This window comes from Myiozetetes cayanensis, unplaced genomic scaffold (assembly GCF_022539395.1).
Source record: "Myiozetetes cayanensis isolate MyiCay16 unplaced genomic scaffold, myiCay2020 scf21, whole genome shotgun sequence".
NCBI classification, from domain to species: domain Eukaryota; kingdom Metazoa; phylum Chordata; class Aves; order Passeriformes; family Tyrannidae; genus Myiozetetes; species Myiozetetes cayanensis.
Window position 1 is genome coordinate 11,631,870 of NW_026087423.1, and position 280,098 is coordinate 11,911,967.

Consider the following 280,098-nt stretch of genomic DNA (forward strand, 5'->3'; position numbering starts at 1 on the left):
TGAAGTCAATAACTAATGGTCAGCAGTTGCCCCATTGTCTTAATGTGCCTTGTTCTCTCTGCTTAGCTACAGAAAAGAGGTTATTTTTGGTCATTCAGCCAACATCTTGTACAGAAATTCAGCATTTTTCCGATTTAACACCTTTCATGCAGTTGAAAAATATTCACTAACTTGGGTTTTACTGACACAGACCAATTACCAGTGTTCAGAAAGCTTGTGGCCTCAGTAAAATGGCATGTTTGTTTATGATGCACCCTTGTATGCTGAGGCTGGTTAATTTTTTAACTTTCACAAAAAGAGTACAAAAAGATGTGTGGATTTTTACCTAAGCCTGCTTTAACAACGAAGGGAGTTTGTAGCATTTGGTGTATTCAAAAGGTGCCCTTTTATTGGCAGTTGTCTGATTCTGTAAAGAGTGGGATCAGGGCTTTTACTGATCCCTGACAAAGTCTGAGATCTGTAATCAGAAAGACTGTGGGTTTAGTGACTCATGGTCCTAATTTTTTCAGATTTCATAAAGAGTAGGTGGAGGTTGGAGACAGATTAGAGAAATTAGTGTAGAAATTAGTGTAAAAGTTCACACTTACTCATACAGGAGCTCATCAGTTATCTACATAGAACAACACAGATTAATAACCCCAATGCAAAAATCTTGTTCAAAACAAGGAGAAGAGAAAGTGTTGATGTAATTTAAGCTGTAAGTAACATGATGGTTAGAATGGTTATTGGCATGCTACTTGCTCCCTTGGAATGCAAGCACAGTATTTAAGCCATTGGAGGCATTAATCAATCAGATTTCTTTGCAATTTTTGGTCAGTAATTAGAATTTCCAGTGCAAAGAATTTAAAATGCTGTGTCTGCTGCAGAGGAATTTCATCGTGCACAGAAGTTGTGACGAAGCAGAGCCACCTAAATGGCAATGCAGAATCATCCACCATTTACATAATTATTTCAAAGTTATTTGTAATGCTTTGACTAGGACAAAACCAACTTTCAACCAGTACTGGAGAGGCACCATTTCCTCTGCACATGTTGATGAAACAGTACTAAGTAGAGACAGAGAGAAAAAAAGGACATAAAGTAAATTTCTTAGGCAGCTGTTGTAGATTGTTGTGCAGCGTTGAATTTACAGCAGCTATATTTTTCCCTCTTAAATGGAGTTAAAAGTCTCACTGTGGTTAAATAATTGGCAGCTTGGATGCCAGTTGTTTGTCAAGCAATAGGAAAAAAGCCCAGCTCTTTGATAAAATAGACTGGGCAGCTCGTTTTGCTGCTGCTTTGCAGATTTATTCTCTCTGGGAAGGTTGTTGCTTTAATGACTTCTTAAAATATTTTCTCTCCCTTTGAGCAAGTCGTCTTCTCTCTTTTCTTCTTCCTTACTCCCTTTTGTGGTATGTAGTGAGATGGAGCATTTAGCTACAGGAAAATTTAGATTAAACTGCATTTTTATACAATCTTCATTGTTTACCAAGGTTTGTTTGCATTCAGCACTCTCTCATGGGGAGTTGTATTCTCGGAATTTAAAAAGTAGCAGTGTTTTTATTACGTTATTTTTTCTCTTTCCAGCCAGAATGGACGTTTTTACCATATTAAGGGGCATGAACTGCTTTACCAGAATAATTCCTTTATGTGATTTCACATTTAAAAAACAATGCTGCTTTTTTTGGTCAGTCTTCACAGGCACTGGCTGTGTTGTAACTGCTTGTGAATCCAGCACAGAGCTTGGGGTACTGTGAGTACAATTCCTGGGATACCGGGAGAATTCCTGGATCAGAAAAAGTGTCTTAAAAACTCCAGACTGGGAAATTTTCCAATTTCTGTTTTCCAGGTGTGGATTTGCAGCCCAACCCCTGGAAGAGACATCTCTGTGTCCCTGATCATAGGACCCTGCCAAGCACCTGGGACCACTGGTCTGGGATGTGCAGCCACCTCCATCCCATGGAATCCGTAGGTGCTCAATTCCATGCAATGTTTCCATGCACTAAAAAGGCCTTGTATCACCTGGCTGTGTTGCCAGAGTTTTGTCTTTCCTCCTTGTTTTGGGAGTTCCAGATTATAGTTTTGAAGATTAAAAAAAAAGACAAACAAATGGTCAGTTTATACAACAGACCATTATTCTCTCTGTATTAAGGCAGAGCAGCCTCTCAAACAGAAATGCCAACAACAGGAAGATAGGAATTACCCAAGAGGTATCATTTTTTTTTCTCTGGAGGTTCAGGTTCAACTGAGATTCAAAAAGTACTTCCAACTTCAAGTTTTGAATCACTAAATCATTTGCAGACCCGAGGATTTGCAGGTGGTACAGACATACATTCTCAGGGATGGATGGCTTTATGAAGCAAAACTAATAGCACAAAGGCATTGCTGCAGCAAGGGTTGTGTGTAGCCTCAGGTTCTTCATTTTTCTTTATCAAATGGAAGTGAAATAGGTGAGTGTTAGGTGCTCATATCCATCTGTCCTCCAATCCCTGTTACCAGTTTCCTTCAGAGCATGTTCCTCAGTGCAGAATTCCAGTTCCTCGGCTTTGCTCCGTGTGCCCATCCAGGTACAACCTTCACAGTTCAAGAGGTGAAGTCATAACAACTTTTATTAAAAAGATGCTCTAATTTGAATTAATTAGATGTGTTTGGAAGCTTCCTACTCGTCTCTTCAGTCAGCTGGCGGGTAACCTCTTAGGAATAAAAAAGTTAAAATCACTTGGCTGTCTCAGGATATACTTTTTGTTTTTCTACAGCTGAAGAGACTTGGATTCCTGTTAATGGTTTGACTTTCAATGGTTGACAGTTTGGCTCTGTTGAGATGGATCTGTGGTCTGTTGGCATTGCTCATGATTTCACAGCTACTGTCACTTTGTAGCTCTTTGCATCACAACATTTTGTTTGACCAGTGTTTTTTGGAACATACACGTTCTTGCTTGTGAACTTCATGCATTAGAGGCAATCAGAGTTATATTCTTCATTTTTCAATGGGACAAAAAAAAGATAGCATTTAGAATTAATGTGGTTTTTTTGGGATTTAAGGCAATGACTGTTATCTTTTGTGAAGACATTTGATTGGGAAATCCTATTTAATTAAATTTCTGCTTAATTCAGTTGCATTTATCATCTATTCCTCTTCTCTCATCCCTACCCAGCAAGCAATTATATGAAGCAAAGAAGTAAAAGACCTGTGGATTGAGGTTAGTAAACTGCTAAAGCATCTTCTTTACTAATTTTCCTTTTGCTTCATGATCTGAAAGCATGAAATACAGCATTGAACTGATCTAACATTGTTAATTTTAAGATGAAAATAACTTGGCTATAACATTATGAAAATTTGTTTGAAAGTCTGATAAATGCAGCTCTTAAAAGTTGAAAGCTCAATGTTTTATTTTTTTCCCCAGGTGTGATTAAATACAAACATGTTCTGAATATCTTGTTTTGCTTTTAGACAGATCCTTCCAGCACCAAAAATGCAGTTCTCTGAAGTATTACAAATAAAAGGAAAGGCTTTATTGGAGCATTTGGTTGGAAATAAAACCTGCCTGCACTCTTAATGAGGTTTCAGTCTTTCTGGTGGCAGCTGCTGTGGTATTGCTGTTGTTGCTCTGCTAGAACCATCGAAGGATTCTTGGTAAATCTTGATGCAAAGCATGTCTTTGCTTTTTGCCTTAATTTTCCCTGCCCTGGATTACACAGGAGGTGAATATACCCCTCCTGCATTTTGTGTAATGCTAAAGCAAGTCGTGGCTGTTTATGACAAATCCACTTTTACCTTCCAGTGAACTTGAGGCTTCCACGGTATTAATTTAATATCTTTAATTTGAATGAAGATGGTAATCTCTTGGCAACAATTAATCCTGAGCCTGTAGCATGACAAACACTATAAAAAAAGCTCTGCCAGACCATTTCCAGAGGGGTGGTGATAATCTGCCATCTCTGGATGGCTGCCACGCTCTCCTCGGGAGACGTGCTAGGACTTGTTCCTTCTGATAGGGACAAGATGGCTCCACGTGCAATGGGGACGTGCTGACAAACTCATTTTTCTCTTCAGGCTGAGTATTAAACTGATGGTCTCAACCCAGGGAGTGTGATGACTTCGTGTTGATATTTGACAGTGTTACAGCTGCCTGCCTGGGTAAGAGAAACCCCACTGGAGGGGAGAGCAGGTGCTGACTTCCCCAGACAGCACAGAGTGGCAGGTGGGACACCTTACTGCAGTAAAAGTGGCATTTTTGGGAGGGTCTCAGATTTTTCTTGTCCTGTTTGCTGTAAAATAAATTCTAAGGATGTGTTCCTCCAGGCAGAGTTCCCACACATGCTCAGGATTTGGGGTTTCTCATTAAAATGCAATCAAATATATGAATCTGCAGTGTTATTTGTTAGGATATGGCAGCTGTGGTGATTGTGGCACTCTGTTAAATCACTGCTCTGGCTTGTTAGAACAGCTTTTTTCCTCCAGAAATGCTAAAGCTTGAATTAAAAAAATACCCTTAACTGATCAAGAAACAGGTTAGAGGCTTTGGTATAACAAGGAAGGAAACAAAATCTGTAATCTTAGCTCTTCCTTTCTGGAGCTCTCATAGTCTAATTCATTCCAAAGAAAAATTCATTCCATAAGGACTGCTGAAAAGATGAGTGTTTTTCCACCTTGAGTAGGGTAAGTGAGAGATGACATTTCAGCCTTAAGCTGTTGAGACATTCAGAAGTACCCTACTATGGGACTTCGAGTGTCCTGGCTCATGCACAGTGAAGGTTATAAATCACCAAGTGCAATGATTAAAAGATTTTTATCAAAATCATAAATCACTTTTAGAAAGTGGTGGGATGGGTGAAGCCTGTGTTCCAGTGGCATCACTGCAGTCCTCTCTCAGTAAGCTCTCTATGCTGCAAAAGAAGTTGTGACCTTGACCTTACCTAGAAACCTTCTGCCAGTGGATACTTAACACAGTGAAAAGACAGCTCTTCCAGAGCTATATTTGTTGCTGAAAACCTCTTATTCCCTTGGATTCTTATGGTAAACTATGTGGGATTTAAGTGTAATGGTGCAATAATGACAGAGAGAGGAATAAAGGTTTTTTAGATGCCCCAGTCTATTGTTTTATATTCCCAGAACAAAACACTTGATGCATTTGCATAATAAGAAGCCACCAGCTTACTCAGTTGAATCATGAATTGTGAAAGCCTGTGAGTTTGTAAGTTAATAGTTTTCTCGGAATTGCCATTGCAGAGAATAGATGATCATTATCCTTTTGTGTCCCTTATCTGTTTAGGCTCACACTGTCCCTGTGAGTTGTGCTGCAGTTTAGCAGTGGGGAGATGTTTTCCAGCTCATCTGTGTTCTCTCTGTCAGGGCTCTGAATGCAGGAATAGACTTTAATAGTCCTGAGCAGCTCCTGTGAGACCTTCACCCACTGACCCCAGCTGCTGTTCCTGGGCCTGGAATCAGCTGCTCTGTGGTTCCTGTTTGCAAACACCCCAAGAACTTCCCATCCTAATCAGGGTGGAAATGACTGGGTTTGCCTCTGCTCACATACTGCAGGTGAAGCTGTCCCCTGTGTCTCTGGACTAACTTTGCAGAGGTATGTGAAGTCCAAAGGTGAATGCTCTCTGTCTTACCACAACAGGCAGTAGAAATCGTCTGGAAAAAACTTCAGTAAACTAAAGTAGCTTTTATTGAACTCCTTCCCCTTCATAAAATATACATTTAAAATATGATAATATCCTGTGTAATCTGGGAAGTCTCTTAGGTGAACACTGGCAGCTCCGTGATGCAATCGGAACACTCCCTGAACACATCCCATTGCCAAAACCCTCCAACGCTTTAAACCTTTGTGCATCACGTAACGATTTGTCTTCGGTTGCGTCTTCTGTTTGTACTTCTTGAATGGGTATGAGCTTGCCTGATGTTTTTTAATCAGGAAATGGTATAAATTGACAGCCTCAAGCTGTCATTGCACACAGAAACAGTGAGACTTGGATCTATTAATCCTGCAGAAGGAGCGCGTTAAATTCCCGCTGTTCGTAATCTCCCATTGGAACCAACACTGGCTAATGACTTTAATGGGATCGCACTTGGCAAAAATTAAACACATCTTTCATCCTTTCCTAAAGCTGTTTCTGTTTTAAGGCACTGTAGGTAAAGCAGGCAAAGTGGACAAAGAGTGATATTATGTGTTGAATTTCAGAGAATGCTGCAGAAAAGGAGTGAGCTGCGCTGGCAGAGCCGGTGGCGTTTGCCCCGTGTTTCTTCACTGGCAAAGAGACACTCACTCAGTTCTGACAGCCTCGTGATTTTGATGGCACCGTGGTAGCTTTTTGAGCTTGGGTGCAATAAGTGGTGCTGAAAAGCTGTTGTTCTCATACCGTGACAGGGAGAATTTTAAGGCCCAGTGCAACTTTGCCAACAAAATGAAGCCTCACATCTTCAGAGGCAGAAGCAATTCTGTGTTTCCTTCCCAGGATAATGACTGCTTTACATGGGGCTGTGGATAACAGGCAGTGTGCAGTCAGACTTGCTTTACAGGAGTGGTTGAACTCCTGGCCTTCAGAGTCATTGAACTTGCTTCCACTTTTGAAACCCTTCCCAGCCCGAGGCAGAGGTTATGATTTTAGGCAGGCTGGGGATGTGCTTTCTGTAACATCTGAGTAGGCAGGTCCTTTTCTGTGGAGGGCAGATCGGTTGGATGCCGTTTTGTAAGCAGGGGTTTGGTTTAATTGCCTGTGTCTCCATTTGAGGCAGGAAGCAGTTTACTCTTGCTACGGGTAAGTGGGTGACACCTCACAGAGAGACAGAAATAGAAGCAGCTATTGAGGACGTGCATGGGTGAGAGACCTCTGCTCTCTGGACTGGCTGCCTGCCAGGAGGCAGGGGAGCACTCAGATTCCCCAGGTGCCCAGTTCCAATTTGCTTTCTTGCTGCTTCAGTGTGCTGAAATGGCCCTGAAAGTTAGGGTTTATGTGTTGCTAATGTCTCAGTATTTTCTTGGGACAATGCAGAAGAGCACTAATGTGGTTTGCTTATTAAAGCCACAAGCAAACACAAGATACCAGCTATTCAATGAAGAAAGACTATTCTTTGCCCTTATGCTTTAAGAATATGCAAACAGTAAATATTATTATTTATCCTTAAAGAACAGTTATGTTGTGGAAAATCTGCTTCCCTAAGTGGCCTGTCTGCGTGAGAAGAGAGAATAGAATATATTCTAAATATCAAGTAGTGTACAGTTAAAAATGGCAAGAATAGATTCAAATGGGTGTTACATATTGCATGAGGAGACTTGTTGAGGTTCAGGCAAACACAGCTGCCATCATTCAGGAAGTCAGACCATTCAGCCAAGTAAGGTGATGTCCAGTTTCAACTCAGTTCAACATTATTCCACTAATGGGACATTTTTTTTTAAATATTCTAAAAGCAAGGTCGGTATCTAGCAATGGAAGACAAAATTCCTCATTTCCTGGTGTTTAGCTCAGACTTACTGATGTGCTTTCTCCTTTGTGAATGAAGAAGGGGGAACAGGATTATGATTCAGGGTGTTCACAGATTTGAGAACCAGGCTGTAAGGAGTTACCAACTTGGCACTTCACCTCCTTTGCCAGTGCTCTGTAGCTGTGCCTGAAGGTAATGAATGCACTTGGCTGCTGTTCTTCAAGCCTTGAAGTTCCCTGTGCCCATTTCACCTTGCTGGAGAGCTCGAGAACATCCTGTGAAGTCTGGAAAAAGCAACAAGTTTGGGCAGCCATCCACTGATTTGAAACTCTTGGGGAAATACATTCTTGGCCCTTTAAAAGGCTGGTGGCCAAGCATCTCCACACAGTCTCTAATCTGTTGTTCTGTTTGTGAGTGAATCTCTGCTGGATGAAAGCAGCTGGTTCCCAGAAGCTTCTAAGTACTTTTTTCCTTGTGGTGTGTGCCTTCTGCTGGAACAGTGACTCACTGATGACTGGTCCAGCTTGTTGCATTTGAAGTAGTACCCCGTGCTGAATTTTTGTGTTTCTAATGCTGAGTACCTCAAAGCTCAGTCCTAACTCTGAACTTGACAGCCCTTTCAAAATGCCTTTTTTTTTTTTTTCAAGGTCTCTCATCATCTGAACACTGGAACTTTCAAGACCAAAGTTTTACAGCTTTTAGCCCTTTGCTAGTAATGAGTTTTACACCTTAGTAGAAGCTTCAGCAAAGTAGGATCTGTCTGCAATTTCTGTTAAGTCAGTGAAGAGTCTCTGATTTCATTCAGGCATTGTCAGCAGTACAAAAGCAGCTTCTCAACAGCCTTCTATAAATTAACTGTTACCTTAGGAAACAGCTTCCCATTACTTGTTCTTATATAGTTACTTTTCTACCCCTCTCACATAGTTTGAGTTCAGCCTTGTTCACTCTTATAAAAAGCTTTTGATACGCTGTCTGTTCCCTCCACAGAAATTAGCAGTGGGGAGGTTTTGCAGGACCTCCCTGAAAATGCCTGATCTTTGCAGAAGGGGCTGTTTCTGAAAAGCCTTCCAAATCCTCCTGTTGTTCCTACCCCAGAGGCCGGGACTGAGAATGATCTGGCAATAAATAAAAATGACATGTCAATCACACTTCCTCTTCTCCACCTTCTTAGAGGGGTGTTTCAGTGTTCAGCACACAGCTGAACCCTCTGAAAAGCATTCCAGGTGATCACTGGCTGTGTCAAATGATGCTGCTTTCGTGGAGAGGTGGCTGTTTGTGGGACAGGGCTGTGATCTGAGTTGCATGGGTGGGGTTTGTTAGGCGCGGCTTCAGGAGACGTGGAGGGAAGTGTTCCATATTTACCAGCCAAAGCCATATGAAAATAAAGGTTAAGAAGTGCTCTTTGGGCACAGGGCCACTCACCACCCTCTCCCACAGGCTGTGGTGTGAAAAGATGCCCTGTGCAAGGTCTTACCTCTGTTTGCTGCAGTGCTGGAGCAGTTCTGCTGCTTCCAAGTGGCACTGAGCTCTTCCATGACTGATGGGACAAATAACTTCAGCACTGCTTTGAGAAAGCAAAAGATTCAGGGGCCTTTAATTCTTTAAAGAGAGGAGGGAGAGGTGTGGGTTAAATCATAAAGTACTTAGGCCTGGTTTGAACCTGTGACTGTAACCACAGACAGCTACCTGGAACCCTGGTTTTATGAAGAGAATGAAACACTGACATTGCAATGTAAAAATGTTCCTTTCAAAAAAAGTCAGCAGGCTGTAAATGCAGAGGATGAGAGCCCCACGAACAGCAAATCAAATTGAGTGGGTTTTATTCTGCCAACTGTTGATGTCCTGAAATAACAAGGAAAAATGCTGTAAACAGTGCTGTATTGAAACACTGAATCACCAAATCTAACTTTCCTTTTAATTGGACTGTCTGGAGGATGAGCCTGTGCAGTGTCTAGAAGTGCCCATGAAAACTCAAAAGGGAGAAAAGGAATATATTAAAGCAGCTAATTTGTAGCATGGTGCCAGTCTGCCCTTTCCATTCTCCCCATCAACAGAAATCATAACAGGCTAATTCCTCACTGTAAAAATGTGCTTTGTTATTTTGACATGTGAAGATATTGGCCCACATGCACAGAGTGGGAAACAGGGAGAGGGGCTGGTGCTATCAGAGAAGATAATCATCTCATTCCCTTGGAGCAGCACCAAAAGTTGTTCTGCAGAAATGCTCAGAGGGCAAAAGCTCTTTGCTGCCACAGAAAAAGCAAAGGGATTTGCCTTTTCTGTGTAATATTTTAAATCATATTGCATCGAGTTTCAGTAAGAAAACTTGGTGAGAAAGAGGAGCTCCAAATTTCAGGATCTCCTGTTATCTTTATCCACCTGTATTCATAGCAAAAATGCAGGAGCTGTGTTGAAGAGGGACACAGGCCCACAGCAGCCACTCGAGGACTGGAGAGCCCTGTGAGTGCTTCCCACTCCTCCTGCAGGCTGTCCTGCCTCGTTGCAGTAAATTACCAGTAAAGGCACCAAAAAGGATTGTTTGGAGGTGTTCTGTTCCTCCTGTGTTGGCTGCTACAAAATTTAGAAGTATTTCAGGTTTTGAGCTCAAGCAAAAAGAAAAATAATAAGGCAATCCTTCCACAACCAAAGTAGAACCCAAAGCCCTGGCAGCACCCAGCTCTGCTGTCCCCAAATGCTGCTGGTCAGAGGGATCTGCAAGTGCCTTTAAATGTCTGTGTTATAGCTTAAGTTCTAATGTGTATTCATTACAGTTTTTATCTGGGCACAATTTAGCCTAGCATTGTAAATCTTATTAGCTGCTGGCTTTAATTGTCAGGATTTGTACAAAGATGTTGCTGTTTCGCTAATTAAAGTCTGTCCAAGTGCACAGCATCAGGCCTTGGGCTCTTCTGCTAATTGCACTGAGCTTTCTACCTGTTAGTTTGTTTGGATAAATATTATCAAAAGGTTTTGATAATTAACAACTGTTCATGAAATGTGCTTGTCATCTGTCACCGCCCTCTCAGATTGCATGTTTCCAGACCAGGAGGCTGAAGTGTTGTTCCCTATAACAGCGTGTTAATGTGCCAAGCAGGGCAACTGAAAGAGAGGAAAAAGGAAGATTTTGGTGCTCTAGAAGTAAGGCAGAGCTCAGGTGTGGTCAGAGCACTGGGCTGGCACTGGGTGGGAGCACGTTCAGGTCTCAGCTCTCCAGAGTCTCCTTACGTGATGTTGTACAGATCGCTTCGGTTCTCCGTAAGAAAAATCGAGGTAATTTTAGTTCTTTGCTTTGTTCAGCGGTGTGGAACCATGGGCTTAAGGGCAGTGTGTTGTTTCAGAGACCTTTGAGCATAGCTCAGAGGTGACAAGAAAGAAAAGCTGAAAATGAGCCCAAGAGGGGGAGCAGAGTGCGATGCTCAGGTGTAATGGATGGTTGCAGATTGCTGCTCTTGACTCTGAGCCCATATATTTGTTTTACTGTGCAATGAGGCTAAAATCTTCTGGAGACCATGCTGCAATGCAGGTAAGCAATCCTACACTGAGGGGTCTGTACCCCTGCTCTGTGAGCACCATGCTGTGTGTGCACAGTGTTTGATAAATGCACTTCCCGTAGGGCACAGATGGACTGAGCTTTCCTCGTGCCAGAGATGCTGTGTGAGACTTTTCTAAGTTTTTAAACTGTTTTTTTCCCCCCCTTCTCTATAGCTTAGAGCTTACTCAATTTTCAACTGTATCCTACCATTAAAACTGGCTTTGGAGTTAATTTTAAATAGATTAAATTCTTGACTGTTGAAATCCGAACAGTAAATGCACGTAATCTGGTGTAGCAGTTTTCTTTGGCTCTGCATCTTAAATACCTTCAAATAGATAAGCAAACAGTTTGTACTTTTGTTTAAGAAAACAAGCTCGGTGATGATGTACGAAGAAACTTCTCCTGCCTGGTTCCTTCTGATGTGTGTGCCTTTTCTTCTTCCCAGCAGCAAGAGCGCTGAAGGCTTTCCTGACGGATGGGTTCATTCAGGACATCTTGGAGGTAGGTAAGGAAGATAACTATTGACTTAACAGATGATGGTGGTTGATGTGAACCGAAAAGATGAATGCATAGCTAAAAATGACATCTCAGATCTTGAAACATGATGCTTTCTGGGCTGTAAATAGTGTCTGTTTAATACCAAAAAAAAAAAGTGAAGCTGAAGCTTAGTGATCATTCTTTCTTCAGCAGCGATCGGTCTGTGCTGGGATATTTTTATAATCCTACCTATTGATCTTCTGAAGAGCTGTTGTGCTTGAAATAATTATTTCAAAGAAAGATGGAAGAAAAAGCAAGATCATCTTCGCACAAGAGCTTTTTTTCATCGCCTAAATATATTCACTGTAGAAACATCTCCCTCAAAAGAGGTGAAGATCGTTCCCAGCATCCCGGGCTGCTGTTTTTCTGCTCCCATCTGCCAGAAGTTTTGCAGCTGGCACAATTCATTAATTCTGTTCAATCTGTGTTCTCTCAGACCAGCAATGAATTTGATAATCAGCGTGCTGGGTTTTAAACAGAAGGTTTTCTTTTTTACTCTGAGCTGCTCACTGAGTATTGACGTGCAGCGCAGCAGCTTTTTCCAGGGCTTGCTCTGGAGGGACACAGCAGCATATGGATGCTGTGATGGAATCTCCATCTCCTTGGTAGGAAACTGCTTAGTGCTGGTTGGTAGTGGAGCATATTAACATCCAGAGAGCTGATACTGGGAGGGCCTGGCCCTCAGCAGTGATGGAAGGAGACGGTGCTGTGCTTGAGAGAGACACTTGTTGAGCAATGAATTTGAGTGGCCCAGCTCAGGTCTTGGCTACATGGCTGGAGTTTTGCTGATCAAACAGCACTAAGAAGGAGCCAGTTCTATCATCTTCTTAAAGGGAAAACCCCACACTTGCCAAGATGGCCCAGGGTATCAGAACAGACTGGGAAAGAGACTGAGGAGGGAAGAATTTGTAACAGGGAACACAGACCAGGGTGCAGGGATGAGGAAAAGTCACAGGGGCAGTGGGAATGATCAGTAATAGGGAAAACTGAGAAGTCCAAAGAGAGAAGAGCACATGCCAGGGAAAACCTGTATAAGCTTGCACAGATGCAAGTGTGGATAGGTATTAACAGGGAAATACAGGCATTTATGACCATCTCCATAGCACTTTATACCATTGTTGCATATACTTCAAAAGCATGCTGCCTACCTGTTCTTACTCTTCTGAAAATTACCATTCTCTGGCAAAAGCTCCTTATACATAATTCATGTAAGTACAGGATTCTGTGCTTATTTCACTCTTGCAAATCATCCCGGAGTACTCCGGGGAGATCCGTTTATCAGGTTCCAAAGCAAAGCTTTGTTTTTCCCCCCCTCTCCTCCTTGGCAAAAAGCTCTCAGTGGGTGCTGGTGTTCAGAACCTGACGTGCTCAGGACCCCACGGTGCCACCTTCCTGTCAGCTTCCCGTGAGTGACGAACGGCTGCCGCCTTCATCTCTGCACGTGTGCGATGTCAGCAGCTGATTTGGTGACCCCCCCGTCCCCTTTCAGTGTGTCCCTGTAGAACTGAGGCAACACACACGGTTTTTCCTGGAGAGAGAACAGATGGGTGACTGAGTGGAGAAATCCACCCACTCCCTTGGCTGTCCTGTGCTAGTGTTGCTGTAGCTGCTGCTGAACTGAGGTTCCAGCTCAAGAGATTTTGTAAATACCTCGGGCAAAGTGACCTCTCTGACCAGTCCCTGTTTGCAAAAAGGTGAGTTGGGACTCCTGTCCCGTGGCCTCAGCTCAAAGGACCGTGGTGGGTTGACCCTGGCCAGTAGCAGAGTGAATTCTTTCTGTTGCTGGCTGTTGAGCTGTGTGTCATGTTTCCACTTTAGAATCACAAATAATTAGTTAAATATACCCAAGGAAACCCTAATTCCTACAAGCTCACTGAATACATTCCCTCAAAATTGGCTAGATTGGAGCATTTTCTGTTCAGCCTTTGCCAATCCCCTCTGGCAGTGGTGGAGATCTGTTTTGCTGAACACAAGGACCTCTGAGACAGGTAAAACATGACCTTTATGCTGCTGGAGCATGTCCTGTCGCCTCAACACACTGGCAGTGTCTGCACAGGGGAGAAGGGAGCTGGGGATGAAATACAAGAAGTTTTTGATCATATAAATGACTTCTTTCTTCTACCCCCCCCCGCCCCATGCACTGAAACACCTGTAAAAGTGCCTTACCTTCTGCTAAAAATAAATACAGCAGCAGCCTCTAACACCCAGTTATCTCAGACTGGCAGGAACAGTTATGATTAAGGTTTAAGGCAGCCTTCAAACAGGCATCTGAAAATATGTCCAAGCTGCAAACATTGGCAGAAGTAGGGTAGAAGGGAATGTGGATGGCAGTCATTGACTGGAGAGGTGCACGGGATAATAAAAGAGGTGTTCGTAGATGGGAGGTAAAAAACAGGGATGTGGGAAGAGCACAGCCTGTCAAGTAGCTGTTGGTGGAAGAAGAAAAGTGGGAAGCTGTGTTTTGAGTGGAGCTGTTTGGAGGAGTGGTCCAAGGCCACCAGCACTTGGGCAGGAGAACTGGCACGGCTGGCTGTGAGAGTGGGTTTGCCTGCTCTTGTGAAGGGAGAGCAGAGAGCAGGGTGGTTTATGGAGAAAAATCATTTTCCAAATGTATTTTTGTTCTCTTCTGGAGCAAAACCAGAACCTTTCTTGCAGTCCTTGTGCTGTGCTGCCCTGGGCTCCATCCTGGGATGGAGCGCTGTGCTGTGCCTGCCAGGGCTGGGTCCCACAGTGAAGCTCGAACTGCTTGGTGTAATTAATACACATTTGATCAGGGAAGGGCTGGCAGGGTGCTAAAAGTTTTCATCTGACAGGCAATAAACCCACCCTGAGCAGAGCTGGGGCTCCTAAACCTCCTTTGCTGCCATCCCTGCCCACAGCAGCCCCCGTGGACAGTCTACCAAGGCACAAATGGTTTGGTGTTGTCAAAAGTGCCCCAGGCAGTCCTTGCAGTCCTTCCCACAAAGTGCCCTGAAACCCTGAGTTCTGTCTGTCTGCATCCAAGAGCCAAGAACTCTAGAAATTTAGTATTATTCCCCTCCCAGAAATCCCTCTGCTCTCTCAGTGCCAGTTTGCACTGGTTCAAACCTCCTCCAAACACCCCCCCAGGTTCTGGCTGAGCAGGTGGAAAGACAAAACCTGTGCCCCTCTGGGTGCCTGCAGTGACCTGGCACATTCCTGGCTGCTGGAGGCAACCCATTAACCCTGTTAATGACACTTCCTTTTCTTGTGAAGGAAATGACACCCTCCAGAACTCGAGGGATTCACTGCAATTGCCAACAGGCTTTCCTGAGCACCGAAACACTTCGAGAGCGGCAGCCGGGTAGCGGTGTGGATGCTGTCCCTGCCAGGCTCGGAGCTCTTGCTCCCCACTGACAGCCCTCCCAGAGCAGAGCTCCCAGCTCCTTCTCTGCAGGTGTTTTGCAGCAGGAACAGTTGGGTTTCTTTTCTGCATTCCGAGATTTTGGATGTATGGGAGAGACTTGGGCAAGGGGCGGTGATGCTCGAAGGGGACTCTGCTGCTTGTGCCAGCAGCCAGAGCTGAGTTAAGGGACTTGATGTGGCAAGAGGATGAGGACACAGTCACTGTGCAGTCTGGCCCAGTATGTGAGGGCAGGGAGGGGGACTTTGGTGGTGCCTCATGGACTGTCCTTCAGAAATGCAGCGTTTGCCTCTGGGAATGACGCACTCGCCCGGCTGAGCCGGGAGTGCTCGCAGTGAATTAGGCTGTATAATTTCAGGTTGCCTTTGAGCCAAAAGAAAGTTTTGGGAGATTCATTCTTTATTTATTGATGTGTTTTCTTTTGCTTCAGAGAAGGAAATTTCCCGCAAGAGGGGAAGAAAAAGAATAAACCACTTTCCATCTTGTCTGTAAAAAGTGCCTCAGGATTTTTATGAATTCTTTGGTACAGATTGCCAACAAAGTTAATTGGAAGACTGGACAAAAACCCAGATTATTTTTTTGCGTTACACGAATTCTTGCCTGTGCTTTGCCTAAGAGCACTCAGTGCCTGCAATACTGAATGTGTCCATGGGCAGAATGAAAATGGATTGCAAAAAAAAAAAGCAACAAAACCCAACCTGGAATTGCTCAAAGTAATTCTTGCATTATACCTCTTTGGCTTAAGGCTGACAGTACCTCAGATGCCCAAAAACGACGACACAGCCCTTGTTTGTCTGATAAAGCAAATTGGAGCAGTAAGTGAAGAGAAGCTTTTGTTGTGCCCTCAGCCCCAGCTGGCACTGAACGTGCCTGATGTTTTGTGCTTCCCTTTGGCTAATTGGGGTGGCCTTTCCTGGGGCTGGGGATCTGTTCTGCACCAGCAAAGGGAAGCCCTGGGGCCTTTCAGAGCCTCCCTTGCCTGTCTGTGTCCTCATCTCCTCAGAGCAGAGCGGTGAATTCACGAAACACCTCTACTGGGAGACCACTGGCTCTTCTCCTGGTCTGGCTCTCGCAGCAGTGGAAGAAGCAATGATCCATGCTGAGAACAAACAGGAGGGAACAGCTTTCCACATGCTTTACTGCATGGGAATGGCAGTGGCACAGCAGCTCTTATCACTCACCGGGGGCACAGGGGCTGCTCCGGGCGGGAGCGCCGCCGAGGTGAGACCTGCTCCATTATTCTCAATAAGAGGTGTGCAGAGCATAAACAGGACGGTATCTTCAGCATGAGCAGCAAAACAATGCTGGATTCACTGCTGTGCAGTGCCCTGCTTTGCTTGCAGCAGCTCTGGGTGTGTGTGCCCCTGTAACAGCTGTCCCCAACAATTAACAAGTGCCCCCGACCCGCTCCCACCGCGGCCTGAGAGCTGCGGGTACGGCCGTGAATCGGCCTCGCTCCTCGGGCTCCTTCCTGGGCTCAGCACAAGGCTTGTGCCATTGATGTCACCCTTTGTCAGACAGCTTCCACACCAATAAGCAAAAATAACTCCTGTCTCCTGCCTGCTGCCTGATTAGGCTCAGGATTCTCTCTTGGTAGCTGCGTTCTGCATTCCCTACGGGATGGTCTGGTCTGAGTTGAGCCCTTTCACAGCTGTTTTTGTACTGGTGAATACCATCATATCCAGGTTGTTTTGGGGCTGGATGTTACCCTTATATCCCAGTCACATTCCTGAATGGCAGCCAAGGTTCTCTGCCTGGTAAAGAAAATATATAGCAGCAAGTTTTATGGCTTACTGAGCCTACAGATAGAATGCAAGGTGGAAAGTCTTTCTTAAGGCACGTTCATTTTCATCAGAATGAACTGCATTTTAAAATAAAAAGGTTATCCGTTTTCCATATGTGCTGGAGAGCACAGAGAATCAGAGAATCATAGTACAGGGACAGGATTAATGCTCAGCTGCTTTTTGTCTCGCATGAAATACCCAGGAGATGGGGAGTGGAAGGAGCCGAGTGGTGACTGAGTGAGTGTGTGGTGCTGGTGCAGTGAAGTCAGTTGTGTCAGTGGTTTTTGAGCACGACTGGAGCCATCAGCCAGGGAAGGGGAAAGGGAAGGAATGTGGGTCTGGTTCTGCCCCTGGAGACGCTGCCCTGAGCCCTACAGTGATGTGTGGGGGGAGAGGGAGCCAGGGGGACTGGCAGAGCCTGCCAGCACAGCACCTTTAGAGCGTGGGGACACTCCTGCCCAGGGGCTGGAGGCCTCGTGGTGGGGAGTGAACCAACCTGGATCCCTGGTTTTGAGGAGAGCAGATATCAGTGTCCTCTGTTATGGATCTGCTCCATCACCACTGGGCTCATGGATCTGACAGCTTGGCCTGGACTGTACATGCCACGTGAGCTGAAGTGCCTCGTTTGACATTAGCACAGGTTGATTTTTGGAATAACTTCTGCCAGGCCTTTATCATCCGCTGCTGATTGCTGATATTCACCTCCCTTAGACCCAAGCGAGGTGCAAGAGCCTGGTAATCCTTTTCTCTCAGCACATTAGTGTAAAGCCTCATGAATCTCTATTAAATTTGAGGGAGAACATGAAGATAGTTTGCAGCTGCCTTGTTGATTTTATATTTCCTCTCATTGCAGCGCCTCGCCATGAAGCTGAGAATTAAATGGCTAATAAGGCATCTACTCCAAGTAGGAGCCTCAAGATTGTGACAAAAACAGCTTACATCAGGGTTTGGGTTATTGGTTTTTCTTGCCATCATATAATCATGTTATTAAAATCTTTAGGGACACCTGATTAGAGGTAGTGACTGTCAAAGGCAGCTGAGCTGGCAGAGCAGAGAAGTAGGAGGAATGTCCTGGTCTTAGCTGGGTGCTGCAGCTCTGCCTGGAGATGATGGGGTTGCTCTGAGCCCCAAGTGCCTGTGCAATGGGGTCTTGAGTGGGATGTGTCTGTCTCAGGAGGAGAGCTGAACAGGCACTTTGGAGAGCAGAAGATGCACTGTGTTGGGTTGGGTGCGTATAATTGATACAATTTTTTATTTTATTTTTTTAAAATATATTAAAAAATATATTGTCAGGCCTGTTATTTTCATGTTAACTTGAACTCCAAGTTCATACTAATTCAATTAATTAAAGCTGTATCTTGATGGAATGGGTCTTATCCATCGTGACTCTGGCCTTCAGTGCTGTGATTAGCAATCCCTGAAGATCAGTTATGTTTTCAGTTGTGCTGGGCATTGCTTCTGTTGTTTCCAGTTAGAAAGTGTTGCAGAGGTTAATGGGAATTTGTTGTAGGCCATTTGTGAAGATGAGGTGCAGGTTCTGATGCACTGAACTGCCATTACAGGCTGAGTGGAGCTCGACCCGTGGCTTCCAGAACTGCAGACGCTTTGGCTTCCCATGTTAAAAAATCAACACTGGCAGTGGAATAATGATCATCCCATGCATGAAGCAGGGCTGGTTGTGGTGGCCTTGTACAAAAACCTGTCTGCTGGGGACTTGTGAACTTGGATGTTCCTTGTGGTGTTCGGTTCTTTCTTCCCAGCGCCTCGGCTGTGGTACCCAGAGCAGAGATGTCCCTGGAGCTCCCGCTGCTGCACAGGGCACGCAGACCAAAGTACTTCACGGTCATTCCGGTGATTAAACCTTCATTAAAGTTCACCTTTGCCATCTTCAGCTCCTACGTGTTTCAGTACAGTTATAATTAACTTTTAAATGAAGACTTATCTCTAATAAGCAACTGTGTTTGCTGGGTCTTTGGCTGCGCTGGAATCAAATCGGAGCATATGGATGTTTTCAGTCTTTGCTTTCCCACCTCCTCCGGCTTAACGGGCAGGCTCATCTCGAGTGCAGTGTCACCAATTTCAGGGATTAATTAGCCCCACATTTTGTGGTATAGTTAAAATACCGTGAAGGAAAAAAAAGCTCTGCAAGAGATTTTCTGCTCTGCTCTAAACCTCTAGCGCTGCGTGAATGAGAGAGGCACGTTTGTACCAGCAGAGACAATTTTGACAGTTCCTGATGGATTGGTGTGATTTGGCACTTCTTTCCCTTCTTTCTGTTTTTTTTTTTTTTCTTCTTCCCTGCAGATGAAAATTCACTGTTAAAATTGGAATTTGCTGTGTTAGAAATCATTCCAATGCACGGCCTTAGCCCCTGCTTTTGAATTTCTCACATGAACATCGAGAGGAGGAGGCTGATGGTGACTGATTTTGGGGAGGACTTTCCTTCTTTCTGTGTCCTGCAGAAGGGGTCAATCAACTGCCAGTACTGTGCAAGCTGCTTTTGGTGGATTTTTTAACCCTGGATGTCCCAGGTTTAACCATGTGAACATTTATCCATGTTTCTCACACTGCTGTTAACTGCACCATACCAGTGGTTGCCTCTCTCTTAGTCAAGTCTTCGTGCTGTGGTTGTGTCCCTGGTGATGGAGACAAGTCCCACATCTTCCAAGACAGGTAGTCACTTCCCTTCCATTTTAAACATCTAATTCTCCCCTCAACAAGGTTGGTCTTCACCCTTTCCCCTTTGCTCCCATCAAGTTAGTGTTAAACACCTTCCATGTCTTGTCCCTTTTGGTTTTAACATGCTCAGATTAACAATGACCATGTTCAGTGAGTAGGAAAGAATATATATATTCCACTTGACTTTGCTAGTGCTGTTCAGGTCAGTGGGAAGAAATTTCTCTGGTGATAAAGGGAAAGGCCATTTAAAAATAAAGCTGTGACAGCCTGTGCTGATAGCACATGAACTGAAAGGATGAGTTCATTTGGGGAATGTTACCTCCCCTCCTAAAATACTTCACTGCCCGTTTCTAGTCCCAGCAGGTACATGTTTGGCCCCAGCCAGTCTCGAAGAACAGGGTGATGTTGGTGGCCAAGATGGAGAGTCATGGAGAGGTTGATGGCTGGTCAGGCTCTAAAGCTCAGGAGAACCCAGTTTGCAGCTCTGCCACCAAACCCTGGCTGATACCTCAGTTTGGGGGAGTCTTTCCTGTGGTTTGCAGGCAGGGAGCACGTGGATTAGGGGAACATGAGGCTCCCACAGCTGATCCTGCTGTGTGGGCAGCCAGGCCAGGTCTAGGGCTGCAAAGATCACCTCTGATGGGGCACAGAGTGGAGCTGCTTTGCCCTGGTAAAGGATGTAGCTTGTTCTTCCAGTGTCATAAAGACAGGTGACAGATGATCTCCTCCCAGACTTTGGGATCCCTTCCCCTCTGCTCACTGTAGACATTTCTCTCCTTCCTCTTCCCCTCCCACCCTTACATTTTTATGGGGTAGGATGTTAACTTATGGAGTAGGAAATCATGAGGTGGGCAGACCTGGGGCAGCAATTCCAGGACCCATGAAGGGCTGGAAGTATTGCAATGCTGTCTGCTGGTCTGATGGGAACAGCATTGATCCTGACAGCATCAGGTGAGGGGAAAGAACAGAGTGAGGCATGAAATCCATGTCAGGTACTGCCAAGGGCCAGAGATGGGGCTGGCTTGGGCTGGGACAAAATGCTCTGTGACTGTCTGGGGGGTTATAATCAGGATCCCTCTGCTGTGCAGCATCCCTGTCATCTGCCCTCAGGTGTGCTGGGGAAGGGAGGCACGACTCCACTCCCCTCCATACCACAGGAACAAGGGTAGAATGCAGCTCAGGAGCCCTTCCCAGCGGCTCCAGGCTCGGGAGAGCAGCGGGATGCTGCAGTCTGCTGTCCTGCCCAGTTCGCTCCAGCTCTGCAAAGTGGGCGGCTGCTGCAGCTCGGGGGCTTTGTGGCAGCTTGGAAAGGTCAAGAGGAAACCTCTCAGCTCTGTGTCTGCTTTGCTTGTCAATACCTGGGCTGGCAGGGCTGCTCTGCAGCACAGGGGCCACTGTGTCACTCCCAGGGTGATGCCCTGGCTGTGTGTGGGATCAGCGTTGCTTTTCGACACGGCAGAGGCTGAAATCCTCTGTTAAGAGCTACAAACCCCAGCTCTTAAAGCCCAGACTGGCACCCCAAATCCCTACAAGGCCCACAGAGCAAGGCACTAGAAGAACCTCCAACACAACTGACAGTTAAGCTCCCCTTTGACCTCCCTACCAGTGCTCCAGTTTATCTCAGTCATTTCCCACAGCTCCACATCTGTTGTTCTCACAGGGAGCAGAGATGTCCCAGTACCTGGAGAATGCTCAGGATAACTGAGGCTACAAGAAGATACTTCAGCCTGGAACCAGCTCAGGGGCCTGGAGTGGTCACACAATTAAATGGGACTTGCACCTTAAGCACCTGAAAGTCTTCTCAAACAGAACCTGCTCGTGAAGGATCTGCAATTTCTGTTGAAATCCCTGAGTTTAGCCCTTAAACTTTTGGGTATCGGCCTGACGTGCCCACTCTGAGAACGTCTCAACAACATGTCACACACCATCTTTACTTACTGCATTACAATGGCATTCAACGGGATTTAAATTAGCTCCAGCACTCTAATCGTGTTGCTTTTATAACAGCAGCGAGATAACTCCCAGGCGTTGGTTATGTAGCCTCTGAGGGAAGGAGATTTCAGATGTGTTCAGCAGAAATGCACCGTGTGAGCCATGGTTATAATTTCATTAACAGGATGCTACTCGGCTCCTACTGGGAGTCGGAGGAGATTAGCATTATAATGGGGGATCAGGCGCCTTTCCCTGCGTTCGCACCACTCTGCAGCCTGCAGGAGGATGAGCTGTCGGAAGATGTGATCCTCAGACCTCTAGCCCGGTATTTGAACCGAACCTGAGGCTTCTCTGAGCAGGCTGAGCTCTACACAGCCCCTGCCTGGGGGAGGCAGTGCTGCCGTCGGCTGGGGGTTGGGACATTTGCCGGTGTCCTTTGCAGCGGGACCCGCCGGGCTGTGGCATCCCGTGCTCGGGGAAGGGCTGCTCCATCCTTGGGAACCTCCTCCAGTGATGGTCCTGGCAGCCAGGGCTCGTTTGGGTAGGACAGTGGGATGCTGCATGGGAGGGGAGGAGCCCAGTACCAGTGTGATGTGCCTGCCACCCCTCACTTCCCTGGCACTGTCTCATGGCAGGATTTTGTTCCACAATGCCTGAGGCACGGTCCTTGCAGGACAAACCTTCCCAAGGCACTCAGACGTGCTCCAGCTGCATTGGGGCATCTTACAGAGCCAAGAAGCCTCCATTTACTGCCCAGGCACCTCCAGGACCCTGGAAACCTTCAGGTCACCTCCAGCCAGCCCTTCCCCAAGCGTGGGCACTGTCTGCAGTGTCCAGCTCTGGGAACAGGCAGGTGGGTATCCACCAGTGGAAGCCCTGGATGTTTGCCAAGGGAGACTCACAAGTCCTGACATTCAACTCCCTGCCCGCTCTGCAGACAGGGAAATGCAGCCCCAGCACGCCAGAGCTGTACAGGGCTGACATTTCCAAGAGCCCTGAATGCCCCTTGCTCAGATTATTGTGCTGTCCCTGGCTGTGAACCCTGTGCCAAGCACTCACAGTGGGCATCCTGTGGGAAACCCAAACCTTGCATCAGTGCCACTGACCCTGCAGGTGGGAAAGACGTGCAGAGCCCGTGCTCAGCAGCCACGTCCCAGCCCTGCCACCAGCCTGGGGATACTGGGAACAGCAGTGGGAAGAACAGGCATAGATGTGTCCTCAATCAGAACTGCACCAGAACTGGCACACACCCCATCAACAGCGATTTCCATGGGTGCATTTAACCTTGGTGTCACAGCAGTGACAGGCACCGACCACGCAGCCACAGGCAGGGAGCAGGCAGGAGCTTTCCAGGAGTTCTCAAGCAGTTCCTGAGCATTTTTAGAGGAGATTCCCAGTCCTGGTGCCAGCTGTGCCCGTGTCTGCACACATGTAACCCCTGTGGGAGCAGCAGGACCCCAGGAGGGGACAGGGACACTCGAGAGTGACAGCAGGCCCAGGGCACGAGGCTCTCTGTGCTACTTTTCCTTTTGCTTTTTTAAGTGCTCCAAGTTTAAACAAAGTTTCTCTGGGATTTCTTCTGGAACTCCACTGTTTCTCCATTGCTGTGGCACCGTCTCAAGCCCTTTCATGTGCAGAAGGCCCCGAGGCAGTTGGTTTTGCTGAGCAGATTTCTCACCTTATCACTTACTCCCATGGTTCATTTTCCTCAGCTCCTCTTCTGCATTTCAGCTCGAAACACGAGATTTAACTCAACCTGTCAGTGCCAGGATGAGACCCAGCAGGTTCACCCCAGCTGGGGACTCCCACTCAGGGCTATTCCCCCAGGAAGGAGCTGGCCCAGCCCTGCACCAACTGGAAAACCAGGGCTGAGATGTCCCCAGAGGCATTTTCTCTCTTCCAGCAGTGCTGGGCATGATGTGGTGGTTGAATTCTCCTATGCAGGGAGAATATGTCCCAGGGAGGTTCAGGTTTTGGCCCTGTGTGAGCTGCTCAGCCACACTCATGAGCAGGAGCCTCATATTTTTAAATAATGAAACTGTACATTTGTGGTAGAAAACTCCAAGTAGGTCAAACCCTTTTTTTTTTTTTTTTTTGAATTACCAGATCAAAGCATGTTAAAAATCAGAAGGGAAAAAAAATTGATGCCCTTTAACATCTACATAAAGATGTCAGCAGTTTTGTTGAAGTGCAGTGTGGGTCTCCTAACGCTCTGCAGGTGTAAGACTCTTCTTTAGCCACAGCTGCTGGTCTGCATAGCTGGGAGCCATAGATTTGTAAGGTCTGGCATGTCTGATTGCTTAATAGGTAGAAGCTGGGGCTGGGAGGCAGCTGGGGGAGGGCAATGAAGCCCAGCTGCTTGGGGGCAGAGGGAAAAGCCCCTGAGAATTCCCAGTTAATGGCTGAGAGTAAGCTGGGTGCCTGATGCTCTCCCTTGGAGATGTGAGATGAGCGTGTCTAAGGAAAATGGTACAGGTAAGAAAGACTAAACTTGTGTGTTTTGTAATTTTTTCAGTTGTAACAAGTGTTAAGGTGTGGTGGGAGAGGGGAAAAGTGATCTGGGAGTGCAGTTGGTAAGAGACCAGAAAGTGAAGTGGCTCTGCTTTCTCGGTGTGGAATTTTTCCTTACTGGTTATGTAGAGTCGTCCTTTATAGGCAACTCTTGAAGGCAATGACTGATGTTTAAAAAAAAAACCTAAACTTTTTTTGCAAAAGAAGTTCCTCAAGTATCTGACTCTCTCAGATAAGAGAAAGCCCTTAAACTGGTTTTGAACAGTTCAGGCAGCGTGCTGGGTTTCTGCGCTGTTGTGTTGTTGTCACTCGGTTCTTTCTGGGGCTGCTCACTGGCTGCTGTGGTGGTGACCCACCTGACTGCTGCTCCTTCCCTGGAACACTCCAGAGCAGTGGAACCTCTTCCCCTGCAGGGGTCTGTGGTGCTTGAAGGGAGAAGTGTCCTGTTTGGGAAGGGAGCAGAGTTGTGTGGGCTGAGGTCACGGTGCCGCAGCTCTGCTCGAGCGAAGGGGTGCCCGGGTGCTGAGAAAAGTTGCAAAACCCTCAATATTTTACCCCAACCGCCTCATTCTGTTCTGATAAACAAGAAAAAAGTCCTGTCAGGGCAGTTTTTCTGCAGCTGGGTGGCCGGGGAACTGCTGCTGTGTGTGTGGGACACGCTGCCACCCTGGCACTGCCCCGGAGCAGACAGTAGTGTGTCCCATCACCAGCCTGGTATTTGCTGGGGTATTTTTGGCTGCCTTAGGGCTGCAGGCTGCTGGGAGATGCTGAGGGGGGAAGCCTGGCTGGGCTCTGTGCTGCAGGCTCCGGGAGAGCCCTGCTGGGAGCTGCAGAACAGCGGGAAGCCTCTTCAGGCTATTCCCTGTGCAGAGCTGAACAAGGGCTGAGTGATGCTTTTGCTGTGTTTCTGTGCAATTTATGTACATAAATGTTCTATAAAGCAGTGGGGCTGCTTCCCTTCTCCTGGTTACTGGTGCCAATAAAAGGAGATTTCTCTCTGCTACCTTTGGAAAAAATCCCAGCGCTTCTATGACAGCAAAACTTTTCTGTCTCCTCAACTGTGGCTGGAAAGTTATCCTGAGGGCTGTGAGGATAAGGAAGATCTTGTGGTGGGAGGGAGAGGAAACAGGAGAACACCCACCAAGAGCAGCAGTGGAAAAGCACTGTAGTTATGGGTGGAGAGCAGCACCCTGGCAGGGACAAGCTGCCCTGGGATGGGGGATGTTCCTGTGCCCCCTGGCTGAGTGGCTGTGGCCATGGAGATGTGGAGGCTGGTGGGGTGCAGTGCCCTGACACATCCCAACCACCGACGTGGGTGAGCAGTGGGAGGCGCTGTAAATCTGTGGTGGTGTAAATCTGTGAGCAAGGAGCTGCTGTTTGGCTCCTGGCTCTCATAAAGTGCACACAGCTGCCTTGGGGCCTCACTTGTGGAGTTTAAACACTGCCAGGCTCTCAAGAGGCACTGCAATGAGCTGGTTTACAGATTTTCTCCTTTTTATGGCTTCTACAAGCATTGAAGCTGCATCTCCCTCTCCTTCTGGTCGCTGTCTGGGGAGAGGCTCTGCTTTTCCTTTGGCTCCATCTCCCCCACAAGAGCATCCCCCACCCTGGGCATGCAGTGTTGGGACTGACACCAAACAGCCAGGATGCAGCAGAGCAGATTGGAGGCGTGCAGGGCATCATTCCCAAGCCCCTGGGAGCTCCCTGGCTCAGGTGGGCACCAGGAGACCTGGAAATCAGCTGGTCTGGTGTATCCAGACAAGCCATCTTTGCTAGGGGGTGATTTAAGAGGGACGAGGGGACAATGATGGTCCATGGTTGGTATTTTGGGTAAACTGGAGGTTTTGGTGCTACAGAGCTCAATTTACCAACCCTGCACTGCCTGAGGAGGCCAGCACTGGTGCTGGTGTCAGCTCCCAGTGTGGGCTAATTGCTGTGACTGTGGGTGTGGTAACTGCTCTGCTGCTGTATAAAACAGCACTTCATGTCAGCTGCTCCTCTAAAGCCTCCCCAGGGCTCCAGTGATCCTCCTGCTTCTTATTTCGCTCCACAGTGGAAATATCCTTGCTCTTTTAGTTGGCTGCAGTCAGTCACTTGGGTTTATGGCCCATTTGGGAAGGTGAGTGCCTTCTCCCAGCTCTCCTCTTTAACCTCCCTTTAATCTCTCTGCTGATGGCACATTCAGCAGCTCTTCCCACTGCCCATCGGCAATTACTGATGGAATTATATATCTGTAACTACAACCTTTTGAAATAAATGGCTCTATTGTAACTGTTAAATCTTCGCGGCTGTCCTTTAGAAATCAGAGTGAAGGAAAAGTGTTTTGTTTTGGCAAGACAATTTAAAAGGAGGTGGAAACGTGATTTATTATCTTAATTTCTCTACTTATTGTGGATGGTGGGTTGTTTGGGGTTTTTTTGCTAGTTTCTACAAATAAAATACTATCTTATTCCCTGTAGATGTAATGCTGTGCTTTTCTCCCTCTAAGGGACCACTTGCCTCTCTTGACACCAAAGGGGTCTTTTCTGCCTTTAAAGTCTCTGCAGCAGCCCCTGTGATCCTCAGCTCTTGAAGCAAATATCAGAGCGAAACAGGCAGGACATGGCTAAGTTTGAGAATATTTTTCTGTGTTCTGAAGTATGTGTCCTTAGGCATATCTCTGGAGCAGGAGTTGTGATGGTGTGATGAATTTCAAATCAGCCCTCCACAGGTCTCCCATTTTCCAAATAGGTTTTATTTTTGAAGCCTAAGGAAATAGTCTATTTTTTTTTCCATAGGAGAAGCTTGTCAGAGAGATACAATAGCTTTTGCACATTTAGCATCTGTGCAGAGCAAAGGATGTGAGAGATAAATGTCAGGAGACTTTATTTAGTCAAGAACTGGTACCTGAGATGTTCCTGATCCTGTAAGAAATGTATTAAGATCAGTGAAACATCCTGGGCACCAGCAAATACTGATTTGCACTAACTATATTCTGATTTCTACTTCTTGGGTGTTTCCCCTTTCTCTCAGTTAGGAACAGCATCTGAGAGCACAGGGCTGATGATCCTGGTGAAGCACCAGCCCTGTGCTCCTCTTTGGAGTCACCCAAGTCTCATGGACCAGCAAACCTCATGGCAAGGGGGCCCTGGGCTGGTTGTATATGTCAGGCTTCTTTTGGCGAATCTTCTTGATTTTTTTTTTTTTAATTATTTATTCCTTCTACTTTTCTCCCATCTCTGTTCTCACCCTTCTTTACTTGTCCCTTAACTGTAGCTGCCCTTGGTGCAGGAGCAACCAGGGGGCTCCTGGCTGGTGACCTCTGATGCCATGCAGGGTCTTGGCAGAACGGGCTCATCCCAAATGTCCTGCCTTGCCCCACCATCCTGAGCAGATCCCCCCAGGGGATGTCCCTGCCCCCGTGCCCTCTGCCCTCTGAGCATCATTCCAGGAGGGGCGAGACAGAGCCCTGTCACTGCCTGGGTGACTGCAAAGTGCCACTAACACAGCTACAAACACGGGGGAGCTCCTGTGCTGAGCCAGCAGTCTTGCACTAAATTAAATTACGTGTAGGACTAAGCCTGATTGTAGCAGACAGCAGTTAGTGTGACTTCACCGTCAGGAGACAGCTTGTCCTGGGCAGGGAAAGTTGCTCCTGCCCCCTGGGAGAAGAGTTGTGTTCAACTGAGAGCTCCTGAGGGGTGGCTCTGGTGGGATGAGGGGCTGCATCTGGGGCAGTGTGCTTTGCTGTGGGGCAGGAGGTATTCCCTGGAAGGACCAGGACCAGGGTATTCCTTGGAAGCCACTGGATCTGGGATCCTGGACCTTTGCTGTATCATCCTCAGGGAGCCTCTGAGAGACACAGACAAGGGTGCTGCTGGCTGTGCCCAGTCTCACATGGCACCTGCTCACCCACCTCTGCCCCTTCTCAGGACAAAGCAGGGACAATAATGAGCAGAGCAGGGCAGTTTTGAGCCTTCTGCCCGCTGGATTCTCTTCTGACTGCTCAGATGTGATGAATTCAGGTCTGAATCACTCAGCAGAGAGGCTTTAGAACCCCCAAACTCAATTGACTGAGGATTTGCAGGCACTAGACCTTAGTCTCCTCGTTCAAGCTTTAATAACATAGGGAATTAGTGATAAAGTATTGGATGATTTAAAAATAATAAAACGTTTCTCTAGTGAAGCTTTAAAAAAAAAGGTTTTTGATTGTGCTTTGATTAATCACAGAGAGAGGCTGTGTATAAACCATCCCTCTGGACACCTCAGTGCTATCAGCACCATAATGAAAGTTTGGTTTATGTAACAGCTTGTAGTGTATATGATGCACTTTAGTCTGCATTGTGGACACAGAGATGAGCTGTGCTGTGATTGCCAGGAGCTGTGGTAATCTGTTATTCTGAGGGGGTAAATAAGAGCTTTTCTGTAAAACAGGGTGACTTTTCAGTAAGACCTTTAATAGAGCAGCGAGATTTTGTGCCATGTATACCTGGGCATCATTGCAAACAGGGAGATTTACTGGTAGCTTCGAGCCAGAAGGTTCATGAGCAATTTATTTCTAAAGCACTGTGCTAACGCATGTGTTTGTTCTTGGGGAAACCATTCAGGGTTTGGGGTTTTTTTTTTTTTACTCTTGTCCAGGCCTGATGCTGTTCTGCTGCTGCAGCTTCAGCTTCTAATGCAACATGACATCACTAGCTGCTCAGGATCCACGGGGTAGAGAGGAGTCATTAAAGTTGAATCCTGAGAAATAATTAAGTTCCCAGCATTACTCCACAAGTGATGCTGCTGTTTATCTCACATGGCTCTGACACACAGCAGCACAATCCTCCCAGACCAAGTGGGGCTTTGGTTCCTTGCATTCATCAGTCCAGAGGAGAGAAAAGCAAGAGCAGGATGTTCCTCCAGGGACCAGGCTTTGACTTCCCAGTAGTGAAGCCTTCCCCTTCCAGCAGAAGCTGCTTACTTTCAGCCTTGATGTAAACTGGCGTGGATGAGAACAGCTGCAAAAAAAGCAAAATGAGTTTTGCCACTGAGAACAGGTTTCATAGCAAGGATCTGCCCTATTTAACTGATGTTCTGCCTTCAGGATTCAAGCAGGGAGGATTGATCAAGGGAAGGAAACTTTTCCTTTGGTGAGAGGTGCAGGGTTTTCCTGTTGGGGCATTAGCAGGGAGGCTGAGCAGCACTGGCAGCTGTCCTCAGGTTGTGCTTAGCTCTGCTAAGGGCCACGTTTAGTTCTGTGGGTGGTGTATTTCAAAGAGATGAATTGTTTATAGCAAGGAAAAAAAAAAAAAAAAAAAGCCCTGAATTTGCAATGCTGGCTCCAAAATGTCCCTGGGTTTTGCTGATGTCTCAGAACAGGTTCTGTGGTTGCCAGCTGGGCTTTGTAACCAGCTGGGCTGGGGAAAACTCCTGGACATGTAATTTGGTAAGTGTTCAGCTCTGAATCCAAACCTGTGGCTCAAACACGTCTTAAGGGTTATTTGCTTACTGAAGAAAAAGTTGAATTTGGAAATTCAGGCTCCTAAATCCCATTATGTAGGGGAAGCAGCTTGGAGTGATCTGTGTGAGTGCAGCAGTGGCTTTAGGCTAATGGCTGATTTTCCTCACCTTTTGAACTTGTTTGTGAAGATCTTAAGGCAGGAAGATCAAGGTCAGATGGGGAGCACGAGAAATGAAATGTAAAACAAGATTAGGAAGACCATGAGGAGACTGTTCTTCATCCTCCTGCACCAGCCATGCCCCAGCTGGTCCTGAGAGCCTCTTGGTCTGGTGGTGGGGACCCCACAGGCAATGGGGTTAAATACTTCACTATTTTTACAGTTTTCCATAGGATTTTCTCACGTTTTCTATTTTAATCTCCTTTCTGCTTGTCCCATCTTCATGAATGGTTTCTTTCCTGCCCTTTTCTGGTCATGTTTTCCCTAGGAAAGCTGCTGGGTAGGCTCAGTCTGAAGTCCTTTCCCATAAAACATCTGAATGCTTTTTGTTGCTGGGTTGTTGGACACCAGGTAATCCTCACCTCTCTAGAAGAGAGATTCATAGAACTGGAAGGTGAAGGACACCAGGATTTATCCAGAGTTCAGACCCAGGGCTCTTGGCACCTTAAATAGCCATTGCCCTCCAAGAGTAGCAAGCCAGGGATGAGGGGAGAAAACTGAACTCAGTGGGGAGCAGGGTATAGTCAAAACCCACTGATCAGGGATTTCACTCAACTGGCAGGATGTCCACAAGAAGGGCTGGGCAGAGGAAGAATTTGGGGGTGAAGCAGGAAGAGCAGAGCAAGGACCCAAGGTCAGGGGTGAGCTGTTTGCAGGTGGAGGGTCCAAAAGCACAGCAGGCAGCTGAGGGCTGTTATCCCATCACCCCTGGCTCTGTGATGGAAAGCATTGCAGTAGGAGCTTTACTGACCTTGCCAGCAAAATCCCCCAGGTGTCTGGAAAGGCTGTCAATCAACATGTCAATGTTGAAGGAAGATGTATGGCTACCTTTAATTGAAGAGATGCTCTGCCATCACTACAGTGTGTATCTGTCTCTGTGGTGTACAGTGTATGTGTGCACATGACAGATTGCTGGCCTTTGATATAGGCCACAGAATTTGCTGCCTTCCTGACTGACAAAAAGCACAAACATGTATTAAAGCCTTATAAAAGCAGGTCAAAGGGCTTGTGGTTTTCCCTGGCCAAAGGACAGTCTGTTTGCATCTAAGTAGTGTTAAAATTACTACTGTTTTCCACTGGAAAATTCCATCAAGTGCTACTCTATAGCTTTTAAATTTTTTGTTTGTTTGTTCTTGCTAAACTTCTTTTATTTTTTTTCTTTTTTTAGTGAAGTGACTATGTTCTGCTTCTCATTAATTAACCTCTGAACTTCTTGTCGTTGCTTAAACGAGGCATCAACATCTTTTCATGTACTGTTATTAAAAAGCAATGGGAACAAGGGTGGGAATGCTGCTAGTGAAGAGAAAATCACACTCTGGTTTGCTTTAACATGGCAGTCTGGCCCTTCCTTCTGCCTGACTTGTTATTACAAGATCTTGGTGGAGGCTCTGCTATATTGGGGCTGCTGCAGAAGAGCTAAGCCCGGGGAACACGAGCTTCTTTTGTATTGTTTTATAATTCATGGGTGTTAATGCCTCAAACACTGCTCTGTGAGAAGTACAGGATGCAGCAGGGAGGCAGGAGTGGCCAGAGTTGTGCTAGATGGTGTGTGCTGGTGGCTGCTTGGTGGCAATGTGGCCTTGAGCGGGGTCTTTGGGTGTTGGAGCCATCCCTGGTGTCACTGCATGACTGAGATGACCTCATGTGAGGTGCCTTCCCCTTGGAACAAAGAGCTTACCCAGGAGAAGATGGAAAACGAGGAGTGTCTGCAAGCGAGGGAGAGGAAGGAAATTGCAAAATAATATCACCCAACTTCTTGGAGAGCAGTTGTACTGGAAAAAAATATACTGGGATGGACTGATGGTGTCCTGATCTTATAGGGTGTATTTAATGGGCAAAGGGAGGATGGCTTGGCTGCCTTGGGTTTTCTCAGAAGGAAAAATAGCCAGGCAGAAGGGGCAGCATAGAAGGAAGTGTGAGCATCGTTGTTTAAGAGCCCAGCAGAGGAAGGGAGAGGTGGATTTCAAGGCCAGGTGGAGGAAGGAGCCGATTTCTTGGTGCTAAATGAGCAATAAAAGACAAAGCAGGGCTGCCTGTGAAAATCTTTGAAATAAAGAGGAGCCATTTGTGTTTGATCTGATAGAAAGAATTCCACAGAGAGAGCTGCTCAAGAGGAGTGCTGAGAGATGGTCAGAGTGTTAAGCTTGGAAAAAGACCTCTGGAACAGGATTTGCTACAGGTACCTGCAGGAATGTGGTTGGCAGGGGGATAAAAGGTGTTTCCAGCAGAGAAGCAGGCTGGGGAGAGCTGCAGCTGTGGGGGAAGCCAGGAGGGCTGTGTTTTTCAGGTGTTATGTGAGAGAAATCTGCGAGATTTAGACCTGAGAGTAAGTTAGAGAGGACTGAGCTTTGTTGTTAGTGGACTCCAGTGGGATGATAGTTAGTGCTGGCTCAGCCTGTGGAGCTGGAGCTGGCAGATGGACATCCATGAGATGCTTGAGGTCCTCTGTGCCAGTGTGTGATTAAGCAGAGAAGAAGAGTCCTGTGGCCAAGAGCACTGTGAGCATCTCTGCAGCATCTCTCTGCTCCAGAGCCCTGGCCTGCAGGAAAATATTGATTTCCTCACCCCTTCCAACTTTGGTTTCCATCCTTTATTTTTAAGCTATGAAAAAATGTCAGTAGGTGGATTTTTTTTTTTTTTAAATTGGTATCCTCCCAAGTCATCTGCAAATGCCCTGATCCACTTTGGTTTTAACCGTGGAAAAGGGAAATTTCTAAACTTCCCATGAGTAATACTTAACATGTGTGTAACTAGGTGTCTATACCACTGGTCTTGGAAAAATAATTGCTTTTTTTTTTTTTTTCATCATTATTGGTCACCCATCAGTCCTAAGAGTAGGCAAGCAAACAAATAGTTTCTGGATGGCATTAATTACGAGTGAGCAAATTATATTCCGGTGACCAATTTTATGGAGTCTTTTTTTTTTTTTTCCCCCCCATGGCTACCAAAACTTCTAGAAAACAGCAGGACAATACCACAAATGTCCTCATTCTCAGACTTAGCAGCATGAATTGATTCACCCTTGGGCTCAGGGAGAAGTCGGTGTGTGCCAGATCCCCCGGGAATGCCGCGTGTGCCGTCGGAGCGGCTGCTCCTGGTGAGGGGCCACGGCAGCCCGAGCCCCCCTGCTCTGCAGCACTGCAATTCCTGTCTCCCTGCCTGATAGGGCAGAAAAAAATCTCCTTTCTGAACCAAAATACGAGCACTTGCAGTGATGTAACAGGGCAGGAGAAGTTGTGGAGTATCCAGTGATAAGAACTGCTGCGTATTTAATGCCAGGGATATTCTCAGTACAGCTGTGTAATTGGGAAATTAAATCTTCTGCATGTTGTCACACATGCTAATTGTGCTAAAGACAGCGAGGGGGAAAAATCTTCATCTTGCACTTAGCATATATAGTTAGAAGGTAATGACATTTTTTAATTCATGCTCACCATCCCGGTGCACAAAGGGGAAAATAATTTAAGTGCGTGCATTTGGAACAAAAATAAATTGTGTGTTTGTTTACGGTTTTTTTTCCAAACACTGACAATTACAGGCAGATCAGGGGGAAATGTGGACTTGCAAATCAGCTTCACCAGCATTTCTTGTTGAGCATAAAAAGTTTTGTGCTAAAACAGACTGTAGGTATCACCATAAATAGCTCTCTGCTCCTTCCGATTTGCTTGCTCTTACTTACAGCTGCTTACAGTTATCCCTGTTTTGTTGTTGTGCAAAGCAAATATTTTGGCTGAAACGTGTTGAAATGCTGTTTTAACTGAGTCATTCATTTGCAATAAATGAAGCATAAAGAATGCATTTTGAAAGCTACACTTAACAGAATTAAAATCATCACGCTGCTCCTTCCTTAAATAAATTCTATTCAGCAGCTCGCCTGGGTAATGGATGGCGTGAAAACTCCATCTACCCTGGCTTGGTTCTTATGACATGAGCGCAGAGTTAAACCTGTGCCATCGAGGTGGGTTTTTTTTTATTGACTGAAAAGGGAAGAGAGAAAAAATATTCACAGTTGGGTTTGTTCTAACCAGGTTCTTCTTATTGCCCAGCTCTGCTCTCTGTAGCTGTAAGGAGCTGATGGCATCCATACAATCTGCCTTGTTATTCTGGGCACCTTCCCAGGGAGAGCTGCTCTTTTATTACATTCATTTGGTTAGAGTGAAGTCAGTGTGACTACTCATATGCTTAAATTTGAGTATATATCCTATATATATATATACACACATAAACATAGGGTTTAAAGCTTCTCTGATATTTCTTTGGGTCTTAATGATCAAGCAGTGCTTTGTTGGAGGAGGAAGTCTCATGCTATGAAATTAAACTATGAGAGAATCTCTCCCTGCTGCTTGTGCATGGCACGGTTGTAGATTCTTTTGGTATTGTAATTGGTGACTTGCTTTGATTAATGTATAGAAATCTATCTTGTCTCTTGTAAGTGCTTTATAAATATGTTGGAAATTGCAGTGAACATGGTAAGGGTATGAACAAAGCATCTGTTCATCCAGTGTAAGTAACCACCCACAATGCAGGTCCTTGTGGGTCAAGACTGGCTCTGAGGTGCCAGCACAGCACAGGTGCTCATAACTAACACCTGGGCTGATGGTGAGACAGGGCAGGTACTGACAGCTGCAGAGGCCAGAGGCTGGGAAATCCAGTGGGATTTGGCCACTTAAAACTGAGGTTTCTGTGGGATAGGTTGCTTGATTTCTTTGAAAACCTCAACCTGATTTGCAAAACTGCTCAGTTCCTACCTGTGGCTCTGCTCCAGTCCCAGCCAGAGGAAGGATCACAGCCCTGGATCACAGCCCACACCAGAGCAGTTGGGATGTGAGCAGGGATCCTCAGCTGAGATGCTTCACTGAGCAGAACCAAGGAGGCTGCCCATCCAACCAGGGATGTTACCAGGATAGATGGTGCTGGACACGGCTTGGGGCCATCTCTCCATCTGTTCCACCAAAAGCCAATCTACCCCATCAGGAGGAAAGCCCTTCCTACTATGCTGGAGGCAGGAGGCTGTGTAAAGGGCAGCTCCTCAGTGGGAGGGTGGGGTTGGCAGCTTGGGTCGAGTCTGCTGCAGTGAAATGTCTTACAAATACCCCAGACTCTGCAATTACAACCTGTACCTGTGTGTAATACGTGCATGTGAGAAACAGCTGTGGGGAAAGGATTCTCTTGCAATTTGCAAATTTAGTCTATTCCACATTTGGTGAAAATGGGTATTTAATGCCACAGGAAGCAATCTGAAAGGATTAAAGCACTTTTGACATGGAGCAGCATCTTCCATTTGCCCTGCTGTCAATCTGCTTAAAACACCTGCTCTGACAGAAACTGTGAAGATCTTTGTCCCTAATGTGCTGCTGTGAGAGGATGACCTATGAGGGGAACATTAAATGGTAGCGTGTGCACTAAAATCTTGACCCCTTGAAGTTAAGAGCAAAACTCTTTCAGCTGGAGTGGGCTCAAATCTTTATCTTTGCTCCAACAGCTCACAGGCTGCCCATGATGAACCTTTATCCTTCATTGACCACTTCTGAAAAATGGGATTAAAGGTCAGTGTGGAGCGTGCAGCATCTTCCCGAAATGCAAGGAAGGCAGCTGAGGTAACCTTGCTGCTGCAGGATGATGTGACCAGCGTGGGAGAGGGGGCACTATGGATGTGGGGTAGGACCAAGCCCTGGAACTCCAGGTCTGCCCAGCACAGGGACAAGGCTGGCGTGCAAACTGTGCCACGCAGAGCGACAGAGGCTTTTTTGTGTGTCTATGTGTGTGCTGAGCAGTTCTCAGAGAGCCCAAAATCTCTAGAAAGCATTTCCAGGTGCTGCTGAAGCATTTGCCAGTGATAACCTCAAGCCCATGACATGTCAGTGAACTTGGGCTGGAAGTTTTCACCCTGTCGGTGCTGCCACCACAGAAGCTGCTCACCCTGAGGGCTGCAGGTTTGTCCCAAACTCTGTGTTTTTGAGACACTGCTGCCCACTCCTCCCAGCCCTGTGTGCCTGTGCTCCCTCTGCCTTCCTCAGAGGGTGGCTCTGATCTGCCCACAGTCATGTCAACCGTCAGGAGAAATGATCCCTAATAAGAAGAGATTCTGGAACTGCTTAGCAGGAAATTACTACGTGTGATGTTGCTAAGCAATGTCAGGCTGGCCTGACTGCCCAGAATAACGCTTCTCTGTTGGAAAACCCGGAAAAGGTTGAGGGGTGGTGGGTGGGTGGCTGCTGATTCCTGCTCAGAGCAGTGGAGTCTGGAATACAGCAAATAACAGTCCTTGTCTCGTGGGGCCTGGTGTGGCACTTACTGAAAGGGAGAAAGAGCTCTCCCCTGAGGGCAGTGGCAGCTGCAGGATGGACGGGACAAGGCGGGAGCAGCAGGAGATGCACAGAGGTGGAGTTGAGTCCTGCAGAGGGGAGGGGGTGTACAGAGAGGGGGAACCACCCCCAGAGACAGGGACTTACAGCTGGGCACAGGAAGAGAGTGCCCTTTGGAAACCCCCTCCCTGCACCTGTGGAACCAGAGCTTGGGTTGTGCTGGTCTGTTTAAGAAGCTGGACTTGACTTTAGTATGGAGCAAAGCCCTCAACATAACAGCTCTTGAGCTACAACGGGTAGCTCTAGTTGGTGAGGCTCTGAGCCCTGTAATCCTGTGGTTTTCCCCCCTCATTTCTCTGGTGTTGGAGCAGTAAATTCAGTCCAGCTCACAGGGACACAGGGTAGTGCAAACTTGTTCGTGGGAAGTGAGGTCTCTCTGTTAATTCCCTTTAAGCAATTTCTTTTGGACAAAGATTTCTTCTTTCTTCCTCCACTGCTTTGCTCTGGTCCTGTCTGATATTAAATATCTCCAGGAGCAGCTACGGTTCGTTGCCAAATTCATCTATTTGTGCAGACGATGTCATATCAATGTCCATTACAGTTTTGCCTCAGCGCCACCTCGAAGCAACTTTTTATCTCTGCCAATTCTTCGTTATTTCTACTCCTTATTTATATAAAAACAGAAACTGTAAATGCATTTAAAAAACAAACAAACAAACACCCCAACCAAAACCTACAAACCCCACTATTTTAAAAATCTTTTGCAAAGCTGTTGAGTGTATTAACGTGCCAATAGGAACTGGAGAAGGCAGATGCTGAGTAGGAAGTACATGTTCCTCCTGCACTGGCAGGAGCTGGAGCTGTCAGGGTGTCCCCTGCCATCTGGCCTGTCGGAGCATGTGGCAGATTCACAGCTCTCCGGGGAGGACGCGCTGCAGAGGCCACAGGATCCCATTATGCTGTTTATGGGGACAAGCCAGACATTTGTCTCGCTGAGACGGGATGTCAGTCGGGGATGCTCCAACCGCACGCTCATTTCCACAGCTCCTCAAAAAAAAACCTCGGAGGTGCGGCTGGTACTCAGAGGAATGTTGATGCTTAAAAAGAACCGTGTCGGAACCCTGATGCGTTTCAGCCAGACTCAGATACCAAAGCGGGAGGGCACCGAGCCCTCCCGGCGGGGAGCGGGGCCGGGGTCGGTGCTGGTTCTTGGTGCGGGCGCCACGACCAGACCGCGCTGTGCCGAACCCCCCCGCACCGGCGGAGCCCTGACACCGCCTCCCTCATTAGCATCCCTTCCTCCTCCTCCTCCTCCTCCTCCTCCGCTGCCCGGCCGCAGAGGGGTGCATGGCAGCAGCGACGGAGCCGCGGCGGCCCCCGGCACAGGCGGCGGCAGCAGCAGCAGCTGCCGAGCCGCGCTCCGCTCCGCGCCAGCGCCCGCAGCAACTTTGCCGCTCCGCGGGGTGCGGGAGCGGCGCGATGTGACCGCGCACCCGGCCAGCGGAGCATCCCCGGCAGCGCGGAGCAGCCAGGAGCGAACGGAGTTCCCCCCTGCTTCCCTCGCCGGCGGGGCGGAGCGGAGCCCCCCTGCCTCCCTCCTCGGTGGATCAGAGCGGAGCCCCCCGCCTCCCTCCCTCCTTCCCTCCCTCCCTCCCCGGCGGCGGCCGCAGCCCGGGGCGGGAGCGCGGATGCGGCGCGGAGCCCGGCGGAGCCCAGCGCGGGGCCGGGCGGCGCGGGGCGCGGGGGGATGCTGAGCCCCGCCGCCCGGCACCGCGCCCGCCGCCGGGAGATGCTCCTCGTGCTCGCCCTGTGGCTGGCGTGGCAAGAAGCGCCCGCGGCGCCGACCCCCGCGGCGGAGGACATCACCCGGGGAGTTGTGAGTTACCCGCGGTACCCCCTTCCTCGCTCCTCTCCGCTTCCCCTTCCCCCGGTACTCCCCCATCCCCGGGCATCGCCGGTCCCCGCGGCGCTGGGCCAGCTTCGGCGGCTGGAAGCGCTCCCCGGTGCCCGCCTTTGCCGCCAGTGCCCTCCACCCTGCTCCCGGTGATCGGGCGCCTTTACACCGCTGCCCCCTCCAGCCTTATCTACGCTGTGCCTCTCGTTGCACCTGGTGCCCTACCGTGCACACGGAAGGGTCCGTTTATACCCCCTGCATCCAGTGCCCCCCACCCCATACTCTGCACCGAGCCCTTTGGAAGCCGGAGTCCCCCTCCTTTAAACCCGGGGTGTCCCCTTGCACCCCCCACCCCAGCACAGTGACCCAACTTTCCCCCAGCCCAGCATCGCGGGGTGATGGATGACCCCACCAGCTTTCGCTCACGGATGGTGATTTCCCAGGCGCTGGGAAAGGGCTGGCCTGTCTGGAGGGCTCTCTGCCTGCCACGGAGCCGCACAAACTCCAGCGGCAAGGCAGGGTGAAATGGCACGTTTGGAGCCAGAGCGGTCCCTGGGGACTGGGACGCGTTAGGGGCTGCTCTGTGCCGGCAGCAGGTGGAGGGTTGGCTTCATTGCGGTGGTCTGCACATTGCGGGCATCCTTGTGGTCCTGCTGCTCCGCTCACAGGTGCCTGCTCAGTTTGCAGGGAGGTGACAGGTTTTAGCAGCCATTGAGAGCTTAGGTCGTGTCCCAGCCAGGTCACGGTGCCAGCAGGTCTGTACAGCCTCACACCGTCTCCTCTGAGAGGGCAGAGATGGAGGCTTTTCTCCTGGAAGAGGAAAAGTTTCTTGTCTCTCCTACCAGCCGTAGCTCAGAGAAGCCCCGCGACTACGTCAGACCTGGGTGTCAGAAAGCCATCTGTGGCCGGGTGTGGGCGGGCAGTCCTGGGGCTGGACCCGCCAGTTTGGAGAAATTCCCTGAAATTCAGCGGATTTCGAAACGCTGGCTGTGCACTGCTGTGAGGGAGGGAAGGAGGGTTTGCAGCACGGCAGGGTTATCTAATGAGCAGGGCTCGCACAGAGCAGTGCGCCAGGACGATGCTTCCCCCCGCCGAGGCTCGGGCACCTGCCGGGAAGGACAGAGCGTGTCGTTCCCCACCAGTTCCTAGCAGAACAAAAAAAAAAAAAAATGCGGTGAATGCAAGGTACATCTGCATCATTATGGTGCAATTACTTCCCCCTGTAACCAAATGTTCAAGCTGGAATTAATATTTCATGCAAACAGCACGCGAATTGATGTATTCTGCCCCAATCAATTTGACTCAAACTTTGTCTTTGACCTGCTTTTATCCTTGCTACCGTATCCACGCTGCACTCAGCTTTTACAGGGTGAATGTTAATACTCAAGGGGCTGATTAGCTGCTGCTGACAACTTTCAGGCACTAAGGAACCCTTTTGGTCCTGGACTGGGTTTGAGCAGTAGCTCCAAACCCTGCTGAAGAGCTGGGGCCATCTCGCAATGCAGAAGGTGCCAGGGATGGTGGTTACAGAGCAGGAGTGAAGACTGAACTGCAGGAGAAGGGGATTACATGAAAAGAAGTCTTATTTAGGCTGGGAAGCCTAAATTTAGGATGTCAGATGGTTGTCTCTGTGCTGTTTCCCCTCCAGTGATTGCTGGGGGCAAATAATCTCTCCAGTTTGAGACAGCACTGGTGGGATTCTGAAGGGGTTGAATGTAACTCTTGGTTGTGTTTATGCCCTCTAATGAGCAGCAGGGAGCACAAGATGCCAGGTATTTTCAGAGGTGTTTGTCAGGAAACTACCACTGTGTGTGGGAAGTGAGAGCCTCAAGAAGAATTATTTGACATCCGCTTTATGAAGCAACGAAGAAATTAAAGATCTGTGAGGCATTTAAATCAAATATTTGAAAACTAGGAAGCATGAAACCATGGCAATAGGAAGCTCTGCTAACCTTGGAAAATTATATCCAGCAATTCTCTGCAGTAAACAGAGCACCATATCAACAAGAGCTTTTACATCCCAAACACTCCCTCCTTGCAGCTGAGAGGCTTTTGGTGCCGAGCAGGACCGTGCCTCTGAGCTGTGTCCTCTGCTCCACTCCTGCTCTAAGTTTGTTTTAAATGAAACAGTGGTGCTGGGCCAAATTAAAGTTCAGCAAAATGAGAGAGGGCTATAACTCAAAGGCAGTGCTTGTTAGAGTGCTGCCCAAAGCAATATAACATGGAATGATTCTCCAGATTTCATTACTAGTGGAATATCCTGCCCAGTTTATAAATCTAACTTGATTATTAATGTTTTTATTGTTCTCCATTAGCTGCCCTAACAAAGAGGGCATAAAATAGCAGATGGAACAGAGCTTGACTTGAGTGATTCCACTGAATTTTAGTGCGCTGCTTCCGAGATTTACGACTTTGCTTTTCGCGCTGCTGCCTTTACAGTAAACCCCAACCCCTCCCCTCCCCGGCCTTCACAAATTGCATCTTTTTATGGCTGTTGAGCTCGGGCGTCTCAGGGGTGCAAGGCAGCGAAACCTCTCTGTACGTTGGTAGTAACTGAGTAACGAGAGCTCTCACCCCAGTGGGCTTTGAACCGGCTCTGGGGGGAGGTCTCCCTTCAAGTTGAATTCTGAGAAGCGCCGGCGTGCGGAGTTTGAACGGCGAAGGTGTTGACCTGGAGACTGGCTGGTTTGGAACGGAGCTGGCTGTTAAACGGGCAGCTCCTGCCCGTCCCTGCCTGCTGCAGGTGCACAGCTGTACAGCTGTGGCAGGACAAGAGCCCTGGCTTGGGGATGGGCTGATGCTCGAGGCTGATCAAGCGTGGCTTGAGGGAGGCACTTTGCCCTAGGGCGTTGCTTGGCGCTGGGGTTGCAGGACAGGAGTTGGCGGTGCGATGGTGGCCTCACTGAGATCATCCCGTGTGGACATCGGCTCTGGTGTCACCACCCAGGAAAAAGTTTGGTTGCAAGAGCATGGGTGGAAAAAAGAAAAAAAAAAAAAGACTGTGAGCGTCTTTTTCTTGACTTTGTGGCCAAGGGTGAGAGGGGAGGTCTGTTCATGCCCCCAAGGCGTTTCTCCAGCTGGGGATTGCTGGGCATTCCTGGGGGCTTGCGTATGACCCGATGCCTCTCCCAGCCTCCCGCTCACAAAGCGCTGTCTGTGTTGTTCCCAGAGAAGTTGCTCCCAGGGGATGGAGGCATTTGCATTCATCGGTGGAGACCAGGGACCCGCGTCCCCCTCTGCCGGCGTCCCAAGCGGCTCTTTGTTCAGGGCAGGGCCCTCGCCTTTGTGGCAGCTTCTCATTTGAATGACAAGGGTGCACTTGTGGGGTGGCACAGAGCCCTGCGAGGCTGAGCCCCCCCGGCCGGCTGCGGTGGGCTGGGGGACAGACAGAGGTTCCTCTGTGTCCCCACGGCAGGGAGAGGAGGGGCAGGAGTAGCAGCAGTTTCCTATGAGTCTGTACCCCCTGTCTCACAGGTGCCAAATTTCAGAGTAGAGGCCGGCCCAGGACTGGGGTATGGGTTCATCCTTGCTGTTTCTGGGGTGCTGGCCCAAGGAGGGTAGGAGCATCCTGCTGCTGCCACTGCCAGATGCCCAGTGCAGCTGCACATCCCGCTCCCACCTGCCAGGAGTCAGCCAGGAACTCCCCTAAATTGCTGCATTTAAGCACCCAGTGTCGGGCATGTCCCTGAGACACGGCTTAGCTCCTGTTTCAAGGCTTGGGATAATCAGCTTCTTAAAGTACAATCCTTGTAAGAATATAGGCTGTTCCCTCTATCAGGAGAAAGTACCAGGCTTCTTCTGGTTCTGCTAATGGGGAAATTAAAAATTGATCATTCCAGTTGGAGCTTCATTCAGCCTCCTAAAATGGCGAGTCTTTAAGGACAAAATGCTCAATAGATTCCCTAAACAGTAATGCATTCAGGCCAACAGCCTTGGGGAGAGGAGCTTTGCTTGGCCCCCCTGCCACTGAAGCACTTCATGCCTTCCCATATGGAGCAGCAACCATCCCAGGTCCATGAATTCCCTCCAAGAAAGCTAAGCTACCATATCCAAAAAAAATGAGAAAACAAAGTGCTGTTGGTTACATTTTAAGGTACCTCTTGAAGCCAAAGTACAATGCAAACTAAATTGACAAAAGGTTGGCTGGAAGCTTTCAAACAGCCGGGCTGCTGTGAAAGCATTTAATCTGGTATTAAAGCCCTGGCTGGTGTGAACAGCTCCTTCCCTTTCAGATTTGAGACCTCCACATACAGTAATGCAATTTCCTCCTGGGCTTGGCTGCTATTATGGGCCCAGCCGTGGGAATTACCCGGGCCAGTCAGTCCAAATTACCCTGTTTAATGAGGCTCTGCCTTCGAGAAGGGTTCAGAGCCAGCGGGTGAAACCCTGATGTCACCAAGGACTTCCCCACGGTTGGTGCTGGGGATGGAGGAGTGAGCTCCCACCTTGGTCTTGCTCTTCATCCTTGGGTATAGAAGGAGCTCCTGGCTGGCAGGACCCCCTGTCTGGACCCTGGGGGCAGCATGCAGTGGAGCTGTACCTCCATGCCCTCCTTTTGCCCCTAAAGACTCCTCAGAAGGGAGATCTTTCCGTGCATGACTCAGCCTGCAATGTTTTGTTGTTCTCCCTCATTAAATCAAATGTGTGAAGAGGCAACAAGAAATACAAAGCGGGCCCATCCCCACCTGGCACCGGACGGGGCTCTCCTGCTTCAGGGCCTGGGGGTGACTCACCAGTGGGACCATGCAGGTCAGGGGGTGACACGGGTGTGCCATGGGTGATGCCAGCATGGAACTGGGGGGCTTGGATGTGTGTGACACCCTGTTTGTCCTGGCAGGTTCGGTGGTGCCAGCAGCAGCTCACTCTGACTCATCGCCGGGGCCGCGCACTAATTTCTCATTATTTACTCGTTGGCAGAAGTGCTGCAGGAATGGGCTGTGTGGCTCCGGGAAAGGTCGTGCTGTGGCTCAGGGGACCTTTGTTTCTGGAGGCTGTGGGAGCAGGCATGTACCCTGTGTGGGTCTGGGGTCCTGGCTGGCCCCGTGGAGGTCACAACGTGGGAGGGAAAAGCCCTCACATCTCGGGTGATGGTGAACCTGGGCCACCACACCATCACTCTTTAAAGTGTCTTGCTCAGAGCAGAGCAGCACTTGAAAGCTAAGGATTTGATTTCTAAATAACCTGAGATCTGACAGCAACAGTTCTCAAAATGCTTCCTTTAATCAAAATCACTTTAAATGGGTAGATTTGGGAGTTTCGCAATCACTTGCTGCTGCGCACGTGCAAGCTGCATCTTCTTTGTCCCAGATTTTTATGAGGATTGTCTCTGTTTTCTGGGTCAGAGAATTAAGAGATTTGATGTTATATTAAAAAAACCCCACACCAAACCACATATGCAAAGTTAAATCCAGTGCAAAACAGCAGACGTGCGGGGGCGAGGGGAAGGAGCTGCTGAAGGACCGGAGAGTTTTACATCAGCGTAATGAGAAACTGCCTTTGACAACAGGTTTGTTCCAAGAGAAGTCCTGAGATGGAGTAAATACCAATGTTCACCGAGGAGTGTGGTCTTCAGATGGGACTCTGGCTGTTTGATTAGCCATGATGATTTAATAGAAAGGAACCCCATTAAATCTGAGGAATTTCCTGCATCAGAATACACCATGTGCGCAGAAAATTGTTCTTCCAAGAAATCTGGAGATGATCTACAGCTCCTGCCGAGAAGAGTCCAAATACGGTGACTCGGGAAGTGGCAGTATATTCAGGAGTTTTTTTCATATTGTTTTTACAAGAGGGAGTTTCTGCCCGTTGACTGTCAGTGGTCAGGCGGAGTTCTTCATGCTGGCTGACATATTATTTCATCCTGACAATATTGATCTTTTGAGTGAACAAAAGCAATTTTACCTGTGTCACAGAAGCCCTTGCTTGAAGGTGATGGACATGTTTGGATTACATCGTCTTGTCATTTAACAAACTCCAGCAGGCACCTGCTGTGGTTCAGCTCCCGGCTGCCGAGATCACCCGACGGCCCCGGCGCTGCCGCTGCGTCCTGGTTCTGCTCTGCCATTCAGGTGTGTCCTACAGAGCCCACTGCACACACCCCTTCCTTAAAGATGCAGGACTAAAGGTTCCCTCATCCAAAATACAAGTGGAAGATAAGAGATCTGGATTTCTTTGCCCACAGGTTTGTCTCCATTTGTGGTGGTTGCACCTTGTAGGGGCATCTAACCCTCCTACAGCTTCCTCAGGGCTCACAGCCCAAACCACCTCCTGGCTCTGGATTTTTGTGGTTCCCACCAAATGCCCCTTGCTGGAGATGAAGAGATCAAAAGGAAACTTCACAGGCTGTTGCCAGAACTTTGGGGATTTCACTGTCCAAGGCTTTTCCGAGGCTGAGGAAGCAGATCTGAGGGCGGTGTCAGGATCAAGGGAGCAGCTGAACCCTGGAGGGCACCCAAATGGGATAAAAAGATGGAAAAGACCAGGAAGGGGTTTCTACGGGATCCCTTTTGAGTAGAAAGCCTGGAAACACTCATCTGAGAAAGCATCCACTTGGCTGGCAGCTGTAGACTTGCCAAAATACCGCGAGTTCCAGGCTGTAGTGCTTGTTCTCAGGCTTTGACTGTCTGCGTATCAGTCAACCCTTCATTAAGATTTGGTTTTCTCAGTGAGATGTTGTCACATGCAGAAGTGCTACTGCTGATACTGTGGCTGGAGTACATCTCAGGAGATGATTTTCCTGCTTCCCTCTGTGGAAACCGCGACCTCTGATGCCCTGAGTTGCTGGGTGGCTCTGCTGGGCTCCTCCACAGCTGTAATCACCAAAAACTTGGACGGCTGCTGGGCTGAAGGTTGTAACACAAGAAAATGCTCCTTTTGTTTTACTACTGCTCCTGGGAAGTTTGGTTACAGGATCCCAAGGAAAGCACAAAGGAGCAAAATGATGCTGTGACTGCTAGAGACAGTCCCACCATGACTCCAGATCTAATTACCTGTAAGCTCTGGAGCTGACAAATTCAGCCTTTGGGAAAGGGTGTCAGGTCTCATTTATCACTGAGCAAGAGAAAAACAAAGCAGTCTCTCCTGTTTTCCTTGAGCCCACCACGTGCAATCTCCTCCGGAGATATCACATCCACTCCACATTAGTTATGTCCTGGCTGGTGCTTGGTCGAGGCTGCACCTTTGACAAGGCTTGTGGTGGGGAGCATGGGGAGCTCCCACCAGCCCATAGTCTTGTTCCCACCTTGTTGCTTGTGTTTACTTTGTGGTTGCTGCTCCTTTGTCATGCTCACAGTGTCCCTCTGGCACGTCCACCACAGAAGGGCAATCAGTGATGCTGCTCAAGAAGCGTTTTTCTCCTCTGATAAATCCTCTGCATTAAATTGGCTTTTATTTTTCTTGTTTGTTCTCCATTTTGGTGCTGCTTGGCAAATTCCCCATTGCTCTGTGCCGAGCCATGCTGTCCCTACCTTTGCATCCTTCACGTCAGAGATGCATTTTTGTTCAAAAGTGAGAGGAAATTGGATTCACAGAAGGGAAATTCCTCACAGACGTGCCTGTGAAATGGCAACGTGTTTTATATAAAGGCACAGCTAAAGGGAGGTAGGTGGCTTGGGACTTTTGCCACATTCTTTTATTTTTTTTTGTTGCAGAAATGTATCCTGCAGGTCTGATCAATGAGACTCTGAAAGGAGGAATAATCTTGCTTGGCCTCAGCCAGCACTGAAGTGAACAGCAACCCTGTCCTTCCCCCCAAGGAGGGATGCATGTCATACTTCATGACAGGATGACAGCCCTGACAGACAATCTGTTGCTGTTTTGGCATTTCTGATACACCTTGTGCTCTGGTACACGCTCACTCAGTGGCCAGCAGGATCAAGATAATCTAGAGGAAATGAGTTGACACGCTCCAGGGTCCCATACGGGCAGTGAGCAGGGCAACAGTGATAGGAGTAGTCTTCTACAGGCTCACCTGGGTTAAAAAAACTCACCCAAGATGATATGATTTTTTTTTTCTCTGCCTAAAGTCCACAGCATCAAGTGCATGATCTACCAGGCTCTGAGGCACCAGACGTAGTTGTTGACCAAGCAGCCTCACTGAAAGGTGAGCTCCAAGCACCAGGTCTGAGAGTCGAAGACTTCCCATCATGAAGGGCATCCAGTCCAGGCTGCTTCTCATTCACGTTTCTGTCACTAGGGAGTTACTTTCACTGGTTTATCTCTTCCCAGCAAGGTCTTTCCCTGCATCAGGGTTTGCCAGGAGTCCAACACGCCCTTCAGGCAAAGTCCTTTCCCCAGAGGAACAGCTCCTGAGGGTTCATGCTCCCTGCCTGGGCTGTGAGCAGGGATGTGGAGGCTGGAGGAAATGGGTGACAGTGGGAGCCCCTCCATCCCCCTTCCTGCTGCCCCTTGGTGCTGGCAAGAGCTATTCCACAAAATCGCCTTTTTTCAGCAGAAGGAGTTTATTTCTGCAATACCAAGCGTCGTGGTGAGACAGGGCTCCGGGGCCGAGATCTCCGGGGAGATGAGCATCGATCGCTTCTCTTCTGCGGCCAAAACCCCGGGCGAGCCCCCGGCCCCGCTCCCGCCGCTCCCGGCTCCTGTGCCGGAGGACGGGACCGCTCGGGGACCCCGGAGCGTCCCGTCGGTGTCGTGCCGGTGCCCTCTTGTGGAAACTGGGAAAATATCCGAGAAAATATGGTTGGGGCTGGGCTGGGAGCGAAGGTTGGCAACCCACCCCGGGCGAGTGGAGGGGAGCAGGGGGCTAGGCGGTGTCCCCTCCAGCCCGAGAGCATTTTCCATTGCTGGAAATGGTATTGTTGTCGTTGAGGGAGATGGTGTTAACTGAGCCTGGGGGCAGGGGCTCCCAGCTCTCAAATGCTGCCCCTTGGTGAACACACCTTTGGCCACTGAATCCCTGTGTGGTGAGCGATGTCCGTGCTTTAAGTGGATAAAGTTCCCCAAGCGCCTCTGCCCCTCCTTGCTCTTGTTCTGCAGTAATTCCCATTTCCCTTGTAGCAAACGCCTTTATCAAAACAGTGGCACACACAAACTCTGAATTTCTTCTTGAACCAGCCTGCCACAGCCCTGAGCCTGCTGGGTGTTCCCTGTGGCCACAGAGCAGGCACAGACCCCCTCTGCCACCCTCCTTGGGAAGACGTCACACTGCTTTGGTCATCTCCCAAAAATGTCAGCAGGTCAGCGTGCCCAGGGGACCGCAGGGCCATCGTGCTGGCTCTCCCCTTCGCAGCCCACCACCCCTCTGTCACACTCGGGCAGCTCTGGCTGCACAGGGTGATGAATTGCTGCCCTGGAGCAGTGCCTTCTGACCCCACCACCCACCTTGTTCTCTGTAATAGCTGGCAGAAATAGCACTGTGCTGTGTAGGAAATGCCAGCCCAGCACCATCAGTCTATTTTCCATCCTCTGTTCTGGTTTCCCAGCCCTGTGGAACCGTGGTGAGCCACAGGTCCATCTCCCACGTCCACCACGGGAGCAGCTCAGGCAGTGGGTCTCGCCCTGCTGCTCGGGAGCTCCATTCCTGCAGCTTCCCCGAGTTCAAGTTCTTTACCTTCTCCATGTTTCCCTCCTATCTAATTTATTAATATCCTGAAAAAGCAGCCTCTTTTAAATTTCTAAAGAATTTTAACTATTAAAACCAACTTGTCTCCTCCTGCATTTCCCAGACTTGGCAGCTCCTCTCCCTTTAATGCTTTCCTGGAAAGCAGTGTCTATAAAAGCCCAGCTGCGTCGGGGAGGTCACCAGGGCCAGCCCAGGCAGGGGCTGTGCAGCGTTGGAGGTGAAAGGAGCTGCAGTTGTGGGAGCTTTGTGTCGAATTCATCCAGAGTCCGTGTGGTGACTCTCTGTCCCTCCTGCATCCTGCCTGTCTGTATGATCAGAGATACTCATTTTTGCTTGTCTGTTTAGAGGAATCATTTCTTTGAGCAAGGACATCTGCTTTTTGGTTGGTTTTTTTTTTTGGTTTTGTTTTGTAGCTCTGGGACCATCTCTCAGCCTCTAGGTTATCTATACCCATACAGTGTCTGAACCCTGCCACTCCTGCAGTCATTTCCTTTTTTTTTGAGGAACAATATTGTGTTTCTGATGTTGTGTACAGGGAATTCAGTCTTGGGAGCCAGACTTGTTCAGAGCCAGGACAAGGAGCTGAGCTCACATGCTCAGAGAGGCTGGGATCTTATTCAGAGCCAAGAGATACAACTGCAGAAATTTAATTAATGCTGCAAACCCCTTCAAAGCAGAGTTTCTGGCAAAATTGCCATCTCCACTGTGCAGCAGGTAGGATGCCTGAGAGGCCTCCACAGGGATCTGTCACAGAATAACAAATGTTTCTTTACCTGGATGCTTGCGAGGACAACAGAGAAAATCGATCTGATGCGCTCCCCTTCTCCAGGGTAGCCTTGAACCCTAACGAGAAAACTAATTGGCAGCCAGGTCCCCAGCACATCAGCAGCTGGGAGTGGGGTGATGTGCCAGCTTGGACAACCTGGGGAAGGTCACAGGGTCTGACTGTCACCTGTGGGTGGTGAGCAGGGGCTGCTGCAGAGGAGGTGCATCTTAGTTTGCAAATTGGACAGAGATTGTTTATAGTAAAAAAAAAAAAAAAAAAAAAAAAAAGTGACCCCTGCAGCCATGACTGAGCCTGGAGAAATCATAGTAATAAAGGCAGTGGCAGCTGGAGTAAAATATCACCCAGCTGGTTCCCTAGGAGGATGAGTGGGCAGGGGGAATTGCTCTTTTAAGATAATCCAAATACCTGCATTTTTCAAGGGCTTCCAGGTCTCCATCCCCATTATCCTGGAGAAGGAACTCATCCCTAGGGGGGCTCTATTCTGGGAGCAACAGTGCTTTCTGCTGTGACTGTATTATCACACTCCAGAAAGCACATGCTCAAACCATCCAAGAAGGAGGTGACCAGAACTGGCCCATCTGTGGGGACTCTGCAGAAGCAGAGGTGTTCAGCTGAGGAATCACTGCTGGTTCTCACCTTACCCTATTTTTGTGGGGCACAAGGGCCTACTGGCCAGGGAAAAGGATGATTCTGTTCCTAATTAAGAAGCATAAAGGAAATTATTTGTTTTCACGGCATCAAAACAGCTGAGGGAAGCTCTGTCTCCCTGGCCTGACTTGCTGGCATGTGGCAGGGCGGGCGGTAACCTCAGCACCAGCAGCAACCCAAGCAGCTGCAAACAAATCCTTTAAGGACTCTCCTGACATAAATAAACACGGAAAATAAATGATGTCCCCAGCACTCTGCCCTCAACTGATGAGAAACAAGCTGCATTAACAAAATAGTTCAATAACCTGGAAGAGCTTCAGACGAGACCTTCTTGGCAGCCGCAGGAGAAGGGGGAGCGCTGCCTGTGAGTGTGCAAACAAGGTTATGAAATGTGGCAGAGCACGAAATGATACAGTGAGAAAGCGCTCACAAATTGAATTATGAGTGATGATGGCTTTCCTGCGAGCAAGAGCAGAAAGGAGAGGAGTTGTCTGTAGCTGGATATGCAGGGCGAGGGCAAAGGGTGCCAGGTTTGTATCCTGAACTTTGGAGCTGTGACCTGTGCTGTCAGTCACACAAGCAGTGATCATGTTTTCTGCAGGGGGAATACGCTGTCACTTAAGAGGAGGGCGCATAAAACCTCCTGGGGGACTTGGTGATGCAAATACCATCCCCAAAGGTGAGACAGCAGGTGCCTTGGCAGAGGGAGTGCTGGGGAGGGGCTGCTCCTGCCATCACGGGCTGTCCTGGCTCCTCGTGGCACAGAAAACCTTGAACTTTACTCCCCCTTTCCCGCTTCCCACCGCTCCAGCCCATCTCCTGCTTCATCCTTTAATGAGACAGGACGGGGCATTACCCGCTATTCAGCGCTCCCTGAAAGCTGCTCCCTGACGGCCGCCCCTGGGTGGATCGGAGCGGTTACCGCTTCTTTTATTCACTCTTGCATTTCTCCGGCTCCTCCAGAAAACTCCCTTTGTTCATTAAACGACCTGCCTGTTTAGGGCCCAGATGGCTGCTTTTTCTCTCGGCTTTAGAAATCGCCTGCTTAATTTCCCTGGTGCCCTGCCAGCCCCGCGATGGGGATGGGGGAAGGAGAGGGGGAAGGAGGCTGAGAGGCTCTTGCAGGGCTTCCCCGGCATCGTCCCTGCCCGCAGGGACAGCTCTGAGCAGACGGGCAGGACTGGAAACTGCCACAGTCTGATGGAGCGATGGCTGGAGGACACTTCCCACCCGCTCAGGATCTCCTGGTGATCCCGTTTCTCCCGCCTGCCCTGCTAAAACAGCACCCAGGGAGGGCCTGAGTCCCAGCACTCACATCTCTGACAGCCTTGTCCTATTTCCAGCCTCCTGCCAGTGCTGTTTCCTTGTGATTTGAATTTAACTCTTAACGTTAGCTCTTGATTTCGGTGTGCAGTGCCAGTGATGCCAGTGGCTGCCCAAGGCATCCCTGCTCACCACCCGTGTGTGTCAGCAAAGGGCTGGACATCCCAAAAACCCCCCCACACCATCGGAGTCCAGGACAAGAAAACCAGACTGGTTCAAAGGGGTGGCTTTTTCTGGAATCAACTGTTGCTGGTTTTCACTGCCTCGTTTCACAGACCCTCAGTACCATTGGTTTGGAAATTCCAGGAGCATTTAGAGATTCCATGGCATTTATGTGGGAAGAGGAGTTTGGGCCTGAGCTGGTTGAGGGATGTGCCTATGGGGTCCAATATGCCACTGAGGTGCTGGATGCCATTTCTCACTGGAGGATGAGGTTCAGCAGGGATCTGATGTTCCTGAACCCCTCCAGTTCACCTCTGCCATAGCTGCCCTTCCTGAGGGTACCACCTCCCCTTCACATTTCAGAAATAATGCAGAAAATGATCGTTTCTTGATGCAATCATGGTAAATTTAAAGCTCACCTTGGCAGGGTGGCCCAAGGCAGGAGTTCACTCGTCCATTTTGTGTCTCAGCATCCCCTGGTCACACCCAAGTTTGGATTAGCCTCCTTCATCTCTCACTCCATCCTTTTTGACTGATTCAGCTATCTGTGCCATTTTTCCTAAGAGAGGAGAGGAGGTCTCACTGACTGCCCCAAAAGGACCTTTGACTGTGACATTTCATTGCCAGGTGATGAGAGAGCTTAATTGAATTCCTTTCCCCTTATTCTAAGGCAATTGCAGAGTAAAAGCCTCTCGTGAGAGCGCTTGGCCACAGCATGGGCGGGCTCTGACACGCCACTGGGCCATCTCCCTGCTGCTGGAGCTGCTAATTCAGGAGCTTGGGGGGCTGATGGTCTCGTGGCAGCACTGGAAAGTAATTGCTGCCCTGTCTGAAATATGGTGGGATGTTATTTGCAATGTATTAAATTATGTTAAGTGCCTGAGTAAATGCTTATATATAAGTACCCGTGTAAATCCACGCACATGCCCTGGTGTTGGCTCTCATCATCCCCATCCCACCCCTGTGCTCACCAAGGGAAAAGTGTGGTTTTCACCTTCTCAGTGTCCATTTTTGCAGAGCACCTTCTCCTGCATAAAACCCACCCCCATGGGATGGCCCAGGAGTGCCACACTGCTGGGTCTCAGAAGCTGGGTGGATGTGCTGGCAGGCAAAATTCAACCAGTGCACAAACTAAACCTGCTTTCTTCCCTTCCTTCCTTCCTCCAAACATAAGGCTGGAGACTGGTGGCTTCCTCCTGCTCTGCTGTGTGTGGGAGGCAAGCGGCTTCCCCTGGGGGATGCTTGTGCTCAGTTCCATTTAGCACAGTGCTCCCTAAAGGATGCACAGTGATGGGGTTTGCATTGGCTTTTCATGGATTTTAAGGAAGTTCTTTACCCACTCAGGTCTTTGGCTTTGCACCTGTTGGGATGGCCCTGCAGTAGCCTTCCACCTTTAGCAAAAGGCTTTGAAATCTTCTGATTTTATAGAAAAAATGAGTACAGTGGGTTACTTAAACGGGATGTCAGAAGCCAGGTGGGTTTTGTCGGCGTGGCTCGGTTTGCTGTGCCCATCTGCAAGGCAGGGGCAGAGCCAGGGGTGCCTGGACCAGTGGCTAAGCCTGTGCTGGACAAACCTGGCTGCTGCCACCGGGATGAGGGAGCTGAGCTGAGCCCCAGCAGCAGGAGCCCTGTCAGGTGTGCAGTGAGCAGCTGTCCCCAGCCGTGTGACGTTCCTGGGAGGTGAGTGGCGGAGCAGCTCACGGCTTCTTCCACTTGACAAATGTTTCCTGACACCGCCGGGGAGGTCATCCTATTTCCCCCAGAGCCATTTGTCTTCTTGTCCCCAGCCTGTTTGCATTCCAGCCACATCCAAGCCTTCCCTGGCTCTTGTGCCTGGGAGGCGCTGCCTGTCCCAGGGTGCCGGGAGCGAGGGAGGGCTCAGTTCAGCTCTGGGCAGGCTGTGTTTGGCAGGAGAAAGTGTCCACAGGACTGATGCTGCTGCCTGCACCCTCTGAAACAACAGGCTGTGTTGGAGCAGAGCCCAGGGGATGGTGGGGTGCCAGAGGAAATCCCTGTTGGTGCATGCCCAGGTCCCCTTGCTGCCCTCCTGCCACCACTGGAAACCTCCACCTTATTTTCCAAGTTGCTCCATGGGTCCAGCATCCCAGGTGATAGAGCTGGTAGGTGATGCAGCCATTGTTCAGAGCTCTCCATGCTGTTGTAGAGCCGTGCTCGTGCTCCTGCCAGTGTTTCCTCTGCTCCTGGCAACTGCTGCCACTCTGAATAATTTACCAGATAACTGACTGGCTTAGAGGAGCTGCTGCTGCCCAGTGCCCCATGCAGGGCTGGCTGGCACAGGTCCTACAGGGCAGGGCATGTGCTGGAAAGCTTTTACCTGCTGCTTGATGGTAGGGCAGGAGGACAAGCAGTAAGCCAGCAGCCCGGGAAGGTCAGCACCAGGGAATCAAAGCCATCTTGTGCCTGGGGAAGAAGCCAGGTCTGGGATCTGCTGCTGTTCCTGGGAGCAGTGGAGGTGCCCAGGTGGGAGCCGGCATTGTTGGGGTTTTGCAGGCACGAGCCCAAGATTTGGCTGCCTGGTGTGGGTCCCCTGTCCTGAGAAAAATCTTGGCTTTGAGCAAAGCATCCAGAGCTGCTTCGTGGTGGCACGTAGAAGGAGAATTATCTTCGCAGCAGTCCTGGTGACCATTGTCTGCCCGTTCACAAGGCCTGGTGGAGGGTAGCAGCTGAAGAAATGTCCAGATCCAGTGAGCAGCTCCCTCACCAACACCAGCACAACACGGCCTTGCTTTGCTGGTGCCCCCAGGCCCGAGCCAGTGACCCACACTGGAAGCAGCATTCAGTGTGTGATGCCATATCTTTAGCCAAAGATGGAAGCCACAGCCAGCCCCAGCCAGCTTTGCCTGGGAATCAATATTTTTTTGCCTCATTCTCTGTTAAAACAGTAACTTCAACCATTTAAAACAAAAGGAGAACAAGGCAATAAACAACATCTCCAAAGGACTGAATAGCAAGACCTCACAAACAAGATCAAGTCAGAGGAGTCTGGAATTTTAATGTTGGAAGGAGGTGCCTTTTCCTGGATTTATTTCCCCTGGAAAGGGTGAATTTGCTTTCCTGGGCAGTGGAACCAGTGGTGCTGGTACCCATGCAGAGGGCAGCAGGGAAAGGCAGGAGGCAGCCAAAGCATCTGGGAAGAGGGAAGGAAGGGCTGGATCCAGCAGAGGCAGCACAGGGTGGGTGCAGAGCCCCAAGGCACCGCTCCCAGTTTCCCCTGGGCTTCACCACTGAAGGAGCAGAGCGTGGTGATGACAAAAAGGCCAGTGGAGGTGGAAGTCTCACAGGGCAGAGAAGCTCTGCGAGGGAGAGCATCACTGCTTGGGAAGCTGCTGTGTGTTGGAAACCATCCTCTTCATCATTATTTCTCTCCTCCTCGCTGTGCCCTGGGTTGGGCTTTTCCAAATCACTCCCATGCTGGTGGAGAGCTGGGGTGGGGTGGGGGGGCTTGTGCTTCACATTTCATAATCTGTGTGACTCGATTAATTCAGCCGTATGTTCAAACCTCGTGAAATTGGCCAATTTTGCCGAGGTTTAAAATAGATTATATCCATCTCCTCCTGTCAGTTTTGCAAATAACCACTTGGCAGATTCTTAAAATGTTAAAGATAGGGAATAGGCTGCACGCTGCCAAGGAGAAGTCATATTTAAAAGAGATAATATGTCTTCTGTGTGAGCTCAAATGAGGAAATGGATGTTTGTGAAGCTCTTTAAAGCATGGTTATGTCAAGAGCAAGAAGATCACATTTGTTTTTCATTTGTATGCAAGGTGAAGAAAGGACAAGCCATTTTTTCCTCCTCCTCCTCTGAACTCTAACAGTCTTCCACCCTAGAAATTGGTGATAATTGCTGCAAAATGACCCAACTGGGTCAAGGTGTAATTTTGAACCTTGAGTATCTTTCACTCGGCGAGCAATTCAAATGATTTGACTTTGGCACCTTGGCAACCCATCACTGGAACAAATAGAAACCTGGAGAGTGGATGGCAGCCACACAGCAGCATCGATCCAGGCTGTGAGCAGCCCTGGGAAAGGCCAGCCACTGCCTTTCCCCACACCCAAGAGCCTTTTCCATCAATTCACCTCTGTTTTGGGTAATTGGCTTTTGCACATCAGGCTGGAAAGTGCTCTAAAAGCTGCTCTTTTTTCCCCTCCCCTTCCTTCTTCCTGGAAGATTTTCTTAGCTTTGAACAAAGAAAGGGTAAGTTTTGAGCTGTGGGGTGAAGATGAGTTCGGAACAGCAGGATGAGGGTCCTCAGGCTGAACCAGTTCGTGGGAGTGGGGCACAGCTCAGCAGCTTTGTGACACTGCTGCCAGCACCAGCCACAGCCCTGGGGCTGGCACAGCTTGCTGTGGGAGTGGGATGAGATTCTGCCTTGTGTGTGTGAGATCCCTCGTGTCCCTGCTCACAACTGCTTCTCTGCCAACCTCCTCCCTGGGACAGAAGAAACGCCTGTTTAATTACAGCAGCTTTGATTTTGACAGCACTAATTTCCCTCGCTGCCTTCTGAACCTTCAAGGTTCCCTGCCAGCAAAGATAAAGCCCCTTTGCAAAGGCTGTTTGCTCCTGGGGGGGTGCTGGTGCTCCCACACCAGATGAAAGCGTGGGGAGGAGCAGAGGGTGATGGGCCCACAGCCTGATGATCTTGAGGATTCCAAAAATGGGAGTTAACCCAGTCTGCACCAACACCTCCTGGTCATGTGTAAATGGGGCTGGAGGGATGGGGGCTGTGGTCTGGGAAATGCTTGGCAAACAGCTGACAATTTGGCTTTTGGGGTTGGGAAGGAGCCAGCAGGTGGGGACAGAGCCTGCCCAGCCCTGCCCGCAGCAGCTCGGGCAGGATCCTGCCTGCAGAAGGGGTGGGCACAGGCAGTGCCAGGGCAAACCAGGACACCCCCCTTACCAACATTAGCAAGTGCTCTGGGTCTGTCTGTGGGAGGGATTTGGAGGAAACTCGTTGTCCAGGTGGTCATTCAGATGGTCGCCTGAACTTCTCTTGACACCATCAGCTGCAAATGTTTTGCCACTCCGTTGTAGCACCAGTTTGGACTGTTTTCAGCACCTAAAATCACCCTCAGTTTAACGCCAGGTGTGGTTTCATTCAGCAAAGCCTGCTGTCACCCTGGAATATGTCTCAGCCTCCCATCTTACTGTAGAGCTGAAGGGTTGCCCGTGCTCCTTCCACCTCGCACGTGGAAAAGCAGCCACTGCAGAGTGTGACCCCCTCAGTGCAGATTGTGACCCCCCAGTGCAGAGTGTGACCCCCCAGTGCAGAGTGTGACCCCCCAGGCAGGTGGATGCAATCACCCCACCTCTGGAATGCCACACAGCTCTCTCAGCAGCTACTCCCACACCTCCCCCTGACCTGAGCCAAAGACAGGGCACAGGTGGGAAGGGTTGGTGGGATGCAGGGGCTCAGGGAAGCTCCCCACATCTCTCTCCCCTTCCATCTGAGTCGTGCAAAAATAATCAGTTTAAGGAGGTCTTGCCTCAGTGGTGGGGAAACAAAAAAAAAAGGTTCTGTGTGATGGCAATCAGGCTGATCCAATTTGATGGCTTAAAAGCACTGATTCAGCAATCAGTAAAATATGCACATGTGTACCCTCTTCAATAACGACTAATTTATTCACATGCATAACACTTAAGCACCTGCTTATTCCCATTGACCTCACTGGGTCTCAGGCATAAATGCTGCAGGACCTGCTACACAAATGTAGCAGGACCAAGAGAGAGAGAGGGAGGAAAAAACAACCAACCAAGCTTCCATCTGCAGGTATCTGTTGTTTTAACCTATACATTTTTAATACAGTTTGACTGGAGGAATAAATGCAGTGAAAAAAATGTAAGGTAAAAAGCCTGGCTGAGTGGATAGCCGTGGTGAAAGTCTTACTTCCACTGGGAAGGAGGCTGCATGAGTGGATTTGTTTTTAATTTCATTTTATTGGAAGGAGAAAGGGAGGCAGATATATGAAAAATTAAGGTGTTATGCTGCATATCTTGTGTAATTAGAGAAGCTGACAAACATAATTAGAAAAATTTGTCTGCTAAGCAAACACTGATTGTGGATGAGGATAACTAGCAGCGTTTCCTGCGAGTACAGCTGGGAGGTGAGGGTCTCGCTTCAGCTCTCCCTGGGTTTATTTTGCAGGGATGCTGGTGCTCAGCAGCTGCTAGCAGACCTTCATTGCTCTGTGTGTTTTGATGTGCTGGAACAACTTCTCCATCCTAAGTGTGGTGGGGTTGGTGCCAAAGGACTTTGACAGGGGATTGTTCTCGCCCAGCCCAATCTGTGGAGCTGGTTATGTGTCTCCAGGGCAGACAGGACCGTGCAGCTGAAGGTTTCTTTTCTCTCTCTCTGTGCAGCTTGCAGGCTGGTGTTACCAGCTCCCTGGCAGTCTCTCCTGCCTCGGTGCAAAACCAAAGACCTCTCTTGTATATTGATGATCACCCAGAGATGCTTTTCTTGCACAAGCTCCTCAGCTACAGCTTCTAAATGAGCGTGTGTAGCGTGGAGGAGCCGTATATCGCTGCCTTCTGGGTGCAGTAGGGCCAGTAGGACATTAAAGTGTCAGATGCTGAGAGAGTTTCTAGTGGCCTCATTCCAGGATTGCTGCTTTTGGAGGAATTGGTGCCTTGTTGAGTATTAAATTATTTATAAGCAGTTCAGTTGGTGGCTGGATTCGAGAATTAAAACGCACACGTGAAAAAAGGTTTTCAATAATGAAATAAGGTAGCAAAAAGATAAAGCCATTATATGCATAATTAAAATGATACATAACTATATGTTCTTTATGTAGTTGCTTCAGCATCTCAACTAACTTATTAGGCTGAGTAATCAGCCCCTGAAGCCTCTCCCTGGCCAGGTTTGGCTCCTGCTCTTGCTAAAGATGCTGCAGAGCTGCCTGGAGCAGGGCCCTGGCTGCTCCCTTGGGGTCAGTGGTCCCATCTTCCCCCTTCTAGCCCAATTCCTGGGTTTGGAGAGTGGGACATCATATGACAAGGTAGAAAAACAAAGTCTTCAAACTGTTTAATAGTCTGTTTTTGTGGTATCCCTTCATTAACGTGTTCCTGTTTCCAGGTTCCAGGGTGCTCGCAGCCCTTTGAGGCCACATCCCTGCAGGCATGTGGCTGATGGGCAGTGGCTGTTGAGAGAAGCTGGACCAAAACTTCCTTAAACACTATTCTAGAAGCATCCTGCATCCAGAAAATGCCATGTCCTGCTCCTCTGGGGTGCTGGATGAGGAAGGGATCATGGCCCCAGGGAGTGTTGGCCACACTGGACCTGCCCAGTCCCTCTAATCAGCCAAAGGGATGGGGAAGGGCAGCGTCTGAGGATGCTGCTTTGGTTTACCCTGGGGTGCTCTGGAGACTCCCAGTCAAAAAAGCCACAAAATTAGTTTGAATGATAACATACTCAGCTCTTTAATTAAAAAAATGTCCTTTCACCACTTTTCTTGCTGGTCCCAGCTGGAGCCCACACTGTGGTGAGTGTGCAAATGAAAAGAAATATCATCTCCTGCAAACTTTCTGTTTTCCCTCGAAGCCCCAAGTCCTGCTGCAGCCAGACCCCACGTGGGGCTGCACTTCCAGTATCTTCAGCAACATGAAAGACTTCTGAGCCTCCCATTTCAGAGAGAATAATTTAAGCTTTAACCTCTCCTTACCAGATGCAGTTCCAAGGGAGCCTTGCTGTAAAGTCCACCCTTATGTAACATTAAAATGCACTTATTTGCTGGGTCTCTGGGGAAGGCTCCTGTCCCTGCCTGCTCCCCACTCATCTGCACAAGTAGTAGGGAACTTTGGCTTTATCTCTGCTGTCCCTGGTGTCTGGACAGCTGGCACCTGCCTGGTGTGTGCCCAGGCCCTGCCTGTGTTGGCCACCCTCACATGACTTTTCTTGCTGTTCAGATCAAATGTGTCTTGAAATTACTCTGCTTGTAGTTGTTTGATGGAAGTTTTCTTGTCCAACGAGCTTGCTTGCTTACTCCTGATGGTTTTGCCGTGGTGGTGGATTTATTGCTGGAAGTGCTCTCATCAGGCTGCTCAAGGTGTCAGGGATCATCTCCAATGCTTTGGGTGCTTTAGTAATCCCTGGAATGCAGGTCACTGCAGCAACTTTCTGCCACATCTTCACCTGGGCTCTGTCTTCTCTTGGCTGACAGTTGCCTCCTTCAGCAAGCAGCCTGTGATGTCTCTATCAGAGTGTGCAGTGCTTGCCTCTTGCCTTCTCCTTGCACTTCCCAGCCCTCCTCACGTGTTGCTTTCCCACCTGCCGGGCTCTGGGTGGGACCCGGTGGTGCCTGCCCACCCCAGCACCCTCTGTGTGTGCCCCCAGGCTGAGTTATCTGCCACTCGTGCCCCCAGAGCCAGGAAGCTGCTTTAATGCTCCTCATGGTACAAGATGATGGCATACAATGCGCTCACTTATAGACAGAGCAAACAAAAAGCCCATTAAAGCGGGCCCTGCTGGGGTTACTGTGTGGGCACCCTCCTGCTGCTGCCTTTGTGGTCACGGCTTTTAGTCAGATTAAATTGTCAGAGCAATCTGAATAGATTTCCTTCTGTTCCTCCCTCCCCATCCCTCCATGGAAGGATGCCTTTTGCTGACATGTTTGTACCCCCCCAGGGTGTGACTGTGGCTGTGGCTGAGGCTGGGTCTGACTGGGGTGTTGGGTGCTGGAGAAGGAAAGCGACTCCTCAGAGCGTGGGTGGGGTAGAAATCCTGGCTCCTTTTGAGCTGTGGCAGTTTTGCACTGGTCTTGGAGGAGATGAGATTTCACCCTTTATTTTGTGCCTTTCCCTCTTTATTTGGGCAGGTTGTGGGGAGAAACATTGGCTTTGCACCCCAGTATACAGCTGGACTCATGAGTCCGGTGTGGTGGTCGAGAGCAGGGTTGCCAGTGAAGGCCACTGGCTCCAGGAGCTCTGGTGGGAGCAGAGTTCTCACTGCTCCAACTCTGAGCCCTTCCCATGAAGGGCAGATGTGCTCTTGGCTCCTGCCAGCCCTGTCCATAACAGTGTATGAAATGCTGCTTCTGAAAGGAAAGATTCCTTCCTGGCTGTTGTCAGTCAGTAATTAAAACCTGATATATATGAACTGATTTGATTTCTTTCTTCCACACACCGTCCCCCCACCCTCCAATGCCATTATGTGGCTTTGTATAGCTTGAAATATTCCTGATGGTCATAAAATTATCTTGGCCTTTTTCAAAGTCAATACTTGCTTCTTAGTAAAGCCACGAGAGCCTGTGGGCTGGAAAAGATTCAAGTTTTACTAGCTGAGCTAAAAGGCATTAATTCACAGAATATATACATCACAATGCTGTCCTGCCTTGCAGCGAGTCCTGCCTGCAAGATTTCTTCCCTTGTCTACCAGATGGACTTTGGACATCTTCTTTTATTGCTTTGAAAGCTCAGCCTGATGGATGGATTGGCCAGAGTCAAGCGAGGACTTTGTATCAGGGCGAGGAAAGAGACAGGTCAAAATGAAGTGTTGGGATGACTGAGATCAGCACAGGTTGGGGGAGACCCCTCCCTCTGGGTTGTCAGGCCAAGAGCAGTGGCAGAGGAAGGGGCTCTGATAGCTGCTTTTGGCTGCTGTGGAGTGACCTTTGCAGCAGGTCAGTTATTTCTTCTCCTGTGCTTGTTCTGCTCCTGCTGTGCCTGGTTAGTGGAGAAGCCTCGTGCTGCTTGTGGTGCAGCTAATCCAGGGGAGCAAGGAAGGAGAAGGGAAAGATGCAGCAGATATCTGAGTGACTCCAGCCCACCCCTCCTCCTCCTCCCTGCTTCCCTTTTGCCATTTCTCTTCCTGACACAGAGACATCCCTCTGGGAGAAGGATGGGCTCTGTGTGTCCCTGTGGGACAGCAGCTTTGGAGCCAGAGATGCTATTGCTCACCGAGGATTGTCACTTGTACCACAGCTAGAAGAATATTCCTTTTGGTGCTGCCAGATTAAGCAATGGCATGAATGTGCTTAAATCTGCATTGACTTAGGGGTGTAGGTTTTGATTTCAGTGGTTATTTTACCGAGCTTTATCCCTCTGCCAGGCAGTCAGCAGAATCTGGTGCTTTGCCTTGGTGCCTCCAAGGAGATGCTCATTCTGTCTTCTTCAGCCTCTCTGGTTTGTTTTCTTGGCCTTTCTCCACAACAGTGTCTGTTGTAGCATCACTGCTCCAAGCCCTTGAGCCTCAGGGAGCTGCAGCCACAGCCACATGCAGATCCTAATCCCTGTGTGTTGCCCAGCTTTGTGAGCTTTGGAAATAGATGTGTCAGCAAATTGTGGGCGGTTTTAGTCCAACTGGCAGCACCTACAGGCTCTGCAGTTGCAGGATGATGCTGATCACTTTTCTGAACAAGGTTCAGCGGGAGATGAAATCGTTCTTGTGGTATTTAAGGCAGGAGACAGCAGGTCTGGATGGTTGGCTTCCACACAGTTAACAAATGGGACTTGATATATAGGGCCAGAGAGAGTGGTGGCCCGTTCAACATGCCAGGGCATGTCTCTGCTCCTGATGAAGAGCTGTCCTGGTGTCACAAGGAGAGCAAGTCTGCTCATGACATGATACTGATGGTCACTTTGACGTTTTCGATCAAATGTGTTGACAGACCTTGTGTCATGATGCTGAAGAAGTAAAAATATATGGGTCTTAAAAAAATAAAAAGGGGGGGGGGAGGCAAAACAAACCTGGCGTGATTAAATGTATCCAATTTACCAGATGGATTTCTGCTCTGCTGTGCAGGAATGCTCTGTTCCAGGAGTTTCTCTGCATTTCATATTCTGCTTATGTAGGAATGCGAGACCTCTCCATTTAATGAGTTTGATTTGTATCAAAAGATAGCCTGCATCGTTCCTGCTGGAATAGATCTCTGGAAGGGACCAGGGGATGAATTTCTGCATAAATCTTGTGAGCATGGAGCAGTGGCTGCCCCTGACTGGAGCCATCTGCCTTGTCCTGCCGTCACCACCAACACCCACAGCCCTCCGAGAGGGAAAATGATCTTTTAGCAAAGAGTCAGCAAGCTAGAAACATCCATCTTCCTTTATTGCTATGGGTTATGATGCAAAAGGCAAACCAAGCTGGGGAAGGGTTCAGGAGACCAGCAGTGTCGGGGAAGCTGGATGGGATCCTTTCACCTGGCTGTCAGCAGAGGCTGCGCTGCTGGGAAGCTGAAACCCCTTAATCTCAATATCTGTCTGCACTGCAAATAGCTCTAATAGGTATGTAAAGTCTGGCTGTTTGCACGTAGAAAGGTGAGGGATGCCTCCAGCTGTGTCAGGCTGCATCAGCACCATGGAGAGGCCACAGAAGACAGGGGATATTTTCCCATTAGAGCTTTTTCAAATATGTAAGTTTTATAATCTTTTTACTTCATCATTTTCTGCCCAGTGGGGAGAGATGGTCCTTGTGCATAACTGTAGATGATCCTTGTGCATAACTGTGCCTCTTGCAGCTGTGCTGGGAGGGACATGCAGAGTCACAGGCTGGGGTTTGGTGGGGACAGTCTGTGCCTGTAACACCACCCTGGAGTGGCTTTTGATGTGTAAAATCACAGGCACTGCCTTTAATTTCCACATGCCATGTTTGTGTGATCAGGACTGCAGTGACTGAAGAGGCACTGTTGTGACTGAGGTCAGGGTTGGATCCAGGGTGCTGCACGTGGCTGGGGTCACGCAGGTGCCCATCGTGTTGGGAAAGGCTCATCCCTGCACAGGGGCCCTGGGGCAGCACTGCCCCCACCCACCCATCCAAGCCCATGTGAAAAATAACACAGAGTTTGGAGGTCTGCAGGCTGGTGAGGAGAAGGCAGTGGCAGCAGGGTGACCCTGTGGCCGTGGGCATGTGGCACTGAGACACCAGGCAGGAGCTGCCGGGTTGGTGCGCCAGGGATGCCGGTGCCCGAGGGGGACCAGCCTCCCAAAGGGGTTGTTTGAAGCTCTGTGGGGGCACATCAGGACTGCCTGTCCTTCAGTGCCTTGGCTACCCAGCCCACTGTCCTTTCAGAGAGACGTGAGTCACAACAACATGCTGTACCAGCGCTCTTCAAGGGAACGTTCAAAGCCATGGAAATGTTATTTACCGTCTGCAGCCTGTGCACAACGCGTCACCCCTGACTGAGTGGCTGCTGTGGCCGCTGCCATCAGTCACAACAGGCATCTCTGAGGCTTCTTGCTGCTGGCAATCAGAGCTGGGGAGGAGGGCTCCTAATTGGGGATGTTGCTGATCACAGGTGACGCTCAGCTAAGCCTGCTCCCCCTGCCACCAAGCCTCAGTTTTGGGGGACACTGTGAGTGCTCCCCTGAAGCCCCAGGCTTCAACCCCCCTTACGTGAGCCTGGAGATGATCCTGAGCACCTAAAATGCCTGTGCTTAAAGAAGTGCCCTAAGTGCAGGCTGCTGGGTCACTCTGGAGCCTGTGGCTTCCCTCCTCCCCCAGTAAATGGTGCCAAGCTGCCCTAAGCACAGCTGGTTTTTGCTGTTTGCCCACCATGGGGGTCTGGTGCATACCTGGTGTTGTGTAATTCAGCATGGCTTGTAATACCTAAATAGCAGTGTGTAAAGACAGGCAGATTTATTATTCCTTAAGTTAGCATTAGGGGTGAGGGAAGTGCTGGTAAAAGCCAGCTCTGTGTTGCATGGTTCAGCTGGTTTGCCAAAGTCAGGCACTGTGTAATTTGAGTCCCTCTGGGGAAGAGTGTAATCTGTGGGTTTGTTTGCTCTCTGTTCTGTTCTGGTTGTTTTCTGCAAAGCTGCTTTGGTCCTGGGTCATGATTAACTCCGGTTCTCACTGAAAGCAGAGTCATCTGGTAGCCACAGGAAAATGCCCTGGACTAGTCATAGCAGGTTAAATTATTCATTTTGGTTAGTTTGTTTTAATAATTAAAGATATTTTCTGTGATGTTTTGCAAATTGTCCAGCACACTGTGGTGATGCAGGGCTCTTTTTTTCCATCTGCCACTGTCCTGTGGGTGATTTCTTCCAGCCCATCCAGCCTGTGGGGTGCTCCTGAAGTACTTCTGCAGTTCCTGGGGTTTGCACCTGAGGGCTGGTTGCCTGAGAATTGTGATATTATTGCTTCCTTTGGTTTAATAGCCTTGCTCATGAACAGAAGGCTCCTTTTTTTTTTTTTTTCTGTTCACCAGTTGCCCAGAGCATCAATAATTGTTCAAGACACTTGTAGAGCTAATAGAAAGAGCCTGTCAACAAGAAAAGCTCTTTGTAATACCACTGCTTTCAAGAGACTGGGGGAAGCAGCAAAGCCAACCAGGTATTAAATGTGTTGTTCCTGTAGTCACATAGATCTAGGGACAGGAGCCATAAGTAGGGCTTAATTCTCTCCCAAATGGATGTTCTATTTCACACCCCAGCACAGCTTCTGATTTATGGATTTCTTAACATCACAATATTTTCATTGCTAAGAACTAAGTGGGAAGATGCAGCTGAGTCCTGATCTAAGAGCTGCTGAGGCACATTTGCAGGGATGCAGCTGCTGTTAGCAGCCCTTGGACTGCTCCTAGCACAGAGCACGGTGATAACAGTGTTTGAATTCCCAGTTTGCAGAGGCCTGGAGAATTTCTGCAATCTCTGGAAAGGGATATTGAGCCACACTGCAAGCATATTGGAACAGGCAGCTTGTGTCCTGAGGTTATCTTGGAAAGCAAGCCTCGCTAGCTGGAGGGAGGCACGATGCTCTGAGGGGGAGGAAGGAAGCCACTGGTCTGAGAGCTCGTGAGTGGAAGAGAGATGTGCAGCTGAGCTGATCCATCAAGGTGAAATGTTGTGGGCTGCTGCAGATGAGGAATCAGTTAAGCCATGCTGGAGGTTCAACTCTGAAGCCTGGGATGGAGGCTGAGAGAACAAGGACAAGAACAGGCCAGTGGAGTCTGGAGTCCATCCTGGAGAAGACATGTCCTAAGAAAGGATCTGGCAAATGGAGTTAGGGGGGAGTTGTTTCGATGTGTAGCAGTCTGTTCAGTTCACTGCCAGATGTGGTTTGTTTGGTTGATGGAAACTGAAGGAGTAGGAGCTCATCTTGGTGAGACCAGGAGAGAACACAGATTACAGATTAACACCACTGTGCTCTCAGTGTGTCACTGACTTTCCCCATGTACCGTGAGCAACGTGCTGTTCGGGTCTGGTGAGGTGGACTGGCTCATCAAACAAAACCAGGACCTCTCATGTCCCCCCTTAGGAGAACCTCGCTGTGTATTCTCACTTTGGTAAGGAGCATCTTGTACTTTGTTAAAAAGAATTCATCATTTTCTTGCTCATCTTGGTCCCAGTCCAGCTGGAAGATAGAACATTTGGAAGTTCTCTGTGCAGTCTGCTTGGGTGATGTCAATGGCACTGTGTCAGATACTGGGGAGGCTTGGGGATTTTAATTAAAAGCCCAAACATCTGTGTGCTGACAGAGCCTCCCCACTGAGTGAGGGGTGTGTGTCCTTGTTCCCGTGTTTGAGAGGGCTCAGGGAGCCTCCCGGTGCTGGAATCCCCTTGGACAGGGGCCACAGCAGCTGCCCTCCCTGCTGCATGGATGGGACATGGTGGAGGAACGTGGGGAGAGGAGGGTCAAGGCACGTTCAGTTCCCTCTGTCCATCCAGCAGATGTTTCCTGAGGAGCACTGTCCAGCTGGCTCTGCTCACAGCACCCCCCCAAACAGCTCTGGACTCCAATGAGCCTTGTACAAAATCCTCCAGGAAAACACAGGTAGTCCCATGTCCTGTGCCCAGAAAACCCTGAATTCATGAAGTCTTGGCGTGGATTTTTCTTCATACAGAGAGGATGTGACTTCAGGGATGAGGCAACCTCTCACTGTGATTTACTGAGTTGTGTTGAGCAGGGAAACCTCGTTCCTGGCTCCATGTGGACAGTGGCCGAGTACGTGGGGAGAGGAGTTCTGGGCTTACAAACACTGTAAGAGTTGTATCTGGTGACATTTAACTTAACCTGTCCCCAGGACATGGAGTTACTGGTTTAGAACTATTTCTGTAGCAAAAGTATGCTAATTCGGTCATTTACCCAACTTCCCATCACAGTTCAACAGACACCAGGAATCTCTTCTTTTCCTTCCTGGATAACTCACTGATGACAAAGGATTCCTCACCATAACAGGCAGCACAGTGCAAAACTAGGACTGATTTAAAAACAAAAAGCTGTCGCTGTTGAGGCTGCTTTTTTTTTTTTTTATCGTTCATTGCCTTCAAGTGGAAGTTTTCAGAATGTGTTGGAAAACATCCAGTGACTGAAGGACTCCCTAAAGCCCTGGTGTATTAAATCTCCACCAAGAAAAATACACATTTATGTTGAAAATGCAGAATAAACCGTATCTTCTTTATATGTTTTGTCCCTTTTTCGTCCTCTGAAAAGAGAAACCTAAACCAGCTGTAGTAAACGTTGTGCTGCACTGCACTGCTCTGCTGCCTTCTATGGGTGGGAATTGGTTCTTTGATCTTCAGTTCAAAGGGGTTGAAAAGGCTGTTTCTGTGGTCTGCAGAGAATTTCCTTCTGCTTCTACAACATCACTTTGTTAACTCTGTGTTTCTGGGAAGGCTCTGGGTATCCATCCTACCAAAGAGGCGCTTATACCTTGCATAACATCCGCTGCAGAGTGGGTGAAGCTTGCCTTCAGATCACCACAGCCTCTTCTGTGCCCACCTTGCCCTTGAGGATACCCTTCCCCAGCACCCAGGAGAGTGGTAACGTGAGCAGAGCGGTGCAAACAAGCATTTCAGGCAACAGGTCTGACAGGACAGGCCAAGCTGGCATCCAGTTGCTGGCTGGGAAGAGCTGTGCCAGAGCAGAGGTGCTCTCTCCACTGGATCTTTAATGACCTGGATATCCCAGATCCAGTGCCATCCGCTGGCCTGATCTGTCCCTTGCCAGGTGGCCCAAGCTGTCTTCAGAACCTGCAGGTGGTGGCCTTTTTCAGCGCCACTGCTGTCAACCCAATCGAACACGTAGCAAGGCGTAGGGAGAGGAAATCATTAGCTGCATCAACTTCCACCCTGGGTTTTGCTCACATTAAAGAGCTGTTTGCATTCAAGCATCTCCTCTGGCGTGAGCCAACGAAACCGGTCCCGCCGTTCAGCGCAGGCATCACCCAAAATCCTGGTTGTAACCCAAACTGCAGTTTGGATTTTTTTTTTTTTCCCCTCTTAATGAATTAATCAGCTGATTGCGTGCGTGCGATGGCTCATTAGAGGGGTGCGTGGCAGCCCCGGGAAGGGAGGTGCTGGCTCGGTGGGGCCCGGAGGATTGCGGCACCATATGCGTCGCTCTAATTAACGGGCGCCGTTCCTGGGGGCCTTTTGATCTCGGGAAAACGACTGTAAAATTTGTAATACTGTAAACCTTGGATAACTTGGAAGGAAAAAAAAAAACCAGCCTCAAACAGCCCAAAGCAATTTCCTTTAATCTAGCTTGTGGTGTTGGTGATTATTTTTTTATATATATATTTTTTATTATTATTTTAAAAGCTTCCACCCTATTTAATGGTAGCTGTGGAGATAAAGCGAAGTATAATTTAGAAATTAGTTCCGGATGTTTGAGTTGTAGCTTTATTTTAGTAATCTGGGTCATTAATTTTGTTGAATAGCATGTTTGGATTTTCTTCCCCCTGCGTGTGCGAAGCTCGGCTGCGCCCGGGGTCTAACGGGACTTCCAGCAGCAAAGGGAGCTTTCAAAGTTGTCCTGCCCCTCGGTGACCCCACCAAAACAAAGCCTCTGTTTTTCTGGGGTCATCTGGCATGGAAGGCAGGGAGATGAGCCGTGGAGATGAGTGCTGGGGTGCTCCTGCTGCAGCCAGGGAGGTGGGGGGGGAGAGGAGGGACCAGCTTCAGGTCAGGGTAAGGGTTCAACCTCTCAGCCATGACAAGACCCCTTTTAAATGAATGAAACCAACTTGTCGCTTGATTAATGAGGGAAAGGTGCAGTTTGGTAAAGCTTTTCAGGGAGTATTAATGAAAGGGATCCTTTTAGTGGAGAAAAACCTGCTTTTGGTGACGCCTGGGACTGCCCTAAAAATTTGGAAATCAGGACGTACCAGCATCCCCTCAGTGCATGTTGCACATCCGAAGAGTCTCCGGAGGTGTGTCAGTCACTGGCTGCAGAGAGGCCTCTGGAGCAGCAGAAACACAACCTGATTTTTTGGGGCTAAGCTTTGGAAACCGTGGTCGTTTTAGTGCTACAGGAGCAGGCAGAAGTGTGGAGCTGGCTTGGGCTAGAATTTTTCTGCTTAACCTGATTTCTGTTTTATTGTTTATCCTGTTTATCCTCTCCTTGTTATCCTGAACTAGTTTGTCTTCTTGTAAACGCCAACCTACGACCCTTAAAAAGAAATCATCAGGAAGGAAAGTTGCTGACTGAGTCTTTTCTTTGCCTGTGGCAGTCGAATAAGCCCATCAGCTTATATAATATTAATATTTGTAAAAGCAAACCTACAGAGCTCATAAATCTTCCATAAAAGAGGGACAATATCTACGTCTGGTTTAAAATGAAGCAGGTAAGTAGGTTCTGGGACAAAAGGGTGTTGATACAAAGGAAGTGGAGAGATGAAAGAAATGAAATTGCTATTTTAATCGGAAAATTGTCTCTGAGTAAGTAATATCAGAGGCCTCACTGCTGCTGGAGACAGTGTTTTGCTCTGGGTCATCACTTGGCCATGGAAAGCCCCTGTCCTTGGGGGCTGCTCCCTGGTATTCCATTCAGGTGGGTTAAGGAGTAAAAAAAAAGTCCACAAATTGAAGTAGGCCTTGTTTGCTGACGAGAGGACTGCATTACCATTTTTCTTAACTTTGTGCTTCTCCAAAGGAAAAAAGCGAAAGTGCTAAAAAATCTGCAGGTTTGGATTCCGTTAAGCATTTTTTAAGGCACGAAGCAGGCATTTCCCCTTTACGTGTGGGAACCCAGATGAGGAAAGGAATAATGCAGTCTATTTTTAGCCAACCAAGTGAGCAGTCTGTCTCCAGCCACACACAGGGAGCAGCTCCGTGGAGGAACGACTTTCTTAGTCTTTTATTGAGTACTGCCCATGGTGGGATTGGAAGGGCAAAATCAAACCATTTGGAGATCGTAGAGGCGAGGCAAAATTCCTTTTTTTTTTTTTTTTTCCTGTTTTTTCTGTTCCAGTTTTCTTAATTCCTCGAGCTGCCGTGTCTGTGGGTGGCTGCAGGGGATGGGGCATGGGCAGCACCCAGGGTGCCCCCATTCCTGGCGCCACAGGAGTTGAGCATGTTGTGATGGCTTTTCCCCACTCCCAAGGACACAGCACAAGTCCCAGCACCCACAGTGGGGCGGGGGGACCTCCAGCCCCACGCAGGGACAGTGTTTTGTCCATAAACAGCCAGGCTGTGGTCTGTAGGGTGCTGCAGCTGAGCGCTGAGCAGGGTGAGGGCTCTGGCTGGCAGCTGTGTTTATCCAGAGTGATGGAGAGGAGGGGCAGAGGAGTGGGTGGTTTTGGATGTTTCTGCCAGGCATGCAGTTCTTCCTTTATGCTTTTTTTATTTCTTTTTTTCCTCTTTTTTTTTTTTTTTTCCCCTGGACCTGATCCAACAGGAAACCTTTCATTCTGTATTGTTCAGAACACAGAACGATGGAGCTGGATCAGAAGAGTCGTTGTGTGGGCTTAGCTTGGTTCTGTCCAGCTCCCAGCCCCATCTTTGCTAACTCCAGCACTGCAGAAGCCCACCCTGTGTGCCCACTTTTGGCAGTGCCTGTGAAGTGAATCCAGCCCAGCAGCCCCCCACGGTCAGGGTAAAGCAGAGCTGGGCATGAACTGCTGGAAGGAGTTCCCAGTGGAAGGAGACAGAACCAGCAGATGGGAGCCCAGGAAATACCATTACATCCATTTTAGAGATGAGGAGCTGGGGGCCTGAACCACAAAGAGGTGATTCCCACAAAAACTGAGCTGGGATCCTGGTGAGCCCCAGACCAATGGCATGAGTCATGTAGCGCAGCCTCCCTCCTTTCCAGCAACTCTTGGAGCTGGAAGATGGTCAGACATTGGCTTAATCTGAACTCTCTGATGAAGCAATTTTTTGAAATAGAGAGTTGTTGAAGCTGAATCTTCTCCTGGGATTATTAGGTCAATTCATTTAGTGCAGCACACTTTTGAGGAAAAGTTTTTATCGTGCCAGCTCAGGCAAGAAATATGCTCATAGAATTTTAGTATTCAGCTGAAATCACTATTTCATTTAAACATTTTAAGCTAATGAGAGTTGGCAAAAAAAGCTTTTTTTTTTTTTTATTAAGAAAAGGTGGAAATAGGAAGGGAGCTTGTTGAAGTTATCTCAGTGGAAAATGTTTTCATATTTTTCATTTATGGACGTTTATAAGTTTAGCTCTGGCATTATTAAGGGCAAGAAAATATCTGAGAAGCTTTCACAAGGCACACAGATAATTAGTCAGACAATTCCTGCTGGTGTTTCTCATCTCCAAGCCAGCTGCATTTTTCCCTGGTGAAATTTTCTGCCACGGCAAAGGGGGAACGTGAAAGTTCAACGTTACGGATCAGCCTTGCTTACAGGGAGAGAGGAAACCAGCCCAGAACCCCTACCCTGGACAGGAGATGAATGGGAGCAATTTCACAGAGGTCTATAAAATTATGGAGAACCTGAGCAAGGCAGGATAAACGTGACGGTCCGGATGAAAAATCACACGCAGGGAAACCGGTGCTTGCAGGGTGGATCAGGCAAAGGACCTGTGATATCTGTCTGTCAGCTCCATCTTTTCTACAGAGATTTGCTCTGGGGAGTCCACTTGTGTTTGTGCTTTCTCTGTCCCTGGGTCAAGAAGGAGAGAAGACCCACAGGGCCCTTGCTGGGTGTTCCCTGTGCTGTTGCTTTTCCCAGCCTTTTGCTGCTGCCTCCATCTCCAGGAGGGCCTGAGGGCAGCCCAGCTGTGCATATCTCTGGTGTGGCAGTGTCTCCACTGCCATTAGAGGATAAATGACACTGTCTCCACGGCCAGGGAAGAAACCAAATTAAACTCCACCATCCTCAACGATTGATGGGCCGGCTGCCGACCTCCGTGTCACAGCCAATTTCTCACCAAGAATCAAGGGTGAATTGCATCTCTAATTTCTGTCACAAATGTTTTTTGCTATGCAAAGGGACAAACAGTAGCAGGGAGAAGTGGAGAGAGTGCTGGGCTGGCCTTCAGCCCGACAGCAAGAGGAGGCTGTGACGATGCTGAGGCGTTCCCAGGCAGGTGGTGGCCAGTGGAGTTGCATCAAACGACAAGAAGTGGCCAGATAAGCTCTTTCCTGGGCACACCATCCCACTGGAATAAGGCAGCTGTGAAGGAGGGTGAGGAGGGAAAGGGAATTGCTGGTGAGAAAGCCAACACAGCAGTCTCTGCTCCCTGATGGGGACTCACACCAAGCGTGGGGAGATCTGTCCTAAAGCTCTGTAAGTGTTGAATCTGTTTGTTTGGGCTCGCCAGAGCGGGGCTGGGGATGCTGTGGCACTCGGGGTGGCCGCTGCAGGTGACACCAAGCTATGAGGCATTCAGAGTGTAGCAATAAGCAGGCACTGACTCCTGGCACTAATCTGACCACAATCCATTTGTGGCGTATCGACTGAGGTGGAAGCCTGGCTCGATATCAGTCTTCAAGAGCCTCAACAGATCAATGTTTGATACAGATAAAGAAAATAGAGGGCAGGTGTTTATGGCATTCCCTGCGTGCAGTATTATTATTCCTTGCTCATCCTTCTGCTGAGGGAGGGGAGGGAGAGAGAAGGAAGGTGAGAAAGGTTTTAGAAAGATAATTCGGGAGACATTTAAAAAGCAGTTGGATGAAGGAGATTTATGGCTTGTTTTTTTTTTTTACATCAGTTTTAGGCTGAAAAGAGGAAGAGAAAAATCTTCATAAAAATATATTGTCCTTTGAGAGACAAATTCCTATCAAATAGTGGGTTTGGGTTTAGTTTGGTGCCCAAGGCAGGAGGATCACTGGCACATGGCTTTGGGAAAGAAGGATGTGCAGGGGTTCCACTGGTCCCCACTGCTTTCTGGTGGTAGGGAGACCCACACCTGGCTCTAAATACTTTAGGACAACTGGCAGGGAGATGATTAAACCACAGAATGTGGAAATGCTGGAGAGGATGGCTCAGTTTTGTGTCCGTGCTCAGGTCTTAGACAACTGTGTGGCTCAGAAGGGCTTGGAGGCTTCATGGCTGGGTTTATTTCCAAACAAAATCCTGGTGTTGTGAAGGTTGAAGTAAAACAAACCTTCCCTATGGAACCATTAAGTTGGAAAAGGCCCTTAAGATCGAGTCCAACCATCATGTCCTTAGACCATCAGGATGCATCAGCTGCTCTGCAAAACCTCGGCCAGAGGTCAGGAGGTTCCTCCATCAGAGCCAGGGAGGCTCCCTTGAGAAGTGACTTCCAGAGGGAGGTAGAATTGCCTGTCCCTTGTGATGGGCAAGCTGGGAATAAACATGAAAATGTGAAAGTACGTCCAAGCAGAACAGACAGGACCTTCAGAGCATCTTGTCCTGTGTCTGTATTTCCTCCTTTTCCTTTTCTCATCCCCCTTTCTCCTCGTTTCCACAGGACTGGCTGACAAAGTTCGGGTACCTGCCTCCTCCAGACCCCGTCACGGGGAAGCTGCAGACGCAGGAGATGCTCACCAAGGCCATCACTGCCATGCAGAGGTTCGGGGGGCTCAAGGCAACGGGAGTCCTAGGTCAGTGGCTCATGATCCCTCCTCTCTTTGCTGCAAGGGGAGGCAGGGGTGGCTCCTTGCAGGTCCATGGAGGAGAAGGGACTTGGCACCGCGCTCTGGAGCAGCAGCATCCCCAGGAAAAGCTCACGGGGGTGTAACACACGGCCCAGTTTGCAGCTGTGAGAGTAATTACATGGCTCAGGTGCTCTGTTGCCTCGTGCTTTCAAGAACCTGAGGCAAGCAATTATTTCAACAGACCCACAGACCCTTGGGGTTCCCGGTGTGCTTAAAATAGCTTTTGGTGTGTTCCAAAAAAGAAAAAAAAAGACAAGGGGAAAAAAGGAAAGTTGTCCTGTTCAAAGCCTCACTTGCAGCATCAAATCGAATTGAACAAAAATCCTGGTTTAAGCTTTCCAATTTGTCATATGTAGGTATTTTGGGTTCTTTGCTGCTGGGGCACAGGCAGGGAAAGGAGGAAGATGGTGTTGCATCACCCCAGCACTGCTTGCTCCTGCCCACGAGTCAGGGGTGCCTGTGGAACTGGGAGGGCTCCCTGGGGCTCTGCTTGGATCTCACCCAGCCACAGAGGCTGTGGATGCTCTGCAGTCACCCCCAGCCAGCCGAGAGCCCATCTGCTGCCCCAGCAGGAGCAGGGTGATGAGTGTGGCAGGCACGTCTGGCTGGGAGGGAGCAGGGCAAGGCCAGGCTGCAGCAGCTGGAGATCCCCAGCGTGGCCGGGGTCACTCCTCTCAATGTCTTCATTGAGGGGAGGAGAAAGCCAGCATTATCCCAGCCCAGGGGAGGGAGCCTCTCTGCTCTCCTCCACATGGCTGTGACCTCCTGCCGTGGGGGCAGCTTGCTCCCTCTGCTCAGGACAGGATTAAGGAGAAGCTGCTAATTAGCAGGCAGGTCTCTATCCATCCCAACATCCCGGAGCAGCGGATGCATCCCATCACTGGGACTTGCCCTCTCCAACTCTTAATTGACCACGTGCAATTATTTCTGTTCCACCTCATCACAAGCTGCAGGAGGCCCAGGAACAAGGATGGCCTTTTGAATGGACTTACATTTGCATTTTTGGAGGGGAGTGTTGGAAACAGCCTGGGGGGCTGGGCAGGTCATAAGCGTGGGTTTGTTCATGAAAACAGAGTTTAAGAGGTAAAGTCAGCAGGAAAAGGGGTGAATGAAAAAACATGTCTGTGTTTTTTGAGAACAGACACTTCAAGCTTTCATTCATTTTTAAAAATAAATAAGAAGGAATAAGAACATTCTCCAAACGAGCTCCTAGCTGAACAGAGAAGGAGTTTATTTAGATGTGAATGTTTCTCCTTGTCAGAGGAATAATGGTAAATTCAGCAAGAGAGAACAAAACAGAATAATTAAAAAATACATGTTTTAAAATATCTTCAATTTCTCTTTTTTTTTCCTCCCATCCTTAGATGAAGCCACACTGGAGCTGATGAAGACTCCTCGCTGCTCTCTGCCCGACCTCGCCACTGCGGAGACCAGGAGGAAGCGATTCACGCAGGCTGTCACCAAGTGGGGCAAAAGGAACCTGTCCTGGAGGTAGGAATTCACCTACCCCTGCTGAAAGCTTGCAGCAAAGCACCAATTCCACACAGACCTCTGCTAAATGTGGCTTTAGGATGAGATTCAGGGTGATGGTTGAAATGTGTCCCTGTGTGCTCCCAGGACCCCACAGACTATTTATTTGAACTCTTCTCCTGTCAATCCCAGCCTTGACTTCTTGGACCCACTTGGCAATGGCTGGGAATTGTGCATTTTTGGCCAGTGGATTAGCTGGAAGCTTTTTGCTGGGTTACAGTGATTGTTAGAGCAACTTTTTTCTTGGGTTCATCGGGACTTTGTGCTTTCTCGAGCAGCTGCCATGGCTGGAGCTTCTTCTCTTGCCTCACCTGAGCACAAGGGTTGGGAGCATTTTTTTCTCCCAGTCTTTGCCACGGGGGAGTATTTCTCCCTCCCTGTCAGGTCACATGTGGGTCGCTCTGAGCCTGTGACAGATGGAAGCTCAGGTCCAGCTTTCAGAAATGCTGCAGGTCAGGGTTGGCAAGCAAACTGATCCCTGTCCCACCAGGGTTTGTCCTTCTTGGGACTCATTTTTCCTCCCTCAAAGACCATGTGCTGCAGTGATTTTTCCTCCAAGAAAGGTCAGCACCACAGGATGCTCAGACTGTCCTGAAAACACCTGTGGATGCTGTGGAGAGTTCTCCTTTTTAATTACAAGCTTCTCTTTGATCCTGACATAGCCCTAGAGCGAGTTCTCTTCCCGCTGCAGTAACAAATCTCATCTTGGCTGTCGCTGTTGACATGTGTTGAAACTGTGGCATTACCAGGGATTTGGTCCATGTTCCAGCAGATCCCTTTGAGACCTTATTTTGAGAGAAGATAAACATAATTCAGCTTCAGTAAGAAACAGTTTTGGCTCACGGATGGCTTCATGTAGTGAAGTGACCCGTTATAAAAACTCAGCCTGGCTCCCTGTTGCCCAGCCCTGTCTGGGTAAGAGGAATAAACTTCACATTTCAGAGAGGAGAAAATCCTTTGAGTGAAACAAGAAAACCTGCCCTGATGTTCTGTGAGCTGCCAGAGCCTGACTCCAGCAGCTCCTGGCAAACCTGAGTGCCATCCCATGGCGGGGCAGGTGGGGTGGGTGGGCAGCAGGGGCAGGGCACTGGTTCTGCAGATACCACCAGGGCACAGCATCCACAGTGTCAGGCTGGAGCAAAGCATGGAGCTGAAATGGGGCCAGGCTGTTCTGATGGATGCAGCCCTGGGATACCCCTCACCTCCCACCCCCTTGGAAATTGTGATGCTGCAGCAAAGATTGCCATAAAAAGGGGTTCGGGTCTGAGACAATATTATATATAAGACATAAAAAAAAAAAAATCCATCTCCTGACAAAGTAATTTCTGCTTTTTATTCTTTGGTCCTTTCCAAGATCTTGGCTTTTGTCCAAGAAAGGGCTGTATTTTATAACTGTGGGTTGTATAAGCCAGCAGAAGGCTATAGCATTCCAGAAACTCCAGTGTAGTGTTTACATCCAGCACTTTAGATTAAACTGGCTTTTTGGAAACCAGCCATGAAAATCGGCCAATGGAGACATAAAGTTTTAGCCTCTTACCTTTTACACATTGATTGAAGATTTTGAAAGAGGAAAACAAAACTAAATTCTACTGTGCTGTGGATTTAAAAGCTGAACAATTGCGAGGCTGGAATAAACGGGGGAGCAAAGCTATATGAAAGGGGGGTCACAGGACAGGCACCTGCACTGATGGAGAAGGCAACATTTGGGGGAAAAAAAGTTATAGGCATGCAGATTGCTCGGGTTTCTTCTTTTTACCCTTGAGTGCAGCCAGCCCGTGGGACTGGAGGGCTCGGGCAGTGCAGGCTGCTGGAGACACAGCCTCAGAGCATCCCAGAGCAAAGCGTCAGACGCTGCCTGTTTTCTGTGCCTCCTCTGCGTGGAAAGTTTCCAGGATATTACAGCCCGTAAATCTTCTTTTGGCAGGATTGTTTTTATTACCCCTTTCTATTTCCCGGCACCATCCCTCCCGGGGTGCCGAGGCGCTCGGCAGCCGGCGGGGGAGCGGCGTGCTGTGGATGCCCTCTGCCGGCATCTGGCACCTCCACCCGCAGCCTCTTCCTCCCCCCTCCAGGCTCTCGCAGCCTGGTTTTCCCTTTGCTGATTTTATTCTGTCGCTCCCGGCTGTGCCCTGCAGAAGGGGAGTTCACAGCCGGCACCTCCGTCTCTTCCCAGCGCCCGCTGTCTCCCCGCGGCGCTGGGAAGTGCAGCAGCAGGGCCGTGCCCCTTCTCTCTCCACGTGCTTTGAGCTCCCTGGGGCAGGGGAAGCTGTTGAAGCCAAGCTTTCTAAAATTCCTGTTGGTTTTTTTTTTTGTTGTTGGGTGTTTTTTTGTCTCGCTGAAATCTCAGCCCGGTGCCAGACTGAGCTGGCTCTTTCATCCGCCTTTAGTTAAGGATGAGTCCCTTGTGCCGCTTCATCAGAGCTGCAGCCTTTGAAACTGTGATGCCCGGGCCATGGGGTGCCAGAGCTGGAGCAGACACTGCTGGCAGAGGAGCGGTGATGCCTGTCAGTCACTGCCCACCAGTGCTGTGAGAGCCCTGAGCCTGCCCGAGGGGAGATGAGATGTGCCACTGCCTGAGCCCTGATGAGGATTTACTGAGGCACAGAGGGGTGGCAGCCAGGCAGGAATGTCTGGGTAAGGGTGTGCAAGCCCCAGTGCTGCAGGGAGGACCTGACCCTCCTGCTTTCATCCTTTAATCCGTGGTATCCCACCACGGGGACAGCCAAAGCCCAGCTGGTCACAGACTGCCTTGTCTCCCATGTCTGGGGGTGACAGATGCTCGGGGGGGACGGTGTCACCTCTCAGTGTGGAGCTCCTCTAGTGCCAGGGTAGCACCAGAGCAGGGCTGCTGTGCCATGGATGGCTCTGGGAAGCTGAAAAAGCACTTTTACCACAGCAGCAAGTGCCCACCCCTTCAACTGTCCCGTCTTCCCTCCCCCTCCAAGAAAAATCCGAGTGGGTTTATCAGGCAGTCCTTAGCCTGCTGTGTTTGGTAGTTCTCAGCATTTATTGTATTTGTCTGTGGTTTCAGGGCTGGGAAGGTGAAGGAGTGTTTTCATTAACCAGCTATTGATTTCTCATCCATCACCCTTCCACTTTTGGAGGACAAAAACCAAAAAGGACCCCAGAAATCGAATTAAGTGTTGGTGTGGGTGCCCCTCAATAGCAAACTGAGGCAGACCAGTCCTTTCTGGTCGCTACTTATTAACGATCCTGGACACAAAGTCCCTTTGGGGTGGGAGAAGCAAAGGAGGAGACTGGGGGGACATGTGAAGGACTGGGTGAAAGTCAACATTCATTTGTCTGCACGGCAGTGCTGCTGTCTGGGCGAGCTGGGAATGCTCTCTTGGCACCCACTTGTGCCACTCACCACCACTGGAAGCTGCTGCTTCCAGCACCGTGGGGACAGACACCCCTGGGGATGTCCCAGAGTGGGATTTGCAGAGGGATGTGCCCCACCCTGAGGCTCGAGGCAGTGTTGGTGGGGTGGCTGGAGGGGGCTGAGCAGCCCAGTGTTGGTCACCTTCCTGCTGCTTGCCATCTGGAGCAGAGAGATTTCTCTCCAATTGCATCAGGGCTTTGCCCAGAATTGGAGCTCTGTAAGGGGAGTCTCAGGAGGTATTAACAGCCAAGGAGTGGTGCTCTCCACTGGGGACCCAGACACCATTAACTACAAATAATAATAATAATCAGGGTAGGAGGAAGGTTATTTATCTGCACAACGTTAGAAATGTGCCTCCTTTTCAGTGGAACCAGGTAATGCAACGCCAACAAAAGTCCTATCAGCATAATAGTCTTTTCCTAATCTGGTTGAAAACAATTAGCAGAGCTCCAGCAATCAAATCAGATGCTGAATTGAAAAAGCCTGATGGGATTCTCTTGAAAAAAAAATGACGGTGATAATGAATAAAGGATGGGGGACTTTTCACTTACACTTGCAGCATGTTAATAAAATGTGGGTCAGCTCAGAGGTGCAGGACCTCTTATAAGAAGCAAAATAGGTATTGATACTGTTTCTGCCTTAATCTAATGTTTCTGGAGTCAGGGCTTGGGATGAATATTAATAATGTTTGTCTCTTTAGACAGGGCTTTTTATCCCCCGTCCTTTTACAAGAGAGGTCTGATTTATTATCCTCATTCTACAGCTGGAAAAAGGAGGAAAGAGAAGGAAAAGAGCTCACGTGGCTTGTGAAGGAAAGAGCAGAGAGTGTCCCTGAATGTGAGTCTGTGCCCTAGGTACTGTGATCTTGGAGAAAGGTCATAATTCCTGGGCTACACATGGTGTGTTTTACACATATAATGACTTGTTCAGTAGAAATTAAAGCAGCCAAGGGTTTACCTAAGTCCAAAGGAGTGTTGTGGAAGATGAAAACACCCAGTTAAAGAATATCTGGAAGCCAGGTGACCTTTCTGTACTGTAGAGGGTTACATCCAGCCACAGCCTTTTCTATAAATTATAAATTGCCTGACAATTGTATTTTCTAATCCCATGCTCCTGTTTGTATCTCTGTGCTGTCTTCTTTACAAAGGTATTTTCTTTAAAGTCCTATGGTTATCTGATGTTACATGTATATTAACTCATGTAGAATGGTTGATAAGGTCTGTCTTTGCCCAAAGAGTTTAGGGACAGCAAAGGCAAAGATATGAATGATTTTTGCTCATTTGCCTGTGATGTATTTGGCCTGTTTCACCCATCCCATTGCCACCATCTCTAGGCTGGGCTTCCCAAGCTCTTCAGAGCAACTGTTCGTGAGATTTCTGCTTGTCCCCATGAGTCCCTTTTTGTTCTGTCCTAGGTTTAACCCTGGCTATTTTGCCCAGGGCTGCCTGTCTCTGAGGGCATGGGATGTATGCAAATATTTGTGAAAGGAAGAGCTCCCAACCTCAGCCAGCAAAGTCATTCCTACTCCCTTTCTCTGATCCATGGTGTCTCCTGGTACTCAAATCACTACCTGTAGGATGAGCTTGAGCACTGTGACATCCCTGTAATTACCTCTTGAAGTGTAGTCGGGTCATTACTGGTGCTGGGGAGTGGTGGGGAGCTGAGTGATGCTCTCCCAGCTATATTATGCAGGAGGGCAAGCAAGGTGATCATAATTGTTGCTTCAGCCTTTAAAAATCTGTCAAGCCATGAATATTTCATGAACACTTTGGTTGGCGTGCTGGTGCACAAGAAATAAAGTATCTGTTATTACTGGGGTAGAGCTGGCCAGAAATTTTCCAGCAGAATTGGTTTCTGTCAATAATTACTCAGTCAACAGTACATTTGCTTGGGAAGTGTGTATATTTTTGTCAAAATTGTCAATGAAAGATTATCTAAACATACTCCTTTGGAAGCCAAGGTGCCTTGTTTCATCTCTGTCTTTTCATCTCCTCTATTAAATCAACAATATTAGGAATTCTTTTTCAAAGTTGGCTAATACAGGAAACACTGAGTTTTTTTCCATTCCAGCCCAGCCCAGAAGGGAGGGTGGAACTGTGCAGCTGAAGGACGGATTTCAGCACACAGGTTGTCCCACCTGGCTTCTCTCCCAGGGCAAGGCAGAGCTGGGGACCACAATAGGCAGGGTTGATAGAGAGAGGCAGGAATAGCCCTGAGATGAATGCACAAGTGGTGCAAGCCCCTGCCCATCAATAGTTTTTTCTACCAAGAAGCAAGTTGAGAGCTTCTCAACTCCAGTGCTCCATCAGTTCGCCAGTCTCCTTCAGGCAATAGGCTTGAGGCATCTTGAATTTACATAAAATGCATCCTTTCCTCTTCCTCCTTGTTATGGATTGCAGTCTGTGAGACTGCTGGCAGCGCTCTGGTTTCAGAGTATATTTTATAACTCCAGCAGACATGCTGGGAAATATATGGAGGCAGCAAACCTGTACTGGATTTCTCTGTGTGTGTGTGTGTAATAAGAATGAGCAATGACCTGCTGTTTGCTGCAAGAAAACTGATGGGCCCGTGTGTGATGCAAAGGCTTCAGACGTCAACAGCCTTTGTGTATTTGGGCTGCACTTGGAGCGAGTAAGTGGTGAGAAAATAATTATCAATAGGTCTGAAAGGGAGCTTGGAGGAAAAAAAAAAAGGGCATCTCTGGAAAGGGAGTCATGATGCTGGCATTTCCAAGGCTGGACAAGAGTTGTAGTCCTGGGATCCTGAGCATTAACAAGAGGTTGTGGCTCTGAGGGTGACTGCCCCCTGGCACAGCAGGGTCGGGAGGTGTCAGGATTCAGATCTTGGCTGTGTTTCACACACGTGGGTGGGCAAGACTGGCTTGGTATTTCCAGAAATCCCAAACTCAGTCTCTGAAATCCTCACAGCCCTGGAACCGATGAGATTCAGAGATTTAAGGACACGCCTGTGAAGGGCGTTTTAGGGCACTTTGGGGGAGCACCAACAGCTCTGACGGCCTCACCGAGGCTCTGTGATGCACCAGCCACCTGCAGAGCCAATTCTGGTGACCCACGGAGATCTTTGGTGCTCCTGACCTGTCCTCTTCTTCTCCCTCCTTGTTTCAGAGTTCGCACCTTCCCGAAGGAATCCCACCTGGGCCACGACACGGTCCGGGCCCTGATGTACTATGCCCTGAAGGTCTGGAGCGACATCACCCCGCTGAATTTCCACGAGGTGGCAGGAAACAATGCTGACATCCAGATAGACTTCTCCAAGGCGGATCACAACGACGGCTATCCCTTTGACGGGCCTGGCGGGACGGTGGCACACGCTTTCTTCCCCGGGGACCACCACACAGCGGGAGACACTCACTTTGACGACGACGAATATTGGACCTTCCGATCGTCAGGTGGGTCAGGGTGGGAGAGCTGCAGCCAGACACACGAGGGCTCCCACTTTCCTTCTTCTTCTCTGGTGGTTAAAGTGGTTTAGCCTCTGCTATAGCCAGGTTTCAGGATCCCACCACCTTCTTCTGATTCCCCTCTCAGCCTTGCTAACAAAATCACCCCAGGCAGAACTGAGGACATTCTATGTTCCTGCAAGCCTCAGTGGCACCTCTGTGTTTCTCCCCATCATGCCAGCAGTTGCAGAGCTCCCCACTGCCCACCCCCAGTTCCCATCTCTCCTGGGCCTGGAAGGCTGCAGGTTGGGTGTGTGGCTGCTGGAGCTCTTGAATGGGGACTGCATTCTCTGACTTTGATGTCTTTTGGGTGGCTTTGCTGCCACGTGTCCCAGTTTCCTGTTTTTAAAGTATATTATTATAAGGTGACCTGCCTGGAAAGGGCTCTGTGTTCTGCAGGTAAAAAGCCCCCTGTGAGCACTATGTTTTTCCTGCACATTACCTTACACCAGGCTGGTTACAAGTTACAGTTTTATTCCTTTTTATTTTTTATTTCATCTCCTCTGGTTAGAGCAGAGTTTTAATAAGCAGAGGGACTTTCAGAAGCGAGTGTTCCTAAGCCACAAAACCATCTGTGGGGATCAGATCCCCAAGCTTTGTGGCACGTTTTGACAGAGTGCCTTCTCTCCACTCACCAGCTGCTAATTTGCTTGTCACGCCACCTCCTTTGCCAACCTCCCAGGGGGCTCCTGCTGCCTCAGCTTAATGACTTTGTTTAGACCTAATCGTCTTCTCTGAAAGCAGCTAACACCTTCTTCCTCCCCCCTCTCTCCTCCTGCCCACCAGTTGACCTCCGTCCATCCCCCCGAGCGTTCGTGGGCAGGAGTGTTCACCAGACCTGCTGGAGGAGGTCTTGAGGTGAAGGCCAAAGGTCTGGACAGGCTGATCCTTCAGGATTACACCTGCTCCTTGGTTCACAGTGCTGGGCTTTTGGTTTATGGGCTCCTACAGGGAAGGGAAGGGAAGGAAGCAGCAGCTGCGCTCTGTGGACACACAGGGCAGGGGCAAGCGCTGCAGTCAGCAGCTTACCACAGCAGATGTGTCAGTGATGGGGTCAGGATGGTGCCCCTCGTGTAGCTGGTGGTTGGGACACTCATTGTGAAACAAACTGACGTGAAGGAGTGAGCTCAGAGCCAGCATTCCTGCAGGGAGTGTCCCTCCAAGCACTGCCAGGGGACGAGGGGATGAGCCTGACGGCGAGAAAGCTGCCCTCTATTTTGAAGGTCCTGGAGCTATCTGAGCTTGATCTTTTATTTATTTTGTTCTCCCTAGTGATTCAAAAGCCACAACTTGGTAGGTGATATAAAAATATCCCCAAGGTTGTCGGTTTGGCATTAAAATGTCAGAGAGCATATGTCTTGTTCTCCCCTAGTGCTGGGGAAAACAGCACAGGTTATAAAAATCCCAGCTCTTTGCAGACACTCTAAATAATAGTCATGAAGGAAAAGGCAAAATTCAGCAAAAAATATCCCCCCCTTCCAACACCCCAGGACTGGTGGGGAGCACTAAGGATTGTGCAGGGTTAGCCGTGGCTGCTTCTGTGCCACATCTCCTTTAGCTCCAACCACACTCAGGGAACGTGGCACTCCCCTGAGCTCCACAGGGACCTTTCCAACCTCACTGCCTGTTTATTACAATACTTGAAATCACGGTGGTTGTGACGTGGGTGCTGTCTCAGCCGTTTGTCCAGCCCTTTCTCAGGTGCCAACAGTGATCTGGGTATAAGAGGCTGCTGTGGGCTGATGTCTGGCCTGCTTTCTATTTTGGTATGATACACTTCAGTCTCCAGCTGGAGAAAAAAAGCTTGACCTGTTTCAAAGCTTTTCTTTCCCATTCATCCAACATTATACCTGCACTTTTTCCCACAGCCCACCCAAATCCCCCAAAATACAATCTTCATGCAGTGACTTTAATTCCAATTTGCTCTTTATCCCCAGACGCCCACGGGATGGACCTGTTTGCTGTAGCTGTCCATGAGTTTGGCCATGCCATTGGCTTGACCCACATCTCTGCCATAGAGTCTATCATGAGACCCTACTACCAAGGCCCAGTGGGGGACCCTCTGAAGTATGACCTGCCTTACGAGGACAAAGTCAGAATCTGGCAACTCTATGGTAAGTTTGTGCCCCTCACCTGGCTCCAGCCCGATTCTGCTGCGGGAGGACACACCAGAGTAGCTGTTTTCTGGAGCGAGTGGAGCTGGTGGAGAGGATGGTGTTCTCCACTACCGCTTCTTGCCTTTCCTCCCAGGGGTCAGGGAATCCGTGTCCCCCACAGCCAAGCCTGAAGTGAGCAAAGCAGACGACCATCCCGTCCTGCCAGAGCTGCCAGAGAACCGCTCCACTGTCCCGTAAGTCAGAGTTGTTCCTTTCCTGCAGAGGATGTATGGTAGTGAAGCTCTGCTTCATCAGTGTCTTGCTGATCACTCTGGCTTTGCTGTTTCTCTCTGGACCCCTGGATGATTCCCTAAGACTCAAAATTTTACTCATACTAATGGAAATGCGTCCCCATCACCCTTAGGTAAAATCATCCTTGCTGAAATTTTAATCAAACTTCCTCAGCAGGATCCTGAACTACACAAGCATAACTGACCTAAATCTTTCCACGGTGAGCAACTCCCCAGTGTACCTGTGGGGGTGAATGTTGGAACAAGTGGACTGATAGCCTGACTCCAACGCAGGCTTGCCTTGGCACAGGGCTGCTTACACTGATGCCATCAAGCAACCAGCGTGTCCTCATTAAGGGAAGTTCTGGATCTGGCTCATTAATAAACGTTGGAGTTACCAAATTGCTTTACTGCCAGGACAGCAGGACAGTTAAGAGGAGAAGGAACACGGAACCAAAAGGCAGGAGGTGATGGGCACACACATTTTTGCCAGATACCAGGAGCCCCCAAGTGAGAGTGGCAGAGATGGAGCAGGTCACCTTCACCTCCTGGTGCTTTTTTTGTTTGTTTGTTTGTTTGTTTTTGGAATGTGCTGAATGCCATTAATTATCTTTCTCCCTGCATAGCTTCTAACAGCACTTGTCCACAAGGCTCTCTGTGGCTGTGTTTTGACCTAGAAACACGAGAGCCTTTCTCTCTGCTGCTGTCTCCTGACCATTGTCTCACACCAGCAGCAGGAGGAGCAGAAAACTTGTTCGTGCCAACCCTCTTGTTCCTGCCCCATGTGCTGGGAGAGTGGGTGGGCTTCACCTCCACATCTGACATTTTGTGGCCAAAGAGGGCAGTGAAGCTGGTGCTGGCAGCCTGAACAACTCTCCTATCAGCAGATTAGATTTATGCTTCCCTCTCACCCGCAGCAGCTTTTCTGTGCATGTTCCCAGCATCCTCTCCTTGTTCCTCCATCAATCATCATTCCTTACGTGGGCTTTGTGGCTCTCTGTCCTTCATATTCCGTGCCTTCCTCACCCACCCATCTTGTTAAGGCAGCTCAGTATCTCAGCTGCCACTTGCTGGGTGCCTTTCCCCAGGTGTTTTTCACCAGGTGTCTTGCACTGGATATCCCGTGGCATCATCGCTCCTCCAGGTCCCTCTGTTTAGGCTCAGCTGCTTTCTGCTTTGCAGCACTGTCACCTCCCACTGGCGTTTTGGAGCTCAGCCTCGGAGCAGCCACGTCCTGAGCTGCTGGAGCGAGATGAGAAGCTGCTTGGCTGCTCTCCACGTGTCCTGCTGCCCTGGGGCCGAGCCACGCTGTGCCACGGGGGGCTGGGAGGCCAGCTCAGCCCTCACCAGCTACACTGCCTGGTCGATGCAGAGCGTGTCCTCGCTCGACTCCCAGCCCCTGGTGGCCCAGGGGTGTGTGCCACAAGCTGTCTTCAGGCTGAGGATTGCCTGAGCTCGCCTTGGAAATCGCCTGGCACGTGGCTGGGTTTGAGCATCAGGAGTGGCAGGCAGGCACAGCCTGTAGCTTTCTGCCGAGGGCTCCAGAGCCAGGGGAGATGCAGTCCCTGGGATGGGAGGCACTGGGAGGACACAGCCCCTCACCTGGGCTGTGCTCACCTGAATGCCTTTCCACAGGTTCCGGCGGGACGTGCCCAACAGGTGCAACACGCACTTCGACGCCGTGGCCCAGATCCGGGGGGAGGCTTTCTTCTTCAAAGGTGAGCACCTGCCCCCAGCACAGTGAGCTGCCAGGGCTCTGTGCCTGTGTCACCCTGTGGTGGCACTGGTGTGACAGCACCAAGGTGCAGTGAGTGCCAGGTGGGCTGGGGTGGGTGATGAGGATGGGGCTGCAAACCCAGGGAGGCACATCCCACACCTGGGGGACTGAGAGGGAGGAGGAGAAGGAGACAGGTTGGGGTAGAGGTATCCAAAGGATGGAACAGTAAATCAGGCATTTCTTTTATCCAAAAGGAAGGGAAAAGCCAGTGAAACTAAGCCACAACTTATTTTAAAATTGTTAAAATTGATGTGGTTTAACCCAGTGCATAATGAACCTGTGGGATCTGTGGCCAGGAGCAGTTCAGTGGCATGAGCAGGGAGGGCTTCTGGTGGGTGGTTAGGGAGGAGAGACCACTGGAGGCAAACCAAGTCCCCACAGTGTGCAGCTGGTGTGGTCCCCATGAGGGATGTGTGTCCTAACTCCAGACAGAGCAGGTGCGTGTCCATGTGCCAATCCTGGGATTTAACACTTCCCTCTGAAGCAGCCGGACTGGTGACAATCCAGCACAGCAATTCGTACTCTCATCCATTCCCCTGGGCTGCCCAGGTGAAGAACTAAAATCTGAGGTCTGCACTATCAAAGTCAAAATCGAGGTTGAACCAGGGATGAGCGGAACAGCAACAGCACTCCACTGTTTTTTTTCTGGGATACTTCCAGCAGTCGTTTCCTTCCAAGCTTCACCTTCCCTGGTGCTGCTTGCCGTGCATCACTCAAAGACAGCGTGTGTGCAATTGCAAACCATCTGGTTTCATGCCAGCAAACACTGGCAGGGTGTCCCCAGGGTGCCCGGCTGCTGACAAGGATCCCATCGGTGCCTCCTCAGCTGTACAGAGCCCACATGGGCTGGACTCTGCAGGATTTCTTTCTCATCTCTCCAAGATGTAAAAATGCCCACTGGGCACTTCTTTCCATCCCTGGACACCCCAAATCCATCCAGCAGGGAAGCAGAAGTTGCATGGGTGAGCAGCAGCGTCCAGGCTTGTATAACCCATCTGGGTATCGCAGTGGGAGCCTCGGGTCACACACGGTGACAGGGCTCCAGGGAACTCAGTGCTGCCTGGGCTCTGTGGGGAGCACAATACAGGGGCTGCTCCACAACATTCCTTGTTCAGATGCCAGCTCCAAAAGGCCACAGAGAAGGAGGGAAAATCAGAGACACGGACTGGTGTCGGGATAAACGGCTGTCTGTCTCACAGAGCGGAAAAAATGATGAAGTGGAGATAAATCCATCTCGGTTGTCCATTTTTGGATATATTTATTGTGGGCCAAAGTGCAAATGGAAAGAGCACAGGGTCGGTGGATGCCAGCTGCACATCTGCCTGCAGAGCCCAGCACCTCTTTCAGAGCTCCCATCGCTGCCCCTGGACCACCCTGGGCACCAAGGAGTGGGGATGTCACCTCTGGGGCAGGATTTCAATGACCTCTGGTGCTGAGCTCCCTCCATCGATGGACAGTTTGTTCTGAGCTGGTCCACCTGGTTCCCTGGCTGGAGAGCAGCAGGACTAGAGCTCCTCAGAGCTCCCAGGATTGTCACGTTGAAGGCAGTGGGGGGTTCTCCACACTTCAGAATCGCTGCTGGCTTTGATGTAGGGGCCTCGCTAGAGACTCCTGAAGCTTTAAACACCTTTGGCCTGCCTGTGTGTCTGCACGGTGTGTGCAACAGTCTTGCCAGAGGCATCCAAAATATGGACAGCCTGGTGCACAGCCGGGATCAGAATTACCTGGGATTAAAGAAAGCAATTGCCTCAACCCACCCGTCCACATACTGGGACAGCAGGACTTCACATTTGGCTTTTATCGTGCTTAGTTTGCCAGCTCAGAGAGGGGTTTAAATTGAGCTTTTTAAACAAACATGAGGCTGGGGGGTTGTTTTTTGACTTGTTTCTGCATGCTAATGGCAGCAATTCTCCTGTGGGTCTGGCTTTGGCTGATGATCATCCACGCAACAAACAGCAGCACTTCGGCGAGCAGAGCAGGCCAGGGCATCACACTCAGAATTCCTTGCTACTTAACTGCTTTATTTCCTTTCCTTTTCCTGATAGCTTATCAAAAACCCAACCAAAGCAACCAAGGACTCAGGCTGTGCCTGACTTTGGGGGTAAATTTAAGGCTTGCTTGCTGCAGCTGCTCACCCGCTGAGCCCATCGCTCGCAGAAGGTTGAATGTCAAAAGCTCCAGGGCTTCCCTTCGTGTCTCTGATGAGCCCAGGGCACTCCAAAGTTCAGATACTGGGTCTGCTAAGGAAGGAATTATGTTGAGCTCTCTATTTCTTGCTTAAAAAAAAAAGTGAAAATCTGGCTTTGCCTGGTGCCTTGCTAATTAGAGATGCAGAGATCATCTTTATTTAATTACATATGTTTCCATCAATGTAAAAATGGCCACCAAATTTGAATCCTCGGGTTTTTTTACGTTTTTAAAGAAGAATCTGTAATTATGGCAATTCCTACCATATTGGGATGTATTATTCATTTGTGTGTTTCAGTCAGATAGAGCAAATAGGCAAACTGGAGCAGAAGAACAAGAATATGATATAAATCCATATAATTAGAATAAAACTCCCTCTCTGCAGATGTTTAAGTGTTAGGGTTTTGCCTCCTGCATTATTAGGCTAAGATCCAATTTCCATAAAATTTTAAAAGCCGGTGTCACAATCTGCCGGCTCTGGAGAAAGGGCTGAGTGTCGTGAATACAAATCTGAAGATGCCTCTTTGGTTTCTGCTGCTTATCTCCCCTTGGGAATCCATGCTAGAGCAGATGTAAATAACAGGCAGTAATTTCTAACAGGCAATAACTAATACGAGGCAAAGTCGAGAGTTGCCTCTCAGACATCTTGCTTCAGCTCACACCACTTTGTAGAGCTCTCCAAGGAAAACACAGCACGGAGAGTGCTGCAAAAGCTCAGGCTGAGAATCCCAAAGCCAGTGCAGAGCTGGGTTTTGAGTTGCCCCTAAAACTCATTAATACTCCCTGGGAAATCCCACATAAGGCTCTGCTAGCAGGAAGAGGTTTGTCATCCTTCCCACAGAGGAACCCAGATTACCCAAAATATTCCAGAAATATCCCAAATATTCCAGAAATATTCTTTCTGATCTGGGGCAGTGCTGCTGCAGGTGCTGAAGTGTGTTTGCTGGCACCACCAGTACATTCATCCGTGGTCCCTGCTTATCCTGCACCTCTAGATGGTACCAAAGTCCTTAATTGTGCCTCCTTCCCAACCTCAACCCTTCCAGATTTATATGGTTTCCTCCTCCTCTATTTTCTTACTCTCTTTCTTCATTTAAAAAACCTCCTTTTCTATTTTTAATCGTAACATCCTAGACATTCCCAAAAACAAAGCAGCTGAGCATCTTTGGTGCAGGAAGAAGCTGCGGCTGCTCCGGGAGAGGAGGAACGGGGATGTTTTTTTGGAGACCTGATGTTTTTTTGGTACCTGGTGCAGCCTCAGCTGCTGGCTGGTCCCACCAGCTCCCAGGAGGTCCCGTGCAGAGAGGGAGGGAGGAGATGAAAGGCTCCTCTTTGCCTGCCCCGGCTCCCTGGCACAGCTTCACACCCTGGCCAGGAGTGTGACAACTCCAGTGCAGTGCCCAGAGGATTATTTTAATCCAAAAAAAAATAGGGGATTTCTTCTGATAGCTGCCAGAAATAGAAAGCAGTCCCAGCTGCTGCTGGAGAGCGGGATGGCTCTAATTCACGGCTCCCATCTCACACGCTTTGCTTCCCGCCGCTGCCGCCCGCCCGGCGCTCGTCCCCCGGCGACGGTGGGTCGAGTGTGGTTCAGTAATGTCCAGTCTGTCCCTCCAGGCAAGTACTTCTGGAGACTGACTCGCAATAAGCACTTGGTCTCCCTCCAGCCGGCTCAGATCCACCGTTTCTGGCGGGGTTTGCCGCTCAACCTGGACAGCCTGGACGCGGTCTACGAGAGAACCAGCGACCACAAGATCGTCTTCTTCAAAGGTGAGAGCAAACGCGGTGCTGGAGGGAGCACGTGTGTCCCCTCGGTGTACAGCCTGGTGCCAGGGTACCTTGGCAGCGTTTCGACCTCTCCTGCAGGCAGGAGATACCAGTGCCAGCCACTGAGCATCTCCCAGGGCAGGTCTGAGATCCGCTGTCTGTGAGCAAGGCAGGAGAAAGCAGCTGGCAAAGGAGGGCAGGCCAAAGGTAGCAGTCCCATTCCCCAGAAAATGAGGGAAATGTCATTGAAGATAAAGTTCAGCCAAATGTAACTGAAATCTGAGCTTTTCAAGAATGAAACACAAGCAGGAACCACCCCCCACACACACTCCACAGGTGCTGTGTTCCTCCTTTGGCCTTTTCTCTTTTTAATATTTGTTGCTGAGGAGGGAAGAAGTCATAGAGGGGACAAAAATGAAACTGAAGAGCTTGGTTTTGCTAATTATAATTCTGTTTCTACATTTTTTTCTTAGAATTAGTGATGTCATACTCTCTTTTTGCTTAAAAAATCTCACACCCTTCTTTCAGAAGAGCTGCAGGAACAGATCAGCTCTTGGTTCCTATACAAAAGTCTGAGTCCCCAACAGACCATCCATTCATGCTGGTTAGATGCCACCCATGCCCTCAGTGTCACCCAGGCTCCTGGCAGGCACTGACTGTTGTTTCAGAAAGGTTGTGCACTTGAAGTGCTAAATACATCCCAGCCCTCCGTGCTTCCCGGCTGGAAATTGCTTTTTGTCCCTGGACCGTTCTGCTCCAAATGTGGTGCAATTATCAGTTTCAGAAGTGCTGAACTAAGCGCTTCTGGAAGCAATAATTTGGTTTCAGTTCCTCCAGGCAGGCTGGAGGGGTGGCTTATGCCCTGTGCAAGGCCCTGTGCTTGCAGAAGTCTCTCCAAGCACAGCCAAAGCTCTCCTGGAGCGCTGGCACGCCGAGCTCTGCAGAGATGTGCCAAGCCCTGCATCTCCCAATGGAACAGCCCATGGAAGGCTCTGCCATGTGTGTCCAGCTGCCTCAGGCACCCTGCCCCGCTCTGCTTTCCCAGAGGGAATGGGGCCAGCTGGAGCATGGCAGCCCTTATGCCTGGCACCAGACCTTCCCTCCCAGTTCGGTCTGCAGCACTCGCTCGCTTCCTTCCCTTCCTCCCTGCTCTGCCTGCTGGGGACAGACAGACAGACAGACAGCAGCTCAGGTCCAGGGGCTCCTCCCAGCTGGAATTCCAGATGTGCCACAGTTGGTGTCTTGCCCCTGCAAGGCCTGTGGTCACCACACGCTCTCCATGTGTTAGTCCTGCCTAACTCCCAAAATGAACTCAGGATTTTCCATCCAGCTATAAACCACTGTCTCATTCTCCCCCTCTGGCGCTGTTTCATTGATCCCTGGACAGAAACCAAAGCACACAAATTACCTTGGCCTCTAAGGGTCCTGCTGCTGATACATGGGCATGCATTTAAGGGCCTCTTCAGATATGCTAGAAACCCAGGGAGGAAAAAGTCTGATCCTTAAAATAGGTTGTGTAATACCTAAAAGGACACTGCAGGTTCCCAAAGAGATGCTGTAAAAAAGACTTCCCGAGTGGCTGGAGGATTATGAAGGAATTGAGACATCTGGGTTCACTTTCTTGTTCTCACACAGACCCAGGCCCAGTCCTGTCATGCTTCATTTTTACTGGAGAAAAAAACCCAACATAATGATGGTTTACTGCCCAAGGTAGGGCTGAGGAGGTGCCTGTGTAGATGCTTGAAGAGCAGTGAGCTGCTCAGACGGGATTTGTCCAGCCCTTGTACATCCTCTTAAAATCCACAGGTCCTTCAGCCCGTCTGGCTCTGGGAAGTGTGGTGATTTCTCTTCCAGAGCAGGACTACACTTGGCTTCTCAGGAGCTGAATGCCAGGCAGAAGGTGCCCGTTTTGCCCACTGAAAGTGCATGTGACTTTGTTTCTTGCCCCCAGGGGGCAGAAAACCAAACGCCTCCACCAAATGCATAAAAGTGACAAGTGCAGTAACATGTTCACGTCCTGTTCATCCCATCACGCTTTCAGAAGCAAAGCAGGGCTATATCCATGGAAAGCCTGACACTAAAAAGCAACCATTCAAAGCCAGAGGTTCCCCAGTGGGCTGACCCCTTCCCATTCCCATCCTTAAATGCCAAGAGCTCAGTCCCGAGGCTTGTCAGCACAACAGATGACGAAACATCGGCTCAGCTCGCCCGCGAGGGAACGCTGGTTCTGGCTGCGAAACAAATGTGATTTTGCTCTGTGCTTCTTTCCTTCCCACAGGAGACAGATACTGGGTCTTCAAGGACAACAACGTGGAGGAGGGATACCCAAGGCCCATTTCAGACTTCGGCCTGCCGCCGGGAGGAATCGACGCCGCTTTCTCCTGGGCCCACAATGACAAGACTTATTTCTTTAAGGACAATCTCTACTGGCGCTACGACGACCACGAGCGGAGGATGGACCCCGGCTACCCCTCAGAGACCGTCCTGTGGAAGGGAATACCAAGCCCTTTGGATGATGCCATGAGGTGGTCAGATGGTGAGTCCACGTGCCAGTTCAAAAAACACGGGAAAGAAAATAGTTCTGTGTTGAGCTGTAGCCCCTTCTACCCCCCTGCTCGACATAACTGCTGAGCCCCTGATGGGATGGCAGTTCCCGGTGTGTGGAAGATGGAGAGGGAGGTGTGCTTTCCAGCCAGAGCTCCCCACACTGCTCACTGAAACACTTTGTAATTCAAACAGGCAACAAAAACACCCTGAGGGGCCAATAATTTTATTTTATTAAAAGAACACAGTTGATGCTGCTTTGCAGTGATTGTTATCCTAGTGAGGGCTGATTTGCTCCTCACTGGTTTTGTTGTCGTTGGATTTTTTTAGCTGGTTGTGTGAGGATGCAGACAGAAAATACCTTCAAAGGAGATGTTTTCCCCAGAGTTACGACTCATTTTCTGGGCATGAGATTCCTCAGTGGTTTCTTCCCGCTGAAAAGACCACAAAAATTTTGTCACAGGAGACATTTACAACCAGCCATCCAGTCACAACAAAGTGGCACTTCCAGGGTTTATTTACTGGCAACCTAACGGTGTAATAGCAGTCATTAAACCAGGCAGAGGGGAAAAGCTGAATTTTCAAAGCTATTGAGAGTGATAAGCCATTCCCATAGGTAGGAGTCCTCCCAAGCATGGGACCTGCTTAGAGAGTTCCCAACCTCCCAGTTCAGAGTGGAAAAAAATGCACCTGAGAGCTGAAGGTTCCCTGCCAGGCTCAGGTTATTCTTCTGAGCCCAGGGATGGCAGCACATACCCCAGGTCATTAACAGGTAGGTGAGGTCTCCAGCCTTACCATGCCCTGTTACAAGACAGTCCCCTGATGGCCACGGAGAGGTGTGTAAGGTGTGTCCAGCTGTGGATTCACAGGGCCTTGAGCCCACACAGCACAGCACCAGGAGGTGCATCTGCTCTAGGACCCACCACAGGAGAGGCAAAATCTCACCACCCACCTCCAGCTGTCTGTTGTGAGAGATCCCAGCCAGGCACAGCATCATCTTCTGGAGCATCCCTCCTGCAGCAAGAGGGAGCACTGGCAACAAGCAGTGGTGTCTCATGTGCCTCCACTCCCCAGGGCTGGGCTGGGGTGGGAATGCTCCAAGTGACTCAGTGACCCTTGTGGGTCCCCTCCAACTCAGAATATTCTGTGATTCTGGCTCAGGCGTTCTGGGAGAGCGCCCATCGCCGCTCACCTCGCCTTTGGCTTTTGGTCTCTTTGCAGGTGCAAGTTACTTCTTCAGGGGCAAGGAGTACTGGAAGGTGCTGGACAGCGAGCTGGAGGCCCAGCCTGGTTACCCCCAGTCCATCGCCAGGGACTGGCTGGTGTGCAGTGACATGCAGGCCGACTCCCCCGAGGCAGCCGGGAGCGGCAGGACCGGGGCTCGCTCCAGGCCAGGGCAGCACGACCAGAGCCGCTCCGAGAACGGCTACGAGGTCTGCTCCTGCACCTCGGGCACGCCACCCCTGAGGGCCCTGCCCCTGCTCAGACTGACAGCCAGCCTGGGGCTGGCAGCTGTGTGGACAGCAGCACTGCTGTGTGCAGCCCTATGACAGCTCACCCCACCGGCGGGACAACTCCATGGTGCTCCAGGATACAATTCCATGATGCTCACTGTTGCAAGCAGAAGACAAAAAAAAAAAAAAAAACCACATTCCTAGGAACATGCCAGTGAAGGGTTTGAATTCTCCATGAGAAATGAACAGTGGGTTTTGGTTGATTCTCTTTTTTTTTTTTTTTTTTAATCTTAGTTTTAAGGTCTAATAACAGATTTTTTTGAGTTCTGCACCTTCTTATTCCCCCCATCCAGTTAAAGATGAGAGCAGCCCAACGTTGAATTTAGAAATGTTCCATAGAGGTGTGCTGCTCTGGATGTTTGAACACGGCAAACGAGGGAGGGGAGAGCTGCTGGGATGGAGAGGGGACAGAAGAGATGCTGCTGAGGCAGCGGGAGGAGGTGGTTATGTGCTGACACGGTGTGCACATCCCATTGGATGTGCTGGGCAGAGAGAAACTGTGGCTCCCCGAAGGTCGGCTGCAAGGTGCTCATTTCAGTGGCACCCCTGCTGTGGTCATTGGTGTCTGGGTAACCTGTATCAGTTTCCACGGGTCAGAAACACCTTTGCCTTTCAGGAGGCAGTGCAGCTTATCTTTGTATCCGAGTCATTGGAATTTACAATTTGTCTAATAAACCTTGGCTGCCTACAACGCAGATCTCCCGGTCCTGTGCCAGACCAAGCCTGCCACCTGCAGTGAGGTGCTGGCTGCTCTGAGCAGCCTCACCTCTAGATGAGCAGCTGAGTGCAGCTAAATGAGATGCAATTAACACCCACTATCCCAGACTGACTCCTGCACACAAAGTCCTGCGCTTGGAATTCCTGTGTCAGGTTGGATTATGTCTTGGGAGGGCTCAAGATGTGTCTGCATTCATTTGTGACTTTGCCATACCTGGCTGTGCTGAAAAGGATGAGCTGGAGGGGGGAGGGATGCTGCACAATCAGCCTCAAACTCGTCTTGATGCCTCTGCTGGGAGCTTGGAGCAGGAGAAGCAAGGTCAAGCACTGCATTAGGATGTTCCTCTTTGGGTTTTTTTCCTCTTTGCTAATCAATTTTTCTACCGTATAATTTGGGCAGCTGAGAGTCCTTGAAAATGGTGAGTGAGAACTTGTGCTAGGAGCTGTGACAGAGATGTCAGAGAGGCCAGAGCCCTTCAGGCTGCTTTTGTCAGGGGGTGCTAAAGGAGTGAAATGGGCAGCAGCTGCTGGGACACACTGTTCTCTGCCCTGCTGCTGTAAAGCTCCTGCAGAAATGTCTCTGGCTGCCCTGCCAGGGACAGCTCCTAGGGGAGACCTGGCAGCAGGCAGTGTCACTGTGGGACCCAAGGCTGCCCAGAGCCCCTGGTGCCAGCCAGGGCTTTGCCCATGGGGCCAGGAGTAACACAAAGCCCCGTGGGGCACAATGGGAAAGGTAGAAGTGCACAGTTGCCTCCTGAGAGAAAAAAAAGGGGTCACCTTGAGTTTCCCTCTCTGCTATTTGCATTTTTAAATAGTCCCAAGCGTTCACAAGGTGCAGCTATTTTCAGGACGATGTGCTACAGTGTGATTTTATGGGTCATGAGTCAATGGAAACATCCCATTAAACCATTAAATATCCTTTAAGGAAAATACAAACCAAAAAAACTCAGGCATAGCAGCTCCCTCTGCTGAGTAAAGCTGCCTCTGGTGTTCCCACTGCACTGGTCCTGCTCCGCTCTGAGCAGCTCCCCACCCCACCTCTGCCTGCTGGGCCAAGCAGAGGCTGCCAGAGCTGTGGGAGATGGGCTGTTCCTTCAATTCACACCACTTTTCTTCCTCTCAAGTCATGAAGACACGATTTTCAGTCCTTAGGACTGAAGTGGAGTGACACTGCATAAATGTCAGCATGTTACAGGTTCCTCTTGGAGATGCAGCCAGGTAGGGGCACAGCATCCCAAGGAGGACACACTCTCTTTTTTATTCTCTCTTTTTTTTCCTTTGTATGTGTGTGGGTTTTGTTGTTGCTGATGTTGGGTTTGGTTTTTATTTTTTGGGGGGGATTTTGTTTGGTTTTGGTTGATTGGTTGGTTTTGTTTGTTTGTTTGGGTTTGTTCTTCTGCAAAAGAACTATCCAGAAGCTGCCCACGAGGGATCAGAGGAGGCAGGGATGTGGCTAACACAGCTTCCATGGCTTCTCCAGCCCAACCAAGGAGCCTGCTGAGGTGACAAGGACCGGTGGCTCTGCAGCTGACCTGATGTGGTCACCAATGGCTCCTCAAGCTAAATTAAGTTTATTTAGTGTGGGGGACTGTGATTTATAAATAAAGCCCGTGGAAAGGCTTTCAATGCACCCTTCTCTCCTTCACATTATGCATTTTGATGATCAGAAATGGAGCAGGAATCGAGGCACTGCTGCTGCTGGACAGCCCTCAGGGAGGATGGAGGAACGCTGCTGTCTCCTGGGGTGCAGCCTGGCTGCAGGTCCTGAATGTGGGGCTCTCTTTTTGCCTCTGGGATGCCTGCTTGGGAGAGGACAAACACCAGAGCTGGTTCCAGACTTGCCACCTTGATTTTTTTCCATGCCCTCTGCCAGGTGAGCCTGGTGTACGATGCTGATGCTGCCGTAAGCAGCTGAAGCAAAGCCCAGGGATGTTTTGTCCAGGAGAAAGGGTCTTGTCCTGGATCTCTGTGTCCCAGCAATTCCTGGGAAGGTGGTGCTGTGGATTGCTTTACTTGTTTGTCCCTGAAGTTCCTGGGCAAGGGGAGCTGACTGGCCTCTTGGGGCCAGAGCAGGCGAGGGGAGGGATGTAGGGCAGCCAAAAACAGGGTGTGTAGCTGAGTAATAGTCTATAAGAAGACCAGCTTGGGCTAAGAATAGGAGAGGGTAGGAAAGCTGGATGGTATGCAGAGGGTTTCTGTAGGCATGTGCTAGGGCTGTAAATGGGGGAGCACAGGGGCTGTCTCTGGAGTGTCTGCTGACCCTGTAGCACTAACAGAGCTCCTCTAAGACCTGCCAGGGCAGTTCCCTGTCCTCCACCCAAACTTCTGGTCCCTGGTTTAAAAAAACCCCTCTGGGATTTACGATTCTGTCAGCAGTGAAACCCTGACTCAGCACTGGGTTGCCCAGCTCCAGTGGACTTATTGCTCGGTGATCTGGGGGGTTTGTTTTGTTCTGTTTTGTTTGGGGTTTTTTTGTTGAGTGTTTTTTGTTTGTTTGGGATTTTTTGTTTATTAAGGGCTTTGACTTTGACTGCACGCCCAAACCAGTCAAGTAAATTGAGATACATGCCTGACTTTCACTGGGGCAGTGATCTGTCTGCTGTCTTTCAACAAGCCCAGTTTGGCAGGGGCAGAGCTGCACTGGCAACAGGACCACTCTGCTGCAGTGAGGACAGAACGTCACGAGCTTCCCAAGGAACTGTGTCAAGATTTACGGGCTGTGCTGCTCAAGATGTGGCAACTTGTCTTTGGGCTTCGTGTGAGGAAACGCAGATCCCGGGCAGAGGCATTTACCCTCCCAAATGTGCCAATCCAGGCTGAGCCAATGTGTTGTGCAGCTGGAAACTTCGGGAGCAAGAGGGTTTCTCACTCCAGGCCAGGCATGTGGTCTGTTCTTCTCTGTCAGAACAAGAGGAGAGTTTGGGGGGCAGCACAAGTGGCTTGTGGAATCCTGTTTATATGCAGAGTCCCTCCACTAAATTCCAAAGGGTAGAAATGTTCTGGTTTGCTTCCCACCCCATCTGTACTGCAGAAATAGCCAAGGCAGGAGGGCCCCTGACATGTTCTCCCTGTGAGCTAAGGCAGGGAGCTTGGTGGCCACAGGGCAACTCGGTGACAATGTCTTCTTCCTCTTTCCAGTCTGAGAAAATTGATGGTTGTTCTGGATTTGAAGCTGGGTTTGTCTGGGGAATAGAAAATTGTGATGTTGGGCCATCTTCATGTGGCAGTTGTCCATCATCAGCTCTCTTAAAGTACCATGGCCATCTCATGTCCTGCAACTCCTCTGCTCCTGGGGACTCGCCCTCCTACTCCAAATTTACTTGGGTGACAACTCCCCACTGCCTCAGCTCCTGTGTGCAGCCAGGCAGCAGTGCTGGGGGGTGGGTTTGCTTGTTTCCAAAGTTGCCAGGTAATGGAATAGCTGTGGCCAATGAGGGCTGGTTGTGACAGAGCCGTGCTCCTGCCTTGGAGCCTGTCTCTGAGCAGAGCTCACAGGGAGGGGTGCAACTCTTTGCTCCACTTATTTGCATCGCAGAGCTTGAGCTTATCTGAAATGTCATCGTTCCTTACTGCTCTGATTTCCTCAGTATGTAGAAGCAAAGGGCTCAGTGTTTTACAGCAATTATCTGCTTTCACCCTCCCTTTTACCACTGCTGTGTTCATCTTCCTTTTTCCTCATCTGCTGCCACGAAGTTCTCCCTTCCCACTGGGAAAATGCGCAGGTTGAGCTGGAGTTGGTCGTCTCTTATTAAAGAAGATCCTGAAGCTCTGCAGTGATTAGAGCTTCTGGTGTCTCTGTATGATGGGTGACCATCACCCATCAGAGGGCAGCATGACCTCAGCCAGGGTCATGTTTGGTCAATCTCCAATAGTCTGACCTGGGAATGTGCAGGTGAGAGAAAGCAGGTGTGGAATGACCTGGGAACATGTGTGGAAGGGAGATCTGTGTGATGGGATCTGACAGGTGTCTGTGGTGCTGCTTTAAAATATCTGTCCAGATGTGTCTGCTGGGCAGCAGCAGAGTTCCCAGGCGAGGAGACCATGAGGAAAAGTGGAGCAGTTTGGCTGGAACTCTGGATGTTCAAGTGTCTCTTTCTCCTGTGGTACCCCTGCAAACAAGTGAATTCCTGCTTTTCCAACCCCTGTGCCTCAGAGGGGTGCAGATGTTTGACTTCCCAGGGAGAAGAGAGTATTTCCAGTACTCAGCAAAAGGGGGCATGGCACTCCCACACCCAATCTCCTTCATATTCTCCCTTCTGTCACAGGGGGATATAAGAGGGGCACCATGAGTTCCTGTCACATGAGTGCAGATTGCAGTAGGTGTTCTCCAAAATCAGGACATGGATCCTGTTCTAGTCTCACTAAAAACAATGCCTTGTGTAGGCTGCTGAGTCCTCTACTGGAAGAGAGGGAGCAGCTCATTAGGAATGCACTTCCTTCATCTCAGTTGGCTCTGGAAGGCTTTCATGGTCATGTACAATCAGGATAAACAAGTGAGATCAGAAACCCTCCAAGCAAAAGCCATGCTTGGGCGAGCAGAGCTTGGCAGGGCCCATGCTATTCCTGCTTTACAAAGCACATGTCAGGCACTTGGCACCTCCTGCGCTTACAGGAATGAAGGAAGTCAGGTCCTTATTGGCCTCCATCCTCCTTCAGGGGCATGGATGGGCCCGAGCTCTCAAAGCTCGTGAGCCTGCCAGGGGAGCAAGCTCATGGCTGCCCCAGGGAGCCTGTCTGAACAGCTCTGGCAGCGTGCTGCCGAGGAGCCTGGCTGTTATCCTTCCCCCTTGGGTTACTCGAGGTAGCAGTGACGTAACGGGAGAACTTTGCTCCGCGTGCTCTGTCACGGCAGCTCATCTGTCAGGACATCTGCATCAGAGCTGCTGCTGTGTTTGTCATGCAGAGAGGGATGGCCCCAGTGCTGCTCCACTGTTTCTCGTTAGGAAAGTGAAACATGTTCCTGTGGGCGCTGCCAAAGGCAGTCTGTTGATTTGCTGTTGTCCACCCCACTGGGAGCCAGCGCAGGTGGCCTCGCCTCCCACGTTACCCTGAGCACAGGGGTTTGTGATTTGCCCATTTCTACCGGTCCCTTTGGCATGGGCAGGATGGAGTGGCTGTAGCTGTGTGAGCTGGCACCTCTGCAGGTCCTGAGCAAAGCCATTCAGGGGCAATGTCTCTCCTTGCATGAGTATCTGAAGACTGGTACGGGCTGAGTTGGTAAGTGCTTGCCAGGAGATGTTGATCCTTCAGCAATTCCTGTCCTCTTGAGGCCCAACAGGAGGCTGCCAAGAGAAATGGTCTTGACAAACACCTGAAGGGGCTGCTTTACCAGCTGGGAAGAAGCATCCCAAAGCACGGGAAGTGCTCTAATGCCATCCTGAGCCTTGCAAACACAGCCGAGGCGCTGAGTTTTAATCTGCCCCTGCTCCCTGCGTGCTCGCCCGTGCCTCTTTAAGGGTGAGCAAACAAACACCAGCCAGAGCTGTGTGCCTGCCCACGCTATCTCAGGTTTGTTTGGGCTGGGCTGGGCTGGGCAGGTGTGCCCAGGGGAGCTCCGGGGCTGTACCCCAGCGGCAGATAGCAGAGAGAAAGTGCCCTATTGTTCTCTGCCTGCACTCAGGGCTCTCACCTCGCTTGAACCCGGCTCTGGAGCGTGTTGGCAGAGATGGATGTGAAGAGCTCTGGTAAATGTTAAGAAATAATTCAAACAGGTACCTGTGAATATCCATCTTAGCACTGAACTTCTGAAGATGGGTATTTTGGGTGGCTGTTCCCAGCACTGCAGAAGAGCAGCCCTGTGCAGCTGCTGTGTCTGGCTGAGCCCATTGTTACGGGCAGAGCAGCAAAGACAGTGCTGCTATTGGATTTTCTCCTTCACTTCTTACCTCTTGAAGCCGTGATTGCAGGGCAGATTTAATTTGGGGTGTTTTTTTTTCATGCCAGAAAGTGAAATGCCTAGGTATTTGCAGTATTTAGTATTATTTAGTACTTGGCAAAACATGCTGGATTAAGGCAGGGAGAGCAGTGGGAGAAATATTAGAAGTTAATGCTAACCTTGCCTTTTGTAGTGATTGCAAGTTATGTCACTAGGGACTCATATTCCAAACAAGGAGACAAGCAGCCCCTTGTGATTGCTGGTGAAATCCAGGGCCAGAAGGGAGAGTGGAGCAGCAGCCAGCTGGGGAAACAGTGCCCTCACAGGTGCTCCTCAGCTTTAGTCCTTGTCCCAGTGCAAGTGCAGGTCCCTGCTCAAATAACCTCTTGTGGTGGGTGCTTGACTCAAGGCCTGTCTTCTGAATCCCTTCCTCTGTGCTCCCAAGCTTTGCTCCTTGGGCTGGCAGCCAGGCAATCAGGCCAATCAACCACCAAGACTGTTTGTTTTTCCACCGGGGGTGTGTAAATTGTGCTGTTGTTATCAGTGAAACCCAGGTCTGCTCACGGCCTTCTGGGCTCTGGGCTTTTTGAGGTTTGGGGGGGAGTTGCATGAGTTTCCACAGCACCAAACACAAGGTGACCACTGCTGTGGCCCTACCACAGCTCTGCTGTGGTAGGGCCACATCAGTGGTCACCTTGTGTTTGGATTTGTAGCAGGTGTGAAAGTGGTGGGACACAACTGCCTTTCCTCTGAAAATAAGGACAGGAAAATGCTGTTGTTTTGAAGGATGCTGTTTGTCTGGTTAAAGGTTTGCTCTGGTCAAGTGGGGATGTAACAAGGCTGGAGCAGTTCTGAAGAAGGTCCAGGTCTGGACCACCTGGATTTTTGCTCAGATCTGGAGCAAAAGATCTGTATCTTCTGGTGGTTGGTTCAGTTCTGCTCACAGTCCCATAAACAGAGGATTTACCCGTGGGAGACTCTGCCCTGTGCTGCTCTTCATGCTCAAAAAAAATCATCCTTGATCTACACCCTGATAAGATTCCAGGAACCAACTCATCCTGCCTTGATAATTCTGGTGCTCCAGCCCTGCACACCTGGGCACAGCCCTGGAGCAGCCTTTGCCTCTCCTGTGGGCTGGATTTGGCTCACACTCAGCCCTGTTGCTATTGCTTCTCCCATCCTAGCAAAAACCCACCTCAATCTGCTCGTGTGTGTGTGTGTGTGTGCATGCTGCAAGAGCCCTGCCAGGAACAAAGAGAAGTCCAAATATTTGTGTTGGGTTGTTACTCTTTCCGTTCAGGCGATAAATGACAAACTTCAGCAGAGCCTGCTGGTGCTGAGTGTGGGATTTCCACCGGGCTGGCTGCAGCTTCACAGACTCACCAAGATGAAACACCTACAATTAGCAGCTGGGGTTTTAACTGGAGGGAAAATGACTGAGAGTGATTGAAACGTAGCCTTAAAGAAACAAACAAACAAAAAACCTGAGAAAAATCACCAGCCCATCGCTGTGTCAAATGAGAAGTTATCTGGTCTTTCTGTGCAGTTTCATGCAGAGCAGCGTTTCCACTCTGAGCTCTGGAGCTCTGCTAGTGATTTCTGTCCCAGTGCCTGGGACACGAGCTGCCAGTCTGCACACAAATATTTTAGAGCTGCCTTCCTTTGGAAAGTTCCAAGCTTAAAGCCATGTGGAGGCCTGAGTTTCTTTGGGACTGAAGCTCTTTTTGGCTGAGCTGGTCGAGGGGATGAAGATGTTTGCTAACAAATTAATTCATGATCTTCAGATGTCTGTTTCTCAGCATTTGGGAAGCTGCTGTGCTTTGCTGTTTGGTAAACCCAGGAACAGGGTGGTGAGACAGCCCCCATCCCCCTTGGTCTCTTTGTCTATATTGCTTGAGATCTTCCATAATGCCCAGTGGTGCCAGCCTTCCCTGGGATCAGTCTGGACTGGGTAACTACCTGTGCCTGACAAATTCTGATTGCTTTCTCAAGTTGATTTGGTATTCCCTATTAGTCCCACCATGAGTTTTCTGGCTCAGAAGATTCTTATCAGGAATTCATTAGCCCTGGAACTTAAAGGATTGACTCTTCAGGCTTAAATACCACCTATAATTACCTTCCCTTTGTGCTGTACTTGGGTTGATACCTCTAGTGTTTCATTTTACACAGCAGACAGTACTAATATTATAACATCAAGTTAAATCACATCTACTTTGGGTAACTGAAAAGCTATTAAAAATGTCAAGAGCCTCAGAAAAAAAAACTAATGTCGGAGGTGGAACTCTTCCTGGCTTCCTTTTTTGTCCTGTTCATCACGCAGAGCAGAGACAAGAGGCACTGCCTGAGTCTGCTTCAGCTGCTCTCTGTATCTCCAGAAAGGATCCATTCTGGCAGTCTCTTTAAGCTCCCTCCTCCTTACTTAGGTCACTTCTGAGCACACATAAGAGCTGAGGAAGCTCCCAGTGGCCTGCTTCTCTAAGTGCTCTGTCGTGTTTTGCTTCTGGGCTCAGGCTGACACTTGAAAGTCGTGCCTAGTGGGGCTGTAATAATGCGTGTATTAAAATGGATGTATTCTAGGCAGAGAGCAGAAGGTGGGTAGGCACTATATTGTCCACATTAGAAATGTTTAAATTCAATTTATTAGCACGGCCTGACCCTAACCTTCACTGAGTGACACCTTTGAAGAGTGGGTGGCAAAGGGCTAAATTCTTTACTGCCCTTGGGTCTCCAGCCCTGGCAGTTGGTAGAGGTCAAGGGCACGAGGAGATAACTCTGCTAAACACATTTCTTTTTCAAGGTAAATGAAATACAGGTCTAAAACAAACCCTGTGCCAAGGCTATGTATGCATCACTGTCTATTTAAAAACAGTTGATTGATAACAGTTCTTGCAATCAGCACAGTGAGTTCTGCTGGAAATTTTCTGGAAGATACATGTACAGAGCAAACCTGTTACAGTGAAGTGTATGATAAGAGGATTTACTCTTCAATGAAGTTAGAGGGCAAAGAGGCCTTGATTTTTTTTGGATAACAAGGACAAGGAATAAAAACCCCAGATGTTATGTAAGGCAGCAATGTATAAGCTGGTCACTTTTTGTAGTTACAGAATAGGTCTAACACTGCCTTTAATCACTGCTCATTGTGAATCTGGAACCTTTTCATTACTTACGTTCTCCTGAAACTTTCCATCTCCCCTCCCCTGCTGGAGGCAATTAGGGCAGGAATTCTGGCAGCCTTTTCTGCCAGCCCAGTGGTTCTCCCTTCCCACTTGCAAGCTGTGAGGAGGGGCATTTGTATCGAAATAACCTGATGCTGGCAGGGCTGCCCAGGGCTTGGCTGGAGAATGAAGCCATGAATGGCAGGCTGAAGGCTGGAATGTGGGGTGCTGCTCAGCAGCTGCCAGCAGGGACGCTGGGATGCACAGTGATGCCTCCACCTGGCCCAGGACAGGCACAGGGACAGGCAGGACATTTCCTGTGTGAGGCAGAGCATGTGCCCCCTGGGTCACGAGGGAACTGGTTGAACGATTACACGGAGGACACTTGATTCGCTGGGTAACAGCAGATCCCCTGTGAGTCAGATAAGAGCACACTTATGCTGTTAAAATGGTGTAAATTTGCCCCAGGGCCTCGTTTGTGCGTGGTCTTTCTAACTGAATCCAACCACAAGCATTTCTCTGATCAAATTAGGCAGGTTGGTTGGCCGTGGGTGGGTCTGTGGGTGGCAGTTCTCATCCTCAGTGACAGTGCTGACTTGCAGTGCCTGATAATGTTTGTGTTTTCATTGTTCCTGGAATATTTTTCTTATATGTATTTCTTTAAGTGGGGCATCCTGTTCAGATATGGGGCACCTTCCCCTGAAGCTCGCTGCCAGAAAAGCTGAACCTCCCATCCTCAAGGACCTGTTCCTCCCAGCTCTCCATCCCCCAGGATGATCAGAGGGAATATGCAGGCATGGCAGGGAATGAGTGTGCACCTTTCTATGGCTGCTGCTACTCAGGTGCAGTGGCTTCTTCTTGTGTCAGAGTCACAGGGACAGCTCTTCTGTGCCTTACACAACACGCTGTGCTCACTCAGGTATCAGCAGGTTTCTTTTTTATCATGGCCTCCAGTTTCAGGTCCTGTGACACATTAAATGGGTGTCACAACGATTACACGTGTCTTTCAAGCTGATTGTGCTCCCGAGCATGTTGGCTGGCATCCCCCAGCTCCCCTCCTGCTGCGACTCAAGGTAATTAGAATTGTTTCATCTGGCTGAGTGAGGCTCCTGGCTCCTCTAGGGGTGGTGTTACAGTAAATTGAGAATGGTTGAGTAAGGCCTTAAAACACACAGCCTGGGGATGATGAAGGGCTTGGAGTTTTTCATGAAAGGTGCTACATTAGTTTAAAAGATTAAGACTGTTGACAGAAAAATCTGATTCTCGGTGCAAACCCTGAGATCTGAGGGAAGTTGTGCCAAGCACAAATCCCAGTCTTATAAACCACAGGATGCCATTAAAAATAAACAAATTTTCTTAAAACAAATAGGTCCAGTGTTCCTCTCTTTCCCCCTAGCTGCCATTTACACTCTATCCTTCTTCTGGCCTTTCTCCTCTTTATCCATCCTACATAGCTTCTGAAGGAGAAAATCTTGAGCATACAATCAGTACTGTTGGAATGATACAATATGTTATTTAAACCAAACTGACTGTGATGTTTTGGATGCAAAAATGTATTGCATTGCTCCCTAGACTTAGGTCTGTAGCATTATGTCTCTATAAGAGAGCTCAAACGGGCCATTAGGATCCCAGATATGGGAAGAGTCAGGCTGAGAATGAATGCCAAATTAAAAGAGCATCTTCTATCCCCTGTAAGGCCCAAGTGGACAAGCTCTCCAGTGCCAATTCCTTTGTGCTCCTCTGGAATTTACATGTCTGACCAGCAGGATCCCAGACTTTCCTTTGGCCTCTGTTACTGCAGTCGATCACTGGCCCCACAATATTTAATATATTTTATCCTCTCTACTCTGCAATTGCACTCACCCTGTTTTAAAGGGAACAGAGAGGTCTGTATGCATGACTTAATTTACCACCATGATTATGTTGTTGCTGATGCAGGGGTGCCCAGAGCTTCCCAGGAACTTCATGACAAAGCAGGGAGCACAAATACATCCAGGACTTTAGATATGTGTGTGCAGACCCCCCTTCCCTGCCCTGTCCATGGGGTCAGGCTACTCTTTTTTCCACTGTTAGGCAAGTGCATAACCTTTTGGCTGAAGGGGAGGCAGACAGCCCTGTTTACTGTATTTTATCTTGTGGTTCATTTATGGCTGACGTTCTGGTTTCCATGTATTTGTACTTTGTTTATTTGCACTAGAATGGAAGGGAACTGCAATTAAACACAAGCTGGTATTAATAGCTGGTTGCATGTGGTTATGCTTTCTGTAACTGTAAATGTTGCTATTCAAGCCTCGAAGCTGCAAAAAGTGTCCCATCCTAATTACATAACCCCAGCTGAGGTCCCTTGGGAACAAGTGAATGCATAAAACTCTTCCTGATGAGTTTCTCACAAGTCAGAAGGAGGATGTTGGTATCCTGCTTATTATGCCATGTTAATTTTAAAAGGCTCTTGTCAACCAATAACCCAATAACTTTTCTTCCCTCTGGGTTTTGTCAGGTTAATCCATGAGTCATGGAATATTTGACTATGAATTCATGAGTCATGGGAAAGCACCACAGCCCTCACAGTTCTGGATGATGTTGCTGTCCGGTCCTGCCAGGTCAGGTGTCTTCCCAATGCCTGGATGTGCATCCCAAATGCACCCTGCAACATTTTATAGTGTCAACAAAACCAAAATCCTCTACTGGGAAATATTAGTGTTAATCTGATTTATTAGCAGAACAATTCTCATGGCTCATTCCCAGCCCTGGGGGAGACCATTAGCGATGGACAGAGAATTCACAAGCCAGGGCCATCCTTCTTCCTCTTGCTTTAATTCAGACATTTGTTTTTATTAGTGAATGTGCCTCATTGCATTTGACAAGGGACAAATGGCAAGTGCTGAGCTGTGTACACTTCTGGTCTTTAATTGGACATAACCATCAGCACATTAGTTGGTGCCCAAATCAAAGTAGTGCAGAAATAATGATGAGAAATCAGGTCTTCAAAGACTTTGTCATTTACACAGATAAGGGAAAGGAAGAGACAGTCTAGGGGACTGAATGCCTAAATACTTCTCAAAAATGCATCTCTGACTTGTCTGGCAAGAAATCAACAACTACAGGCCTTCAGTCCCAAGAATGTTTCACCTAAATTGCATTTTGGGCAATTGCTCTGTGAATTCATAGAGCAGAGAGCTCAGGTGTGCCAAAAGAGAAGGAAATAAATAATTTTTAAAAATCAGATTAAAACCAACTTATTTCATTATCATCTTGTCCTTAGGTCTTCCTCTTTGCTGGGGTATAGATGTGGATGGGTCTGATATCTTAGCAGAGCAGTTGTTTTTATATATTTTTAAAATGGCTGCTGAAGCTTCTTATGCCTTGTCCTATCTCCTGTGGACATTCCTCGCTGTTGCAGCTGTTATTTGCAGGTCTGTAAATAAAGGAAGCTATCATTTCTGCCCAGGCTTTCCATGGGGTGAGTAAGGCCTTGGCTGGACCAATGCCTACGTGAAATTGTCTATGCTAGTGGCCAGCTTGAAAGCATAGACACCTCCAAGCCAGTTAGTCATAAAGAGGAAAGTTTCATTAACAGTCCCTTCCCAAGGCAAAGCTGAAGCTTGCTGGAAGCAGCTGGGAATCCCAAGTGAGCTGGTCCCAGGAGTAGGGTGCTCCTGGCTGTGCCTTCCCTCCCCATGGGCACCAGTGCTGAGGCACCAAATCCCAGAAAGAGCCCAGCTTAAAGCCATGTTTAAGTTGTTGCATGTCTTGGACTTCCCAGGTCCATGACAGAGAGGAAGAAGGGAGTGTTTCTATAATCCTGCAGGCTTCTGTGGCTCTTTGCTGTAATCCAGCAGTGAAAGAGTGTTAAACCTGCTCTCTAAGTGGCAGGTTTTAGAGCAGGAAAAACAACAAAGGCCTCTGATTCACAACAGGACAGGTATAGGCTTCTCTGGGAAGTCACTGCTGACTTCTAATATTTTAGATTTCATTGGTGATTTTTGTCTTAAGGCTGCTTTTAAGAAGGTCAAAGACACCTGAGGTGATAATGTGACTTCACTGGCAACCTAGACTGCTTTAGAAATACTTTACTGGGCTGAAAGGTTCTTTCTGATGATGAACTTTAGCTCTCTCCTGGAGAAGATGGTCCTTAAACCTGGAGCCTTACCCTGTCATGCCCCCTCCTCATCCATCCCACCATAGCCATGCCCTCTCTGGAAAGAAGCCCAGGTGGAAAGCTGAGCAACCTCCTTCTGGCCTCCTAAACTATCACTCCATAGATGTGAAGGAAAAGGGACACGATACTCTTCCTCATGCCACGAGGTGAGGGGTTATTTTTAACGCAGAGGTCTCCAAAGCAAGGGCTGGTGCCAAAGCACGTTGGAGCTGCTGCAGAGGATCCTGTTGACTTGAATGGATGTTGGTGGGGATCCCAGAGCACAAAAGTGAGGCCTGAACAAACCCTGGCTTTTCCAGGACTGCTGTGAGGGGCCCCATGGATGGCACAGACCAAAGGGTGTGTGCAGCTGTGCAGGGAGCCTGAGGGTGCTGAGCGTGGGTCTGATCCCAGCTGGGGCAGAGATGACATCTTGTGAGGAACTGCACAGTGATACCTGCTGATTTATGGACAAGCAGTACTTGTTCTGGCAAAAAAATAGCTTCCAATTAGCCTGAAAACAGACTGCTCTGGGTGGAGGATTTGCAGACTCTGACTTATTTATTGGCAAACCTCATTTTAATATAATCAGCTGCTTGACAGGCAGGTTAGGTAATGATCCTTGATGTGAGTGCTAACAGATTTGAACACCAAGTACAACCTTTAGTGCCCAGAGCCCTCTGCCAGTAGCAGAAACACATTTGGTATTAAAATGCCACAGGAACCCAGGAAGCCCCTTGCCAGAGCACCTTGCTGAGTACATTAAAACGCTGCCTCCAATAACTCATAATATCTGTTCAGTAAGCTGGTGTGTACGTGTGGGGAGGGGGGTAATAAAACAACTCAGACCTGGCCTGCCAGGATAATTTAGTGGCTAGTTAAATCTCTCAATGCTATTAATCAATGAAGTGTCCCACAGCATAAATAAATCCCGAATGTAACATGACAGGGCCATGGAAGCGCATGGGAAGCGGTTCTTCCTCTGCTGGGTGTGATGTTGAGTGCCACGCTGCTCCAGCAGCTGGGATTTGAATAACCTCAGGGCTCTAATACTTCAAACCTTCAGGCTTTCCAGCCGTGTTATCCCATGTTTAGATGCCACCTAAGCGTCTTCCACTCCGCTGTTCGTGCGACACGGGGAGCAGCTGGCTGTGAAAGCTGGAGCAGATTGTAAACTCCACCACTTAATCCAGTGTCTCGTTTCACTGATCAAGAGCTGATGTTGCGAGTGGAGGATCACTCCCTTCCTAAGATAAAAGCATTTTAGCAGAGTTGGAACGTTGTTTCTGCAGATCCCTGGTGAGGTATGAACAAATGCTCTTGACACAACTTATACTGCTGCTGTAAACTTACAGGTGCTTTCAGGACTCCAAATTAATCTACTCATTCAGCCTCTCCAGGAATGCAACACAACAATGCTGTGTTCAAAATTCTCCTTTCCTGGTGAATTTGGGGCAATTCTACTGTAATCTGTGTCTTACCCTTACTGTATTGAGTCAGAACCCAACCTACCAGCAGACATCAGAAATGGGTATGATGAAATGATGTAATTTTAATTTTCCATTTGATTCAGCTCGTAGCTTCCCTTCTATTCATTAATGCCAGGCTAATATTTACTTTTATGACTTAGATATTTGTAGACCTTCCACATATTTCTTCCCCCAAACTGATTTTCAGCCAAGCACTGCATATTCAGTACCTTCACTCCTTCCTGATGAATCTGGCAAAAATCCCAGCTTTCAGGTTAGTGTTGGCTCTGCCCAGATACTGGCAATTACCCTCAGCTATTGGGAGGCTTGTGGAAAGCGGATGTGTAACTGCCTTAACATGTCTGAATTTGCATCAGATATTGAATCCACACAACTGCAGTGTCTGCTTTTCATCCGGATGTATTCTGAAACTCAAGCTCTGATCTTTCCTCCTGCGCTACTCTGTCCATCTTTTTTGGCATCTGCTGCTGTGAAGAAGATTAATTACCCAGCAGCAGCACTACCTAGGACTAAGCTACAGCCTATGTTAAAGCTCATCTTCAGGCTTGGTGCTCATTTCACATAAAGAGGAGACATGGGACCAATTATAACGTGTTCAATCACATCTTGCTCATGTGCCTAAGCCTCATGGTCTGGCATTTCCCTTCCTCCAGAAACGCTGATTTTTTTTTTTTGTCCTGGTCTTCAGGACCGTCTGTGTCCGTGAGGCAAGTGCTGTAACAAAGAGATTACACAGGAGGGCCTCGGAAACTCTGTCTGCATCGAGCAGAACTTTGATTTCAAAAGAGAAATATCCAGCATAGGGAAAGAACTTGTTCTTTGTGATTGCATCTGGCCAAGGATTCCCCCCATGCCTTCCAGACACAGTGGCTCAGCTTCAGGGATGGCTGCTGATCTCTCATTGGGCAGTGCGGGGAGCACCGGGATGGAGTTGCTGAACTAGAAAAGCAAAGACATTCAGGATCTTGGGAAAGGTGGCTGCCAGGCCCACAGTGGATGCTTGTACTGAGAAGATGGAACTGTCTAGAAAAGCATCAAGAAACGTGTCCCGCATCTGTCACGGATTCTCTGGGGTGTGACAGCTCAGGTCTCGGCTGTACAGGAGCACATGTGAAACGTCACTGGTCATACCAGGTACAGGCAAAGGGGCACATCTTGCTCTTTGGGTGTATCAGGTGGAACTGAAGTCTCCCATAAGTGTGCCCAGAAGCTCTGGTGCCTGCAGCAAAGCACACACAGCAGCAGGCAGCTGAGCAGGCACCAGCTCTCCACAGCATCCATCTGGCTTCCAAGTTAAACTTTCGCAGTCCAAAATGGAGCCTGTGCTGCTCCAGGCTCCTCCTAAAAGAGTTAACTTGTTCAAAAGTTGTACCTACATGAGCTTCAGACACACCCTGAGCTACTGGTTAGGTACGTGCATAATTTATTCCATAGGTTGGACTGTAATGAGAACAGTTTAGCCCCAGATGGAAATCTTTATTCTGTCTTTATTATAAATCTATACTCTGAGTTTGCCTGGTCTTGCATAATTCCCTCATATTTCTGTAGCTTTAACCAATTCCCCAGCTCAGAGATAATTACATTGTGCCTCTGCAGCCCAGAGGTAAGGATGGCACTGTGAGCTTACAGGAGATAGAAACAGCAATATTTATGACTCCTGATTAAAACATGGTATTGGAAAAAAGTATCATTTGAGTCATCAGGATATCAGCTGGCCATTGCTTTCCTTCACATTTGAATTAGAAAAAAGAACAAAGTTGCATTAAATTAAAAAGATAATTTCAAGACAACATTCAAAGGTTTCCCACAGTGGGCGTATGCTTATATTTTTCTCCACCCATCATAAATCTCAGCAGTAGATCTTTCCCCGCTCATATTTTGCATTAGTAAATTGAACTCTATACTCTGTCCCCTCGAAGATTAATGCCTCCGTCTAAGGAAGTAGTTGAATACGTGCTGGCGGTAGTGCTTTCATCATTAGCAAATGGGAGACTGTGGGAGGAGAGCAGAATTTGCATGTGTTGGATGTTGGCCTAAACATACTCAAACTGAATTCTGGACATCAGGGAAGAATTGATAGGGCATAAGCATTTAATCGGGAAACCGCAGAAAAAAAATATTTGAGGAATCCTACTTTTAATTAAAAAGCTTTTCATCCCTCTTTGTTCCAACATGAACAAATGTGTCTGCAGAGTGCACTCCAAACATCTCAAACCCATATTTGCTGTGAAGTGTGTTACGTTTTATTAGTGATCCTGGGGGAAGTTTTTAAATCTCTGTAAAAGTTCAAAATATTTCCACTACCCTATTTTTTGAAGACACATTTGAGAGGCACTTAAATGCTACAAATGTTAAACGAGTAGTTCAAAGTAAGCGTGGTGCCTCGTGTGTGCCCATGACATCCAGTACAACTCGGTCCTGATCCTTGTGCAGACCTCCAAGTTCCTTCATAGTTCTTGTGCTACCTTGGAGCTCCATTTATTCACTAGAAACCTAGCCAGTGAACCTGCTTCAAACAAACCCAGTTTGCCTACAATCAAAGTGAAATATCAGCAGAGAGGAGGTTGGTCGACTTTGGCACCTGGCTCTGTAGACAGCTGCGTGCAGGAAGATACCTTAGGACCCACTTTTAATCAAATCTAAGTTACGGTAAACTTTTTTCTTTTTCCACAACCAGCAGCACGTGAAGGAACAAAATGAGCACACACTGTACAGAACAAAGGCCATTCATCGCTGGGATATTTTGGCCTCTAATTGAACAGCAGTCACATCGACTTCCTCCTTCGCCCAGTTCTGGGACTGAGTGTCTTTGCTGTGCTGGGGAAGGAAGGGCAGAAACACCTGTGGGCACTGCAGATTTTACCACAGTCCTTGCAAGAGTGCACTTGCTAACCAGGGTGCTCTGGCTGCTTTCCAGCCAAGGCAGATACAAGATTTTGCCTGCCTAGAAATCTTCTGAGAAGTTTCAGAACATTTTCTTCACTTCCTGCCTCGAACTTTTGCAACTATTACCTTCTGCATTAGAGACGGTGCCTTTTAACAACTGGTAAAATTAAATCCTGTGTCTGGCATTTGCCAAGTAGCTTGATATTTTTTGGAAGTTTGATGATGTTTGACATTTTTACCTGTGTCTGTGTTAGTTTTTTAATTATCCCCTTGTGATCATTGACAAATGCCTGAAACTGTAGATGTGGAGGACACAGGCCTAGAAGAGTGAAAGAAAATAAGTAGCTAAGCATATTATATTTTTTTAAAAAGCAATTTTTGAATTCATTTCTGCTGAAATCCCAGAAGTGCTCTAGTCTTGTTTCAGTTTGAAGGCTACTTCAGCAGATAGAATCATCAGACTCCCATTGAAGAATATCCTTATGACTTTTACAGCTCCCACAAAGCACCAAATAACCATTGGGATTTGAGACACCAATTACTGCCAGTCAGGCACTGGTACTTTTATAGTGGCCTTTAGTTTACTCTGCTATCTTTCCACCAAAATTTGAAGCAGAGGAAGGTACCTGAACGTGAGTTACACAGGAACCAAGGGCAGTAGACCAGAGGCCAGACATCTTATCAGTCAGCCACGGCCTTTGCGTAGATAACACGGCCTGACGCTGTGAAGTGCTGCTTGTTCCTAATTTTTGCCGAGAACGGTGATAGCGGGAGGCACTCGGCGTCACGACACCGAGCACCCTCTGTGCTGGGTGACTGCGGAGCCGCTGCCATCGCACGGGCAGTGCATGTTTGGTGTTGTGGTGCTGACACAGGTCAGTACGCCGGTCGATACCGAGCAGTTGTGTAAAAAACAAAACAAACTCCAGGCTGAGTGTGCGAGCAGGGGTGCTGCCTATGAGGCACGTTGTTTTCTCCGCAGCTGGAATGTGATGTTCTGCTTCGGATGCCGTGATAAGTGTACAGATGGAGCGACTGCACAAGTGCTCTGGGTACCGCCAGGGCTGGTGGGTTTGGGCAGCCTGGAGCAGAGGATGGGGGAAATACATGAGAGGTTCTTGTGGCAGTGACCTGTAAGCCCACACCTACAGGGCAGAGCTTGTGCACTGCACGGCAAGAGACTGGGGACAGTCAAACCGCACACCAGGCTCAGGCCAGAAAAGGTTTCTTATCGCAGCAGTGGTTCCATGCTGAGCTCTGGAGCTCGATGGGAAGGGTTCCTCAGAGGACAGCTCCATGGAGGCACCCTCAGGCACTCTGGAAGCCTGGTTTGCTCCCCACGGACGAGCCGTGATCCCCCAGCATGGGAGCATGTGGAGAGGGGCCAGAGCCTGTGGAGGAGGAGGTGGGCGATGCTGGGGGAGAAGAGGGAGCGGTGGGACTGGAGCCCATCTGGACCCTTCAACAGCTCCTGGGGTGAACTTTTAACACTTCACCCAGATGAACGTTTCTTTAGTTGTTGGAAGCATCACTTGGTCTGGAGGAGAGGGAGGGGAGAACTTATCGTGGTCTACAACTTGGCCATGAAGGGAAGCGGAGGGGCAGGCACTGATCTCTTCTCTCTGGTGCCCAGTGACAGGACACGGAGGGGATGGCCTCAAGCTGTGTCAGGGAGGTTTGGCTTGGCTCTAAGGACAAGGACGTTCCCCCAGAGGGTGAACAGGCACTGAACAGGCTCCCTGGAGCAGTGGTACCAACACCAAGCCCGACAGAGCTTGAGAAGCCTTTGCTCCACGCTCTCAGGTACACGGTGGGGGATGCCCCGTGCAGGGGCAGGGTCTGACTTTGACGATCCCTCCCAACTCCGCAGTGATTCTGTGACTCCGCAAAGGCTGAGCGGTTGGCAGGAGCCCCCCCAGCCCCGTGCCGGGCCGGGGCTCGGCGGGGCCGCGGCGCTGACTCAGGCGGGCGGCAGGCGGCGCCTTTAAATGTGCCGGGCCCGGCCGCTCCGCCTCAGGAGCCGCCACCGCCGCGCTGCCCTCCCCGCCGCCTCCCCCGCCGCGCACCGCGCCTGCGCCGCCCGGCACGACCCGCTCTGTCCGCTCCGCTCCGTGCGGGCCCGGCCCGAGCGAGCGGCGCGACCCGCGGGGCGACCCCGGTACCGGCACCGACCGCGGCATCGACAGCACCGGCAGTACCGATAGCACCGACAGTACCGGCAGCCGGGCCGCCCTTAAGGTGGAGCGCGCTTAAGGTGGAGCGCTGCCGCGAGGCGGACCGGGCGTTAAGGTGGAGCGCGCTTAAGGTGGACTCTCGGCGAAGCCGCGCCTGCCGGCGGGGGGGCCGAGGCTCGGCATGGGGAGCCCCGCCTGAAGCGGGGCCCGAGGAGCCGCGCCGGGCCGGCCAGAGGAGGAGGAGGAGGAGATGGGGGAGGCCCGCCGCTGAGGAGCCAGCTTCGCCCCGGCCGCTGACAATGCCCGGCTCCCGGCCGCTCGGCAGGAAGAGGCAGCCCATGGACGAGGGCGAGGTGGGGAGCGCAGCCCGGCGCGGAGCCGGCGGGAGCGGGGCTGCTCCGGCTGCCGGCCGCTCCTTAGGGGGGGGGTGGTGTGTGCGGGGGTGTTGGCAGGGTTTGCCCCGTCGCGTTTGGATTGGGAGAGGTTTAATTTTCTTTAAAGGCAGCTCCTTCATCACCGCCATCCTCCTCCTCCTCCTCCTCCTCGTCCCTTTGCAGCTCTGAAGCCGCCCCGGCCGCAGCGTCCCCGCCGGCCCCCGGGACCCCCCGGCGCAGCGCCATGGAGGCGGTGGGAAAGTTTGAGTTCAGCAGGAAGGACCTGATCGGGCACGGAGCCTTCGCCGTCGTCTTCAAAGGCAGGCACAAAGAGGTGAGAATACCGGCTCATTTATTTATTTATTTATTTATTTATTTATGTTTGTTTATTTATTTATTTTCTGGTCTGGGCCGAGCTGGGCAGCGCGTCCCGGTCACCCCGTCCCCGTCGCTGTTTCCAGCCTGGGCATCACCCCGGGCTCGGGGCAGCCCTGGCGATGGCAGACGTGTTGTTTGTTGTTATTTATTGTTGTTCTCTTCGGAGTTTTCTGTGGGAGCAGGCGTGTGTCCCGGCAGGTGGCTTCACCTTGGGGCTGGGAGGCCGGCAGCTGCCTGGGGGTTGTCCACAGACCCCCCCAAAACCCACCCTCACCTCCAAAATAAAGGGGGGGGGTGTGAATCCCTCCACACTGCCTGTTAAGTGTGTAGAGAGCTCTTCCTTTAGTTTGGGTTGTGTTTTTTTTTAGGGTTTTCATTTTGTGTCTGTGAAGTCTTCTCTTTCTCCACTTAATTTTTCCAGGAGGAGGAAAAATCTCATACTGGTAAATAAAAGGAAACCAATCTGGCAGTGGATTTTCCATCATTAGGGCTTGGGATAAGCTGTGGCTCCCACAGTGCGTTTATTTCTAGTGATTAAATAAGAGGATAATCGCCATATAAAGTAGTAACAAAAACCCAAACCTTGGGCTTTTCTCCTTGGGCTGACAAGCATAATTCGGGAAAGGGCAAGTCTGAACAAGTGAGGAGTAGGCATTAGGATATGAAGTGAGAGGCCTTTACCGGTGCTGTAAGACACTTTGTTCAATAGTATTTGTAATCTGTTAAGAGGCTGCTTATCCTAATGTAAATTAATGGTGAAATTTACATTTACCTTTGCATTGCATATGCACTGTTTCAGAAACCTGAGCTGGAAGTAGCTGTGAAATGCATTAATAAGAAGAACCTTGCAAAATCACAAACTCTGCTGGGCAAGGAAATAAAAATCCTTAAGGTAAAGGCAGACTGACTTGTTTCCTTCAGTCTTTGTTCTACATGCCCTTTGTTGCTCCCATCTTACAGTCTTTTTTCCCCTCTTTCTAGGAATTGAAGCATGAAAACATTGTTGCCTTGTATGACTTCCAGGTAAATACATTCAATTACTTCAAAGCATTTTGGATTTGGGAAAGGCTGAATGAAGTTTGTGAAACTTCAGTTTTTAACAAATGTTTTGTGTATAGAAGTGAATTCTGGGGGGAAAAGTCTTCTGATAAGTTAGGGAAAGATAAACAAACACTGTTGAGCAGATCATGTGTTAGCTGTTGGCTGGACCGTAGAACTTGTGTGCAGTTGGCAGTTGAAGTGGGAGCTTCTGTTCCCAGGATGTAATGCAGTGTGTGGTGAATACGTCTGTAGTGGAAGCTCCGAAGTTCTCAAAACGTTAGAAACAAAATTACAGTAGTTTATTTTTGGCGTGCCCACCTTTGGTTTTCTTTCTCTGGTCTGGATACACTCCCTGAGAAAATTTCTTTTTCCTGGGCCGTGTTAAAATAGTGTGAGCATGACTTTGTGGCATATGATTGCCTCCAGTTCCAGAGGATTTCAATTTGCATTTTTCTGTTGTCCTTGTGGCAGTCACTAAGTGTTAAAAATTGCAGCAGACATTTTTAGATTATTGTGGTTTCCCACAGTTGCCTTTTCCTTCAAAGTCGGCCCTGAAGATCTAATCTGAGGGGCCAAAACCGATCCGCTCTGAAACCCGAGTTATCCAATGACTTTCTTTTTGTTTGTTTGTTTGTTTGTTTTGTTCCTTGAATATTTACTTAACTTGCCCAGTGGCCCAGCAGGATTTTTATTAGACGTTTGCGATGCTTTTTAAAATAACGCCGCGGGATGCGAAGCCCGAGATGGGACCCCTTGTGTTTGTGGGTGGGGGGGGGCTGATGCTGAGTGACCGCTGTGCGACCACGGCCCCGGGGTGGCTTATCGGGAGCCTCCTGCCCTGTCGCCGATATCACGTGTCCCGCAGGCCGCCCGTGTTTGTTGACATTCCTGCTTTTCCCGTGGATTGGCTCGGGTGGCTCCCACGTCAGCCCAGACACGAATCCCGGCCGGCCGGTGCAGCAGTGCCTGCCTGCGGTGCCTTCTGGGGGCTGTAGTTCGCCTCTGTCAGCCCAGCCCGCAGCCCCCATCGGGGCTGGGACACCCCCTGTGTCCCTCCCTGCCGGAGCAGGGGGCTCTGGCGTGGTGCTGCTGGGGCCTGAGGTGTTATTTTGGCCTGATGTGTGCTGCAGAGTAGCTGGGAGAGCCTCCTCTGGGCACACAGGCCACTTGGGGCATTAGATCTCATGTTTTTTGGTTTTTTTTTTTTCCTTCTCTGTACCTTCTAAATTTGCTGTATGCCTTTTTGCTTGAGGGAGTGAGTGGCTGCTCCTGCACTTCATCTTCTAGTTTGCATTTGTGTGAAGCGTTTGTGCTGCTGGGTGTGCTCTGTTGCAGACCTTTCAAAACTTCTGCTCTGTTCCTCTCCCTGCTTCAAATTACTGCTGGGTAGGAAGCAGCTCAAAGACATTTTCTGCAAAAGGAGCAATTCTATCACTGTTACAGATATAGCAATGCATTATTCTCCTTTTGTGATGGGCTTTAGTTAAATCCTGTGTATAGCAGCGTAGCCTGGTGAGATTTTCCCAAGAAGCTGTGCTAGGTGCCACAAAACAAGAACTTGAGAATGGTCCAGGGCTCAAGGCATGCCCAGGTGTATGTTTAGTTACCAGCTTAGTCAGAGAGTCCTTGTATGACCTGGGTGATTTGATTTCTCAGACAGAATGAGATGATTTAGGGAGCAGTGGGTGTTTTATAGCGCTACCAGGGCGTGGAGTCTCCTCTGGTGTGAGGTGATCGGTCACCAGACCGTCTGTTGGGGTCCACCCACACAGGTTGTGTGTGTAATGTGTCTGAGTGTTTGGCCTGCCTGGGAGTTGTATGAGAGTAAATTATCTACAGAGGTAAAAGTGCAGGTCTGTGGAAGGCTGGCTTCTGCCCACCTTTCCTTACTTTGTAGAAAAGGCTGCTGATTACTCACCTTGCTCTCCCAAGACAAGATTGGTTGCTTCATTCATAGCTGCATGTGTATTTACCCCCAAAAATATATATGTGCAGTTAACTGAACCCTTCCCTGTAGGCTTTCTAAAACTGAAGAGGTTTATTTTTGTATTACAACATCACAGAGCTGAGGGAAAAAAAATACTTCCTGTGGAACTTAATGTTGCCCTGTAGCTTTGTCTGTCATTGCATTTTGTGTCCTCCCTTGCTCTGCTCTGCCTGTCAACAGTGACTCTGACTTTTACTGGTGTACACAAGGAAATGGTTACCAAAACCACAGTGGCTGTAAGCAAGTGATTACACCCAGTGATGCTTTCATTTGCATTTTCCTGGTTAAAAACTAATGTTAACCAGGCCTCGTACAACACAAGATTTTTGATGTAATGCCAGATTTGCTTCAGACAGACACTTGCAGTGCTGATATTTAGCACTGACAAGCAGCTCTCACCCTGGCACCCTTAGTTTATCCTTCAAATTCAGGAAAATTGCTGTGCTTCTTTTCATGTCATAGATCTTTGTGATATTGGTTCATAAATAATGACAAAATAAGGAGCTTTCTAGGAGTAAATGATACTGACAAATGTTTAATGCATAAAAGTGCAGTGACTGGACTTTTATAGATCCCCTTGCTGGGGTCCTGAGAGCAGCGTCAGAACACGAGAATGGCTCACAAAATGAAATATGCATATTCCCATTATTATGTGCTCATGTATTAATGAGAGGTGCTGTTAATACTTTAGGAGCCTAATGCAAGAATCCTCAAAAAGAGGATAAATCATATGGTACTGCATTTCTGAAAGTGCTGTCTGTTTAGTGCCTGTATGGAGTTGTGGTGCAGGTTTTTTCCTAGGCACAGGAGATGTTTGGCATACAGTAAAAACTCTATTCTGCCATCTGTGGGGTTCATTAGTACTTACTGAGCAATCCCTGTGACTCCTCAAGTGGCTTGCAGAGGGACTGGAGTTGGGGACCCCAGTCTGCAGCAGTCAGGGGGGAGTTCAGCAGCCCAGAGGGACATCTGGGTACCAGAAGTCTCTTTACTGTGAAGGGAGCCAAATGAACTCTGGTTCCTTAAGGTGGAAATCAGTAACAACAAGGGTACAAATGATGGTTTCTGCCAGATGAGGACTTGGTATGGAAATGAGATTTCTCAGAAAACTGATCTCCAGAACTCTTGAGGATCAGCTCAACTCTTCACACACTGACACTGGAAGGTTAGCACGTGTGGTCTGGCGTGTGGGACTTGCTTTGGTTTCTTTTGTGACTCAGGGCATTGATTCTGTGATCTTCATTAGCTGAGGGGATTCAGTGGTAGGAAGGTAACCCTTGAGCTTTTTAGATCCTGGAAGCACTGTGTCCTAGACAGCTTCTTCCAGCACTACTGAGAACTGAGTTCTTCCATGTAACCAAGATCTTTGGGCAATGGGAGATCACGGATATGTTTTCCTCCCTGTGCTGTGCCAGCTGCCTCAGATTGAATAAGTGTCAACTGAAGATCTCACATGTGGCTGTGTTGGTGCTAGGGCAGAAAATCTGCTATTCCTGGACATAAGTCATGCTTTGGATATTAGAAAGCATTTTCCCACGTGAAATAGGAAGGATTATTGTACTGGTGTGTTTTCCCTAATTCTGTGCTGTGGGCTGAGCTTGCTTCTTAAAGCAGCCTGGCTAGGACTGTGCTTGTGTGGGTATTGGGTGGGTTTCGTGTTGGTTTTCTTTCTTTTCCCCCAATTTTGGCCCAGGTGGGATGGACTGGTTGTGGCAGTACATCTGTTAACGTCACGCAGGGCACTGCTGTGACGTTTGTGCTCAGCCTGTGTTACCTGAGGGTCTGCTTTCCATAATTTGGTGACAGGTTGCCTTATTGCACTCACGAGTTTGGGATGAGCTGAGAGTAATGCTTAACTCACTCATCTAGCACAGACTCACCAAAAATATTTCTGCTGGGATGAGTGTATCACCTGGAGACAAAGAACACGGAGTCCTTGCAGCGCAGCTTTTCTCATGCACACGGATTAAGGAATGGGTGGCAGAACAAACACTTCTCAGCTTAGTGATCAGTCGGCCTGGGCTGGTGATAATAACAGCCTTGTTGTGTTGCTACTGTACAGCAAGTCCTTGTGATCAATAGGACCGTGGCTGCTGGGCTGTGATGTGCTGCTGTGCTGTCTGCACCATCACCCTTCTCTGACACGGAGCCTTTAGCTGTTCATCTGCATCTTGTGTACGTGCCTCCTGCTATCCCCCGGGACCTCCAGAGTGCAGTGTCCTTAGGTGTGTCCTTCCCAGTGCCCTCCAGCCTCCTCAGCTGCATTGCCATGCTGGGGAGCGTGGTGTGGGATGAATCAGTGTTGCAGCAGTGTCACCTCATGCCTCACCACCTCTCGTGCCACCTCACGCAGGATCTCCTGTTCCTCGGGCGCTGCTGTTTGGGTGCCCCATCCTGGGGAGACAGGGCTCCAGTGTGACACTGGGAGTGACTAAGGAGGCTCTCTGTGTCTGGGAGATGGCAGTCCTGAGGTCAGGCTGCCTGGGTAAATCCTGTTTTAATTCCATCCCCGAGCGAAGCTGGCAGGCTGCCTGGTGAGTGGGTGTAAAGTGCAGGCTTCTCTGAACTGCCAAGCAATCCTCTTTCTGTCTGTGCTGCGGACAAGAATGGGGTGTCTGCTGTCCTGCTCCGTCAGCATCCTCGCATCTGTTGAAGGGAATCACTGAAGACTGGATCTGGCTTAATTTAGAGCTGGAAGAGAAAAGGACAAAAACCCAACCGTCCTCTGCCAGTAGTTTTGTAGGGTGAGGCTTGAGAGTTTAGTGGACCAAAATGGATGTGTTTGTGGAGAGTTGAGAATTTTATAGTCCTTTTTTTTTTTTTTTTTTTTTTTAATAAAGCTGGCTTCACTAACCGAGCACCCCACTGTGCAGGTCACAGAAACATCTAGCAAATATTGACCACTAAATATAGACCTCAGAGGAGTCATAGGCTTTTTATAGAGGGAGTTGCCTTGCTGCATTTCTGAAGTTGTGATCACTGTTTTACTCATCCCCTGTGTAAAGCACATACCTGTGTTCCTCTCACATGATGAAGGTGTCATGGAAGGGCCGGCGACGTGGTGGTTAATAGCCTCTGAAGCTCCTGTGGAAGGTAGCATTACTCAGACCATAATGACAGATTAAGGAATGTTTCCCAGGAGTAATCAGAAACTGGTAGCCTGTTGTGTTCGCAGTTTGACAGCAGAGCTCTGTAACGGCAGAACTGCTGTTCGTGCTGCTCCTCGGGAAGGTCCCTCAGTGTTTCCACCAGGACAGTTTCCACTGTGCAAATCCTTGTGGTGACTGAATGCATTTGGTTGGAGTGAGCAAAGCAAGGAGGTGAAGATTTGGAGGATAGATGGGAAGAGGTGCCTCGTAATCAGTGGCTGGGTGGGATTAAATTCAGATGGAGAAACAGTGTTTGAATTTGTTTTAAGTTATTTATAGGTTCAAAGCAAAGCCTAATTAAGAGATTTAATTTTGTGGCTGGACTGAACTTGCCCCTACACTGCAATAAAACTGTGTTTCAAAAGCTCATCTTAATGCTCAAGCTTATCTAGAGAATTGAGGATACAGTTCACTTTCAAGTGTCTTCCTTTCTCCTCTCCCTTTCTTGCACCACCTGCCTTCCCACCTGTTGATAGTAATTGAAAAGCTTTGCAGAACAAGCAGACTAGCTAACAGTGGTGCTAGTGGTAGGAATCCAGGCTGGGTGGCTCTGGTTTGCTTTGGCAAAACACCTCAAGAAGCTCTGGTCCTTGGAAGTGGATGTGGGTCTTCCATGAGGTAAATCATCCCAGAAGTGAGATACAGTGGGAAACGAGCAGCCAGGCACAGGGTGGTCAGCAGAGGTGGTGGCCTTTGATCTGCAAGGGGTTTTGGTTTGGTTTTGTTTTCAAAATAAGTATGGGTGGTTTTGTTTGCTTTCTCTTGGCTGGGTGCTGGTTTTGTTTGGGGATTTTTGCTGTTACGTTCATGCAACAATAACAAATGGCAAACTCAGTGGAAAAAGAACAGGAATGATGTAGTCTTTGCATGCAAAGTTTCTCAGGTACAGACCTAAACATGTTTTTGCTTAAGAGAAAGCATCTTAATTGTCTTCAGATGTTATGATTGCTCTCTGAGAAATGTCTTAACAAATGTTTGCAGCAGAATCCAGCAGAGCCCTGCCCATAGATAGCTGTGGAACCTCTTCTGTTCTTGCTGCATAGCAAAGAGGTGCTTTAACTGTGCTCAATCTCCTGCATTATCATGTGCAGCCCTTAAATATCACCGTAAACACAGGGATGCTGTCTAAGTGCAAAGTGAGGATCTCAGAGCTGCGTTTGTTTACTGAGCAAGGTTGTTTCAAGGGGGGCTGATAGAAATGAATCAAACTGTGCATCACTGGTTGCTTAGGGCAATAATGTTCTGTCTGGCTGCAGGAGCACCTGGCTTGTCTCCCAGCATCAGAGTAACAGGAGGAATTAGGTCAGCTGAGCTGGCATAGTAGGGATCAACCAGACAGTGTGGTTCGGCTTGGGGGGGAACGAAAGATGCGTGATTTTAAGTCAGTAGAGATCCCATTTAGCAAAGTGTCTTACGTGTCCAGGTAGGCAGGGCCTCCCAGCTGGGGTGTGAGAGCTGCTGGTGTGATGGGGAACCCAGGGAACACGATGGGGTGCTGGGCAGGGCTGGGAGGCAGCCCTGGGGCTGCAGGGTGGGCTCTGTGTGTCCCCTGCCTGTGTGTGCTGTGTCCTGTCACCCTGTGCAGCGCTGAGCCATGGGGGGACTTTCTCTCTGAAGGCTTCATTTGTGTTTGATATTCTCTTTGTTTAGTTGGCATTTGTAGCCAGCATGTTAAATATGTTAAAACCCATTTCTTTGTTTTTTTAAATACTGCAGATTTGAGTCCATGTTTCTCTGGCTTCCACTGACTGGATTTTTTTTTTCCCCCCTCTTAATTTAAGACCGTTTTTATTTGAAAGAAAACTCATGCCTTTTTTCTTTAAATTCCTTTCTTCCACACCTTTGTGATAACAAGTGTGTTTGTTCTCTTAAATCTGGTAAATGAAGTCTGAAATAAATGGATGTAAAAGAGAAGACTTGCAAAGGCCAGTCACTCATGCAGCTACCATAGAAGACCTCAGGGAGGTCAGACATTTTCAGGGTTGCTTAAAAACAAAGACCACCAACAAAAAACCTGAACAACTCCTGCAGAATATCAGATGGTGGTTGGGATATACCATTAAAAAAATATCAATTCCCAACTTTATCAGTGGAACTACATTAATCAAATAAAAATCAAACTTCAGGGCTTGGTCACTTTGCTTGTACTTGCACATATCTCAGTAAATTAATACGTCTCAGTGATTGTGATTAAAGCTGAAATGTTCACATTCATACCGTGTTACCCACCTCGACCCCCAGCTCTCCCCCCATTGCTCCTACTTATTGGGCAGGCTCATAAAATGCAACTTTATGGTATGCAAGGATTTAATTCCAGTGCATGTGACTGAGCTTAAGGGAATGGGGAATTCAGCTTTAAAAGTTCAGTTTATAGCATGGCTGTGATACAGAAAGGAGATAAGGAATAAATACAGAAAAGCAAATCGGATCTTGATTATTTTTATCGTTGTTTTTAGAATTCTGAAGTTTCCTCTCTTGGTAGTATTAACATAATGCATTGCCATTTGCAAAGGAGCTTGCTTTTGTTTGAAAAAAGCTTCTAGGTATTATTCTGCCTGTTGGCAAGGGGGTAACTACTTCCTTCTGCTCTGTGTCAGGATGTCCAAACTTTTCAGGATTCTGCTGGGTTTTTTTTTCTTCTACATTCTCTTATCCTTGCTGGGCTGCTGCAGCTGCAGCTTGCAGATGTGACCTGCAGCCAATGCCCTGGGGCAGTGATGCCTCCCCAGGAGTTGGCTGGGGGGGCACAGACTGCCCTAGGAGGTGCAGTGTTACCCCCAGAGCAACGTGGCTCTGTAAGGAGGGGTTGCTTTTCAGTGTTGCTGCAGCACAAGTCCCCAGTTTGCTCTGATGTGTGCGTGTTTTTGGTCTTGCCTCGAAGCTCTGCGACCTGTGAAACCCAGCACTTTGTCTCTCTGCCCCATCGTGACATGAATTGCATAGTCTGGTTTCTGTGGTCGGGCTCAGATGCAGCTCCAGCTGTGGCCTGCTGGAGTGTGCTGCTCTGCAGAGGCCCCCTCTGCCTCTGAAGGAGAGCCAGGTGTTTCTGTCTGAGCTCTCTGCAGGTGCTGTGGTCACCAATCACCCAGCAAGTGCCTTGGGTCTCGGGGCTTCGCTCTTGGCTTCACACACGTTCACCGCTGGCCTTGCCCAGAGCGCCCAGCAGTGGGGGTGTGACCAGCACTGCCACTGCCTGCAGGGAGGGCTGGGGCTGCTCTGAAGGAACCTGCTGAAAGCTCCAGTCCAGTGGAAGGGATGGTGTGGTTTGTTCAGGCCACTTGAAGACTGAGCTGCCCTACCAGCTGTGCTCCCGTTTGTCCTCAGTGCTGTGAGCTCCCTGGACATGACGTTGTCTTGTTTGGTTTTGAATGTCATGCAGGCAGACTTCAGAACCGTTGCCAGGAGGATGGGAAATACTTTCCCTCCCTTCCTGAAGCCTGTGTAGAACCAAAGGATAGCCTTCCTGCTGTTTTTAAGCTGCCCTGAAGTACAACCTGTGCTGAAACAACTCATCAGATTTACAGTGGAGAACATATAGTGCCTGGAACGGGGCAGAGCAGACCCTTGGCATCACTGCTCTTCTGGTCCTGCAAAAATTGGCCTGCTGCAAGGGCAGCCATAAACCATTTCTGTGCTGCAGGGCCTGCCTTTGCTTGCTTTGTGCCTCTGCTGGTGCTCTGCATCCTGGGCAAGCTGGCAGGTCAGTAGGAAGTGGAATGCAGTTGAGAGCCAGTGCAGAAGTTCGTGGGCCTCTCTGGGTCTTGCTTTCTGGTGCTTATTCCGTGGGATCTACAGAAAGAAACTAGAAGCCCTCATCCTTCTGGGATGTCACAGATCTGCTGACCATGGGAATAGCACTGCCCAGTCAGTAGCAGTAGGTTTTATTGCTGGACCTGAATGTGTCAAAATGGGCAAAGGTATAGGATGATGGTGTTGTTTGTCTATCACTTCCTGGACCTTGTGCTTTCCTGTGACTGCTGTTGTAGCCCCAGATTTATAACTTTCAGGGTAGCCCCTATTCAAGAGAAAAGTGGCTGCTGGTTCCTTATAACTTACTAACTCTCTTGGTGCAGGACTTGAATCCCAAAAGTCTGTCCTAAACCATGCTTTTGTCTGCCTGTGAAGCTGTGTCTGGGCTTGAGAAACATTTTGTGGTATTGCATGTCCGTGCAGAGAGGAGATTATACTGCAGTGAGTGCTTTCCTTTTCTTTCTTCATCTGAGTTAACTGTTGTCTCCTGAATTGGAAACCTGTTCAAAATGCTCCTGAGTGCCTTATTGAGGTTCAGGAGGAGTGAGGAGGATGACCAGGGCTAGAGAACAGGCGAACACAAGAGGCTCTGAGACACGTTTTTCTTTTCGCTTGAGGTCAAAAGGCTGTAAATACCTTATAGCTGTTTGCTTTGGATCAGTTTTCCAAAGGATGATGAGCATTGGTAGGTGCTCCCACACTTCAGATTGATGTTGCTATTGTCTCTTTTGTTCCAACAGTTGCGTCAGGAGATAATCCTTGCATAGCGTGACAGTTTTCCTCTCCCTCTTTGGGGGTTAGCCAGCTCAAGCCAAGCTGAGGGCCCCAGTGAAATAATACAAAGACATTTTACTTTTTGGCAAGTTTCTTCCATCTCTTGAGAGCAGTGGGTTCATTTTTCCCCAGCCCGGTGTTCTTGAGAGGCCCTGCCTGAGCTAGTGGCTTTCCAGGTGCCATGGGCCTGGAATTGGCTTCTGTAAAGCAAAGCTGTGTTTGGTGCAGGCTGTGTTCATGATTGCATTTTCACTGCCAGAAAGCCATGACTAGAGACCACAGGCCAGGAGGGCACTGGCTCTGTGAGATCCTCCTGGCAAGACAGGATGTGCTGTCGTTCTGCTGCAGGGAGTGAGGGAAGTAGCAAGAGACAAAAAAGGTGGAAAAGCTTAGCTTTCTGTTGGTGTTATCTTCCACTGTCAGACCCTCAGCCTTGCTCCACTGCCCTTGTGTTGGTGCAGTTGGTTGAGTCCCTGCCTCCCTTTCAGAGATCCACGTGTGGCAATTATCGTGGCTTGGCAGTGCCTCTGGGCGCTGTTGGAGAGGTGGTGTGGGAGATCCCTCCTGAGAGGTACAAACCAGGGACCTTTGCCATCAGAGGGAGGCCAGCAAATAGGCTGATCTTCAGGAGGGTAACAAAACCAGTCCTGAGGACTCGAGTCCATCCAGCTCCTCTCCTGCAGGCAGCAGGAGCCTCGTCAGCCCTGCAGTGCTCAGCACGTGGTCGTAACTGTGGAGCTGCATTCGTGTGCAGAGTGTTCCTCCTGCATCCCCCAGTCTTCCTAGAAAAGACTTGTGTGAGGTGGAAGCCGTTCTTCGCTGGTTTTACCCCAGAGCCCGTTACAGCACTGGTGCCTCACAGATTGGTGAGAACATTTCACTGCTGAGAGTCCTGCGGTGTTTGTTGTGTCATCGAATTTCCGCTTCTTTTCCTTCCTGAGCACCTTTCTAAACTCGGTGGCAGGCTGAGTGCAGGGGTAGAGTGCAGAGGAGGATTTTTCTAAGGAAAATTCCTCTTGCTGACTTTTTAAGCTGTGGTGGGAGGATGACTAACTGTGGGTACAGCCAGACATTTCCCTCTGGACACACCTAAACACACACTTTCCAAGAAGATGATCATGCCACCTTCCAGTATGGGTGGAGAGAAAATTTAAAGGGAGACAGGACTGCTGGGTCTTGATGTCCATAATGCCATCCCTCCTGGTGTCCCAGTGAGGAATTTTAGCAGAGCACAGTCCTGGGGTGATTTAAGGTGTACTGCTAAATGAGGTTTCTTCATTTCTTTGTCCTCCATCAGCAGATGTGTGTTATTTGTAGACAGCAGAGGCTGTTGCCTATTTTTACACTCAATTAAATTGTAACTTCATCGCTGGGGCCTCTGCTGCAAGAACTACAAGTCAGGCAGTGATCCAGACTGATTAATTATCAGCTTAATGCCTTTGGCAGAGGCCTTTTGCTGCTATTGTGGAGCGTGGTCAGGGTACTGCTGCACTTTGTGATGAGAGGAAAAGTTCGGGGGTTGTTTCTGTGCTGTTCCCTTCATTGAGCTTGTTTAGTGACAGGATTAGCCTTGGCTGCACCAACTGGCACATGTGAATAAGTGGTCCAGAGGAAATTATCTGTGCTGCTTCTTGGACATGAGCCTCTGCAGAAATTCAGCAAACTGTAACACTTTTCTTGTTGCTGATATGGAAACAAGTGGGCTGGACATTTTGGTTTCTTTTTTTCAGAGGAACTGGTAGCTTGCAAAATTTGGCTTGCAGTATTTTTTCCTTGTTTTGTTAATGGACAAATCATAAATATAGTGGAAGGATAAAAATGGGCAAGAAACAGTTTCTGCTGCTGAATCAGCTTGAGAGAAGTCCATCAGCCCATTTGAGAAACCAAAAGTCTCTTTAGACAGCTGAATCTGTAACAAGAATAAGCTCTACTGGCTTTTTACAAACAAGAGCTTGTTTCTGGGACTCTTCCCGAAATAAATGTTTAGTTTTGTTGGCAGAATTCTACAAATCTCTTTTCTGGTAATGGGGTCTTGAAATGCTGAAGCTGCAAATGTGGAAGTTGTTCTCCCTTCTACAGGCATCTGCGATCTGAAAACACCCTTGCTAGATGTTCCTCTGCTGCTTTGGGTGTGTGTGCAGCGGGGAGGTGGAATGTTCAGAGGGTGCAGTTGCCAGGGGCTGGTTGAGGGAGCCATCTACTTCTTTCCTAGAAGCCTTTTAGGCATTGCCCTCTTATCCCACCAACACAGGGTGAAGAGATAAAACCACCAACCACCAAGGTCACATTGTTGTTGGGAGGTTGAGCATCTCCCTTGCCAGTGAAGGTCCTTGCTTAACCCTGGTCATTGTACGCTCTGGCTGCCAAAAATCAATGGCTTGCCTTGATGATGTTTGTTTGCAGAGTCTTTAAATAATGTAGAGTGGAAAAACAACCAAACTGCTCAGTGTACATTAGCTGTTGGCCAACAAACTATTGCAAATATCTTCTGGGCTTGGTTTGTGTAAGCTCTGCTTCCTCTTCATTTTTTACATAGGTAATAATATGCTGAGCTTCCCCAAACCCTGCTGTCACTACACATATTCATGTACAGAGTTATTGAGCTGCAGTGATCACAGCATGTTTAGCCAAGAAGTGTCTCTGAAAACTGCTGCTGTGGCAGTGATGAACTTGGTGTGGGCTGCAGAAACCACTTCAGACACTTCCTTTGTGCCCAGCAGTTGCCCAGCACTGAGCTCCCTGAGCAGCTGCACCGCACTTCTGGTGTTTCTCACATTTTCTGGTATATCTGGGCCTGGAGTTCCTGTGGAACTGAAAGTCCTGGGTGTCTCTCATCAACCTTGGGTTTCCAGTGTTCCTGCTTAGGACAGCAGGAGCTGGTGGGCTTTGAACACTCCTGAACCTTCTCCCTCAGCTCTTTGTCGTGTTCGTGTGATGATGCTTGGGATTTTCTCCTTGCACTGCTTCCCTTTGACTGGTGCTTTTAACCACAGACTGGTTTCCCACTTCACCCAAAGTGTATATGAGATTGGATGACTTAATGCGTGCTGCTTTCAAACACAGAGGCTGGAAAACAAAGCCTGTTTAAAGTAGTGCTTGTCATGCAAGGAAGTGCAACAAACGCCTTCTTGAAGCAGCAGAGAAAATTGCTTTCTGAACAAACAAGGGGACTTCAAAAAGCTCAGCTGGGCTTGGCAGTGAGAGCAGCTGTAAGAGTGGAGGGTGGCTCTGGGCTCTGGTGAACACTTGAACCTGGGGCTGCCCGGTGCCTTGAACCCCTCTGGGGGAAGGTGGCTGTGCCCCCTGCAGCTGTGGCTGCAGCCTCTCAAATCACAGATAATTCAGCTTCCTCCTCTCTTCCCCCTCTTCCTCCAACCAGTCTTCCAGCCCAGATTTCATGTTGTGGGGGTTAAAAGAGGACAGAAGAGGAATGATGAGAGGTGCAGAGGACTCCAGGCATTGACAAAGGCGGGCAATTTGGTACAGGCTCGACAGGAGGTAGAGTCCTGTGGGCAGACCAAGATGAAAGGGGCTGAGAGCAGACATTGGAGACTGCTTGGAAACCAAACAGCTGGTAGGGTGAATGCTGGGGGTTTTGAAATGGTAGTTGGGCTCAGAAGAGGAATGGGGTGGGCAGGTATCTAAACAGCCTGTAAGTGAAGTCATGCTGCCCCAGAGCCATGGAAGTGAAGTCTCTTGCTCTCTGCCACTACTTTTAGAACTTCTCTACCCACTCAAGCAATTGCTGCCTGCTCATGTCCCTGGCTGGGCCTTGAGCTGAGGAGTGACTTCCAGCTTGCAGGCTTTAGGAGTGACTCGGTTCACGGGTTTTTATGTAGTAGGTTGCTTCTGTCCAACTTCTGTTTCTGCAATAGGATTTAGTCATTAGGCCTTCTGGGTCTACCCAGGGTTGAATTGCAGGTCCCCAAGTTGCATTGCTCTTCTCTCTCTCCTCAGCCCAGAGCTGCTCATGTGGGCATAGCTGCTATAAAGGGCCCAGTTAAATGTGGAAATGATTAAGGCTCTAAGATAGCAGTGTGCCAGCATCTGTGTTGCGTGCCACTGTTAATCCCCAGGGCTGGACAGGACGTGAGGACCCAAGGCACAATACAGGAGATCAGCTTGGTTAAACAGATGCACACTCAGAAAGCAATAACATGCTTAAATACCTGACATTTTTCAAAGTAAGCAATCTTCCAGGAATTAACCTTTAATATTTTTACCCTGTCTTCAGTCGGACTCATAACAGAGCCTGGATTATCTGTTTAAATATAAGTGCAACAATTAAGTGTGTGAAATATTTCAATGCATAAATCACTTATTTTTTCCATTTTCTATTTCCCCAGGAAATGGCAAACTCTGTCTACTTGGTTATGGAGGTGAGTGTGTGTCTTCTTTTTCTTTTTTTTTTTTTTTACCCTCTCTCCCTCCCTCTTTTTTTAATTTTTTAAGCTCGTTTTGAGCACACCAGCATGTTCACAAGTGGTGCTTCCTGCTGGCAGTCTCACCTGTGATGCTCTGCTAATCTAATCTGCAGCTGCAAGGCTTTGAGAGGCAGAGCTGTGTGGGTGCAGATAGCAGCAGAGGGATTTTTCATATTGCTGCTGTCAGAAGGTCGTGCTGGCACAGGCTCGAGGAGCCAGACGTTTTACCTCGGGGGTCGCATGGGTGCTCCTGGGTGGTACCTGCCTCAAGGAGAACGTGGGGAGAGAGTTCTCTCGACACAGCTTACCTGCAAAGCTTGGGAATGTTCTCTGCCCTCTGCAGTTTTCACTCTGAGGTCTTGTTGACTTTTCTTAGTGATGTGGAACGCCGATGTGAGGAATTTCAGGCTCCAGCTGGGGCTGCTCCCAGGCTTTCCTCGGCCAGCTGGAGGTGTCTGCAGTGGTGACCCTCCTGCTTTGTTCTGGTTTTACCTTTCTGATGTGCCCAAGAGCTGGTCAATGCTGGTGTATCCTAGTGCAGCATAACATTTGGGGGGAACGGGACAGGAGAGGAACCCACAGGGATGGGGTTTTCCCTGCCAACTTCCCAGTGCGTACTTTGACACGTGGGATCATTTATGTTTAAATACTGTGATAAGCCTGCCATCCTAGTGAAGTTTACTGTTTTTAGTCTTTTGATTTGCCTCGCATTAACTGAGCTTTCTGTTCTGTTTGCAGTACTGTAATGGGGGTGACCTGGCTGACTACCTTCACAGTAAGTAGAACAGTGTGGAGGATATCCTCTGTATTCAGAAGGAAATGCTGACTGGTTTAGCTCATTCAAGTTTCTGGGGCTTGTACAAGATCTAAGTTAAAGATCTCTTCAAATTCCTGCAAAGTAAAAGAGTATCACTGCCCCTCTTCTGAGAGGTTCACCCTTTGGTAATCATTTGAAAACTGAGAATCCATTGCAATAAAAGCTGGTCTTGTGGTCCTTTCTATACAGGTCAGTAGTGACTGTTGGCAGTAGTTATGTGTTTTAGTTACAGTGGCCTTATAGGCTAAACGTATTTCAGCACTGCTGGGGACACAGTTTGTCTTTTCTTGCTCACTGGTAAAAAGCTGTTTATACTGAAGCCTTGCAGTTCTGTAGGGCTGGGTTAAAATAAGATCCCAAGAGTATATTTCACATTGTTTAAGTTTACCCCTAAGGGTGTTCCCACGTCTAGGGCAGAACCCATTTTCTATTTCAGTGTATTGAGGGTGACTGGAGTGCAGCCACTGGTGCTGTGGGGGTGACAAAAACTACGGACTTCGGGGTCTTGTGGACACTACAGCACAGGTACCTGGGACTGTGGTGCCTTGAATAATTTTTGGTGAGACTCAAGGGTGTTTTTGCCATCAAACCAAATGAAAAATGCCTTGCCAGCTCTATTGCTGTTACTCAGGCTTCAGTCTCCCAAGGGATTTTCAGTGGAGCACATGGCACAGGATCCTGGCCTTTGAGAAAATCACCTTGCACCTGAGTACCTAAAATAAATAGGATACCATGTTTAACAGTTTACTTAGCAGCAGTCAGACACAGCCTTTTATTTTTTGTTGCCCTGCCTGAATTTTTGTTTTATTTTAAAGTTGCTTTCTTGATGTTTTGCATGTTAACTAGAAGATTACTGAATGCAAAGAGGCAAGTTTAATCTCATTTTATGTGTGGCTCTGGGTCATGATTAAACAAAGTTTGTTCACATTGTTCAAATTAAAAGCTAGTCAGCTGGATAATACTTCAGGCTCCTTATTGAGGTATGTGATGCCTGGAAATGGCAGAAATTGAAGGATTAAAAGCTAAATTTACATTTGCCCCACAGCTAATGTTGGTATCCCTAGAATTATTTGGGGCTCTGTTTATAAAGGCTAATGAATTATGCTTGTGGACTTCAATTTTCAGAAAGAATGTGTTACTTGAAGGGTAAAAAATAAGAATATTTTGCCTTTCCCGTGTTTCATTTGTTTAAAATATGGGTGAGATAGAAGTAACAGGCATTTGTTTTTTAAAATGCAGGTTGAGTGTGCTTTGTCGTAGATAAGTGATGGTGTTTTGCATCTGTTGGGTGTTGCTGTGCTCTAAAAGGAGCATCTCTGGTGGTGGTGGAACACTTACAAACACTGAGGATGGTTTTGTAATTGGTACCTTCTTTTTCTCTTTGAATACAAGTGCAAATTTTATTAATAAAATGCTTTTTAAAAAAAGTAAAACTTTGGGCTTTGAAAGCAGAAGTTTTTTAGCTTTCATGGGCATGAAATGAACCTTACTGTCAAAACACTGGGCTGTGCACTCTTGTGGGCAAAGCTCTGTGTGTAAGCAGGAACACAACTCCTGGCCAAATGGCTCCCAGAAACAGAGATTTGTAGGAAATCTTTCTGTTCACGCTGCTGCTTCTGTGTGTGCATTGTCATCTTCTCCCTTCAGCCACTCCCCATGGCCAGAAAAACCCCAAGAACAAAGTGAAGCATGCAGTTAGTTAGGCTGTTATTGCAGCTCACTTCCTTCCTTATCAATTGAGATCACTTGGGAAGCTGGTGGTTAGTTTGAGAAAGTGATGGTGAAATTTATTTTCCAAATAAAATTCAGTTTTACCCCAGTTGGGTTTGTTTGAGTGTTGCCTGAGGGGTGATTTGAGCCTTCTCTACCTGAGTTAATTTGAGAAAGCTAACCTTTAGCTCTGTTTTTACCAATAAAATACATTACCTTGAGAACTCCAAAGAGCAGCTGTTGTGACTGGCAAACTGGTGCTTACTTTTATTTTAACTCTGAACATCTGTTTGCTTGCTGGCTGCCAGTGAAGAGAACCCAGCAGGCGGTGATTTCCAGAGGCAGGAGTCAGTGAGGGACTGCAGGTAGCTACTTCCATCACTGCTGCAGAGATCTGGGTCTCCCAGATCCCAGATCCCACATGTGAGCGTCAGCTTTCTCCATTCCACCACACTCTCCTTTGGGGTATCTCCTCTTCCAGCCTCTGGGTGCTTTTGACAGGAGTGATATTTTTACTGAAAGCTCATCTTGGAAAGTTCAGATTCCTTCCAGGGTGTTTCAGTGGCGCTCAGGAGGCTCATCTCTGTTGAGCTGTTATTGTGCTGCTTCAGTTACTTTGCTAATTGTGTGAGGGTGTTTAATTGCGGCATCTCCTTCCCACTGGCTCCTCAGACACTTGTGCTGGTCGCTCCTGTAACACCTAACTGAGCTGTGCATGCAAATCCCCTGTTTCTCGTTGAATGAGCTGCTTGTAAGCTTCCCAATCCATTCTGCCCTCTAATTACAGGCATTAGGCAATATGGTAATTCCATGTTGGATCCAAGGGCACTCTAATTCTCCTTGTCTCCATAAGTGGAGGACGTGCTCCTGTGCACGTTGCAGTGCTGTTGGCCAGACCCATCTCTTGGGTCCAGCCCAAGGTTGCGTGTCTCAGCACAGCTTCTCTGCTGATGTTGTTGTTGTCCTTCAGTGGTACAGTGCAATTTCCCTGCTGGGAGATCTCTCTGCATGTTGGTTTAACTTAAGCCCATCGTGGGGATGTACTGAGCTGAGAGTGGCAGACCTCTGCTGTGGGGAGTGTTACAGAAGGGACCATCCTCTGAACAGGAATAACTGGAACTCTGTGTCCTCAGGTACTTAGGAGTCCAGAACAGGCTGCTCTAAAATTCCTTCTTAAATTCTGTGAGTTGGCATTGACAGAGGCTGCTATGGGCACTTCACAGCAGAGTGTTTTTGACCTTTCTCAAAGCTGTTTCTTTTGTATCAGAGCAGGGTGTTTCTTGCTCTGACCACAACAGATGCAGGGAGCTGTGATCTTTCTAGTCCATCCCAAGTGGGACCCTTTTGCAAACCAGAGGTGTGAAGCACTGCTGTGCAGCTTTTTTCCCCTCTGCAGCCAGGTAATTAAGAAATATCTATGACAGGACTTGGCCTATCATGAATAAATCTCCTGACTTGTACACAAGACCTCACAGGAGTCCTGCTGGCCACGCTCTGCATGGGTGGAACTCAGGGGTAGGTACAAGCCAGGCCCCAAATAAATCAGCTTGGTCTCAGACTTCAGTGGGATTTGGACTGGGCCCATGTTAGAGATGCTTGTGACACCTGTGGGTAAGAGGAGATGTTCTTTTTCCTGAACAACTTTTCCAAAGTGGTGCTGTAATGTAACATCACTGGGTGCACTGCAGTGCACCTACTCTTGGATCAGCTGACAGGGGCTGTTTACTACACTTCACCTGGCAGCCTCCTGCAGGCTGAACATCTCAGCACAGGCTGACCAGGGCACTTCTTAGGTCATTTCATGCTTTTTTTCTACGCCTCAAGAGCTACAAGGCACAGAGGCCCCACAGTGACCCAGAGTAAATATTTGCTGTGATCTACTGACCTGTGCAGCCGCTGTTCCCAGGGCAGAAAGCAGAGTTGCCTCCTCACTGAAGTGGAGCCCATGAAAATAAACACAGGGATATTATTGCTTCTCAGTAATGGCAAAGTAGGGCTTGTGAAACAGCTCTCTCTGCAAGAATGTGTTGCTCACCACAGACATCCCCAGGGATGCCCAGACTTTAGTGCAGGCTTAGTATTTGGCCAGCAGTTTCCTGATGAGGATGAGAATGTCCCCTTTTTACAGGGACAGAAGTACAAGTTCCCTATTTGGGATGCAGCAAGGAAAGAGTTGGTTTGTTCTCCACTGTTTAGTTTTTTGATGGCACCTATGTTGAATGAGTTTTCTGTATCTTCTTCTACCCTCTGCTGTTGGTAGCTGGTCCAGGAGATCTTTTGCAGGCCAATATCCTGAAGTCTTAGAAAATGTCAGCTGTATTTATGTCTCTGTCCTTCAGTGGCAGATTGGTGCTGTCACACAGCAGACTGATGGGCTGAGTGTGAGAGATAAGGAGTTTTGTTTCCTGATCTTGGTAGCAGTGTTGTTTTCAGCATCACAAAGAGTTGGAATCCACATTAGGGAGGCTCAGCTGGTTTGCTGAGGGCTGGGGGCTGGTTCTGTGTTAGATTTATAGCCACCAAATTATATAAAGGAGAGGGTAACGCCTCAAAGTCGTGGCATGTTGTTGGGACTGCAGGTCAGGACAAGGCTCTCAACAGTTTCCCTGCTAGAGGCAGAGTGTATTTAGCCAGGAGTTGGTAATTGCCTGTTGGCTTAATAATAAGAATTGCCAAGTTTCAAGCCTTGCTTCATGTCTGGGAGATGAGACAGCCTGTCTGTTCCTGGGCCTGAGCTGAACTGGGGGGGAAAAAAAAAAGAAAAAAGGAATTCTTGCTGTTTTGTTTAAAGATGGTGTTTTAACCGTTCCTGAATAGATTTCCTTGAATAGAAATGGCAGAAATACTGCAGAGACCTTTTCGGAGAGAATACTGAGCACAGCTAAGAGATATTGGACTTCTAATGGGCAGAAAATGGTGTGGGACTGAGCAGACTGAGATAAGTCAGCAGGAGGGTGGGGAAAGCCTCGTTAAAGATGAGGCAGCGCTTTTTTTGAAAAGATGCAAGTGGATTTTGAAGACTTGCATCTGAGCTGCCTCGTAATATCCTCAAAATCCCTTCACAGAGTCTCCCCTTCTTGCAGAGGAGTCTCATGAATTCCAGCTGAGTGCCAGTCCATGAGGAAAAAGGCCCAGCAAGGGGAGAGGATCTGTGTCCACGTGCACTGGTCTCACGTGTACGAGTCCAGGACCACCTGATAGCTGTGGTGACACTTTAGCTGTGCTTGTGCCTCCTCCCAGAACAGTGAGGTTTGGGAGAGGTGGGAGTTTATTTTCTATTCTAAGTGCTGTTTAACTTAGCTGTGTCCCTTGCTGCTTCCCATGCACGGATTTTGAAAGTTAGATTTTTAATTTCCTGTGTTGTGTTAAAGCTGTGTGCAGCCTCAGCTGTGTTTTCATAAGGATTCCTCCCTTCTAGCTGACTGGGTAGAGGGGTGTTTTGAAGCTCCTGCCAGCCTGTTTTCATGTCTTCACTAGAGAACAGCTGGAAAAACACTAATGAAGTCCCAACTAATTTACAGGGACCTTTTACAAAAGAAATTATTTTATTGAGGTGGAATGGTGCTTGCTTGAAGCCTGATTTGCTCAGTGACTGACAAGGAGGCAGGCTGGTGGCACTGCTGATCCTGGGGTTTGTTCAGCAGGCTGCTCCCAGCTTTGGCAAGAGTTTTCTATGCATAGTTCTTAAAATAACGAGAGCTGATGTCGCACTGCTCTGATTAGAAGAGCCAGTTGAACATTATTTTAACCTCCCCGATGTTTATTTTCACTCTACAGTTCTTGGGAAGCCCGTATCTCAGTAGAGGGCACTTCAGAGCTTCTGTGTTAGCTTTTGATTACTATTATATTCCTTTTAAAAAATTTGCCTATGAAAGCATTCTGAGACATTCTTGCTGCCTTTCTGGATGCAATGGAGGGTGTCAGATGAGGGTTTGAAGGGTGTGTTGTTAGGTGTTTCACCCAAACACTGGCTTTGGGATTAGAGTTGTGGTTTGGTCTAGTGGGTTATGATGCACAAGGATTAGGCCTGGATTGGATTCATACCCAAAGTTACAGATCCCTGCTGGCCATGTGCTATAACTGACTGAACTTAACCTGCCAACCCCTTCCAGGCCCAGCACGAGCCTTAATGACTCCTGCAGGCATAAATCCTAATCCCAACTGCCTTTCCTCTGAGCTCCACCTTTAGGCCTGGGCTTTGTGATAAAGCTCTGACCATGGCTCAGAGGCAGCCACAGCCCTGCCCACTGCTTGTCTGGATCTGGCTGGCAGCTCTTGCTGAGGAAAGCCCTAAACCTCACCAAATGTCGCTTTTGGCTGCAGTTAATAACCCAAATTCATCACCCAGCGCTGGCCTGAGTTCAGCATGAGAGACTTGGGGCTGAAAACAGCCCTGACCACAGAATAAGCTGGGAATGCAAACGCTCTCCCTTGTTGCCTGTAGGAATCATCCAGAAATGGTGTGTGGGGGAAAGACATCATAGGTGGAAATAAAGATGACAAATTGTGGATAATTGCTGTGAGAATCTGCCCTCTGGGCTCCTCAGGGAACTGGCATTGTAAGTTTTTCATCCGTGGTCATTTTTTTTTTTTCCTTCCTCCTTCCCAGCTATGCGGACACTTAGTGAAGACACCATCAGGCTCTTTCTCCAGCAGATAGCAGGTGCCATGAAAATGCTGCACAGCAAAGGCATCATCCATCGGGACTTGAAACCGCAGAATATCCTCCTTTCCTACGCTGGAGGCAGGAAATCAAATCCCAACAACATCCGCATAAAGATCGGTGAGACCCCGTTACAAATATCACCCTCAGCATCCTCAGGAGGGTTTGGTGCTGGATAAGTGGCAAGCCTCAATCTTTCTTTGGGGAGCTGTCTAGGAGGAGAAAAGAATTGCTGCCCTTCTTTTAAAGTTCCCTAACACTTTTCATCCTCCTCCTTCAGTTCCTCTGCTAGGTGTAGCCTTCAGCTGGCTCCAAGCAGGAGGAGCAAAAGCTTTTCCTGCTCTGCCAGGACACAGGCTTGGCACAAAGGAATTGGGCAGGCCTTGCTCTGCCCCCAGCTGAAGGGTGCCTGCCTCCCTCAGTAGAAACAAACAGCAGCCTGCCCTAATTGGCTTGTAATCTCCAGGCTTACCAAGACATGAGGCAGGAGTTGTGACTTTTTTTCTTCAGCTTTTAATAGTATTGAGGTAAATGTTGGTGCCTGAAGGCCTTCAGGCACACCCAAAAGCGGATGTTTTCACAACCTGAATTAGAAGCAGGTTTCTCAGCTGCACCTTGAAGAGATTCATGTTCTGCACATCAGGCAAGTGGCATGGATGGACCACTAGTAGTTGGGACCAGTGCTCCAGAAATCCAGTTACAGAGCACACACATCCCCTGTGGTCTCTCAGAAATGAGTGCTGGATGGTACGACCCTCACACTGGAGTTTTGGTTGTGTTACAGCTCCTGAGCTGAAGCTGACACCAGTTAGGTCCAACTGTTCCTCACCTGAGCCCTGTGCTGTGGAGAAAGTGTTCATGCTTTCATTCACCTGAGAAGTGAGGTCCAGTGGAAGACTTTGAAATGTTGCTGCCTCTTTGACTGAAGCATTTTGACGTGGTTTTTTGTTTTGCCTTTTTTTTTTTTTTTTTCATTTTTGTGATGTGCAGAGTTGTTGTCTGTGGAGGTGAAGGGGAGTGGAAGGGACTGAGAACTTTAAACACAGGCAGGAGCACTGCAGGCACAGCTGCTCTTGGTTGTGATGTGCCCTGCAACCCTGAGGAGTACATGGTCCAGGGGATATCTGGCTGTACCAGTTCATTAGTGACAGATGACAGTGTCAGTCTCGTAGCTTGAAATATCTGCTAACCTTGAGAGAACCTCTAAGTGTCATATGATCAGATGCTCAGTAACCTGCAGAGGTAATTTGTCTTGGTATTCCTTGTCCCTGGCTTTTCTGCTGTGGCTCAGCTTTCTGTCCTAGGGCTGGGGTTGGCACTGTTAGAACCCTTCTAAAGAAAAAGAGGAAGACTCTTTTCAGGAAGGCTGGGCTAGGAAGTGTGAATGGTGGTGGGCAGTGGTTTGTCCTGGGTGTCTGTTACACTGAGCCTTTTCAGTGGAGGGGAACTTTCAGTTCCCCAGATGAAGGCTGAGGTAGCAGCAGATGAACTGGATAGTTATGAACTGGCACACTCTCACTGAAGTGAGCTCTCCCAGATGAGCAGTTTGAAGTGCAGGCAAATGGGTACCAGAGGTGACTGTTTATCCCTGAAAAACCGAAGGGAGTTTGTTCTTCTGGGCTTTTGTGGCTTGGTGTGTCCTCTCCTAGTGCCTGTACTCTGCATTAATAACTAGCACAAGGCTGTTGCTGTTTAAGAAGAGAGCCATCAAAGTCTTGCTAAGATGGGATAGGTGCTGTGAAAGCAAAGTAGAAAGAATCAAGTGGAGAAGGTGCAGGCTGTCTAGAGCTGGTGTCTGACCCTGACCTGATTCTGTTTCTCTTTGTAGCTGACTTTGGGTTTGCCCGGTACCTGCAGAACAATATGATGGCAGCAACACTGTGTGGTTCACCAATGTACATGGTAAGTGTGGGTTGCCTGCACCTTTTTCTGTGTTGCTCTTGCTTTGCTCCTCCCCCAAAAGCAAGGCTTTGTTCTTCTCTAGTGTTTCCCCCAAAGGTGAAATTTTATTTACTTGTCAGAAACCAGCTGTTACACAGGGGGCTTCCTGAAGTTCTGGCTGCTGGTAAATGTCAGACAGTGGGTGCCTGTGCTGTCATGGAATTTTCAGATGAGCTTTGGATAAATAAATGGACTATTGATTGTTGCCTACTCCCAGAAAATGCATCTCCCAGAGGTCACCTAGGGCTCTCCCCTGAAGGCATTGGGAAGTGCAGTCTGTTTCCTCTGTTGTGAGCAAAGCAACAACAGAAGAGTGAAGGCTGGGGAGATTCTTCACATATCTGGCTATTCGAGGTGTTGCTTCCCTGGAGAGGAACCTCAGTAAATTCCTGCTTCAGCTGGTCCTTTTGAGACAGAGCAGTTCCAAAAACCTGCTGTCACCTCAGCCTTTGCAGTCAAATTCTTTCACCAAACCAGTTGCTTCCAGGATGACTTCTTAGGTTGTGAAGGAGATGTGTGTAAGAAACCAAACTGATCCCTTTCACCCTCTCTGTATTTCCCAGTCTGGGGTCAGGTTGTGATGAGGTGATCTGTTATTTGTGCTTTGTCACATCAAGTCAGTGAAATTAAAAATGACAAAACTAGACAGAAATAAAAATGTCAGAGGTAGACGTGTAATAGTTCCTGTGGATGTGGGTGTCTGAGCTCAAAGGAAAACATGATGTGGGTCAATTCAGGTTGAAGTTTTAAGAGATGCCCTGAGGCAGGAGGCACCTGATTTGAAACATGGTCTAATCCACTCTCAAGTGTTTTGTCTGTGGTCTTTGGGCAGAGTTAGGCTGGACTGTGCTGCACTGACAGGGGTGGTATCTTTGGTAGTTAGTCTGTTCCACAGTACTAACTTAAGCAAAACAGACTTCCTCTCCGTTTTTTGAAGCCTGATGTTTATTTGAGCTATGCTTTATGTGAAGATGATGTAACTCTCTTCTCCTATGAGAGTTTCCTGAATTGTCTATTTTTAGTGGTACTTTTTCGGACTCGCTTGTGAAAGTAATTGAAAACACCCAGCTTAGGGCTGGAGGAAGCTCGTGATGACATTTTTTTAATTTATTTTTTATTTTTATTTTAAACAACTCTGGATGTTACAAGGAATCTCAGTGTCCATATTGTTCTGTGTTTACTGATGGATTTGAAGGAGGATGAGGAGGGAGGGTTTGATTGGGATTTAGGGAGTGTTTGAAGTCTGTCCCTACTGCTATCGTGGATCTTGTGCAGGAGCCCTGGGAACATCTGCTGGCAATGCAGGTCCTTATGCCCTGCTTTGGGTCACAGCCTATTCATTTTGCTTGTTTCATTTTGCTCTTTTGAAAAAGAAAGGTGTTTTACCCCCACCAGAATGAGCTTTCTGTCTGAATCCCGATATGATCCATGTCATGCAAGACTTGAAACTTCCTTGTGCAGTTCTTGTCCTGTTTCCTTGGCTGTGTTTGGTGCCATACCTGCTTCCCTTACAGACAAACTGAGCTCTTGTTTGTTGCCATTATTTTTTTTTTCCATTATATGTGGCCTTTACTCCTGACAGAGCTAGAAAATTGATCCTGTTCCATGCTGGCAGCACTGCAGTGAAATCTCTCCTCATAAACACGTGGGATTAGCCAGCCTGCCCTCCTGTCCCCCCTCTGCTGCTGCTCCTCAGGCACACTCCTCCTGAGCCAGGGGGCTCTGGGGGCTTGCAGTGCCTCCAGCTCCTGGGACAAGCCTGGCAGGGAGCAGCTGAGTGCAGGGGCTGAGATGGGAACCCCGAGGCTGAGGCACAGCAGGGCTCAAGCTGTGGGACTGAAATGCAGAGGCTGCCTTTGAACCCGAACTGTGACCTTGGCAGCAGGCTCTGCAGCTTAATTAATGTGCTGCCATCTTGGGCTAAATGAGGAAAGTGCCCAAGTGAAGCAGCTCAGGATGGAGGCTGCAGCTTACCCTGTGCAGTGTGAGCCTTGGCTGCTCCTGACCATTTACCTGCTCCTTGCTCTGGCTGAGATCCCTCTGTGCCATTTCAGTGAGGCTTCTTCTGAGCACGGGTGGATTCAGCAGAAAATGATGCACTGAGAAGGGAAAGTACTGAGTTTGCCCAAAATACCCAGTACTGGAATATTTTTTTATTCCTGAATGAAAGTCTCTGCTTCCCCCACTTAGATCGGAAATTGGCCCTTTCAAGATAGTGTTCCACTCTTATTGGGAGCAAATCTTTTGTGGTAAATTGGGGAATCTAGCTCATGAGTTTTTAAAGCATGATAGTGACTTCTCTTTCTTGGAGCTGCTGGGGAAAAAAAAAAAAAAGGCTACGTGTTCTTACAGAAGAAATTTCTGTTCTCTCCCCAAAAAGGCACCAGAAGTCATTATGTCACAACACTACGATGCCAAAGCTGACCTCTGGAGTATAGGAACCATCATTTATCAGTGTCTAACAGGAAAGGCTCCTTTTCAGGTGAGTTGCTTAGATCTCATGTTTCTGACTCTCTCCTGATTTTTATTTTTTTTAATCTCTTTTTTTCCCTTTTAATCCAGTTACTCAAAGGCTTCTGTCATTATAATGTCAGCTCCCCTAGATCCAGCCTCATGAAGGTCTGGCTGTCCAACACCTTGACAGTGTGGTGCTTTGTATGTTGTAATGCTGCTTGTGTTACTAGAATATGACTCTTTTCTGGTCTGTATCTCACTGAAATGTATTTCTCAGTTACAAATCCTTAGGAATGGTCATTTACTGAGATATGAATCAGTTAAAGCAGTGGGTTTTTTCAGGCCTGTTTACAAGTGTACTTAGTGTATAATTTATAATTATTATAATTCTGTTGTGTATAGAAGGACAATAAGGAAGATTGTAATTGCAGGTTAATGTTCAGGATGGTTTGGTGGTAACTGGTGTATTGCAGCTGAATCAACTTGGTTTTCAAAGCAGTTAAGTAGAATCTTATCAAAAGGATCTTATCTGTCATCTCACAATGCTGCAATCCCTTCCAGCCTGAAATGTTTATGTTCACTCAGGTCCAAACCCCTCCAAATACAACACAGTCCTGTAAAACTCCACCCTGTACTTAAAAGCCATAACTTCTGGATGAGCTGAAACCTTTCTTTTTTCAACAGCATTCTCTGATAGTAAACTTCTGAATGGTGGAGAATTCACCACAGTCAGGGGCAGATCTATGCTCATGTAATAAAGCAAATTTTGTGAGGTGCAGGACTTTCTGAGCTTTAGTTCCACAGCTCTTTAGGATTTCACACAAGACCTTGCATGTTTATGCAGTTACATCATCAGGGAGGATAAAATGAGTTCTGAATCTGTTGCAGGAAAGGGTGGGCAAATACAGGAGTAAACTAATGGTATGTTTTGGTTTTGTCTCGAGCCAAGAACACTTTTTTCCTTCAGGGTAATTTTTTCCCTGCTGCTATAAGAATCTTCCATCCCAGTGCTTTATATTCTGTCCACCAGTTTGGTCTGTGTTTAGAGCAAGACTTCATTTTCTTTACATGTTTCTTTTTTTATAAACACCCCTAAAAATGCACTGAAACTTCTGAATGGCTTCTGTTTGTTGGTGTTGGTCTCGTTGTTTGAGAGGAGAAAATGACTGTTAGGGTAACACATAAATATTTACTTTCCTTTAAGAAAAAAATGTGGGGAAGGAGAAAGCTTTGACTGCTGCATAGGAGAGCCTGGCACTCATTCTCCCTTGTAACTTGGTAACTTTTAGTCTCTAAAGGCACCTTGATACTGTGCTCATTCAAATTATTTAGTTACCATTTAATATATCGTAGGTGTTCTTTGCTTTGTTGTACACAGCAGTGGAGCACCTGATTTCTGTGGAAAGAACAGGTGGTTTTTTTCATTGGTCACTGAGGGATGTCACAGAAATGTTCTTCTGAAAACATTTGTTCCTATAGAGAAGACTTTCACAGGAAATAGGAGTGCAATATTAGTCAGCTCCACTCAGCTCTCCAGCCAAGGTTTTGGAAGAGCAGATGGTCAGGAAACCATCAGTGTCCTGCCTGAAGGTGTGTGCTCAGGCTCACTCAGAGGGGAGGGCAGTCCTGTGTGCCCATGTCCCTCTGAGCCATGGCAAAATCTGCCTTGGGCTGGGCAGGGAAGGGACACTTCAGTCCCTTCCCAGCTGCTCCTGACCCTTGCTTTGTGCTTGGCTCACTAGATAACCTCTCCTTCCCTTATACATCCAGCATCTGTTGGGCTGGGAACGGGGGTCATTTGTTCCTCTAGTTTGATTTTTTCCCCACGCCCTTTCCTCTCTTGGAGTTTGGATTTGGGAGCTCAGTGCCAGACCCGTTTAGTTACCGCAGGAGCAGCTGTGGATTTGTTTGATCAGGGAGAAAGAGGAGCTCAGCCCAGATGGTTCTCTGTGCCCCATCTATTTGTTTTGGCCATGGTTGTCACAAATTGCCCTTGAGCTGTGAGATCCAGGTGAAAGAAGCCTGTCCAGGGCAGATGCTGGGGACCTGGTTAAAGCTTAACTGGCTCTCTGTCTTTGTTGGCATGACTGTGCTGTAAGAATTTGCTGATGGTCGTTGATCAGGGAGGAACTGTTGTTTACAGGGCTTTTAGGAGAAAAAAGGGGTAGTGGACAGGGGTGACAGGGACATCATGAATAGCAATGAGCCCTCTTGGGAGGGATGTCTCCAAATGGTTGGGGAGAGAAGGGGCTGATTGCACACAGTGCCACCAGCACACCCAGTTGTGCAGGGAAGCCAGGAACTGGATTTCTGACGTTCACCTCTTCAGGCTAAATCCTCACCGTGCCTTCCCTCCCAGGCTGGCAAGAACAGCCCCTCATCCCTGTCTGGCTGAGATTCCCATGGGAATCTGGAGCATGAAACGTGCTGTGTTTGGGTGCTCTGGCTGTGCATGAGCCAAGCAGGCACCTCCAGGAGGCTGCAAACCACAGGGACTCCGGTGTTATCTGCGGGGAGGAGGAAGGAGCTGCCTAAAAATAAAACAGGGCTTCGGGGAGATGGGTTAGATGGAGAAAAGATCAAATGTGTGGAAAGGCTGAGGCAGCTGTCAATCCAGAAAGTGCTCCTAAATCAAGGCAGGGATGTTTTTATCTGTGTGAATGTGATTTCTGGCTGTCTCAGAGTTAAAATTAACTGTAGCTGGGTCACCCAAGGCAATTTCCCAGAGCCATTCCTGTCCCTTCCCTGCCTCACTGCACGCAGACAAGAAAGAAGCTGCTGATGCTCAGATGTGAACAGTTGGTAGGATGGCTGGTGAAGCTTTCTTAAGGAGCTTTTTGTATTAAACGTGCCCATAAACAAAACAGTGAGACTGCCATAGGGATGAGATTAATGGGATTCATAATCCCTATAAACAGATTTGCTGAGCGCTGTATTAACGTGGAATTGTTAATTTGACTTGCCTAATAAGTGGTCTGCACCTACATCTCTGCATTTCTGTCACTGAGCACAGGACTTGAAACAGTGCCTTTCCTGGTCATGCTGACCAATACTGGGAAGTGCCCTGGGAGCTGTAGTGGTTTCCTCTTGTCCTTAAGGTGAGCTGGAAAGACTGGGAGCCTGTGCCCACTGTGAGGTGGTGCAGGCTGAGTAAACAATTGACAGCCAGAAGCAAAGCTGGAGGCAGAGAAGGAAAAGATTTACACAGGGTCTGAAACAATCTGAAACCAATCTAGCCCTTGTCAGATGGTGTTTTAAATATGATTAGTTAAATGACCTCAATCTCTCTTTTTTTTTTCTGAGGGAGGAATCACACTGGTGTGGCTTCTGTTGTGTGACCCCTTTTAAAACTGGGGAGCTCTGGGTAAGCAGGCTCACCCCCAAGCATGTGTACTTTGTGGCAGAGCTGTCTCTGGCAGTACCATGGCTCCCCTTGGACATCAGATCCTCTAAGGACCATAAAACCTGATTACCTGCTGTCTGAGCCTTTGCATGAATCTTCCAGCTCTTTATGGATATGGTGCACTGTGGAGCCAGGGAGCAGGGAAGTGACACAAGAGGCCATGCAAGTTTTTCTGCCTGATCTGGCAGCTCTGAAAGAGTTAACCTGCCTGCTTATGTCCTTGTCCCAGCTAGCTGTTAGGTGGAAAAATTAATATCTAAGTCTGGTGTACCAAGTTCACTGGTTTAATTCTGAGTTAATTCTGTCTGCATAAGTACCAGGATTATGTGTCACTTATAGCAACTGCCACGTTGGGAAATGAGCCTTGAGGAGGACCAGGGAAGGGATGATTTTATACTTAGGATTTGTTAGGCAGGCTGCTCCTCTGTTCCCAGATCTGTTCCTCTGGACTGTCCTGTGTCCATGGGGGCAGGAATTCCTGGCAGTGGTAGGTTATTCTGCTGAGACTGGGCACAGTGATTGACTTGTTGCTGTAGTCAGTGAACCATTGGCTTTTGGATCAGTGTTTGTGGGTCTGATCCTGCTCTGTTGGCAGCAGAGAGACAAAACATCCACAGACAGCTAAAGGAGAAGGTTCAGGGGTTGTTTTTTTTTTGTTTGTTTGCTTGTTTCTGGTCCTTGGGCTTTCAGGTCCCCCAAATGCCAGCAGCCACTTTGCTGTGGGACTCTGAACAAGCAGAGGGTGTTTGCAGCAGGTTTTCAAGCTTTTCCCCAGAGCTGCTGAGCTAGAAACACCATTACCTTTTTTTTTTTTTTTTTCATTCTAACATATCTGACCCCCTTTCTGCACCTCCAAATCCCCAAGGAAAAGATTCAAGGAACAGAACAGATACCACACACCTGCTATATGAAGTGTCTGAAGTGTTGAGGAGACAGGGCTGTTCAGGGAAGGTGTGAATGCCTCTGGCCCTCTTCTGTCTGAGTGCTGGGCTTTTGCAACCAGTCTTTGCCCAAGCACGACAAATCCAGTGCTGAGTGCTTTTGGAAACACCCCCCCTGCCTGCTTTTCCCAGGCAATTCACTTGCAGGCAGCCAGCAGGGAATGGGATTTGGCAGGGCTACGCTGGATGCCTTTGTTGGCTCAACATGTTTCCACTGCTGCTGGGGACAAAGTAACAGCCTGGCATGACTGAATTTGCCCAATTGTCTCTATATATAGAAAGGACAGACAAAACCAGGGCCTGTTACACCCGTGCAGCTGCTCCACAGCAACACGAGAGGGGGGCTGAGGGTGTGAATTGACCTGCTGGGGTGTCTCCTGTTCTCGGGGAAAGCTGAGCTGTGCATTCTGCATCCCTGGGTCTGACAGATGGATGCTGTCCTGCAGGTAGCAGCTGGCTCTCCGTACCTCGAATGGTCTAGTTGTTACCTGCTTAAAATGTGCTTTTCCTGGTGTTTCTCTTGGGCAGGGTGTGTCTGTCTGCAAGGTAGCTTTCAAGTTTAGTCCCTAGCTTCCTAGAGGAAGGGATTCCAGGGGCATTTTTACTCTTACAAATGTTTGTAGGGTTTTTTTTTTTTCCATAATTCTCAGAGCAGCACCGTTTATCGAAAGGAGAGGTGAGCAAAGTGTTTGAAGGTCCTGGTGCTTTGTGAAATGCGTGGTGACAGCAGGAGAGCAGTGGGCATGTTCCTGCGAGCCTGGGAGCCCTCTGCCAGGAACAGAAGCGTGTGACTCATTTGATTAATAATAAAGTTCTGTGAAGATGCAGTTGTTTTTGCCAAATTAATGGTGATCCATGGTTGTCTGTGCTGGGCACTCACTAAAATGACTCTCTCCCCCCAGTATCTGGATCAGAGACCAGCCTGTCATGGGCTCTAGGGAACAACCCTAGTGAAGGAGAGTGGTCTGGGTGTGCAGGAACTGTACTGAGACAGCAGAATGTGGAGGAACAGCATCCTTTGAACTTGTACAAAGAAGGGGGGAACTTCATTGAGGATTTTGTTTCTGTCTGAGACAGTGCATAGAAACCCTTCTCTAATGAGCTGGGCTTCATATATGAGCTGCTTTTAATATATTCTGTCCTTATTGCCAGGAAAATTTTGGACAAAACAGTGTTTGAAGTAGATCAGAGCCTCATTGTATTTGTGAAACAATTGAGTTGTTGGGACAGGAAATGACCAGAGCAAAGAGCCAACAAGGCTCGTGTCCCTCTGATGTGAATGAGCCCTTCCCTCCCTGTGCTGGAGCTCTGCTCCTCCTTCTGCCTTGTGTCTGCGTTTTTTTGCACCTTCTGTTTGGGCCCCTGGTGTGTCTGTGAATGGCAGAGGGTGTGTTATTGCAGAAAAGGCAACCAGGAAATCTTCAGTTCCTTCCTTTAGGAATCCAATAGCGCTTCTTGGTACAAATCAATAGGAGAGTTGTGAAGCTTGTGTTGGTAAGGCTGTGTGAAAAATGCTGTCCTGATGAGTACTACACAAGTGTGTTGATATTAGCAGCTTCTGAGACTCCTTTGCTTTCTGTTGAGGTTTTTTTACCAAGCTCTGTTATCCTTAATTCTCATCTTCAGCCAGAGGGAGTAGGTGATGTTGTTGCATCTTATGTGGCTGCTTTTCCAGCCATGCTCTGTTAGTGGTATTTTGATGGCCATCTGCAGATTGGCTTGTCTGATTTGCCATTTTAAGCATCTTAATTGACCTTAAATGCTTCTAATTTAGAAACAGAAGTAGGTGGAAGGCTTGAGGGTTTGTAGAGCCTGCCCTGAACATCAGGAGAAGCTATCTGTTACCTCCTCATTCACACTTTCCTACACACTCTGCTGCACCAATAATTGATTGCAGATGAATCTCTCTGATCTTCCTCCCCTGTTTTTGTGTGTGCCTTCATGTCTGTGTCATGCCAGCCAGCCTGCTCTGCCTTTAATAAAGAGACTCAGCCTAAGCAGAAAAGCCTGAGACGCTGGGGTTAATTTACTGTCCTGTATTATTCATTGCATGAGAACAAATGGAGAACCTGTGTTAGGAGATTTTTACGTGTCTGTGCTTCTCTACTGGTGATTTTATTTTATTTTTAACCTCAGCCATAAACCTCTTGTGCCAATCCCTCCCCTCCCCCTTTTTTTTGTTTTTTTTTTTTTTTTTTTAATCTCATCTCTCAGAATTTGGAATCTTGTCATCAACATCCCACTCAGTTGTGTGTATATTACTGCACAAAATAAAACAGGAGCTCTGGCTTGAGACCTTCTGGCTTCCTGGAATTAAAGTAGAAAATCCTAATTCAGTTGCTGTTTCTTCACGTTGCCCAGTCTCCTCAGAGATCCTCTTGCCCATCAACAGGCTCCCTGCCCCTCTTCTAAATGCCCTGCAGCATTAATCCATGTTCCCAGCAGGATCTGCCATTCACCATTTGGGGCTCCTCACGTATGCAATTATTGAGTCTCCTGGGTGAGGCTATTTTAGGCCAGCTCAAACCTGAGCATCAGAGCCCAGTGCAGTGAAGCTCAGCCCTTGGAAGGGGAGAGCAGGACAGAACCAGGTCAGGGACAAAGTGGCAGCAGGCTGAAATACTGTGTTTTCACTCTGGCACAGGGCTGGCTTTTTAATCTAAAGCAAGCTGCAGGTTCTCATTGTCTGTGCTGGTGCAGCAGTTGGAAAGTGCCTCTCTGCTCTTCAGAGCTGCTGTGAAATAGAAATGTTGATCCCTTTCCTTCACTGTCAGCTGCTTCATGTACTGGTTTCTCTCTCCCATACAGGCCAGCAGCCCCCAGGATCTCCGCCTCTTCTATGAGAAAAACAAGATGCTGATGCCCAAGTAAGCATTTTTTCCAGTGTTGCTGCTTGTAGGCACTTGTTTACCCTGTGTTTACACCTGTCCTCGCACGCTCTTGGCTTGTCACTCGGGGAGGTGACTGAAATATTTGGCCACCTGCCTTTCCCCATTCCTGACACCGGCAGGGATGTGGCCCAGAGAAAATCAGGCAGCAGTGGATGGCCAGAGCTGGTGTTCCCTCCCTCTCTGCAGACACTGCTGCTCCCCTACATTGCAAAAATTCAGGATTCTTTAGTGATTCCAAGAGCCAGCTGGTGGTCCTGTTCCACTCATGGCTTCCCTGGGAAGCCTTGGGAATAGCTCGTGGCGCTTCTGCAAACGTGTGAGCAGCCCCACTTGAGTCCCTGCTGTAACCTGCAGTACCTGACTGCAGATCACATTCCCATTTCTCACGTGTCAGGGCAGCAACTGCTGGTGTCCATCCTGCTGTGAGGGGGAAACACTACAACCTGGGTGGAAATGGACACTGCTGCAGTTTCCAGGGGGAAGAGGGCTGCTTTCGTCCCAGCAGGGTGTGTGTTACCTCACTGCTCAGGGCTGTGATTTGTCGGGGTATTTTGGTTTTGTTGCTGTGGTCTTGCCTTTTGATCTCCGAGCTCTCAAAAGCAGAACCTCGTGCCTGCTCCGAGAACCTCAGCCTGGAACAGAGACAGGAGTGAAGGTCCAGATTAGATATCCAAAAACTGGAAGGCCTTTTTTGAGCAGAAAGTTAGCTTTGAGTTGGCAGAGCTGCTAATGCAGCCACATATGCAGAAAGTTCAGTGGGTTGCTGTATATGGATTTTTCTTTTCCCTTATCAGTTCAGACAGCTCCAAGAGATAACTAGAAGGGACTGTCAGGAAGCTGGAGCTCTTATCAATGACTTGTGCTATACAGTTAATTTTCCTTTAAGGACTTCCTTTTTTGATTTGGGGAGAAGGCAGATTTCTACCAGCATTAACTCTGGGGCATCTGCATACTCTCCTGGATTGAACTGGAGGGCTTGATGGAGTAAAACACCCAAAGAGAACAATCCAAAGCAAAAATGCCACCGCATGGCTGGAGCTGGATAGTCTGTGTGAGCAGAAAGCAGACCTTCTGTTTTACCTAAACAGCCCAAAATGTGGCTGCTCACATTTGAGGCAGTCCCCTTACTAAGAGAGAAATTAATCCCTACAAATAATCAACTTCCTTGTGTTGATCCCGCTGCCCTGCTGTTGTTTGGCTCATGGTGCAGGTGAGGGGAGAAATGGAACTGGGCTGTGAGAGGAGAGTGTGTCTGTGCCTGTAGGGATTAGTCCTTCTCCTCTGAGTCCTTTGCACAGCCTGCATTCACCATTTTCACTTATCTCCACTTCTGAGCTACCAAACTCCTCCAAAATTTAGATCCAAGCCCACTGGTTTTGTTTTTTTTTTTGCTGCTGGGTAAATGGCAATTCCCTGCTTTCCAAAGTCAGTTTGTCTCTAACACGGGCTGCAATCTGTGCTATTCCTGAGTAAACATGAATAAACTGCTTGAGAGCACTGCCAGCACAGGATGAAACACAAAACTGCTCCAGAGATCTCCTCCTCAGACAGCAGCAGTGCCAGGATTTGGTTTCATTTCCCTTGGGGCTCAGCAGGCTGGCACCCACCTCCCCTGCCGTGGCCTTGGAAAGTGCCTTTTTTTTGGCTTGGGAATGGGGTGGAGAAGAAAAGCTCATGAAATGCTCCCCAGCAGGCCCTGCCTACACAGCTGGTGCTGCTGCTGACAGGTGAGATGCTATTCTGAGCATCCTGGGCAGCCCATGCCCAAAGACCTCACAATTTTAGCAGTGCTGATTTTAGTAGCTAAGATTCATCATGCTGGTTTGCAGGGCAGAGCACATCCCAGGTCATGGGGGAAGGTGGCAGATTTGTTGCTTATCTTTAAAAAGGTGGCCCTGGAAAATTAATACTTGGAAAATAGAGTGGCAAAACTTGATGCTTCAGACGTGGGGGATAAGAGGAGACAAACAGGCCTCATCTTCCTCCGTGTCGTGCCATCTGAAATCCGTGGCTTGACCTGCCTGTTTCTTGGCTTTTGAAGCCATACCAAGGCTAAAAGCCATGGTTGGGAAATGGGCTCATTTTGGATGAGAGCTTTGTGTGTCATGGATGAATAAATGATGATGATAACGCTGCAGGTCTCCAGCACTAATGTATTTTTCAGGAGACTGCTCGCTGTGGTACCTTGGGTTATTCCAGCACACAGTGGGCTTCCAAGGGACACTCTCTGGATGAGAGGCTCAGACTGAGCCCCAGCCTATCTGCATCCCTTCCAGAGTCCTGCTGGCCCTCCTCCTGTGTCCACCTGAGAAGGCACACAAAACCATTCTAGCATCAGGGATGGAAAAGCAACTTCTCCTGTTCTAGGAATCACTGGGTTCAAATTCCTACCCCAGCAAGGCCTAGGGCTTCCTAGTAAAATAACTGGGTAGTACTGAAACCTGTAAGTACAGACCTTGCCTCCCATCTCCTGTTTCGTTGAACAGGAGTCTGGTTGTGCTATCTAGCACCTTTTTTACCCCCCCCTCCACTATTTTTATGCTATTTTCCGTTTTTACCCTGTCTGTGGCAGGGCAGACTGGTGGAGATGGTGGAGGAAGGGTTCTTTCTCCCACCATCAGTTGGACTTGGCCTCAGGGCGGTGAGTGGTGCCAGGGCAGCCCTGCCTGAGCCACGTGTGAGATATTGAGCAGCTAAAATTACTGTGCTGGGCACACACATGCCATTACCTCAGCTGACCCCAGCCTGGGGAGAGGGAAAAGCCTGGCAGAGGGTGGGGCCATGCTGGGCACAGCCAGGACAGACAGAGATAATGCTGAGAGGAGCTGGAACTGCCTCCACTCTAATTTGGGAGCTCTGCCCTGTCCTGGCTCCTGCAGCCCCCAGCAGCACTTCTGGGGATGGAAGGAAGTCAGCAGAGCTGAATCCACTTATGCAAGGGCTGGATTCCGCTTTCCCTGCCTTAATCTGGTCATTTATTCCCTGCACCTTGCAGTCTGCTGGGGTTGGGAAGAGCTGCCCTGGCCTCTCCTCCACCTGCCTGTGGGGCAAGGGAGAGCACGGTGATTTACCAGCTCTTTGTGCTGCAAAGGCCGTGGCAAAGAGTGTTTTCTTCCTAAGTGTGCTGAAAAGTGGGGTAATAGCTGCATGAATTTTAGCTTGCTTGGGTGGCAGTTGCTCACATCTTAGTGGCCTCCAATTAATAAATGCTGTATATCAAGGAAGCAAATAGACAAAGGTTGCTTGCCAGCCTTTACATAAGCTGCGCTGAAAAATAAATGCCTTAATAAAATGGTGGTAATTGGTGATGCATTTCACCACCACTGTCTTAATTGGAAGCTTCCCCTTGGAAACTGCTTCATTTTAGTGCCCTCCTTAATCCCAGTAGGGCAAGTGGAAGAGATTTCATTTATCATGTGCAATACTGCACGGTGAATGGGCTGAGCTGAGAACCAGAGGGATGACACTGGCACCACTGTGGAAGGGAAGGATCTGCAGGAGCTCATGGGAGAGGCCACTGAAGGAAGATTATCTGTAGCCTGAACAATGACAGCGGGGAGTGAAAGCCAGAGATGCAAATAGAGACGTTTCAGTTCAGCCTCCCTCCAGTGAGCTCCTCGTGTTCCTGGCCCAGCAGGCACACGGAGTTTGCATTTGCCAGTTGCCTTCCTGAATATGTAAAAGCAGTTGAAGCAGACTGCAGGTCTCTCTTACTTTGCTTTTGTTTGCAATCCTAGCATCCCCAGGGAGACATCAAGCCACCTGAGGCAGCTCCTGCTGGGCCTTCTGCAGCGTAACCACAAGGACCGCATGGACTTCGGTAAGACCTCCCTCCAGTTTTAGTCCTGCTGCCCCTCTGTGTGTCTCTTGTGCTGTGGCACCTCACAAACATCTGTACTTCTGGAGAAGCATCCAGACACCTGGATTTCACGTGTGCCTTGAGGGGTGCATAGTCCTGGGGGTTCTAGTGTGTGTGCTGGGCAGGTCAGCGCTGAGTTCGGTACAATTTTGCAAACCTGGAGATGTGGCACAAACACCTCCAGCGTGTGTTTGTTCCTTGTGTTCCCTTTCATGGCTGCTGCTTTTATAATCTCTCTGAACTTTGGCTGTGTTACCAGGTAAAATGTGTATCTTGAGCATCTCCGTTTCCTCTGTCACAGCTCCTTCCCAAAGCTGCACCCATTTACTGAACAGTTCAGTCAATACCTTCCTTTTCTCAGGGTGTGCCAGGATAATGTGAGCCTGGAGACTGTAGCTGCTTGCAGAGCCTTCCCTCCTTCTCCAGGTTTCTGTGGAAGGAAGCCTTGATTCTCATCAGGGCTCAAGCTGGCAGTCTCTGGCCCTGTGTCTGTCTCCTGGCTTGGCTAACATGAAGTTTTTTTTTTTCTTAATTCCTTCTAAATTAAGAATCACTGTGAGCCAGGTGGTTCTGGCTTTGGCAGCATCTTACAGATGTGTTTTAGCTGAGCCAAAAGGTCTGAAGAACCTCCTAGTGAAGCTTTGCCCTAGAGGAAAGCAGGCAGAGGTGGAGCCTTTCCTAGAGCCCCTGAAAGGGCCAGGTCATCTAAAGGCAAAGATATCCTGAGTGTTTTCGGGATGTTGCCTTTTAGTCAGGCCTGGGGTAAAAGAGTTTGATATTTCTGTCTTTTGGGCACTGGCTTTGGGTTGTTTTTTTGTTGCTTGTCTGCTCAAGTGGATTGTTTCCTGCTGGGCAGCACATGTGCCAGCTGATGAAGAGAAATTGTTTTGCACCCTCTGTTATTCTTTTGGATTAGAGATGCCAGGAAAGCCTTTCTGGGGACGGTCATCTGGCTGGATTAACTGAGGCTGATTGTAATTATCCAGTGATGATTTAAAGAACATGTTATTGGGGTGCAGAAGTGAGAGAATGAGCCTTTTGAAAAGGGAGTTGTTGAAGCTCCTGACAGAGTGACTTGGACAGAAGCACCTTGCAGTATTATTCCCTGCAGATCTTTTATCTGGCTGTGGATCTCTACCTCTTCTGTCACTCTGCTGTGAATTTAAAAAGAAGGTATCCTTGAGGTTCTTGACTCCCTGCTGTCAGAAATTGAGTCTGTCAAGCCTTTTTAGACCCCCATAAGCTGTTTTTGTACCTCTTGGGAGTAGACTGCATGAGTCAGTGTCTAACACTTAGAAATTTGAGATAATAGATTTTGATATCACTCAAGACAACACTTACAGCACGGAGATTATTGGCTGCTGCAGGATCCTTTTCTTTACAAATTGCCACATCCTTGTAAAATATAATTGTTTTTAAGGGGTGTGTGAGAAAATAATCTGTACAGAGGCCTATATTTGAGATATTCCTCGTGCTTTATAGAAGGCAGATCTTGATGAGTGTGTGGCATCCCGTGACACATTCTAATATCTCCTGTCAGCTGAGAGGAAAGCAACCACCAAAACCATGATTTATTTAGACCAATCCACTTCCCCAGTATCCAGTTGTGTACTTGGTCTCACATAAGCTTGAAACTTCACTTACTTGTTGTGTCTCAGCTGCTGTTCTACCAGGAACTGGTGGTCTTTGCAATCTCAAGATTATCTAGAGGAAAACCAAGAGGGTTTCGAGTTGCAAGTTTCCTGCTGATGATTACAAGCTGTGTTATTTAAATTTTGCTTTGCAAGCACAGCTAATAAGCAGTTTGGAGCAGGGAGGGGGGGGAAAAGTGAAAGAAATGATCATTTCCACCCCCTCAGTTGAGTCAGCTTGGCTGAGGGATGGTACCCTCCTCTAGAGGAGCAATCTGAAGGAGAAGCAGGAAACTCCAGCAGCTGAGCAGCTCCTGCAGGATGGGGATGTTCTCCATCCACAGCAGATGTAATCTGCCAGCTTTCCCTGCCTCAGAGTTCCATCCCTTCTGTTGTGCTACGCCTGCTCTCAGGCTGCAGGACCCTGGCGTGGTGGTGGCAAGGAGGGGCTGGGGAGACAGGGATTGCTTAAGATTATAAAGCAGACAAAAACCCCAGTTGCTACTTTCTGGAAAGCTCACTGGCCAAAGAGGAGCTGTTTACAGAAGCACAAGTTTGTAAACCTTGGGTGTTGCAACAGGAAATTCATGCTGGGAAAAGAAGCTGGAGTGCCTGCAGTTAGCTCCATAATCACTGTTGATCCATGAGTAACACTCCCAAAAGGCTGAGTTGCTGATTGTGATAGGAGAGGGCTCTGGCAGAGAGCTGCAGTGAATCAGAGATGAAGGAGCTGGGAGAAGTGGCTACTTGTGAGGACAGGCAAACATGTAGAGAGTCTCCAGCAAGCCAGGACAGAAGCTTTTCTTGGCCTGGATCTGTAGGATGAGAGGAGGAAGCAGCAGTTGTGTCTGGTGTGAAAGAGAGGGAGTTCTGGGCTGTGGTCCTTCCTGCCCTCAATGTGTGCAGGGTTTGGGTCTGTGTGTGGTGGAAGATCACTCAGTGGAGGCCTTTTTGTCCCTCATTCCTCTTCAGTGTAGCGAGTGGCAGTGCAGTGTGATAAATACAGCTGCCCTGGATCCCTGCAGTTTGGATGACTCACCATCCTGATCAGCCAGGGATCCAAATAATTTCCCATCCTTTTTATATGAGCGGGTCCTGCATCCAGTCCCCAGCCTGCATTCTTGACCCCTGCTGTACACAAGTGCAGTCAGCCAGCTCCCAGGGTTACTGGATTGCATGGAAAAATCACTGGAACTTGCTACGCTTTGACTGCTTTGTAAACTTCTTAGAGTCATTTCCTTTCACTGAGTCATTCTCCTTGATTTTTTTTTTCAGATGAGTTTTTCCATCACCCGTTCTTGGATGCAAGTGCCTCTATGAAAAAATGTAAGTATTGCCTTTTCAATTGCAACTCTTTTTTGAACCGTAGCCGGACTTCCTTTGCTGCTGGTTCAAAGGGAAAGACAAATACTGCTTTATGTTTGCTTAGTTACTTAGGCAGGGATTCAGTGTTTGTTACTGTGTCATGTCCAGATTTCACCATCAAAATGTATTTAGTTTTACTGAGTTATCTTCAAAGGGAGGATCAGAGGACTGTTTAGAAACCTGAAGTAGAAGCAAACGTAGCTTTGAGATGTGTTCAGCTGCTTTGTGTGAAGTGCTTCACCAGTGGGGGGCTTGTAGGTAAACAGGATTATGTATCATGCTCTTGCTTTTCATCCTCATCTGTAGGACCATTCAGGATTGTGAATGGTGCAAACTGGCACTCCTGGCCAGGTGCTACCTTAGGTTGCAAAAATGGCTTTGGTTACCAAACCTTTTTTCATCTTCTACCTCGAAGTTCTTGATAAATCTCGTTGTGGAAGGGTTACCTTTGGATACTCTCTGAGAGCTGGCCAAAACAAGAGTTCTATTGAAAGTTCTCTCTTCCCTCTTTCGATTCATAACTTTTGAACATCTTTCTAGCCACATGTAGTATGGTCCAGAGGTTTGCTTTCAGTGGAAAGCAGTTCAGAATTCCTTCTGGTGTGGGGGTGTTATAGTCCTCTGGCCAAGAGACTTGGCTTAGTGGAATTGTGTAGAGTTGTCTTCTTCTGGAAGGATCTTCTTTAATCTCCTGAGTAAATGATAAAGCCAAGAATTTTCATCAGTGACTTCTTTGGAGTGCCCAGTGTAAGGGCTGGAAATTCTGGAGGAAACACATCCAGCACCAACACAGAGCCCCTCTGGGATGTGTGCCATGGGTGGACACCCCTTGTCTGATGTCCACGTCACTCCCGACAGTCTCTTGCTTTCCTGCTGCCAGAGCAGGACTTCTCGGTCGTTCCTGATCAGATTTTAACTGTGCACTCAGGTGACCTTCCTGCGGGCAAGAAAAGACGCTTCTGGTTTAGGGGCGCTTGGAAAGCGGCCAAGGCCCTGTCTCCACCTGCCCCAGCGAGATGTGGGGCCAGCCCTGCCAGACGGGGCTGCTCTGCCGGCAGGAGAGGACCCTGCCAGTGTGGGACTGCTGCTAAGCCAGCCCAGCTCTTGGCTCCTGCTCTACAGCTGCTGTGGGGGAAAAGCCCTCCGAAGTGTGACCCCCCCGTGGGCAGAGGATCCCCCCCTCAGGATGTTCCTGCGTGCCCACCAACTCATCTCCCACCTCCGGCCGTTCCGTTGCTTCCCTGCAGACGGGAGAGGGTTCTCCTGACTTGGCCCCCGTTCCCGCCTTGTGCCCGCTTGCTGTGCAGGAACCAGAGGTGCCACGATGAGCAGGGGGCTGTAGCTCAGCCTGTGCCCCCAGCTGCACCGAGGTTAACAGTGTGGGGTCAAGGGCCAAGAAAAAAAGCCCCTTCACAGGCAGGTGAGGCCTCCAGACCCCTCTGCTGCCCTGCTGGTCCTTGCCTCAGGGCATATGTCCACAGCCTGGAGTTCTCTCCAGGCAGGAAAGACTTCTACTGGTTTTGAAAACACAGGGAGAAGTACCTCAGCATTGCTGGAACACTGGAGTTGTTCTGCACAGAAACCTGCCTAGTGGAGGAGATAGTTCTGTAGTGTGCTGTGAGGTCTCTGCTGCTGCCAGATGGCAGGGAGGGGTTAGAGCCTCTGGGGAATGTGGTGAAGAGCCTGGATGAGAAAGGCTGCCTGTGGTCCTTTTGATTTCTGAATAGGTGAGAGAAGAGCCAGCGTGTCAGCAGAGGTTGGGGTTGTGGTGACCTCCATAAGAAAAGCTCCCCTGAGATGTGTGGAATGCTGTTTAACGTGGCAGCGTGCTTGACCCCTGCACAGGTGTAGGTGAAGGAGGTGTCTTGGCAAGGCTGCAGTTCTCAGGGGCTGCCTCCCTGGCTCTGCATGCAGAGCTAAGAGTCCAAAAGCTTTATTTGTGCTGCTTCATCTCAACATGAGGCTCAGCATCACCAGGGTAGGAAGCATCAAAGAGGAGAAGAGATGTGGCTGCACCTGAATGATGGTGGTCGTGCTCGGGGTGAATCAGAGTCCTCAGGCTTCCAGTGGACAACTGGGGGAACAGTGTGCCTCATCTTTTTGTTCTTCTTGAGAGTTCATAACTGGCTGCCAGTGGCTGCAGTGGAAGCAGGACTAACTCATCACATCCATGTGCAAGTGTCTCTTAGGAGAGTTTGTTGGGTGACCTGTGCCAGGAGTAGTAACCACTCTGTGATGAACACACTGAGACCTCAGCTGAGCTCAGGGATCCAAAGTGCAGCCTTTGCCCCTGCAGCTGAGAGGTGCCTGCACTGCACTTGCTGGATGTGTCCATCCAGCTCCCAAACCAGCTTTCAGGCGTGGCACCTCCTGTCCAAGTGAGACCATTTTGCAGCGTGAGCAGAGCGGGCTGGTCTCTGTGCCCTTACAGACACCTCTGCCCTCAGGTGACAAGGACAGAACAGGAGAGGTGCCACCAGCACTGGTCTCACAGTGATCAGAAATGACGTGAGAGCCACGGGCTGTTCATTCCATGTGGATCTCTGTTAGTACACATGGAACTGTGAAGAGCTTTTTTTTAATATAACACAATTCTGGAAGACTGGGGAATCCTCAACAGTGGATCATTCTCCAAGTGGATAATTTTGAAGCTGCTGAGACAGGGGGATCCCACTCGTTGAAATACACTTGTGTATTTTGCAAGACACTCCAGCAAAATCAGCATTTCTTTCGGAAGTCTTCCAGTACATTTCTGACAAGCACATCCTCTTCACTGCTGTTTCAAGGGATGGTTTTGTTCTTATGTCCCTCCTCTCTTCTCCCTCCTTTAGTGGAGCAAGGACTTAAGTCTGCTGCCACCCTGGGTGTATCACAGAGCTCTGCTCTCAACAGGCTTTAGCCTGGAGAGTGGATTCAGGGCCTTGGGCTTTGTTAGCTAAGATGTATACTTTATTTTTTGTTTGTTTATTTATGATTAATTTTGCATCGTGGGTTTTGTACCTGTGACTAAGCGTGTACTTTAGATGTGCAAAAATTTGATTAATAAAGCCTTTAAAAATACGGTGTCTAGTCAGAATGCCGTCTGTCTGTAGCCAGGTCTGATCAGCATATGGTATTGGGGCCGTGTGTTACAGTAATGATGCTTGAGAAGGCTTAATTAGACGCTTGTGCAAGTCCCCTCTCAGTAAACACGTTGTAATTGGTACCCGTGCAGAATATTTTGGAGGTTTTTCTGCTCCTGCCTCTAATGAATGGTGAGCTGCTGCCTCCTTTACACTGAGTTCAGAGAGCATGGAAGGTGAGCTGCTGTGGTTCAGAAGTGCACAGGTGGCTCAGGGTCTGAAGTACCTGCCTGGCTCAGCTTGACTTTTACCATCTTGGTAAGCTTTTTGTACATAAAATAGCTGATAATTAGCAAAAAAAAAAAATCGCTGTGACTTCTGCACGTAGAAGATTTTAATGGGGCAAATTTTTAAGCTCTGAAAAGCAGCTTATTGGCCAAGTCCTTTCAGAGTTTGCACTTAAGTTATTGCCTTGTCAGAGATTGCAATTAAAGAACTTCTTCTTGGTGACTGGTTTTAATTGAATCCAGATCATCAAAGTGCATCTTTCCAGTGCGTGTAAAACTCAGATTCCAAATAAAGCTTTTCTCTAGAGCTTGAGGGTCAGATATTTTTAGGATAATGGAGCCTCTGGTAGGGTGATGTGTCAGGAGTGATTTTTGCAAGGGTAGGATCCAGTATCGAGATCTGCACAGCTGGAGCACAGGCTTGCCTTTGTGGCTCCCAGCTCTCCCATTTGGAAACCAGTTGGCATTGCTTACACAATGTGCAGGATGACTGTTGTGTTGCTGGAACGAGCTGGAGAGGGCAATTATGAAAACAGACTTATTTACATTACAATTACAATCCAGCAGTTTTCTGGGTTTGGGTGGGGGCCTGCAGTTCATGTTAACATTCCCCACATTCAGACTCAACTGCAAACATGATGAGCCAAGTGTTTGCACCCTTTTTAATTTTGAACTGGGAGTGCCTGGGTGTGTGGAGGAGATGCTTTCAAGCTGCCCCACATGGCTGACACTGAAAAGATGCCCCAGCAGGGCTGTGGGGGTCAGGGAGGGTTTGCCAGAGCCAAACCTTGGGGCTCTACCTGCATCAAAGTCCACGTGGAGTGTCAGGGCCTCCAGAGTTGGAGCTCACAGCATTACAGTGTGAATTTGGGGAGTTCAAAGGGATTTAAATAAGAGCAGTGATAAACAGAGGCTGTGTCTCAAGGAGTGCTTCATGCAGCTGAGTTTTGAGTTTTCAAATGATAGTGGCAAAGTCTGCCTGTGTGTCTTCCCTCCTGATTAATGAAAAGCTGTCTGAAGCAAATAGACAAAAATAGAAAGGTCTCAATTCCAGCCAGGTTTAAATCAATAATCACAGAACCAAAATAGACTGGAGGGGACCTTGTGAGAGAACTGGAATGACTCTGACAAAAACTACTCATTCCAGGAAAGATGAATGGTGATGCAAGTCTTGCAGCCAGCACGTGTGGATACAGTTCAGAATTTGCTTATCTTTTCTTAAAAGCACCTTTCCATAAGAGGAAGGTCCGTCTGTACATGGGTGAATTGTTCTGTAATAGCTGGCAGGATAAAAAGGAGGGGGGGATTTTTTTTTTCCCCCTGACAGATTTCTGGTATTAAGTACCCAGGGAAGGTTCTAGGGATTGCTCTGCAGGCTCTGTAGGAGGATTGTGGAGATCAAAAGCAGTGTGATACAGGCAGGACAGAGCTCTCCATTTTACAGGCAGGTTGTCAGACCTCTGTGTGTGTTCCCTGAGTGCAGGGAGTGGGAAGCAGCCGTGCTGGCTGTGGGCAGAGTGGCTGCCCACAGAGCCCCTGACTGACCTCCCAGAACACCCATCATCATCAGGGCACCACGGTCCCTGCTCCCCCAGCAGAGCCAGGGCAGGGTGTTACAACAGCACAGACCATCAAAATCCAGTGTAGAATGGATACAGAAGTTAAACAGTAGCCTCTCACAAAGCTTTGGGGAGATTTCTTTCCTTACAGATCTAACCCTCAAAGTGTTAGATCTGTTACAGATCTAACCCTCCAGCACAGGAGGGTGTGCCCTGCACACCAGCCTGCCCCAGCCATCCCTTCCCACTGGGGATTCCCACTGCACAGCCCCAGGACTCTGGTGCATCACTCTCTATGGGCAGTGCAGCAACCTCTTTAGAAAAATATTCAGGTTTTGTTGATGTTTGCAGAGTCTGGAGGTCACAGTGACCCTGGTTAAACTGTTACAGTGGTCAATTACTTATGTTAAAATATATATTTTAAGTCTGTGCTGCTTTGGCTTTGTTTTCCTGTTGTTGGATCTCGTCACATCTCTCTCAGTCTGAGCAATTCAGTGTCTCAAACTCTTTGTGCTCAGAGACTCTGGTCCAGTCAGCCTTTAACCTTCTTGGATAGGCTGCATGGAAAGACTTCCTAAAGCCTTTTATTAAAAGGTATATTTACCCATTCTTTTATCTTTAGAACACTGTTTCAACAGTTAATTGCAGAGAGATAGACTTTTATTTTTGTAGCCTGTTGAATAGAGTAAGTACTTTGTAGTATCTAAGGGGATTAATGACAGAGGTAGTTTTACTTCAAACAGAAGCATTCTTTTTCCAGGTGTTAATAATCTCCCTTGTAATAAGGATGGAGTCATTAGCACAGGTCCTGTAAAGGTAGAAATTTGATACAAGGTGCTAATTCTCTGCCAGCATAATGGAAGAGCAGCAGAGTGTTCCTCTCCTCACTTTAGCATTGCCTCTGATCTCTATCTTAAGTCATTCAAATACCAAAATGGCTCCAGTGTAAAATCTGACTTCAGGCTGCCTTGAAGTGGGGATTTTGGGATCTTCTGTGCTGTTCAGTCTTGTGTGTGTGGACTGGAGAATTTGAACCACTAGCTACTTCAAAGTCCTTTGAAGAGCCAGTGTTACCTCTGACTGTCTCCCTCCTTGGCTCTTCTGGGTTATTTACTGAACCTCACTTGCATAAGTCATTGGAGTTAAATGTTCTTTTCTCCTGTGATGCCTTAATCATATTTGCTGCCTGAAGGTCAATGCTAACAAGGCCTTTCAGAGTGAGCTTTAGGCCTCTGTGAGAGTTACAAAAGCCAGTTTGACAATGAAGGGAATAAAATGGGCAGTTCTGATATTGAACAAAAAAACATAAGAGGGAAGGGATGCAGGAATGGGCTGTGCTGTGGAACAGTTTCTGTACAAAGAGGTAAATAAAGAACCAAAACATCTTTAACCTGAAGAAGTGGCCAAGGGAGAACAGGCTGAGCTGTAGGAAACAATGCACTATTTCCTTGGGAAACCCCCTTGAGGGCTTTTTTGTTGGATTTTGGGGTTCTTTTTTAGTAGCCTGGGATGCCTGAGTGGCCCTTAGGGCAGCAGACACGTGGGGCTTGAGTGGGCAGGTGTTTAACCTGAACAGAAGGCTAATTTCTATTTTGTCCTCCTTTAATTGACCGCATCTGATACGTGAGATGGCATGATGGTACCATGAGATAAACCTGATGGGAAAAGGTGAAAAAGACCTTTTATTATTGATTGATCTTAGTCTGACAACTTCTTCTGGTTCTGTCTTTTGTTGGTTTTAGCTGCTTCCGTGCCAATGCCTTCGTATCCCAGTTCAGGCTCCGGTAGCTCCTCCAGCAGCTCTTCCACTTCCCACCTGGCATCACCTCCTGTAAGTACAGCTTGTTTCTGACCAGCATTCCCAGGCACCACAGAGAGACATTCAGCCAAGCTGTTTGCTCAGGCCAGACCTGCCACAGCCCAGTGGTCTTGTGAGGGTAGATCTGAACCGATGGTTTTTCTCTCTGGTTACGTGAAATGGTGAAAAACTTTTCTGGAGGGCAGAATGTTAACTGACCATTGAAATGACATTCCTCCAGCTCTGTTGAACTGAAAGCTTGTTTTGGGAGGCCCTTGGTGAGAGCTGCCTTTGACTTTGAACTCAGGAATGCTGGTGGTGTGATGGGGAAGGGAAGGGAGAAGGATGGAATTTTTTCCTCCCTGGCATGACAGCTTTTTTAGTTCATTTTCTGAGTTTCCCTGGGCCAGGGTGTCTCAGCCTGGTGTGGGAAATGCTGAGGGGCACTAGGAGAAGGTGTTGTAGGTGCTCACAGTGTGGGCTGGACAGAGAGGACAGTTCTGCTCTCCTCTGAATGTTGCATAACTGTGTCCCCAGAGCTTCTTCCTCCCTGCAGCAGCCCGAGGTAATGACCATAGGATTGCAGAAGTGAGCAGATGGTGTGAAAAGCAGACTCACTCTCCTGAGCTTTGCTGGTCTGTGAGTGCAGACTCACTGCCAGACTGGGAGGGGGTCCCACATTAGAGGTGCACTGCACCTCTCCTGCTCTGCCTTCTGCTGATGGGTGGGAAAGAGACAACTTTGACTGCTGGAAAATTCCTTCTGCCTGCATGTACTGCATGTGCAGGGAGAGGGAGTCCCCACTGGTACAGCAGGAGAGTCTTTGGAGGGTGAGCAAGGTCTTAGTGGGGCCCAAGTGAAAGCTGATTCAGGTCTTTCTCAGCCTGGAAATGCATGAGGATAAAGATTGTGATCTGCTCCGTGGGCAGTTGGGCTGCCTTAAAGCTTTCTTAAACCATCCAGCTCCCTCCATCTGTCTGCAGATCGAGAGGATTGTGGGGCTGTTCATCATCTGGCTGAAGGCAGCAGGAAAATGGAACTTTTTAGGGACCCTCCTGCCTCTGTGAGCTGTTCATCTACTGAAAGCTTTGTCTCCTTCGGGCTTTTCTTTAACTCTTTATCAGCACTGCAGTGAAACAGGGTGGTCCTGAAAGTGCAGGAACACTTATCTGCATGTCACCAAGGGCTTCCTGCAAAAGCATGAGTACAGAGCAGATGGTTACTGTTTAAGAACAAACCAAAAAACGTAACTGAAAATAACAACCCAGAGCGTCTCTGAGAGCCCCTCTCGGTTTCCCAGCCGTACTAGAGGGAGCTGGTGGAAAATGTGGGGTTGATGCAGGAAGGGATGCGATACCTCAAGTGAATTTCTCTTCTCTGGGGAGCATCAGACACGCTGGAAGTACGTTTTGTGTAACAAAAGATGCGCTGTTCTGACAGGGACATAGAAGGCTGTTCCTTTTCAGTAAATTAAACAGCTGCTTCTGGCAAACCATCAGCCCTGGTTTATCAGCAAAATGTTGTTTGTAGCCTCGAACAGCTGAGTTTAAAGGATGGAGCAGAATGATGAAGTAGCTGTGCTGAAGCCAGTGTTTGTTTTCTCCTTGAATTTAGCAGTCCCTTGGAGAGATGCAGCAGCAGCTGCAGGAGAAGGCGCTGGCGTCTCCTACCCAGGATTCTCCTGGCTTTCTGCACAGATCCAAGGACTCTGCTGGGAGCAGCAGCAAGAATTCGTCCTGTGACACAGATGACTTTGTCATGGTCCCAGCACAGTTCTCAAGTAAGGTGGTTTCTGGAAGTGCAGGTGTTCTGATCAGAATTTGGAAGAGCAGTTAAACCTGTCTGTTGTGCCTGAAGAGCAGGGATGGTTTTGTCCTCCAGCTGGAAGAGACATCTGGTTCACTGGCTAGATTCATAGGATATTTTGTAATTACCTTTAAAGACAGGATTTGAGAGTAAAGGTTACTTGTGGGCCTCAATAAGAGATTGAACCTGGAAATCCAACTGGAAAAGAAGATAAATAGGTTCCCAGGGAAAGGTCTTTCCCAGAAACCTTTCCCATGTCACCCTCTCTTCCGTTTCACTCAGCATCACAGTCCAAGGCAGCATTCCAGCCAGCAAGCTGGATTTTACACTTGAAAAAATCCCTGAAAAGACTAAAATATGTTGTTTTTTTTCTTCAAACACTCTTGATTTTCATTTGAGCACCTGTGTTTGTACTTGGATAGGAATTCCGTGAAAATACACATGTACACAGAAATTCCACACAAAATCTCAGTTGTTCTGAATGTATAAAGATTTTTGAGAAAATTATCTTGAATTAATGTGCTTCTGCACTTGTTCCTCAGGTGATTTGACTGCTGAGGCTGCAGGAGGGAAACCAATCCAGGACAGTCTGATGTACAGCGGGTAAGGCCAGCGAGGCAGCTGAAATTGTCCACTGGGTGTCTGGGGCTTCAGGGTTCTGGTTCCCAGGACCTCATAGCTGGGTTCTTTCTGTCTTCCTCAGGAGTTCTTTGGTGACTTCAGCAGGCTTGGAAAGCCAGGGGAGGACACCATCTCCATCACCCCCGTACAGCAGCTCTCCCAGCCCGTCCAGGTAGGAACAACTGTTCAGTGGTGACCGTGCAGCATTGAATAATTGAACACCCATTGACTTCCAGGAGGGGATTTTACAGCTGTTGGTGTGCTGGGAAAGATCCACATGGCTCCTTTTAATTAAAGGTTAACAAGGAACGCCCAGGAGAAACTCCCCAGCCTTGGGCACTGATAGTCCCAACTACAGAGCCTGTCTCTCCCTCTTGTGGCCCTCAGGAAGGGCTAGGAGAGAATGCAGGAGAGCTGGAATTAACTGTTCCCTGGCGGGGGCAGGGATTAATCTCAAGCAGAAGGTAAATGCACTCCACCAGCATGTTATGAGCTACTTATCCTGCCAGTGGAGTATTCCAGCTAAGGACCCTCGTTTCTAAATTCATGCAGTGAATTGGAGCACAGCTCTCAAAGTATGATGGACTTGAGTTACTGGGCAAGTGTGGAGGAGTGTTGCTCACCTCCCCTTGCTGCTGAAGGACAGATGTGGGCCTGCTTAGCTGTTTGTGGTTTGTTTGAAAAGCTCCTTGCACTGTCTCTCTGTAAAGCAGTGCTGCTCCGTGGGCCTTGTTTACTAACAGGAGTAGGAGGAATGAGTGCAAACAGGCGTGGTCATAGGTTTAATTCCAACTAAACCAGTTGCTGTAAACTCAGTTTTGGCCTTTAGAGCTGTCTTGGTGACAGCTGCCCACACACAACAGGAGCAGCTGCCAGCGGGGCCAGAAACACTTTTGTGTTTCGAAGGTGTTAACGGTCTGTGGAAGGTGATCCCATTGACTCTAGGCCTGGAAGCCTTAGGGTATGTGCTTAGCTTGCAGGGAACTGGTGGTGCTGCTTCCCATCTTGTTCTTGCCTGCCAGGGAAGCAGGACAGCTTTCATCTTCTCTCCTGTCAATATGGCACCTGTCAGGGGAGGACGGTTGAAGGGGGTTTTCACACTGGGAGATGGATGACCCTAGAGTCTTTTTTAAGAAGAAAAATACAGTCCCAGGCTGTGTATTGAACACATTTGTCACATTAACAGAGCCCAGAAAATGACAAAACATAGCCTCAAAGCATACAAATTTAACAGAGAATAATATAGCTCAGAGCCTCGCTGACGTGATCAGATTAATTGGCAAGCGCGTACCACAGTGTGGAGTTTAATTGCATGAGGCTTCTTATGCCATCGCCTGCTAAGCTTTTTAACAGCTTATTCCTGAACTGATTCCTCTGCATTCTGGAGATCAGTCTTTATTAAAGGATTTGGTCTTGCTTCTGGACAGCAGCGAGTGGAAATTCATGGAAGTTGACTACATATATTCTGCCTACTTCTCACTGGTCACCAAACTGGCCTCATCCTCCTCTTCTGGATCACAAGGTGGCAAGTCAATGCCAGTGGCTTTGATCTATACATGTTTCTGCTCTCAGTGTCTTTCCTACTCATTCCCAGCAGCTTCTGTGCAGCAGATGCCAGACCCTCTAGTGCTACTTCCCACTTTTCGATCTGCTCTGAAGAAACACTGTAAAGTTCCTTCCTACCCTGTCCAGGATGGGGAATAAAATATCAGTAATGAGAGATTGGAGCAGTCACTCTGAACCCAGAGGGTAAACCATGGCCTTTGACCTGTCCCCTGAAAGTGCTTGGAACTGGTGCCACCAGGTGTGCCCTCCCTGGATTCAGTGGGTTTCAGTGCCCTTCCCTGGAGATGCCATAGGACCTGTTGATTCAGCACTTGGCTCCAGTGGCACAGAGGACCCCTGGTTTTCCCTCAGTCTTTGCTCACTCAGAAGCAGCAGTTCTCCCTTGTGTGTGGCTCCAGGCTAGCAAGCAATGCTGGCTGCAGTCCAAGTGGGACAGAAAGCAAAGGCTGTTTCAGGGTGGCCAGCAGTGGATTTTCCTCAGGATGTCGTGGTACACTCTAGGACAACTCTCCTTTGCTCTTACCTAAGAGATTAAGGACTAGGCAGAATTTAAATATGCTGATAGTTGATTTTTTCTTAATTCTTTTTTTAAACGCTTCCTTGAAGATAATTATTAAGTCTAATGAAAGGTAGCTCCTTGGATGTACCCCACAGCAATGGATTTAATACCGTTTTCAAAGAGCTTTAAATTACTGCCAAGTAATTAAACTCCTTGTCCCGGCTTTATCTCTTGGACTTTGCAAGTTTATGGTCAATTGCATTCTTCGAGGGGCTTGAGGCCAGTTGGGAGGTTCAGTGTATGTCACTTCATTTGGATCATTTCCTTTGCAACTTGTACCTTGTGAAGAAAATGAGGACTGGATATAACGCTTGGGGAAAGGATCCTTTCACCCAAGAGCTTCTTTTCCTCTAAAGGATTTTGACCAGATGGAAAAGACAGTGTTTGAAATTTATGTTCAGAGTCAGGGTTTGATGTGAACCCTCAGCTTTCTTGGTTGAAAGCTCTGCTTTTTGTCTGCCACGTCTCACACTGATGGAAGACAGAGACACCAGAGCCTCACCTTTCTGCTGAGCAATTGGAAACCTTGAATGCCTTTGTTTTATTGTGTGTCAATGAAGAATCAAGGCTGTTTATTGGGCCCAAAGGAGTGATGCTTCCAGCTTCTCACACACCCAGGTGTGTGTCCTCGACTGACAGCAAGGGAGAGTGCAGAAGCCTTCATTACCAATAAGATCTTTCTGTAATTGTTCAACATCCCCCCAATTGGTGTTGGCAGTTGTAAATGGCATTGCCATGGCAATTAATCCTGGAATTCTGGGGCATTTGGAAAAAGAGTTTAGGCGGCTGCTTAGTTAAATGTGGTGTTTGCATAGGTTTTGTTGGGTTGCCTTCTCCTCTCTGTAGCTGACTGGCAGATACTCTGACATAAACCACTGCATTCTCTTCATGGTGTGAGGCTTCCACGGAGATGCCGTGGCTGCAGAGGTGCCTCTGCATGAATCAGCCACGAGTAGCTCCTGTCAGCAGTGTCTGTGCTGGTGTCCTGGTGAGCCAGGGATGTTCAGCCCCTGCTCAGTGCTGTGCTCCTCGCCTGTGGATCTGAGCTGTTGGAAACTAGGCCAGTCGTGGCCTGAAATAGCAGGGCTCTGGTTTTCCTGGAGGGAGTGGCCCGCCTGGGTGTGTGTTTTAACACCAGCCTGTGGGTGGGAGTCGTGCTGGAAGAGAGGTGCCTGTTTTTAGGAGCTGTGTGGTGCCACTTCCCTTTGATAGCACTTTGAATCACCTCCCAGCACAAACCCACGGCCCGAGCGCAGCCCAGGGGACGCTCCCTTTGCGTGGTTGCTTTGTGAAGATAAAATCTCCAATTACCTGGTGGAAGGCCCAGCCCTCACAGAAGTGTTTCTTTGTGTGTCTCCCTCCAACAGCCGGCCAGGTCAGTTTTCCAGCAGCAAGTACGGACACTCCGTGCCCATCCCGGTCCCAACGCAGATCCACAACTACCGTCGGATCGAGCAGAACCTGCAGTCTCCCAATCCATACTCCTCGCCCCGGTGAGTGCTGGGGCTGGCAGGAGGGGTGGCATCAGCACAGGGGCTCTTGCATTACAGCTTGGGGTCTGTAAACAAACCGCTTCATTCACAGTCTGCTCTCTGTGCCTCTCTAAGTTTCCCTCCATGGTGGGCTCTCCCCGTCTCTGTAAGGAGCCGGTGTGGTGCATTTTGGGGTTTTTTGTAGCGGTGTTGAGATTTATTTCTTACCATGTACTGTAGATTTTGTCTGTGTGCTTGTATGTGAGAAAGCTCCTGTCAACTTTGAGTGAAGGCTGAGCCCCTTTGAGCCTGACAGCTTTTCCCGTGCCACCTGTGGGTTGGGTGTCCAAGCAGAGAGAACCATCCATCTGGCAGGTGCCTTTATAAAAGCAAAATTTGAGATAAACAACTGAAATGGATGGGGCTACAAACCCTACCTGACTGTACCCTAATTGGTTCCTGTAGCCAGTCATGCCACGGGTGATGTGTCGGACACGAGTTGCATATTAATGTGGTTGTGCAGCCAGGACTGAGTAAGTCATGAGCAATTCGTGCCCGTGAGACAGAGCATGTTTTGTGAAGGCTGTCAGGAGGACCCAGATGCCAGCCTTCAGCACACAGCTGACCTGCTGAGTTCAGTGGTCATGACATGTAGGGCTTCTGTCTCTTCTCACGTTTGATTTGTGGTTTGGTTCTTACAGGTTTGAAGTCTGGGCTGGCAGCAGCAGCCCAGGTTGTAGGGTGGTTGGAAGGAGACCCATAAGGGATCTTAAAGAGCTTGAACAGCAGGGGCATTCAAAAAGAAGTGTGTAGGAGGTGTCATGTCTTTTTTTTTGGATGAGTTGCATTGATATCTGGATTAGTTAAAGTTTAGATTTTGGAAGTAGGGTAATACCCTCATCAGCCTAAGTCTGGGCTTCAGCCAGCCTAATTCAGGATAAGGCTTATTCAAAGTGGACCCAGAAGTAGAGACATAATATGTTGCTGTTAATCAGGGGTCAGCAGAGGGATTGGTTTGTGCCAGTGTTACTTTAATTCTGTTTTATCTTCTCTTCTCTGAGTGAGTGGCAGGTTTTGTGGTAAACTCCTTCCTGTTTCCTACGTGCCTTGTGTTTTTTACAGCATGACGTGTGGGCTCTGTTGGTGTTGGAACTCACAAGAGTCCTGTTATCCCTGGGAGGTACAAAGTGAGAGGTTATCCCTGGGAGGTACAAAGTGAGAGCTCTGGAGAAGGTGCCAACCCCAGACTTGGTGAGGGTGCTGAGCTCAGGTTCAGAGCCTGCAGCCACAGTCAGGGATCAAACTGCCATGTCTTGCTCCTTTTAGTCACCACTGTGTAATGTTGAGATTAGCATCATCCCTGCAGAGGAACTCGAGGAATGGACCCAATCAGGGTGATTCACAGCCTGCTTTTAGCATCTTCTCCACATCTCTGGCGTCATGGCTTTTCTGCCCCAGGATGCCATATTTATCTCTCTCCATCACTTCCTCTAATCAACAGATTGAGTAGACACCCTTCAGGAATGGCAGGAGAAAACTTCATCAGGCATGTAGGATGTGATTCCACTTTTCCATCAGGTGTATCAAACAGCCCATTACCACCAAGTGCCTCGTCACGTTTGCCAAGTCATTTGATTGCGAAGCGAACCTTGACATCCTGCTCTCGTGTCCCACTGTCACCTGACTGGCTGGAGTGTGCCTGTGTGAGGTGGCGTGTTTGTGGACAGATATGTGGCTTGTTGAGGTGCTAATTACGTGTACCTACTTCTGGCCACATCACCCGTCCTGCTCGTCTGCTTGCTTGCTTATCCCGTGTCTCCTGGGGTGGCATTTGACATTCCACGTCTTTCAGCACCAGCAGTCAGCTGGGGGGTTTTTTTCTGCAAGTTCCTGATAGATAATTTTGAGGTTTCTGCATGGCTCATGTTCTGGAGAGTTCAAAACATGGGAGGGCAATACTTTCTGCCAGTGAATATCTCGGTATCTTCTCGCCTTCTTTCCTTTTTGTGTATTCATTTTGCTTCAGGGCCAGGCACTTGATGAGCATTAGGCCTCTGAATCTGGAGCAACCTGAAGAGGAGTGATTTTTAGGTTAACATTTTAAAGCATTTCCTTTTTTTCCCAGCATGTGACTACAGCATGGATTCACCTGGCTGCAAAATGTGGTAACACATTGAATAGAGGCGGGGGGGGGGTGGCCAGATCAAATTTTTGTATCTCAACTACTGAAATAGATTATTTTTTTTTTAATATATAATTTTCTGAAATGGGGCATAAACTGAAATATGCATCTAGGAGTGTTGTTGAGCAGTTGTACTGACAGTTCATCAGGATGACTCTGCCATTCCTGGGTACTGCAGCCCTACTGGCACTGCTGGAACCCACATGCCTTTGTTCCTCTGCTCAGACACCCATGGACAGCGAAATGCAGCGTCCCTGGGAGAGGAGGCAGGATACTTTGGTGACAGCATCTTGCAGTGGCTGGAGCACAGAGGGGTTTTTTTCAGCATATTCATTGATTCCTGGCCAGAAAACCGCCTACTGGCTGAGACTAATGTTCTTTTAACAAGAGGAAAAACTGTTTCCAAGTTGAGAGTAGAATGAAGGATTTGATGAAAAGACTGTGTTCTCATATAGAGGAGTGTAATGGGAATCTTGGAGAAGGAGCCTGCAGAGGCAGAATGGCATTTCAGTTTAGGTTGTGTGTTCTAGTGATGGTGAAAACATTAACATACTGAGAAATAATTAATTAATATGCAACAATTCCATGTCTCTCCAGACTGATGGTGTGGCTGTACTCACTTTCCCACTAGTTTCCTCTTCTCTTTCATTTTAGCAGCTGAGTAATACTCAAGGTTCCTGCATGTGTGGGCTGTACAAATTAATTTTAACTCCCTAGGGTGAGGCTTCACTAGGAGTTGAAGGCATTTGGAGTCCAGGCAATTCTGACTGTCCAGCCCGAAAAACTAATTCCTCTGGGTGGTTCTGAAGTGTTTCAGATCTGACAGCCACACAGCTGCTCTGTTTTGCTCTGCAGCTTCTGGTTTGAGTCCAGGCTCTGTTGCAGAGCAGGGCCTTGGCACAGCTCACCTTGGCACGGGGCAGCTCACGGAGCTTCCCAAGGCTGCTCGGACTGAGGGGTGGGGGCTCAGCACAGGAGGGACACTGAAGTAAAGCCCTCTCACAGTGTTCTGAGGCCACTGCCTGAAATTATTACCTTGGACATGGCAAGATAGGAAACTGTCATGTTCAGGATCAATGTAAATACCTGAAAGCATCTCAAAGTGACTTTGAAAAATGACTCCTCTCCTGCTTACAGCTAAGCTAACCTCGCTCTTCCTCTTCATTTATTTGGGTTGAAATCCTTGAGAGCAAATATTAGCATCTTAATCTGTACTGGTGTAGTCCTGGAGCAGTGGGATTTTGATCCAGGGTGAGCAGTCACGTAGCTCTGCTTTTGTGGAGGTGGCTGTGTGTGTGTGTTTGGTGATGCTGTTCTCCTTACCCTGCTGTCCCGGCCTCTGGAGTGATGTGTGCTCCCTGCCCTTGTTCCCTGGAAGGTCTGGAGCGGTCCGGAGGTCCAGCAGTGCGAGTCCTCTCGGTTTTCCCAAGACTGGTGCTTCCCCTCCTTATCCTGGAGAGCATGGATCTGTGCCCAGCTCTAAGAAGCTCTCCTTTGGCGGTGCCAAGCCCTTCATGCCATCACCACAAGGTAAGATGTCAGCTGGCACATTGCTGTCCTGATAAAATCACGTGCCTCTTTCCTGCAAAGAGGGGGTTTTTAACCAGCTGTAGCTGCCAGGTGATAGGGGGTTCAGGTTGGTGTGGTTCTTCTCGACAGATTATTTGTCAAGTGTCTTGGCCTCAGTAAAATGGAAGGAAAAATACCTGTTAGCCCCAGGAGAGGCAAGCTTTGCTTTGGTGCCTGCATCAAACAATTTGCTGCCCTCAGAGGAGGGCTTCTGTGAGTGCAAAGTGTCTTTTTACTGGCTCGGGTTGGGGTGAGAGAAAATGTCAGCCAATTATTGTCAAAGCAAAATTCTGGCCAGCTCTGGAAGGGCTTGAACTTCACTGTTCAGACTGAAAAGTTTTGACTGACTATCTGGCAGCCTGATCCAGATGGTAACAAGCAATTCAAGTGGAAAGGGATAAGGAAAACCCCAGTGTGCTACTGATGCAATTTGCTGGGTTTTGTAACAGAACAAGCTGATATAACGAGCTGTTCTGTATCCCTAGTGTCTCCAATCCTGTATTTATTAGCCTCTGCTGGTGGGGAAATGCAGAATATTCATATTCTTTTCCCCTGAATTAATATCACTGCAAAACTAATACTAGACAGGGGGTTTCTTCCTCCTTCTACTGGAGTTGAGGATCTTTTCACTACACAGCTAGGGCTGGGAAGATGGAAGAGATAACTGGCATCTTTCTTTAAACAGGTGGTGCATAGAGTTGTTCTTGCCTATGGAAACCTCATACTGAATGAATTTTTTTTTATTGTGTTCTCTCACAGTTGGAACAATCCCAGAGCAGCCCAGCCAGACTGTTATCCCATCTTCTCTTGGAGCAGAAGTGAGAAGCCGTATCCCTGTTGCTGGTGCGTTGGTCCTTACCTTCCTTTGTTACTCCAGTGGATAAGAGCTGTAGTCTCAGGGCATTCCAGGCTGGGTTTGTTGCTTCAGCAGCTTCTCTGGATGCTTGGCCAGCCAGGATTTCTGTGTGCTGGGAAGAGCTAGGGTTGATCCCTTTGCATCTTCCAGTGCTGACAGACCCTGTGGTGCAAAAACTCAGATGTGGGACTTGGGAGCCAATGGATTGAATGAAGGAAAAGCATCTCAAAACCCCAACACCCCCAATGCCAAGGGGCCTTCTTGGTGTGTAGTTTCCTCGCTGCTGAGCTCTAACAGGTCCCTGTCCCTGTAAGGGTGGCAGTGAAGGAAGGAAGCTGCATTTTTATTTCCCTGATGTTCGTATCTCATCCTCCTGCAGACTCAAAACCTTATCAGGCCTGGCAGTGCCGTGGCACTGCTCAGTGCCATCCTTAGCCATCCACTGAAGGTTTTGATCTCCAGATGTCTGAGCCACGGGCTGCTGGGATCAGGCTGGCTTTGTGTGTAAGAACCAGACACTGATGTGTTTTGTCACTCTGGGCCCTCCAGGTTCCTCGGCGCCTGAACAGTCTCCTCGAGGGATGGGCTCCCGGCTCCACAGTGCTCCCAACCTGTCGGATTTGCATTCCTGCAGGCAGAAGATAACCAAGCAGCACTCTGATCCTCTTGTTGCTCACTTTGGTCACGCCCCAGTCAGCCAGCCTCTGCAGATCCATGGCTTGCAGCACTGCCGGCAGCTCCGATCCTCGCCCAAGCTCTCCGAGTTCATGCAGAGGAGCCCTTTGCCAACGATAATGGGCTCCCCCACCAAGGTATGCCCGGGAGTCTGCTCCTGGGCTGCTCACAGCTTCGTCTGCTGGGTTATTTGGGGATGAGCTGCTGCATGATCAGATAGCTCTGACCTGGGTTTATCCTTTGAGGGCTGTTTAGTGATCGGTGTGAAACGGGGTGGTGTCCTAGTTCTCCGTGGACAGCTCTCACTTGGCAGCAGTGCTCAGCAGCTGAGCAGAGCCCGGGGTGCAGGGCAGGCAGTGGGAAGGAGCTGCCCTGGTGAGTGGAGCCCATCAGTGCCGGCAGTGTCCGGGTGTTGGGCACGGTGAGCGGGCTCTGACGCCGGGGAGTGTCCGGCAGGAATCCCCAGCGGAGCCGGCAGACGGGCGAGCAGGTGACAGCCCTGTGCCTCACACAAAGCTGGCCCTGTGACAGCGTTTTCTCTGATTGTGTTGGGTGCAGCTAATTTTCAGCAGTTCGTTGTCCTTTTGTTTTAGTCCTTCTGGGATTAGGGGCAAATAAATGCGGTGGGGTTTCCGCCTTTATTTCAGGCGGGTTGTTAAATGTACCATTTGATTTTGATAAACAAATGGAGGCCAAAGGGAACCTTCCTCCTTCATTTTAAAGACAGATCTCTGTTTCTCCTGTTCTTCTTAGGCTGTGTCCCCATTTGAGTTTCCCAAAACCCCCAGTTCCCAGAATCTCCTCACCCTCTTGGCCCATCAGGGGGTCATGATGACTCCGACACGGAACAAGACCTTGCCAGATCTGAAGGAGATGGGTCATTTCCACTGCCAGCAAACTGGGTTGGGATTGAGGCCTGTGGAAGAGATCAAGGGCAGGTGAGCTGTAGTCTGCTTCACTTCATACAGTGGTGCTTCACTCCCCAATACAGGATGGATGGGTCAGATGTCAAACCCCAGCTAATGTTGAAGCTGGAACAAAGCATCTGTAAATATTCCATAGTTACCTGCTGGCACCCTTGGATTGCAGGCAGATACAATGCAGATTTTAAAAGTCTTCCTCTAAAGGGGCAGGCTCTGGCCTGGATTTTTTAAAATGAAAGACTTGTCTGCAGGATTTTGTTACCAGACCAGACCCCTGCAGTTACTCACGTGCTTGCCTTGCTCTCTGTGGAGCCTGGACCTGTCATGGGTGAGAGGCTGTTCGGGGTGTTCCTCATCCATTGTACACTGAGCACAGCTCTTCAGGAGAGAGATCTGGTTTGAAAGCCATGTGCTGGATACAAACCCACTGAGGTGCTGGTGCCAGGTTTTTCTCACGTGCCCCTCTGCCCACTGCAGCTTTTTCCAGTGATCTGAAGAAGTCCTCTGACAGTGATTTTTGTGTCTTCCATCAAAACCAAATCGTGTTGTAATAATGTTGTAGTGAGGACTTGCATTGCTGCAGTTAGTCACGGTAGTTGTACACTCTCTGCAAGTAGCAGGAGGTGCTTCAGATGCTCTGCTGAAAAGAGTGGTTATTTCAGCTCCAGACCGTTTGCTGTGTAGTGTTAAGTGGCTGTGGACCAGGAATGGCACAAAGAAGTGGAAGTCAGCTGCAACCTTGCACCTGTTGATGTTCTGCATCCTGTTGTTTGTCCTCTTTTCAGATCCCTGAGCACGGGCAGGCTCACTGACCTGCTTCTGAAGGCAGCCTTCGGAGCACAGATCTCGGAAGCGGGCAGCAGCGACAGCCTCAACAACGAGAAGCCGATGGAAATCGCAGGTAGGTTTGCCTGCACACCTCCTGCAGATAGGAGGCTGCTTTGCTGGTGTCCCGTGGCACGGGCAGCGAGTGCCGTGTGTGAGCAGTGCCGTGGTGTTCGCTTTTCATCTGCCGAGCGCTCGGAGCTCCGTGGGCTGTGCGTGCTGTGTAATTGCTGGCTAGTGGTGTGATTTTTGCAGGCAGGGCTTCCTCCTCTGGCCCTTTCTGAATGTGGTAACATGTGGAAGTGGGGACTTTCCTGCCAGGCAGCTGGAGTATGAATGGCTCTGCGAGGGTGGGTGTTCCTGGGCGTGCAGGTCAGGCAGCGAGGAGGGGAGAGCAGCTGCAGCAGTGTGGGACACTGCCCAGGCTCCTGTCCTGTGGTCTGTGCCAGCCTGGCCCCCGTTCCTGGGGATGCCTCCATGGGGAGCACTGGCCTGTGCTGGTGCCCAGTGTCTCCCAAGAGAGTGTGCAGGAACACAAAGCGCTGGGCGAGGCACGCCGTGCTCTGAGTGACTTTCCTGTAATGCCGGTCTGCACCTTTCAACTGTCTCCCCAGCTCCCTCAGGTGCTTACGGAGGGACCCTGCACTCTGGTGCCCGGGCTGGGGGCTCTGCCAGCCCATCCCCAGTGATTTTTACTGTTGGATCCCCTCCCAGTGGAACAACCCCCCCACAGACCACGAGGACCAGGATGTTTTCAGGTAAAGGGCCGATACCTACCTGCCTGTTCCAGTGGGAATGCCTGGGGGCAGAGAGACGTGTTGAATTCCTTGCTGCTGGGCACTGGTGATGGCAGAGGGCTGCTCAGAGCAATCTGTAGAGCTCAGCTGATCTCAGGACCTTTGAGGTTCTTGTTTGCACTGGCATTAGTGCCAGGTAGTGGTTTTCCAGTACTGTCAGAGACAGACAAACTTTTACTTCATTGCTCTCTGCCTCAGGAATAATGCTGCAGCTGTTCATGGTTGCTGAGAGGTCAACAAATGTAAAGATTGTGGTGTGTTCTGATTGTTTTCCCTGCGAGTTTTGGATGAGCTATAAAAGATGAGTGTGACTATCCGTGCACAATTTCAGTGCAGGAGAGCTGTTAGGAAAGAGCCAGGATGGCTCTGTGTGCCAAATTAGTAGTGGTGTTATTTATGCTCTGAGCTGCCTAGGTAGGGGATGGGGAAATGCACTCCTGCTTGACAGATACTTCTTGTAAGATGCCAAAACTCTGGCCTCGTCAGCCTCATTTGAGGCTGTGGTAATTGGCCCTTTTGGGATAGTGTGTCTGGGAGTTGGAGTCTATGTTCGGTTAAAGAAAATATTTGGGCACTTTTATTTGCATATTTGGCTTGTTTGGGTTCTTGTCTTGGCTGTTCCTCATTTGAGTGCAGTTGACTCCGTTGTTCTCAATCACTGCAGGGGAGGTTTGGACGTGGCCATGAATAAGCTGCTTGACTGGGATGGGGGGACACGAGGGCTCAGTTCCTGTGTATAACTTGCATTTCCACCCTAACTAAAACCACTCACATCTGATTGCCTGGAAAGTTGGGACCACAATCCTTTCTTTGTCTCATCTATTTGGAGGGTGAGCTTTGAGACTCTTAAAAAAAGTGTGTGAGGGGCCTGCAGCACAATGGGGTTACTGTCCTGGCTGCAGCCTCCAGCTACTACTGCAGTGTTATGGATAGAGGATTCGGACTTCCTGAACTGCTTTTGCAGGGATAATAGCAATCTGGAAGCAGGTCCGAGCACCAGCTTTTAGCAGGTTGATACTTGAATGCTTAAAGGTCTGCCCAGCAGTCGGGATCTCAGAGGGGATGCCTGGAGAGAAGGCTGTTGAACAGTGAACCCACAACACTCACAGTGTTAGGTCAGAGTGGCCAAAGCAATGCTGTTGGACAAGCTTTGTTAATTAGTGTGCAGTAACTCCTAATGTTAGAGTTAATGCACAGAGTTAGAGGTGGAAAGGGGAGGTTTGCAAGCCAGAACTCTTCACCCCAAGTGCTTGGACAAGCCGTGAGTAAGATCTCTTGACAGTTCTGAAGGCAGAGCCTTGCCGTGAGTCACCATAACAATTTCTGCAAACAGCCTCTTGGAATTACAGGGCATCCAGACTGGGGTATTGTAGATCCTCTCCTCTCTCTGAGAGATCTGGAAATGCTCTGCCTGTCTTTGATGAGCCACTCGGCTTTGAAGCGTTGCTGCCAACACAGAGAGGCTGTGCCTCTCTGCACATCAGCTGTGCATTATTACATTGCTGAGCCTTTTGAAGGCAGGGTGAGGCTGTAAATTAAATTTGTGGGTAGAAGAGAAACGTCTTCCTCCAAAGGATCAGTGACAGTGGAGAATATCACCTTGGTACAATTAGTAGAGTGTTGGAGCTGGTATTGGCATCCCCCCCATCAGACAGGATATTTCCCTCTGTGGAGCTGTGTCAGGGGTGGGAAGCCCTCTGGAAGTGATGAAATGTGCTACGAATATTTTGAGACAAAAACTCCTTTGTGCTTTTAGAGTGGATTCAGTGGTCACAAACAGGAAAATCTGATTGTGAGGGAATTGTCTGATGGACACTGTCTGATGGGCCTCCTGAATCCTGGGCTTAGGGCCTTGACTCAGCTGAAGTCACTGATTCTCTGTCCAGCTTCTTGTTTGTAAAGAGGGGGAAGCAGAAGGGCAGGGCATGTAATGGAAAGCTCTCCTGGCTTGCATTCAGGATGTTCTAAAAACCAGCACTTATCAGAGGTGCTCATTCAGTGACAATGAGAGCAAAAACCAGGGAGCCAGGGTTCAAACCGCGCTGCTCCATGATGGGGAACTTGGCTATGTCAGTGTATGATAAAAATCAGCCCAAGTTCTTTTGGCAGGATTCAGAAAGGGCTTAAACACAAAAAGAATAAAAAAAGTTCTTCTGAATTGTCTCCATAAATGACTGTCGTTCTGGAAGGTGCTTTAAAATCTGCTTGAGCTTGTAAGCTGGTCTGCTGAGTCACTAAGGAGCTTATGGTGGGGAGTGGTTACCCTGCATCCAGAGTCCTTGCATCTTCCTCCAAAGTACCTCTTGCTGGCTCCTGTCAGATCCAGGATCCCGAATCCTACAGACTTGTCCTCTCTCTCCTGGGTGAGGAATACCTACCTGGCCTCCTGTTACTACCTTCACTAATTCCTTTTGTCTGGTTTTTTTTCTTTCGCAGTGGGGTCTTCCAGCTCCCTCAGCTCTGGAGGCTCCTTCAGTGGCAGGCCCTTGGCAGTGGGAGCTGGTGGGGAGGCTCTGGAAGGCCCCTCGAGCCTGCGCTTCGCGTTCGCCGATCCCATCGCCGCCAACCTGGAAGGTGCTGTTACCTTCGAGGCACCGGAGCTGCCTGAGGAGACGCTCATGGAGGTGGGTAAATCTGCTGCCAAACTGCCCAGTCCATGAGGCAGCTCGTGACTGGGGGTAAAACTCACCATTTCCAAAGCTGGAATTGCAGGTCGGAGGCATCGGTTATCTGATGTGTCCTGAAGGAAACCCGCCTGCTTTGAGCCTTTTCCTTTTGAAAGGCTCAACATCAGTAATAGCTGACCTGAGAACAAGAGTAGCTTAGTGTAGCAGGAGCCCTCCTGGTGCACTTGGGCAGTGATATGGTGTGTGCTGAAAGGATCTGAAAACAAAGTAAACCTGACACTTCTGTTCCTAACGGGGGCGAGGGGAACACCGTGTTCTGCACCAGAACGGCTGAACCAGATTGTGGAGCTGAAAGGCTGCCAGGCTTCCCTTCTCTGCAGGCTGAAGCAGAGCAAATGCTGTTATAGCTGAGATATATTTGAAATGTAGGTCAGGCTGCCCATTTGCAGTGGAGGTGGGAGGCAGATTCACTCACGCTTTGGGCTCTGCTTGTGATACCTCCTTGGGCTGTCTGGGACTGGGGAAGGCTCTTTGTGTCTGACGCTTGCTGGTGTTGCTGAAAACCTCTAGATACCCACAGAGATAGGCACACATTGTTTTAAGGATGTGGGTTTGCTCTTCTACTTCAGATTTTATTTAGCTCATTTTTTTCTGACAATTGCATTTGGTTGCTTCATTACCTGTAAAGCCACAGGACTAAAGCTTCCAGCAGTGAGGTGTTCACAGGTTTAACTGAGCCATCCTACCTTTGTGAGATCCCACATGTTTGGGGCCTTTCCAGCTGCCACCACTTTGGACACTTGTCTGAAGAGAAGTATCCTAAGGAAGTGTCAGCTTGGTCTTGGAATAGCAGCTTCCATGTCTGCAGTGAGTCATTTGGCTTCAGTCCTCATTTCTGCTGAGCTCAGTAACCCCTTTGCATGTCACAGAGCCTTCACAGCAGATTTCAAGACCCTTTTGTGCTCTGTGGAGTTGGCCAGAATGCAAACCTGGCAGGTTTTCTGATTTCTGCTGATCTTTCAGGGCACTGAAGTCTTACTCTTTCAGCGCCCTTGTTTGTCTTGAGCAGAGCTGTTGCATTCAGATTCTTCCATCTTTTGTAAAAGTTTCATTAGGTGCAGACAAGGCAAATTGAAGGCTGGGCTTTAGTTTAAAAACAATGAAGAGATGGCTACAGAAGGGAAGATCTGTGATGCCAGATGAGGCCATGAGTGCCAGCATAGCTGCCAGAGGCTGACTCTGTAGGCAGAGAGGAAGGACTGTGTGATGGTTAGAGATAGGAGGCTGAGACCTGCAGGATCTCAGCAGTTTCCTGCTCTGCCACAAACTTCTTGTATGACTTGGTAATTACTTAATCTCCAAGTTCCTCCTGTGCTTTTAAAGAAAATAGAGGAAGATGGAGATAACACTTCCTTACCCTACTGGACTGTCCAGGTAGTAAGTTAGTGGGAGGAGAGATTCATAATTCAGATAGTCAAAGCTGCCTTAGCAGCCAAGTCCCTGAACCAGTAAATGAAAAACAAAATCTCTCAGAACTTGAGCATGGGGGTTTTCTGATAAATTCGTGTAGGAAACATCCTTACCAGCCCCCTTGGAGAGAACTAAGCCAGTGATTCTTCGAAGCTCAGGCAGGTTACCCACTTCTCAACAGAGGACAAACAACGGAGTTGCATCTGATCCAGGCAGCAATTCACTTTGCAGACCCACAAACATTCAATTTTTCCACAAATGCTAACTTCCCAGAAATGCTTGCAGTGACTTAAGCAATGCAGCTTCCCAGAAATGGGATAATCCCCTTTGATCTGTAATGGCAGAGGAAAAAACTGCTCTGAAATGACCACAGCTCTTGGTGTGAGCACTTCCCTCACTGGCTGCACAGGGGCTGCAGATAAAAGGCTGTCCTTGCTGTCTCCTCAGAGGACCTCCCCCAGGGCTCACTGTGCTGAACTGGGAGGGTATAAAGGGGCCAGGGCTAAGGGAGGGCTGGGATGTAGGGTGAGAGACAGCTTGGCTGCAGTTTTCTGTGGCATAGGAATTCCTGGCTTAGTTGTGAAAGAATCCCACGGAGCTGGGATCCTCCTTGAGAAGGTGGCTTGTAGTTTTAGAGTAAGTCTCACCAGTTTCTCCAGGGAACTGCCCAGAAATTTCTGGCCTGGGGCTGTTTCTTGCTGCTGTTACTGTGGAAGAGGAGCTGGCACAGGGACAGGCTCAAGGCTGAGCTTGGCTGTCCCTGCCCAAAGCAGAGGTGTAAGCAGGGTTTGGGGGTTCAGGCGTTGTGTCTGTGAGCTGGGCTGAGTTGCTGGCACAGCTCAGGTGGGCAGCCCTCCCTGGCATGCCAGCCTTCCCTCTAACCCCCCCCTTGGCATCCCTTCCACAGCAGGAGCACACGGACATCCTGCGCAGCCTGCGCTTCACGCTGGCCTTTGTGCACTACGTGATGGAGATCGCAGCCCTGAAGGGCAGCTCCAGTGACATGGGCACCTCAGTGACCTCGGAGTACCAGCTCCAGGAGAGCGTGGTGGCCGACCAGATCAGCCTCCTGAGCCGGGAGTGGAGGTAAGGATGGGCAGAGCTGCCCAGCTCCTCTGTCACTCCCTCCCTCCCCACATATCCCTCCGTCCCAGCAGTGCCTGGGCACACTGACTGCTGCCCCAGCCTCCTGTCTGCACTGCCACGTGCTTTCTTTGCAGCTACGCAGAGCAGCTCGTGCTGTACCTGAAGGTGGCAGAGCTCCTGTCCTCGGGGCTGCAGATGGCCATAGAGCAGATCAAAGCTGGCAAGCTGTGCCTCTCCTCCACTGTCAAGCAAGGTAAGGGGCCCTGGGCTCACAGAGCAGCTCACCTGGGATGGAAGCATCACAGAGGGATGGAGGGGGTGGAGTGATTCACACTGAGAACGTTCCTCTCTTCACATTGACTTTCTGTCTCAGAGCTCTTGCCGTGCCCCTGTGAGAATCTTCAGCACTAATTAGTGAGGGGGGAATGTATCTTATCTGATTCCTGATATCTCTCTGTCTCGTGTGCTTATTTGTACCTGACGTAAGCCCAGCTTAATTACACAGTGCATGTCCTAAGGAAGTGCTTACTTGGCAAATTAAGACCTGTCCTGGCAGTGATGATTTTTCAAGTGAAACAAAAACACAGGAAGAGAAGTGCTGGTAATGCCAGAGTCACTTCTTTGCTGGAGTTAAAGCCTTAAAGTTGCATCTGACTGGCTCTGGTGAGAGCTGTCTGTGATTCGGTGAATAGAAAAAAATAATTTTAAAACTCCCATTGTAATGTTCCTGAGGGAGCTTTTTTTGAAGTACTTGACCCACCTTCCCCAAGAGCTGAGGCTCTGAAAGTTGTTGTACTGCCTTGGGATGGGGGTGTAAAAAAATGGAAGTTAAATATGATGAGCACACATATGTTGTAGCAAGCAGTGTGGAGGAAGATACACCAGGTTTAGCTGCACATCCCCCACAAGTTCAGACTAACAGGAAAGTTGTCATAACCCAAATAAATCACTCCTTCTCAGAGCAGATTGCAGCTTCTAGATGTGTGTTGTAATTTGCCCTTCAGTGTGCAGGAACTGGGCAAGGCTGGCTTGGCTTGTTTTGTGCAGTGTGGGGATGAGCAAATGTGCAACGTAGGAGTTAGAACTCATCAGATGCTGGTGGGAGTTTGTGTTCAGTACTCTGTGCAGATCATGCCACGCAGCCAGGGAGGCTCAGCCTGTGGCACCACTTGCTGTTCTGGATTGTTATTTAATCCCTCAGAATCAAATTTGATTCCCGATTCTCTGTTGGGTAACCTTCCCGTATGAGCTGCCACGGCTCGGGGGGAGGAGGTGGCATTTCTCAGGCATCCCTGTTTGTTCTTTCTGGGACAGCAGAGTCCCAGGAGAGATTCCCTCGCTTAGTCAGAGCTGCTCATCCACACTGTGCTACCACATGGGAGTCATGCACTCCCTCACAGCGTGTCATCACCCACCAAGCAGCACAAGCTCCGGATCTGCACGTCTGCTGCTGCTGGTGGTGGTGCGTGAGACACCTGTGTGGTGCAAACTGCTCCCTGCCTCGTGACAGCTGGAGGAAACAGAAATAGACCTGGCCCCAGGTGAACCAGACGTGTGTAGGTGTTGCCACGTGCAGGCTTGGAACTGGTGAAGGTGACAGAGGGAAGGGAAAAGACCCTCTTGGACTTCCCTGCCAGTCTCTTGGCTTTAACATAACCCGGTTGTCTCTCAGTTAATCATTCGAGGTCCTGCATGTGGAGATGGGGAGGCACAGGGAGAGCTGGAAGCAGAGCCTAAAGCATTTCTTTCCTTTGCTCCAGTCGTGAAGAAGCTGAATGAGCTTTACAAATCCAGTGTATCCTCCTGCCACTGCCTCAACATGAGACTCCAGAGGTTCTTCTTGGACAAACAGAAGCTCATGGATCGCATCAACAGCATCACTGCAGAGAAGCTCATCTTCAGCTACGCTGTGCAAATGGTACGAACCACTCCCTGCCTGGGGACAGGGTCAGCACGGAGCACTGTTGGGAATTATGGATCCTGCTGGTGGCCTTGGCAGGGATTTCCCTCATGATGCTGTGTGCAGCCTCTGGAGGCTGGGCAAGGAGGGTGTTCTCCCAGCTGAGGGACCATACTGGGAAAGCTGGGTCTGCTCTGGCAGTAACCTCTGGGTGCTGGGTTGTTGCCTGCAGGTGCAGTCTGCAGCCCTGGATGAGATGTTCCACCACAGAGAGGACTGTGCACAGAGGTACCACAAGGCTCTGCTGCTGATGGAGGGGCTCCTGAACATCATCACTGAACAGGGAGACATAGAAAACATCAGTAAATGTGAGTAGCTCAGGGACTTTTTTTTTCCTTTCAACTAGAATGTGGGTTTTTTAGCTGCATGGATCAGACATTTCAGTTCCCAGCACCCTTTTTTTTTTCTATGGCTACATATTAGTGGACATAGCAGAGATTTCTTGGCTTGTTACAGCTCCTCATAGCCTGGCTTCCTGCTTTTCCAGCAGGAAAACTGTTACAAGTGCAGGTCCCTGTTCGGAGCCCTATTTTGGGAGCTTCCCATGCAGACAATTGCCAGTGCTTTGTTGGAACTTTTGATGTGTGAGAGAACTCGCTGAAGGAAGTGGTTTGGCAACAGCAGGAGCCTGGGTTTGGTTTCCAGCAGGATCCATCCCTCTGACTCCCTTGGGAGCTGAAGCTGCAGGGGCTGCCGGGCAGGGATGTCCGGTCGGCACAGCCAGGGCTGCTTCCAGCACATCTTTGAGTCAGGGCTGCTCTCCTGCCTGGTTCCCCAGGCCTGGCTGAGAAAGCAGCAGACACGTATTTCCCATCAGCAAGTGCTTGCTGTAGCAGTGAAAGCTGAGCTCTTACCTGGTGGGTGCTCTCGTTGGGCTCCCCTCCCCGGGAGTCGGCTGCTCCGAGCTGTCCGAGCTGTCCCTTCTCTCTGCTCTCCCTGTGTCCTGAGGGGTTACTCTGGGCTGCCACAGGCTCCACAGCACTGCACTCCACCTGCAGGGGAAAGGACTGACCTCGCTGCTCTGAGCACAGGGGGGCTGCTCGCTCCCCTGCAGGAGGAGGGCACAGTGGATGGGGGATAGCCGGGATTGCCTGTGGGAGCAGCCTGGGCTCTGCTCCACCACTGCCATCCCAGCCCGCCTGCAGCAGCCCCAGCGGTGTCCCTGTGGCTGCAGGGGGAGGCCACAGCTGGCAGCTCGTGTGTCCCTCCCCTCTGCTGCCCACACACCCCCTGCCCTGGGTGGCATCCAGGGCGGCTCCAGCCTCCGTGGAGGGAGAGCACTCGGATGGGTAATGAGAGGAGAGACTTCTGCCTCACAGGCAATCAGCCAGTTAATTATCACCAACTTCCACAGCTGACATGAGGCTCACTGAAGGAGAGCAAAGGGAAATGGGCAGGTGGTGTGTGGTACTGGAGGGCTGAGTGAGTAGGGAATATTAAGTAGTTCCTATTGTACTGTTTCCTACCAAACCTAAATTGCATCTTTTGAACCAGAGATACTGTTAATGCATCTAATAGATTTCTTTTCCCACTTGTTATCCTGATATTCCCTGTTTTACCACTTGCTATCCTGATATTACCTGTTTTGCTATGTTCCAGCTTCCTGACTGAGCTGTTCTCTGGTAGGGAGTCGTAGGTGTGCATTTCATTTTAGATCTCAGGTATAATGATTACCCATTTCTGAAACATAAAATGATGAACCTAGAAACACAGCAAGTGTTCATGTGAGAGGCATGAATTCCACCACACATTTAGCTCCTGAAAGAGTCTTGGGCTCGGATGATGAGAACCCATCTCTCAGAGAAAGCCTTGGCAAATGGCACTGGAGACCCTGAGTCATGTTGCCTGCTGGCAAAAGCCGCTCCAGTAACTGGAAGTGAATAAATTGTTCCTGGCAGCTGGTGGTTCTTTGTAACATCTTGATACCTCTGTCAGAGCTGCTGCCTCCCGGCTTTCACTGTTGGATCTCTTGACTGTTCAACTCTTCGACCTGTCCCTTCCCAGCAGGATGTTTGTGGTCAGGTCTTCTGCTGACCTAACCAGTACCTGATAACGATTCTCAAAGTGCAGCTTAGATCTGCTGAAATTCTGCTGCTTGTTTTTCCTTTTTTGTTCAATCTCCAGCATGGCTTGGTGGTCTCTTATATTGCCAGGAAGATGGGAAGTTGATTGCTGTTGTTGTTTCTTGCCCCCAGGTAAGCTGTGCATCGAGCGCAGGCTGTCGGCGCTGCTGTCGGGGTTCTGTGCCTGATTTCAGTGGTGTTTGTTCCTCACACACCTCGCCCCAGCTGATTGCTTTGTTCCCAAGGGCCTGCTGCTGTGCTGGGAGATGATTCTGGCAGTAGGAGACCTGGAGGATGAACTGGTCACTGTTTTGTATTTGGACGTTTTGGGAAGTTGTTCCACAGACTCGGATTGCTTTGTGGGGACGTGGCGGCAGCAAGCACAAAGAATTCCCTGCCCGAGGGCCTGGGCAAAGACGTGGCCGATGTGGGAAGGTCTCCCTCGTTGTCAGAGGGGATGAAGGATAGAAGTCTGCTTCTTCCCAGCACTTTGAAGGATAAGACTGCTGCCTATCCCTCTTGCTTAAGAACAGGGTATTCCAGTGCTGTGTCCATTGCAGGCGATGGATGTGCTGAAACTGCTGGCTTCAGTTCATGTTGGAGGGCGTCATTCAGAAATAAAGGCCAGTTTGTGTACTTCCCCCTTCCCAACTGAGAGCCAGGCATCTTCAAGCTTCCTGGCAACTGGAGGCTCCCCTCCATTCTCTCCTTTGTCCCTTCTCATTGTGTTCATGCCTTGGAGTGCTTCCTGCATGGCAGAGAGGAGGGAGTCGGCTCCCTCTCGCCTGAGCGTCGCCGAAGCAGCTCCCACCTCCACAGACTTGCTGAGCGAGGCAGAGGACGTGCTGCTGCTGGGGAGCTTGCAAATCCCATGGCTGCTGTGTGGGCTCCCCCTGTGCCTGCCTGGATGGGCGACCGACACAGGGAAAGGGACTGTGCAGGACGCGGCAGGACGACGGGAAGGGTGACGCTCCTGTGTTCGTAAGAAGCCAAAATGAATCCGTTCCTCCCTTGGTCCCCAAGCCCAGTGGGATCAATGTGAAAGACTCCTGGCTGTTGAGCTCGTCCCTCCCAGGAGGAAGCACTGGCGCTGTCCTGCTTTCAGCTGTTGGCTCAATAACCCCTTCCTGGAGCCCCCCCAGACTGAAAACACTAGCTTTGTGAATCAAAGGAGCACTTTACACACTATGGGAACTTGGAGAAGTTGACTTTGCATCACACAACAACCCAGGAACATCACGACTGTTAGGAATGCTGTTCTTTTATTCCTTTCCTTGCTTCCTGGTTGTTTTATTGCACTACGTGTGTGCGTATATTAATATGTATTCCTGAGAGTGAATATATATTGATATTGATATGGTTTGTGTGTAACTGTATGTATTTAACTGTACTGTATCTCGTGAGTGTGAGGCAAAGAGCACTGCAGAGTCTGTGCTGTTCCTCCTCCTCACCAGGCAAAGCTGACTTGCAGTCTGGCAGTACCAAGATTTGTTTTGTTTTTTTATTTAAATGTTCTTTTAAGGACAGTCGATACAAAGCTCCGTGCTTTTTAAGAGCTGAAGAACAGGCGTTGAGATCCCACACACTTACACTTGGAAATGCGTGTTTTTTTAAGAAGTTTTATTTGCTGCTTCGTCGTCGTTGTTGTTGTTGGGTTTTTTTTTTATAAAGAAATCTCGTAGCGTTCAGTTTTACGTTCAGCATTTCTTTCAAGGAGACTCTGCAGCCAAATGAGACTGTGGGTGTGAGTGGCTCGAGTTCTGGTTGAGGCTTTGGGTGCTGTGAGCATGCGTGTGAGAGGAGAGCTGCCTGCCTCCCACCTGTCTGTGAGAGCATGAGTGTGTCGGACCTGAGTCGTGGCAGTATTTTGTTAGAGCTGGGCAGAAAAGGATCTTTGAAAGCAACTCAAAACCTCAGGCTTAGTTTTTGGGGATCTAAAAAATATTTTTTGCACAGGTGGTTAGGTCCCCGTTGCTTTTTTTTTTTTTTTTTCCCCTCTCTATGATGTTGGCACGTTGGTTGTGATACTTCACAAGGGTTTCAGGAGCAACTTCATTGGTTTTTGGAGCTGGCGCCGTGTTTGGCAACATGGGGTGTTCCTGTTCACAGAGCAGGAATGCCAGTAAAGAAATGTAAAAATATTTCCAATTGCAACATGGGGTGTTCCTGTTCACAGAGCAGAAATGCCAGTAAAGCAATTTAAAAATATTTCCAATTGCCCCGACCAGGGGAGTTTTAAGTGTAGCTTTCACAAATGCTTCAGGATTTGGCCGCTGTTACCCCGTACGTCCACAGCCTGCCGCTTCCGTGGCCGTTTGTGCTTGTGCCTGGGAAAAAAAAAAAAAGAGAAAGGAAAGAAGACAAGACAAAACCAACCAACCAACCCCACCCTCCCCAGCCTGTGGACAGAAACGCCGAGGAGACCCAGACTGCTGCTGAAAGGCTTTGGCCGGATCTGCCAAGGGCTACGCTGCGGGACTGACTCTGCAATACCAACACCTGCTGCACACCCAGACCCTCCTGGCAAAGCCCCTGCCAAGGACAGGGGATCCACATCCCGGGATCCGCGTCCCTGCCTGTGACCCGCCTGTGTGGCAAGCTCAGCACTAACCTTCCAGCTGTACTTAATTACTTGAATGTATCAAAAATTGTCCACATTCAATGTATACAAGTATATATTGCTCCAAAAAAAAAAATAAAAAAAAATAAAAAATGGTGGTTTACAGACCTACAACCAATATATATGTATGTGTTTGTGTATATACATGCAAGGCTGTGTGTGTGTATGTGTGTGCATGGGTAGAGATACACACACAAACACAAACGTGTATATATATGTTTTCTCTCAATACTTGAAACTTAGCCACTGTGCTTGAATTAAAAAAACAAAACAAAACAAAACAAAAAAACACAAAAAACCCACACAAAATAACCCCAAAACCAGGGGAGATTAAAAAAAAAAAAAAAAAAAAGAAAAAGAAAACCAGAAAAACAAATCCACAGGTGATTTATTTTGCCATCACTTTGGTGACTTTTTTATCTAACTGCATGTAGCGTGAAACCAACTTTTTTGGTGAAAAATATTTATTGCTTTGTAGACAATAAGGTATGCAAAAAAAAAAAAAAAAGAAAAAAGAAAGAAAACACCCCAAAAACCAACCCCCAACCATTGTTGAAGTTGCTAGTGTAGTCCACCTGCTATTGTCATGGCTTTGTTGCTGTTGCAGCGTTTGTGTCTGGTGTCTTTAATAGATTTCAAGAAACCTCAGTCTAATAAAACACGTACCTTCAGGTTTGTGAGAGCGTATGATGATGTTCTTTATAAGGTAATGCTTGATACTTTGTCAACATTTTTTATTTGTGTTTTGTGTGACTTTTTTTTTTTTTTTGGCTTTAAATTGTACAACACCAATTTAAGAAAATAAAACTGATTTGAAATTGTTAGTGGCCTGTTTTCAGTACTTTATATTTCCAGTTAGTGCAGTATTTGAGAGAGGTCTTTAATGTGTTCTACCAGACTTGACTTTTAGACAAAGAAAGGGCTGTTGTCCCCTTTTCACAGCAGGTGAAGCTTGAGGCAGAAAATCCACCTTGCCTGATAGGTGGAAGCTTTGGAACTGGGAAAAGTTGAAGCCAGTTCTGGGTGTTACGTCATCTGTCCTTATAGCCTGGCTGTGCTCTCCTCCTGCAGTGGTTAGAAACTGTCACAAATTGATAGCAGATCCCTTCCCAGACAGTCAGAGGCTTAAATTTTGTCCATGTTTCAGTATTTGCCTGACAGAGTCATTTATTGCAGAGCACTCTGGACAGGAGGGCGTTTGCTGGCCCTGTGAAGGGTGAGAGTGGAGTGTGGGTTTGGGCTGGTGGTTTTACAAGACCTAATAATTACGTATTATTTTAAACTCCGTTAATAATTTTTTTAATTAATAGAATCAGAAAGCTTGTTGCCGGAACAGGGGCTTGAAGCGTGAGTGTTGTGATAAGATTTGGGTATTTTTAATTATGATTAAATGTTTTACTGCTGTGTTTGTACTCACTGCAGTTTGTTATTTGAACAGAGCAGGCACATGGCTTAGTTTTCTCCTGCCCACTGAACGTGGCAGAAGGGACAGTGAGGATGGTGAGAGCGCTGGGTGCAGTGTTGCTCTGTGTTGTTCGAATACTGGAGGATGAAATCAAGCCCTGCATCTGGGATGTGTCCTGAAGGTTCAGGTGAAAACACCGTAGCCAAATGAAGGACGGAGCGCTGGGTGTCACATGCCCGTGTGGATGGAGAGTGCTCTGCTGAATCCGTAGGACTCTTTCACAGGCAGCAGAGCAAAAGGGGAAAGTGCTAGCTGGGAAGACTTAAACAACAGCAACAAACAGGCTCTTCTAAAAGCCATGGGGCCTGAACAGTTCAAAAGCACCAGTGAAAACGGCACAGCTTTCTAGATGTTGACTGTGACGTTTGGCTGCTGTTGATTTGGGGAGAAAACAAATCCGAGCAATTCTTCCAGGGCATTTGGCTCCGTTCCTGCGCTTTATATTTAGCTGTTGGTAAGTACGTCAGTGAAAACACGCTCATTCAACTCTGAAAGATCAGAGGTGACTCGGTGACATCAAGGAAGTAGAAACGAGTGGGTGTGTGTTGAACCAGGGCGATACAAAGATCTACAAAGATCCAGCACTCGCTTCCAGCTCTTTGAAAGCTTTATTTGGTGAGGAGTTAACTCCTTCACCTCCGAGCTCTGTGGAGTTTGACCTGGCATCCCCCCTCTGCAGTGGCACACTGCAAGGTGTGATGGTTGGAGGGGTTTTGAGGGAGGACAAGGGGCTGTGTGCAGGGAGACAACGTGCTGCAGGGCAGGGATCAACGCTCTCCAAACACCAGCGGGGGGATTTATTTAACTTTATTGCCATAAATGTAGCACCGAGGATGGGCGCCATTCCCTGGGCAAGGAATGGCATGCAGTGAGGGCATTCAAACTTTCCTGGGACATTTCTGTCTAAAAACAGCGTTTTCAGGGACAATAGAGTCACAACCCCCCCTGCCTCCTGGGAGCTGAAACCTGGCAAGGGGTTTGAGTGCTTTCAGAAAAGACGTTACACAGGGTATTTCTAAGAGCGAGCTGAAGAAAATGTCAAACACAGGTCTCTTCCATTACCATGGACAGAGGGGAACCCAAATATACACAATTATCCTTCATGATCCCTTGCTGGGACGCAGACACTACTGCCAGAGATCCCTGGGAGCTGGACCCAGCCACTGCCCATGTTGTAAAACGTGCCTGTGTGTGTCCACAACATGGCTCACATCCAAAGCCCTGGTGCAGGAGAAGTCAGCTCCCAAAAAGCCATTCCCAAGTCCAGAGCATGAGGTAACACACCACAGACCTACAGCACACGGGCTTTGTGTCTTTGGCTCCTTCTCAGCATCTGCTGTGTGTGAGTATTTCCTTCCATCAGCACAGGGGTCATGAGTGCCCTGTGGTGGGGAATTACAAGAGTGCTGCAGGTAACCTTGAAACACAAGTGAAATGGTGCTAAACTCCCAATTCAGATCTTGTTTAGGCAGTCCAGGCACTCCCAAGTGGGAAAGGACTGGCCTTTGTTACACTGGGAGCACCTGATGGAGGAAAGAACACTTGCCTTGGTCTCAAACAGGAACATTCTGCACATCTGAAAGTTTTCACTGCTTTTCCCTTGTATTCTCCTGTGTGCTTGTTTCCAGCTAAAGGCCCGATACAGAACTGCAAGGGAGCTGCAGATTAAGGTGCTCCTCATCCCTTGCAGTGCAGCTTGTCTCCAGTTCCCCACACAGAGGTAAATGTCTTTTAATTCACAACAGTTGGTATCCCCTGAACTTCTAATGCTGTGCAGCAAAGCCTCATTATAGATCAGTTTAGCAGATTTTTTCTTCCAGCAGAGAACGATAGGAAGAAAGTGTCCTTCAAAACAGGATGTTCCCTCAGAGCTTTTTGTATTGATTTAAAACAAATAACATTTCTCCGTGAATTTAAGGCAATTCCTCTTGAAATAAGGCAGGGAGCAGCCGAGGAGCCAGGGCTGTGGGTGCTCCCAGGACAAGGCAGGAGCGGCCGTTCCACATCGCCAGAGCCCCACCTGCAGGCGGCCGAAGTTTGGAGTGAGGAGTGACACTGACAGCGCTGTGAAAATTGAATTAACTGCCTCAAAACATGGCCATTCTGCTCCCCGTTCGACAAGGGTTAGTTGTCTGTGAGCCCCCAGAAGCACTGGGTGGTTCCTAGAGAGCTTTGATGAGGTGGATTTCAGAGCTCCCACAGAACACTCAGGCAACTCTGGCAAGGCCTTGCCTTTGGTGGCAAAATAAAATAGATAAATTATATAGAGATGCTTAAAGATAAAATAGACAAACTAAAAAGGAAGAGGCAGGACGTGCCATGGCAGGTTGAGAGCAGAGCCCATGGCACCTGTCTGGAAGCTTCTTGGCTACTCTTGGAATAGGTGAGGAGCTGGGATGCCAAAGCTTTTTCCCTCCTGGGATATCCAGGTAAGTCTTTCTCCTGTCCCATCACTGTTTTTCGTATCATCTGGGGTCTTCTTCCCTCTCCCAAATTTAACTGAAATGAGCCAAATTCAGAAATCAGGGCAGGGGAGGAGGAGGAGGAAGCGATGTGGTGGACGGGCAGCACGATTGCATAAGCTCCACTTCCTAAGGAAATGAGGCAAAAAAAGATTCAGACACCGTGGTTGCAGCGATAGAGGGATTTGTATTCCCGTTTCCCTTGGCAGCAGCGCTGTGCTGTGACAGGCCATCCTTTATCACTCCTCTAAACAAAGTGCGGCTGGGACCCTGCGATAAATCCTCCCTTTGCCCCATCCCGCTCCCGAAATATCTCAGAAGTGTCAGTTCAAAAAAAAAAAAGGACGTGCTGCATTTCTTCCCCTTATTAGCCGAAATGACAAGCTGTGTTTGACAATCCGGCCTGCTCGGAGGCGTCAACCCTTCCATGTTCCATCTGAATGGGTAAATGGAGCTCTCTTACCCTGATCTCGTGGCGTGCCGAGGAACTCGTGTCCTCTGCGGGTGGCTCCGTCCTGTTGGAGCACTGGAGATCGTGGCACAACAGAACAACTCCAGGTGCGTTTGGCTTTTCGGGAGGTACGTGCTGTGGCCTGGTAAGGGCTCCTGTTGTGCTCGGCCTGGCCGTGAAGCGCGGATAAATTAACTCGCTGCGCCAGACACGAGCACGAGGATGGCTGAGCAATGGAAACCTGAGGGGAAACGGAACAGGAGGTGGCCGTGCTTGACACTGGCACAAGGGGAAGGTGTGTGGAAAAGGAAGAGGTGGGGAGCAGTGTGACATCCCTCTGTGGAGCAGGGAGAGAGAGGCAGCAGCGTGACATCCCTCTGGGAAGGACACCGTGGGCTTTCCCTGCAGACCCGTGTGCCGTGTGGAGCTGTTTCCACCCGCCTGGCCTCCCCTCACTGTGCCCACAGTGCAAGCTACCATTTACCACGGGAACGCATTCGTTAGTTTGTCCTCTTCCCCTGCGCTTCCCTGGGAGGCGGGACCGAGCAGGGCAATGCCCCCACCGGGGTCACCGGGAACACCCACGGCCCCGGCTGCGGGACGGGCAGCGGGGGCCGGGGGTGCCGGGGCGGGTGCGGCCCCCTCCCCTCAGCCCCGCTCGCCTCACCTCGGCCCCCTCCCCGCTCTCCCCTCCCCGCTCCCCTCACGGCCGCTGCCTCAGCGCGCGCGCGCCCCGCCGTGTCCGCGCGCGGCCGCCGTACCCGGCGCACGTGTCCCCGCCGGCCGCGTAAGTGCCCCGGGAGGAGCCGGGCCGCGGGTTCGGGGCTGCCCCTCACGGTCCCTCCGGGCCCCTCACGGTCCCTCCCGGTCCCTCCCGGCCCCGGGCGATGCTGCGCTGGGGGCTGCGGGTCCTGAGCCGCGGCCTCCCCGCCCCGCGGCCGCGCTGCCGGCGGCGCACCGTGGGTACCGCCGGGCCCTGCTGCCGCTGCCGCCGCCGCCTCGCCCCGTGCCCCCCTCACCCCGGCGGGCTCCCCGCTCCTCCAGGCGGTGGCCGCACGGGCGGGGCCGAGCAGGGTGCCCCCGGCTGGGTGTGCCCTCCCCCCGGCGCTTCCCCGCAGCCCCCTCTGGTCTTGTGTGTCCCGCAGGTTCTCGCCATGGCCCAGGATCCGAGGGCAGCGGTCTCCGGCCAGACGAAGAGGCTGAACAGCGGCGCTGAGGGGGTCGAGAGGCCGGGAGAGAACGGGCATCAGGACAAAAGGCTGAAGAGAGGCGCGGATGAGGAGGATGCGGAGGATCAGGGTAAGAAGTCGCCCAAGAGGAAGATTGTGCTGCTGATGGCATATTCAGGGAAAGGCTACCACGGCATGCAGGTACGTGGTTTGGCTAAGCGACTTGGGCTGCTTTTTTCTTTAAAGTCTGCTGTGTTTGGTCGCTGGGTAAGGAAGTGCTTGAAAAGCTGGGGCAGGAGCAGTGTGTGCCTGGATGCAAATGGCTTGGTAGGAATTTGATTTAAAACAGTCAGTGGTGCATCTCTGATATTTGGTGGTTCCAGTGAGTTTGCTTTTAATACAGAGCATCAGCAGAAGATCTTTTATAAACTGCTGCAGACGAGGCTCTTGAGGAGACTGTGAGCACAGACACTGCAGTTCTGATGAAACTTTTAGTGCTGCCTGGTGGTCCCCTTCTCACCAGTGCTCCAGCTTCTGGGTGAAGCTTTGCATCTCAGAGCAGCTGGGCTGAGTTTCTTTGGTCTGAGACCTAAATGTGTCTCTCAACGTGCAGATTCCTTTTTCTCGTGCATTCCGATGAGGAAAACTGTTGCAAGGCTTTTGTGTTGGCATGTGGCAGGAAAGGGTTGGTGCTTTGTCACGTCTGTGGCACGGTGATGGCAAGAGAGGGTGATCCTGCTCCATCTGCTGCTCCCCTGCGCGTACTGCGAGCTCCACACACTTAAGGAATACTTGAAAAGCTCCCCGGGGTAACTGATAAGATTGCACACAGGGGAGGGAGCCTTTGATGCTTATGCAACAAAGTGGGTTTGTTCAGCAGCAGGAAACCTTGTGCTTAGGGGTGGTGCCTGTGAGGCTGAGCTCTGCAGCTTCACACACAAGTGGAGTTGTGCGTTTCTGTTACAGCTCATCTGAGAGTGGCACACAGGAGTCACTGGAGAAAACCACAGGCTGCACTCTACAGCAGCGCAGGGGAACTGAGCAGAAGAACCCAGTCTGATTTCTGGAGACAGAATTTGCACAGGCTGGGTTTGGAGCAGCAGCTGTTAGCTGGCAGGCACTGGGAGTTACATTTGTGCTGTTTCATGTAGTTGAAGGAGTCGTCAAAAAACTCCAGAAGTATTGCACAGTGAAATTAGAAATCATCCTTTGTTTGCAATAACAGTAACAGCTAAATCAGAATGGTGTTTTATTAACACTCTCTGGTATAGTTAGTTTTGTTGGAGAACAGCAGTGCTCTTGGGGCTGTGAAGGGAAGGCTTTTAAAGAGTTTCCCAACAATGTTTGATTAAAAGTTTTTTTCAGTTATCATCTTCAGTTATCCGATCGTTACCGTTTCTTATTTTTACCAAATGTCCCGTTTTAGAGAAACGTGGGATCTTCCCAGTTCAAGACAATTGAGGATGACTTAGTGTCTGCCCTGGTTCAGTCGGGCTGCATCCCAGAGAACCACGGGCAGGATATGAAGAAGATGTCTTTCCAGCGCTGTGCTCGCACAGATAAGGTACCTTGGCTGGGTATAGAATTGCTTTTCAGTTGGTGCTTTGCTCAAGAGCACAGGGAGATGTTACAGCAGATGAAACACAGGGAGATGTTACAGCAACCTCTGTGAGGCTGCTCAGGTGCTGTGTGGCTGTGCAGCACCAGCAGGTCTTCTTGGGTTATTCTGTCGTGGATTTCTGCCTGTGGCCTTGCCTTTGCCTCACTTCAGCCTGAAGTGACCAGGGAGAAAAAGAAATAAACCTGTTCTTCAACTGTTTCAATTCTGCAAGTGCTGTCTCAGAGCTTCCATGGCACGTGATTGTGTGGGTTTGTGTGTTTTATGGTTTTTTATAGGGTGTGTCTGCAGCTGGACAGATTGTGTCATTGAAGGTCAGACTGATAGATGACATCTTAGAAAAGATCAATAATCATCTTCCTTCTCACATCAGAATTCTGGGTAAGGACACTGGAACGGTCAGGGAAGATGTTTTCAAGGAGAAGCTTTCTCCTGCAGAAGGTCTCTCCCTTGCCATTATAATTTTACTTACAAGTGGTTTAGTTTTAACATGTTTCATTTAGCTTGAAATTAGGGTTCTCAAAAATAAATCTATTTTGTACTTCATTTAAAAATTATTCATGTTGGTATGAGTGAGATCAGAGTCAGTTTGTTACCTACTGATTCAAAAACCTAATGCCACTTTTAAAACCAGGCCTGAAGAGAGTCACTGGGGGATTCAACTCCAAGAACAAATGTGATGCCAGAACCTACTCTTACATGCTGCCAACATTTGCCTTTGCCCACAAGGACCACGATGTGCAAGAAGAGGTTTACAGGCTGGACAAAGAGACCCTTGACAGGGTCAATAAACTGCTCTCGTGCTATAAAGGGACACACAACTTCCACAACTTCACATCCCAGAAGGGCCCCAGGGACCCCAGTGCCAAGAGGTACATCATGGAGATGTCCTGTGGAGAGCCCTTTGTCAGGGAGAACATGGAATTTGCAGTGATCCAGGTGAAAGGGCAGAGCTTCATGATGCACCAGATCAGGAAGATGATCGGGCTGGTGATAGCCATCGTGAAGGGATACGCTGCTGAGTCCATCCTGGAGCGCAGCTGGGGGGAGGAGAAGGTGGATGTCCCCAAGGCCCCGGGGCTCGGGCTGGTTTTGGAGAGAGTGCACTTTGAGAAGTACAACAGGCGCTTTGGGAACGATGGGCTGCACGAGCCGCTGGAGTGGGCAGAGGAGGAGCAGAAGATTGCTCTCTTCAAAGAGCAGTTCATCTACCCCACCATTATCAACACGGAAAGGGAGGAGAAATCCATGGCAAACTGGCTCAGCACCCTCCCCATTCACGACTTCAACTCGTCTGCTGTGGAGATGCAAACCAACAACAAAAATTCAAAGGTAATGATTGAAGCCATTATTTTATCAAATGGAAGCTGTCAGGTTGAAATGTCTCTTCCCCTGGTAACATTCTTGTTTTCCGTGAATGTGCCCTGGGAGATGACAGTGTTCTGTCTTTGTGCACTGGATGACAGTTGAATTCACTGTACAAGGTGTTGATTTCACGGGGTTTTACATGTGGCTGTGCAGGAGGGAGGAAGGAATGCTTTAAGCACAGGCCAATTTGCAGAATCATAAACTGACAACAGAGATTATGGGCATTGCCAGCCTTGCCTGTTGTGAAACTCCTTGGGAGATTAGTTTTCATACCTGCTGCCCTCTGATATTCTCTGATTTTTGGGCTGATCTCATTTTGTGTAATTCCCTGTTTACTGTGTTTTGGAATCAGGGAAATTTAGGACCAGCTTTTTAAAGTAAATCTGCCATGAGCTCAAAATGGGCCGTCAGAACAACTACTGAGTAAATGGAATATTGTGGATTTGGATTTCTGACAACAGGAACTGCTGTCAGCTGTAAGGTGCAATAAAACAAAGGCATAGTGTTGCAGAGGGTCCTTACCTGGCTCAGGGTGTTGGTGCTGGCAGGTTCCCAATCTTTGAGGTGTTCCTGGGGAAGGCAAGTCTGATCATTGCAGATAAACTCCACCAAGAAGGGTTTTGGCATCACAGTCAGACCAACTGTCTGGAGAGGGATAAATAAGGATGATATGACAGACTCCTCTGAGGTTTTGCAGGCTGTTTGCACTTCAGTGAGCTATGCTTGCTGTTATGGAGTCAGCTGTCTCAGTGTGTCAGAATTTGGTTTGTAGTAGGATATTAAACTGTCAGTGTTAAATTCATGGGATTTACTGTTTGTTTTCAGCAAGTGGTGGTGAAGGAAAAAAGGAGTAACTACAGACATATAGTCATGTTAGCTTTTCTTTATAAAATCCTTTGTTGTCAATCATGTCAGTTGAAATACCTGCTTCAAAATACATAAACCCTCCACATTTATTGCACGATGTGGACCTAATCCTGCAGGAGTGACTCCAGTTAAGAACTCTGACTTGAGAGTTGCCAATATTTGTAGTATTTCCCAAATATCACTTTGTACAACTGGCTTGATTTTTGAGTAGTATTAGTGAGCCCTTGAATATCTGTAATACAGGTCAGACATAAACTCTGTAGCAAATGAAATTCTCAAATCTGGCTGCAGACCTTTTGTAACAAACTTGGCTTTTGAGGGACTTGCATAAGAAACCACTTAAGTCATCTTACCTGCATTTATTTTAAATGTCAACATTTCACACTATTCTCCCACTCTTGAGTTTCCCACACACTCGGGTTGTAATCATGGAGTTGTAAATGTGAGAAGAAATTTCTTCTGCTGGTGAGTGTATTCCAGTGTACGTCTCTTTTTGCTACAAGAAGCATAATTTACCACCACAGCTGTTTATTACAATAGATGGGTGTAAGACTATTTTCTTATACTTTTGGAGAAGTTTAAAGTCAGTATCTTTGATTTAGGTCAGTCTGTAGATGCAAATGCAGTACTGACAGACCATTTTCCATTTTGCTTTGCAGAACAGCAGCGATCTCGAAGGCAGTGATGGTTGTGGTGATGATTCCGACTGAGCCAGCGTGGCTGGATGTGGAACCCTTGCTGCTTAAAGTTCTCTTTGTCTACAAAAAAGTGGCCTTTCAAAATCCAGGAATCCAGTAAAGCAGGAGTTTGTGTGCTTGCAGAACAAGAACTGGATGCCCAGGAGAAACTGGGTGAGGAAGACAGTGCAGTAGGAAAAACAGAAGCCTTTTATACCACTGACCAATTCACCTGACTGATATACTTGAAAACAGTTCAAGGAGAAAGAAGCTTTCTAAAAGAATCTTGAAATGCAGGATTATCATAATTGCTATTTGAATAATGTTTTTATTATGTTTACTTGGAAAATAGTATTTTAAATATGTATAACTTCTACATAAAGGTGGGGCAGATCATTTTAATATACTCTTTTTGTATTACGAAGTTATGACTCCATGAGTTTTTGATTGTTTTTTTTATCATCCACCTTTAGTTACCTGAATCTCTAAACACCATTAAGCTTTTATTTTCCATGCCATCCATGTGGAATAACATGCATGGGTTAGGAACCCATGATCATGTTGACTGCTGTGAACTCTTTGCTCTTGGAACGTGTATTAGCATTTCCTGTGGTGATCCCTAAAGGTGGTGCTGCTGGTTTAGTTTCCCCTAAACCCAGAAATCCTTTAGAGCTGTCTCTTAGATTCAGGGTTGAATCACCTCGGCAGGTGTGAAAGAAATGGTGCTGAATTCCTCTGGGCTTTCATCAAGCCTGTGTTCACTCGGTGTGTGTGAACTCTTCATCCCCATCAAGCTGCCCAGAACAGAGGGATGTGCGGTGGTATGGGAAGCACAAGTCTGAGCACTGCTACCCTTTGGGAATCCACGTTTAATTTCCTGTGTTTTGGGGATCTGCATACTCTGGGGTTCATGCTCCTTTCCTTAACTTCTGGTTCTTGTTTCCAACTCTGTGGAGGTGGTGGAAGAAACAACAGCAGCAGCAGCTCTCTGGCACTCCCAGCTTGTGGAACACCACTGAAGGGTTGGAACAAGGCTCTTCAAGCATTTGGATATTGGTACAAGTGCTTGATACATTTCCCTGGCTGAGAGTGTGCCACTTACTGAAAATGAGGAGTCAACCCATTGTTCCTTCATTTAGCGGCTTCTTGAATTTTATGGCTTCTACTGGAATAATTATTTTGGTTTGCAATTTCTTTTGTTTTGTTTCTTGTTTTGTTTTTTTTTTTTTTTTTATTTCCCAGGGCACTGCTCTCCTTTAAAAAAGGATTTCCATGTTTATTTTATCTGAGTTTTTACTTAGAGTTTTTTATGTCATCATGAAAGCCTTGCCTGATGAGAGCAAGTGTGTAAAAGTGCTCTAGAGAGGAGCTCTGCCCGGATTTTCCTTTATATCCCTTGCTAGTCTGTACTGTTGACCTGCTTTGCGTTATCTTCTATCCACAGCTCCATCTTTCTATGCCTTTCGATCTGAAAAAAACCCCCACCTTTATTTGCATATAATGAAGGCCCCAAAACTGTGACATGGATCGCAGTTGAAATAAACGGGGGGCTTCTGTTGCTAGCCTTTGGAGAAAACAAATAACAAAAATAATAAAAATAAAAACAGAAGGACCCTCCCCCTCTCCCCCCCCCCATGAGAGGGGAATGGTATCGCCGAGCGCCCGGCGGGGCGGGGCTGCCGGAGGGGCGGGGCGGGGACCGGCGGGAACGGGGCCGGCGGGACCGGGGGGTGCGGGGATGGCACGGGGTGTGCGGGGCCGTGGGACAGTCGGCGGTGGCGGCCCAGGCGCGGGGCAGTGCGGGACACAGCCGGTGTGCGCGGAGGGGCCGCGGGGGAAGGGGGGCAGCCCTTGCACGGTGAGGTATCAGGTCAGACACCTTGGCTCTGCACTAGGGCTCAGAGATGCCGCTTTCCCGAGGCTCCATTTACAGCCCGCTGGGTTGGTGTGAGCGCTGCAGGGTCCGCAGTGTACTTACAGGGTGAGCCATCCCCACCTCTGCTCTGTGAAACGGAGGGCTGGGAACGGCACGAGTGACACCAGCCTGTTGTTACAGGTCCAGGCGTCTCCCCTTGTGACAGCACCGGCCTCTCTGTCTCTGCGCTGACTGCGGGGTTGGGCATCACGAGTCGGAGGGCTGGACACAAACTAAAGCACCTGTTGACCCTCCTGAGTTGTCTTCAACGTGCAGACACGCCCAGGATGTGCTGCAGGAACCCTCCGTGTCTGACTGCTAGAAATAAAGCAGCTGGATAAATCTGCCGGGACAATAGAGAATTCAAGTGGTTAATGTGAGTTAAAAGGTCAGTGACCATTGAGATCAACTCCCTTTATAGTTGGGCAGGAAGCAATTCTGTGATCATAAAAACTATTTCATAGCAAAATAATGTAGAAGTTAAATCAGACGTAAGTGTGGTTAGAGCTTGGGGAGTGTTAGCCCAATGCACTGCTTTATTGATAATGAGATACTTTATTAGGTTAACTTTATTTCATTTCAAAAATAGTACTTCATAGAGACTCATAATTAGTTCTGATAAAAGATTAAAAAAAAGGCACAGCCTTTATAATAATGCTGGTACATCTAGTACGTATATTAATGATTTATGATTAAGTGTGAGTTTTAAGCTTTGTAATTAAAGATAATTGCTTTAATGAGCTTTTCTGTAATTGTAACATTATATCTAATACCAATTATTACACTTTTTAAAAACCCTGTGGAGAAAATCTCAGGAACCTTAGTGAGTGCTGCACGTCTCATTTTCCATGCATTGGGTTTAAATTTGCACCCTCTGAGCCTAATTTGTTGCTTTCCTTAATTAATGTTTTTGCATGAAATTTTTCCCTTTTGGTCATTTGATACCCTGATGGAGACTGGTTGTGTAGCTGTTGTCAACAAAGATCTTGGTGGTGTCAGGTTGAAGAGCCAGTAAGTACCTCCTGGACTGGCATGCTGATTGATTCACACCTTCAGAGCTTTCAGGCAGGCAGTTGTATTGGGGTATGGTGGAAAGCTGATTTGACCAGCCATGTAACGGGCTGTATCGCCACTTTCTTTGGTAATTTTTGTTATTTCATGATTTTATTTACCAAAATTGCAGTTTTTATAGGTCTCTCTGCAGGTGGAATGCCTCCTGTTCCTCAAGGGGCTCAACAGCTTAGCCAGGAGGGAGACCAACAGCAGAATGGACCAAACTTGCCAAGTTTGCACAATTCCTTCCCTGCTCCACACAGCAGGAGCCCAGCTTGTCCTCAGCAGGTACAGCCAGCAGGCTGGGATGAGAAGCATGGGGCTGTGGTCCCAGCTCCACTGCCCTCACCACAGCAGGTATCAGCTTTGCATGTTATGTTCTACGTAGCTTTGAATGGCTGGGTTTTGTGCATTAGAATTGCTGTTGTCATCTGTTCTGCACCATTAGATAGTCTGTCTGAGCACTGGGAAGAATCCTCAGAACCAGAATGGTAAATCTACCTCATTAGAAGTCTAAGATTAATTTTTGGCACTTTGCTTTCACTTGAACTTTTACTTCTGTGAAGAACATATCTGTTCATTTGTATCATTTGCAACGTCTGCCCAACTCTCAGTTCAAGTATTCTTGTGCTGGATTTTCATTTTTGTTGGATCAAATTCATTGCATTCCTGAAAATAAGTGGCAGTTGTGCGTGGAAGGTGCAGCAAGAGGGAACAGTGTGCTGACCCCTCCCTGTGTCCTGGTGTGCAGACCTTGTGGATGGCAGAATTTATTACTCCAACCTGGGGAGAAAGGAGCAAATCATTTCAGTAGTTCATGCAGGTGACTTTGCCAAGCCTGATAATTTGCTTCAGATAGCCATGGTATAGCACAGCTGGGTAGGAATCTTTCTTTACAGTAAAACTTTGTGTTCATTTAAATTTAGGATGCTCTGTAGATACCTGTCTCTCTCATCTGGTTTTAATTAGTGCTGCAGGCACACATGATTTTTCTTGAAGAAAGAGAAGGAGTGAGAAGGAATCAGGCACGTTCTCTAGGGAAGAGAGCATTTGTTCTTGTAATGAAATCCTAGAAGGGGGTTTAATTAAACAGAATCCATTATTTTAACTTTTTATGCAGCCTGTTTAGAATAAGGAGGGAGGAATCACAAAGAAAATTAGTGCTGCTTGTGCTTGCTTGCCAGCAGTTGCAGGATGCTAGCATGCCTTAATAAAAATGCCAGCAACTAAATGTATTTTTATATGAACTTTGCAGAGAATTCTGTCCATGTGCCATCTGGCAGAGTATTTAAATTCTGTGAAATTTCTCACTGAATCAGCCCTGCACTTCTGAGGAGATCTAGAGATACTATAGGAGGAAAAACAAAAGTTCTCAAGACTGAGTACCACTGCATCCCAAGCTTCTCTACTGATTTCTCATCATACAGCTGCCCTGTAAAGTCCTGCAGAGACTTTACATAAATCTGCACAAAATGCATTATTCATTATCTTTTAGCAAAGTGCAACTTCAAACACTGTAGGATGTTTCCAAGGACTGGGTAATAATTGCTGTTGGTTATCCATGTAACATCTTTCACAGTGTCTCAGTCTTGTTTTTGTGTTGTGCAGTAGGAAACATAAGTTTAATTATGTTTACTCGAAGGAAGATGAAATTCTGCAGCGAATAACAGCACTGAGGAAAGAAGGTTTATGGTCTCTGAAGCGCCTGCCCAAACTCCACGAGGCCCCACGGCACAAATCACACCATGATTACCTCCTGGAAGAAATGCAGTGGATGGCAACTGATTTTGTGCAAGAAAGAAGATGGAAGATAATAACTGCCAGGAGAGTAATGTGGATTCGATATTTTCAGCCAGAAAAGGGGGGGTAGAACAGGCAGCATTTTCATGGTTAGGACGTGATGAGGGAGGATGGGTGAGTTTTGGGTTGCCTCTCCACTGTGTTTGTAAACTTTAAAGAGTACACTTAAAGGGATTGTAATTATTTCCTTTCTCTAGAAATATGCTTTTTAGATAGAACAGAGTAAAAACCTAAAAGTAATTTCATGGTGTTATTCAGCTGATTTTAAGTGTAGCTCGTCACCACGAGGATATCATACTTCATAAGGAAGCATGCAAGAAAAGAGAAGAGAAGCAACTGAGGGCTGTTGCTGCTTTTACTGCCAGTGCAATTGAACACTTCTGGTCCACCATTAAACAGGTAAATGTAAAAAAAAAAAAATTAAAAAATCAAAAAATCTAAAGTTTTACTGAATAAAAACCTATTGGACCATAAGAGTGAAAATCCTACAACTGAGCTTTGCTCAGCCCCGGGGTGAATATTATCTGTTGGCAAAGACAGCTGCATGTTGGGGTTGCTTGAATAATTTCAGGCCTTATATGTCAGGAAGGAGAGAGCTTCACTCAGCCCAGCCTGTGCAGTTGGCTCACAGGGGACATTGCAGTTTTGATGTGAGTTATTTTTGGGTATCTCCTGCGTGTTCCAGGGGTGACTCACGGCCAGTCCCTACACGCTGTTTGGTGATTTGAGGGCTCTGCATTGTAGCAGTGTCCGATGCCTGTCTTGCTGTTGAAGAAATGTTAATTAATCCACGGGTGTATTTGAAGGTAAATGTGTTCATGTTTGTCGTTTCCTTCTGCTTCTTTCCCTCCACCCCACCCTCCCCCCATTTTAGGTGGTAGATTTAAAACTGCAAGTAGAGCTAGAAGAGAGGAGGAAGAAAGCATTAAACTTGCAGAATGTCTCAAGAAAAGGTAATTAATAAAAACCTGGGAGGTTTTCTGGTTAGCTGGTTTTTTTGCATGACCTTTTTTTTTTCTCTTGCATCCTGATAGTAGTATAAGGTTACCCAAAAAGATGTGTAGGAGCTGGTATTCTGTTTTTAGATTTGAGTCATAAATATCTCCTTTCTCCAGCTCACTAACTTCCTGTGGGTTACTAAAGCTTTCATAAACACATTGTAAAGGCTTTTTGTTGCTGAACTCTTGTTTATGTCAGAGTTTTTAGTTGTATGTCCCTTTGCAGCCCATGCATGAGACTGAATTCACTAAAACTGTCCACCTGTGTCCCACCTCAGCTTGCCCTTCCTTATGAAGTCTGAGACACTTCCAGTATTACTGTCCTGAAGAATTCCTGTATTCTTCAGAGCCTGGATTAGCTGGAAATGGCATCAAACCTGTTAATGAATCACTCATCTCAGATATGGCAGCACCGTGATTTTATTATTCTGTGCAGAAAAAAGAGACTCTTCAAATGAGATCGAGAGCCTTCAGAAGGAGGTGGTGCTTCCAGATCTTCTCACATCCACTGTGGAGAAATCCATGGCAGATTTAGCAGGCATTGCTGCTGCTGCAGGAGCCTTGGTACCCAAAGGCAGTGCTCAAACCACGACAGCAGGAAAATGGGATACCCTGTCCTTGCTACGTGGAACTCTTAGGGAGTATCAGAAGGCTGGACTGGAGTGGTTGGCAAAGCTGTACAAGATGAACCTCAATGGCATTCTGGCTGATGAGCCTGGGCTTGGAAAAACAGTGCAAGTTGTTGCTTTTTTTGCACATCTGGCATGTAATGAAGGTGTGAAATATTATAAATATTTTATAGTTCTATATTTTTAACAGTTCATTAATCAATGTTTTCAGTAAGTTGAAAAAATAATTGCTTTTAATATATATAATTTAAAGAAATGTACCTGGAATAATTTTTTTTTTTTTTTAAAGTATACACAATTCCTATAATTGCTAGTGCATGTATATGTTGTCTGTATATACATTATTGCCTTTTCTTTTAAGTTCTGAAATGGTAAATGGTCATTTCCAATCCTGCTTTATCTCTGTAGGTAACTGGGGTCCTATTCTTGTTGTCTCAGAAAACTTTAGTGTGCTGAAGTGGGAGGTTGAACTGAAACGCTGGTGTCCTGCTTTGAAAATTCTTCTGTATCTTGGGAACCCAGGAGAACTTTTTCAAACTGGGCAGGTATTGTGGAACATCATTTCATTTACACATGTACTGGGCAGCACAAGCATCACACAGAAAGCAAATATCAGCCTGAGTCAAGGGTGTACCATTGTGGTTAAAAACTTCATCTGTTTTGTAGGAAAAGTTTATTCTTCTTTAAGAAAACAGAAATCCTGTTAAAGACATTTTCAATAATGTTTCAAACATCACAACCAGAGAGTTAAACTGAGCATTCTCTTGCCTTTTGGGATTTTGAAAGCTTTGAAGAACTGCACTGGGATAATGTGCAAGATAATCCATTTTAATCCCAGAAGAGGAAACAATAATCTTTGCTCTGAAAGCCATCAAAAAAGCCTGTAGGATTTCTGTGGTGTTGTGTTGCAGGAATGGTCTGACCCCAGCAACTTCAATGTCTGTATTGCTTCCTGCCAGCAATTCTTGAAAGATTATGAAGCATTTATGGAAGTACAGTGGAGGTACCTGGTTTTAGATGAGAGGCAGAATGGGAATGATCTGACAGAGAAGCACTGGGATGCAATATTCCATCTCCAGAGGTCTGAAGCATCCATTCACATTTTTCTTTCTGTTTTTGTCTGTCAGTTCTGAAATAACTTCAGTGATTATAACTGCAGGTTTTTTAGATTTTCGTTGTGTGATGATGTAATTTAAGTTATGAAATAGATCTTACTTAATTGTTACCTTCACTGTTTGCAGTCACCATCGCTTACTCTTGATGAATAAGCCTCTGCCGACTTCCTTAAAAGATCTGTGGGCCATTGCCTGTTTCCTGATTCCAGAGACTTCCCAATCCTGCGTGGATCCTGGGAAGGCAGCACCTGTGGAGGAGAACAAAGAGCATTATCAGAGAGTTGCAGCGAGGCTGCAGAGGGTATGTCTCTCCTGAGGACAGCACCTCATTGCTAGCACCTCTTTCTCTGAGAAAACACAATTAGGAAACGATTGTTCTGTATTCTTTTAGGTGGTGCAGTCCTTTGTTTTGCAGAGGTCCAGAATTCACGTGGAGAAGCAGCTGCCCAGGAGATACGAGCACGTGCTCACCTGTGCTCTGTCTCACCGGCAGAAGGCAATGTGTAAAGACATCTTGGCTCAGCCAAGGTACAGCTGTTGAACAGCTCCTAATTGTTCAGTCATCATTAAAGTCAGGAACTCTTCCACTTACAATAAGAGAGCTTGTTTGCTGGTGTGTCAGTTCTGAGTAAAGTAAAGATTAAAGCACACTGGCATAATCGTGGTGCTGTGCAGGCTGTTCCACACCAAGTGGTTACTGCATTCAGCCATTTATTTATCCTCTGTTTATTTTTATATAGATGTTTTGCAAGGTGCAAAGAAGCATAAATAAGAAAAGAGTGTTTGCAGATTATGGGACAAAATATTTATAGCAATTGACTGTCACAGTTTTTGTTTAAATTTAGTTCTAAAGTTATTTAGGAACTGAATATTCTAGATTATATGTATGTTACATTGCTTTTCTGATACATCTAGTTTGTATTTTCCAGTGAATTTAATACTTTAAAGTGATATTTATTCAGGTGTTTAAAAAAGGCCTTAATATCGACAATATGTGTTTCATATATTATCCAGTGTCATTTCCATTTGAAATAAGAGTGCCTATCTGAGAGAATCCCTTTTATGATAATGTGATTTTAAAATCAGAATATATCGTGTAAATTATTAACAGTTTGTGAGAGAAACTGGAGGAATGGAAGGCTGCACCTTTAAACTCGTTACTTTCCTACACGTGATAACTTGGTGCTCTCAGATGAATTCAGAAGAACAATTTGAGCGTGCAGAGAGACCCGAGCTCCTAAAAAGCACTGTGTTTAAAGGGTCCTTTAAAGTCTATTTTCCCTGTAAATAACAGAGCTCAGGAATGCCTCAGAAGCAGGCACGTTGCCAGTGTCCTCCAGGTCGTGGCGCAGCTGCTGAGGGTGTGTGACCACCCTGGGCTGCTCAGGCCCCGCTGCCCACGCTCCTCCTGCGTGCTGGACAGGCTGCAGCTCCCAACGGCCTCTGCAGTGCTGGATGCAGTGGGATGGCACCTTTGGAAGGTGAGGGGGGAAGGGATTCTCCTGTGCTTGACTCGGTTTGACTGAGGGAGCCGGTGGCACAGGACATGGAATTCCTTACATGTAATTCAGGTCCCAGTTAAATTGCAAAACCTGAATTGCTTATTCACTTATTTTTAGGAGCAACTGCTAAGATTTATTATAAACAATCACCATTGACTTTGTGGTGGTACTGAACTTAGTAGGTATGCTGGGAATTTGCTATCCTTGTCAAAGAAACGTGAGACTATTTTGTAACATTTTGTAACACATTCTGGTTTTCCTTAATTTTCCAATTAACCTGAACTGCTTAACATGACCTGAGGAGCAGTAAGGGCATAATTAAGCTGTGAACAGCCCTGGAGATGAGAAGCTGTATCAGATTCCAGTTTTGCTTAAAGTATTGTCTGTTAAAGTTACATTGCAGGGCACTTCATCCTTTTTTTTAGTGATTTCAGCAATATTAGAGGCTTAAGAAAGACTGGCCAAAGCTAAAAAAGTAGCATTATGTGTCCTGGGAAATTCAAATAGTTTCTTCTTTAAGCCTGTTGGAAAAATCATTTGGGAGTGGGGGGACAGGGAAGAGAGGTCAATGGTCAAGGTGGGAATGGGTGGGTCAGGAACAGCAGTTCTGCAAAGGCCTGTAATTGGAGGGTGCTGCCCTGTTTCTGACTCCTGGTAACATGAGCACAATGCTCTATTTTCATGGTGTAGGTTGATGAAACCTTTTAAAGTAACGGCAGCTGCTCTCTGAACAGTCCCATGACACTTGGCTCTTCCACCTTTCCCTTCAGCTCTGCCATCAGCTCTGAGCTTTTCAGGCATTCTCACATAATGGGGAATTATTACCATTTATTTTTTTTAGCTGCAACTGAATGGTAGTAAAATATTTCTTCACTTTGTGGGTTTTTTTTCCTTTTTTTTTTTTTTAAATACCTTAAGCATGCAGACTGGTCTCTCTTCGATGTGATTGGGATGGAAAACCAAATTACTTGCTATGAGGCACAAGTACTGCCAAAACTGAAGGTAACTAGAAAGCTGATTGAGGAGATCTACTGCTCCTCTTCAACACTCAGACCTGAGCCAGTGAAGCTCAAACCAAGCAGGTATGTGGTGTTCTGGTGATGGATTGATTGATTTGTTTGTTGATTGACTGATTTTAAGTAACAGGTGAAAATGGGTAATATTTGTGAGGGCTGAGGGGATTCATTCAGAATTACTTGTTTCTCTTGGTATCTTTTGTTTACAGACTGATCACTGCTAAACTCTGTGTGCCAGCCTTCTGAGGGAAAGCAGAGGGATATTCACCACTTAAGAGTTCTTTTCATTTGTGAAGGCTCAGTCTTGATCTTTTCTTCAGCTCAAGAGAGTTGAAGTCTCTTGTGGTTTTGATCAAACAGTGAAAGTGACTTCTGCAGTAGAATTCACTAAACAGAAGAATTAAATCTTCTCTTGTCAATTATAAATTTAAGATGTACTTGCAAAGCACTTAAAGAATTTTTTTTTCTTTTTTTGCTGAGGGAGGAAAAGATATCCTGTGAAATTTTGAGCTTATTAGTTTATTGCTGTAGAGTCTTTTCTCTGAAGAGCAGCTGGGAGGGTTCATTTTTGAGCTGATTGCCAACTTCCTCGTGTATGTTTTGTTGAATGTGCAGAAAGCTGATCTGTTAATTTTTAGGTTATTTACACCAGTGCAGTATGGACAGAAACCTGAAGGTAGGACTAGAGACTTCTCAAGGTCTCAGTTGCAGCAGACAGTGGACACAGTTACAGCAGATCATCATGAGCAGATACAAAGACGACAACCCTGTGCCCTGCTTTCAAACCACCAGCGTAGGAAAGGTGTGTTGTGAGTAAAACAAACCAGTGCTTTCTGGTCTACTCTCTTCTTTTTTTTTTTTAAATACTGCTTGAATATGGGAAAGAAATGAGGTTGTACTCCATGTGTTTGTGCATTTCATATCTGAGTATCAAGCTCCATTAGCAGGTTTGTAACAGGACCTTGCTCACAAAATCAAGATAGCAATACTGAGTCCCACTCTGGATGGATGGGATAGGCACTGAAATCCTGCAGTGTGCATTGAGGAAGTTCTTTTTACCCTTGTACCTTCTATGTCTTCTCCTCACAGCCAGCAAGACTTTACTCGTGGCTTCCACAGCTGCAGCACCAGAGGGGACTGCTGAGACAGACAAGCCTGTGACGTTACAGTTTAGAGGGAAAATGTTTACTGTGTCCTACAGTCAGTTCTGTCAACTCATCCATAGACAGTCTCTGAAGCATCAAGGTGAGCTGCTACATGATTCAATTCACACATTTATCTCTTTTTTTAAATATTTTTTTTTAACTTTTTAACCATTTAGAAATCAAAATTCAAGAAGCTACAATATCTTCATGTTGTGTAATATCATGTGTCTGTCAAATTAAATTTTTTCTTGTCTTGCTGCTTTCCTGGAAAAACAAATGAATGTATTAATGAGACAGTGGATGACCTGAGTACTAAATCTAAATCAGCATCTACACTTTCGTGTCCAACTCAGGTACTGTGCTAACTGTTTATATCATGAGTATGTACTTGATCATGAACAATATATAGTTTACAAGATTCATGTGTGTGAAATAGTCGAAACTTTAATATTTAAAGCATTTAGAATATCGTAATGGCTCAGTCTGATCCATCTGTACTCGTGGATTCTCCAGTGGTTGCTTGAAAGTCCTGTTATATTTTTGCCAGTAGGCATAGAGTAGGAAAGCAGATTTATTTTGCGTTACAATCCCAAACCTAACATCTGTCCTTGACTAATCATCAGCTTTTCTCCTGCTCTCTTCCCCTCTCAGAGTCATTCATACAATTCCTGTATTATCTGAATTATCCTTATTCTCCACTTTCATTTGGTACAAATTTCTTTTTTTTTTTCTTGCATAAGCTTTATCTGGTCAAAATAGATTCAGAAAAGAATTTTGAATTTAAAGGGTACCCTGGAAGAAAAAAGACAACTAAAGGAACACCTGGACAAAATATATTCTTGGAATGAGCGTCGTTGTTCCAGAACCCCCCTGTATGGCAGAGACCTGTTGGAAACTTGCTCTTGGATCAGTGAGAGAAAACTCTCTCAGCACTGCTCTGCCAGGATGAACAAGTGGCGCTGGGCTGGCTTTGCAAACTGCCTTCCCTATGCCAGCACTCCAGAGGTTCTGCAGGATCCACTGCAGGAACTCATTCTGACAGTGAAGCAGCAACAGCTCACCCTGAAGGATGTTGTTCTGAGGTAACTGAGACAAATCCATCTGCAGTGTGGGCATGGATTTGATGGGTCGGGGTGTTATGTGAAACACTGTAAAATGCTAAAAGTCATAAATAAGCTGCCCTGTTTTATCCTTTTGCAGGCTCAGTTCCTTTATGCTTAATCTGTTTGCATCACAGATGTATAATTTTAGGTAATTTTAAGATCTTAAATAGTTCCATGGCAATTGTTATTAGATATACAGCAATTCTACTTTGACTTATCTTGTATTTGTTGTGCTAATACTGACAAAAAAGTAGGATGTGTAGTGAGCTAATCTTGATAACCTTATGGATAGTGGTAATTTCCTCTTGAGTGTTTTTTAGCATTTACTTTGATAAAACATCATACACTGATTTACTTCCAGTTGCCCTTAGCCAGGTGCTTCATGTTTCTATGCAAACATCTCCTTGATGACTGTTTCTGAGTAGTTGATAGCCCAAGCAGTTAAAAATCAGTATCACAAAGTTTTGGGTTGTTTTACAGAGATCTGTGCGTGCTGCCAGCTGTGGTTGTTGCTCCTCCACGTTTGTATCGTGGCCCATCCTCCTCGCACACACACCCATGGAATGAAGCTCTTGAGGTTTAATCTCAAGGAACAGCTACTTCCCTACTCCCACTCAGTGCAGCAGATTGCAAGGCCTCGTTTTGTGCAGTTTCCAGATCCCCGACTGGTGCAGTTGGACTCAGGTATTAAAAACCCACCCCTGGCTCTGCCTGGGCTTTCTCTGATGGTTGAGTGGGACCTGCAGGTTCTTATTTCATTAACAGGCAAGATGGAAGCTCTGGCTGTCTTGCTTCAGAAGCTGAAAGCCAGAGGGGAGCGTGTGCTGATATGGACACAGGTGATTCCAATGCTTGACATCCTGGAGCTTTTCCTGAGCCTCCATCTCCTCACGTACGTATGAGTTGGTCGGAGTGGTGCTCCCAGCTGGCATTATCTGGTAAGAGGAACTCTTACTCAAGCTAATAGTTAATAGATGCTCATAGTGGGAAGGAAAACGCTAAAGGGAAGTCTTAATACATTTGCAAAATTCATTTGCATAATTCCCTTGCTTATTGAAGCAAATTATGGATGTAGCTGGAGCACAAATATGTAATTATAAATGAAATATGTCAGTCATGTTACTATTTGATGAGGCATCCAGGGTGTTTCCAAGAAGTATGGCACTAGTTGTCCTGTGTTTATGAGTAATTTGTGCTTGAAATGCAGATGTTTTAGTTCACAATAGCTTTTTGATTAACTGCTTTTGCTTTCATTATCTGTAGCTATTTGCATTGCTAGTACTTGAAGTGTAGTTGCCGTTTTTCTGTCGGCACTTCCTCAGCCTTACTCCAGGGGCTTTTATTTTTTGTAGAGTGCCCTGGCATTGCCTGAGGATAAATTGAAAGTGTGCTCATTTCCCTCCCCAGCAAGATTCCCTGTATCCTCTGGGGCCTACAGTTTGAGCAAACATTAACAATATAGTTAAATTATTCTCATTCTTTATTTCAAATTGCATCGTTGTGCTTTCTGGCAGATGCTATATGAAACTTAGAGAATACTCTGCCTTAAAGCAAGACAAGGCAGCCCAACAGAAGGGATTCTATTTAGTCAATAGACCAAAAAAACGAGGAAGCACGTACAGGATATAATAACTCAGGTGTGCTTAGTCATAGGACATAATGTGATTACTGTAATAGATCTTCAGATTTTTATCTGGCTGACTGGACCATAAATTAATAGTTTTAATGGTAGACAAATTAATTTTGAATTGTGTAGATCTGTAATGTGGGAGGTCAGATCCCTTAAAACCTTTGCATGCTTAATGTAGGTTGGGGAAGTTACAAGAAAGCAATTTTTCCGGTCTTCTCATTCTGTTAAAAAAGCTTGTATGGAAATTTATCCTTAATTAATGTGAATTTGTAATTCAGCTGCTTGTTTCCCCATTTTAGGAATCCATAAAAACCTTCAACCAAGACAAGAGGATCTTCTGTGCCATCCTTTCTTGCCACACACCCTCCACAGGTGTCAGTCACGTAGATGTGAATGCTGTTGTCTTCTATGACACCGATTTGGATCTGCTGGTGGACACAAAGGCTGAGGACTGGTGTGCTAAAATTGCAAGAGGCAGAGATATCCACATTTACAGGTGGCTTATGCTAAGAAATAGTATTGCTGTTTGAAAATCAAAAATAAAGGGAAGATGATTTGGGGTGAAACTAGGATTTTTGGTTGAAGTCATCCTTTTAGTTCAAGTAATTTGGTCTTTTAAAATCCCTTTAGAGATTGTATCATACATCTTCCCTTCAGACTAGAGGGAAAATGAAAATTCTGTCCTTTTCCTTACTGTTTCTTCTGTTCCTGTCTTTCCCTCCCACTTTCATCTTACAAACCATCTGGACTTCTGTGTTGGGGCAGTCAAAACAAATGTGGGTGTTTTCAGCTCTCGATAAACAAGAAATGCCTTAGTTGATCTCTCACTGGATTTCACATCCACTAGTGATGAGATGCTGCCGTTTGTGATGATGGGTGATGTATCTGAAAGCTTCTCTCGAGTGACAGTTTCTTGCCTTGGAAGGCTGTGCTGAGAGCTCACCCCAGGCCAGGTGGGTGTGCAGTGCAGACACTCTTAGCAAATTCCCTGCTCTTGTATTTTTTGTTAAATCCAGATGTATAGTGGACCATCTGTTTATTGCTCATTTTGAAAACAAGAGCTTAAAAGAACAGGGTGTTTTGAAAATAGGAAATCAGCTGTTTAAAGGAAGCTTTCCTCTAAGAAACTAAGAGTTGAATACAAAACTTCCCATGAAAATACCTGCTGGGCTCTGAGTGCTGGTGCTCAGTGCTGTCATTGTGGAGCATGAGCCATGAAAACAGCTGGGTTTCACAGAGGATCACTGTTTTCTAGGCAACAGCATTTTGTTTTGGTTTACAGGCTTGTAAGTGGTAATTCTGTCGAAGAGAGGCTGTTGAAAAAAGGTATGAAACATTTGATTCAAGAACTGGCTGCTGAGGGAGATGATTGTTCAACAGACTTTTTCTCTCAGGTACTGTAACATTAAGAATGGGAGCAGTTACTTAATGATACATAAAAAAATAAGTGTTTTAGTAGATCAGAGTCAGAATTTTGAATGGGTAGTTCTGTATTTATTTCCATACTTGTTTCAGACCACTGATATGTGTTCATAGTTAAAGTCAGTAGAGATCCTGAATTTTTAGCTCATATAGAAAATCAGGAGGTAACAGTATCTAGAAATAAAACTTCTCTTGTTGCAACGAAAATTTTACTCTATTATTGGCATTGTTTTAATCAATCCAAAACAACGTCTCCTGCAGCAAAAGCTATCAAATATATTGACTCTTCTAAGTTCAATGAAAAAAATGTTGCCATCATACACTGTCTTATTGAATACTTGCAAACGTGTTTCCATAAGGATCTTTGCTCTGAAGGTGGACAAGAGGATTCTAGAAAGTTTACAGAAGAGACACTGTCTGAGCTAAGAAATGACATAGATTCAGAGCTGGATGATACAAGAACCACCAGGGTTCCTTCTCAGCTGGAAGAACAGCTGGCTAGCTTGCTGGGTCAGGTATGGTGATTTCTCTTGTTTTGTGTAAACATTTGGAATTTCCTGTGCAACAGTCAAGTGGCTTTCCTAAAGTACCTTATCTCCAGTCCATTTACATTGAAGAGTTCTGTGCCAACTTAAATATTGAAACACTCCTGGGGGGCAATCTGAGCTTGTTGATAGATCTGTTCATGTACCAAAACACTTAAGTCACCAAATGTTCCCCTGAGGATTTGTAAAGTGCATTGGACTAAATGCACTTCAGGATATATAAAATGATATAAAACCAGTTTATCTGCAAAGTCCTGTGCTTTGCAGATACTTGTGATTTTTCTTGCAAGGACTAGGATCTGTTTCTTCTTAACCATTACATGACTATTGACAGCATTCCTTAAGTTCTGTCAGATTTGGATTGTCTTTTTTTCCCTTTGGCTACTAATGACCACTCAAGAGCGTTTGTAACAACTTGGGTGGGATTTTATTTTTTTTTCCAGTTAGGAAAATGGAAGCCAATAGTTGGAGCCTATTTTCAGTGGCACCATTGGGATGGGAGCAGAGGAGTCAGAACTAGTCATGTTCTAGTCATGTTTTTTTGTCCTTATATATCTTTTCTGCCTTAAATGGCGGTGCCATTATTTGCAACCAAAATAAAAATATTTATTGGTTGGGCTGTTTTTCTGCTTGTTGTTATTTATATGTTTCTAATTCAAGGGCTAAAGAACTAGCAATGTGTCAAAATGTTCTTTCTCAACAGCTTAAGCCAATTGAAAATTATGCATTTAATTTCTTGGAATTGTGTCATACTTTGGATGATCAAAAGAGCCAGAAAGCCAACAAGGTAAGCAACCGTATTTCATTTTCTGAGTAACTAATAACAACAAAATAGAAAACTCTAGCTGTTGTCAGGTTATTTTTTGTTTTGTTTTGTTCTGAGCACTGAAATTTTGCTCAAAGTGACTGTGGTCTGAAAACACCACTGGTTCCTAATTAAAAGGGAGACATATTTCCCTTTACTGCTATGAGAGTCTTAACCAAGAATAAAATCTCATTTTAACTAACTTTGCTATGACTGTTAGCCTATGAAAGGTGAGACTCAAATCAGTGGCAATTTACTGCTGTTAGTGTATTTAGTGTGAAAAATAGTAATATTTTAAAATGTACAAATTTTCTTCCTAAAAGGAGTTGAAAACTGCAAATATAAAATGGGAATATCAGCATGCCAAGGAGCTGGAAAAGGCAGAACAAAAATTTCAGCAGGAAGTGAGAGAGGAGCTCTTAACCTATACCAGACAGGACGCTTATAACACGGTACCATCAATCTGCAGCCCCTGCTTTTCAAAGAAGTTTACTTATTATCACTGTGAACCACGTCTTTAGACATGTCTGTTGGGTTTGCATTGCACTGGGCTTGAGTCCTTGCACAATTATTGTGCTCTTGAAATGAAAGTGTCACTCTGTGAGCAGTTTTAATTCTGTAAAGAGCAGGTTGCTGTTTGGCAGAACTGTGGGTTGGTAGGTTGACATCAACTGGAAGTTCACAGTTATGTATCAAGGTAATTGATACATAACTGTGAACTTGAAATTGAGAGTAATTCCTTTAAAGATTTCTTTTTTCTACTGTAATTTTTAAATTGTAGTTACTGTGAAAAAGGGTATGTTTGTAAATGCTGGGCTCTGGGCTGGGTGATGTGTTGAGCTATCAAAAATTCTTTGTTTCTCATGCAGGAATTTGTCAGTGAAGGACCAGATGGAGAAATAGAAATAATGCCTGTAAGTCAGCAGCTCTTATTTCATATGAAGGAAACCTTATCTAAAATACTTTCTTTCGTGGCAGACCGTGGGTTGTGGGTTGGTGTTTTTTCTGTTGATTGGGGAGTTTTTTGTCGTTGCTGACGTTGGGGTGGTTTTTTTGTTTGTTTGTTTTTAAGCTTTGGACTCCCCCTGTTGTACCTGAGAATCATGCTGATGTCTACACCGACTCTGTCCTGTGCCTGATGTACAGCAGCACCCCGATTCCAGAGTCTGAGCTGCCCCCCGTCTTTGTCAGGAGGGCGTGGAAGCAGCAGAGATCAGAGCTGTCCCGTAAGTTTGGACTCCAAACCACATGGGAGGGTGTGGTCACATTTTTGTGTGAAGTGCTACAAAAACCCTTCTGCAAGAATCTCTTTGTGATTCGCAGCTGTCGGTTTTCTGTCATGATCTTGGTGCACAAAGTTGCTTTCTCACTGGAGGTAATAACTTTTGCCAATTAGCCCCAGGGGAGAGAAAGAAGCGTTGCCACGGGAGGATGGTTGTTCCTCCACCTTCACTGTTTGACCAAGTGACTCCACAAACAATGAAAACACGGCAGAAGAGCCAAGCTCAGAAGGCCCTGCCCGGGGTACCACAGAAAATGTATTTTGCAAGGCCTTTGTCAGCTCTCACCAGCTCAGCTGCAGACACTGGGCAGGATGGCCCTGCGTGGCTGATTGCTGAAGATGTGGCACTGCTAAAAGTAAGATGGTACTTTAAGTTTCTGTTGACTTCAGAAAGTTTTTACTTGCAAGTTTAGTACAGCATCCGTAGGCCTTGCTTTGTGCAGGATTAGACGTGTTTGTGCACACAGGAAGAGCGCTGAATTGAAACGTTTCACAGATGGGATTTCCCTCTGCCCCTCAGGCCATGGAACAGTCATGGACAGCTCCTCTAAAGCTGGCTGTTGTGTCACCAGCACGGACAGCAAACTGGGACTTTGTCAGCGACGTGGTTAACTCCTCCAACCACGTCTATCGCTCCCCAAGGCAATGCCAAAGTCGTTACCTAAGAGCCTTGGCAGGTCCAGAGGGAAAGGTGAGTTTAAATTGAAATGTGCTTTGCATTGTGAAGACTTGGGGGTTTTTACTTAGGAACAGGAATTTCTTCAATGCTGTGACAGTTTGACCATTTTGCACTATCAGTGTATTAAAATAAGGAAGGGGAGCTGTTTATTTTAACTTTTAAGTGGCAGGATATGAATTGTCTTCAGTCAGGACTACTGTTAAGTGTGATTTTTGAGACACTTATGCTCACTTATTTTTGGTCCCCAAGCCTTGAATCTCTATTTGTCCCAGAACACAGGTGGTTATCCTCTTCGTGCTAGACAAGCCTCTGCTAAGGACCAAGATTCTGAGCGTGCCCAAGTCTATATGAATCACTTTGAGCTGCTGACAACGACTACCAGAAAAAGAAGTTCCTCAAATAGGTTTCTGTAAGTTTAATTTTACTGTCAATATTTTTTCCCAGATTTAACAGTAAATCCCTCCGGTGGCCTGATTGGGGAATTTTTTTTTTCGTTTTTGTAAGCACAGAGGGTATTTCACAGGGGCTTTTCTCTTGTCAAAAACTCTGTGATGACTTTTAGCCTTAAGTTAGTGTCAGAGAATCAAATCTGTGCTTGTGCTGATGTAAAGGAAAGCTTGAAGTGCTTCAGCATTGCTCCATGGGACGCACCAGTTCCCTGCTCATCCCCAGCTGTGTCAGATCTTAACTGCACATTCCTCTTCCAGAATTTTAAAATTCTTTTGAGTTAAAATGTCATGATATTAAAATAGCTTCACAAAATTCAGTTACCTTAAGCTACTTCATTTACTTTCAGTGCAGAGAACTACAATAATCTCCTACCAGTGTCTGGGGTTGTTTCCACCTGTGCAGAGCCTTCGACGGTGCAGGAAAAGGTCTGTTCAGGTGAATTCCACTCGGTACATTCTTTTCAGTACCTTTTAAAGTCTTTTCATTTCCAAATCTTCTCAATTACTTTCTCATGTAAAAACAATTGCAAAGCCTGTTAATAAGGAAAAATATAACAAGGGTATTTGAAAGACTGAAAACTGTTCTGTGTGGGTTTTGGCTGCCTAATCCCCTTTCACTGCCTCAGCTCTCTGTTCCAGACATGCTCCTTTACAATTCTGCTGCAGTTGTCTCATTTTTGGGGCATTTCAGCAAAGTCAGAAGCAGCCAACCCTGATTTATATAAAATAAGGTTTTTTTGGTCATGTTAGAACTTTTGATTGCAGTTATTGGTTTAGAGACAAGTAGGAATTAATTTCAGGATAAATTCACAGTAACAATTGTGATGTTTATCTACTCAGAATTAAAACAATTAAAAAGACGCCTCTTGCTGTGACCCCTCCTTCCACTTCTTTCTGTTGTCGCAGGTCTTGAGTGAAGAACAAAAAGCTTCTCCCATGCAGGAGCAACAACCTGGCCAGCAGCAGGAAGAGGAACAAACGGTGGAGCAAATCCAAACCCAGCAATAACCACAGGGGCAAATGCAGGTCTCTGCTGTCCTGAGCGAGGGGAAGTCCTGTGAGCTCACCGAATCACTGAGTCCAACCTCTGACCCAGCACCACCTTGTCAACCGGGCCATGGCACTGAGTGCCACATCCAGTCTCTTCTTAAACACCTCCAGGGCCCAGGGATGGTGACTCCACCACCTCCCTGGGCTGCCCATTCCAATGTCTGATCACTCTCTCTGTGAAGAACTTCTTCCTGATGTCCAACCTCAACCTCCCCTGGCACAGACTGTGCCCTCTCGTCCCTTATTCCCCGGGAGCAGAGCCCGATCCCCACCCGGCTCCCCCCTCCTGTCAGGGAGTTGTAGAGAGCGAGGTCTCCCCTGAGCCTCCCCCTCTCCGGTCTGAGCCCCCTCAGCCGCCCCTCACAGGACCTGCGCCCCATCCCCTCACCGGCCCCGCCGCCCTTCTCTGGAGCTCGCAAGCCTTGTGCTTGATTTAGACCAAATCCTGAAGGACAGCCCTGCCCGCACACAAGTTACTTCCCCCCACACTCCGCTGTCAATAAACGCGGGTTTTTTTGCCGTCCTGTCGCCGCCTCTCGTTCCTATCGCGACATACCCGGGGGGAGGGCAGGAGCCTTCCCTCACGCCCCGCCTGCCTTGGCGCGCAGGCGCGGCGCGTGGCGCAGGCGCGCGGGGCCGTGCGCAGGCGCGGCGGGCCCGCTCCGTGTGGCGGCGGCGGCGCTGGTGGCGGCGGCCCCGCCCGCCCGTCCTGCCCGGGGCCCGCGGGGAGAGCGGGGACGGCGGTGAGTGCGGCCCCTCAGCCTCCCCTCAGCTCCCCCACAGCCCCCCCACCGCCCGCCGAGCCCCGGGGGACGGCCGCGATTGGGGAAGGGGGAGCGGTGCGCGGGCAGGGCCGAGCGGCGGCGGCGGGGCCGGTGCTCCCCCGCGGGGCCCGGGCGGCCCCCGCTCCGCTCCGCGCCGCGCACACACAAAAGGCGATCCCGCCGCTCCGCGACCTCCCCTTGCCAGCCTGTAATTAATTGGGTGCTTTCGCTGGAGCCGTGAGTGTTGGCGAGGCGCGAGCGATTAGAATAATGGGAGCTTGTTGCTGGCGATAGGTTGGTATCGTTTGAATCTTAATTGTTTGGTGTCGGCGCTGCGAAAGAGCCGCAGCACCGCCAGGAATTGCGCTGCTGTTAAACCTTGTGGGAAAGGGGGCCTGTAAAGAGTGGTTTGTTTTGTTTTTTTTTTTCCCTTTCGCGCTCGGCGGAGGGAGGGAGCTCGCTCGGGTTTGAGCTCCGGGGAGCGGGAGAGGCGAGAAGCCGCTGGGATGAGCCCCGGGGCGGGACAGCGGGACCCGCCGGGATGAGCCCCTGGCACGGCAGGTCCCGGGCTCTGGGCCCCTCCTGTCGCCGCTGCCAGCCCTGTGACAGCCCCGCTGCAGCTCCCCGGGCAGCCAAGGGAGCATCTCCATCGCCAGGGTCGAGCGGACAGCCCAGGACGGGGCAGAGAGAGGTGTGATGTGTTCCGTGCCTGGGCAGCTCCCGCTGCATCCCGCGCTTCCCAGCAGTGCTTCCCAGGAGTGCCGCGGTGCCGCTGCCTGTTGCCACTTGCAGGCAGCTCGGAGTTAGGAACGCAGAGGCAGCACTCGCTTGTTTACGCGTGTGTTTGTGCTGGAATACCAAAAGCGAAACTGTCGCTTTCAAAATGCGAGAGAGACTTTGATTAGAAAGAAAAAATAAAAAAATTATCAGGTTTCGTTTTTCTGCTCCTCACTGCTTGTGTGACTCTCAGCCTGAATCGACCTGTCTGCGCTTGTCAGTGGGATTTTTGTTTGTCTGTGATTGAAATAGAAAGCCAGAACGTTTTCTTGGTTTTTGGGTAGCTTGGCTTAATAAAGTGTTTTCAGTGCAGGTTCGGTTAGTTTTAGTCTCTTTAAGTGTTCTGAGGGAAAGAAAAGGCAGAGTTAAGCATCAAGTGGGGTACTTTTTCATGCATGGAGATGATTTGGTAGGGAGATTTTTCACGATGCAAGTTTTTTAAGTTGAATACTTGGTCCATTTTTAAATATTTAGTTTTCATTGAAGCAATGGACTATATGTTGTGAGCAATTATGTTTACAGGAACTCTGTGTTAAGAGTCAAAAGCACTGAAACATTGGGAATAATAAGCTAAAAAAAAGGAGTAGATGTATTTGATATTGGAGACTTGATTCTTGAAGTTCCACAGGAAGGGAAAAAGTCTTGTTTGTTTTTTATTATTATTTATTTGGAGTCATTCTAACTGGCTAAGGGGAGTGTATCATTGTTTAATTATGATATTCCTTAGTTATGATGTATGCCATAGTTACAATATATTCTATATCATAAGTATTCAATAGCACTTTGTTAACTAGAGAAATGTATGAGGGATTTAAATGAGCTTTAGCTGTGCTGAGGGTTTTGAATTATTTGAAACATTTTAAGGAACTGCCAATCCACAATAAGTGAGTTCTTGCTACAAGGTAGGCTTTCTAATGGTAACTAAGTATTTTCAGCTACAGAAGTGTTTTTACCTTCCCTGAATGTCTGTTTTTGTGTGTTTCTTTAGAGTGTGCTGTAAAACCCTAGATCAGTGAGAATGCACCATGGTAATGGTCCTCAGAATGCCCAGCGCCAACTCCAGAGGTCCAGGTCCTTCACAGGCAGTGAGGGAGAGGAACAACAGGCAAATCTACCCCAGTCCCCCGCAGCTTCCTTTGCGCCCTCTGCGAGTCCATCTGCCCCCCAGTCCCCCAGCTACCAAATCCAGCAGTTCATCATGAGCCGGAGCCCGGTGGCGGGGCAGAACGTGAACATCACGCTGCAGAACGTGGGCCCCGTGGCCTCGGGGAACCAGCAGATAACCCTGACCCCGCTGCCGCTGCCCAACCCCACGTCCCCGAGCTTCCAGTTCAGCCCCCAGCAGAGGCGGTTCGAGCATGGATCCCCATCCTACATCCAGGTCACGTCCCCGCTGCCCCAGCAGGTGCAGTCCCAGAGCCCCACCCAGCCCAGCCCTGTGCCGGTGCAGACGCTGCCCAACGTCCGGGCCGGCACGCCGGGCCCCGGCCTGGGCATGTGCAGCCAGAGCCCCACCAGGGGCTTTGTGGATGCCAGTGTGCTCGTCAGACAGATCAGCCTGAGCCCTTCCAACGGGGGACACTTCGTGTACCAGGAGGGGCCGGGAATTGCACAGATTGCCCAAGGAGCTGCCGCGCAGGTGCAGCTTCCATCCTCGGGGGCGCCGCCACGGTGAGGGAGCGCCGGCTGTCGCAGCCCCACTCGCAGTCTGGGGGCACCATCCACCACCTGGGCCCTCAGAGCCCCGTGGCCAGCGGGGCCAACATGCAATCCCTGACCAGCCCGGGCCACATTACGACGACCAGCTTGCCACCCCAGATCAGCAATATCATCCAAGGGCAGCTCATGCAACAGCAGCAGCAAGTGCTTCAAGGGCAGCAGCTGGGTAGACCCATCGGATTTGACAGGACTTCTGGTGGATTGATCGCGGGAGTTGGAGGACCTGGTGCGTTTGGGATGACATCACCTCCTCCTCCCACAAGTCCTTCACGGGCCACTGTGCCACAGGGGCTGTCGAGTCTTCCTCTTACTCCTACAGCTAACACAGCAGTGAAAAAACAACCCAAAAAGCTGGAGGAGATTCCTCCTGCCAACCAAGAGACCGCTCAAATGAGGAAACTGTGTCTGGATCATCACCATAAGCAGATGGAAATTCTTAAGGAAACTTTTAAGGAATGTTTGATTGAACTGTTTTTCCTGCAACATCTTCAAGGGAATATGATGGACTTTTTAGCTTTCAAGAAGAAACATTGTGTTCCACTCCAGGCATACCTGAGGCAAAATGACTTGGATCTAGAGGAGGAAGAAGAAGAAGAACAATCCGAGGTCATCAACGATGAGGTAAGAAATGTGTTGGTTAACGTTTTTGGAATAAAACCCTAGGTGAAGTTTTAACATCTGGATTGTGATGTATTAAAGAATGGGACAGGATCTGAAAATTCAGTTTTCCTTGGTGAAGTATGGCAGTTTTTCATTTAATAGGTGGCCTGAGAGAAGGCAGTTCTCGTAGGTAGTGTGAGTCGATGGGTCAGTTTGAGTGTGCTCTTAGATAAATAAATGTGTTTGAAAGAAAAGAGTAGGGAGGTGAAAGGAGCTTTTGTTGTCCTGGTTAGTAGCACACTAATAAAGGTGGTATTAGTGTGGAAGCCGATTTAAACTGTCAGAATAGACATGACTAGGAATTGTCATTTAAATTTCACTTCCTAGGCTTACACAAACCAAAAAGGAACAAACAGAAGGGGTTTCAAGAGGTTGACTTGTATTTGACTCGTGTGACTAGGTAGATGTTACTGAAGCTCAGTATTGCTGTGGCAACAAAAAAATCTGAATTAATCTAATTAATCAGAGGGAGCATGTGAATCATAATGTCCATGGTCATGAATCAGGTTACTGAGGCTGCCCTGGAGCTCTGTGCAGGTTTGAACCACTGAACAACCAGCATTTACAGACTGGTCATTAACAAGTGCTTAAATTACCAACTAACTTGAATCCGTTGTTTAATAATGTTAAAGGACTTGAAACAAAGTTGCCACAGCAAGGTGCTCTGCAGCTTTTCCTGCACCTTTGTACCTGTTTGTGCAGCTGTTGGCCCCCGGCACCCTGTGAGTGCTGCCTCAGAGCCTGCCCATGAGCCTACATGGCCAGTGGTTGCAGCAGGGTAGGTGTAAGTGATGCCCCTGCATCGCTTGGCACTCAGAAATACCTTTTAAAATTTGTGAAAATTTCTACGGGCTGCCAGTTTGTGGAAGAAGCAAGCCTGTTACGTAAAGAAACTTGTATTGCTTTGAATACCTGTTGATAATGAGTGCAATCAGTGAAAGTTGATGACTGTTAGGCGTGAGTCATTAGCAGTCCTATCTTTGGTTGGAATTCGTGGGAAATTTTAACAGTTTAGCAGCTGAAGTTTAATTTGTTCACTGCTTTGTTGCCTAAACTTCTTGAGTAGGAAAAATATATTTCTGCTTGTGATAGTTATTGCTAATTTTGAAGGAATAATTTCTTCCTATATATAGTAACATAAAAGCAAGCCTGTTACTGTAATTTATTGGCAGTATATATTCACTTTTTTTTTTTTCACCTGGTTCGTGTTTTGTCAAATTGTTTAGGTGTTCTTGTTGGGTTGCATGTTTGTCAGCTGAAGTACCAGGTATTTTTAACCCCCATCTGCACATTTTGAGGGCTCTTTAGTGGGTGTGAATTGTACAGGTTCATTGAAGCCGGTGGTGCTGCTACACTTTACATCGGCTGAGGCTCTGCCCCTCGGTGTTTGGAGTTTGCTGTACTTCACTGCCTTCCCGTGGTAGATCCTCTTTTGTTTGTGGAAGCCACTTGTCCCTGTAACTGCTGGAGAATCCTGCAAAACGCAAGAGCAAAAGTCTTTGAGTGTTTTCAAGCGATGAATCCTTCTGCAGTGTTAAGACATCTTTTGAGTATGTTCTTTCTTTGTATTTTTTTTTGTCGTCTTCTGTTTAATTTCCCCCTCCCCCCTCTTTATCACTTCCTGCTAAAGCAACTGCGCTTCATCCCTTGCCTGGAAAGGTTGATCCCTTTGGGAATTCGAGGGGAGAGCGAATGGTGGCTGTGCTCATTGCTTAAATGAATGTTGAAGCTCTCTTACGTTCAAACTGTCTGTCATGCTAATTTGTTGTCCGTTAGCAGCAGCAATCATTAAATTTAAACCACACTTTTATGTTAACTGCATTTAAGAAAAGGTTTCCAGTGACAAATGAGAAGTCACTACGAGCAGTCAAGGCTGTGCTCTGTTCTGCTATTAAAAGTAAGACAGAACTCTAAAAACAGGCTGTGCTCAAACCAAGCTGCACTGATGGTGGTTTAGTTATTATCCCCTCTTCACCGAGGTGCCATCAGTACCAAAAGAGTGTGTTGAACAGTTAAAAAAAAAAAAAAAAAGAAGAAAAACTTTTAAAAAGAAAATGATTCTCCCTTCTTTTTTTTTTTTCCCAAAATATTTCTCTCAGGTAAAGGTTGTGACAGGAAAGGATGGGCAGACTGGTACTCCTGTCGCTATAGCAACCCAGCTTCCTCCAAATGTTTCTGCTGCTTTTTCATCCCAGCAGCAACCATTTCAGGTACTTTTCAATGGTTCTAAAATGTAGTTTCATCCCAGATTTTTTTTCTTCATTCAGATTTGATATTTCTTAGATGAATTAGAATTTTCCCAAAAGCCCATCCCTTATCATCTAAACAAAACAAAACAAAACAAACCTTTGCAGTCTTCAAATGCATCAGTATAACTGAAGCCTTGAGGAAGTTAAAGCTTTGTCTCCAGGTTGCTGGCTTATTTCATTAACTTTCAGCTTGAATGTTTTCACTTTGGTTTGTTTGTCTTTTGTTTCCCTAATGCATTTGGTTCATTTGTGCATTCTGCGTAGTGATAATATGGATTCTTTGTCTGTGGCATTGTAATTGTGGATTTCTTCTAAATTTCTTTTCTTTTTTTTTTTCCCTTATGTATTAAAGGTTTTGAGTGTGGCTACAGAAGGTTTTGGATTTGCCTTCCCTGAAATGTTTTGAACAACAATACTAACCCTCTGACACAATTTTTTTTAACTAATGAACTGCTTTCCATTAGCTCTGCTGTAAACGTTGGGAAGAAGAAACAGAAGGTCTTATTTTTACTATATAAGTCCTTTTTAATGATTTTTTTCTTTTTTTTTTCACGAGGGAATGATGAAGAAAGTGAAGAAATGTGATAATCAGTGCAAATTATTATGGATTAATGATGATGAAACTTTTAAATTCAGGGTAGTGTGAGTTTATGCAGCTGCCTTCAGCTCTGTTACCCAGCCACCATTGATATATACTCTGAGAATAACATACCCTAATTCAGCTGTACAATCTGCACTGCCTTTATCCAGGCTTTGGAAAATGGAGGTTCAATGAGCTATGAAATGGGTTGTGTTTCCTGTGTGTAACCAAGGGCACGTTCCCTGTGCTGCTGAACAGAGTTGTGTGGTGAAGGGACTTGCACTGAGCTCTTCCTGATGGCCAGTACTGACACATCTTCCAAGGCTCCTCAGGTAGTCAGACTTTAGGTTTAAAACATGTAATATTGTATCAGGTTGTTTATTGTGGTGAGTAGGGTTATCACTCTGTAGCTACAGCAGTGAACTACTCCTGAAAGTATTGTACCATTTCAGACCAGCTTCAGAGGAACCGGTTCATGCTAAAAATGTACAAAACTCTGTGTGATAATGGCCTTTTAGCACAAACTGCTAACAGAAAGCAGCATCTCTTTCCATCAGTCTCTTTGCAACTGTCTACAGAGAAATAATGTCTCCCAATCAGCATCCCCATTCAACTCTGAGTGCATAAGTGCAGCACTCAGAATGATTATTGGGGGTGTGCTGCATAATCATGACCTCCAGAGAGCTACGGTGTTTTAATTAAAGTTGGGACAGTTTTAGTCTAATATTAGTGTGTATGTGACTCCAGTTTATAAAGGCATAACATCTCTGCTCTTTGAAGTGTCTCTCCTAAATGACATGGTGATAATGCAGACAGCTGGGAGGCATATTCTTCAGAAAATGTCAGTCCAAAATCCTAAATAGAAATACAGCCTGAAACTGTGAGTTTGTGTTCATCCAGAGTGAGAGTGCAGGTGAGATAAATGGCATTTGAAGGGGAGTTTGGAGAGTGTACTTTCTGAAACTGATGTCTCAGAAAGCATTTGATGCAAATGGGACATAAGCTGAATTTGTTAGTTAATTCAGTAGCATTATACAAAATAAGTTCTTGTGACTTATTTTTAAAGTCCTATAAATGTCCAAGTGTAGGATTTTTAAAGTTCTATGAATGTCCAAGCCAGACAGTGGCTGTTGGACTTGAAATATGCTGCATGTCAGCCTTGTGAGAAGGCAAATATTTGAAAACTTAATCCTGTGGAGTGTGAGATGGCAGTGAACTGTGACCATTAGGGACAAGCACAAGTCAGAGATTCTGAAAACCAAAATTTACATCTTAAGGCTGTAGCTGTATCTCTGGAGTGGCCACAAATGCCCTCACAGCAGCAAGGAGATTAAATGTTATTAATTCAGAGCTATTGATTGAGTCTGAGTGCCATGAGATAACATTCAGCTCAAGAAGAGTGTTTGAAACCCAGTCATTGTAGGTGACATTGTCTGTGTCAATGTGGTAATACCATTTGGTGAAGCATTGAAGGTGCAGGATGTGACTGCTGTAGTTTATTTCAACACAGACTGATGTTTGCTTCTGTAGGTTTAGTTTACATTGGTAAAATTTCTATTAAAAATTAGAGAAGAGAATTATTACCTGTGAATAAAGTGGAAGATTCTTACAGGAAACTCTTGCCTTTGCTATCTTGTCATAAAAAATTTTCACAACCCTTTCTGTAACTCGACATGGCAAAGGCTCTCACCATCAGATAATTACACTTCGAGAACTAGATTGCTAAATTAGCTGATTTCCTAGGACCTGGAGACTGTCATGCATAAAATATGGCATTTTTAAAGTATGGAGTGTTTTCTGATGGAATCTCTTAAGACATTTTTTGGAGTAGCCCTTTTCTCATGTTAAGTTTTGCAGTAGAATGTCGGGTATAACATGGCAAAATATTGAGGAGAATTTAAAAATATGACTTGGAAACTCACTGAAAGGATTGGACTTGCACAAACACTGATGGACATTAATAAGTGCCTGCCAGTATGCTGAGGATACAAAGAGCACAAAATTGTCATATACCCAAACTTGCTTGCTTCAGTGATGCTGCATGTAAATTACCACCTGTGTTTGCCACTGAAAGGATTCTCTAGGATTGATTTGTGCCATCATTACTAACATTAAATGTAGTGATTTCAAAACAAAGTTTGAATGCACTGTGTAACCTCACTGAAGTGAAATTCAAAGCTTGCTGGATCAGACCCCAGTGATTCCTTTTGCATCTCAGTATCAGTGCTGCTCTTCCAGGCTTGTAAATTCATAGCCTGTGTGCTGTTTATGCTCAGACAAAATGAAGAGTAGTTTCTGGTGATCTCTGATGTCACCTTACCCTTATGGCAATATTGTTTCTCCTCACTGACTTTATTCACAGTACTCATTTTGCCAGCTGTGCAAACAGGTACCAGTCTGGCATCTGGAAAACTGGAATTGGAACTTGTGTAACTTGGCTGAGGTTCTTTTATTCCATCTTCTGAGTTTTAGCAGTTTTTCCTGAAATATTTCAACGGTGACTCTCACAGAGCTCTATCCAGAGTGTGAGAGTGGTAGAGACTCAATAAACTTAAACTGTTTTCAGGATGGGAATTAAGTTGTGTGTTACTGATGTTTCATACAGAGGTAATACACTAATGAAAATTTCCATTTATTAAAAAAAAGTAATACAAAATACTGGGGTTTTTTTGCATATCCCATTTTCCTGGGTTTGGTATCAATTTTAACAAAATGTAGGTGTGTATATATAAAATATATGTGTAACCAACTTCATCAGTTTAGTTCCCATTTTAAAATCTAATCTGAACAACGAATATCTGTGCATTGTGGACATCTAAAACCTGATAGCAGATACTGAATGAGTCTTGTTTCCTTTCCTACAGCTGTTCTGAAGGATTTGTTCTTTGCTGGCCTCTTTAGATCCGTTTGTAAGTTATACCCTGCTGTCAGACCATTTACAGATTGAACTTCTGTGGTTTGTTTTCTTTTCCCTGTAGCAAACGCATACAGGGACTGCAGGAACGGGGGCTGTGAGCACCATAGAGATTGAAGCTTTTAAGAGACAGCAGCAGGCCCTTGCACCAGCAGGTACGTCCCACAGGCACAGGTGCACTTTGGTTCTTTCTTTTTTCCAAGCAGTGAACGGAGCCCACTGTTCTGTTAACTCGTGCAATCCAGTTCTGCCTCACCTCGGGAATTGCCAGATCCTCAGGACTATCTACTGTGACTGGTGCTGTGTGAAGGATGCACTCCACTCACAGTACATAGGCCTGGATTTGGCAGGCATGGAGACTTTGTTAGGTTGATTGTTGTGGCCGAGAAGATTGGAGATGGCCAACTTGAAGTCAGAGGGACTTGACTGCCCCTTGGAGCATGTTCTTCGTAAATGCTACACATGTACTGGTAGTCGTAGCTTTCTGAGCTGATGTCGGAATCACGTGTAGCGGTTTGCTTTGTAAAACTGACCCCATTCCACTGTACCATGCCATAAATGGAATTTGAATATCACAGATTCGTCTAAGAGACCACGAATTGAAGTGGGCCGTCATGGGATGGTTTTTCAGCACCCGGGTGTGGCTTCAGGAGTTCCTCTTCAACAGCTAATGCCAACGGCACAAGGTACTGTGTCACCACATGCCAATTGCACATTAATTTCACAAGGAGATGTTAGTGATGGCACTAGAAACTTGGGCTTCCGGCCTTCCAAGATCCTAGTCCCACCACACACTTCTCCATGTAAATTAATACTTGGTATGCAATGCCTGGTTTGTTGAAGGAGCTGAGTGACGGGCTCCAAAGGTGCATGTGGGCATGGAAATACGTCACAGGTGCTGATGCAAAATGGCTAATCTGAGAATTCTGGAACTGAGCCAAATGACTTATGAAAAGGAAACCACCTAATTTGAACACCACTAAAAATTTTTATTCATTAGTCATGCCAAGCTTTAGAATACGTGTTAGAGTGAATGCATTAAGAACTAAGTAGTGTTTAGACTTGATGCTGTTGTTTTAGGTTAAATTCCATTAGCTCACCAGTCTTTTTTTTTTTTCTGAGTACACAAAGTTTAGAAGACCTATAATGACATGCTCTTTTATAGTTGCTGTGCTCCAAATTTTAGTTACAGTCCCGTGCATGAAGTACTTTGTTGTTTATTGTAATGGTGATTTATTTTGTGATCGTGATGTGGTATTTTCAAGTGATGGTGTCTTGTGGCAAAGTAAGTAACAAAACGCTCTACTTGCAGTTGATTTCCTCTTTAGATCAGTAGAGAGAGCTGGACATTTTGGTCTCATCTGTGCTGCGTTTCCTCTTGCCCTGTAGGTGGAATGCCTCCCACTCCTCAGACGGTGCAGCTGACGGGGCAGAAGCAGAGCCAGCAGCAGTACGACCCCTCCAAGGGCCCTCCGGTGCAGAACGCGGCCAGCCTGCACACCCCGCCCCCCCAGCTGCCGGGCAGGCTGCAGCCCACCAACGTGCCCATGACATCCCTGCCAGCCACCCTGCAGCTGTCCCAGCAGCAGCCACAGATCGTGGAGGCTCCGGCTCAGCCTCAGATTCAGGTGAAGATCCAGCCTCAGAGCGTGCCCCTGACGGCCGCTCCGCTTCCAGCGCCGCTCCAGCAGCAGGTGCCACCAGCAATCCACGTGCAAGGACAGACGCCAAGCCAAGTGTCACAGCCACAAGCTGCAGCACAGCAACAGGTATGGGAACTTTACTGGGGGGAAAAGGCGTTTGTTTCTATGTTCATTTTTTAATTCTACTGGACACTTAAATCCTTCCCTTACAAAAATGCAGGTGTACTTTTTTTATTCAGTTAAACTCTTCATTGTGTTCTGCTGTAGTGTAGACCAAGTATCAAACCCTGAACTCATCCGATGTGTTTCTTGGGCAGACTGTGACTCTGACACGACCATCTGCAGATGCTGCTCAGCCTTCCCAGCGTCTCACGGCAAACACGGCCCCACCTACCTCATCCACGGCGCCAGCAACGGTTTCAGGCACAACACCCCCTTCTCCATACCCAGTGCAAACAACCAGGACCTCTCCAGCCACCACCAAGTCCCTGTCTCCCATTGCATCCAAACCCCCAGGCTTGGCAGTGGCAGCAGCAGCCCCTAAAACACAGAGTCCAGCTCAGAACGCAGCGGCGGTGCCACAGGAGAACTCTCAAGACAAGCTTGCTGAGCAAGTAAAGCTGGTAAGATACTCTTAATTTTTCCCCCAAACCCATGGACAGTTAACACACAGTAACAATCAACACGAGCGATGTGTTTTGAGTTACGAAAATGGCTGGGTTTTGTGGCAGAGGGTGGTTTGGTTTTTTTAGGCTGCTTTACATGTTGAGTTTTGGTTTTATGGGCGTTCAGAGAAGTTGAAGACAACTTCCTGGTCTTCATAGTGTTGTTGTGTTCTTTCTGTTGATTCTGTCTACTCATTGGAGATGACTGCAACCTTGTTTTTATAATTAACTTGAGGTGTTGTTTTCCTTATTCAATAGAAACCTTGTTTCTTTTTCCACAAAATCAAGCAGTAATAATAATGAAGATACATTTCTCTTCTGTGGATAAATACATGTGCAATTCCAGTTTAATTTTTAAAAAAGGATTTTTTGATGGCAGTTTGCATATGTCATATAATTTTTTTGTGCCGTCCACTATGCCTTTTTTACTTAACAAAGTGCCTCTTGTAATACAGGTCGAAGTGCTATGATTCTCTTTATATTTAAGTTGAATTTAGTCAATTAATTAAAAGAAATGGGAGCAATCGGTACTTCAGGTGCATTCTGCAGCTTCATTGTAACTACCTGTCCTTCTTTTGAAGGAAAATCAAATCCATCAGCGAATAGCAGAACTGAGAAAGGAAGGTTTGTGGTCCCCAAGGAGACTGCCTAAACTCCAAGAGGCTCCAAGGCCAAAATCTCACTGGGATTATTTGCTGGAAGAAATGCAGTGGATGGCAACTGATTTTGCCCAGGAGAGAAAGTGGAAGATGGCAACTGCTAAGAAGGTACTTGAAAAATGTTTTTTAACTGAGAACAATCAATGTTGGTACCACTCAGCTTGGTAGCAAAGGTATTTAAATATCTTTTCCTACAGATGGAAGTGATGGGAAGATGAGGCAGTGGTTCTTAACCCAAATGGGAAACCTTGTTGTCAGCTTTGGATATTCTAGCATTTGAAAAAGACTTGATTGTGGATGCATGTAATAGTTCAAGGTTTTTTGGATTTTATTCCACTGGAAATCAAATAGCTTGTTTAGGGACCCACTCAATATGTTGACTGCATCACATTTAGAAAGTAGAGCTATCAAGTCTCTCAAAAATCAGTTATTTCCTCTCAGTGAAGAGTAAATACAGAATTTTGTAAATAACTTCCACTAGGTGTGGTTGCCTGCCTAATTCTTCTTTCTTAATCTCAAAAAAAATAACAGTAAAGACAGCAGTGGAAACATGGTAGAGAACTGTTTCCATAGGGGAAAAGAGCAGCACAGTGGGAATGCAGGAATGGAATGGAAATTGGGGTGATGTGAGATGAAATATGTAAAATCTGTTTGTTTAGAACAAGCAAGAGTTTTCTGTGGATTCCAGCAATGTTGCACCTTGTTTTGATACTTTTGTGACCAGCTTAGGGTGATGAAGAGAACAACTGAAGGTTTAAATTGCTGTGTTTTGTACTGTATATTCTGAAATGATGGAAACTCAGAAGCAAAGAATTGAAATAGGTGTATCCTTTTGTACAATAAATATCTGTATTTTGCATATAATTAAAATCTGGATTTCCATTTGTGGCCAGTGGTAGGTTTTTAAGAATAGGAGAAACAGGAAGGGCAAATATGAAATGATCCTTCCCCTGACTGTGCTTCAAACTTCTGGAAGTCAATGTTTTAGGGCCTCCTGAGCTAAACGTTGCAGTCAAGTCAGTCTTAACAGCCACTGACTGATCTTTCACTCGTGTATGTGCACTCTTTTTGAACTCATTTTAGCTTTGGTCTCTGACATTTTGTGATGTGACTTCTGTGACTTCACACGTGGTGTCTGACAAAAACAGTTTTGTGTTTTTACTACTTTTTTCAGGAGGGGTTTTTATCCTTTTTGTTTTGAGAGAGAGTGAATTGAGAGTTTCCTACTTGATTGCTTGGTTATAGGTCTTTTATTTTCTTTATTTTATTTGAGTTTCATGTCTGTTGCTTTACTGGCATGGTAAAAATTGGAAATATTGGAGGTAAGTGCTATGTGTGTAAATATGGTCAGTATCTGGCTGCTGATTACCACTCTGATGTTAAGGAATGCAGTAAATGTATTTTGAGGTAACCTAATTCAGCATCTCACGGTGTTTTAGATGGTAAGAACCGTGGCTCGTTACCATGAAGAGAAGAAGCTGAATGAAGAGCGAGCTAAAAGGGAGGAACAGAACAAACTGAGGAGAATTGCTGCATCCATTGCCAGGGAAATAGAATATTTCTGGTCTAACATTGAGCAGGTGAAGTACCAACTTCCTCAGGCTTGTGCAAGTTGTGCTGTTTTTCTCATCTTCGGTGATTTATTTATGAAATGTAAGCGCTTTACTAGTCCTGGTTTACGTTTCAGGTTGTTGAAATAAAACTGCAAATTGAATTTCAAGAGAAGAGGAAAAAAGCTTTGAATTTAAAGAGAATTTCAAGGAAAGGTAATTGTATTCCATTTCATAAGAAATACAGTCTCAGTACTGATGCTGGTTTTTTTATATAATTTCACTCAGTGCAGGTTAATCTTGTTGGTGATAGAACTGTGAGTTGCTAATAAAAGATTGTAACAGATCTGAATGATGAGTTACAGGGATTTTATGTTTTGTTAATAATTCCTGTGTTTTGTGTTGAATACATTTGAAAGTTCATGTAAGGAATGTAAAATTGCTAAGTGATTAATGGATACATCAAGTGTAATAATTTTCCAGGTAAGGATGCAAAAGCTGCAGAAGACCTTTTTTTGGAAAAAGAAAGTGAAATGGTAAGTCTTTCTGTTTCTTAAAAAACTCATCAAATTAGTTTAAGTGTTGTTGCTACATATGTGAAACACTTCTGGTAAAGGCAATTTTTTTTTCATACATGATGATGATGAGCAGATTTCACTGTAGTTTCTGACAAACATACAGCCACAAGCACAAATCTAATCTTTTTCTGGTTAGGAATCCCAGCTTCTAACAGGGAAGTGGATTGTGGTTGATAAATGTCCTTAGTGGCTTTGAATCATTCATTCGAAGGTTGAAAACCAAAAAGCTGTACAAATTAGTTGCCAGACTTGGGCAGGAGTTTCATCTATTACAATACACAAGAGTCTACTCTGGCTCTGGAGCACAGCTGGGCCTGAATAATTTACCCACAAACTCTGGCAGTGGCTGATTTACACACTGCTGTCAGTTCAGAAGCAGAGTTTCTGTTCTTGTGTAACCAGGAAAGTGCTAATAGGTGTTAGGGGTCTATCAGCAAATGCTGTTGTGACTGCAAGGCATTTTTTGCTTTCTTTAAAAAACAAACAACACCCCCTGCTTATATTTCTTCTCTATGATTTTAAATATTTTAATTATTTAATGCTAGGGGGGTTCATCATCTGGAAGGAAAAGAAAGGCAAGCACATCTTTGACTGATGAGGAAGGTAAGTCGCTTCCCAAAATTGTGCATCCATAGCATAACACATAAATTGTGTATTAAACCCACAGATTTTCACAAAGCAAATACCAACCTTCATCTGTTTCACAGGGAGATGAGATGGTCAATTAAATATTAAATTGTCCTTAGAAGAGTTTCCCTGAAAATTTAAAGTTTCCCTGAAAATACGCTGCCATTGTTGTTGGTGGATTTTAACTCCTTCTGTCCTCATTCTTTCATTTATCAAACCTTACTAGTGGTCTTAAACTTCTTTTGAGGATTTCAGACTGAAATACCCATCTACTTTAGGTCCTCTCTTGTGATGACAGCTGCGTTGTGTTTCTGACAAAGGGGTATTTTTGAGTACAAAGGGGTATTTTTGAATACAACCCACTCTGAATTATTGTGTAATGTGAATGGCAAGATTTGCATTTTTTTTTCTTGCAGTTGAAGATGAAGAGGAAACAATTGAAGAACAAGAAGCTAAAGAGGGAAACATAAACCATCAAACTGAATTGTCCAATCTAGCCAAAGAAGGTAGGTGTGTGGCTTGGTTCTTTGTGGTGGGCTCTGAAACAGCAGGTGCAAACATGCAGCAATTATTGTATTTGTGAAGAGGATTGTAGGTGAGAAGCTGAGTGTATTCAGATGTTCAGTCCTATGCAGTCAGTATTTATTTCTTTCTGTTTGGAGAGCTGCAGCAGGTCATTTATAAGATGATGATGGACATCTGTACTTTGTAAAGCAGTCCACGTGTTTAGCCAGTTACCACACAAGGTGGCTTGAGGAAAAGTATTTCTCCACCAAAGCACCACACTGAAACCTTACAGCAGGATTTTCAACCTGGGTTCTAGGAGAGCAGGATAAACACATAAAACCAGGATTGCATCAGATGAACGTTTATCATCTGCTGTCTTGAGTATCTCAGAAGGGTTTTGTGACTGGTCTGAAGGGGCACTGAAGTGCTGATCTCGAGGGGGTATAAATACTTGAGTGTAGGGGCTTTCAGGGACACTGCTCTGGCTGGCAGCTCTCTTTCATTAGCAACATAACTGCTGTGCTGAGCTTGATGTGTGCAAGGCATCCCATAGGGATGGTGTCACTTATCGTGCTGAAAGCCTTGCTGATTTTTAAGGACAGGCATCCCATTAAGCAGAGTCCTCCTGGCAGTTAATATACAGTTTCCAAATCCGTTTGTTTGGTCTGTTTGGCAGCTTAGTGGCTGCAGCAAACTGGCCAGTTGGAGGGATTACAGCTCTTGGCCAGTCAGCCAAGTTCCTAACGAGGATGTTTCCATTTCCAGCATGCACATTCCTACTTCAGCAGATCACACAAGGGATTGTGGAGCTGCTGTTTAGAAAGGCTGAGGGACAACTCAGTTTTGAAACTTTGAGGTTTTGAATTGTCTTCCAACCACTCAGCTGGATTTGTGATGCCCCTACCTGCCCAACTAGGGGTTTACTAAGGGTTGTAGGGTGGGTTTGTAATACAGTAAAAAGCAAACTAGGAGAGCAAACTCCTAGTTGTAATGCCAATGTGTTCTCTGTAATCAAGATTATTAAATAAATACTGCCATGATCCACCTAATAATTACTTCTTAAATTGACTTCTGATTAGAGAACTGCCTTTATATAACTGTGAAGAATGTTATGAGATTAAAATCATTGGTATTGATTGTTCCAAGTTTTGATACCTATAAACTTGCATCCTTTAATGACCTTCAGCTGAATTGCCTCTGGAAGATTTGGTAAAGATGTATGAAGGTGCCTTTGCAGAAAACTTTCACTGGCCCCAGCCAAAGCCTGACAGTGAAGAGGACAGCAGTGAGGAAGGTAAGGTGATTTTTGGTCAGAAGAAGTTGTGCTGATTCACAAGGTGAAATAAGTTGCTTGGCTCTTCAGGTCTTTGTGAAAAGACATTTTGTTCTAGGGGGAAACACCCATTGAGTGAATCACATTCAAAATGTCTCAGTTCCTGACAAGAGGGTAGTGTTTGCCTGTCTTAAAGTCAATATATGTGCAATTCTCAGGAACAGTAGTGAACAGTCGTGAGCCACAGAAGAGCTCTCTCCACTGAATGAAACAGCACCCTCTGTAGGTAGCTGGAATTACACATCTATTCTGTACTAACATGATGACAGAACTATATATATGAGGATAGGTTTTAGGTAGTATGAGAGGACCTCCCTAGAAGCTGTGAAAAGCTAATGGTCATGTTAGCCTAGCTAGTGTGAGTGTCCAGAACATGTGCATGATTATGAGCTTAGGCTATTTTAATTCTATCTTGACTAACTTGAAAATTATAGTTTTAAAATTAGCTGCCTCCTTTTCTTTCTCCCTGTCTCAATTCTAATCACCTCAGTTCCTTTGTGTGACTGCTACTCGAGTTGATTTTAGATGCCAATGTAATTTTTCTCTCTCCTAGAAATGGAAGACCATCTCTCTGATAGGGAGAGCCCCCAGAAGGAAGTTGTGCTCATAGACTCCCTCCTCAGCATTGACCAGTACAAGGGCATAGACAGATCAAGTCCCCCCAAGAAGCACTCACGAGACATAGCAGAGGTTGCTGCTGCTGCAGAGATGCTCTTACCTAAAGGCAGCTCCAGGATAACAACAGCTGTAAGAATCCCTTTTTTCTGCTGCTCTGTGTGCTTATGTTTATGTAAAGTAAGCTTTTTTTCCCTGTAATTTTGCAGATTTTAGCAACAAATTGCGGTAATTTTTTTTCTGGTTATCAAACTATAGAATGGTTATGCCTGATGCCACGCTCTGTGGATTTAACTCAGAAAAAAATGTCGAATCATTAATATTACAGGTAAAATACAACACTCCATCACTGCTCTATGGGTCTCTCAGAGAATATCAGAAGATTGGGCTTGACTGGCTAGCAAAGCTGTACAGGAAGAATCTCAATGGCATCCTGGCAGATGAGGCTGGGCTTGGGAAAACAGTGCAAATTATTGCCTTTTTTGCCCACTTGGCTTGTAATGAAGGTAAGTTCATTGACCTAGCAATTTTGGCCAGCATTATCTTTGTGAATTGTAACCTAAGGTCACTTTGTCTTCTGGTGAGCCATATCAATCATGCTCAGAGTGAGATAATGCCACAAAAACTTTGTTACATGCTGTGACACAGGGATGCCTTCTAATCAAGTATAGTTTGATCAATCTGCTGTTACCTTCTAGGAGACAAAATTCTTCTGAATTATTCTAAATTCTTACAAGTGCAGAAAAGCCTTACAAATTGTTCAATGACCAGGAATAGAGTAGTCATTAAAACACCTCTGTTTGTTGTTACTGGATCTCATTTTTAATGATGAATTTAGTGCACTGCATTTTTAAAATCAGGGGAGAATATAAACCACATGAATTGTAAGGAGTCTGTTTCTGGTGTTAACTGCTGTTTTCCTTCTGCAGGGAACTGGGGCCCTCACCTTGTTGTTGTTCGGAGCTGTAACATCTTGAAATGGGAGCTGGAATTGAAACGTTGGTGCCCGGGCTTGAAAATACTTCTGTACTTCGGGAGCCAAAGGGAACTCAGGGCAAAAAGACAGGTACTGTGTTTTGCAAATGTTTAGGACCTTGCATTTATCTGTGTATTCCTGACATGGTGGTGCAATATGAGAAGCCTTTAACACCATAAACTGGTTTACAAAGACATTCACACCTCATAGTTCTAGGTTTTCTCCTAGAATGTGTCGGGTCATGGTGTCTTTCTGTTCTTAGTGAAGAAATAGCTGGTGGGAAGATATTTGAGAGTTCTGCCTTAACTTTCCTGTCTCATCCTCTCTTTCCTCTTCCGTAGGAATGGACAGAACCCAACAGCTTCAATGTGTGTATCACTTCCTACAAACAGCTGTTCAAAGGCCACCCAGCATTTATGAAAATGCGGTGGAAATACTTAATAGTGGATGAGATGCAGCAAATAAAGAACATGACTGAGAAACACTGGGAGGCACTGTTCAATCTCCGCAGGTATGGAGCAGAGAATTGTTTTCCTGCCGGCAGTGGGTTTTTCTCTTTTCATGTCACACAGTTCTTAACAGCAAACTGATAAAAAAGGACCCCTATCGACTTTATCTGCCCAAATTCATGTGCAATGTGCAGCTACAGAGAGGGGCCTTTGTTTGAAACAATCAGGATTCAGAGACATGCTCGGGATCTCTTTGTTTCCACTGTCATAACATCATAATTCTGCTTTGCTGATACTCTGTGCTCTCAAACAGATCCCCTTGTATGTTCTGATGCTCTGCTAGTTTGGTTGTATATTTAAGATTAACAAGATAATTTATCCTAGGTTTAATTTTATTAACTCTGGTTAATTCTGCTGAGTATCTGACAAACATAAAGCTACAGCAATCAGAATATTTGAATATTGGTGTCCTTCTCATAGTGATAGTCACTAAGTGCTTTGTCAATTAAAAATCTTCTTTTGTTCACAGCCAGCATCGTTTGCTTCTGATAGACACTCCTTTGCACAACACGCTGATGGAGCTGTGGACGATGGTCCATTTTCTGATTCCAGGAATTTCCAGACCTTACCTAGATTTTCCAGTAAAAGCTCCTAATGAGGAGAACCAGGATTATTGCCATAAACTGGTCATCAGGTTACACAGAGTATGTTGTCATTTTCTCTCATCTGTCCTACTGCAGTAGTTAAGCTGTTGGGGAGGGAGGGGAATAAAAATACAAGGTTCAGCTCAACATTTCTGTCCTTTCTGAATACTTTTCTCAACTCAGAGAGAGAACCCTGCTGAAAGCAGGGGGCTCTGCTTCCACAAGAGTATGAAGATTTCTTTTCAAAATAATACAGGGCTCAGATTTTGAAGCACGACATGCAGAAATTAAAGAACAAATTAACACCTGTACAACTGTGTGCACAACAGTATGGTCATATATAGCATATGCAGTTTGTCACATCAAATCTGTCAGGTGTGAATAAGTTTAGCTTCCTGTTGTAAAATTGCATCTTTGAAGTGAGAATTTTTTTTTTCTCCCCCGATTATGAAACTTTTCAGATGATTCAGCCGTTTATTTTGCGAAGATCAAAGAGGGATGTGGAGAAGCAGCTGACAAAGAAATACGAGCACGTGCTAAAGTGCCGTCTGTCCAATCGACAGAAAGCCATGTATGAAGATGTCATATTACAACCAGGGTAAGAGCTTAAAACAGTAAATAAAAAGTGCTGTCACCTGTATTGCTTAAGCAGGTAAATAAATTGTCGCGCTTGGAAGTGTTTTAGCGATTTTCTGACGTTTTCCGTTATGACCAGTGACTCAAATGTGATTGCATGGTAAACTAGCATTTACAGGCAAGTGGTGCTGTGACCTTATGATAAAACCTAAAAATCCAGTTGTAATGGTAACTTCACACCCACCCAGGTGGGAATTGGTAGGTGCAGGTATGAAACAGAAACGAAGCAGGTAGAGGACAGGGAACTGCACAGGTTGTATTTGACTGTAAGGCAGCACTGGTCCTTAAGTTTCATGATTCCAAATCTACTTTTGGTGCAGTGCTGCTTAAAATGCTCTAGAAAGACCTAGGTAAAATCTAAACTTAGTTCTAAGACTTTTGCATAACGTGCTGCATTGCACTTTCTCACCTTGCTGTTTTAGGCACACCTCCATAAAAGGTGTACATAAATCAATGTATTTCTGTATAATTTAATTGGTAGAACCCAAGAAGCCCTCAAAAGTGGACACTTCATCAGTGTCCTGCATGTCCTGATGCAGCTGCAGAGGATTTGTAATCATCCTGATCTGATAAACCCCCGGCTTTCAAGCACTTCTTTCGTATCAGAAACACTGGAATACAGAACAGCGTCTCTGGTACTGAGTGCCCTGGAAAGGGATATTTGGAAGGTAAGTAGACAAGTCAATTTTTTTCCTCTCATAGTGCCCTGGCAGAATTTCACTGTTAGTATTGCTTTCATGTTTGTGATAAGTCTACCTGAAGTTTATAAATAGTAAAGGAATTCACTGAATTCCATATCTGTGCCTACCAAGTGTGTGCTAACTGCATCTCTTTCTTTTTAATAGTGGTTTGAGCTTTTCAAGTTCAAGTTTCACATAAAACAAACCTTATTTTACGATATCTCTAGGAATCAGACCTGTCTCTTTTTGATCTCATTGGAATGGAAAACAAAATGACTCGTTATGAAGCACAAATGTTGCCGAAACAAAAGGTTACTAGAAAGTTGATTGAAGAAATCTACAGCTCCCCTCCACCACCGGCCAGGCCCACCCCAGTGAAGCTCAAACCAAGCAGGTATGTACTCCTGCACTCCTTTTAAGCTAGAATTACAGCAGAAAAGGTACTTCTGTTGCAATCTTTACAGAGTTCTGTCTGCACCTCTGCTGATGGGATTCACACGAAACCTCAGACCTGACTTTAGATTTTATTATTCTCTTGCTTACTTTTTTACCCTTGAAAATATGGATTGTTTTAATGTTTTTTGAGGCATACCGTTCCATTGGAAGTTTGTTGATGGATTTCCCATAGTTTTTACTTTACCAGCAGATGAACTTTGTTCTTGGGGACCTTGTTTATGCCAACTGAGTGTTGTTTTGCAAAATTAGCATGGAGATAATTCAAGACTAAGCTGGGCCTACAGTGCTAGCTTTGCTTGCAGTGCTGTGTAAGAGATATATAAAGTTTTATAGCAGTAAATTTTTGAAGGGTATTTCTCTCCTAGTCAGGTGGTGATCTCAGAGTAAGGTGGAACTGCTTTTCTGATGCAGAAGAGCTGCCTGGTGACCTGCAGCATGTTAATGTCTCTGGAAATAATGAGAGCCCTGTTCTTTTTCCAGATATTGACCCCACCTCTTTAAGCTGTTTGCTGTAATTCTGATGCATCCTGCATTAAACTGGATGCATGGCAGTGAAAATTTTCCTTCTTGGACTTAGCAAAATCTCTCTAGAATGTCCACTCAGGAAGTTGCTGGAGTGGTGAGGAGATTTGCATCTGACATGCTCAGAAAGTTTATACTTTCCTCAGGGGACAGAGTTTATTTTTAAAGTTCATAGACTTTGAGTTTCCATTTCCTTTTCAGGTTGTTCCAGCCCGTTCAGTACGGTCAGAAGCCCGAGGGCAGGACCGTGGTGTTCCCAAGCACTCAAGTGCAGCGCACGGTGACCACAGCCACGGTGACTCAGCAGGGACAAGTGCGAGGCAGATCACCCATCGCCACGGTGTCCTCAAACCAAGGTAAGGTGTTAGTGCTGCCTTGCTCACCTGCACCTCTGCCTAGACAGGTACAAAGTTAGTCTGTTTAATAGAATTCCTTTTCCCTCTAGCTTAATGGTCTAGAATACTAATGGCTTAAAAATACCAACAGACTAATTGCCAGTAAATTTCCCCGCTAGTTTCTACGGTGTGATCTACCAGTGTAATGCAAAACTAAGCTTTGTGTAACCTGTTAGCATATGGAGTAAATATGGCACAGTTGGTATTTAAACCCCGAAGACATGTAGTGTTCTGTCAAAGATGGGAATTTACAGTACTTTTATGTATTTATTTAGCCTTTAAACAATGCTTTCCAAGTAGATAATGTTGTAAAAATAGGATGGAGTAAAAGGTGTGGCTGGAAATCCCAGTCTGTAAGGACGAGCCGTTCCTGTAGCCGTTTTAATATCCTGTTGGAAGGTTTCTTTTTAATGCAGGTTGTTTAAAAAAGAGTGGAGTTAAAACCTCTAACAGCTTGCACAAACAACCCTTATCGATTGCAGCCGCAGCAGCACAGTTTCAGACAACTCAGGCTTCCACCAGTGCTCCAAGACACCAGCCCGCAGCGACCTTCACCACAGCAACTAGCACAGCCAACCCTGTGAAACCGCGGGGCCAGACCTCTGCGCCGGCCCCTCAGCCAGGCCAGGCCCAGCCACAGCCCCCCCCGCACACCATCCAACAGAGTGTGCTGCCTCAGAGGCTGGTCCTCACCTCTCAGGCCCAGGCACGGTTGCCTAGTAAGTGGCCTCCCCTTTCAAGGTTTCTCCCACCTTTGTAACTACAATGAGGTTAAGTTACTAGGCACCCTAAGATGTGTACAGAATCGTTGTTTTTTTTTCACTCTTCTGATTAGCCTTGCTCAGTACGTTGCTTTTGTGACCAAGGAAAATCGAAAATTGGATAAGAAACAATAGAATTGCTGTGGACATACATTAGCGGTGTCAACTTAATCTCCTATTTCTGCATGTTCCTTCTGCTGGCAAGACTTCCTTCAGACCAAATGTTTTAGCTCTATCCTAATTATTCCTTTCGTGTTAAACACTAATCCATCTGCTAAAGGCCTCTCTCGCAGAGAGGAGCGTCGCAACTGTTAGGCAGAGAAAAGCGATGAGGCTTTGCTTTAAGGTTGTATGTGCACTGCCTATTAGCATGTGTAGAGAGTACTGAGCACTGATGTATTAATTTTATCTCTGGGGTAATGCACTGCCTTTACAAAAGCTAAATTTTCACACCAGTATTTTCTCAGTGTGATAAAACTTACTGCTTAAATGCCTCTAACCTTTCTGCATTTAAATCGCAAAAAGCTTTGCCCTTTGTCACTGTTGAAGCTTTTTGGTTTGTCTAAATGCAGATAGCTTGATATGAATCATGGTTCATCAGCAAATTTCGGGCCGTTTCAAATGTGTATTTACAGTGCTACGCCTGTGAATATTTTAATTTCTTCCTTAAACCTTCCTTCATGCTCTTGAAAAGGCAGTGAAAATCACTTTAATGTCTATACTCGTTCTGTTACAAAGTGTCACATGAGTTTTCAGGTAGCTCTTTTTTTTTTTTTTTTTTTTGCTAATGGAAGTGGTAATTTCTAAAATGTTGATGTTCTTACCCTTTAAACAATCAGCTTCTTTCCAGTTTGTCCAACAAATATAGAAAGCAATACCTGCTTAACTTTTATATGACACTTTTGATGCACTAAGTATAATTATGCATGGAAGGCGCTTCAGCACCAGTTTACTAACCAAACGTAGAATTGTGAATACTGAACGACTCGCCTCCCACCTTGGTTTTTTTTAATGCCTGTTTCCCCCCTTAACAGGTGGTGAGGTAGTAAAAATAGCCCAGCTGGCTTCTATAGCAGGAGCACAAGGCAGGATCGCTCAGCCAGAGACCCCGGTGACCCTGCAGTTCCAAGGGAACAAGTTCACTCTGTCACACAGTCAGCTCCGCCAGCTCACTGCAGGGCAGCCCTTGCAGTTACAAGGTACTTCTTCCAAAACAGGGAGTTTTCCATTATTTAGGATACTCGTGTTTTGAGGCAACATGGTTGTCCTTATTGCTGTTTGTTCCTTGTTGCTGGTTTGTTAAAGGGGATTTTTCCATCCCTGCTGCTTGTACTGACTGCTCTGCTCTTCCTATTGTCTGGGTGAGACAGGGATGCCAAGGTCGCTCTGGTTTGAAAAATTAGTGTCTATCAAAGGAAAGACATGGGTACTTTCTTTTTCTGTATTTTTTCCCAAATTTTCTTATTTAATTTGTTTTCATATCCATGCAATGCAGCTAAAGTAAGGTGAGGCATTATTTGATATAGGCTCACTGGTGAGCAGAAACAGACAAAACTGAGGACATCCTTGGTTTGTTCTGAAATGCTGTAAATAATACTTCAAGGTTGGTGTGCTTCTGAATTTTGACCCAACTGTTGCCCTGACCTGAATGTTCTACCTACAGTATATTTTGCCTTCAAATTTCCCTTGCTGGTGGTGTGTGTTGCCAGATTTGGGAGAACCTACATATCTTGATTCTGTGTGGCCAACAGAATAAATAGAGGGAATGTCAAGTGAAGATTTTTTTAGTTGATTGGATTTTGTCTAAATTCTGTATAAGCACCTAGATTAGAATGGATCCCCCTATGACAAGTAACCCCTCGTTAACTGTGAAGATTTGGGTGTTTCCCTCCTATTAGATGTTGTGGCAGATTGGTGGAGTGAACTTGTCTGGGAAAATTGAACACGGTTTGAAACAGCAATGGTCAGTTTGCCAGAGAACACTGTGTATTGTTTTCCACTCTGTCCAACCTGACGTGCTTTGAAATCCTCCCCTGCAGGGAGTGTCCTTCAGATTGTGTCAGCGCCTGGCCAGCAGTACCTGAGACCTCAGGGCCCGGTTGTCATGCAGACAGTGTCCCAGGCAGGAACTGTGCAGAATGCTCTGAATGCTTTAGGAAACCAGCATCAGACAGGTGTCCCAACTTCCTCAGCAGTGACACAGCAAGGTGGGTTTTCCTCTGTCTAAATATTCCGTTACTAAAATCACGTTGATATATAACTCCAAATTGTTACAGATCATAATTCCATAAGGGGGGTTCAGGAGGAGGTAAACTATGAGGCAAATCCTTCTCATTTGTGCATGATGTGTACTGGAGATTTTAGATAATTTTTAGTAAAAACTTGGGAGAGCTTGCAACTTTATTATAGATGTATTTTTATTTGCCAGTTTTGTTAAAGTTCAGAGTTTAGTGGGAAGAAGTGAATTTGAAATACTTTGCTAATTTTTGCAAAGAAATAATAATCAAGGGTGATTATTTTTTATACTGAGAATGTCCAACAATTGTCTCCATTTTTCCACATTGATTTTGCTTTTATCTAATTATCTTCTCTAGTTGACCAAACTATAGTTTTCCTTTCCCTGAGGAAGTGTTGCTTAGGTGTTTGGCACCTTGCTACAAATGTGATCGGTTCTTTGCTTAAAAACACAGCCAAGATGTTGATCAAAAATAATAGAGAAATGAATGCATTTACAACAAAACAGTAGATTTTTAAATTATATAAATTTAAATACAGCACTAGGAGATCACTCACTGGAAATGGCCATATGCTGTAAATTTTTGTGGATATAAACCATTCCCTCAAAACAGACTGCTTTCTGTTCCATTTTGATGTATTAATGTGTAGGATACTACTGAGATTCCATTGTATAGTTTCATCAGTTTGTAGATACACTGAATTGATATGTGTTCTGAAAAATCTCAGATGATTTGTTTAAGATAAATTAGAGTAATCTTTTCCTGAATTAGAGTATGACTTCTAAATGTTAATGCATATTGCACTATACATGACATTTTTATTAAAGTACAAATGCAGCAAGCCTTTGTAGAAGGCAAAGTAAAATTTGATTGCTCTATCTTGGATTTTTATGAAAACAATTAGTGTAAATATATGTCAGATAAGATGGCTAACAAAGAGCAGATTTGCAGTACCCAGTGGACATTTAGACTAAAAATTTGTGTGCAAGGATGAGTTCATAGCTATGAAACGCCTTCTTATTGCAAATAACAAAGGAGAGCAATCTTCAGAAGAGTAAATATATAAACACAAGGTTTATCCTCAGTTTGTATTCCAGGTAGAGCTGCAGTTGCCAATTTGCCCTCTGGTGACATGGGAGCAGTGTTAAAACCAGCACCTACACATGGACAGTCACAGGTACTCCATTTTTATTTTCTTATGGAAACACAACTCTTCAGAATCAATCCTAAGTCCATGTAATAGTTGGAAGCTATAATTTACAAAGCTGGAATTAATTAGGAACTTTGATAATTACCAAGTAGGTAAAAACCCCCACTTTTGTCAGTGTTTCAGATTGACAGATCTGATGCATTTTCATCCATAACCCATAGTTTAAAATAAATTCTGGTGTATAAAAGCAGCTGACAGCTTTCTTGTGTTGTGATAGCAGACAGGTTCTTTTAACTGTAATATATTGTAATTATGTAGCAATGCATAAATTAAGGAATCATGAGATTTTCTATGTGGTTTGAACACAAAGGTAGTTGGGCAAATTTTAATAGATTTCTAACCTTAACAAGTTTTTAGAAAAGATACTCAAGCAACTTATAAAGCATCAAGAAACATCAAATATATATCAAACTGTGCAAGAACCTGCACCTAATCTATTAATGTGTTAATTGAAGTGTCCCAGATATAAATGATTAATTTTGTTGTATTTCCAAAGCTATGAAAATGCACTTCAAAAAAATGAGAAGATACTGAACTAAGACAGAATTGGCTCTCTAATATGAATTGAATTTAGCTGCAATCTGCAAGTGGTTTTTGAAATTGATACCTTTTGTGCCTGGTCTTAGGTCATCTCACAATGTGAGATGCTGGTGGGATAAAGCACACAGTACTCTGGCAGCTTCATCCTAAAGGAACTCATATTCCTCAGTGATTGTGATGAGCAGCAAATGTGTTTCTTTCCAACTTTTCTTGGCGCAGGAGACGTTTGAGGAGAAGAACCGGCTCCTGAAGGAGCGCCTGGACAGGATCTTTTCAGGCAACGAGCGCCGTTGTTGGCGGGCCCCGGTGTACGGCAGGGACGTGCTGAGCGTGTGCTCCTTGGCTGGGGAAGGGAAGCCCTCCCAGCTGGCTCCCAGTGAAGGCAACAGCTGGAGGTGGGCTGGCTTCGTCAACTGTTGCCTTTCTTCAAGTGCCTCCGGAGGAACAAGTAACCCTTTGCAGGAAATGATCCTGAGCTTGGTTCGGCAACGAGAATCTCTAAAGGATGTTGTTAACAGGTAATGGGGGACTCTGCCTTATAAACCTTTACCACGTCTAGTTATTTCTAAAACACTCCTTTTCAAAAAACCCGTGTTTCTGTTCGTGAGCTTGTTTGGTTTAGACTGATTTATTTTGCAGTAAGTGATGACCAACATGAATGTAAGAATGACAGTCACTTCTGTTTCATTTGGGGTCTTTATTATAAAGACTTTTCAGTGTCTCATTCCTAATTTCAAGCCCGAATTCAGCTGCCCATACTTAAGCTTACAATCTTACACTTTAGATTTACTTGTGAGGAGGTACCTCTTGGAGCCAATGAACAAGAGTTAAGACCCAGAGATGCAGGCAGAAACTAGTTTAGCCAAAACTGACAATATGTAGTGGGTAGCATTTGACAGGCTGAAAATTATTGCTGCATGTGTGATTATAAATGCTCATTTTGTGTGTAGCTTTTTAAACTGGTATTCCCTTGTTTTGATGCTTTCCACAGGGCTCTCTTCGTGTTGCCAGCTGCAGTTGCTGCTCCCCCGTGTTTGTATGTAGCAAATCCTCCCCCTTCCTACAGTCACAGACTGAAACTCCTCAAGCACAGCCTGAGGCAGAAGGCAGCTCCACACTTGCATCAGTTGCAAAAGCTGACAACTCCTCACTTGCTGCAGTTCCCCGACCTCCGACTGGTGCAGTATGACTCAGGTAAAGGAGGGCATTTGCTGACAATACATCAGTAATTTCCTGTGCAACAGGAAAGGAATTCCTGTATAAAACCATTATTTGTTTTCTTGTTTGAATTATAGGAAAATTAGAAGCTCTGGCTGTCCTGCTTCAGAAGTTGAAGTCTGAAGGGCGCCGTGTGCTGATTTTGTCACAGATGATTCTGATGTTGGACATACTGGAGTTGTTCCTGAATTTCCATTTCCTCACATTTGTGAGGATTGATGAATATGCTAACCAGGAACAACGGCAGGTAAGTGTGCACTAACGGCCACTGGTACAGCAGTATTTGCTGCTCAGGCTTTTATAAGATCAAGGGAAGGAAATTTGCCTCATTTCTTACTCAGTTTGAAACACTTGGACTTGTTTCAAGCTTTCAATAAAAACCTTTGACTGGTTTTTTTATGGAGCTATATTGAATTTTGTTTGGTATTTTCTTTTGTGTGTGTGTTTATTTACTCCTTCCTGTGATTCCATTTTTGTAGGAGCTGATGAAAATTTTCAACAGAGACAAGCGCATTTTCTGTGCCATCCTTTCCTCTCACAGCCGCTCCACTGGAGTCAATCTTGTTGAGGCAGACACTGTTGTGTTCTATGACAATGATCTAAACCCAGTGATGGATGCAAAAGCTCAGGAATGGTGTGACAGAATTGGGAGATGTAAAGATATCCATATATACAGGTAATGGCTGCAATCAGTGACTGCTCTTTAACATGCTGCAATGAAAGGTTATTTCAGATAGTGCTGCCCTGTATGATCTGGAATAAAGTGGAAACCATGTGAAAACTTCACCTCACTTCAATATAAAAGATGCCAGGGTATCATAGGAAAATGTGTGTGAGGTTCAGCATCAAATACCTGCATGGGTTTTGTCTCTTAGTCTACATGGAATTTTTCAAGTGAGATCTTTTATGTTGTTGGGGTTTTTTTTTATTACATGAATTACTAAAAGAAAGCTTTAAAGTGGAGGTGGTAGTGTGGTCTTTTTGGGTCTGTACCAGAACTAAAAAAAAAAAAACCACAAACTACAACATTTTAAAAGTCCCGTGTTGCTCTCTAAGCAATTTATCATTTTGTTTCTGAAAGCTGATTTGGAAATGACTTACCAGATTTCTATACTTTTCCTTTTTTTGTTTTTAGGCTTGTCAGTGGTAATTCTGTAGAAGAGAAACTTTTGAAAAATGGCACAAAGGACTTGATCAGAGAAGTAGCTGCTCAGGGAAATGACTATTCAATGGCCTTTTTAACACAGGTAAGTTAATATTCAGAATACATTGAAACACCCGTGTTGCAGGGTGTTTAATAAATTCAAGCATCTGTGCTGGAGTGTTTAATAACAGTTTAGTAAAAGTCTGTTTGGGCTAGAATTAAATAGCAAGCATATTGGATGTCATGATTGCTTGAACTCTCAGTGTTTGGGCCACATTCTCTCAAATACTGTCCATCTGCTTTTGTTCTGTTACTTGCACAGTGATGCACAGACTCTGTGACTTAATATATTCTGATTTCTTCACCCTGCTGCAAAATTCTGCAGAGCTTGTGAGGAGGAAGGTTTCGAGAGCTTTAAAATGTGAACTATACAGTTTGGGCATTTAGAGAGAGAGGCTCTCAGTTGCTGCTCTGAAGATGCATGAGACAGTTACTGCACTGATGAAGCCAGTCCATCCTGGCTGGCACTCCCAATGTATTAAAAAATAGAATGCTCTCAAAAGCTGAATTAATTTCTCCTTTTTTTCCCTTCTATTTATGAAGCAAACAATTCAGGAATTGTTTGAGGTTCATTCTCCTATGGAGGATTCTGGATTTAGAGTGAAAGCAGAAGAATTTGTAGTACTTTCTCAAGAGCCATCTCCAGCAGAAAATATTTCACCTAAAGTTGCAAGACCTTTCATAGAGGTAACTATTAACATATACATTAAAAATACAGCTGTGCAACATTAGTATTAAACAGCTGTCTAATCTCATTTTATTTGGGTAAAATCCCATCGGTCTCTTTTTCTGGTGGTTTTGTATTGTTTTGTCATTCTCCTTGTGACAAAGCTTCCAAAAGCCCACAGCTGAGTTTTCTGCTTTCTGGGGACTGTTCCTCTCACTGCAGCAGAGCCTTACTCCAGAAATCTGTGTTGCATTTCACTGAGCTTCCTATGGGGTTTCTCTCCATGTTTTTGAAGTCTTAATTATTTTCAAATTATGTTCCTTCGGAAAGGCCCTCAACAGCATTGAACGAGAGGACGAGGAGTCGAACGATCACTTACGAGAAATGGGATCCGAGTCCAGCATCGAACCTTTCATCTCAGAGCTCTACGAGACAAAATACAACGAAGAGCCCTCACAGCTGCAGGAGTTGGTTGCTGTTGTGGATCAGGTACCCTGACTCTCTGTGAATATCTGGTTAAAAAGTAATGTGTAGTTCAAACATTTCAATTTCTTTGCAGTCTGGCCTCAAAGCAACTTTGTTGCCTCTGGGATTGATACTCACGTGAAATGGATGGGAGATCTCCCACTGATTTAAGATGTTAAGCATCAGAGAGGGAGATGAGTTTTAAGGAGAGCTTTGATACTTTAGATAACATTTCTTTTATCATCCTAAAACTAACGTTTTTCTCCCCCTTGGTATGTTCTCTCAGCTGACTCCAATTGAGAAGTATGCTTTGAATTATCTGGAGCTCTTCCACGGTTCAGTTGAGGACAATGAGCCACGGTTGAATGAGGTAAAACAACCGATCTTTTCCGTGTTGTTCTGTCACAGAACAACATTTATTATATTTTCAGTATGAAATGAAAGTTTCTTCAGTGATGTGGAATATATTGTAGGCGCTTCTGTGATCTTTTCTTGCTGTAACTTATGAAGAGCGTAATGTCTTACAGAGAGCTCATTATTTTGGGATTCTCTGGTTTAACCAGGTGTCAGTTCTTAATTTCTTTTTCATAAAATGGGAATTGCATTCAGCCTGGCTCAGCAAATATTTGTTGTACTCCATTGATAGCGGGGGAAAAATTTCATTAATTTCGGTGAGCCTGTGTTCTGGTTGTCTTCACTCTTTAACTGAAATTCTCTGATGGCTTTATTTTGATGGTTTAAAAGCCCTCAACAGAGACCAAGAAATATCATCTAAATGATTGTGAAAGTATGTGTTAAGAAATTGCTATATGATTTCTGAAAATGTCAAAATTCAAGGAGTTTGTCCTTAAAAATACAAATTGATGACTTCTAATCCAGTGTCTGTTACTGCGTAAAGTTTCTAAGGAGTCTTACTTTCATCTAGATGGAACTGAAAAATGCAAAGAAAGCTTGGGAAATCCAGCATATGAAGGAGTTAAAGGAAAAAGAGCAAAAAATGCTTTGGGAGGATGAAGAGGAACTTCTGACCTACACTCGAGAGGATGCATACCACAAAGTAATTCCTGATCAGTCTTGTTTTTTTCTTACAAGTGTATTTCCTAACAGTTACTCTGAGAATATCTTTTTCCTTGGGGGTTCAGTTGGATCATTTGAACTGTGTTCTCTTTCTGCTGTGCAGGAATATGTCTATGAAGGCCCAGATGGACAAACTGAAATTATGCCGGTACGTAGAAGTAACACCAGGCAGCCTAACCAGGCTTTTTATTTTCTGGAAACATAAAGATCAGCAGAGATTTAATATTGCAGCACTTACAAATTTTGTTCTGTGCAGCTTTGGACTCCTCCTACTCCACCCCAGGATGACAATGATATCTACATAGATTCTGTTATGTGCCTGATGTATGACACCACCCCTATTCCGGAATCCAAATTGCCTCCAGTGTATGTCAGGAAGGAGCGGAAACGACACAAAACAGATCCATCTGGTAAGTGTTTGTTCAAAACTGTTCTGAGATGTATTGCTGCAAGTTAAAAAAATCAGGGGATTTTTTTGTATCTTCTGCATGTCTGGTCCAGCAAAGATCAAATTTGCAGGTTTGAAGAGATTAAATTCATGTCTCACCGTGGCCTTGAAGCAACAGAATCACCAGAAGGCCCCATTCTTATGATGCATCTTCTATTTAGGCACATAGGTGTCCTTAAAGGCAGTGTGATAAAGCAGACATTCTACTATATCAGTTTAGACAAGGCTGGTCTGATTTTGTACCAGGCTCTGTTTAATTGCTCACTCTGCTTTGCAAGGGCAGTGTGGAACACTCTGTACATGTAGGAGCATTTTGCAGCTGCAAGTAGAGGAATCAAAGAATGGCAGTATCTGTTTGCCAGTGATGTTTTATTTCATGTCTAAGCTGCAGGTAGGAAGAAGAAGCAACGCCATGGAGAGACGGTTATTCCACCTCGTTCGCTTTTTGATCGAGCAACTCCAGGAATGTTGAAAATGCGCCGGGAGGGCAAAGAGCAGAAGAAGAATATCTTGTTGAAACAGCAGACACAGTTTGCAAAGCCTTTGCCAACGCTTGTCAAACCAGCTACTGAGGCTGGACAGGATAATCCAGAGTGGTTGATCAGCGAAGACTGGGCACTTCTGCAGGTCAGATGACACCGGCATTTTCTGTTGTTATTATGTTGCTATTCTTGTACTTTATTTCTGCAAGGTTATTTCTAATTCTTAATGGTTAGTTTGGCATTTTGCTGACATAACTCAGAACAGATTGCCTGTCATTTGTGTTCCTCTAAGGAGGAATTTAAAGCTAAACTACAAAATGTGTGATTGTGCTTTAGAAACCACTTACTGTTACGCTTCAGAGTAGTTGTGCTGGCTGGACACAGGATAGCACATCTGAGGTTCTCCTCACTTTGGAGAGGAGGGCAGCACTTGAATGGCAGCTTCTCTTCCTCTCACACGAGTCTCCAAGGGTTTCCTTGCACATCAATCTGCATAATAGCACTTTATGTTTATTTATTCTCTGTGAGTGCAGATGAACACAGAGCCTTAGCCCTGAGCTATCTGTCTCATTGTGGTAATGATGTGTGGACATGCAGATAAGGGTCGGTCTGGAAGATGGGTAACCATTTGTCACCTGAAGCTTTTGTGCCTTTATCTGTTGCAGGCAGTGAAGCAGCTGCTGGAGCTTCCTTTAAATCTTGCTGTTGTGTCACCAGCACACACTCCCAACTGGGACCTTGTCAGTGACGTGGTGAACTCGTGCAGCAGAGTCTATCGCTCCCCAAAGCAGTGCCGGAACAGATACGAAAATGTCATTATTCCACGGGAAGAAGGAAAGGTGAGTTTACACAGAGTGACGCCTCTCTATTTTTTACCTTAAGTTTGTAGAGTTTTTTTTCCTTATCTCCATAAACACTTGTGTTTTTTTTTTTTGTTAAACGTTTCAACAGTGTAAATAAATAACTTTTAAAAGATTTTTAAATTATTCTCATCAGGATTTCCACTTATTTTATGTGATTTCATTGAAAAGAAAAAGCACCTGAACAAAATCTTCCACAAAAGATCATCTAACTTTCCTTCTTATTTTACAGCTAATGTACGAAGCTAATCCTAAAAAGAAGACAAAAAGTATTTATAAGGTGTGCATTGGTATTCTTTCAAAATCAAATCTAGACACTGTGGTATTTAGCAGCAATGGAGGTGGGCAGATAATTCATATGAGATCCATGTTGAGTGTTACTTGAGTTCTGAAACATCAATTAAAATTCCAAATTTATTTTTTCTTTCTTTGTTGATACAGTGGATTGACACCAGACTTCAGCTTTTGGATTTGATAGATAAATTTTAGATCATGCAAGAAGTTTGTGATTTCACTTAAACTGTAGTGCGTATTTTTCCACCTAACAACCACCATGTAACTTATCCTGATGATACTTTAGATCTGTAAGAACAAACTTCATACTAGAGTCTAAGTGGATTACAAATATATAGTGAATTTGATGCCTGAAACACCTTTTAGTGAATGAGGATGATAGGATGCTACAGAAACAAAAATCAATTCCATGGCTATGAACACCTTCTTCCAAACCACACAGCAATTTAGTGACAGAGCTGGGCAGAGAATCTGGAACTTCTGCTGTAGTCCCATTCTCTGACTGATAAGGAGGTTTGTCCCTGACTGGCAGTTTCTGCTTAGGAGGAGCCAAATGTTAGAGTGGCATGGTGTGTGGATGTTCATAACATGGCTTTGTTGGGAGAGCAGTGCAGTGATGGTTTTGTTTCGTTATCTTACGTGTGCGCTGTGCATAACTCTAAACTAATGGGCTCTTGGTTTGGGTACTGAATTAAACTCGCAAAATCTAAACTAAAGCAAAGATTCTTTTTCAAATTAGAGTTTGCCATTTTGTATGTCCCCAAGTGCTGATGCCAGTGTGACCGTGGGAACTGCTCCTTATTTTGCTCTTTCTTTATATATTTCCCGTAGAGTTTTGTGTAACAGTAAGTTATCAGTGACACGAGGCAGGAACCACTCTGTGATAGATATGTTGGAGTACGTTTTTAAATAATCTACAAGCGCACCCTGTGTTTATACATAGACAGAATGCCACGTGGGTGTGTTTGCAATTGAAAGTTGGTTTGTTTTCTTTTTTTTTTAGACTAAAAACAGCCGCCCACTCCGTACCAATCAGATCTATGCTCAAGACGAGGGTGCAACCCACACGCAGCTCTATACTAATCATTTTGAGATGATGAAAATGATTGCAGGGAAAAGAAGTCCACCTATCAAACCTCTGTAAGTTTACCTGGGATCACTTGATCTCCCTGTTACCACTACAAGAATTTGCCCTTTCTCATTAAGAGCAGCACAGCACTGAGTTGTTTTTTTTTTTAAAATCTAATTTATATCCATTTACCTGAATTGTAAACTTTCAGTGTCTATGCTGTTTAGTAGTACATTCTTTTCTATGTATCTTCCTACAGTTTTTCTGTATTTATTTTTCTGTATTTTATTTTTCTGTATTTTATTTTTCTGTATTTTATTTTTCTGTATTTTATTTTTCTGTATTTTATTTTTCTGTATTTTATTTTTCTGTATTTTATTTTTCTGTATTTTATTTTTCTGTATTTTATTTTTCTGTATTTTATTTTTCTGTATTTTATTTTTCTGTATTTTATTTTTCTGTATTTTATTTTTCTGTATTTTATTTTTCTGTATTTTATTTTTCTGTATTTTATTTTTCTGTAATTTTTTTTCTGTATTTTTTTTCTATATTTTCTGAGGACTTCTTAAAATGTGGGTCTGTATGCAGGCTCCAGTACTGGTGGGGGTATCATGAAAACTTCACCAAAATTGCAGTGTCATAAGCTAAAATGTTAAAAATTAATATTGGTTTTAAGGTTTTTTCTGTCTCAAATAACATGGTTTTGCTCGATTTCAGGCTTGGCATGAATCCTTTCCAGAAGAATCCAAAGCATGCATCGGTGCTTGCAGAAAGGTGGGCACTCCCCATCTTACAAGTTATGAATTGCTTTAAAGTGCTGTCTTTCCTTTCTTTTTGAACTTTCAGTTATTTCTAACTATTGTGTGCTTTGCCTTATCCTTGTTTGCAGTGGAATCAACTACGATAAGCCACTTCCTCCAATCCAAGTCGCGTCGCTCCGAGCAGAACGCATTGCCAAAGAGAAAAAGGTATGGTCTCCATCTCAGCTGCACGTGGGACTGAAGTCATTAAAACATTAGACAGCACAGGAGGTATGAGCAAAGCTGCCTCCTGGGACAAGTTTGGTGGTGCAGTGGATGTTGTGAGCAGCTGCAAATTGTTCACATACTGGGCTTTAGGTATCCAAGGCCCAAAGTGGGACTTCTCCTCGGACCTGCTGTCACTCAGGTGCATTAAACAACAAGGAGCATCTTTTTGGGAAAGATATTAAACACATGTAGAAATCTTGGTTTATTGTTGACCATTCTGTAGCCTGCTTTCTTATATTATTCAGAAAAAGCTACTTGTCCTTGCTTGTGGGTGGTAAGTTGCTTGCTGTGCTGTTCTCTAAGCCTATAACCTTAATATAGCTTTGTGGTTTGAAACTAGTCAGGGCATGTAACCTGGGCTTGGAGAGTGAAGGCAGATTTGTGAGCTGTCTCTGCACACACTCATATAATATGTGGTTAGAATTAAAGGGGGATTGTGGTTAGAATTAAAGGGGGTTTTGTTTGTTGCTATTTATTTTGTTTTTTAAAAAAGCACATCCTGCTTGTTACACACCTGAGGACTGAATCTCCCCTTTGCTTTGCAGGCGCTGGCTGAGCAGCAGAGGGCCCAGCAGCAGACAGGCCCCCAGCCCCAGCAGCAGCAGGCGGGGCAGCAGCCAGCACAGCAGCCCACGGTGCAGCAGGCACAGGCCCAGCCTCAGCCACAGCCACAGGCACAGGTAGTTCAGCAGCCACAGGCAGTGGTGCAGACTGCAGTCACTACTGTGGCCAACACAGCAGTATTGGTAAGAAAGGGAGAGCTTGGTGTCTCTGATGTAGTAGCTTCAGCTCTTCTGTGTGTGCCGTATTTGTGTCGGATTTGCTCTGGAAAGTGAGAATTTTAGGTCAGTATAGTGAGATAAAAGGTATTTCTTTCTTTTTTTCTCCTGGCTATGTTCTATTTTCCTCCTTTATGAAGAGTGTTCGTACCATTGTAGCTATAGGTGTTGACATTCTGAGGTGGAAAAACACCATGCAAAGATTTTTTTTCCTTTTTTCCGTTCAATTTAAGGAAGTCTGAGCGAATACATTTACACAGTCAGTGAAAAGTATTTATACAGAGAACTTGGAGAAAAAAGAGAATATAGCTGTAAGAGCCACTCTGTTAAAGGAGCTTAAAAAGCACAACTTTATTTACTTTTGCAAGGCAAGTGGAATATTGCATTATATCATGGTGCATTTGCACCATCATGCAAATTTTCCATGTCTTCCTTAAATCTAGAGTCTCATTTTGATGAATCTGATGACTGGTCTGAGACTTTTGCTTTAGAGCCAATCCAGTTTGCACACCAATGTGTGCAGGCAGTGGTGGTTTGATTTTGCTTGTTAAAGGGCAGGACTGCTAGCAGCTTTTGCAGAAAGACACAGAGGATGGGTTCTGACCCATAAGTATTGCTATGTATCTAGTGCTCAGTGATGCTCCTGTGTGAGGGCTTGTCTGTGGTGTGCCAGAGTAAGATATTGCTCCCTTCTTCTGCAACAGGGATGTCAAATGACCAGTGTTTGCCACACACTGGACTGGTCTAGAACTGTTCATTAGCGTGGCAGAATCCTAATCTATACATTAGCTGTTGTTTGGAATCAACAAAGAACTGCAGAAATATCTGTGTGTTCTGTTGCATTTTTCTTATTTTGTCACTTCTGGACTACACTGTTGTGTTAAACAGCATGATTAGAGTGAGAACTGTGTTCAGTTTTTTTTCCTGTGGTTTTTCTGAACTCTTACTTTAATTGTCTTCTAATTAGGCGGGCACCATCAAAACAGCAGTTACGGGCACGAGCATCCAGACTGGTAAGGAGACTTGATAATGGGACGCTGGAGATATTGGGACATTTGGATTTTTGCTTTCAGAACCTGCCATTTAATCCTGGCTTGCTTTCAGCTACAGTGAGTGGAAATGTCATCGTGAACACCGTTGCTGGGGTCCCTGCTGCCACCTTTCAGCCCATCAATAAACGTCTGGCTTCACCTGTTATACCTGGAACGTTGACTGTGAGTAGATCGTGTCTAGTTGTGTCCCTGGGCTGATCTTGGTTGCTTGATTTATCAGCGTATCCATTTTCTTCTTTAACTTTCCACGTTGTCAGAAATTCTGCTTCTGGCAAATTTCATGTGCATCCTGGGGTTCTGTATTCAACCCTTCTCCCTTACCAAAGTATCAGAACACACTGGAAAAGTTAATCAGAAAAAAATGCTTAATACTGTTCAAAATGGTTTGTAGATGAGTGCTGTTAAAAGCAATGTATTATGTCACGATCATTTTCAGACTGTAACCATTTTGTGCTTTGTTAATTATGATATTATTACTTTAATGGTTTAGGACTATGGAAGATAAAGCAAAATATTGAAAGGTACTAAAATCAAATTTCTGTAATGGAGTAAAGTGTTTGGTGACCAGCCTGTTTGAAAAAGATTTACCCAGATGCTGATTTTTAAGCCACACCCAAACAAATCGAAGTGTAAGAAAGATTTGGACCTTTTTCACTCTTGTGTTTGTTTATAAAATTGTACGGTCCAGAAGGTTTCAGAAGGTTTCTGTGAAGGTTCCCTAGCTTTCTGTGAGGCCCTGGAGGGCGTGGGCCATGCTGAGTGTGTTCCTTTGCAGACCTCGGGGGGCACGGCGACCGCCCAGGTGGTTCACACGCAGCAAAGAGCGGCAGCAGCGCCCGCCGCCTCCAGCGAGCTGGTGACCATCGCCTCCACCCAGGGCGTGCGGGCAGTGACCTCGGTGACAGCGTCCGCCGTGGTGACCACCAACCTCACGCCTGTGCAGGCCCAGACCAGGTCCCTGGTCACTCAGGTCACACCAGGTAACGCTCGTGCGTTCACGGGGCTTTTTCCCGGGGTGCGTGAAGGGCCCCGGAGTTTCTGTGCGTTGTTAGATCATCGCAGCCCCACAGTATGGAGGGTCTGGAACACAAACAGGCTCTGTGATTTTTAATTTCCTTTATTGTTGGTGTTCAGATTACATTTCTCTCCAGTGTTTCTGGATGAAGTCTTGCAGTAGAGAGCTGCTTGGCCCTAGGCATTGCAATTTGAAAAGATTATTAACCATCTAGCAGTAAAATGTTAGAATTGACTGTCTCGACTAAAAACCATTTTGAAGAAAGGCACATGTATTTTATTATTTACTCTGCTTTTACATCATTTTTATGCTAATGCATTGTTATTTGTAGTAAGTCCACAAAGTGTGCTTGAGCAGAAAAATATGCATTTTAACAGCTTGACTTTTCGGGTGAAGTCAATGAATTAAATGGAATGTTGAAAAGCTTTCTTCAGAGCATTTTGCTTTTTCTTTATTCACAGCTACACCGACAGTCCAGCTGTCTGGCAAAACCATCACCCCTGCTCACTTCCAGCTTCTGAGGCAGCAGCAGCAGCAGGCTGCTCAAGTGCAGGTCCCACAGATCCAGGCTCAGGCACAAGCCCAGTCTCCAGCTCAAATAAAAACCGTAGGGAAATTGTCACAGGTGAGGAAATGCTTCTGAAGTACCAGGGCACATTGCTCTCCTTGTTCCTGTGAGCTTCCTTAGCAGTGTGTGTTGTATCCTGTTTCCTTGGGCTAGAGAGAAATGTATTTCTCTTTTAAATGTCATCCTACTAAAATTGCATGCAGGCAGTGAGTCTGACAGCCCTTGCCATAGTACCACTAGGGCAGGATGTAAAGCACTTAGTGTTACTCATTAGCAACCCATTCTGTATAGGAGTTACATTCTTAGCTCCTTGATTTTAACTATGCTCTGGTATAGAATGTTTTCCCTTTTAAGCTTCTGATTCCTCTGCATTTTTTTCCTGTAATGTAAAACATTTGAAAATTACGGAAGTGTTTGGTTTTTGCAGGAGCAGCTGATCAAGTTGCAGAAGCAGAAGCTGCAGCTCCCCCAGCAGCAGGCAGGGCAGCAGACCCAGCAAGGGGCACAGCAGCAAACAGCACAAGTGCAAGTGCAGCAGCAGCAGCAAACCCAGCAGCTCACTGCAGTGACAGCCCCTCGCCCTGGCGCGGTGCTCACGGGCACCACTGTGACCAACCTGCAGGTTGCTCGTCTCGTAAGTTGGCTTTGACTTTGCTCAGTGTTTGAACGGTGTTAAACATCTGACTTTGTTTGCTGGTTTAAATGAGCTGGGTGCTGATCATTCATACACACAAGTGCCCTTTGCATTGCTTGAGCAGTACAAAAGAGACAGCTGTAACATAAATAGCTTTACATTGCATTTACCCACTGATACCATCTCTGAGCTGTCTCACTGTACAGGAGCCAGTATATTTAGAAACATTAACAACTATCACTTTGTTGTATGCAGCGAATATTTTTGTGCGAGTACAATAATCTTCATTCCTTACTGCTTAGACTCGTGTTCCTGCTTCCCAGCTTCAAGCACAAGGACAGATCCAGGCCCAAACTCCACAAGCAGCCCAGGTTGCTCTGGCAAAGCCTCCGGTGGTGTCTGTTCCAGCTGCCGTTGTGTCATCGGCAGGAGTCACCACACTCCCTGTTACTGTTGCAGGCATTAGTGTTGCCATCGGGCAGCCACAGAAAGCAGCAGGTTTGTGAACAGGCTTGCTAAACTAATAAAATTTTAAATCCCACTTCTCTATGTTTTAAGTAATGTCTTCCGTGGGGCACTCACACTTTTTCAAAAGTGAAGTTGTAGAGGTTGCATTCCCCTTTGTTTCAGAAAAGAGGGTTATTCTTACTCCATTTAACCTGGAGGTTGGCATGATTCTTTAGCCATATGTGGTTGGGTTTTTTTTTTTAAATCTGTGTATGACAGTAGATGAACAGGTAGAATTTTAAAAATAAAGACATAGTGATGTCATAATTTTTTTAAAATGCAAATTGGAAATTAGAAGAATTGTATTCCATAGCAGTGTCCTATAACATGGACAGAATTTTTCCAGTAGGAAGATTATTGTTAGAACATGAAGTTAGCTTATTCATACCCTCAGATAAGAAATTCTCTCCAGTGTCAAAATGCATATGTCTTATTCCCATTAAAACCAGTGGGTTATTAGTGCTCAAAGCTATGCAGATGTATAAGCCTATAAAAAGCAGAATCTGTGTTTGCAAGCTGTTATTACTGAGGCAAAGCAATACTGTTACAGTTCTAATTATTTTTGTGATTTTCAGGAGGCCAGACAGTAGTTGCACAGCCACTGCATGTCCAGCAGCTTCTAAAACTCAAGCATCATCAAGCAGCACAGCAGCAGAAAGCAATCCAGCCCCAGGTTGCACAGGGACAAGCAACTGTGCAGCAAAAGGTACAATTGTTGGCTCTCCCATTAAGTTATGCAGTGCTTCTGTGGCTGAAAGACTTTGGCTCTGGATGATGAGGAGACTCCCAGAGAGTCAGTCAGGATTTCAGGGGTGAATCTAAAGTATATCTAGAGAGAACAGGTGCTCATGTGCTTAATTATTTTTTCAGTAAGATGGTTGGTTGGTTGGTGTGATTTCTTGTGCCCCAAACAAAGATTAGGATTCTCTTTATTCCCTTCGAATATTCCCAGAGATTTTGACTGCTTACAACTACAATTTGTGCAATATATACTTTCTCCTGAGATGTCATTTTCTCATGTGCCATGAGAATACCATGATCATGAGAAGGCCACCTCAGTGTGGCTTTTTGGAAGTGAATTGTTGTATGAGTGCTCTGTGTAAAAGAGAACCTTTTCAGTAAATACATTAATTAATTCTGAGTACTTGTATAAATGCATGAGAGCTTTCATCAAGTACTCATTTTGTTATTACTAATCCTGGGAGGATTTTTTTTTTTTTTTAATGAATAAATGTAATTAATCTTGTTAGCAACATACCTGTTCTTTTAAATCTTTTGTAGTCATTGATGCCTTTTTTCGTTTCTCTTCTGCAGATAAATGCTCAGCAGGTTACGGTCCAAACCCAACAGCAGACTTCACAGCAACAAAAAGTAACTTATGCCACACAACCTGCCATTAAAACACAGTTCTTAACAACTCCAATTTCCCAAACCCAGAAACCAGGTGGAACCCAGCAAGTGCAGGCCCAGATTCAGGTACAGGTAACACAGGCTTACACCTTAAACTGTACTGTGGCTGGAGAATTGTAAAGATGACAGGTGAGGTAGCATTTTAGCACCCACTCATGTTAATTCTAGTCACACCTTCATTTAACTTGACTTTTTAAGAACATTCATTAGTGCTGAATATGTGGCCTTAAAGCAGGTCAGAGGCACTGTGAGCTGTAAGTTCACCTTTCCTCCCTGAAATAAAATCAAGTCACTGCTTTTTATTAAGCAAGAGATTCCATACAGCATTTACTAAGGAAAATTCAGCCAGAGTTCTTCCTGTTTCTGGCAGCCAAGAGTACAGGTGACAGTTCACTGATTTAGAACTGAATCTTTCTAAGCAAGGAGAAAAAGAAGGGGGCTAGAAATCAGAAGCTTACTCCTTCAAAAGTATATCCCAGATAATGTAACCCATTAGAACTTGTGTGCTTCCTTCAGTTTTATGGGTAGGAGGAAATGAGTATGTTGTAGTTAAGTTCTTCAATTCACTGATTTCAAATGTTTTACAAACATTCAGTCTCACTGAAATGAGTAAATGCCAAGCTACAACTTACCATGAACTGGCCTTTGGAAGGGTTTTCACTCAGTAGCAGTTTTGCCAGTTTTGTTCTATTAATAGTTTTTTATTTTGACCAAATCTTTCTTTATTTCGTGTCACTGCAGGTTGCAAAACTCCCACAAGTGGTCCAGCAACAGGCTGCTGTTGCCAACATTCAGCAGATGGTTTCGGTTTCCCAACAGGTGGGTTTTATGCTTGTCAAACATGGCAGTAGAAATGTGGAAAGCTCATTTATTTGGAATGTGTGTATTTTTCACCTTATGTGTGGAATATTTGTGTGGAGTATTTATGAAGCATATAGCAAGTGCCATTCTGTAAAAATGAGTCTTGAATACTTAGCTGTTGCATAATCTCTAGTCTGAAACTTTTGGTAGGTTTGTTTGTTTGTTGCTGTGGATAAGCTGAAAAACAGATTTTAAAGAATATTTTTTTGAGTTTGAAAGAATTTTTAAAAATTGGTTTCTTGTGGCGTATAGTCAAGATAGCAAGGAGTGTAACTAATGAGCACCACCTGAGCTTTTTCTACAGAAATTAGGACAAATTGAAGGTTACAAGTTGTTTTGTTCCAGTTCACAAAGCTGTGCCAAGTGCTTTGTGAAAGTCAGAACGGTGTAGTAGCTGTTCCAAATGTGGTGTGGGCAAGAGAAGGTCAGATGGTTTGGTTCCCCCTCCCCTAATTACCAGGCAGTTTAATTAACACTGTTCAGAACAATGTCATCCAGATCGTTAGCAACATGCATAACTTAGGCAGTTGATTGGCAGGAGTGATTTACGTTTGGATGGTGGAAGAAGTTTTTGCCTTCAGTGCACAAAAATCTGAGCCAATCTGCTCTTAATCTCTCACAGTTTATTGTGCAGTGTTTTAGTGCAGAATAAAATCTGTTACTGTTTATCTTAAAATGATGATAAAGTGGTATAAGCTGACTAATAATTAGATGTGAATGCTTCAAGGGCAGGGTAGACAGCAGGGAGTAGAAACCTCATCAGTCAACACAAGTTGAGTTGTCCTTTGTAGTCAGTAAGAGCTCCTAGATCATTTTCAAAAGTCACCAATGTTGGCATAACTCTGGGAGTGTGGGAGTCCGTGGTAAAAAAGACAGTTTCCCTCCCACGCACACCAGTGACATCAGTGGCAGTAGGATTAGGCCATGATAAGTACTTTTAAAACTGTGGTCTTGATGTGTATGTGGCATTCTTTTTACCTGCATTTTTAGTGCTTCCCACTGGATTCCTTTTGGATCAGTCAAGAGGTAAATTTTCTCCTGAAGAAGCCCTTGTAGCTTTGTTTTGCTTCTGCATCTGACAAAGGCAGCTGAAGCTGCTCAGTTTGCATTACCTTGTCCTCTGAACAAGGAGATGTTGATTTTTTTTTTTTCCTCCCTTGCTCTGGATGGAGTTAAGAAAATTAGATTTCTGGATGGAGTTCAAACTATTCTGCCATGAACTGGCAATAGAGGCTGGCAGCTGTAGTCTGAAAGGGTGATGGCTGGGACCGGTGGGAAGCCTCAGTGCCTTTATTTATTGTCACAATATGGGTGCAGAGTCAGCATTTTAACCTCTTTGGTCCTCTGTCTGTCCCTCTGATCTTTTCCCTGTTCCTTCACTTCTGCTTCTGCAGTACAGAGATTTCCTGTGTGTCCAGTAGGGTTTCTATACCTTCCATCTGTGTTCTCAATGTGTCTGAGGGCTTGTCCTTGGATTTGCACTGCAGAGGTCTGAGTTACAGGCATGTTGGCTCTTAGTTCTGATTTATAAGGCTCTAGAAAATGTGACAGAATGGTGTTTCTCGGTGATCTCACAGAGCCTGTGTTCCCAGAGCCCCTCCCAGCCTTCCTGCTTTGTCCAAGATGTTTGTCAGTTAAGAGAGAAAATACCTAAATAAGTAGGATTCCCTCTGTAGAGCAGAAATGTAACAAATGCTCATTTTAATGCCCAACTATTCTTTTTTAATTGCCATGTCATCCTGATGTCTAGGTGCAGGCTCAGCCCCAGACTGTGACGCTTTCTCAGACGACAGCAGGTCAGCAGCAGGTTCAGGTGATCCCTGCAACAACTGCCACTGCTCAGGTCGTCCAGCAGAAACTGATCCAGCAGCAGGTGGTGACAACAGCGTCTCCCCAGGTTCAGGCTCCAGGTGTACAGAACCCAGCCCAGGCACCAGCAACACCCGAGGCCCAGAACCAGCAGGCCAAAGTGCAGATGAGGACGCCGACTGTCCAGATTAAAGGCACCTACTAAACCAAGCTGAAATAACGCAATAACAGGGAATCAGCGTTTCTTGTTTGCCGAGACAAGTGAGAAGCTACTCCAAACATCCAAATGAAGACAAACCGCCTTTATTTTTATTCTTTTTTTTTTTTTTTTTTTTTGTAGCAGAAGGTTTCTTGCTGGTGAACATTTAAACATGGAAACTCATATAACTTCAGTGTATTAGCAGCTGTTTAGCACTCAGAGATGTCACTGTGTACAAGATGCGTTCTGCCTGTGTTCTCTGTGCTCATTCATACCAGACAAAGCAAACAGTACTTAGGTCGAAATTCTGCCCAGCTTCTCCAAAGTGAAATGGTGATAATGCCATAAATGTCAGTAAAATCCATCTGTGTTAACTTCCCACACCTGCCCATGGGAATATGCAGCTCTTTGCTGTAGTTCAGTGTGTGCTCAGTAGCCACAGTGAAGCCACACAAAGAACCAGGTGTGGCTGATACAGCACAGTATTTTCTATCTGTACAAAAGCTGCATGGTATTCCAGAGGTAAATTCCTCTGGAAGATCTAACACAGATTCGAAGTGCTCCCTGCAAAGTTCAGCCAGTAAATGTGAAAACCTGTAAGTACGTGTAATTAAAAAGGAAAAAAAAAAGTTTCATTCTCCATTTTTGTAAGTCTTTTAAAATGTTTGTTAGTAGTTTTGTGTACAGTTTATTGAATCACCCAACCTGTGTGCTCACTCTCATATTTCACTTTAAGATAATGGATATTTTAGGCATGAATTGAGGTAAATACTGTGTTGATAGTAGTTGTGTACTGAAGTGTAGCCCATTTTTTTTTTTTTTTGTAAAAGAATTGTTCAGTGGGTACAGCTAAACAGATGATCTGTAGCTGTTTCTCATGGGACTTCTGTCATGGAAAATCTCCAACTGATAAAATTTAATCTCTCAGCTTCATTCTGCTCTCGCAACATGTTTAAATGTTCAGTACTTTTTACTCGGCTTTCAGCTCGGGGGGGTGGGGGGCTGGGGGAAGGGAGAATACTGAAATTAAATCTGAGACTTAATTCTTCAACAGTGTAAAGAGTAAGATCTAACTTTTGTACTATTCTTTTACTAAAGCTAACGATGAATGTATCTTCAGGTGGGTATTTTGGATGTGAACAGAGCGTGGCCTCTTCCTCCAAATCAGTTTGCCTTATTGTTATGGAGAAAAAGAACAAGCAAAAAGCTGCATAGAACTGTGGGGGTTTTCTTTACTATTCTTGTATCCAATGAAAAACCCTTCGCAAACAGCACTGAGTGAGGAATCAAAAAGCTCTTGGTGGCTTGAAGGGATTTACTTTACTTTGGCCACAAAACTGCGCAATGTGTAAAATCCAGACTAAATTACAACATTCCTATTCTGAGATGATTTTAAAATTATTTTTCCATTCTGTGATCGTTTTTAGGAGGGCAGCCTGTTTAAAGGCAAGAAGAGCATATCTCGTTTTTACCTCTGTCTGTCCACACGTGTTGGTACCTGGCAATCCACATGGCTTAAACAGGAAAGAACACTCACCAGCTCCTTGGGTTTAGGATAGGTACAGCCCATTCTGTTCACATCACGAATGTAAACATCGGCTCAGGCAGCGTTCCTGGTTTTTTTATTTTATACCTCTTTTGTCCTGCATACTTTTTTTTTTTTTTTCTTGGACCCTCAGGTCTGCAAACACAAGGGCATTTGAGTTTTTTTTAAAGCTGTTTTTGCGTGCAGTAGTGTTCTCCTGACCCCGCCGGACCACTGGTGCCGTCACCTGAACTCCATGGCGAGCCACAGAGCTGGGACTGCTGGCAGTGGAGCGGTTTAAAATGCAGAGCAATTGCAGTGGTAATGGATAGTGACACTGTGTACAGTATAGCCTTGCTCATCCAAAACTGTTGCTTAGTTAGCCCCAGTTTTACTTTTAAGTGTTTAGCTTTTATTATGTGCATGAACGTCGTGGGAGGGGTGGGGAGGGGGGGACATTTCCAGCCATGGGAAAGCTGTTGGGTGCATCGTTGTGCTGGTCCGATTTTGTGTCTAAAGAGGCGATCGTTTCTTGTTTAGGTCAGTCGATTACGATAAAAGTCACCTATTTTTTTTCCCCCTTTTTTTTTTTTTTTTCCTAGATTTTATTTTTCCTTTTCGATGTGTGTCTTTTCTCCCGGGAGAGCGTGTTAGGAAGTCAACCTGTACATAAAGTGATGAGCGTTTGTACTCGACCCAGTAGGATGATAAGGAATAGTGGCTGTATCCTACCTGAAGGTGTAATAAAGTGTACATTTTTATACCGCTGCCTCGCCCTGCCCTTCTGTTCCGCGGGGGGGTCGGGGAGTTTCCCCTCACGGAGGGGGCTGCGGGGCGGGAGGACGGGCCGGCCCCGGCCCCGCCTGCGGGCGGAGCGGCCGCGGCTCCTCCTCCTCCTCCTCCTCCCGGCTCTCAGCATGGCGAAGGCCGCCGCGCTCGCCGCCAGCCTGGAGGCCGTGCTGGGCAGCCGAGCCAACGCCAACCGCGTCTTCGAGCTCCTGGAGCCGCTGGCGGTGCGGGACGGGACGGGACGGGGGTGGGAGGGAGCGGGGCTGTGAGGGGAGCGCGGCCGCTGCTCAGACACGCTGTTCTTGCCCAGGCCCAGGAGGAGGAGGAGGAGGAGGACATCGTGGTCGCCGCCAGGACGTGCAGCCGGCTGTTCGGGGCGCTGCTGGAGCGCCGGGAGCTGTTCGTGGGGCCGCTGCCCGCCCAGGACGCCGCTCTGGCCGGTGAGCCCGGGCGGGCGCTGCCCGGGGGGGGTTCCGGGGCGGGCGGGCCCTGCCCGAGCCTCGGGCGTGACTGTGTCCCTCCTTCAGATGGGTACAGCGCCGAGGACAAGTACAAGATATGGATGAGGCACCGCTACCAGGACTGCGTGGGCTGCCTGGGCGAGCTGATGGGGCACGACGCCTTCCAGGTCAAGGTGGGTCCCTGGCGATTATCGTCCGATATTCCGGTGAGGGAGGGCAAGGGGTGCTGCAAGGCATCGCCTCCGTTCTGACTCACCTCTGCTCACCTGCGGGCATGCAGCTTTCTCAGGGAATAACATCCCAGTTCATTCTTCCTCCTTTTGAAGTTGCCTCCTTTGGATCTGACTCCTGGTGTCCGTACTGAAGTGGGGGTTTTGTGTGTTTTGTTTTTTTTCACAAGGAATTGTCACTGTGCACCCTCATGAAGTTTGTTGAATTAGAGGCACAGTATCCACTGATCAAAATAGAGTGGAAGGGGACTTTGACTTTTCCTTGGGAGCTCCTTAAGGTAAGCTGCAGAACTGAAAAGTTCCTCCTGTCAATGACCTGGTGGCCTCATGTGCCCTCAGCCACCTCAGCTCACCCTGTGCTCCAGTGCTGCAAGAGACTGACACGGTGCTTTCCTTTGCAAACCCTTCCTTAGGTGGTTGTTGATGGTTTGCTTCCTGTAAACGAGGATGCTTCGCTCCTGATCTCTCGCTTTCAAGAGTACATGGAGTACGATGACGTTCGGTACTTTGTCATGAAGGCAGTCACTGCCAGTATTGGACAAGTCATGCAAAAGACAAAAGAGGTAACAGATCGTTCCTGGAGAGGTGGCTCTGGTTTGTGTGTGTTGTGTCTGAAGCAGGAAGGCACTAGTGGTTGATGTGTTTATGTTTGTTTGTTTTCTCAGAGGCCACTGCCCTTTTACCAGCAGAATGTGTTTTCCCTCATTTCGCCCATTAACATGCCAAACAAAGAGTCTGACATGGTCAAATTTATGGTGAAGCAAGGTTAGTAAGCTCCCCATGGTGAACTGTGGGTGAAAAGGAAAATCACATTTAAGATTTTTGTTGTGTAAAGTCCATTTAATGAAGAATGGCTGGTTCTGTGATCACCACCATTCTGAACAGTGTTAAAAATCCACATTCCTCAGTCTACAGAGGGGTCTGTCATAGCCTTGTATCAAGACAAGGATATAAGCCCAAATTTTTAGGTTATCAAAGGGCTAAGTAAAAAACTGGGAGATCTTAAATTCATTTTAATTTTTAAACATCCATTTTAAATTCAACATCTGCCTTCTCTTTCTCCTTAGAAAATCGTGAGGAACTGAAAATGTCGAAGCTGCAGGTAACTGTTCATTTGGTGCTTTAGAACTGAAATTATATCTGTTTAAAATAGAGCTTTATCTACACCAGTGTGTTTTACTCACTGTTTGCAATTCTCTTTCAAGGCACACAGGCAGGTGTTTCAGAAAATGTGGCTCGCTTTTTTGAAGCACAAGGTGAGTGTTACATCTGCCACTGATCTGTATCACTCTTTGCCTAAAGGATTGCTGATCCTTAGCAGTTGTGGCCGTCCTTGCATGGAGCTCCTGGTAGGACCACGGTGTGATTTCAGTGTCAGGTGGGAGCAGCCCAGTGACCATTTCTGTTGGATCATTCTGTCAAGAAACCTGACCTCATATATGGTCTGGTTCTTCTCCTCACTCTCAGCCTTTTTTCCCCCAAAAAGGGTGATCTGCAGCGTAACAACTTCTCTGCACTAATTGAAGCTTCCACAGCCTTTTTCCTGGTGACTTTCCGTTCTGAGCTGTGATGACACTGTTAGTTGTGAGCACCTGCCTCTTTGAATGAACCTGGTTGTCAGTTGTCACTCGTAAACCCTCCCATTTGGGAACTGCTGCTGGAAGCTCTTCTGTATCATCCTGGCACGTTCCCTTTTGCTTGTGCATTGCTTTCTTGAGCCACAGGTCGCTGCTACTCTTGAGTTCTCCCTGCAGTGATTGTTTCCCTGTGTTGTTTCATCCTGCACAGCTGCCCACTGGCCTTTACAAGAAGATTCTCGTCATCCTGCACGACTCTGTCCTGCCTTACATGAACGAGCCCACCCTCATGATGGACTTCCTGACAGTGGCCTATGGCGTAGGTGAGTGAGAACAGGCTCTTATCCTTTGTCACACCTACCTGCAGCAGGGGACACCTGGAAGCTCTGCTGGATGATACACCACGGCCTGCAGGATGGAATAGATGTGCTTTTGGCTGGGATGTAGCAAAGGAATTAGGGTGAACTCCATTGTCCCTGAAAGTGAGGTGATTTTGCCTGTGTTTGTTTGTCAGTGTTGTTGCTCCGTGCGTGTAAAGAAAATTGTATTTTAAGGCTTTGGGAATAGTAGAAAACTGATTTATTTTAAATATAGAATTCAGCCAGCACTGCTGATACCTGGGCTGCATCCAAACACAAGATCCACAGATTCCTGTAGAAATGTCCTTTCTGAGGAGACCTCTGCCTCTCCAGTGCAGCTTTGTTTGGGATGTAGAGGAGCACATTTTTGTGTCTCAGTCATTCAGAGTTTTTTCTCCTGAACTACAGCTTAATCTTTGTCAGAAACTAGGGAGCCTTTGGAAGGCTGTAGATGAAATTGTTACACCTTTCTAGCTCTAATTTCAGGTACTCAGTTTTGTGTTCCTTCTGGGAAGGTTTTATTATACAAACAATTTGAAGCTGATTTTTTTTTTTCTAATTGTTTTGATTGTGTTGATTCCTGCTTGCTTTCTTACAGGTGGAGCAATCAGTCTTCTAGCCCTAAATGGATTATTTATTCTGATTCATCAGCATAATCTGTAAGTAAAAAGAGCACACTGTTTAAAGGAACACGGGGTTTTGCATTTACATCTTTATGTAAGAGGAACTGAAATGGATTCTCCACACCTTCAGGCTTAGAAATTCCCCAGTGAGAAAGCCAAACTCTGCCCAAGAGGCTCAGCTGTTCGGATGCTGAGCTCTTTTGATAGTCTGACTCCTTTTACAACTGAGCCGAAATATCCTCTTCTCCAGACTGGTTGCTCAGCGCTGTAAAATCAATTTCCATTGATTTGATTACATAGTGAAGCCATGTCTTTGGTGTCCCTTTCACTGCATCCTGTACCATTTGCAGTCAGTGGACACGAATTCATGGCCCAAAAATGGCTGGGCACTGCAAGAGCTGTAAATTCACCTTCCAGCTTGTTTTCAGGGGACTGTAGAGAGAAGCCTCAGAGAGCTGAAACAGCAGTGGTCTGGAGTGCTTCATTAAAGAAAGCACAGAAACATTTAGACACTGTGTAGTCTCCCTGTACACCACTCGTGAATGTTGGATTTTCCTGTTTTTTAACAGGGAGTATCCTGACTTTTACAAAAAGCTGTACAGTCTGTTAGACCCTTCCATCTATCACGTGAAGTACCGAGCTCGCTTCTTCCACCTGACTGATCTGTTTTTGTCGTCATCGTAAGTAGCATCTTCATTATGTACGCTCACATATTTTCCTCCTGCTCTTCTCTTGGCCAGAGACTGTTTTTGAGCAGTCCTCCACATGTCTGGATAGAATGTATGCAGTGTGCCTGCTGGGTCAGACTCATTTTTACCAAGAAAACTGGGTCCAAGAGTGTTATTGTAGTGTTGTGTAATTTTTCACGTGCTGGTTCTGAAGATTTGCCACGCAGCCCTAGAGTTTCAGGAAGGAAAAATTGCAGTTAGTTACCAGAGTTTTGAGCTGCAAGTGCTTATGGATGTATTTTGATCTGTGTTCCACTTGGGCTGAAAGTGATGAGTGCTCTGTCTTGTCTTTGTGAATATGGGAAAGTAAAATTTGCAGGCTTTTTATAGATTATAAAGCTGCTCATAAATTGATGGCCTTTTGCAGACACGGAACATCGAGATATAAAGTGTTTGACAGTCTGTCTTGATGCTGTCAGTTCACTGTACAGGGGGAAGAAACTAGATAAGCAACTGGTCATATAGTTACCATCACATGTTATAAAACGAATCAGGAGTAACACTTTACAGTTCAGCACTAGGCACTTAATATCCAACCCCTTGTATTCATGGTGTGCTTTGGAGAGAGTGACAAGACCTGTGGGGTGGCTTTGTCGTCTTTCATCCCAGTTCTTCTGACCTGAAGAAGATGCCTGGCTGAGCTGATTGCTCATTAGAAATTTGCATTTTTACCATTAAAAGAAAAAAAAGAATTATCCTGCACAGTTACATTACAGCAGCTTTATGTTCCCATTAACAGCTGCCGTGCTTGCTGTAGTCCTGGAAGTATTACATAAATTTAACACCGTGGCCTGGCCTGTGCATTAATTAAATCCACAAAACGACATTAGAAGAATATAATTGAGGTTGCCTGGCCAAGCACTCAGAAGTTTATAAAAGGACTGAATAAAGTTTGCCATGGGAATGGCTGTGAACAGGAGCTGTGCTTGGCCAGTGCCTGGAGTGGTGCCATGTGTCTGGACAGAGTCTCAGGGTGATTTGAGATTATTCATGCACTGAGTGTAAGTGCCCCCAGATTTGTTCCCGAGGGCACACGCTCGAAACCAGGATTGTTACAGCTTCTCTTCGCTCCATAGCCCCAAAAATCTGAAGAGCCCCACTGATCTTTACCCTGCCGTGCTGTTTGAGGGGGGTGAAGCTGCTGTTTTCCCCTTGCCAGGACTTTACCAAGCCCTCTGCCCTCTCCCCCACAGCCACTTGCCAGCGTACCTGGTGGCAGCGTTCATAAAGCGGCTCTCCCGGCTGGCCCTCACGGCTCCTCCCGAGTCCCTCCTCATGATCATCCCCTTCATCTGCAACCTCTTCCGCAGGCACCCTGCCTGCAGAGTGCTGGTGCACAGGCCTGGAGGGCCAGCAGGTAAGAGGGGAGGTTTGTGTCAATGCCTTTAGGCAACAAAAAAGAGCACGATTCCCCTGGAGGAAGAAGGGAGATCCCAGTTCAGAGGGAGGTTTGGAAGGATCCCTCTGTCCCTCGAGTTTGTGGAAAGTCAGCAGGCCTGCCCCTGTGAGTTCAAGACTGTTCCAAATGCCCTCTATATTCTCTAAAAGTAACATGATTCTGTAGTGCTGGGATGTGCCAACTTGTTCCTGGACCGTAAATGTCTTGAGAATGAGCAACCCTGACTGCAGCGTTGCTCTGGGCCTCTTGTTTTCCCTTTGGGTTCACATGCATCACACAGAAAACATTAGCTTTGTATCTCCTGTTTTCTTAGATATGTCAGAAGATCCATATATTATGGAGGAGGAGGAGCCATCTGAAAGCAGGGCTTTGGAGAGCTCCCTCTGGGAGATTCAGGTATGTCACCCAAAAATGAGCATCTGCCTCTGGTGTGGGTCTCTTCCACCCGTGCTGCTGCTTTGACACACGTTGGCAGTGGGCAGCTCCACTCAAAAGTGTGTCCTGCAAATAAGTTGAGTTCCTGGCTGATCTTTTGGTCTGCATCGTTTTCTGCCCTAGCAAATGATTCCATACACTGGAGAAACTGTCCCTGCTATTTAGTAGGTGGCTTGTGAGCACACATCTGACCTTGCAGCTGAAAAGTGGGCAGCTAGCAGCTCAAACAGTCTGAACAGCTGCAGAGGGGAGAGAGGAACTTGCTGAGCACTGATGGAAGTTAATTGGCTTACAGCCAGGTTATCCTGTAGAAATGGATAAGGGTTTTGTGGAGGGGGCTGAGGCAGCAGCAGGAATGATGTGCAGGAGCAGGAATTCCAGAGAGCCAGAGCTCAGATGTGGCACAAGAGCCATGTGGGGTAGAGGAATTGAGTTGTTACAATTGCATTGTAAGCATGACCTGTCAATGAATCTGTCTCCTATTTGTCTCGCTTTTTCAGTCTCTCCAGAACCATTATCACCCAGATGTGGCCAAAGCAGCTGCTGTCCTGAACCAGTCGCTGTCTGAGATGGAGGATGACATATCAGGGCTCCTGGAGCTCTCAGGTTATGAGGTAATGTTGCTGTGCCTCTGGGAATGACTGGAACCAGGTGGAAGGAGATTCTGGATGCAGTAGCCATGTCTTGTTTATCTGCCTTGCTGCTGGGAGGGAGCTAAATGGACTTTTGTTTACCCAAAACCAGGGAAAACCAGGAAAATGTCTGCTAAATAACAGAGCATGAGCAGCAGTGATGGCAGGGCTGGCTTTTTTAAAAAGCCTTATTTGCTGGATTAGAGGTTAGAGTGAGCAGTGGGGTGAAGAGCTTGTTCTGAGTTCTGACAACATTTTCTATTTTCTATTTCGTAGCTTTTTGATAGAGAAGTAAAGAAAAAGGCTACTGATGTGCCCCTGGAGTTTGAGCGAGTACGAGGTTTGTTTGGGAAGAAAAATGACATTTTTGCAGAGCACTTCAGTTTAGATTGATTCCATCTCTCACCAACACACCTGTGCCACTGACTGATCTTGGGGACACGCCCAAAGCTCTGCAACCCTTCCATGAGATGGAGCTGGACTGCCTGGCAGAGGTGCAGCCTTCCTCAGTGACCTTTGCCACTGCCCCTGGATGGACTTGCCCGCGTTCCTCACGCTTGCAGACTGCTGCCACCTGGTATTTGGGAGGGAGTTTTCCTGGGAGCAAGCTTTCCTGGACTTGTTCGTGGCTGGGGTTCCAGCCCTTCCCCCAGAGCTGCTGGTGCTGGCTGTGCCCGCTGGCTGCACCGACAGACATCTCACTGCTGTTCCACGGCCCTGAGAGGAACTGCAGTCTCTGCCTACTCTGATTTTTCAGATGTGTTGCTTTTTATATACTGGAGTTGACAACCTGTTTGTAGCAAGTGACTTCAGCACGTAGCTGTAAACACCTGATGATATTCTGATTATATTTTTATATGCATTTTTAAGCTCAAGTCCTCAGAGGGGTGTTTAGCTTCCTTGCACTTGTCTTCCTCCTCCCACGTTCGAGGCACTGAGAGCCCTGCTTTGTCAAACAACTCAGTAATTCCATCTGTGGAGTGCTGCTGGTGTTCCTGCATGTACATCCATCTCGTGCTCTAAGGTTGATTAATTCCAAGTGCTCATGAGCTTTGGAAATGAGCATAATCCTGGTGACTGCTGTAGCCAGGCAGGCCAGCTGATGTGCAGTGGGAGGCTAATCCTCGAGTTTTGCTTCAGAATGATAAGCAGCTTGGTGTGGTTTTGCTTGCAAGCCTGCCTGTGCTGTAGGAGCTCTGGCCAGTGTGTATCCAGTTTTAACTAGTCCACTGATACTGGGTACTTTTGTTAATTTGGACTTTTCATATACTTCCAGAATTCATGCAGAAATTCCATCTGATAGGGTTTCCCCCCCCTCCCAGGTTTTAAGTTTGAGATAAACTACTTATTAACAAACTCAGGAATTTTTTTTAAACTCATTTTCAACAACTTAATTTTACCTCTTTAGATTTAAACTTTGCTTGCATAACTTGAAACCATATTTTGTGGAGGAGTCAAGGAAGTGGAGGCCAAGAAATCCAGTTTCTGGCAGAGAAGTCTGTTTAAGTCAAGGAAAACTGCAGCTGTCTTACAGACACTGAAGTGTCACATTTTCTTCATCCAGTTTTCTTCCTGCTTTCCAAACAGTGGAATGTGTCCTTAGAGTGTAGAGCTCTACCTCTTTTTTTTTTTTTCTTTCTTTCTTTTTGATGCTTTTGAATTCAGGTGGGGTGTTCTTGAAGATTGAAATTTTTTCTCTTTTTTTTTTTTTTTTTTTTTTTTTTTTAAGAAGTCCCACTCTTTGTTCTCTGGTGAAAAGGCAACCCTGCCTCCTCCCTGGCCAGCCTGCTTTTCTTTTTTTCTTTGACTTTTGGTATCTGAGGTAGGAAGGCAGAATGGTTGAGATGTAGCTTTCAACTTGAGAGACCTCAGCTGAGGTTCAACCAAGCCTTTTGTATTTCAGCTCTGAGATGTATCTGCTCTGTCAGGGTGTGTTGTATGTGTGGGTCTGGTAAATATTTTGAAGGGCTCTGCTGTATGAGGACCACGTGGCTTGCTTTGAAAGAATTAATGTTAGTGTATCATCTTTCAGATGAAATGAAAGAATATATTTAAATGAATGAATACCTTTCTGTGCATATTTTGATTTTGCTCAGGTTAGCCCAGGAATATCTGTGTGTAGTTACTGGGGGGCAGTACCATTCATATCTGTCATAGTACACTCTGTTGGGTTTCTTTTGAATGCACAAATATGACACCATCTGGGCACAGGGCAGCTCTGGGTCTCCTGGTGCTGAAAATGAGGGTGTTTGTTTGGGTTCTTAAATCTGGACAGAGGGTAAGCAGAGTCTGTCAGCAAGGCATCCACAGGGCTGAGGGAGCTGGGGGCCTGCCTGCCATCCTGGGGTCTCCTGGCACCAAGCAGGGATACCCTACGTGTGGGGCAGATTGAGTTGGGAGCACTGGAAAGCAGCATCCCTCTGCTGCTGTCCCATGGGCACCGAATCACCCCAGACCCAAAGATCCATCCACCTGGAGAGGGGATGCCACTGGAAATGCCTTCCCAGGAGGAAGGCTGCGAAGGCACCAGCATCTCCAGTGTTTCACCAGCCATGGATCCCAAGTACCACGCTGCAGTTGGTGACCTGATTGGAGCAGGATGCAATTTATGTTTTCCAGTTCATTCCCAGTGCCCCACGTGCTGACACAGTGTGTTCTCAGGTCCCTCAGCACATTCCAGTGCTGAGCTGGAAATGCTCTTAGCACTTTACCTGAAGTGTGTGCAGCTGACCTAGAGTGACTTAATTATTTTGTGGTGATGCCTGGCAGTGCCAGTGCAGTCCCGCTGTGCTTGGTGCAGACAAGCAAACCCGACAGCTCAGAGGAGCTTACAGCTTAAAGCCTGGGTGCACTTCAGACAAGCCTTGAAGGTCTCCCAGAGACTTCATCCCCCATCTCTGATGCTGCACTTGCCTGAGCAGCATTCTTAAACCAGCTCTTTGGTGGAGATAGCTTTAAGCTCCTGCCTGTCCTTGGGAAAAACATTCCACCTGGTCTTTCATCAAGCTTTTATCTTTAAACTTTCACCCCTTTCCCCTCAATAGGGAGGCATCGGGGAAAAAAATCAGCAGTTATAAATATTAAAAGTTTCATCTGCACGGAGTGAACAGCCCTTATCAGGCTGCACACCTGCTGCTGCTCCTGCTCTACAGGTCTCCACAGACTGTAGATTATAGATGCTTTAATCATGGGGTGTATTAACTGGAAGGCCAGATAGAAGTACCAGGCAGAGAGTGCATAAGTCACTCCTGTTATTATTTGATTTTTATCAGATGGGGGGAGGAGGGAGAGGGCTGTTGTGGGGTTTGTTGTTGTTGTTGTTGGGTTATTTCAGTGAGCATAAATGATAGTTTTATGAAAACATTGACATAGCCCCCCAGCCTCCCCACCCATCAGTGCCTCGGTTCCCCACCAGAGGACAGCGATAACGTCTCTGTTGCAGTGGACTGCCCTTGGTTTATTTTCCTGAGCTTCCATTCATTTAAAGGCCATTCAAAGTCATCCCAGACTGGTTGTAAAAGACAGAGCTGCTCATCCAGAGCACGATGAGATTTATCTGGGGAGTCGAAGGTTGAGGTGGCCATGGTGTTTGTGTTAATCAGCTTAGATTGTTACTTTTAAGATACTCTCTGGGGGATAGAGAGAAGTGTAAATTTACATCTGTAAATAGATGGGAAAGTACAAACACCAACGGGTTTGCTTGAGTGAAAGGGTTTGCTTCCTCAAGTGAAAGGATCTCTGGTCCTTTCCTGTCCTGTCCTCTTCCAGCACAGTGGGACATAAATCCCACTTGGCTGCAGGCTGGCAGTGATCCTCCAAGAAATGAGGTGTGTGAGTCTAAAATAACTCACTTTTCACACCACACATTCAGGTGTCTCGAGGGGGTGTTAGAAGCTACCTGACACACATCCCCTGCCTGTTGTTTTCACCACCCAGGAGTCCATTCCTGCTCCTCTGGACTGGTGTAAGCTCCTCTCAGTGTACAGGATCTTGGCTCCAAAGGGATCAGGTCCACAGGCTCCCAGGTGCTTAAATAAACAGTAAAAAATGCTTATTAGCCAGTCTGACCAGCTGCATCAAGGTGGTTTCACAGCCCTGAGATAATGAAAGCTACAGAGCAGCCATAACCCCCTGTGTTTTCCACTACCTAATTTTGAAAAACAAACAAGCTCTCCGTTAATTTACAGCCCAGCTCAAGCAGAGAGGGCTACAGGATCTCAGTTCGACTGACACCAGCCTTTTCCAGCACTATCATAATCAATATTCATTAAGTGAAGCCTATTGGACTTGGAGATTTACTGCTATTAATAAGCCAAGAGTCTATCTTTGTGTAGTTTATGAAGGAAGTTTGAGACCTGTTAATAAAAAGACTTGCTTTTCTGCAGTTTCTTTGCCCTGCCCCTGGGTCGTGCTTGCATCTCTAAAAAGGCAGTTGTGGAGTTATGTGGATAGAGCCAGAAGAGATAAAAACAGATGGAAACTTCTCTGCAGAGCTCATGGAAGGTGCCTGCAGTGAGTTTGTGGCCAGTGTCAGAGAGAGCTGTCTTGGCCTCCTGTAATCTTCCAAGCCACCATCTCCTGTATGAATGAGAGGAGCAGAACTTGAGGTGTTGTTAGGTGAGAACATCACCCGCTCAGCAGCAACCCTGAGCTCTCTGAGCACTGCAGATCCCGAGCAGGAGCCAGCCTTGCCGGTGGTCAGTGCGGTGGTTCCGGCAGGGATGACACTACGGGGCTTACCTTGCTGGGGGAGGCAAAGATGGGACAGTGTGATGGAGGAGGGGGCTGCAGGCAGGTCCTGCGGGCAGCTCTGCCCTGGGGCTCTGCCCGCTCCCCCTGCCCCGGGGCCGCTGAGCGGGGCCGGTCGCCGCTAGAGGACGGTGCAGACCGGGCGGCTGTGCCCGCTGCGCTGCCTGCTTCCCCAGATCCCATCGAACCCACCTCCTCCTGCAGCTCCCCTGGGAGCATCCCCCTGCAGCATCGCCGGCGGGGATGGGCAAGCCCCGCAGCGAACCAAAGCGCCGAGGGGGTTACGGGACCTGTGGTGGCCCTGCCCAGGGGCTGCCCCACCGGCAGGGTCCCGGAGTGCCACAGGCAGGGTGGCTTTGCAGGGCTGAGGATGATGAAAAGAGGGGAGGGTAACCCAGAAACCGCTGTGCTGTGGGGCAGGGGGATTGCAGGGTGGTGCACCAGGGTTTTTTTTCTACATACAGCAAAGCAGATTTGGATTCTGTTTCTGTTTTAGCTGGTTCTAACACTATTCATCATTGCTATATCTTAACAGGATCTTACTTTGATAATAGGACTCCAAGCAGGGATGAAATAAAGTGAGATTAAAATAACTACATAATAAAATTCCAGATTAATCTGAAACTATGGTAAATCTTTCAGAGCTGTACAAAGGTAATAGCTAAGCTGCATGGACTCAGTATTCAGTGAATGACTGTGATAAAATGTGTTGATCCACATTAGAGCTTTATGTGTGTTTAGGTATAATAATCATAACTAGAGTTCAGCTGCAGTTTGGCTCTGAGGGCACTTGAGAAAGAGCTGTGAGAGAAACAGCCCAGTTTGCTGTGAGGGAGGAGGCCATGGAGCTGCCTCTGGAGTGATGCACTGACCAGCTGCAGGGCCCTTGGCTTGCTGCTTTCATCCAGCTGTCCTCATTTAGCATTGTATGGTTTTGGTTCATCAAGAAGAGATTCAGGCCAGGGAAGGTGAACACAGAGCTGGGAACCAGGAGCTGCCCAGGCCTGGGTCTCAGCTCAGGCTGCCTGTGCTCAGCCTTACAAAAGAGCTGCAGTTCTGATTCCCCACAGCAGCAGTGCGGGCTGTGGCTCCTCCTTGGGCACAGCATCTGATGCAGGAGGAGAGAAGCCTCCTCCTTTCATCTGCTGAGCTCACGGCACAGACTTGCAAAGCTGGGGACTGAATTTCTCCCTGAACAAGTTACAGATCATCTGGCTTTACAGAACCGAAGGTATTCCTGTGTTCTTTGGATTTACTGTTTATTCTTTCAGTTCAGATCAGTGATCCGGCTCTTGGCTCTGTTAGTGTATTGATTAGTCCACAATCCCATCTGCCACTTTGCTGCAAGATATTGTAAAACTGCTGTGAAGCCCTGAAACATTTCCGAAATAATATCGGAGCCTCGTGCTCTCTGTGCCAATGAGCCTCCCACAGAGCAGCCCTGGAGGGAGGAGTGGAGGAAGGGCCCTGGAGCAGGCTTTCAAAAGGAGAAGTAGAGGTTATTTAGCAATCTGATCCAGTCAGGAATCCCCCTCAGCCTGGGTCCACGGCAGCCCTCTCATTGCTGCATTTTTTCTCCACAAGCCCCCGCGATGGCAAAGTGCCACAGCACTTGGTGGGGCTCTCCCATCAGAGAGCAGGGCTGGCAGTGCTGGCTGCAGGTCTGTCGTGCTAAGCCCCATCCCTTTCCCATTCCATGGCACCTGTACAGCAGGGACCATCGCTGTGTGTTCCTTGGGGCCCAACATGGAAACCTGAGCATTGCCAAAAAACGAGCACGAGCCTCGTGCAGGCTTTGGGCAGGGACAGAAGGGAGGATCAGACTGCAGTGCTGGCTCACAGAGGGGTTTTTCTTCACCCAAACCAGGAGAGGGAGGATGTGCCACAAGAAAGGGCTCTGTAGACATGTCAGGTGCAGAGCTTTGAATTCCTTGAGTGACGTTAATAGAGGAGAGTTTTGTTCCCCTTGCTCTGCAGAGCGCTGACCCTGATCCTCTGGGATGGACCTGGTGGGCTGCTCCTAAAAGCCCCTGCATCAGTGATGGACAGACTGATGGGCAGAGCTGCCTGTCATCCAGTCTCGTGGGTCAGGTACGTGAGGGTAAGGCACAGTGATCAAATCCCTGTCCCCAGTGGAACATCCCTCTCCGAGGACCCCCCTTCTCTCCGGCCTCAGAGCTGCATTTCAGCCCTCCCAGAGTGGCTTGTGTTAGAGAAGGAGACTTTGAATTTTGAGCATGCAAGAAATTGCCTCAGTAGGCTTGAATTACTTATAGAGTATAAATGATGCCTGAATGTTAATGTACATTTCAGCACATTCCGGAGGGGATGATAACTTCACTAAGTGCAGCCACGCTGCACCAGAGATGAATTCAGCCCGGGGTGTTTGCTGGCAGACACACCACCATCAATCCCTGCTTATTCCCCCCAGGCCCTCAAGTTTGTGTTGACTCGAGAGCCAAGAGGACTCCAGAATAGAGGCAGGGAGCGGGAAATAACAAAGATGTGTCTGTACGCTGGAAAGGTAAATTTCTACCTCAGAAAAAAACGATCCTGAGGGTTATCACATCACCAGTAAGTACAGCAGCAGGCTAGAGCTGGAGAGAGTTCCCAGTGGATGAGAAGATCAAGCCTGAAGGCAGCTGTCAGAGAAACCAGCAGGACCAGGGTCTCCAGTGGTCCGGGACTAATCCTGACCCTGCCTGGAACAGGCCAGAGCAGTGGTGGGTACAGCGTGGCTGGGAAGGGAAGGTTGATTTGCCTGGCAGAATGTGCATTTTAATTGCTCATTTTCTTTCCTTTTATATGTGATTTGATTGTGAATTATGTTTTCTGCATTTGTAATTAGAGGGTAGAGCAGATGGTGAGGTTTTGTCTGAAGTGATGTAGCCGTTGAAATAGCTCATGCTCCTGGCTGATGATTCCCTAGGAAGGGGGTGTTAAGACATGAAGATACCCCAGGAGCTGCTTTAACAGAGACCCACTTTCTAAATAGTCTGGGGCAGATCTTGAAATGATAGAAACCAGCATTGTCCCACTGAAAGCAGCATCCAGGCTGGTTTACACCACCTGGGAATCTGTTCACTGTGAAGAGACTATTTTTTCTCTTACACCTAGAAATGCCTGCTCTCAGACTGTGCCTGCAGTCAGCTGTGCTGTATTTATTTACATGTGACATATGTGGCAGCCAGTCCACAACATGTCAGTGGGGTTTGCTTGTGAGTCTGAGAGGGACCAGACTGTGAAAGCTGCTCAGTTCTTTACAGAGCCCGTGAGCTGTGGATTTAGCAGGAGGCAGAGGAGGAGAGGATGGTGAGCTGGATGTGGGGATTTTGTAATTCAGAACTTCCAGAAGTTACAAAGCTGAACTCTGGGAGAAAGCTGCGAGAGCTCCCTGAAGGGTGAAATCACTTTGTGCCTCTCTGTGTCAATCAGGCACTTCATTCATCAGCTTCCCACTCCGTTGGTGATTTGCAGTGAAAATGTTTAACTCAAGTCTCGAAACAGAGTGATCCTCATTATTTTTTTGAAAAAGAGAGAAAAACCTTCCTAGAAAGTTGCTTGAAAATGTTTTAGCCTTTCATTCACACCTTCTTTTATCAGACACCACCAGCTCTCAGTGATACACCAGCAGGCAGAGCTGAGAGCTCAGCTAACAGCTCCCAAAATAAGCTGCTCTGCCACCTTCCAGGCTCCCACCTCAGAAAGATGAGGTGATTCCCATCCCACTGCCTTTCTCCATGCAGTTAGACCTTCTGCTTTCCTTTAGAAATCCTCGGCACAGCGGGAGTGCCTGGTTATTGAGGCTCAGGAAACGCTGACGTTCAGTTCCTTTCTGGAGGACGTTTGTTTATGACATTCAATTATGATAAATGGCAGACATATGGAGTGTAACCCCTGTTGGCTCAGTGGAGCACGTGGCTGCCTGGTGCTGAAATGCATAATGAACATCTCCCAGCCCTGGTCTGCCTCTCCCACCTTCTAGGAACGCTGCTCCATGGGCAGGGCCATCCCTGTGTGGGATGGCACAGGCTGGGCAGTTTAAGGTGAACTTCAGGCTCTGCCTACACACTCTGAGCACTTGGGTTACTCCACAGAGGCAGCAGAAGCCACCAGGTTGGTGCCTCCTGACCTCACTGCACGCCCTGAGCTCCAACCTGGCACCTGCACCTCACTCTGGAGGCAGAGCTGATGAAGCTCTGATGCAGGAAGGGCAACTCAGAAGGACCCATAACAAACCAAACCTACTCTTTGGGGCATGTGCCTGCTCTGGCAGGGCTCTGGCAGCTTCTGAAGCACAAGGGAGGAGGGGTGGGAGGGATCCCAAGGGAGTTTGCTGGCTCTGGTGGCTGCAGTCAGACAGATCTGTGGCTGGGTGATAGCATCTTTCATCTTGTGGAGGGATGTGGTTATTTACCTGTTCTCTCTGGCTGGTGTTTATAAATACCCATAGATTTTTATTTTTGCTCCTTAATACAGCAACACTGCGAGTTGTTCCATTTGTAAAACCCATCTAAAGAGAAAAAAAAGAAATATATTTACAAATGCACACAGAGGCACGCACATATCATTTAAGACAACAAATGGCAAGCAAAGAAGAGGC

General features: G+C 47.1%; 7 protein-coding genes and 1 non-coding gene across 26 annotated transcripts; all 8 read left to right on the plus strand.

The window, feature by feature from the left end:
* Positions 1-11,426: 11,426 nt before the first annotated feature.
* Positions 11,427-93,513, plus strand: MMP17 (matrix metallopeptidase 17). Of its 2 annotated transcripts, none has more exons than XM_050318692.1 (10): positions 11,427-11,445; positions 71,678-71,810; positions 73,229-73,355; positions 79,902-80,185; positions 82,174-82,350; positions 82,487-82,586; positions 84,258-84,340; positions 88,204-88,356; positions 90,632-90,889; positions 92,119-93,513. In XM_050318692.1, the coding sequence occupies exons 2-10, from the start codon at positions 71,747-71,749 to the stop codon at positions 92,445-92,447; spliced, it is 1,575 nt and encodes a 524-aa protein (XP_050174649.1). In that variant the 5' UTR covers positions 11,427-11,445; positions 71,678-71,746; the 3' UTR covers positions 92,448-93,513. The 2 variants fall into 2 exon arrangements, with proteins under 2 accessions (XP_050174649.1, XP_050174648.1); XM_050318691.1 differs by lacking the exon at positions 11,427-11,445 and adding an exon at positions 37,440-37,588.
* A 4,692-nt stretch (positions 93,514-98,205) lies between these two features.
* ULK1 (unc-51 like autophagy activating kinase 1) lies at positions 98,206-187,605 on the plus strand. 7 transcript variants are annotated; one of them, XM_050318672.1, is made up of 29 exons: positions 98,206-98,345; positions 113,404-113,554; positions 114,398-114,490; positions 114,580-114,621; positions 128,646-128,678; positions 129,462-129,498; positions 135,860-136,033; positions 137,742-137,815; positions 140,235-140,336; positions 147,461-147,519; positions 151,281-151,363; positions 154,309-154,359; positions 161,049-161,137; positions 162,719-162,884; positions 163,453-163,513; positions 163,614-163,703; positions 167,024-167,149; positions 170,689-170,840; positions 171,639-171,722; positions 172,285-172,547; positions 173,164-173,348; positions 174,119-174,234; positions 174,773-174,916; positions 177,392-177,579; positions 179,960-180,138; positions 180,273-180,391; positions 181,899-182,056; positions 182,271-182,406; positions 184,294-187,605. In XM_050318672.1, exons 2-29 carry the CDS (start codon positions 113,465-113,467, stop codon positions 184,347-184,349), a joined length of 3,150 nt encoding a protein of 1,049 aa, XP_050174629.1. In that variant the 5' UTR covers positions 98,206-98,345; positions 113,404-113,464; the 3' UTR covers positions 184,350-187,605. The 7 variants fall into 7 exon arrangements, with proteins under 7 accessions (XP_050174629.1, XP_050174630.1, XP_050174625.1 ...); XM_050318673.1 differs by lacking the exon at positions 98,206-98,345 and adding an exon at positions 111,905-112,077; XM_050318668.1 differs by lacking the exon at positions 98,206-98,345 and adding an exon at positions 112,162-112,475 and having other exon boundaries at positions 179,963-180,138.
* A 4,426-nt stretch (positions 187,606-192,031) lies between these two features.
* Positions 192,032-197,282, plus strand: PUS1 (pseudouridine synthase 1). The gene is made up of 6 exons (XM_050318693.1): positions 192,032-192,118; positions 192,305-192,529; positions 193,755-193,892; positions 194,225-194,327; positions 194,581-195,278; positions 196,841-197,282. Exons 1-6 carry the CDS (start codon positions 192,047-192,049, stop codon positions 196,889-196,891), a joined length of 1,287 nt encoding a protein of 428 aa, XP_050174650.1. The 5' UTR covers positions 192,032-192,046; the 3' UTR covers positions 196,892-197,282.
* LOC126641702 (E1A-binding protein p400-like) lies at positions 196,895-212,696 on the plus strand. 12 transcript variants are annotated; one of them, XM_050318680.1, is made up of 22 exons: positions 196,895-197,032; positions 198,915-199,161; positions 199,966-200,183; positions 201,469-201,654; positions 201,885-202,025; positions 202,501-202,579; positions 203,061-203,399; positions 203,662-203,798; positions 204,165-204,334; positions 204,495-204,669; positions 204,760-204,896; positions 205,663-205,849; positions 206,789-206,952; positions 207,525-207,688; positions 207,976-208,131; positions 208,329-208,384; positions 208,818-209,113; positions 209,615-209,818; positions 209,900-210,072; positions 211,064-211,260; positions 212,047-212,158; positions 212,562-212,696. In XM_050318680.1, the coding sequence occupies exons 3-18, from the start codon at positions 199,983-199,985 to the stop codon at positions 209,715-209,717; spliced, it is 2,691 nt and encodes an 896-aa protein (XP_050174637.1). In that variant the 5' UTR covers positions 196,895-197,032; positions 198,915-199,161; positions 199,966-199,982; the 3' UTR covers positions 209,718-209,818; positions 209,900-210,072; positions 211,064-211,260; positions 212,047-212,158; positions 212,562-212,696. The 12 variants fall into 12 exon arrangements, with proteins under 12 accessions (XP_050174637.1, XP_050174635.1, XP_050174634.1 ...); XM_050318678.1 differs by lacking the exon at positions 196,895-197,032 and adding an exon at positions 197,434-197,914 and having other exon boundaries at positions 199,957-200,183; XM_050318677.1 differs by lacking the exon at positions 196,895-197,032 and adding an exon at positions 197,434-197,914.
* On the plus strand, positions 210,448-210,586 carry LOC126641795 (small nucleolar RNA SNORA49). Its single transcript, XR_007629301.1, has one exon. It is a non-coding gene; the product is annotated as a small nucleolar RNA SNORA49 (small nucleolar RNA).
* Positions 212,697-215,200: 2,504 nt separating the features above from the next.
* On the plus strand, positions 215,201-217,520 carry LOC126641707 (E1A-binding protein p400-like). The gene is made up of 4 exons (XM_050318694.1): positions 215,201-215,509; positions 215,770-215,906; positions 216,294-216,372; positions 216,853-217,520. The coding sequence occupies exons 1-4, from the start codon at positions 215,315-215,317 to the stop codon at positions 216,952-216,954; spliced, it is 513 nt and encodes a 170-aa protein (XP_050174651.1). The 5' UTR covers positions 215,201-215,314; the 3' UTR covers positions 216,955-217,520.
* Positions 217,521-217,850: 330 nt separating this feature from the next.
* Positions 217,851-262,921, plus strand: LOC126641456 (E1A-binding protein p400-like). The gene is given in 55 exon segments (XM_050318177.1): positions 217,851-218,054; positions 219,526-220,198; positions 220,201-220,877; positions 226,724-226,814; positions 227,238-227,345; positions 228,049-228,428; positions 228,620-228,925; positions 229,549-229,734; positions 231,066-231,206; positions 231,314-231,392; positions 231,660-231,712; positions 232,300-232,357; positions 232,798-232,887; positions 234,075-234,182; positions 234,775-234,968; positions 235,165-235,342; positions 235,766-235,902; positions 236,154-236,323; positions 236,791-236,965; positions 237,367-237,503; positions 238,023-238,209; positions 238,449-238,615; positions 239,401-239,555; positions 240,077-240,313; positions 241,390-241,554; positions 242,395-242,562; positions 243,678-243,769; positions 244,562-244,860; positions 245,334-245,536; positions 245,638-245,807; positions 246,040-246,236; positions 246,696-246,807; positions 247,308-247,451; positions 247,762-247,920; positions 248,183-248,266; positions 248,822-248,953; positions 249,077-249,121; positions 249,230-249,383; positions 249,807-250,048; positions 250,569-250,742; positions 250,996-251,043; positions 252,061-252,197; positions 252,844-252,900; positions 253,016-253,094; positions 253,700-253,900; positions 254,901-254,946; positions 255,038-255,147; positions 255,761-255,965; positions 256,462-256,625; positions 256,996-257,202; positions 257,505-257,700; positions 258,285-258,415; positions 259,024-259,185; positions 259,861-259,938; positions 261,731-262,921. Coding segments are annotated over 54 exon segments (9,282 nt in total). The 5' UTR covers positions 217,851-218,054; positions 219,526-219,555; the 3' UTR covers positions 261,995-262,921.
* A 1,503-nt stretch (positions 262,922-264,424) lies between these two features.
* Positions 264,425-272,810, plus strand: NOC4L (nucleolar complex associated 4 homolog). Its single transcript, XM_050318179.1, has 15 exons — positions 264,425-264,526; positions 264,613-264,742; positions 264,830-264,936; positions 265,164-265,271; positions 265,407-265,556; positions 265,659-265,758; positions 266,061-266,095; positions 266,199-266,249; positions 266,782-266,893; positions 267,528-267,588; positions 268,122-268,232; positions 269,474-269,637; positions 269,993-270,075; positions 270,615-270,728; positions 271,023-272,810. The coding sequence occupies exons 1-15, from the start codon at positions 264,431-264,433 to the stop codon at positions 271,137-271,139; spliced, it is 1,539 nt and encodes a 512-aa protein (XP_050174136.1). The 5' UTR covers positions 264,425-264,430; the 3' UTR covers positions 271,140-272,810.
* The last annotated feature ends 7,288 nt before the right edge of the window (positions 272,811-280,098 follow it).

What these genes read in the sequence shown, in the direction of transcription:
- MMP17 (XM_050318691.1), top strand. Translation starts at nt 37,460, where the DNA reads ATGCTGAGCCCCGCCGCCCGGCACCGCGCCCGCCGCCGGGAGATGCTC. An exon ending in CAGAATCTGGCAACTCTATG is followed by an intron (nt 82,351 to 82,486) that starts GTAAGTTTGTGC and finishes CTTTCCTCCCAG; the next exon opens with GGGTCAGGGAATCCGTGTCC. An exon ending in TGCCATGAGGTGGTCAGATG is followed by an intron (nt 90,890 to 92,118) that starts GTGAGTCCACGT and finishes GTCTCTTTGCAG; the next exon opens with GTGCAAGTTACTTCTTCAGG.
- LOC126641702 (XM_050318676.1), top strand. Translation starts at nt 199,806, where the DNA reads ATGCTGATTGATTCACACCTTCAGAGCTTTCAGGCAGGCAGTTGTATT. An exon ending in CACTGCCCTCACCACAGCAG is followed by an intron (nt 200,184 to 201,468) that starts GTATCAGCTTTG and finishes GTTTACTCGAAG; the next exon opens with GAAGATGAAATTCTGCAGCG. An exon ending in AACTTTTTCAAACTGGGCAG is followed by an intron (nt 203,799 to 204,164) that starts GTATTGTGGAAC and finishes GTTGTGTTGCAG; the next exon opens with GAATGGTCTGACCCCAGCAA.
- NOC4L (XM_050318179.1), top strand. Translation starts at nt 264,431, where the DNA reads ATGGCGAAGGCCGCCGCGCTCGCCGCCAGCCTGGAGGCCGTGCTGGGC. An exon ending in GATCTGTTTTTGTCGTCATC is followed by an intron (nt 268,233 to 269,473) that starts GTAAGTAGCATC and finishes TCTCCCCCACAG; the next exon opens with CCACTTGCCAGCGTACCTGG. An exon ending in GCTCCCTCTGGGAGATTCAG is followed by an intron (nt 270,076 to 270,614) that starts GTATGTCACCCA and finishes TCGCTTTTTCAG; the next exon opens with TCTCTCCAGAACCATTATCA.
- LOC126641707 (XM_050318694.1), top strand. Translation starts at nt 215,315, where the DNA reads ATGGGATTTCCCTCTGCCCCTCAGGCCATGGAACAGTCATGGACAGCT. An exon ending in TGGCAGGTCCAGAGGGAAAG is followed by an intron (nt 215,510 to 215,769) that starts GTGAGTTTAAAT and finishes TATTTGTCCCAG; the next exon opens with AACACAGGTGGTTATCCTCT. An exon ending in CTTCGACGGTGCAGGAAAAG is followed by an intron (nt 216,373 to 216,852) that starts GTCTGTTCAGGT and finishes CTGTTGTCGCAG; the next exon opens with GTCTTGAGTGAAGAACAAAA.
- PUS1 (XM_050318693.1), top strand. Translation starts at nt 192,047, where the DNA reads ATGCTGCGCTGGGGGCTGCGGGTCCTGAGCCGCGGCCTCCCCGCCCCG. An exon ending in GCTGTGCTCGCACAGATAAG is followed by an intron (nt 193,893 to 194,224) that starts GTACCTTGGCTG and finishes GGTTTTTTATAG; the next exon opens with GGTGTGTCTGCAGCTGGACA. An exon ending in CCAACAACAAAAATTCAAAG is followed by an intron (nt 195,279 to 196,840) that starts GTAATGATTGAA and finishes TTTGCTTTGCAG; the next exon opens with AACAGCAGCGATCTCGAAGG.
- ULK1 (XM_050318673.1), top strand. Translation starts at nt 111,920, where the DNA reads ATGCTGAGCTCTGGAGCTCGATGGGAAGGGTTCCTCAGAGGACAGCTC. An exon ending in CAGAGCCTGTGGAGGAGGAG is followed by an intron (nt 112,078 to 113,403) that starts GTGGGCGATGCT and finishes GTCCCTTTGCAG; the next exon opens with CTCTGAAGCCGCCCCGGCCG. An exon ending in TCAGCTACGCTGTGCAAATG is followed by an intron (nt 182,057 to 182,270) that starts GTACGAACCACT and finishes TGTTGCCTGCAG; the next exon opens with GTGCAGTCTGCAGCCCTGGA.